Source organism: Bos mutus, chromosome 14 (genome assembly GCF_027580195.1).
Source record: "Bos mutus isolate GX-2022 chromosome 14, NWIPB_WYAK_1.1, whole genome shotgun sequence".
NCBI classification, from domain to species: domain Eukaryota; kingdom Metazoa; phylum Chordata; class Mammalia; order Artiodactyla; family Bovidae; genus Bos; species Bos mutus.
The window spans coordinates 20,300,437-20,588,794 of record NC_091630.1 but is presented as its reverse complement, the minus strand read 5'-3'; the positions used below and the strand labels follow the sequence as shown (position 1 = coordinate 20,588,794).

General features: G+C 45.8%; 1 protein-coding gene, 1 long non-coding RNA gene, 1 other non-coding gene and 1 pseudogene across 7 annotated transcripts; 2 read left to right on the top strand and 2 right to left on the bottom strand.

Moving 5' to 3' along the window:
• Window positions 1–62,127: 62,127 nt before the first annotated feature.
• LOC102268894 (large ribosomal subunit protein eL8 pseudogene) lies at window positions 62,128–110,221 on the bottom strand (annotated as a pseudogene).
• A 14,801-nt stretch (window positions 110,222–125,022) lies between these two features.
• AZIN1 (antizyme inhibitor 1) lies at window positions 125,023–155,977 on the top strand. 4 transcript variants are annotated; one of them, XM_070382165.1, is made up of 13 exons: window positions 125,024–125,406; window positions 130,459–130,596; window positions 138,305–138,450; window positions 143,757–143,954; window positions 145,258–145,431; window positions 146,588–146,760; window positions 148,338–148,472; window positions 150,063–150,144; window positions 150,510–150,584; window positions 151,174–151,336; window positions 152,548–152,663; window positions 153,239–153,453; window positions 153,660–155,977. In XM_070382165.1, the coding sequence occupies exons 4-13, from the start codon at window positions 143,853–143,855 to the stop codon at window positions 153,769–153,771; spliced, it is 1,347 nt and encodes a 448-aa protein (XP_070238266.1). In that variant the 5' UTR covers window positions 125,024–125,406; window positions 130,459–130,596; window positions 138,305–138,450; window positions 143,757–143,852; the 3' UTR covers window positions 153,772–155,977. The 4 variants fall into 4 exon arrangements, with proteins under 4 accessions (XP_070238267.1, XP_070238266.1, XP_070238265.1 ...); XM_070382166.1 differs by lacking the exon at window positions 138,305–138,450 and having other exon boundaries at window positions 125,023–125,406; window positions 152,551–152,663; XM_070382164.1 differs by lacking the exon at window positions 138,305–138,450.
• A 17,126-nt stretch (window positions 155,978–173,103) lies between these two features.
• On the top strand, window positions 173,104–193,378 carry LOC138990800 (uncharacterized). Of its 2 annotated transcripts, none has more exons than XR_011466916.1 (4): window positions 173,104–173,191; window positions 174,458–174,778; window positions 183,632–183,845; window positions 187,154–193,378. It is a non-coding gene; the product is annotated as an uncharacterized lncRNA (long non-coding RNA). The 2 variants fall into 2 exon arrangements; XR_011466915.1 differs by lacking the exon at window positions 173,104–173,191 and adding an exon at window positions 173,200–173,815.
• Window positions 193,379–230,821: 37,443 nt separating this feature from the next.
• TRNAE-UUC (transfer RNA glutamic acid (anticodon UUC)) lies at window positions 230,822–230,893 on the bottom strand. The gene has a single exon. It is a non-coding gene; the product is annotated as a tRNA-Glu (tRNA).
• Between the last annotated feature and the right edge of the window lie 57,465 nt (window positions 230,894–288,358).

Sequence of the window (288,358 nt, the reverse complement as noted above, 5' to 3'; positions counted from 1 at the left end):
GCCCTCCACCAACTCAACTCCTCAAATATGTGGAACAGCTTCCTGTTTGATAAATATATGTTGAGCTGAACTAAGATGGGCTAACGATTTATTCGAACAATTGTGTGAGATACATATGCGGTCAGAGGTCAGGCTGGTATCTGCAGAGAACGTGGTCAGATCAGTCAGTCTTTGTCTATTAATTGAAGGAAAATGGAAGATACTCTACAGGCCCAGAGAAGTAAATCAATTCTAAGGGTAAACGGGAGAGAAAACAGACTGCTGGGAGAATTGAACGGGTAGGAGCTGAGGTGCGAGGAGAGGGTAGGCCAATTGATAGAACCTGGTGTCCGGAGGAGGCAGGGAGAGCCCACAGGTAGTGCTGCCCTGTGGTCAGGAGGGCACATCAGGGGGGCTTAATGCACAGCAAGCCGTCTCAGCAGAGCACAGAGACAGGCAATCCAGGAGCCACCCAGTGGGGCCCGTGAGTCCAAAAGCACCCTGGCTTTTTTTTTTTTTTTGTAATTTTTAGTGTTCATTTTTACTGAAATAGAGTTGATTTACAGCGTTGTGTTAGTTTCAGGTGTATGGCAAAGTGATTCAGTTATACATATGTATATATTTTTTCAGATTCTTTTCCGTTATACATTATTACAAAATTTGAGGATTGTCCCCTTCCTAAATAGTAGGTCCTTGTCAGTTATTTATTTTATGTATGCTGCTGCTGCTGCTAAGTCGCTTCAGTCGTGTCCGACTCTGTGTGACCCCATAGACGGCAGCCCACCAGGCTCCGCCGTCCCTGGGATTCTCCAGGCAAGAGCACTGGAGCGGGTTGCCATTTCCTTCTCCAATGCATAAAAGTGAAAAGTGAAAATGAATTCGCTCAGTCGTGTCCGACTCCTAGCGACCCCATGGACTGCAGCCCACCAGGCTCCTCTGTCCATGGGATTTTCCAGGCAAGAGTACTGGAGTGGGGTGCCATTGCCATTTTATGTATAGTAGTGTGTATATGTTAATCCCATAATTCTAATTTATCTCCCCTCTCCCTTTTCTGTTTGGTGACCATAAGCTTTTTTCCTGTGTATGTGGGTCTATTGATGCATTGTATGTAAGTTCATTTGTGTCTTTTTTTTTTTTTTTGGATTCCACATATAAGTGAGGTCATATGATATTTGTCATTCTCTGTCTGGCTTACTTCACACTTCACTTAGTATGATAATCTCTAGGTCCATCCATGTTACTCCAAGTGGCATGATTTCATTCTTTTTTATGGCTGAGTAATATTCCATTGTATAAATAGAATCACGTCTTCTTTATACATTCCTCTGTCAATGGATATTTAGACTGCTTAGATATCTTGGCTCTTGGTCTTAAGTTCAGCAGTAGGTTTTCAGTTTCTGAGCTGTACAGCTCCCAAAGGCGTGTGTGATATAAGGCCTGAATCCCAAAGTAGAAAACCTCAAGCAGGCTGGGGATGGCTTTGAAAAGTACAATTAATATCATATTATCACTTTGTTGGGGTGGGGAGGCACAATGCTTTTAATATGAATTAACATCTGACAAAACATTCTTGGTGTAACTGCTCCTCTTGGGGACCTTGAAAGCTTTGTGACTGTGAGGGGTAAGCATGAGTTGGACAAAGAGAAGGATTGTGAAGTACAGTCTTAGAGGGACTGGATATCAGGCAGGGACTCCATGTAACGAGTACGTTGGACCTGGGTCTACCACTCACTATTGTGTATGATTCTGGGTGTTCTCATCTATATACCCCTCAATGGGCTTATTAAGAGAATTAAATGAGATAATGCATTTAAGCAAGTCCCTGGCATCCAGTGACTTTCCACAAACTGCTAGCTATAATGATCATTATTATTTATGAATAGAATTGGATCATAAACAAGGGGACTGAATCTCAAAAAGGTTGCAGCCAAGTTACTGGAACAGTTACCAGTCAGGCACAGGGTGGCGGTCATGAATCTCAGCATGGGGAGCTGGAGGGCCTCCCATCTGCCCCCTGCTTGTTGGTCTCATAGATGAGAACAGAGCCCTGAAACTCCAGAAAACACCTGCCTCAGAAGCTGCACATGTGACTTCACTGATGGTCCAGTGGTTAAGATTCCCCCTTCCACTTCAGGGGTTGAGAGTTCAAATCCCTGGTCAGGGATCTAAGAGCTAAGATCCCATAAGCGGCAGTAGCCAAAAAACCAGAACATAAACAACAGAAGCAATATTGTAACAAATTCAATAAAGACTTTTAAAATGGTCCACATTAAAAACCCTCTTTAAGAAGAAGCTGAACACAAGCTGGGTCTTAAGAAACAAGTGAATGATCATAACCTATTTTCTACCCACACAAACACTTAAAACTTGTAAAACTTTTCACCTTCAAAAGTTAAAGTATCAAAAGAAAAAAAAGTTAAAATATCACTAAATACCAGATTGCATCAAAACAATCCCTGACATTAGTAATACACCCAATGCATCGATTTATTTACAGAGCACATAGATATAGCTAATACTGTATGAAGGGATGTGAGGTGATCTTACCGGTTAAAAAAAAATACTAAAAAAAATCAAATCCCGTTTATATGATACCACCAAATCCACCATGGCATATCAAATCTTTGTTTTTCTTTCCTGATTCCACTACCTTCATGATCCCGGAAAAAAAAAAATCAAGTTCCTAACCTGATTTTGAAATTAGACTTGCTACATATAAATTTTGTAATGATTATGATCATTATATACATTTTCCAACTAGCTTTACAAATATCCAATCCAAAATGGTGTGTCAATTCCAGTGCATTCTTTAAGAAAAAAAATATGTAACATGTACACCCCAAGCAAAGGGAGTGACTACACCTCAGAAGTAAGAGGGTGAATTAAAAGAGAGGGATAAATATTAATGGGATATAAATGAAAATGGCATTGACAACATGCAAGCAAGCATGAATGAAGCTGTTGGTTGAAATTTAGACTCCATTTCTTCACTTTAGACAGTTAAATAAGAGCCGTAGCAAACGAATATTTTATTTCCATAAACATAAATTTTTCAATCAAGGAGGAAAGAATAGTCTCTCCCAGGACCTATAAGTTTGCTGGATATGATAAATTATAAAGAAATTTAGGGTGGAAAAATTGGGATTGGGGAGGGATAAACATGACCCAATGTTTTCCATTCATTATTAATATGCACCCTGATAATTCTTTGTGATTATACTCTAAAGTAAACAGGTATCTTCAAACTTGGAAACACTGTTTAATTGCTAAGACATAATTCACCTTTTCCTCATCAGTCAATTTTAGGCCCAGAAGGGAAATGTTGCATAAGTTCCCTTTGTACATATGACTCTTTGATAAGAACTGTGGATCCTAGCAACCACCTTACAATATCAGAAAATAAACTGCTAGTTTAATTTGATGATTCATTAATTTTTTTTTTTTAACTTTACCTACCTACCTCAACCACACCCTTAGAGCTACTCTGCCTAACACAAATAGAGCTTGTCCTGGAAATTCCTAAGATTCTTGTGGAAAATTCAAATAACTGAGACCCATGAAAAACATTGAATATGAATTCTGGGTGCTGTGGCCTGAGTATCTGCATTTTAATAGAACCTCTAGCTCAATTGGTAAGGAATCTGCCTGCAATCCAGGAGACCCCAGTTTGATCCCTGGGTCGGGAAGATCCCCTGAAGAAGGAAATGGCAAGCCACTCCAATATCCTTAACTGGAAAATCCTGGCAGGCTACAATGTGGTGGCAAAGAGTCAGGCAGACTGAGCAACTAACACTTTCAATACTGTATTTACTAAATCATTGAACTAGAACCCATTAGCAGTCCTTCTGAACCTCTATGGCCTGGCTCTATTACTCATTTAAGACTTAAGGTGTACTACTATATAATTTTTATGTAACCAATATGCTTAGGTTCCTACTATGAGTCCAACACTGTACTATGTACTCCTAGAGGCTGATAACGTAACCCCCATTCAACTCCTTTTGCTTTTCTAACAGAATCCAGTTTTGTTTGGAGAAGGCAGTGGCACCCCACTCCAGTACTCTTGCCTGGAAAATCCCATGGACGGAGGAGCCTGGTAGGCTGCAATCCATGGAGTCGCTAAGAGTCGGACACGACTGAGCGACTTCACTTTCACTTTTCACTTTCATGCATTGGAGAAGGAAATGGCAACCCGCTCCAGTGTTCTTGCCTGGAGAATCCCAGGGACAGGGAAGCCTGGTGGGCTGCCATCTATGGGGTCCCATAGAATCAGACACAACTGAAGCAACTTAGCAGCAGCAGCAGCAGTTTTGTTTAGGGACCCAACCATATAGCCAACGGTTTCAGTGGAAATGGTGAGAAATGGGTCTCCTGCCTCTGAAGGCAATGCCATTTCCCTCACCAATGACCGTGTTGTGAATTTGTATGTGATCTAAGTCTGGCCAGTGAGGCATGAGAGGAAGTTGGCTGGAAGCTTCTGTGAGGTTTCCTCACTGTTAGAAGAAAGCAACAAGAAAAGGGGGGGTCTCTCTTTTCCTCCAAATAGTTACATGGACTTCTGCTGTGATAGCTGGAACTGCTACAGTTATCTTGTTACTTCCCTGAGGGAAAAGCTTCCACTGAGTATAGCAGGGAAAAGAAATGGAAAAAACTTGGGTCCTTGCTTTGTTGAGCCACCGATCAACCATGCATTTGTTGTTGGTTGTCTACCTCAGTGTTCCAATTTATTGTTAACACTGGTTTGAGTATGTGTTTCTGAACTTGCAGCCAAAGCATCCTCACTGATGCTCAGAAAATGTCAGTTCACGATGATATTGACAATGATGTGAAAAATCAAAATGGTGGACTTTGCTATATTCCAGGATGGTGCCACTGGCCGTGATTAGATTTATGAATAAAAATACAGGTGTAAGACCTACAGTCTTCGCTCCACAGAGCTACCCTCTTTCTCCTAAGCCCCCATGACCTCCTTATGAGCCATTGAGAAGCAGGAAGGTAAGGAGAATGAGAGTGGACCCCACAGATATCTGGTGGCCAACACTGTCCTCTTCTTTTTTTTTCTCCTGCCGCACCCTGCCGCATGTGGGCTCTTCCCTGACCAGGGATTGAACCTGCACCTCTTGCAGTGGAAGTGCAGAGGAACCACTGGACCGCCAGAGAAGTCCTGTCCTTTCCCTTTTTGACCATCCCTCATTCCTTGGCTTCAGTCTGTCTCCTCTTTCGGCTTACCTGACACTTGCTTATTACATCACTTTTCTTCTCTCTCATACAACTTGTCCTCCCTCTCCTTCAATGGCTCCTTCCCTCCTCTACCCACAAAAGACAGGTCTTTCCAAAGAATGAACACTCCATTCTCCATTTCTTCCATTCAGCTGAGTTTAAGCCATTTACTCCTCCCATGTTGCAACTGCAACTGACACTTTCACCTAGATATTTCACTCTAATCAAAAGCAATATGTTCCAAGTCAGAACCACCAGTTCACATCTGTAAACCATCTTCTTTTTCTGGAAATGATACCATAATTTTATCAAGATGAAGACCTTGAGATCCTCTTTATTTTCTTTATGATTTTCACCTTGCTCCAAGTCCTAACAAGTCTTCTTGCATAATTTCTCTCACACATGCCCCTTTCTTCTGTTCTTATAGCCACTATCCTGGTTCAGGCTCTGACTTTATCACTCACCGAGCCACCAGGGAAGCCCGCTTGTTCTTTATGTATCTATTATGTGTGTGTCTTATATATCCCACACTTCCTTGTTCTGGGCACCAAAATGCAGAACTCAGACAGCATTAGGAAAAAAAAGAACTTTCCGATGTGACCAGAGGTACAAAATCATGTGGGAGACTAAAGAGAGAAAGCTCTTAGAAGCTCTTCATTCATTTTCATCCCCTTTAAAATAAACAACAAAATTCCCCCTTCATGCTGTATTTGTTTTTGCTGCTTCTTAAACCAAAATGCAATTTAAGAGACAGTTACTCCAGAGGAATGTTAAATACATGGCTTTCAAGCTGAATCCATTGCAGTCCTTACATTCCAACTCTGGGAAATCAGCAATAGAAATCTCTCTTTGAAACCTGCTGTGGATTTATTTCTCAGCACTTCCCTCAAAATCTCCAAACTGCATTCAGTTACACTAAGGTTAGGACATAAGTATGATTTACATAAGTATCTGTTACAATTTACGTAAGTATCTGTTAATAAGTAAATATTTCACTGAGATGAGAAGAGTAGTTAGAACTCAGACCTACTTAAAACAGCTCATTTCATCCAAGTAAAGTGTGACCTGGTGCTTTGAAAAATATGGCATCACACATTTATGAATGACACAGGATTTAAAATTCCTAGAGATGGAGCTCTGGTCCCCAGTCACTGCCTGCCCCAGCAAGGGGCTGGATTATAAGCCACAGGGATTGCAATCTCCATTTCTCAAGGAATTCAGTATAAGTTAGTATGACAAGGACAGATGAGCTACTCTTGGAAAGTCACAGCATTTTCTTCTGTCCCAACATTTTTATGTAGGCAAGACCCCCAACTTACGTTTTATCCCCAGATCACCTGGGATGATTATTAAATAGTACAGATCTGGGCTTCCTTGCTGGTTCAGTGGTAAAGAATCCACCTGCTAACGCAGGAGACATGGGTTCGATCCCCAGTCCAGGAAGACCCCACATGCTACAGGGCAACTAAGCCTGTGCACCGCAGCTACTGAAGCCCGAACGCTCTGGAGCCTGTGCTCTGCAACAAGAGGAGCCACCACAATGAGAAGCCCGTGCACTGCAGTTAGAGTGTAGCCCCTGCTCTCTGCAACTAGGGAAAAGTCCACACAGCAACAAACACCCAGCAGAGTCAAATAAATAAAGAAAACTTTTTTTTTTAAAGAAAAGTACAGATCCCCATGCTCAATTCAAGGTTTGAGAATCTGTATTTTGAATGAACACCCACATTTTGACTGACCCATCCCTCAATTCAAAGTGACTTGGCAGCAAGAAAGCTGGTTGTCATTTGTCTGTTTGTTGTGGTAACAGATCCTCTGGCTTTCTCTTAAAACTTCCTTCCAGGGTGCTGAAGACAGCCGGATGTGGGGCCAACACCCAGCTCCGTCCTCTGCTGCATCTCTGCCTCATCTCTTTTGCTCATCAGTATTCACTTTTTCTCTTGTACCATTTCTTTACTGGGGAATGAAGCTCATCTGATGAATGTTGAAATGATAACCATCACTCATGAGAGCTTTTATCTGTGACTTGCAGTACCTTAATTTTTTTTTTCCTTCCATGGACCCCTCTTCAGAAGAGTGTGGTAAGTCACTTTAGTCATGTCTGACTCTTTGCAACCCCATGGACTGTATGTAACCCGCCAGGCTTCTCTACCCATGGGATTTTCAAGGCAAGAATGCTGGAATGGGTTGCCATTTCCTCTTCCAGGGGATCCTCCCCACCCAGGGTTTGAACCGGCATCTCTTAGTTCTCCTGCATTGGCAGGCAGGTTCTTTACCACTAGCGCCACCTGGGAAGCCCCTTTCAGAACAGAGTAATGGTTTCAAGAACATAAAATAAAAAGGAAACCAATTGAAATACTGTTCTCAAACTGTGCTTTAAAATGTGAAATATAAAACATACATGTTCTTCTTTATTAATACATTAGAAAAAAAGATCTAGAGGCAGGTTTAGCCGTGTTCTTTTTTATTTATTTTTTCCTTTAATTTTTGGCTGTCCTGGGTTGTGGTTGCTTTGCGCGGGCTTTCTCTGGTTGTGGCGAGTGGAGGTTACACTTCCTTTGTTGCCTGGGTTTCTCGTTGCAGTGGCTTCTCTTACTGTGGAGCACAGGCTCTGGCGAGTGGGCCTCAGTAGCCCAGCTCACGGGGTCTCCAGCACAGGCTCAATAGTTTGGTGCACGGGCTCAGTTGCTCCACAGCATGTGGAATCTTCTCAGACCAGAGATTGAACTCTGTTCCCTTCATTGGCAGGCGAATGCTTATCCACTGTGCCATCAAGGAAGTCCTAATAGTATTCTTAATTTCAAAGTAGGTTGAGTATACACAGTGTTTTGAAATAGTCACAGCAACTGTAATATTATATGAAAATATCTATGATTTTTATCAGTGACCAAGTCTTAGGTAGTGCTAAGTTTTGTTCTCTATATTCAAAATTAAAATTTCAGTTAGACGAGAGTGAAAATAAAAATTCAATTTTCCCCTCCTCCAAGTTCTTGCACTCCCTGAATTCAAGGTCCTTGGAATGTGGGTTCAGGTTAAGAAATCTTGCCTTAATCAAATGACTTGGTTAATCATAGCAATTCTAGTCATTGCAGCTGGCCAGGGAAGGCTCTTCCTACACAGACAGGCTGTGTTGTGAATTTTTTAGCCATAAGTCTCTGACCATATTGCCTGGCAGTTAGGAAGCGATTGGAAATTCGGAGGAAGCTTCTCTACCTTGGGTGTGTTTCTGTGTTGCGTCCCCATCCAGCTCCATCTATTTCAATTATGCCCCAGGCCTTCCGGCTCCCATCCCATCCTCCTCTGGCATCTTCAGCCACGGGTCCAGGCTGCCTTTCCTCCTCGCTGTCAGGCTTCATTTTGTGCCTGTTCCACTCCCTTCCCTTCGCCTTCTTCTCCTCTTCATTCATTGTGTCCTTTACAAAACCCGCACCCCGTCTGGGAGCTGACCTAGCTGTGTTCTCCAAGGTGTTAACGGGTGCTTACAAAACTCTCAAGGCCCTAGTTCCATGAGAGATACCAAAAAAATGCCATTTCTCTGGTCCCACCGATCAGCCAGGTTTGGGAATAATTTTTTTCACTCTGTGGTTTCCGGCATCAGTGATAAGCACGTGGGCAGGTCGTTTGACTGCAGCCTCACTAGACACCAAAGCACTGACCTGCCCCGCTTCTCTGAGTATCAGGCCCCCAACCCACACCCATATAAAAAGAGGCACTTCATATCCTGGAGAGAGAGAGAGAGGTTATTTTGCATGTTTTACAAAGGAGGAAATTTAAATAAGAGAGGCTCAATAAACATGTCTGAAATCAAACGAGTCGGTAGTGCATCCGAGATTTTAACTGTGGTTTCCCTGATGCCCATCAGAAGGTGGTCAAAAACGTGTGATTATAATAGCAATAATAAATAATGATAATCATTCTTATTATTACAGAATTGGTGGTTTTCCATTTTTGCTTTCCCTGGAAGCAGATTCTGAGACAAGGAATATCCATTGGAAAATGACGCATTAGGGAGTGTTCTCAGGAAAAATCACTAGGAGAGTTAGGAAGTGGGGCAGGAAAGAAAAGAGGACCAGGTAAGGAAGTGACACAAAGCAGAGGTGATTTGAAGAGGGGCTGGGTCACAGCTCAGCGTTGTTCCATCAGAGGAAAAAGGTGGGAACATTTGTATCCCCATGTCTGTCAGTCATTGATTAAGGGCTGCTCTTGGCGGTTGCGCAGGGGGTGGGGAATCACCAGGGAAAGTTGGTTCTCTTAAGAGCTACAGGTAAAGCAATGGCAGAGAAGGTCTGGCTGCTGGGGGGAAGCACCCCCAGAACCACACTGACAGCATCTGCCAGGGTGATCTTGAAAATGAAGAAGCCTTTTAAAGCAAACAGGGTAGAGTTCGGATGTTCCTATGTCTTGTTTCCATATGGATACCTCAGCTTCCCCTCGGAACCGTGTGCAACCTTAGAGACAACACTGAAGATGCTAAGTAAACATTTGTGGGCTGACTGAAATCATTTTATTATTTCAGCGCCTTAGGAATCTAGGTCGTGGCTAGCCTCCAAGCTCCCTTCCTGCTGGGTCTCTAGCAGCAAGACTTCCTCTCCTTCTCCATGTTTCTGTTATTCTTCTGGGCGGGGGGAGGTAGATTGCTCTTGTATATATGATTCAGCTTTTCAGAGGAACTCCTGACAGTCATGTGGGATGTGTTTAATTTTGTACAGTTTAACTATATATTAGTAACAGGGCTTACTGGATGATTCTGCTTTTCCAACAACACTGGAAAGGAAAAAATCATTCAAGATTTTTTTTTTAACTAGGAGACTGCAAAAGAAGGAAACATAAACGTCTATTCTCTTTGTAAGTATTCATCTTAAGTAATAGAGAAGAATGGCTTTTTTCCAAAAATGTATGAATAAATGACTTTTTTCAGTCTTAGATGAAATGGATGCTGTTAGGCCTATTCTCTAGCTTTTTGGGGTTCTTCAATTAGTTTGCAGATGGAATATTAAAACAGATTTACTATAGGGAAATGAAGAACAACGGGGCAACTAATATTTGCTTCGTACACTACAATTTAAAATATTAGAAACACTGAAAATTCTTGTTAACTAAACTTAACAAAAAATAGTTTGGACAGTTCTCGTGTTCTTGGTATGTTATTTTTCATATGGAGAGAGTGTCTTGTCTATGCCTCTATGGAGAATTGCGTATCTTACTAAGTCTGGATCAGTTTCCAATATATGATCCTTTATGCTTTCGATACTGTGAAAATTTTCCAAGAGTTGCTTCAACATGAGATTTTTGGAGGTCCACCTCCTCTGTGACATCTTCGTCTTTATCTACAACCACTTTCTCAGTTACGTCACTAGCTCTGTCCTCACTGAGTTCCTCTGCTGCCCATCTAAGGTCTTCCAAATGGCAGTGTGTCCAAGTTCCCACAGTCAACTGCTTTCTCTACACCTTCATTCCATTCAAATTTCACTTGCAGTTTGTTACCCCTTTTTGGATTTTTTGGCTGCAATTTCATCTTTGTTGCCCAATTCCTCTTTCTAGTGTTCATTCTTATAAACTGTCACATGGATTTATTCACAAAGAAACAGGAAACACAACTAGATGCTTGGCTATGTTGTGTGAGCTGAACAAAGATATGCTGTGACCAGTCACCGACCAACTTTGAAAGAAGTGATGTGATTGATTACCGATCATGACTCACATCATCAATTTACATAGTGACTCGTAAACCAAAGAGCTAACAGGGAGCTTTGTACCCTATGCAGTTATGTGCAATTAATACACTGTTATGGGTTCCCCTGGTGGCTCAGACAGAAAAGAATCTGCCTGCAATGCAAGAGACCTGGGTTCGATCCCTAAGTCAGGAAGATCCCCTGGAGGAGGGAACGGCAATCCACTTGAGTATTCTGGCCTGGAGAATCTCATGGACAGAGGAGCCTGGCATGCTACAGTCCATGAGGCCACAAAGAGTCGGACACGTCTGAATTGACTTAGCACCACACACATAATACATTGTAATAAGAAATTTGAACCACGTTGTTAGGGGACTGACATGATATAACCAAGTCATGATAAGGAAGTTTGTGTATATTGGAACTGTGCAAAGCCAGAACTAACTGTTCTTCCAACTCTTACCATGACTGACCTAGCTGCTACTATCCAATGTCCAATTTGCCTGCAACAGAGACTGACACCAGCCCCTGATGTGACATTGTTCCTCATGGAGACCAACTGGCCCTGAACGGCAAGTTTGCCACATTAGGCCCCTTCCATTTTGGAAAGGTGGGCAGTTTGCTCCCATATGTTTGGGTACAAGCTCTCCTTTCCTTCCTGCAGAGTCTCACCCAGCACCACTGTCTGAGGACTTACAGTGTATGACTCACCAGCACCAGATCCCATATAGTATGGGGTCAGACCAGGAGATTGACTCAACAGGAAAGCAGGTGTGGAAAGGGGCCATGACTGGATTCCATGGATCATACTACCCAGAAACTGCCAGGCTGATGGTCCTGGAACAGCCTGCTGAAGACAGGGCTTAAGGGTCAACTCTGAGAGTTTTCTCTGTGAGGATGTGGCATCCAGAGAAAAATATGTGTACCTTGAACCGAAGTCTTCAGATGGCTATGTGACCCCAATAGGAAAAATAAATAAGTCCAGATGACCTCACTTACTATCATTCTCAATGACTGCTTCTGGGGGACTTTGTGTTTCCCGTCCCCACAGCCCTAAACTTTGCAGGGTTAGAAGCCCTTGGCCCCAAAGACCACTTGCTTGTTCTAGGGGACCCAGCAGGAGTGCACTGAATCATAAGCTTCAGATGCTGCCCAGGCAATTTGGGTTTCTTGTGTCCAGGTACTATCAGGCAAGAAGACACCATTTTGGAAGAGATAATTGACCCTGGTCATCAGGAGCGGGTAAGGCTATTATTAGGCTTCCCTCATAGCTCAATCGGTAAAGAATCTGCCTGCAATGCAGGAGACCCAGGTTGGATTCCTGGGTCGGGAAGATCCCCTGGAGAAGGAAACGGTAACCCACTCCAGTATTCTTGCCTGGAGAATCCCATGGACAAAGGAGCATAGCAGGCTACTATTACACAATGGACAGGAGAAATAGATGTAGAACTCAGATGACCTCCTTGAATATATCTTAGCATTCCGTTGCCTAATCACGACTGTAAATGGACAGGTACAAGAGCCTGGCCTGAGAAGGGATTGGTGAGCAGGGCTCAGGCCCCTCAATGACGAGAGTTTGGGTCAAGCTACTGGGTAAGACTCCAAGGCCAGAAGAGGTGGTGACCAAGGGAAAGGAAGATCGAGAATAGATAGTGAAGGAAGGAAGGTATGTGAGTCAGTTGTAGCTGGAGACCCACACCAGAGATGGGGGGCAGAATTTATCCCTCAAAAATACGCCTTAACAAGAGAGGCCAATATTGAGAAAATACCCTTGAAGAATGAATCCCATAGCACAAGGAGTGGACTACAGTAGACACGACGATGCATAACCCAGGACCTCCCTTCGAGAAAGGCTGGACACGTTACCTTACTGCAGGGAGAGGTGTCAGAGAACAGCTTCTAGTTGTCAGGGTTGCCACAGCTGCAGAGAGACACCTTGCCTGAGTTCACACGTTTCTCTAGTGACCTAGTAAGGCAGGCAAATAAAAACCCAGCCCTGACACTCTGTCGCAGGTCACTAATGAGCCATATGCACGTCCAGGCTCTTGATGTAGTTGAAGGCTTTGTGGCGCTACATCACAATTCAACTCCTTCTGCCCAGTCCTGCTTCTCTGCTTATATTTCAAACCCTGGTAAACATCTTATACCCCATATTCCATCTCACTGTCAATTTCCGGAGAACTTGACCTCCAACAATATGTGTTCATATCTGGAGACCTTGTTGACTTAAAAGTATTGTGTGATCTTCATGTTTCAATTTTGTTTTCTTTATTTTTGGCCACACATTAAGGTTGGAAGGATTTTAGTTCCCCAGCAAGGAATCGAACCCGGCCTCCAGCAATGAGAGCACAGAGTTGTAACCACCAGGGAATTTCCTCAATTTTATTTTAGAAGTAATTTAACATTTTTCATTCTCTGATGGTAAAGATATTATCATTGGAAAAAAGCTGATAGTCCTCTAAATATAAGATCTCCAGTAACCCACATTGCAAAGACCAGTGTATTAAGTTGTGAAAGATAATGCTGTATATTTGTGCAATGTGAGCAATTTACACAACACTTTTATCTTTATGAGGTTGCGTGCATGCATTGCAATGAGTGCATGCAGTCCCTTAGTCACTCAGTGTGTCCTACTCTCTGTGACGCCATGGGCTGCAGCCTGCCAGGCCCCTCTCTCCATGAAAATTTTCAGGCAACAATACTGGAGTGGGTTCACATGCCCTTCTGCATGCGATCTTCCCAATCCAGGAATCAAACCCATGTCTCCTGCATCTCCTGCATTGGCAGGCAGATCTTTACCACGTGCCACCTGGGAAATGCCATTCATGAAGTTACCTGTTCCAAACAGCTGTTCCATGCACTAGGCAGATATTTGAATTCCCTCTTTAGGGAAAAAAAAGTTAAGATGTACTGCAAAATGTCTAGGCATAAATCTCAGAGGAAATTTCCCACTTGTGCTCAAGAAGAAAACACAAAGATGTAAATAAAAGAATTTTAATAGTGAAAAATTGAAATAGCAAAAGTTGGAACTAAATGTCCCTCAGAAGAGGATAAATAAACTGTGGTATAATAATAGTTACAATACCGTACAGTTAATTAAAACAGATGAAATATATAATTTATAAAATATACCAGATCTCAATACAAATCTTCAACCATAATATCAAATCATTGAATAGAAAGTTTCAGAATATATATACTATGATATCACTTAGGTAAATTTTAAAATATTGAAATATAATTGATATACAATATTGTGTTAATTTCAGGTATATAACATAATGATCTGATATTTGCATATATTATGAACTGATCACCATAAGTCTAGTAATTATCTGTTCCCATGCAAAGTTATTACAAGATTATTGACCATATTCCTTATGCTGTATATTACATCCCTGTGACTTAACTTATTACATAGCTGAAGGTGTTCTTTTTTAGCTGAAGGTTTATACTTTAATCTCTTTCACCAATTTCACTCACCCTCTGAACCCCTTCCTTTCTAGCAATCACTCTTTTGTCCTCTGTATCTGTGAGTCTATTTTAGCTTTGGGGTTTTTTTGTTTGTTTTGCTTTTTTAGATTCCACATATAAGTGAGCTCATGCAGTATTTGTCTTTCTCTGTCTGATTTATTTCACTAAGTATAATATTCTCTAGATCCATCCATTTTGTTGCAAATGGCAAGACTAATTTCTTATGACTAATATTCCATATATGTATGATGTGGTGGTTTAGTTGCTAAGTTCTGTCCAACTCTTGCGACCCCATGGACTGTAGCCCGCAAGGCTCCTCTGCCCCTAGAATTTTCCAGGCAAGAATACTGGAGTGGGTTGCCATTTTCTTCTCCAGGGGATTTTCCCGACCCAGGGATTGAATCCAGGACTCCTGCCGTGCAGGCAGATTCTTTACCGACTGAGCTGCCAGGGAAGCCACCATGTATGAGATATACATACATATATATATCTCACATCTTATTTATTCATTCATATATCATGTATCTATAGACTCTTAGGTTGCTTCTGTATCTTGGCTATAGTAAATAATGCTGTGACAAAAATTGGAGTGCATATAACTTTTTGATATTAGTGTTTGTGTTTTCTTCAAGTAAGTACCCAGAAGTGAAATGGCTGGATTGAATGGTAATTCTGCCATACAATTAATACATAAATTAATACAAATTATGTTTTTGAGGGACTGCCATCCTGTTTTCCATAGTAACTGCACCAATTTACCTTCCCTCCAACAGTGCACAAGAACTCCCTTTTCTCTATGTCCTCGACAGTGTTTGTTATTTGTTGTCTTTTTTTTGTTCTCTTGGCTGCCCTGGGTCTTCCTTGCTGCACATGGGCTTTCTCCAGTGGCGGCGAGTGGGGGCTACTCTTCCTTGTGGGGCTGGGGCTTCTCATCGTGGCGGCTTCTCTTGTTGTGGAGCGTGGGCTCTAGGTGCATAGGCTTCCGTCGTTGGGGCACATAGGCTCAGTAGTTGTGGCTCACGGACTCTAGAGCGCAGGCTCAGTAGTTGTGGTACGTGGGCTTAGTTGCAAGGCATGTGGGATCTTCCCAGGCCAGGGATAGAAACCATGTCTCCTGCATTGGCAGGTGGATTTTGATCCACTGCACCACCAGGGAAATCTTTATATGTTCTCTTTGTGATGATAGCCATTCAGACAGGTGTAAGGTGATACCTCTTCATGATTCTGATTTGCGTTTCCCCAGTGATTAGTGACGCTGAACATCCTTTCGTGTGTCTGTGGCTGTCTACATGTCTTCATGGGGAAAATATCTATTCAGGCCCTCTGCTCATTTTTTAAACTGTTTTTGTTTTGTTGATGTTGACTTTTATGAGACTTTTGTAAATTTTGGATATTAGTATCTTATCAGATCTATCATTTGCAAATATCTTCTTCCATTCAGTAGGCTGCCTTTTCATTTTTTTGATAGTTTCCTCCACCATGCAAAAGCTTTTTAGTTTGATGTAGTCCCATTTGTTTAGTTTTGCTTTTGTTTCCTTTGCCTGAGGAAACAGATCCAAATACATATACATAGTGCCAAGATAAATGTCAAGGACTATACCACCTATGTTTACTTTTAGGAATGTTATTGTTTCAAGTGTTCCATTTAAAGTTTTAATTCATCCTGAGCTTATTTTTGTATGTGGTGTGAGAAAGTAGTCCAGTTTGACTCTTTTGCATGTAGCCATCCAGTTTTCCAACACCGTTTATTGAAAAGACTATCTTTTCCCCATTGTTTATTCTTGTCTCCTTTGTCATAGATTAATTGACCATACAAGTGTGGCTCTGTTTCTGGGCTTTCTGTGCTGTTCATTGATCTGTGCCTCTTTTGTGGCAATATCATATTGTTTTGATTACTGTAGCTTTGTAATATAACTTTATCAGGGAGTATTATGCCTTCAGCTTTATTCCTTCTCAAGCTTGTTTTTGACTATTTGGGGTGCTTTGTGTTCCCATAAAAATGTTAGACCTATTTGTTCTAGTTCTATAAAAATTGCCATTGGTATTTTGATAGGAATTGCATTGAATCTATAGATTGCCTTGGATAGTATAGTCATCATAACAATATTAATTCTCTCAGTCCATAAGCGTGTATATATTTCTATCCGTTTGTGTCATCTTCAATTTCTTTCATCAGTGTCTTGTAGTTTTCCTAGTATAGGTCATTTACCTCATTGATGAAATTTATTCCTAGGTATTTCATTCTTCTTGATGCAGCCATAAATAGAATTATTTTCTTAATATCTCTTTCTGATAGTTTGCTTTTAGTGAATAGAAGTGCAACCGATTTCTGTACATTAATTTTATGTCTCATAAATTTTTAAATAATATAAAAACAATACTATATATTAATCCTTATATAGAACTTTCAAAGTATTTTTAAATAGGGTGATTAGATACACACTATATTCCCTGAAGGGATTCAGGTGATAGTGAGTAAAGGCAGGGAAGATCCCCTGCTTTGTAGGAAATTTTCTTGGATTTAAGACATTTTCAGCCTTTATTGGTAGCTGGCAAAGAAAGATCCCATTGACTCATGGTCAGTAAATATGTGCAGCCTGATTTTTCTTAGCTTCCAGCTCTTTGCAGAGACATAGGATCCTCATTTCCCTTTCTCCAAGGCTTACCCACTTCTTCCATGCTCAGATTTCTGATTTTGGAATACAACAGGCACACTGAGAAAGTCTGCGGGAATGGACTGCCCCTCACAGCCCGCCCTCCTGGCCCCACTGCGCCTCCCCAGCCTCATCACAGTGAGGTTAGCCCTGGGGTTAAGCCCAGTGGCAGTGAGCCTTGGGACTCAGCCTGCTTCTTGGTACCTGGGGCGGGTTTAGGGATGCTCTGTCTGCCACCCCTGGATTGTAGGAAGAGAACAGCTTGGTGGAGACCCACTGAATCTTTTCTTATGGAACGGAGTTTAATCAGAAAGGGACGTCCACTGGACACCAACCCAATGAGCGAAGCTCGCACATGTCTGTGGCTCTCCAGGGCATCTAACGCCTGGGTTACTGCTGATATTCCCTCTACCCTGTTCAGTGTGGGCAGGGCATCGACCTCAGGGAGGAGCAAGAAGGTGCAAGAACCTCATCTTTTCCAGTCTGGGAAGGAAAGGAAAGACGGTCTCAGTGCTTCCTTGGGCATAAACTGCTGAGGGATGCAGCATTGTGGGGGTAGCCGGAATCCACCCCCAACTCCCCAAGATTTGTCTCGATCTGATTTATCATTCCCAAATTTCACTTAACTATATATTTCTTGTAATTTTATTTATTTTTTCACCTCTATTTTAACTAGAGTCATTTTGAGTTGCTTCTCTTTTCTCACTTGGTTGAAATTATCAAGGCGTCTGAGATTATCCCAGTTTGTTAGAGTTTGCAGCCCAGGGAATAAAGAGAACAAAGAAATATTATGTCAAAATATTTTACACATTGAATTCTTTAAGTAATAATTTGAAGATTTTGAGACACATGTATTCTTTACACCAACTGCAACTGGAGGGATCACAGAGAGCAGAGAAGATTGTTCCATTATGAGAATAAAGGTCAACTCTAGAAGACTGGGACATTTGAGAATTAAGTGAGATAGGGCTTGCAAAGCCCTTGGTACATGACCTTGCTCACGGCAGGTGCTTAATAAACTCAGTTGCCATTCTTTTTTGTGTGGCCCATATTTACTCTTCAGTGCAGTTTAGAAAGATTCCTGCTCTCTTTAAAATAGTCCTTCTCACAGGTTGCTGTTATTCAGTTGCTAAGTTGTGCCCCACTTTTTGCAGCCCCATGGACTGCAGCATGCCAGGCTTCTCTTCCTTCACTCTCTCCCTGAGTTTACTCAAACTCATGTCCCTTGAGTTGGTGATGCCATCTAACCATCTCATCCTCTGTCACTCTCTTTTCCTCCTGCCCTCAGTCTTTCTCAGCATCAGTGTCTTTTCCAGTGAGTCAGCTTTTTGCATCAGGTGGCCAAAGTATTAGAGCTTGTGCAAATAAATTACCTGGGGATTTTGTTAAATTGAAAATTCAGACCCAGTGGATCTGGGGACAGGCCTGAGAGTCCAAGCTTCCAACCAGCTCCCAGGTGTTACTGACACCACTGGAATGAGATCCAGGCTCAGGGTAACAAGATCCTATTTCATGGCTTGAAATGACCATTCCTACTCATTTCTACCCCTGCAGTTGTATGTTGCTTTATCCCATGAGCCTTCACCTGTTCATCCCCAATCACCTATCCAAATCCTGTATAAATTTCAAAGTGTTAAGTCCCATTTTTAAATTAAAACTTCTTCCCAAATCTTTGCAGCTCTAAATGATTAATGTCATCTCTAATACTCTGAATCACATTTAGTCAAATTCTTTTTATTAACACTGGTGAGAGATTAGTTAGATAACCTAAAAAGTTGGTTAAAGTGGGGATATCATAATTTAAATATACCTACTTTAAATGTTTAATAAAAACCTTCAAAGACACATTTGTTGACTAATTTTTTGATGTGAACCCTAGTCCTTTTGTTCAAGTAGGTCTCCTTTGAGACATGTTCTGCTTCTTTCTTACATAAACCATCCCTTTTCATGTTGCTTAATATATTTTTTCTCACTTTCACAGATTTCCTGGCCGCACCTAATTTGACCACATTTTTCAAATGACTCACTTTAATGTGTCTTCCACAGACACTATAACTGTTTTTTTCATGCTCAGATTTCATTGGCTTCATAATTTTTTCACTGAATTAGGCAGTTAGAAGAACAAGCACAAAAACTGGTCTGGAAACAAACACAATCAACTGTTGCTAAGTGTACAGTTCACCTGTGGGGACTGCCCTGGTAGCCCCGGGGATACAAATCCACCTGCAGATGCAGGGAACATGGGTTTGATTCCTGATCCGGCAAGATCCCACATGCTGCAGAGCAACTAAGCCTGAGGGCGCCGCAACTACTGAGCCCGAGCTCTAGAGCCCACGCTCTGCAACAAGAGAAGCCACCAACATGAGAAACCCGAGCACTGAAACAAAGAGTAGCCCTGGTTTGCTACAACTAGAGAAAGCAACAAAGCAACACAGACCCAGCGCAGCCAAAAAATCTTCAAAAAAAAAAAAGAAAAATCACTTGTGGGAGAAGTTGGGGGATGGAGCCTGTGGGGCAGAATAATGGCTCCCCCAAAATGTTTATGTCCTAGTCCAGGAACTTGTGAGTGTCCATGTATATGGCTAAAGGGATTTTGCAGGTGTGATTAAGTTAAGGATTTTTAGATGAGGGATTATCCTGGATTATCTGGATGGGCTCAACATAATCACAAAGGTCCTTACAAGAGAGTCAGAGTCAGTAGTACATGTGACTACAGAAGAGTTCAGAGTGACATGTGGAAGAGGCCATGAACTAAGGAATACAGACAGTTTCTAGAAGCTGAAAAAGGCAGAGGACTGATGCTCCCTCCAGAACCTCCAGAAGCAACCAGCCTGGCCAATACCTTTACCTTATCCCGGTGAGACTGATTTTGGATTTCTGACATCCAGAGCTATAAGGTAATAAACATGTGTTGTTTTAACCCATTATGTTTGAGGTAATTTATGGCATGGGCTTCCCTGGTGGCTCAGTGGTAAAGAATCTGCCTACCAATGCAAGAGATGCAGATTCAATCCCTGGGTGGAGAAGATCCCTAGAGAAGGAAATGGCAATCCATTACAGTATTCTTGCCTGGGAAATCCCATGGACAGAGGAGCCTGGCAGGCTACAGTCCATGGGGTTGCAAAGAGTCGGACACAACTTAGCGACTAAAAAACAACAGTTTATTGCATAGGCTGTAGGGGACTAATGCAGGACTCCAGTGTACTGCTCTGGAGAGGCACTCAGGGTGCTATGGGCAGAGCAGTACTGGTTTGTGTTGGTCTGTCTGGCAAGTGCAATAAGTAAAGAGTAATCAAAAGCACTTCTACTGATATGAAAAGATACTCAATAACAATAATTATTAGAAAAATGCAAATCAAAGCTGCAGTGAGACATCACCTTACACTGGCCAGAATGGAATCATTGAAAAGTCTACAAATAACAAATGCTAGAGATACGTGGAGAAAAGGGAACCCTTCCATACTGTTGGTGGGAATGGATGTTGGTGCAGCCACTGTGGAAAACAGCCAGTATGGAAGTTCCTCAAGAAAACTAAAAATAGAGTTGTCATATGGTCTAGCAATCCCACTTCTGGACAAAACTATAATTAAAAAAGAAACATGCACTTTATGTTCATAGCAGCACTATTTACAATATCAAAGACATGGAAACAACCTAAATGTCCATCAACAAATGAGCAGATAAAGATGTTGGTGCCCACAATGGAATAGTACTCAGTCACAAAAAAGAATAAAATGATGCCATTTGCAGGAACCTGGATGAACCTAGGGATTATCATACTAAGAGAAGTAAGTCAGAAAGAGAAAGATAAATACCATATGATGTCACTTATGTGTGGAGTCTAAAATATGACAGAAATGAACTTCTCTGTGAAAGAGAAACAGACTCACAGACGTGTGCCACAGACTCGTGGTTGCCAAGGGGGGGGGTTGGGGAGGGATGGACTGGGAATTTGGAGTTAGCAGATGCAAACTAGTATATATAGAATGGATAAATAGCAAGGTCCTGGCACAGGGAACTAGATTCAATATTCTGAACTCAATAATGGAAAAGAATATTTAAAAGAATGTATATATATATATATGTATGTGTGTGTGTGTGTATATATAACTGAATCACTTATATATATGTGTGTGTGTGTGTGTGTATATATAACTGAATCACTTATATATATGTGTGTGTGTGTGTGTGTATATATAACTGAATCACTTATATATATGTGTGTGTGTGTGTGTATATATAACTGAATCACTTTGCTGTACCATAGAAATTAACACAGCTTTTTAAATCAACTAAAATTTTTTGGAAGAGTACTTCTACTGTAATTAATTTAGAATTGTATTTGCTCACTAAATCTTTCATATGCCTTACCAGATGGACGGTGAGTTTTTTGAGGGCATCAACATGTTGTCTTGCTAGCTTTGCATCTTGAGAGATAGCATTTTAAATCTGCAAATAATGATTTTAGTTATTTATAATTTCAAAATTGTCAGGGTGGAGTTTCTGTGGCTTAATCTTTAGACTAGTGTAATTAAGTTGGTTTTTTTTTCTATCAAAAAAGATGTATTCTCTCCCCCTACCATGCAGGAGATACAAGCTCGATCCCTGATGCTGGAAGATCCCCATGCAGCAGAGCAACTAAGCCCAGGCACCACAGCTATTGAGCCTGTGCTCTAGAGTCCTCGAGCTGCAACTACTGAAGCCTGCATGCCTAGAGCCTGTGCTCCAAAACAAGAGAAGCCACTGCCATGAGAAGCCTTCCCACCACAACTAGAGAGTGGCCCCCACTCGACCATGGCTAGAGAAAAACCCTTGTAACAACAAAAACCCAGCACAACCAGAAATAAATAAATTTTTTTTTTTAAAGAAAGTTATAATCTCTACTGTACTAAAAACCTGTAATCAAGGAGACAGGAGATGAATGAAATAGCAAAGGCTTTAGAGTCTTAGACTGTTTCCTTCTACAGCCAACACTGTGGCCTTGGACCTGTTGCGAAACCTCCCTTACCTTCAGTTCAGTTCAGTTGCTCAGTAGTGTCGACTCTTTGTGACCCCATGAATCGCAGCACGCCAGGCCTCCCTGTCCATCACCAACTCCCGGAGTTTACTCAAACTCATGTCCATCGAGTCGGTGATACCATCCAGCCATCTCATCTTCTGTCGTCCCCTTCTCCTCCTGCCCCCAATCCCTCCCAGCATCAGGGTCTTTTCCAATGAGTCAACTCTTCACATGAGGTGGTCAAAGTATTGGAGTTTCAGCTTTAGCATCAGTCCTTCCAATGAACACCCAGGACCAATCTCCTTTAGAATGGACTGGTTGGATCTCCTTGCAGTCCAAGGGACTCTCAAGAGTTTTCTCCAATACCACAGTTCAAAAGCATCAATTCTTTGGCACTCAGCTTTCTTCACAGTCCAACTCTCACATACATACATGACTACTGGAAAAACCATAGCCTTGACTAGATGGACCTTTGCTGGCAAAGTAATGTCTCTGCTTTTGAATATGCTATCTAGGTTGGTCATAACTTTCCTTCCAAGGAGTAAGCATCTTTTAATTTCACGGCTGCAGTCACCATCTGCAGTCATTTTGGAGCCCCCAAAAATAAAGTCTGACACTGTTTCCACTGTTTCCCCTTCTATTTCCCATGAAGTGATGGGACTGGATGCCATGATCTTCGTTTTCTGAATGTTGAGCTTTAAGCCAACTTTTTCACTCTCCTCTTTCAATTTCATCAAGAGGATTTTTAGTTCCTCCTCACTTTCTGCCATAAGGGTGGTGTCATCTGCATATCTGAGGTTATTGATATTTCTCCCAGCAATCTTGATTCCAGCTTGTGCTTCTTCCAACCCAGCGTTTCTCATGATGTACTCTGCATAGAAGTTAAATAAGCAGGGTGACAATATACAGCCTTGACGTACTCCTTTTCCTATTTGGAACCAGTCTATTCTTTCATGTCCAGTTTTAACTGTTGCTTCCTGACCTGCATACAGGTTTCTCAAGAGGCAGGTCAGGTGGTCTGGTAGTCCCATCTCTTGAAGAATTTTCCACAGTTTATTGTGATCCACACAGTCAAAGGCTTTGGCAGAGTCAATAAAGCAGAAATAGATGTTTTTCTGGAACTCTCTTGCTTTTTCTTGCTGATCCAGCAAATTTGATCTCTGGTTCCTCTGCCTTTTCTAAAACCAGCTTGAACATCTGGAAGTTCACGGTTCACATATTGCTGAAGCCTGGCTTGGAGAATTTTGAGCATTACTTTACTAGCATGTGAGATGAGTGCAATTGTGCGGTAGTTTGAGCATTCTTTGGCATTGCCTTTCTTTGGAATTGGAATGAAAACTGACCTTTTCTAGTCCTGTGGCCACTGCTGAGTTTTCCAAGTTTGCTGGCATATTGAGTGCAGCATTTTCACAGCATCATCTTTCAGGATTTGAAATAGCTCCCCTGGAATTGCATCACCTCCACTAGCTTTGTTCGTAGTGATGCCTTCTAAGGCCCACTTGACTTCACATTCCAGGATGTCTGGCTCTAGGTGAGTGATCACACCATCATGATTATCTGGGTCATGAAGATATTTTTTGTACAGTTCTTCTGTGTGTTCTTGCCACCTCTTCTTAATATCTTCTGCTTCTATTAGGTCCATACCATTTCTGTCCTTTATCGAGCCCATCTTTGCATGAAATGTTCCCTTGGTATCTCTAATTTTCTTGAAGAGATCTCTAGTCTTTCCCATTTTGTTGTGTTCCTCTATTTCTTTGCATTGATCGCTGAGGAAGGCTTTCTTATCTCTCCTTGCTATTCTTTGGAACTCTGCATTCAGATGCTTATTTCTTTTCTTTTTTCTTTTGCTTTTCGCTTCTCTTCTTTTTACAGCTATTTGTAAAGGCTCCTCAGACAGCCATTTTGCTTTTTTTGCATTTCTTTTCCATTTCTTTTCTTGATCCCTGTCTCCTGTACAATGTCATGAACCTCCATCCATAGTTCATCAGGCACTCTATCTATCAGATCTAGGCCCTTAAATCTATTTCTCACTTCCACTGTATAATCATAAGGGATTTGATTTAGATCATACCTGAATGGTCTAGCGGTTTTCCCTACTTTCTTCAATTTAAGTCTGAATTTGGCAATAAGGAGTTCATGATCTGAGCCACAGTCAGCTCCTGGTCTTGTTTTTGCTGACTGTATAGAGCTTCTCCATCTTTGGCTGCAAAGAATACAATCAATCTGATTTTGGTGTTGACCATCTGGTGATGTCCATGTATAGACTTATCTTCAGTTCAGTTCAGTTCAGTTCAGTCGCTCAGTCGTGTCCGACTCTTTTCGACCCCATGAATTGCAGCATGCCAGGCCTCTCTGTCCATCACCAACTCCTGGAGTTCACTCAGACTCATGTCCATCGAGTCAGTGATGCCATTCAGCCATTTCATCGTCTGTCATCCCCTTCTCCTCCTGCCCTCATTCCCTCCCAGCATCAGAGTCTTTTCCAATGAGTCAAGTCTTCGCATGAGATGGCCAAAGTATTGGAGTTTCTTTATCATCATTCCTTCCAAAGAAATCCCAGGGCTGATCTCCTTCAGAATGGACTGGTTGGATCTCCTTGCAGTCCAAGGGACTCTCAAGAGTCTTCTCCAACACCACAGTTCAAAAGCATCAATTCTTCGGCGCTCAGCCTTCGTCACAGTCAAACTCTCACATCCATACATGACTACTGGAAAAACCATAGCCTTGACTAGATGGACCTTTGTTGGCAAAGTAATGTCTCTGCTCTTCAATACAATATCTAGGTTGGACATAACTTTCCTTCCAAGGAGTAAGCGTCTTTTAATTTCATGGCTGCAGTCACCATCTGCAGTGATTTTGGAGCCCAAAAAAATAAAGTCTGACACTGTTTCCACTGTTTCCCCTTCTATTTCCCATGAAGTGATGGGACTGAATGCCATGATCTTCGTTTTCTGAATGTTGAGCTTTAAGCTAACCTTTTCACTCTCCACTTTCACTTTCATCAAGAGGATTTTTAGTTCCTCTTCACTTTCTGCCATAAGGGTGGTGTCATCTGCGTATCTGAGGTGATTGATATTTCTCCCGGCAATCTTGATTCCAGCTTGTGTTTCTTCCAGCCCAGCATTTCTCATGATGTACTCTGCATAGAAGTTAAATAAGCAGGGTGATAGTATACAGCCTTGATGTACTCCTTTTCCTATTTGGAACCAGTCTGTTGTTCCATGTCCAGTTCTAACTGTTGCTTCCTGACCTGCAGTTTCTTCTTATCTAAAATACTGATTATAATACTTCCCACCTAACAGTCTTGTTGGAAGGAATGAATACCAAAAAATGCTTGGTCCATAGATACACAATGGTGGTAGTGAGTCTTATCACTGTACCGTTGGTACAGATAGTACTCTAAGAACGTGGGAAGGAGTGAAAGGGCATTGAAAACAGCAGTGCAGATCATCAGAACTTTTATATTTTAAAGCCAGAAGGACTCTCCAAGACCATCTATTGATAGAATAGTGTTGACAAACTACCAGGACAAAGGTCAAAATAGCCTACTTCCCGTTTTCATAAAAAGAGTTTTATTGGAATACAACCACATCCATTCATTTATCTATCATCCATGGCTGCTTTTGCACTACAATGTCAGAGTTGAATCATTATGACAGAGACTTTATGACCTGCAGAGTTTAAAATACTTACTTTTGGGGGACTTCCCTGGTGGTCCAGTGGCTAAGACTCCACACTCCCAATGCAGGGGGTCTGGAGTTCGATCCCTGGTTCAGGGAACTAGATCCCACGTGCTACAACAAAAGACCCTCATGCCTCAATGAAGATTGAAGATCTGGCATGCTGCAACTAAGACCCAACGCAGACAAATAAATAAATAAAAATAAATATTTAAAACACTTACTTTCTGGCCTTTAACAGAAAAAGTTTAACAACCTTGATCTAGAACACCTCTCTTACAGATAAGGGAAAAGGGCCAAATAAGGTGACTTTGTCCACAGTCACATGTCTGGTCAGGGACAGAAACAGGACTCAAATGTAGAGGCCTTGGCCCCTAGTTCAAAGGGGCCTGAATGAGGGAAAGAAAAATGACAGTTCTCTGAATCCAGCCCAAATGTGGTCCTGTGGTGGACTTTGACTGTGATCTTGGCTTCTAGGGCAAAGACTGCCAAGTGCCTCCCCAGACATTCCCAGGCTGGTTCACACCTCCAAGTCCTGACGTGTGCAACTTGTAGACCTGGCCTGTGAGAAACGCCAACTGGAGTCCTTCAAATAGAAAGGAAAGGATGCTGGACAGTAACCTGAAGTCATATTAAGAAATAAAGAGCACCAATAAATATAACTACATAAGTAGATAAGAGCCAGTATTATTACACTTTTTGTTCATAAGTCATTTTCCCCTTATGTGATTTAAGATACAAAAACAATAAGCATAGATCTCAGTTCAGTTCAGTCGCTCAGTCGTGTCCAACTCTTTGCAACCCCATGAACCACAGCACGCCAGGCCTCCCTGTCCATTACCAATTCCTAGAGTCCACCCAAACCCATGTCCATTGAGTTGGTGATGCCATCCAACCATCTCATCCTCTGTCGTCCCCGTCTCCTCCTGCCCTCAATCTTTCCCAGCATCAGGGTCTTTTCAAATGAGTCAGCTCTTTGCAACAGGTAGCAAAAGTATTGGAGTTTCAGCTTCAGCATCAGTCCTTCCAAAGAACACCCAGAACTGATCTCCTTCAGAATGGACTGGTTGGATCTCCTTGCAGTCCAAGGGACTCTCAAGAGTATTCTCCAACACCACAGTTCGCAAGCATCAATTCTTCGGCGCTAATATGTTAATAGGCACATAATGTATAAAGCTAATTTGTGATAAAGCTAAAACATCAAAAGGAGTTGGAATTGTATAGAAGTATAGTTTTTGTATAACATTGATGCCAAAGTGGAATTCATTCAAAACAGTTTGTTATATATACACACTACTATATATAAAATAACCAGGAAGGACCTGCTATATAGTATAAGAAACTGTATTCAGTATTTTATAATAATTTATAATGGAAAAGAATCTGAAAAAGAAACATAAAGCTCCTCCTGAGAAAGAAGAACTCCTGGGATTCATTCCGATTAGCCTGATAATGAGTCCTGGGGGATCTGGGGCCCTGATGCCCAGTTCTGTCCTAGAGTCCTGGTCAGAGCCCCACTCAGAACACACAGACAGAGAGTGGGGGCAGAAGTGCCCATCCTAAAGGAAGGAGAGTGCTAATACCAGATGCCAGAGGCCAAGAACACCACCAAGGTCCACACGTCTTCACTCAGATACTCCTTGTGGGGAGACTGGTGGAGAGTCCTAGTCCATGTCTTAGATGGAGCTGCATCTTCAAGGTCTCTAGTCCAAGCCCTTCGTTGTGCAACGAAAGAAACAGAATCCTCAGGACTTCCCTAGTGGTCCAGGGGTTAAGAATCCACCTGGTAATGCAGGGGACGTGGGTCCAATCCCCGGCTGGGGAACTAAAATCCCACAAGCCTCCAAGCAACTAAGCTCTGAGCCACAGCTACCGAGCCTGTGCGCCACAACTGGAGAGTCTACGCGCTGCAGTGAGAGATCCCATGCACCGCCGCCAAATAAATAGAGAGAAACTGAGTCCACGGAAATGGATGGCTCCCACAGGGTTACAACTTCTTTGTTGCACTGTGCCAAAGCAAGTCCACGTGTTCTGATTCCCTACGCAGACTGCTCCCCTAAGTAGCCTAGCAGAAAGTGTTTATTAGTGGAACTTTCTGAGTGCCTCAGGGCAAAATCTTTCTCAGAAATGGTCAAAGATCATAACTTACATTTTCTCTACCTCCCTATATACCCAATAAGACATTGAAATAGATGTATGTACATACATATATATAGATTATATGTATAATACATGTATTCATATATATATAGTTGTATGTGTAATAGTATGTGTGTGTGTGTATGTATATATATATATGGTAAGAGAAAGATTGATCACATTTTAGACTCATGCCTGAGTGGAAACACTTTTAAAAAGCTGGTTTTTTTTTCCCCTTTAAAATGGGTAGCTTTATGGGATAATTATTGTTCCATACCAAGAGAAGGACTTGATTAATCTCAACCTTCTCTCACAGTTTATATTATTTTTATTAATTTTTCTAAAGCTGATTTCCAAACATCTGAGTAAATATATAAGATAAATATTCCTCATCAGTCATTACCGTTGTTGCTGGGGCTGGAAGCCAGGCCCTTGCGTCTGCCCCTCTTCCCACATGCATCAGCGATGCGTCAAAGGAGCAGGAGGCTGCTGCGTTGTTCTGCTGGAACCTCTGGCAAGCCTGGCCGTTTGGCTGCACATGTGGCGAAGGGCGGTGCTACCCTGGAGGCTAGTCTCAGAGCAGCCCGTTTGACTGCAGACTGGGACAGAACAAAAGGCCCTGTACCGAGGACATGAACTTGGAAATCTCACTCTTGAGACAGAGGAGTGTTTGTTCCTATGATTTAAGAGACACCATATGAATCTAATCCTATAATCAAACATTGGTACTAGGCCCAATGTATGGCTTTTCCCCCCATCCAACATGCAAAGGAGCTCACCAAAAATAAGTCTAGTTAAGACTCCTTCCTGTAAGCTAGCTACTCACTGTGGTCACTAGTCTTGACTACACGTGTTTTTTTATATATATTTTGTTATGGTTTTTGGAGGGGGCTGCACTGCACAGCATGTGGGATCTTAATTCCCCGACCAGGGATGGAACAGGCATCTCCTGCATTGGAAACGCAAAGTCTTAACCACAGGACCACCAGGGAAGTCCCTCGACTACAGTTGTTAGGTGTGGTTCACATGATCAGTATCTAAAGGGGTTCTTTGCATTACAGCTTTATGAATGTATAAAATAAAATGAACTTGGTACAGCCACTTTGGAAGATGGTTTGGCAGTTTCTAACATACTCTTACCACACAACCCAGCAATTGCACTGTTTGGTATTTACCAGAGAGTTGAAAATTTATGTCCACACAAAAACCTGCACACGGATGTTTATAGCTCTATTCATAACTGCCAAAACTTGGAAGCAATCAAGATGTCGTTCAGTAGTTAACTGGATAATCAACTGTGGTACATCCAGACTACAGAATATTATTCAGCACTAAAGAAATGAGCTATCAAGCCATGAAAAGATATGGAGGAATCTTTAATACATACTACCAAGTGGAAGAAACCAATCTGAAAAGGCTATATATTGCATGATTCCAACTATATGACATTATGAAAAAGGCAAAATTATGGAAACAAGAAAAAGATCAGTTGTTGTCCGGGGTTTGGGAGGGAGCTGGGTGGGTAGGAAGGAACAGAAGGGAAGGGTGAAGCACAGAGGCTTTTTAGAGTGGAAAAAATATTCTATATGATACTAAAATGATGGATACTTACCATTATACGTTTGTACCACACCAAGAATGAACCCTAAGATAAACTATGGACTTTGGGTGATGTCCATAAGGGCTGATCAGTTGCAAGAGATGTGCCACTCTGGTAGGGGATGTTGGAAATGGAGAAGGTTTTGTATGTGTGGGGTAGGTAGTAGTAAATGGGAAATCTCTGCACCTTCTTCTCAACTTCCCTGATAACCTACATCTGCGGAAAAAAAAAAAAAGTCTTAGTAATGCCACCAGGAAAGCCCAATGTACACAAACAAACAAATACATAAATAACATTAATTCTATCCAACAGCCACTAGTTAATTTAAGTTACTTAAATTTATTCATTCTAAAAATGTTTGCTGAGTGTTTCCTGTATTTTAGGCACTGAACGACTGAGTTAAGGACAGAAAGCAACTCTACAAATAATATCAACATTTTTTGATATCAACTCCCCCTTCTTTGTAGTGAATCGGTAAAAAACCCCCAGCCATGCTCATCCAGAAGTCTCTCTGTGTGATTCATCTCAGTGTCTTTTCTCCTGTTGTTCAGTAAACATTTTCTGACTCATTCCCTTCAAGAGTTTGCACTGTTGGCGGTTGTTAATTCCAGTTAAAATGCCTCTCCATTTTTACACACACAAAACTCATTCTCTAAGTTCAACTGTCTCTTTATCAATAATATTCGTGAATCTTGGCTATGGTAGGAATCATAAGAATGCTGAAATTTAAGAAATTCCTACATTTTCATTATATATGTTTTTTACAGCAGCAGTTCCCAACCTTTTTGGCACCAGGGACTGGTTTCATGGGAGACAACGTTTCCAAGGACGGGGGAGGGGGAGATGGTTTCAAGATGTTTCAAGCACACTACATTGATGGTGCATTTTGCTTCTATTATTATTACATCAGCTCCGCTTTAGATCACCAGGCGTTAGACCCTGGAGGCTGGGGACTCCTGTGTTACAGTTTAGGCTGAAACCGTGTGTCCTGTCATCCCTTTGCCTGGACGTGCAGCTCTCATCGATCTTCAGAACTTTGGGAGAGTATTGAGAGGGGTTTCACAATCACTCTGTGAAGAAAGTGAACCTTGAGATTGAGAACAAATTCCAGGTACTTTAGTTAGCTGGAAGAGTTGTCACTATTGCTCAGAAGGTCTTGAACTATAATACTTCCTGTTCAACAGTAGCTTCCTGTGAAGTTGGCATTCCTCTCGACTCAGCCAGTTGCCGTGATCTTTTTCCACAGTAACCACCTGAAGTTGTGGCTTATACTAAATACTTTGTTTAGTGCCCTAAACAGGAATCAGGTAATCCCAGGAGTGGGTAATCACCAGAAAGTCAGTGTGTCTCATTGTGAGCTTTCCATGAGGCTCTTCGAGACTTTGTTCTGACCCCCCTCTACCCCTGACCTGCTCATCTGGGCAGACTGCTCACACTCAGCCTAGCCCACTTGCCATAGATCTATAAAGGACCTTTTCTTTTCCTTTCTACATCTTAAAGAGGACGTTCTATTTTCAGAAGTCACATTAAGGTCAAAGGCATTTTCTTGAAAATTGCATGAAGTTGACAGTGTTGGATGACAGAATTGGGCAGTCAGACCTAGATGATTTTCAGTCCCTGCTCTAGTAAATTATCTGAAGGCTGCTCCTTCTGAGATTCACCCTTCATCACTACTAGGACTTGGTCAGGTCACCTTGCCAAAACTGCCAGGTTTTTTATTTAAAGAAGAAAACCCTTCAAATGATTTATCCAACAGAGATCTCTCTTCTCTGTTCTGGGGCCCCAATATCAAGGTCACTTAGTTCAGTTCAGTTCAGTCACTTAGTCGTGTCCGACTCTTTGCGACCCCATGAATCGCAGCACACCAGGCCTCCGTGTCCATCACCAACTCCTGGAGTTCACTCAGGCTCACGTCCATCGAGTCAGTGATGCCATCCAGCCATCTCATCCTCTGTCGTCCCCTTCTCCTCCTGCCCCCAATCCCTCCCAGCATCAGAGTCTTTTCCAATGAGTCAACTCTTCGCATGAGGTGGCCAAAGTACTGGAGTTTCAGCTTTAGCATCATTCCTTCCAAAGAAATCCCAGGGCTGGTCTCCTTCAGAATGGACTGGTTGGATCTCCTTGCAGTCCAAGGGACTCTCAAGAGTCTTTTCCAACACCACAGTTCAAAAGCATCAATTCTTCGGCACTCAGCCTTCTTCACAGTCCAACTCTCACATCCATACACGCGGACCTTTGTTGGCAAAGTGATGTCTCTGCTTTTGAATATGCTATGTAGGTTGGTCATAACTTTTCTTCCAATGAGTAAGCATCTTTTAATTTCATGGCTGCAGTCACCATCTGCAGTGATTTTGGAGCCCCCAAAAATAAAGTCTGACACTGTTTCCACTGTTTCCCCATCTATTTCCCATGAAGGGATGGGACCGGATGCCATGATCTTCATTTTCTGAATGTTGAGCTTTAAGCCAACTTTTTCACTCTCCTCTTTCAATTTCATCAAGAGGCTTTTTCGTTCCTCTTCACTTTTTGCCATAAGGGTGGTGTCATCTGCATATCTGAGGCTATTGATATTTCTCCTGGCCATCTTGATTCCAGCTTGTGTTTCTTCCAGTCCAGCGTTTCTCATGATGTACTCTGCATAGAAGTTAAATAAGCAGGGTGACAATATACAGCCTTGATGTACTCCTTTTCCTATTTGGAACCAGTCTGTTGTTCCATGTCCAGTTCTGTTACTTCCTGACCTGCAAACAGATTTCTCAAGAGGCAGGTCAGCTGGCCTGGTATTCCCATCTCTCTCAGAATTTTCCACAGTTTACTGTGATCCACACAGTCAAAGGCTTTGGCATAGTCAATAAAGCAGAAATAGATGTTTTTCTGGAACTTGCTTGCTTTTTTGATGACCCAGTGGATGTTGGCAATTTGATCTCTGGTTCCTCTGCCTTTTCTAAAACCAGCTTGAACATCAGGAAGTTCACGGTTCACATATTGCTGAAGCCTGGCTTGGAGAATTTTGAGCATTACTTTACTAGCATTTGAGATGATGCCACCAAACTTGGGTCCATGAGTGGAGTAAAATGGGTGGACTGTGTACTTTGGAATCTCATCCAGTAGATAAAAACAACAAATGTGATGAATGGACAACAACAAGCTTAGCTCTTTAACACATAACACTGTATTAGAAAAACAAGTTAGCAAGAAAAAATAAAATGTATGCACATACACACAAAACAGTATATTTTATAAGATAAGGGAAGGCATATTTAAGGAAATACATGAAACATGAAAGTGGGTACTTAGGGTGGAAAGTGGGAGTTGAAAATGAAGGGGAAAAATAAAACAAGAGAAGCTTTGCTGAAAATGTGATCATGAGGTAGCATGAACTGAGAAGTAAGATGATTCTTTTGAGGCCACAAAAGAGGCATAAATACTAGTTTCAGGAACATAATTCTGTAAATTAACGCTTCCCAATAAGCTTCTGTGGGACTTGTCTATTCTGAAAGATGCTCATGGTTATTTTCCCAAAGCAGATTCTACAATCAAGCACTTTTGAGAAAGTTAGGTTAAATGAAGCTAATCAGATCTCTTCACTTCAGATGCTCTCAGAGCATAAAATAGTCACATGCAAGACGGTATATGCAGCATTTCCCAAACCTCTGTGGTCTTGGAATGCTTTTTGCCAAATGCCATTTTGCAAAACATATAGCAGGAGATGCTGCTTCAAACACTGACACCAGTTCCTTTCTTCCTTCAGGGCCTCCTTCATAACCCATCCCCACCTGGACTCCAGGCCTCATGTCTTCTCTGGAGCCCCCTCTGAATGTGACAGTGTTAGTCGTTCAGTTATATCCGACTGTTTTCGATCCCATGGACTATAGCCCGCCAGGTTCCACCTGTCCATGGTATTTTCCAGACAAAAATACTGGAATGGGTTGCCATGCAACCCACTCAAACCCAGGAACTGAACCCAGGTTTCCTGCATTGTAGGCGGATTCTTGACCGTGTGAGCTACCAGGGAAACCCCTCTAAGGCCCACAGTAACCTTTGTTCTGATCTTTACTGCTGCAACTGTCTGACCTTCAGACAAAAGCCAAAGAATACTTTACTATTGCTGCAAATACTTATTACTGCAGCAGTAAGATCAGAATACAGCAGGCAAACTACTGCAGCTTCTGCTTTCTTAAGGATGGGTGTGACATAATTTACCTACATCCTCGCTTTCAGTTAAGTTGATTTGAATAAATTACATGAAAGTGACTTTCAGCCAATCATCTCACAGCATCTATTCAAACCAGGTTAATCTTTACTGTCTGCTCACTTACTGGGAGGTGAGGGTAGATGAGTCATATTTACAAAGCATCCCAATAGTCATAGAAAAAAAGAAAAAAGCTTTCTTCATAATGTTTTGATGCTTTAATAAATTTAAAGAAAAGTAAGAGGGGAAAGCGCTGTGGTCTAGTCATGGGTTGAAAAAGAATTCCCAAACATGAGGCAGAGCAAGAGGAGAATAAAGTTAGAACAGTGGGCCAGCTCAAGGGAGAGCTGAAAAGGTTCATAGGATTGCAGCCAAATTCCTACTGGAATGGTGGCGTTAGATGACTGGTTAGGATGCTACCCTAGGGTGGGCGTTTTACCTCATATGGGGTCAGGGAACTGGTTGGTTTAGATCCAGAGGCTCATGGTGACAGTTGCTATGAGGCTTGGTCAGTTCCAGAGATTTTTATCCTGTGACCTTGATATAGGGGTCCACATCTGTGACCTTGGTATAGGGCTCCACAGAAACAAAGAGAATTACAAGCTTCTAAATACAGCTTCACGTCAGTTGAATTTTTTTTTTTAGCTTAGTTTAGCCCTGTTAATCACTGCTGAATTCTATGATGATGAGGCTAATGATGATGGAGGAGGAAAAGAGGATGAGGATGGAGGATGTGGTGGTAGCTACCATTTAAGTCCATATTTCAGGCCAGGCATTGTTACCAAAAGAGTGGGGCGGAGGGGGGCGGCTGATTGCCACTCAAAAGCCAATAATAAAGCCAGGTTGGTGGAAAGGAAAGTTTGCTTTATCTCAGATGCCAGCAACTGTGGGTCAGGGGTAGGGGGTGGGGAGGGGAGCATCCAAAGGCCTACTCCCCCACCCCCCTGCCAACAAGCAAGGGGGTGAGAGCTTTTATAGAAGAGTTGGGAGGACAGTGTTACTTGCAGAAACAGCACAATCATCTCTAACAGTCATCTTCAAACTGGTCATCAGTGGTCTGACCAGGATCATCTTGGCTGTTTTCCATTTGTTCCCATTGATTTGCAGCCAGTTCTCCACACTGTGGCAGGTCATGTCCAGGGTGCAGTCTGGTGGTCAAGTAGTTAACTTCTCCACTTGGTGTTTTCGTATCTGTAAGACAGCTCACAGGATATGGCTCAGAATATTATCTATAGCTCTTGAGAAAGAGCTAAGAGTCCTTGACTATGCTTAATGACTGCTGCTGCTACTGACTACATTATTATTATTTAGTCTCCTCTGACTGTTTTCCTTTGTTTCAGCATTTCGCAGTTCTCTGATTAAATTTATTCTTTGACTAAAGCTTTCTACAGACAAAAGGCAGGCAGAGGACATGGGAGGTGAGGGTGGGCAAGAGCCATAGGACCCCGCTCTGTTTCAGTATTAAGCTAAGCACCTCCACTGCCCTCTCAGGGTTAACAAGACTGGTTTATCCAAAAATGCCTTCCCCACCTGCCTCCCATAGACCTAAAACTTCCACCTTTATATATCAATTCCTGGGCTTCTCAGGTGGCTCAGAGGTAAAGAATCTACCTGCCAATGCAGGAGATGAGGGTTTGATCTCTGGGTCAGGAAGATCCCCTGGAGAAGGAAACGGCTACCCACGCCAGTATTATTACCTGGGAAATCCCACAGACAGAGGAGCCTAGTGGGCTACAGTCCATGGGGTGGCAAAGAGTCAGACCATGACTGAGTGACTGATATCATTTCCTACAGCACCACCTACATCAGCAAATAGGCCACAAGTATTACACTGATGATAGGTTTGCATAAATTGGTTTTTTGCAGATTTTTTAAAAATCACTCAACAGGAGATTTTGGTAAAATACTTAGTTTTGCTTGCAGTGTAAGCGGATCCTCTCTAGGAGAACAGAGATGGATAAAGCAAAGCTATGCAGTTCCTCCTAGTTCTTACTTAATTAAATACTTGACATTCACTAAGAATCCATCACTTATAAAAGATACTTTTAAAGTCCCCAGGTTTGAAACATCAATATAGACTGCAATCTTTGCCCTCAGCACTTATCAGAGAGGCAATCACAAACAAATAATTATAATGGGACACAATTGTTTTAATAGAGGCATGAGAATTATGTATGTAAAGCACTCAGCCCAGATGCTTGGCACAGAGGAGTTGCTTTCTTCTCCCCATTCCTCTGTGGGAGGCAAAGAAAGCTTCACAAAGAAACACACTGTCTTGAAGGATAAATGGGAATTTTCCAGGGAAAAAGTAGGAGACAACAATGACATGGTGGTTAATGTGTAAGAGTCGGCCCTCCAGGAAGGGGGAGAAAGCCCTGATGTGCAGCATTTGCTGATCTCCATGGTGTAAATCCTCCTGCTACAGCAGACTTCAAGGTACCAACATGATGTCACTAAACAGAGTTGAGACTAGGTTGCGTGAGCTAGTGAGAGCCAGCTCCAGCCTGAACATCACTGAAGGGGCCAGAAAAAAAGGAACAGCGTTTGTAAAGGCCTGGAGGGCTAGTGATTAGCTGGCTATTGTCGTGCAGAGGGTGAGATAGTGAAACACAGCAGGATCCTTTGGGGTCTTCCTGGGGACACAGCGCCCCACACCGCCACCCCACTCCTCCCCAATCTCCTTCACTCCCCACCATCTCCTCCACTGCCCCGCATCTCCTCCACTCCCCCTCCCCAACCACTTGCTTGTAGAAAAGCTTTAGACTCCCAGGCCTTCCCTGAATTCCAAAAAGAAAAATTTAATCAGAGAAGTAAAAAAAATAATAATACAGAAACAAAACAGTCAAGCAAGACAAAATAATAACGATTTAGCCATAAAATAGTCAAGGACCTTTAGCTCCTCTTCAAGGGCTATAGATAATACCCTGAGCCATATCCTTGAGTTGTACTGCAAAGTCTAAAACCCCCACCAGGTGGAAGAAGTTAACTGCATGCTGACCAAGAGTTCAAGACCCCAGACTAGTTGGAACCAGAAGACTGATGCCTGAGATTCCTGAAACATCACCCTGTTACTTCACTGTCAACCAGTCGCAGAACTGTGCTCCTGAGCTGATCATACATCCTGCGACTCCGTCCGTCACACTGTCTTTAAAAATCCTCCCAAAAGAGTTCAGGTCTTTGAGCATGAGCTGCCAGTTTTCCTTACTTGGGCCTGCAGTAAACCCCATACTTTCCTTCTCCACGACCCTGGTGTCAGTAGATTGGTTCTGCTGGGTATCAGTGAGAGGACCAAGTTTGGTTCAATGAAAATAAGGGCCAGACCTAAAGAAACAGTGGATATATGTATACATATAACTGACTCATTTTGCTGTACACCCGAAACTAACACAATATCAATAACACAATATCACAAACAAGTATCAAATAAATGTTTTTTAAATATTAGAGATTAAAAAAAAAATAAGGACTCGAATATTGATGGAAATGGAGACACTTGCAAAGTTTAAACAGGTAATTCACAAAAAGAAAATGGATTTAGCCTGTGATGGGAAAGACAGATCATGAAAGAAGAATTTGGAACATAGTTTGAGAAGAGATTGCAATAGCATTGAAACCTTTTGCAATTTTCTCTTTTATATAATTGATCGTGATCTAAATCATCCAGACTTCAGAAGAATGACTCCAGTGCCGTCAGTAAGGAGAAATTACTGGAGGATGGGGAGACTGGGAGTAAGGCAACTGGTTAACAAATTTTCAAAATCCTCTTGAAACGAGATCTAAACTGCCAGTGCTCGGCGTCTTTGGGCCACAGTGCAGCCATTTCAGTACTGCTCAGGTACATTCTAACTTGAAGGGGCTCTTTAACTCAGATCTCTGGAAAACAACAAAAGGAAATAAAATAATTTAAAAGCACTACTAAATGTAAACTGTACAGTATAGTGCCTAGCATTATGAAACACAACTGTGTGCAGAGGTTTCTATGTACGACGAATTCTTTTATGAATCCCTGTTCCCCCACAGTAGGGAATAGTTGCTCTGCCTCTGCTTTATCTTCTTATGGCGAATTCTTATTGCCTCTTCCTGAGTATCACACTGGCCCCATTAAGCTCTCAGATTTGTTCTATATGTCCTTGATGTTCAATTAGACAAGCGCTCACCGCCTTGAACCACAGCAAAGTTTGTTTTCTGCAGCTGCAGCACCCTGGTTGCTTATTACGCTGAGCCAGGTTTCCTTGGCACTAAATGCTGGGGCTGAACTCAATACTTACCCGGGAGATGTCACACGTCCTCAGGCCTCCTGGCCCAAGCAACACTCCTGGCCACGTGGCCAGGGAGCTGACTGCTTGGAAGGCTCCCTGGTGAGTTCTGTTCCCTGGTCAACCGTGGTCCACGAGACAGTCATGTAACTGCAGCCTCTGTGCTTTTGCCACCAGTTATTATGATTGTTTTGGGGCTACAAGTATTTACTCCATGGGCGGCCCCATGATATATAGAGAGGTGTGGGAGCTTCCAGGTGGTCTGTGCTCCCAGTTCAGGGAACCCAGTTTCGATCCTCAGTTGGAGGACTAGATCCCACATGCCACAACACGGATGGAAGATCCCAAGAGCTGCAACTGAGACCCAGCGCAGCCACATAAATAAGAATTATTTTAAGAAGGAAGGTGTGGGTGTGACAGTGTCTGCAGAATCTCATACCAACTCTGTCTCTTATTTTTCACAAGCTCTTATTTTTTCCTGTTCCTTCTGTATTTGGCGTCAGAACCAAGCATCTGTTACTAGGGCAGGGATGGCATCACCCAGCTCCTTTCAGTCTTGTGCCACCAGCAGGTGGGGACAGTAGCAGCGGCAGGATGCGAGGGTGGATGGAAAAGTCCACTGCTGCTTCCCACTCCTGCTCGACCGAATCCTCACAGCCAAGAAGGCAACCTGCTCACTTCCTCCCAAACACACTGGTATTCATGGAGACCCACGGCTCTGGCCACACTAGTTACGTGTGTGGGCCCTAGAGTCATGCCACCTGATTCAAACTTTGCTCTATCACATGCCAGCAGGGTGACCTCAGTAGGATTGCCAGATTTAGCACAGACAAACAAATGTGAACTTTCCTGGTAGTCCAGTGGTTAGGAATCCCACCTGCCAATGCAGAGGGCACAGGTTTGATCCCTGGTCTGGGAAGCTTCCACGTGCCACGGAGCAGCTAAGCCTCTGTGCCCACATGCTGCAACTACTGAAGCCCAGGCTCCCTAAAGCCTGTGCTCCACAGCCAGAGAAGCCACCGCAATGAGAAACCCAAGCACCCCAACTAGGGAGAGCCCATGTGTGGCAAAAAGACCCGACACAGCCAAAAACAAATGAGTAAGGAAATAAAATTAAAAAAAAGAACAAATGCAAATGGTACACTTATTTCAATTGGTCCGATAAACAATGAGTAACTTTCAGCATGAGTGCATGCGTGTGTGTGCTCAGTCGCGTCCGACTCTTTGCGACCCCAAGGATCGTAGCCTACCAGGCTCCTCAATTTTCCAGGCAAGAATACTGGAGTGGGTTGCCATTTCCTACTCCATTCAGTATGAGTAAGTCCCATTCAGTATATATGCTAGCCTATTATTTATTATTTATCAAATTTAACTGTATTTTAGCTGGCAACTCTAGACCTCAGGCAAGTAACTTAACTCCTCTGTGCTCAAATTCTCTTACTCAGAGCTTGAGAATAATGGAATTGTCCACCAGAAAACATTATCTTGAGAATTAAATGAGATAATGTATGTAAAATGTTAGGAACCTGCTTGTTGGCACATACTAATAAATGCTATGTGGCTATCGTTCAGTATATTATGATAGAGTACATGGACTTGGGAGCCGTATATACCAAGTTCAAGGTAATCTTGGGCATGTTAGTTAACTTTTCTGTGTCTCGGTCTCATCCTCTATACAGTGTAGATTGTTATGATTTTTACCTTATGCTGTTGAGTAAATAAGACAATACATAGCAATCATTTAGCACAATACCTGGCTCATAGCAAATGTAAACAATAGTATTCTCTGTAATAAGTAGTCATAAGAACACGCTGTCCCCACCAACCCACGAGCCCTCTCTGCTGAGCACTGTCTCCACGCTATTCCACTGGGCACAGATTTCTCTTCCTCTGAATTTCTGCAGTCCTTGCTGGTTTTACCAACAGAACCCTCAACAATATCCTGCCTTGCACTGTTTGTGAACTATTCCATTGTGGATGCCTTATTTCATCAGTCCTGGAGACCTCTTCCGTCAGCCCCTCTTTGGTTGTGGTTCAGTCTCTCAGTTGTGTCCAACTCTTTTCAACCCCATGGACTGCAGGACATCAGGCTCCTCTGTCCTCCACTACCTCCTGGAGTTTGCTCAAATGCATGTCCATTGAGTCGGTGATGCTAACATCTCATCCTCTGCTGACCCCTTCTCCTTTTGTCTTAAGTCTTTTCCAGTATCAAGGTATTTTCCAATGAGTCAGCTGTTCGAGTCAGGTGGCCAAAGTATTGGAACTTCTCAGTACATATTTGTTTTGGGGTTTTGTTTTGTTTTTGGCTGCACCATGCAGCATGTGGGATCTTAGTTCACCAACCAGGGATGGAACTTGTGCTTCCTGCAGTGGAAGCTTGGAGTCTTAACCACTGAAGTGAAGGCCAGGGACATCCTCAGGACATATCTGTTGGCTGGTTAAATTCTTAGTGCCATCGTCATGGACATGAGGACCAAGAGGAAGAGTCAGATCTGCATAACCAATGACCTACCTCCTTAAATCAACAGGCAGAGACGGGAGTCCTGTTTAAAATGTCAGTGCACTTTCCCCTGCCTGTGGAACCCTGGAGAAGGATGCAGGGTGGAGGGCTGCCATTGTCCTGAGCACGCTCAAGCAAGGGACTGAGGTGCTTGCCTTCTCTGAGTGTCTGTCTAGGTGCCTGGCTCCATCTCTCAAGTCCTGCAGGTGGGGCTTGAGACATGAAGAGGTTCAGGACGTGCTTACTGAATAGATCACCACTAGGCTTTGGAAACACAGCCCTAGACCTTAGCGAAGTACAAAACCAGGAGTGTTTTGTATATCCCAAGCAGCCATGAAATTAAAAGACGCTTACTCCTTGGAAGGAAAGTTATGACCAACCTAGACAGCATATTCAAAAGCAGAGACGTTACTTTGCCAACAAAGATTCGTCTAGTCAAGGCTATGGTTCTTCCTATGGTCATGTATGGATATGAGAGTTGGACTGTGAAGAAAGCTGAGCGCCAAAGAATTGATGCTTTTGAACTGTGGTGTTGGAGAAGACTCTTGAGAGTCCCTTGGACTGCAAGGAGATCCAACCGGTCCATTCTGAAGGAGATCAGCCCTGGGATTTCTTTGGAAGGAATGATGCTAAAGCTCAAACTCCAGTACTTTGGCCACCTCATGCAAAGAGTTGACTCATTGGAAAAGACTCTGATGCTGGGAGGGATTGGGGGCAGGAGGAGAAGGGGACGACAGAGGATGAGATGGCTGGATGGCATCACTGACTCGATGGATGTGAGTCTGAGTGAACTCCAGGAGTTGGTGATGGACAGGGAGGCCTGGCGTGCTGCGATTCATGGGGTCGCAAAGAATCAGATACGACTAAGCGACTGAACTGAACTGAACTGAGGTGGAGAAGGCAATGGCAACCCACTCCAGTACTCTTGCCTGGAAAATCCCATGGACGGAGGAGCCTGGTAGGCTACAGTCCATGGGGTCGCTAGGAGTTGGACATGACTGAGTGACTTCATTTTCACTTTCATGCATTGGAGAAGGAAATGGCAACCCACTCCAGTGTTCTTGCCTGGAGAATCCCAAGGATGGGGGAGCCTGGTGGGCTGCCATCTATGGGGTCACACAGAGTCACTGAATTGACTTAGCAGCAGCAGCAGGCATTGGAAACACAGCCCTAGATCTTAGCAAAGTACAAAACCAGGAGTGTTTGGTACATCCCAAACAACATAACAACTTCTATACCAGTGATTCTCAACTTTGAATATTGTTATCACCTTGGGGAACTTTAAAAACTACCAAGGTTCTGACTTAGCTGGTCTGGATGGGGCAGGACTGGATGTCTGTAGTTTTAAAAGCTCCCCAAGTGATTCTAACGTGCAGCTGTGGCCAAGAAACTCTGCTTACACTGCTTTACATGGAAACTAATGACCTGACCTGCCTGATAACGTGATCTTTGCAAAGTACAGAGTACTTCTAAATTGCCTAGAGGTTGACACCTAAACACATACTTTTTTTTTCCTTTCTGGACAGCAGATAAAACAACTCTAAAATGACTTGATGTTCTTCCAAATTACTGTGTAATTAGTTATCACTGAGCAAACTTCTTGTAAAACCTTGCCAGTATCCTATTCCTATATCCCGTTCAGTGAGCAAACTGGGAGCCAGTTTTTTCAGTGTGGAGTAAACTCTGGTTTGTGATTACTGATTACTAAAATCACCTGGTGGCCCATGAAGGCAGGAACAGGGATCACAGAACTACAAGCTGTTAGAGCTGGAAGGAGGACGAGAGATCAGAGCTTCCCAAACTTCAATGTGCACACAACCCCCCTAGGGTCTTATTAAAGCCCAGATGCTGATTCAGTGGGTCTGGGAGGGACCTTGGGGTCTGCACTGCTAACAAGCCACCAGCTGGTCCCAGGACCACATTGATAACAAGCCCTTGTAGTAAATCTCCCTTACAGGGCATTAAAAAATCTCCAGTGCCTAAGCCCCACCCCAGAGCTAGTGACTTAAGAGTCCTAGGGTTGGGGGTGAGGCTGAACGTCAGCACTTAAGCCCCACCCCAGAGCTAGTGACTTAGAGTCCTAGGGCTGGGGGCATGAGGCTGAACGTCAGCACTTTTTCAAAGTTCCCCAACTGATTTTTTTTATTTCCCTGAATTTTTTTTATTTCTTTAAAAAAATTAATTTATTTATTATAATTGGAGGCTAATTACTTTACAATATTGTGGTGGTTTTTGCCATACATTGACATGGGTGTACATGTGCCCCCCCATCCCGAACCCCTCTCCTACCTCCCTTATTTCTCTGAATTTTTTAAAGTATTTTTAAAAATTGAAATATAGTTGATTTATAGTCTTGTGTTAGTTTCAGGTGTACAGCAAAGTGATGCATTTGTATATAAATATAGGTATATATTTATACACACATATATATTTTTCCAGATTCTTTTACCTTATAGATTATTACAAAATAATGAGTATTGTTCCCTCCCCAACTGATCCTGCAGTTAAGGGGAGCAGAATGACAGACTCCAAAATGTGCCACTTTGGCATGTGGGTTATTTTGAGCTGACAGCATTCAAGACTCTGCTGACTCAGGAAAATCTTTTATCTCTCCATTAACTACCTGAAAGATTCAGACCAGGGTACTGACTCAGAGAGAGCTATTCCCAGAGATAACTATCTGGAATGACTGACCTTGCTGCATGGCAGGCAAACATCTGATTACCAAATATCTGCTCTTATCATTCTGTGAATCTATCCTCCTCCCCTGGAAGTCACAGGCCCCTTTTCCACTCCTTAGCTCAGGATGGCATATAAGACTCAACTGTCCAGCATGTCTTTGGCTGTCATACTGGTGGTTTTATTGGCTGTCTGGTCTTAGTTGAGGCTCGCAGGATCTTTCATTGTAGCACTGAAGGTTTCTCAACAATTGTGGTGCTTGGGCTCAGTAGTTACACTGGGCAGGCTTAATTGCCCTTCGGCTTGTGGGATCTTAGTTCTCTAACCAGGAATCAAACTGGTTCCCCTGCACTGGAAGGTGGTTTCTTAACCACTAGACCACCAGGGAAGTCCCTAGATCTCATATACTTACAAGGGCTCCCCTACATATGCAGTTAAATCTGTTTTTCTCCTATTAATCAATTGTATGTCAATTTAATTAATAGACCAGCGAAGAGAACCTAGAGGGGTAGAGGAAAACTTTCCTCCTGTAAAGCAGCCAAGACTGAGAGCCACCCATCTGGCAGCTGAGGAAACTGAGGCCCAGAGAGATGGAGTGAAAGAGGCAGCTGAGGGTCCCACCTTTTAAAATCAGCACCCAGGATTCTGGCTACAAAAGCCTTCTTCCTCAATTCTGTAGAGACAGGAAGGAGATTAGTGGTTTCTAGGGAGCAGAGAGAGGAGAGAAATGAGGGGTAGCTGCTAAGAGAGTTTCTTTTCAGAGTGACGAAAGTGTTCTAAAGTTGTCTAAGTCTATGAGTCTTTTTCTGTTTTGTAAGTTCATTTGTATCATTTCTTTTTAGATTCCACATATAAGGGATGCCATTCAATGTTTCTCCTTCTCTGACTTACTTCACTCAGTATGGCACTCTAGGCCCATCCATGTTGCCCACAAACGGCACTGTTTCATTCTTTTTAATGGCTGAGTAATGTTCCATTGTACACATGTACCACGTGTTCTTTATCCAGTAGTAGTGATGGGTGCACAACTCGGTAAATATACTAAATTCCACAGGGTGGTACACTCTAAACAGGTGAGTTTTATGGTATGTGAATTATATCTCAATAAAACGATATGAATTTCTTTAACTTCTGCTTCTCAACACTCTATCATTTTCCTTCATCTGATTAAAGAGATTCCAAGAAGAGCAGTAGTTGGGGGTGGAGAAGGGGAGGGTGCACGGGTGTGTATAAACTTGAATCAGCTCCTGATTGGATGCTGGCTAATGCGCGGATGTTTCCAGATGAGCTTCCTAGTTCCTTATAAGCCACCTTTCTTCCCGCATTCCATTACCCGCCATAGTCTCACGGCTTCCTGGGGTCTCCTTTCTGTATGGACTTTAGCAGTTGCAGGGTGAAATTTAGGGCTGCTTCTTCTAAGTCACTTAAGTCGTGTCCGACTCTGTAACCCCAGAGACGGCAGCCTACCAGGCTCCCCCGTCCCTGGGATTCTCCAGGCAAGAACCCTGGAGTGGGTTGCCATTTCCTTCTCCAATGCATGAAAGTGAAAAGGGAAAGTGAAGTCACTCAGTCGTGTCCGACCCTCAGCGACCCCACGGACTGCAGCCCACCAGGCTCCTCCTTCCATGAGTCATTGTTTAATCACTGCTGCCTGTGTGTGCTTAAGTCGCTCAGTCGTGTCCAACCTTCGCGACACTACAGACTGTAACCTGCCTGTAATCCTGGGTGCTTCTCTGTCTATAGCATTTTCCAGGCAAGAATACTGGAGCGGTTTGCCATTTCCTACTCCAGGGAATCTTTCTGACGCAGGAACTGAACCCATGTCTCCTGCATCGGCAGGCAGGTTCTTTACCACTGAGCCACCAGGAGCCCTTTCAATCACTGTTAGGTCACCTGCATCTCAAAGGCAGATCTCCTACACTTAGAAAAGATTTTTCTCCTATGCATATTGGAGCTGTAACAAAATAATTTCCTTGAAATGGCTTTTCATTTCAAAGACAAGGAAAGAGGAATTGACACTTTTTTTCTGTAGAGAACATCATTATCGTTTTAATACATTTAAGGTTTGTGCATACTTGTATTTCAGAAGATTAAGTAGATCTCAATATTAAATAGATTTAAAGTGATAAACGTGCAGTAATCCTTAGGTAATTAGGCAGGCAAAAGTATTTAAAAAGGTAAATCCACCAATTTAACAATAAAATAAGGGAAAGAAATTCAGAAATTCAGCATTCCTAATCCGCTTCATAGCAAAGGGTGGAGAAGTTAGAAAAGTCTTCATGGAATCTGATAGTGTCTTCTTTCTTAGCATTACCCCCCTCAAGGGCTTTCAAATGACTCAGGCTAACTGAGATTCCAGAGCATTTCATGCCCTAAAGGACATTCTACTCCTCCTAGTTAATTTCTAATGTTTCACCCTAGCCAATCAGGGAAGCCCTTTTCCCAGCCACAGACTTGGTTCCATTGTTAATCCACAATTTCAAAGCCATTAAGCAACAGAGGACTTCTTTATACATATTCCTCAAAAACTTTCTCCAAGGAGAGGGAGGGTGAAAGAGGAAAGCTGTAATTATTCTTTCATTGCTTCAGTGAAAATGAGAAGTCTAATGGATTGATGTGAAGGCAGGTATTCAAAACCATTTGTTTCCTGGGAAAGGGTCAAAATTCCTTTCTGTGTTCGGGGTGGATTTCTAGTCTGCGGAGGTTGCTGAAATCTGTGATATAAGCCACATTTGTTCTGTGGCATCTTTTTGACCTACCTATAAGAGAAAGTAGGTTAGGGGCTTCCCTGTCCATTGGTTAGGGCTCTGCACTTCAAATGGAAGGCGTGTGGTTTCAATCCCTGGTCGGAGAACTAAGACCCACATGTTGTGTGGTGCAGCCAGGAAAGAATTTTTATGGTTGCTGGGGGGAAGGGACAGTTAGGGAGTTTGGAATGGTCATATATACACTGCTAATTTAAAATGGATAACCAACAAGAACCTATTGTGTAGCACATAAGCTCTGTTCAATGTTATGCAGCATCCTGAATGGGTGCAGGGTTTGGGGGAGAATGGATACATGTATATGTATGGCTGAGTCCCTTCACTGTTCACTTGAAACTCACAACATTGTTAATTGGCTATACTCCAATACAAAATAAAAAGTTAAAAAAAAAAAAAAAAAGGTAGATTAAAAGATACCTAAAAGACACATTGGGCTTCCCAGGTGGCCCAGTGGTAAAGAATCCACTTGCCTATGCAAGAGATGAGGGTTGGATTCCTGGGTCAGGAAGATCCCCTGGAGAAGGAAATGGCAATCCACTCCAGTATTATTTTTGCCTGGGAAATTCCATGGACAGAGGAGCCTTGTGGGCTTCAGTCATATGGGGTCACAGAGAGTCGGGCATGACTTAGCAACTAAACAACAAAAAGACATACAAAAAAGGGTCCCCCCCCCAACCGTTTTAAATTTTTTTATTTTATATGGGAGTGTAACCAATGAGGGGCTTCCCAGGTGGTGCTACTTGTAAAGAGCATGCTTGCCAATTCAGCTTTAGAGACTCAGGTTCGATCCCTGGGTTGGAAAAATCCCTTGGAGGAGGGCACAGCAACCCACTCCAGTATTCTGGCCAGGAGAATGCCATGGACAGAGGAGTCTGGTGGGCTACGGTCCATAGGATCACAAAGAGACATGACTGAAGCGACCTAGCACAGCACATCACAGCATGGCTGATTAACATACAATATTGTGATAGTTTTAGGTGAACAGTGAAGAGACAAGGCCATACATAACGTATCCATTCTCCCAAAAACTCCCCTCCCATCCAGGCTGCCGCATAGCACTGAGCAGAGTTCCACGTGCTATACGTTAGTCCTCACTGGTTATCCATTTTAAACATAGAAGTGTGTGCATAGGGAGTTTGGGGTTTTTTCCCCTTTCTTCCTGAGAGTTTATCAAACACGCAAAATCTCAGGCCAGTCCATAGAACTACTAAGTCAGAATTTGCATTTTAACAAGCTCTCAAGGAAATTTATGTCACATCACAGTTTGACAAGCACCAGTTTTAGTCTACTGTTGTTGAATTTGGCTGCACATTTTAAGCACATAGAAAGTTTTTAAAAGTCCCAGTCTTTAGAATATTTAATCAGAATCTATCAGACAAGGCATTCATAATTTCAGTAATTTTTGTCTCCCAAATGATTCCAATGTGCAGCCGAAGTAGAAACTAATGATCTAGATAAGGTGTCAGCAAACTTTTTCTGTGAAGAACCAGATAAGCAAATACTTAGGCTCCATGAGCCATACCATCTCAATCACACCTACTCAGCTCTGCCACTGTGACAGGAGAGCATCCTGTCAATAGAGGAATGAATGAGTGTGCTGTATGCCAGTAAAACTGACCTTGGATGCTGAAATCTGAATTTCACCTAATTTCATGTGTCATGAAAAAAATCTTTTAAAATTATGTCAGCACAGAAAAACCATCCTGAGCTTGAAGGCCCTCCCAAACATAGTGACCAGGTGGGCTTTGATCCTCCTGCCTTGGCTTACCTGTCCCTTAACTAGGTCACTTTCTTACCAAAGAAAGTGGGAAAAGCCCTGAAGAGTTCCACTTTAAGCTGATGCATATGATTTACTCAAGTGCCAGCCACCAAATATCAATTAGTTTTTCTAATGCAGGATCTTGATTAGAGTGCTCCCAAGATGACTCTGGGCAAATAAAGAGAAGCTAAAGATGGAGAAGGAAATGGCAACCCACTCCAGTATTCTTGCCTGGAAATCCCTTGGACAGAGGAACCTGGTGGGCTACAGTCCATGGGGTCACAAAGAGTCAGACACGACTGAGCGACTTCACTTTCACTTTCAAGAAATAAATAAATGTATTTATATTGCCAAAAAAAAAAAAAAAGAGAGAGAGAGAAGCTAAAGAGAGTCCTCCCGTTCAACCCCTCCCGCTCCCACTCAAACACCACTTCCCATGTAGCTTTGAAGATTCTGGTCAACACATCTCTATCAATCTAGACTCCTTGCCTGCAGGACACGTCATTGGTTGCTTCAAGGAGTTTCAAAGGAGATAGAGAAAGTGAAACTCCTGCCCTGGAAGATTTCGAAAGGTAATAGGTAACAAGATGAAGGAAACTGTAGGGAGCTGGACATATAATCACTTACGCCTGCTAACTTTTTCTTGGTGGTATTTTCATTCCGAATAGGGAACTGGTTATGTGAGAACCTGGTTCTTGATGCTCCACCAGATTAGCAATGCACTTTAATTGGATATTTTCATGCCTGTTTTCTAAAGAAGTGACTCAGAGTTGCATGGCAGTCAAGGGGGGAAAGGGTCATTTAATTTTTCTCCTTTCCTCCAGCCTTGGTGCTGTATGTGTGTGTGTGGCACTATATGAATGATTTAAAGCCGATGTCTATGGATTCCCTTTCCTTTAAGATTCAGGTGTGTGAGTCCCCGTTTCTAGTCCCAGCAAAGGCCATCCATCTGCTGCGCCTACCACTGAGGGGCGCTGCAATCACTTGGCTCCATTCTGTGGGCTGTCTTAGCAGTCTCTCTTAAAATTTCCTTTTAACTCTTTTCTGACGACTTTAAGAAGAAAGTCTCACTTAGGTCCTAGTTGCCTTTAAGACTTTTCTAATGCTTATTACTCTTCTTTTTAACATAAAACAGCCTTGGGGCTCAGGGTCTCCGCAGGTATCTAGCTGAAATTTAATGACATTACTTTGTGTTTATTGTACTAATCTTTACAGTTAACTGTAACTCTATTCTCCATTTAGAGCAGTGACATATAGTTTTCAAAGTAAATGTGTTTTATATGCATAAAATACAGGCAAAGTGGATTAATGGCACCCACTCCATTATGCTTGCCTGGAGAATCCCGTGGACAGAGAAACCTGGTGGGCTGCAGTCCATGGGTTCATAAGGAGTCAGACATGACAAAAGTGACTTACCACACAAAGTGGATTAATGGCACAGACATATTTAAGTTTATAAAATAAGCTAAATTAACTGTTTGCAATAGCCGAGACATGGAAGCAATCTAAATGTCCATCAACAGAGGAATGGATAAAGAAGATGTGGTATATATGATGGAATATTACTCAGCCATTAAAAAGAACGAAATAATGCAGCAACATGGATGGATCTAGAGAGTGCTATACTGAGTGCAGTCAGTCAGACAGAGGAGAAATACTGTATGACATCCCTTTTAAGTGGAATCTATAAAGAAATGATACAAATGCACTTACAAAATAGAAACAGACTCAAGACTTCTAGAACCAGCTTATGGTTGCCAGGGGGAAGGATGGTGGGGGAGGGACAGTTAGAGAGTTTGTGATGAACATGTACACACTGCTATATTTAACATGGATAACCAACAAGGACCTACTGTATAGCACATAGAACTCTCCTCAATGTTTCATGGCAGCCTGGATGGCAGGGGAGTTTGGGGGAAAATGGATACGTGTATATGTATGGCTGAGTCCCTTCCCTGTTCACCTGAAACTATCACAACATTGTTAATCGGTTATACCCCAATACAAAATTAATATTTAAAAAAATGGAATTAAATAAAAACAGTAAGCTCCACTTAGGAAAGAAATGATAATTATATGATGAGATAGAGGGGTGTTGTGTGTGTGTGAGCTAACTCAAAAGTGGTAATCATATTGCAATATGTAAATGTACCAAATTACCATGTACACCCTAAACTTACAAAATGGAAGTCTATATCTCAGTTATATCTCAATTAAAAAATTAAAATGTTATGTAAATCTCCTATAGTCATGCACAGAAGGCACATATCGCAAATTGTGACCTGGTATGAGAATAACTGAAATATGGGGGAATGATCTTTGGGAGGAAGGAGCAGGCAGCTACTACAGCCCAAGGTCAAATAGCTGAATGAACCTGGGGGCACAGATAGCCTTTCTAGGGAGGTAATGGGAAGATGGGGCTCCCCAGGTGGCCCCAGTGGTAAAGAACCCACCAGAGGAAGACAGAAGAGATTCAAGTTCAGTCCCTAGGTCAGGGAGATCCCCTGGAGGAGGGCATGGCAATCCACTCCAATATTCTTGCCTGGAGAACCCCCCTGGACAGAGGAGCCTGGCAGGCTACAATCCATAGGGTCACAAAGAGGTGGACGCGACTGAATCGACTTAGCATGCATGCACATGATGGGAAGAAGACGCAGAAGGCAGATGTGAGGGGTGACTGGGCAGGCATAAGAGGTCAGCCCTCAGAAGGTCAGATCCAATCAGAAGGCCACTGAAATTTAACTCTTTGATAATCCACAAAAAGTGTTAAACTTTGGAAAATTCCTGGCAGTCCAGTTGTTAGGACTCCGAGCTCTCACTGCTGAGGGCCTGGGTTTGATCCCTGGTTGGGGAACTAAGATCCCACAAGCCACGGTGGTGTGGCTAAAAAAACTATTAAACTTTTAGGAGCCTCTTCTGGTAATTGCTATTTTTAAAGTGAGAAAAAAATAAAATAGCAAAGAAAACTATTTTTCAGTTTCTTTTCTAATCAACAAGAGGAAGGCAATATATGTTCAAGGAATACAGTATTTGTTTGAATGTGGAATTAGAAACAAAACGTGTGAAGTACTTTAATAATGAATAGTTATGTGCATATTAAGGGCTTCCCAGGGGGCACTAGTTGTAAAGAGACTAAGCTTCTGCACCACAACTACCGAGTCCACACTTCATAGAACCCGTGCTCCACACGAGAAGCCGCCACAATAAGAAGCCCACACACTGCAGCTAGAGATAGCCTTCCAGTAACCACAAAGCCCCAGCGCAGGGAAAAAACCCACACACATAAAAGGACTTCCCTGGGGATCCAATGGCTAAGACTCTGAGTTCCCAGTGCAGGAGGCCAGAGTCTGATCCCTGGTCCAGGAACTAGAACCCCACGTGCAGCAGCTATAAATCCCCAATCCCACACTTGGCAACAAGTCTTCCACGTGCCACAACTCAGACCTGCATAGCCAAAATAAATAAGTAAAAATAAATATATAAATTTTAAAAAGTGAACATTTGCCAGTACAAATATATAACTACGTATTTTATATATATATCATATTTTATGAGCACCAAGAAAAAAGTGATAACACAAAGAAGTTAACATTGATTTGTGGGGAAAGAGGAAGGGGATAAACTTGTTTCTTATGTCCAAAATGAAGCAAGAAAATAATTTTTTTAAAAAAGGAATCAAGAGTCATAATGGAATTTTTTTGAAAATAAATGTTATTTTTTAATGGTTTTAGATTACAGAAGATTTTCCATATATCTCAGTTCTATTAGTAACATGTTGTACTAATATGCTACACGTGTTACAACTAATCAATCAATATTAAAATATTATTAACTCAAGTCTTTAGCTTACTTAGATTTTCTTAGATTTTACTCAATGTCCTGTTTCCTGCTCCAGGTTCCCAATCAGGATAACTGCCAAGTCTCCTTAGGCTCCTCTGTGACAGTTTCTTATATTAGATGCTCAATAAACTTTTGTTGAATGAATGTTGGATGGATGCATGGATGATGGAGGGATGACTGGATGAATGGATGAAGACAGACAAAAATAGCTCCAGAATTGGCAGAACTGACTTGTAAAGCCCAGTAACCCTAACAAGTCACATCTACTCATTAAGATCTGTCCTGAAAAAGCTCCTACACACCTTTGCTATGGTGCACTTCCAAACTCAGTTATTTGTAAAATGTCCCTTATATTAAAAACTTATATTCCTTGTTTCTCCACTGGAAAGTCACATTTGTGTTTGGGTAAAGTATTTACATAATTAGATTCATTGCTGCTTCTGGAGGTTTTAGAGTTACCCCCCTGCTATTTGCATTTATATTTGAGAAAACTGGGCTTTCCTGGTGGTTCAGACAGTAAAGAATCTGCCTGCAATTCGGAAGAACCAGGTTTAATCCTTGGATCGAGAAGACCGCCCCTCTTGGAGAAGGGAATAGCTACCCACTCCAGTATTCTTGTCTAGAGAATTTCATGGACAGAGGAGCCTGGCGGGCTATAGCCCACATGGTTGTAAAGAATCGGAGATGACTGAACAACTAACATTTACTTGAAAAAACTTACTTGAAAAAAACATGGTTTTCTCCATGTCTTGTGATCACATTCCTTGGGGCCAATGGAAGAGGATTAATCCAAACCAAGAGACACTCTTAGAGACATTGCCATCTTCTAATGTTGTCCCAAGCACCAGGCCCTGATATACTCTTAATTTTTTTTTAGGAGAATCCTCATTTGTGAAATACTGGATGGGAAGTAGGACACTTCCTGCCCCTACAGAAGCTGGAAGGTGGACCATGTGACTCAAATCAGATCTGCATAGCAGGACTTGTCATCTCAAAGGACTGATATTATTCAAAATGGCAGCAGCAGGGTCCAGGGTCCATTGAATGGTGAAAATAGGTTTTTTGTTTTTTTTTAATAAATTTATTTATTTTAATTGGAGGCTAATTACTTTACAATATTGTAGTGGTTTTGACATACATTGACATGAATCCACCACGGGTGTACATGTGTTCCCCATCCTGGACCCCCCTCCCACCTCCCTTCCCATCCCATCCCTCTGGGTCATCCCAGTGCACCAGCCCCGAGCACCCTGTATCATGCATCGAATGCAAATAGGTTTTGCAGCAGCAACCGAGTATCTCAGATTGTTCCTGTGGTGTGTCCTTGACATGTTTTACCTGCTGCTCAGCTCTCACGGCTGTTTCCTGAAACTGATTCTCTAGCCCTCTGGTTGATTTTGTGAACACAATATTCTTCCAGTAAATAAGTGATCAAGAGACTGTTTCTGTAGTCAATACTGTGACAGTCTCTCCAAATTTCCTTTCAAGTCTGAAGGATTTCTATTCTCAGCTGTTGAGCGGGCTACAGGCAGGCAGCGCTCGGCTATCAGCCCACCTCAAAATTGCCGCAGCTGAAGAGCCTCATTACTCAAGGTCATACCCTTTTCACTGGGGCATCTGAATCCAGAGATGAGTCAACACAGGGTGGAAAGACCTGGTCCCTCACCCCAACTCAAGTGGGATTGCCAGATAAAATAGACAAAGCTCAGATAATTTCAGATAAACAATGAACAATTTTTTTTCAGTATAAGTATGTTGCAAGTATTGTATAAGCCACACTTACATTAAAACGTATTCATTATTTATCTGAAATTCAAGTTTAACCAGCCATCCTCTATTAGTTTTTTAAAGTTTTCATTTATTTATTTGACTGGTCTCAGTGGCTGCACACAGGATCTTCTTTGCATCATGAGGGATCTTTTGTTGTGGTCCACGGACTCTCTAGTTGTGGCTCCCAGCTCCCAATGCACAGGGTTAGCTGCTCCATGACATGTGGGATCTGGTTCTGGGACCAGGGATTGAACCCATAACCCCTGCATAGCAAGGTGGATTTTTTGTTGTTGTTGTTGCAAGGTGGATTCTTAACCACTGGGCCACCAGGGAAGTTCCCATCCTCTATTATTATTATGCACTAACCGCTGGGGATTCCCAGGTAACTCAGTGGTAAAGAATCCTTCTACCAATGCAGGAGTTGCAGAAGATGTGGGTTCCATCCCTGGGTTGGGAAGATCCCTGTAGGAAGAAATTCTCCAGTATTCTTGCCTGGAGAATCCCATGCACAGAGGAGCCTGCTGGGTTACAGTCCATGGGGTACTAAGAAGTTGGACACGACTAAGCACACACACATGGCAACACTAAACTCAGGGCAAATCTGAAGGACCATTCCAGTCTCAGAGCACTCTGTGGGGTTGGCTGAGGATGACACTGAGTCTGCATTCCAGGCCATCTCCTTCCTCTGCCCCCTCCTGTTTCCATCTCTTCTCTTCCTCAGGTGGGGATCCCAACACAACTCCCCAGTATAGCCGCTGCAAGCTGATCTCTGTCTCAGAGTCTGCTCCCCAGACAATCCAAGCTGTCAGGGTTTCTCTTCCTTGCAACAGGGTGACCAGCTGTCCTGGTCTGCTCAGGACTGGGAAAGGACCTGAGATGTAATGATCACCCAACCTGTGGAATTCTAGCAGATAGAACCCTCAATAGCTCGAGTAACCAGAAAGTGTCACTGGTCCTTCCCTTTTGAGATGCCTGATAGTCTGTGGGCCTATGCTTTTACTTATTGCCTTTGCAAGTGCTCCCATGCCCTGCCAGGACCAAACCTTTGTTCTGAATCCAAGCCTTTCCATCAGGGCCCTGAGGTCCTGACTTCTCCCAAGTGAGAGCAGATCCTGTGCTGTTAAAGCCCTGAAGCTGTTACTTCCTGACTTGGGCAATTGTCTGGAAGCCAGACTTGCCTTGTTCTAACTGTAAGGTTGTTCTATCCATCTCCCTGTGCTGTGCTTAGTCACTCAGTTGTGTCTGACTCTTTGGGACCCCATGTACTGCAGTCTGCCAGGCTCCTCTGTCCGTGGGGATTCTCCATGCAAGAATACTGGATTGGGTTGCCATCCTCTACTCCAGGGGATCTTCCCGACCCAAGGATCAAGCCCAGGTCTCCCACATTGCAGGCAGATTCTTTATCAACTGAGCCACCAGGGAAGCCCAACCATCCCCCATCCCACCACTATTACTGGCCTCCAACTACACTTGAGGTTCTATTTATTAATAGCTCAGATGTTTTCTCCAGGGCCAGTCTCTTTCTTCCCAGAGCTGATTTTTTCCTCTTTTGATAACCCATGTTTCTGAAGCCATATGCCTAAACATGCCTCTCTATTGATTGGAAACCTAGACGCAAGCTGAAAAAGCATACAGACTCATGCTGTTTCCCAATAATATTAATTGAACATTCTCTATATGCCACATTCACTCATTCAAAAAATGCAACGATTACCAGCTATGTGGCAGGTACTATGCAAATGGCATTGGAGATATAACAGTAAACAGGAAGACCGGGTTTCCTTTCTAGCATGGGCTGCAGTCAATTAGTGAGTGTAGCCAGTGTACCCCAGTCTTGCTCCTTGGGATCCCTTAACACTATTTCTGAGTGCCTCTGCCCTGGTTCCTGTGTGAATTTGCTGTGATGGTCACGCCTGCAATTCTCCAGCAGCCTTCTCTTGGGCATCTGGAAGGAGTTAAAAGTGGTTGGGAGTTGACCCCACCCCCAGTTGCCCTTAGCCAATGACTGATTGGAGTGGGAATATGAACATACTGCTCATTTGCTTCAAGTTGGGGTAACCTTAGAGGCAAGACCTGCACTGGAGGGCTCTCCTATGGGACCAGGTTGAGGCTGGGATTTTCCTTACTTAAAATTTTTGGGACTTTACCTTATGGAAATCCCATCTTTATTTCCCTTCTTCCTCATCCTTGTTCTGCTTCCCCCACACCCTTACTTGTTTCCCTGGGAACATTTCTTTAATAAATCATGGCACTTGAACCCTATTCTCAGGAGATCTATTCCAAGGGAGCCTAATCTGAGACAGCAAGTAAGTAAATCAGTAATGATAAGCTGTGATTAACCTATGAGGAAAGGAGTCCCATGATGGAGAAAGATGCAGGGACCTGTTCTAGACAAGAGGACAAGATAGACCACCCAAAGAAGGGACATTTCAACCAGAAGGAACCGGATACATGAAAACCCAGGGGAAATGTATTTCAGGTGGAGGGAATGGGAAGAATAAAGTTCTCAAGGCTTGAAAAACATTGGCACTGGGCATGTTCTAGGAATGATTCAAAGACTAGTAGGGGTGGATAGTAAGTCATGCTGAGAATGGGGCACAGGAAGGCAAAGGCCAACTCACACAGGGCCTTGAGGCCGAGATAAGGACTTTAGAGTTTACTAAAAATGAGATGGAGACTGCTGGAGAGCCTTCAGCTGCAGTGTGATACATCTGCTTAACTTCTTTTTCTGCAACTTATGGGATCTTAGTTCCCCAACCAGGAATCAAACCTGTGCTCCCTGTAGTGGAAGGACAGAGTCCTACCCACTGGACTGCCGGGGAACTCCCCAGATAGACATTTTTAAACAATTGCCCTAGCTATCTGGTATAGGTTATAAATGGAAGGATGAGGCAGGAGGTAGATGCCCCCACCCACCCCAGGGTAAAGCAATTAGAGATTCATTCTTTATTGACTGAAATTCCAAGACAAGAATAGCAGGGCAATTAATGCAAGGAGGCTGGCCCCTGCCCAGACCATATATTTCTTGTTCTTGAAGTTGAGAGACCTCCCCAGCCACACATGTGCAGAAAGGCTCCTTGGAGGCCAAAGAGGAGTTATGGCAAGTGATGTTCTACCCAGAGGCCTTTTCAGTAAAACCCATCCTGGCTAAGAGATGCCTGCACACACATGGGAGGATCCTGAGATAGACCAAATAGGGACTGTGAACCAGGCAAACCAAAATGTTTGGCCAAAGGAAATCTGGAGAAAACAACCCATAAAAGTAATTCAAACTGCCACGAGGGCGTGACTCAGAGACCCTCCTTCTGAGTCTGCCTGTGTGTCTATTCCCAAGCACTGTACTCTCTTCCTCCTAATAAATGCATTACTCACTTCACTACTTTCCGTCTTTGTGGGAACTCTTTCCTGTAAAGCTGAAGGGCCAGGGCCCTTGTCACTGACTACTGGTCTAGGGGCTAGAATCTGGTGGTTTCACCACCTTGATCCACCCTCAGTTTCTGGCTGGGAACTCAAACCCTGCTCCAAGCTGTTGCAAGCCCAGGCCACCCAAGATCAAGAAAAGCAGTTGGGAGACTACAGCAAAAGTCTAATAGTCAAATGAGGAGTGGTATCTACAGGAACTAAGGAGGTAGAATTGGAGGCAGAACTGACAGGGCCTGTTGGTGGGTATTAGCAAGAAGGAAGAAGGAAGAACCACCCTGGTTTCTGGTCTTAGTCATTGAGTGAATAGTGATGTCTTTCATTAAGATAAGATCACTGAGAAAGACAGAGAAGTTCACACATAATCTGTTTCTCACAAAAGCCCTTTAAGCAATGTGAAAACTGAGGCAGGGAGAAATAGCTGGCTCCTTTCCAGCCAGTACATAGTAGTAGAGGACCAAATCCCTGATCTGAATACTGACCTTGGCAACTTGGGCTGTCACAGCAAGCCACCAGAGTCTCATCTGCACAAGAGGATCTCTGTCCCCAGAGAGGTAGACTACAGGAGGGCTCATGCTAGATGCTGAGGTTAAAAGAGATGGAGGAGATGAAGCTACTATAATGCTTCAAAAGACTGATCAGGAAACTCACCTCAAAAGGTGTTTTTTAACTCCTATCAAAGGTTGTCTGAAAGAGCTTAAGACAAAATCAGCTATTCTTTGGGACGGAAGAGTGATGCCTCTTCCCAGCTTCAGGGGCTGGAGGGGTTGCAGGTGGGCCCGGCTGGGATTCCAGTGGACCATTCCTCGGCCATCAGCTTACCACTGCCAGGCTGCTCCTTGCCCGCCCAAGCAGCCCTTACTCCGGCCATGATCAGCTACCCGCTGCTTTCTGAAGGGAGCAAGCTCCTTCATGCCCTTGTCAAAGGCACTGCTGTTCCCTCTATGTGGGGCCTGGAAACAGGGTTCCTTCCCAATCTTATACCTGGGGGCCACACCTCCTTTGCCTCTAGGATTTAGCTCTAAAATTAGCTCCCTTGTGAAGTTGTCTCCACTTCTCCAGGCAGTGTGAGTCAGCTCTCTGTGTTCCCACAGTGTCCTGTCAAGGCCTGTGCTATGGATTTAACTATCCCCACCTTGCAAGAGGGGAAAATCTGAGCCTATACAGCAACTGAACAGAAGGGAAAGCTGTGGGGCTGGAGACGAACACTAGAAAATTCTGTCTCACTTGAGCCACATGGGGAATGAGAGTTTCCAGATGACCCCACCAGGCCTGGCTGGGAGAGGACGGGAGTCCAGGAATGACGACATTGAAGGTGGGATCAAGGAAGGCCCACTGAAGAGGGTATAACCTGGGTTATTCTGCTGCTGCTGCTGCCAAGTCACGTCAGTTGTGTCCAACTCTGTGCAACCCCATAGATGGCAGCCCACCAGGCTCCCCCATCCCTGGGATTCTCCAGGCAAGAACACTGGTGTGGGTTGCCATTTCCTTCTCCAATGCATGAAAGTGAAAAGTCAAAGTGAATCACTCAGTTGTGTCCGACTCTTCTCGACCCCATGGACTGCAGCCTACCAGGCTCCTCCGTCCATGGGATTTTCCAGATAAGAGTACTGGAGTGGGTTGCCATTGCCTGCTCCGTGGGTTATTCTACGCTCCTTCTAAACCCTCTTTTACAACTGTTCACAAGCTGAGATGATTCCTCGATGTGTCTTTCCTCCAGAACTTCTAAGAGGACTGGGGATGCGGGCACCTGACTTTGTCTGTCTTCCTCAGGAAGACCCTCAGTGTGGCTCTTCACCACAGCACTGTGCAAAGTAAATGAAAGAGAACCAACCCGTGCTTTATATCTGAGATGGATTCCTACCAACATTTGCATTAATAGAATCTCCTATTTATACAGCACCTTACAATTCACAAGCTGCCAAACTCTCAATTGTCACACAAAGTCAAGATAATTCTGCTGTAAACTCATGTTATACATGAGGAAGTTGAGGCTCCTAGAGGTTGGCTACCCTGATAGGAGGTCACAGAGCCAGGACTGAGACCCCAGGTGCCACCAACTCTAAGTCCAGGACTGAGCTAAAGAATGACTGACAGATGCTCTCAGAGGAAAAGGCTTGCTTCTACTCTTCTAAAAGCCTGAGAAAATCCTAATTGCTTGACCTTCAGAACTCAGGAAGACCATTTTGACTGTGGTTTGTGTCTTGGCCAAAAAAAGCATTTATTACAGGGCCTTGTGATGACAGCAGCAGTTTGCAGCATGCCCTAACCAAACCAGGAAGAGCTCCATCATAGGTCAATAAGTAATCCTGCTTCTATAAAAGAGAGGTGATTCCAAGGAAAATAAACATACAGCAAATTGCTCCTTGTAGTAGGAATGTTCCAGTGTGTGAGTATAATAAGAAGCATTTTATATGTACAGAGCAGAATGCTGTTGGGGGATAGGAATAAGAGATAATGTTAAAAACAACAACAACAACAACAACAACAAAAGACTGAGAAAAAAATATCAAAGAACAAAAATCAGCATTGAATCATTGGCAAAAAGAAAAAGATGTAGCATGTGGTCCAACGGAAAGGCTTTGAAATCTCAACGATAAACTTTTTTTTAACAATCTGGAAGTAAAAATGAAAGAAATATGAAGTTATGAATTGAATCAGTATGTACTGAATCCCACAGGGTGATTGTGCTGTGGGAGACATTAATGACAAGAGAGAGAAAAAAGGCCATGATAGCTATATTTATTCAGTTTTTGTTATTAATATACTCCAGGCTGTCCTAGGGCTTTCAAGATATAATCCTATTTTAAAAGATGTAATCCCATTTAAGGTGGACAATGACCCTTTAATTGTTTTGTTGATCGTACAGATGAGAAGCTAAGGCACAGACAATTTAGATGCCTTACCCAAAGTCACTTAGCTGGTTGATGATGAAGGTAGGCTACGAACCTGAGGCTCTTGAGTTGATGCTCTTATCTCTACCACCTATCATATGGTATAGGTGACCTTCCTTGACAACTCAAGGTTTCAGATCAGATCAGATCAGTCCCTCAGTCGTGTCCAACTCTTTGCGACCCCATGAATCGCAGCACGCCGGGCCTCCCTGTCCATCACCAACTCCCAGAGTTCACTGAGACTCACGTCCCATTGAGTCAGCGATGCCATCCAGCCATCTCATCCTCTGTCGTCCCCTTCTCCTCCTGCCCCCAATCCCTCCCAGCATCAGGGTCTTTTCCAATGAGTCAACTCTTCGCATGAGGTGGCCAAAGTATTGGAGTTTCAGCTTTAGCATCATTCCTACCAAAGAAATCCGAGGGCTGATCTCCTTCAGAATGGACTGGTTGGATCTCCTTGTAGTCCAAGGGACTCTCAAGAGTCTTCTCCAACACCACAGTTCAAAAGCATCAATTCTTTGGTGCTCAGCTTTCTTCACAGTCCAACTCTCACATCCATACATGACCACAGGAAAAACCATAGCCTTGACTAGATGAACCTTTGTTGGCAAAGTAATGTCTCTGCTTTTGAATATGCTGTCTAGGTTGGTCATAACTTTCCTTCCAAGGAGTAAGCATCTTTTAATTTCATGGCTGCAGTCACCATCTGCAGTGATTTGGGAGCCCAGAAAAATAAAGTCTGACACTGTTTCTACTGTTTCCCCATCTGTTTCCCATGAAGTGGTGGGACCGGATGCCATGGTCTTCATTTTCTGAATGTTGAGCTTTAAGCCAACTTTTTCACTCTTCTCTTTCACTTTCATCAAGAGGCTTTTGAGTTCCTCTTCACTTTCTGCCATAAGGGTGGTGTCATCTGCATATCTGAGGTGATTGATATCTCTCCCGGCAATCTTGATTCCAGCTTGTGTTTCTTCCAGTCCAGCGTTTCTCATGATGTACTCTGCATAGAAGTTAAATAAGCAGGGTGACAATATACAGCCTTGATGAGCTCCTTTTCCTATTTGGAAGCAGTCTGTTGTTCCATGTCCAGTTCTAACTGTGTCTTCCTGACCTGCATACAAATTTCTCAAGGGGCAGATCAGGTGGTCTGGTATTCCCATCTCTTTCAGAATTTTCCACAGTTTATTGTGATCCACACAGTCAAACTTCCATAAGAAATGTCAAAAAGCTAACTATTTTAAAAAAGCATTCATGTAGTCCTGTTTGCCATTGCTTCCATCACAAAACTGTTTAGCTTTCAAAAAAAATCAAATTGTTGAATGGATGGATCCATTCATCCATCCATTCAACATTCAAGCGCCTGCTCTGAGCCAGCCACTCTCCCAGGTGCTGGGACATTGCAGAACTGACCGCAAGGAGAGGGGAGGCAGATAAACCCACAAGAGAATACCAGGTACAAACAGGCGCTGCAAAGGAAAGAAGTGTGCGGGAGAGGAAGGTTTCATTGAGGAAGAGATACCTGAGCTGAGACTTGAAAGTGAGAAGGAAGTTCCTTGAGAGGAGCAGGAAAGGGTCTGAGGGAACAGCAATTCATTGGGGGTTGGAACGAATGTGGCCTGTGGAAGGGAGAGACAGAAACTCCTTGGGACTGGGACATGAAGCTAGGGAGAGAGGCCATGAGGTGAGGTCAGAAAGTCTGATGGGCCAGGTCATGCCAGGCAGGAAAGCCAGGTTTGGGGATTTTATTCTAAGTGATGGAGGAATTTAGGATTCCTAAATTCCAGCCAGGAAAGAGGGCTTTAGGCAGTATGGCAGACATTTGTCACTGGCTAGTCAGCATTCAAAAGCCCTTCTCATTTTGGGGAATCACGAAACTAATGTGAGGCAGAATCCTAGCTCCAAGGCTTATAGAAGCCAAAGATAAGAGAATGTATTTTCTCTGCTCTCCTGTGGCACAGCAGAGCAAGGCCAAACCATGCTCCTCCTTGGGGCTCTGCATCATGAGGTCATGTCTCAAAGGTGCAAGGTCAGTTAGAAATTATTTGGGTGACAGTGCTCAGTCAGGAGTGCATGGGGATAAGTGTGTAGGGGCAGCAGAGACCAGCATATGGTGACCCATGTCCACTGGCACCTGGATGCCCGTAAGTGTCCTGTGAAAAGGAATCAGGGGCCACATCCTCAACAAACCATTCCAGGAACTTCCTCCATACATTGCTTTTCAGTCTTCCTCCTGATGCTCTGAGTTCCACAGTCACTCTCAGTAAATCCTTCTGTTAAAAGTCAGCCAGTGCTGGTTTCTGTGGTTTGAAAGTGAGCATCTTAGCTAGTACAGCACGGGTGTGATGCAATCTGAAGCCCATTTTCAAAAGATAACTAACCGCTAAGTGGCAAATGGATTAGAAGGGGTGTCAGTCAGGGACAAATCAGAAACAGAAATCACACTTGATATTTCAGATAGAGGGGCTTTAATATAAAGAATTGCTTTCACAGGCATTAGAAGGTTGAAAGAGGAAAAGGAAAAGAAAAAAAAAAAAAAGACTGTAGCAATCCAAGGATTAATAATTGCAAGAAGCAGCTCCGACCTCCTAAGCCTGGAGAACAGGTGTGTCACCGTACAGAGTTGCTTGGCAGAAGGGCTCTAGGGGCCTGGTACTTGCATCTCTGAAGGAAACACTGTCTTGCTCAGATCTCTGAGGGGGTGCTGACTGGGGGCTTCCACAAAAGAGACCTCCACCAGGGACACAGCTCTGCAGGTGAGGGAGTGTGGCATGACTACTACTGGCAGCTGCAGGTGCTGGGCCCAGTGGGGGTCCTGGGTGCAGTTGGAGTGCTGGGCGTAGTTGAAGTCTCTAGAAGCAGAAACCAATTATATGCTGCTGTGGAGCAACCTTGAAAAGCAGGAAGTGAAAAACAAGAAAAGAGTCTCTTCTCTTTACCCTCCACTTTTCTTTCTCTATTTAATGCCTCACACTGAACCTAAGGGAGAAGGAAATGGCAACCCACTCCAGTATTCTTGCCTAGAGAATCCTGTGGACAGAGGAGCCTGGTGGGCTGCTGACCATAGGGTCACATAGAGTTGCACATGACTGAAGCGGCTTAGCATGCATGCATGCTATTGGAGAAGGCAATGGTAATGCACTCCAGTATCCTTGCCTGGAGAATCCCAGGAACGGAAGAGCCTGGTGGACTGCAGTCTATGGGGTCCCACAGAGTTGGACACGACTGAAGCGACTTAGCAGCAGAAGCAGCAGAACCTAACAGTAAGCCAGTTTAGCTGGAGATTTCCTTAGCATCATTCCAAACCCATATTACAGAGAAGAGCTTATCCTGGAAAACCTGAAAGAAGTGTTAGTCGTCCAGTCCCAACTCTTTGTGACCCCATGGACTGCAGCCCACCAGGCTCCTCTTTCCATAGGATTCTCCAGGCAAGAATGCTGGAGTGGGTTGCCATTTTCTTCTCCAGAGGAATCTTCCCAACCCAGGGACTGAACCCTGGTCTCTTGCATTGCAAGCAGATTTTTTACTGTATGAGCCACCAGGGTATCCTGGAAACCAGGAGAAATATCCAGCACAGGAGCATCAAGTCCAGTTAAAAGGTCACTGCAGTCACCCAGGAGAGAGAAGCGGCATGGACTAGCGCACCGGCGGTGAAGATGGAAGAAAACAGGGCAAAAAGACAGAACCCGCTGGAGCAGAGCTGCAGCTCCCGGTGTGATACTTGGTGTCACAAATGGATCTATCGATCTATCGCAGGCTCAGTTCCCCTAGCCAGTGGACGCCTTGGCAGCTCGGGCGTGTAACACCTCGCGCTGCTGTCGGCACGCAGCTCCCACTCCGGCGTGCAGGAGCGCATGAGCAAGGTTGTCTTCACTGCCCCAGAGGAGACCGCCCTAAAGAAGCCGGCAGGGACCCTGACGGCATGCCCTGGCTGGAGCAGCCCAAGAATATGACCATCTGCACTGTACTCAGGCCCTCACCCTAACCCCAAGGAAGAAGTGACCCAGTATTTGAGGAAGTTCAGTTTGGTTCCAAATAGGAAAAGGAGTACGCTTTTGAAATGTGGTGTTGGAGAAGACTCTTGAGAGTCCCTTGGACTGCAAGGAGATCCAACCAGTCCATTCTGAAGGAGATCAGCCCTGGGATTCCTTTGGAAGGAATGATGTTAAAGCTGAAACCCCAATACTTTGGCCACCTCATGCGAAGAGTTGACTCATTGGAAAAGATTCTGATGCTGGGAGGGATTGGGGGCAGGAGGAGAAGGGGACGACAGAGGATGAGATGGCTGGATGGCATCACCGACTCGATGGACATGAGTTTGAGTGAACTCCAGGAGTTGGTGATGGACAGGGAGGCCTGGTGTGCTGCAATTCATGGGGTTGCAAAGAGTCGGACATGACTGAGCGACTGAACTGAACTGAACTGAAGGCTGTATATTGTCACCCTGCTTATTTAACTTATATGCAGAATACATCATGAGAAACGCTGGGCTGGAGGAAGCGGAAGCTGGAATCAAGATTGCCAGGAGGAATATCAATAACCTAAGATATGCAGATGACACCACCCTTATGGCAGAAAGTGAAGAAGAACTAAAGAGCCTCTTGATGAAAGTGAAAGAGGAGAGTGAAAAGTTGGCTTAACGCTCAACATTCAGAAAACTAAGATCATGGATCTGGTCCTATCACTTCATGGCAAATAGATGTGGAAACAGTGGAAACAGTGGAAACAGTGGCTGACTTTATTTTTGGGGGCTCCCAAATCACTGCAGATGGTGATTGCAGCCATGAAATTAAAAGATGCTTGCTCCTTGGAAGGAAACTTATGACCAACCTAGACAGCATATTCAAAAGCAGAGACATTACTTTGCCAACAAAGGTCCGTCTAGTGAAGGCTATGGTTTTTCCAGTAGTCATGTATGGATGTGAGAGTTGGGCTATACAGAAAGCTGAGCGCCGAAGAATTGATGCTTTTGAACTGTGGTGCTGGAGAAGACTCTTGAGAGTTCTTTGGACTGCAAGGAGATCCAGCCAGTCCATCTTAGGGAGATCAGTCCTGGGTGTTCATTGGAGGGACTGATGTTGAAGCTGAAACTCCAATACTTTGGCCACTTGATGCAAAGAGGTGACTCATGTGAAAAGATCCTGATGCTGGGAAAGATTGAGGGCAGGAGGAGAAGAGGATGACAGAGGATGAGATGGTTGGATGGCATCACTGACACAATGGACATGGGTTTGGGTGGACTCTGGGAGTTGGTGATGGACAGGGAGGCCTGGCCTGCTGCGGTTCATGGGGTCTCAAAGAGTCAGACACAACTGAGTGACTGAACTGAACTCAACTGAATTACTCAAATGAGTACTGTTCTCAGTTGCTTTGATATATGTGAATACCAGCCAGATCCAGAAACAGCACGCCCTCCGTCTCTAAGCAGCATACCCTCCTTTCAGTGGGGAGTTCAGTCTTCTCTCTGTGTGTGTTCATCACTCAGTCGTGTCCGACTCTATGCGACCTCATGGACTGCAGCCCTCCAGGCTCCCCTGTCCAGGGAATTCTCCAGGCAAGGATACCAGAGTGGGTTGCCATTTTGTTCTACAGGTCTTCTCTCTATATTAGGACAGTTTCTGGAGCAACAAACACGTGTTCATATTAAAGTAGTCATTATGATGTTAAATGAGAAAACAGATGACGAGAAGTTGATTTGAGATTAGGATGAAAATGGACAAGAATTTCCTCTGAGAGCTTAGATGTGAATTTAATATTTACAGTATCTGTACAGCTCCTAGATGTCTGATCTTTGGCAGCAGTAAGAGTTCAATAAGGGATGGAGAAGCACCCAGAGGTTCAAGCCCAGAGAGGCTGTTAGAATGCCTAGATCTGACAGGGTAGGGAGAGAGCTGCAGTCAAGGATGAGGGGATGCAAGCAGGAGCTAAGCCACAAGGAAGAAACAGGTAGAGGGGGGATAAACTGCCCAGTCTTTCCACTTACTCACAATCTCCTGCCGGACCTCCCAACCAGAAACCAGAGTGTCAAGGAGTCCAGATACTGCAGCAGATGGAGATCAGCCTGCCAGGCACAGGGCAAGAGGGGCAAACAGAGAATATGCAACACGTACATTAGAGACAATGAATTTTTTCCTACTTACTACATTATATTTATATAGCCTTGAACTATCTAAGGTAGTTTCATATCAATTATTTCTTTTTATACTCAAAAATGCTGTGATGATTACTTTTAAGTGTCAATTTGACTACCTCACAGGGTGCCCAGATTTTTGGTCAAACTTTGGGTGCTGCTGTGAGGGTGTTTCTGAATGAAATCAACATTTGAATCCATAAAGTGAGTAAAGCAGACTGCCCTCCCTAATGTGGGTGGGCCTCATTTAATCTGAGAAAGGCCTGAACAGAACAAAAATGACTGACTCTCCCTCGAATAAGAGGGAACCTGACTGCCTTGGACATGAACATGAGTTTTTCCCCTGCATTTGGACTTGAATTGAGATATTAGCTCTTCTTGAGCCTTGAACCTGCTGGCTTTTGGACTAGAAATACACCATCAGCTGTTTCTGGGTCCTCAGCTTGCTGACTATAGACCTGGACACTGATCAGCCTCCATGATTGTATGAGCCAATTCTTGGTAATAACTAAATCTCTCTCTCTTTATACTCTTACTGGCTTTGTTTCTCTGGAGAATCCTGGCTAATTCAAGTGCCTTTTGATGTAAACATGGCAAGTATTATCTTCAGAAAAAAGCAAATACAACATTTTGGAAGCCTCAGGACACAAATTAAAATACATTCAGGTCAGTTCAGTCACTCAGTCATGTCTAACTCTTTGCAACCCCATGAATCATAGCACGCCAGGCCTCCCTGTCCATCACCAACTCCCGGAGTTCACTCAAACTCACGTCCATTGAGTCGGTGATGCCATCCAGCCATCTCATCCTCTGTCATCCCCTTCTCCTCCTGCCCCCAATCCCTCCCAGCATCAGGGTCTTTTCCAATGAGTCAACTCTTCGCATGAGGTGGCCAAAGTATTGGAGTTTCAGCTTTAGCATCATTCCTTCCAAAGAACACCCAGGGCTGATCTCCTTCAGAATGGACTGGTTGGATCTCCTTGCAGTCCAAGGGACTCTCAAGAGTCTTCTCCAACACCACAGTTCAAAAGCATCAATTCTTTGGTGCTCAGCTTTCTTCACAGTCCAACTCTCACATCCATACATGACCACAGGAAAAACCATAGCCTTGACTAGACGAACCTTTGTTGGCAAAGTAATGTCTCTGCTTTTGAATATGCTATCTAGGTTGGTCATAACTTTCCTTCCAAGGAGTAAGCATCTTTTAATTTCATGGCTGCAGTCACCATCTGCAGTGATTTGGGAGCCCCCAGAAATAAAATCTGACACTGTTTCCACTGTTTCCCCATCTATTTCCCGTGAAGTGATGGGACCGGATGCCATGATCTTTGTTTTCTGAATGTTGAGCTTTAAGCCAACTTTTTCACTCTCCTCTTTCACTTTCATCAAGAGGTGTCATCTGCATATCTGAGGTGATTGATATTTCTCCCAGCAATCTTGATTCCAGCTTGTGTTTCTTCCAGTCCAGCGTTTCTTATGATGTACTCTGCATAGAAGTTAAATAAGCAGGGTGACAATATACAGCCTTGACATTCTCCTTTTACTATTTGGAACCAGGCTGTTGTTCTATGTCCAGTTCAAATTTGCTTCCTGACCTGCATGCAGGTTTCTCACTCCCTGTACATGGGGGCAAGTGTCTCAGTCTTAGAAGGGGAACTGCCCGTGCACTAGTGTCCTCTCTACACCCGTTTGGGCACAATCAACGTATCGCTCTGTCTCCTCCCCTGTACTCTAAGCACCTTGGGAGCAGAAAGCAGACATGCCCAAGAGTCTGTTAAATAACGAATCCACTCCATTGGTAACCATCAAATAAATCAATAAATGCATACATGAAAGAGTAAATATAAGCCCAATGACTCTTTAATAAATTATTGGTTGCATTTATGTATAACTTTGCATATGCAAATTATTCTGCTAAAAATATATGTTATAAGTATGTAAGTGCTGCAAGCAATAATTTTTAATAAAATCTGTCATCAAAGTGAATTAATAATTTAGTGGGCACAAACTAGGAGCACGACCCTGCATTAGTCAACCTTCCTAGACTGCATCTGCCTTAATAATAGAACTACTTAAAGGTTTCAGAGCTGGCATCTTAATTCATTTCTTAAATTACTTTTTAAACCTTCTATTTTGTTAGATAAATATCCACTCATCATGACTAAAACCAGTTTTCATGATATAGAGTTTCCAAAGTTTATTGAGTATTTTATCCTTGCTATCAAATTTTTTGATCTTGGCTTTTTTGCATCTCTTCTAATGTTTGTAATTTTCTTGCCAGTAGTCCAGTTTCTCGTGGACATTTGTTGTTTTAACTCTCCAGAATAGCAGCTCCTTGCTTCTGGGATAAGCTCCACCAAATACCCATCTGACCCTAGTGAGTGGGAGCTGACAATCATAGAACCCTGCCCCTAGGCCACAGTAATTGGCTCAGGGTTGAGCACACAACTCAAGCTGAACCAATCATAGTTCTTCCCTGGGAATATTTCTTACTGTGGGGGTGGGGAAAGGGAAAGAATCTGGGAAAGAAGAGTTTTTCCCTCTTTGCTTGCAAAGTTGGTTGAGAAACTGGGATCACAGAGCTACCAGAGGATTCCTTCAATAGGAGAAATGACATCAACCCAAGGAAATAAACAGGGTCAAATGTGGAGAGTCCTGAGACCTTTCAAATCCTTGGTTCCAGGAACTGAAATTTCAGAGACTCTCAGTTTCCTAAGCTCCACAGCTTAGCTCATCCTTCATTCTGAGAGACATCTCAGCCAGCTGCCAAAAATCCCTCTTTTAGCTTAAGCTAGTTTAAGTTGTTTTTTATCATTTCCAACTCCAGAGAGTTCTCTCCACCCTCTACACCTCCTCTTCCCACACACATTTGCTAGGATCACTTTGTACAATTCATTGTTTTTATGTGCTGTGCTTAGTCACTCAGTCATGTCCAACTCTTTGTGACCCCATGGACTGTAGCCTGCCAGGCTCCTCTGTTCATGAGGGTTCTCCAGGCAAGAATACTGGAGTGGGTTTCCATGTCCTCCTCCAGGGGATCTTCCCGGCCCAGGGATCGAATCCAGGTCTCCCACATTGCAGACAGAGTCATTATTTTATAGATTAATCTGAATACTAACCTTGTATGCAGGTCAGGAAGCAACAGTTAGAACTGGACATGGAACAACAGACTGGTTCCAAATAGGAAAAGGAGTTCGTCAAGGCTATATATTGTCACCCTGTTTATTTAACTTCTATGCAGAGTACATCATGAGAAACACTGGACTGGAAGAAACACAAGCTGGAATCAAGACTGCCGGGAGAAATATCAATCACCTCAGATATGCAGATGACACCACCCTTATGGCAGAAAGTGAAGAGGAACGAAAAAGCCTCTTGATGAAAGTGAAAGTGGAGAGTGAAAAAGTTGGCTTAAAGCTCAACATTCAGAAAACAAAGATCATGGCATCTGGTCCCATCACTTCATGGGAAATAGATGGGGAAACAGTGGAAACAGTGTCAGACTTTATTTTTCTGGGCTCCCAAATCACTGCAGATGGTGACTGCAGCCATGAAATTAAAAGATGCTTACTCCTTGGAAGGAAAGTTATGACCAACCTAGATAGCATATTCAAAAGCAGAGACATTACTTTGCCAACAAAGGTTCATCTAGTCAAGGCTATGGTTTTTCCTGTGGTCATGTATGGATGTGAGAGTTGGATTGTGAAGAAGGCTGAGTGCCGAAGAATTGATGCTTTTGAACTGTGGTGTTGGAGAACTCTTGAGAGTCCCTTGGACTACAAAGAGATCCAACCAGTCCATTCTAAAGGAGATCAGCCCTGGGTGTTCTTTGGAAGGAATGATGCTAAAGCTGAAACTCCAGTACTTTGGCTACCTCATGGAAAGAGTTGACTCATTGGAAAAGACCCTGATGCTGGGAGGGATTGGGGGCAGGAGGAGAAGGGGATGACAGAGGATGAGATGGCTAGATGGCATCACTGACTCGATGGATGTGAGTCTGAGTGAACTCTGGGAGTTGGTGATGGACAGGGAGGCCTGGCGTGCTGCGATTCATGAGGTCGCAAAGAGTCGGACATCAATGAGCGACTGATCTGATCTGATGGAACTTTTGGAGGAGGCAATGGCACCCCACTCCAGTACTCTTGCCTGGAAAATCCCATGGACGGAGGAGCCTGGTAGGCTGCAGTCCATGGGGTCGCTAAGAGTCAGACACAACTGAGTGACTTCACTTTCACTTTTCACTTTCATGCATTGGAGAAGGAAATGGCAACCCACTCCAGTGTTCTTGCTTGGAGAATCCCAGGGATGGCGGAGCCTGGTGGGCTGCCATCTATGGGGTCTCACAGAGTCGGACACAACTAAGGTGACTTAGCAGCAGCAGCAGCATGGAAGTTTTACTCAGGATTTACAGCTCTGAAGTGGGTCCTAAGGGGGTTGTTTTGATCATCTGGAGAAACTGTAGGCCTCCTTTTAATGGCTGTCTGCTAGGAGTCCTCTATTTTGTGAATAATAGTGGAAGGTAAAATTTAGGTCAGGAAAACCACAAAGAGCATGAAAGAAGCCAAATAGTATAATTGTTATACTCTTGGGTGTTAGATAGACCTGAGTTTTACTCCCACGTCTGATTCCTATTAGCTGTGTGTTTGCTGGCTCTTTTTCAGCTGTGTGACCTTGGGCAAGTCCCTGACCTTCTCTTTGTTTCAGCCCTACATCAGAAGGTTGTTGTGAGGATTGAAATGAGTCAATATGTACAAACCACTTAGAAAAGTGTCTGGCATTTAGTTAGCTTTAATAAGGCACAGTATAAGCACAGACTATTAATTATTGTTAGCATCATGTTGTCTGTTAAGAGGGACTTGAACAAGACAGGAGTTTATTTATCTTTTATACAAGTCAAAGACAGGCAGCCCAGGATGGGCACAGCGGTTCTGCAGTCATCAGAGACCAAAATCCCTTCTTTTTCCATCACCACCTAATACATGCTTTATATCTTCAAACTGCAAAGTAGCTACTGAAGCTCCTGTCACCACATCTGCATTTCAGGCTTCAGGAAGAAGGAATAGAGAAGGATCTTATGGCAGAGTCAATACTCTTTACAGACTCTTCCCAGAAGGGCCACATAGTATTTCCCTTTGCATCTCATTGGCTAGAATGCAGGCACTTGATCATCTAGCTACAAGGAACACTGGAAATGTCGTTTTTTCGCCACCCCAAATAAAATTCGTACTGTCTTATCAAAGAAAGGGGAAATGGATATTGCACCATGTGCAAATTATTTAACTTCTCCAAATTTTAGTTTTGTCATTTGTGAGATGGGAACAATACTTCATACAACTTCCTGGCCTGGAAGTCTACATGAAATAAAGCATAAAAACTACACATAAAAACTGCACAGTGCCCAACACATGCTGAATAAACAAAAATGTATCTCTGAATACAAACAAGATGGCACAAAAAGAAGAAAAAAATATCCCTACCCAAAAAAGTACCGATTAACTTCAGAAAGAAGCCTATTCTGCTTGCAGGCTTCTTCCACCTTTTCATGGCTTTGGCCATTTGTGTCTCAACTGATTCTCAGCTGACAAAGTTCCAGTTTTAAATATCATATCACCCTGCATTACTACAGATAAAGGACTACTGTGTCTGGGCGGTGGGGGGCGGTATCTCAAACTCTTCTAAATCTAACCTCACCCACCATCCAACTTCGTTCATCTGTGTCCAGTGTTCTAGGTCAGGGGGTTATGAACCCAGCTGATCCTAAAACTCACTCACTTGTAAAGTTCTTTAAAAATACAGACTCTCATTTCCCACCTCTGGCATCAACCTGAAACACTTCTATATCTTCCTCACCTGTGTCAAACTGACTCTGGGTATTTTGGACGAAATGACTCAGCCACTTGAATATTTACATAATACAAGCAAATGTATTTTGAAATGCAAACACGGATTGAATGTCACTAGGAGGCAGGCACTGTTCCAAGCACTTTGAATGAACTAACTCATTTAGGTTCTATCATTCTCCTACATACAGATCAGGAAACAGGCACAGAGAGAATAAGCAACTTGCTTAAGGTCACATGACTAATAAATGGGGAACTGGGGGCTGGGATTCAAGCCCAGGCAGTCTGGCTTCTGAGAGCCTGTGCACTTAACCACTTCTCCTCTACCACCCTCCATCTCCCATCATCAGCCAGGTTCACATTAAACGGTCATGGCACCCCAATACAAGTTATTTAAAAATCTGAACAAATTTCCTCCCAGCATCTATTAAGAAAATTGCAAGATATTCTTATTCATGATCATTTATCTCCCCAAGCACATTGTGGCACAGATAGGCCTTTATAAAGTATTTCAAGGCAGCCATCAAAAATGATGTTGAAACTATATTTCTCTGTGTTTATATGTTCACTATGATGGATACTCTTTATATGAAGAAATATATCCACACACACATATATACACATACACACTGCGTATGTCTATAGAAAGTCTGGGAGAAAACAGAGTCAGGGTGTGACGGTTAATTCTGTGTGGTAAAATCACCCTTTCAAAAATTATATGCATATATATTTGGCTATCTGGGTCTTAGTTGCAACGTGCCAGATCTAGTTGCCTGACCAGGGATTGAATCCAGGCCCCTTGCATTGGGAGTGTGGAGTTTTAGCTACGAACCACCAGGGAAGTCCCAACATCACCCTTTTTAAATTTATCTGAAATAATCATTTGAATTTTATTTAGTATAAAAAGTCTTAAAATTTAAAAATAAGGTATTTTATGTATTTTGAAGAAAAACCAATGAAGACATCAACTATATCCCTTCTGTTTTCTAAGCATCTTACAAGCTCTTCATCTTATTGTTCCTGTAAGACCCTTTAGAACGAAATCTGATGGAAGGATGGGGGTATAAGTGTGTTTGCACGGTGGCTAAGCTCTTGATTTCATGTCTAGCAGATATGGATTTAAATCCCAGCTGTGAAGCTTCCTGGCTGAGACACAGATGTTAAGACAGGTCACCCATGGGCCCAGCCTTACTCGGGCATCTGTGTGAAGGTCCAGGGGCCGAAGCATTTCAGCGAACTGAGCACATGTATACAGTAGGTGATACAAGGTGGCGAATGCAGCCAGCAAGCAGCTGTCCACATCAGAACATAACTCAGAATTGTTAAATGCCAATCGCAAACCCAGCATCTTTTCGGCTGGTAATAAAGATTGTAAATAAGTTACTAATTTGAGGCTAAGCACTCACTCCTGTGAAGATGCGAGGAAAGGAAAAGGTCAGGCTGCTCTCGGGAATTCAGCTGAAGTTGGTGTAAGGTATTGTTTCTAGTTCAGTGCATGCATGTTATGTGGGACAGGCAGTCCTCTAAGCCTTTGGTCTACCAGCTTCTGAACTTTGTTTTCCAAAACACAGATTTGCAGCCGGTCCTACCCTATATCCCTTTCTGACGTCTCTGCAGTCAGCTGGTTCCATCTACCCCTGGCTGTGCCCACCTCTCGTGCATCGCTCGCTGGAGGCTCTTAAGCCCTTGCCTCTTCTACTTCCATCTGGCTGCCTTCCCCCGCCCTGAGCACCGCTGACATACTGCCAAATCCAGGGTTCGGCCTTATCTTCCTGGACCTTGCTCCATTAATCATCACTCTCACCACGTCTCCAGGCACTTTCCTTTCAGTCTATAAACATGCCTCAATCTCCGGTAGCCTTAAAAAATAATTTAAAAATGAATAACCGTGGCTTCACGTCACGTCTCTATAGCAACTGCCCCATTTCTGGAATCCCAATGTCTGAGTGGCCAGGAGTTTGGATTCTCGAGACTTCAGCTCCCAGTTCTGCCACTTCTAACTGTACGACCTTTTGCTTAAACTTTCTGTGCCTCAGTTTCCTCCTCTGTAAAGTAAGGCTCTGGATATTATCTCCCTCCAGGTCATTGTGAGAATTAAATGCATTAACACAGAAACTTGTCCTACAGAAGGTGGCCAGTAAACGTTAAGGATGATCTGAGTCCTACCTTCTCACCTCCCTTTTGTCCTTCAAAGTACCAGAACCTGGCTCAGGCCCAACCACCCCTGAGATCCTGCTTCGTAAAGGTCACCTATGACCTACTACCTGTCAGTGTGTGGCCTCTGTTGCACGTGATGTTGTTGGTTACTTCCTCCTTTCTGCAACTCTCCAAACGTCATCTGCTGCCACTTCCTGCTGCAGACGTTGTGGTGCCCTGGTTACAGTGAATGAATAAACACACACAGAGCTAGGGTTTGTTTCTTACCTTCAAGTCTTTGCTCTTGCTGAAACTGGATCACCGCCACAACCATAGAAGTTACCCCCTACACCTTTAGTGCCCAACTCTGACTTGTCCCCTTCACCCTCCAGATGCCCCTGTCCTTGCTGCCTTCCCCTGGTTAACTGCTACTTATCCTTTAAGACTCTGCTAGGACCTCACTTCCCCAGGAATCTCTCCTGAACGCCCTTCTCCCATAAAGCTGAGTTAGGTAACCCTTCCTGGTGCTTACATGACCCTCATGTAGTCCTTACACTGCATTACAATTCTGTCTTCTGTCCACCCCTAAAATGACTATGAGCAATCTGGTACAACTTTCAGAATCATTTCTTATTCTCTGAGTTTCTAACACTTGACATGTTGCCAGACACATATTAGGAAGTCAATAAGTGTATATATGGAATGAAATAATCAATTGATCAATATCAATACTCATCTATATCCTTGAGTTTTAGGTAGTAGGATACAGAACAGCTAGACTGACAGGGGGTTAGCATGGAATGCAGAAGGTTTGACAAGGTGTGGTAAGGAAGTTGGGGGAAGCAGGCAGAGTTTGGCAGGAGTAACATGGGCTGTCTTGTAAAGAAACATTCAAAATGAAGAGGCCATGCCCTTGGGAAGGCTGACTTCACTAAGCTCTTAAGTACTCTCACAAAATCGCTAGCAATTTTGTGAATGAATGAATGAATGGAAAGCAAAAGAAATTTGAAAACAAAACCAAAGTATATACACTTTCCTTCTTGCTTTTTTCCAAAAGAGCACAATTAAAACCCTATTATTAAAAAAAAAAAAACAAACTTCCAGATGCATGCTATTTGTTTTTATGCTAGAAAAACGAGAAAGAAAAATTTTGTTTCCGAAACCTCAGAAGAAATTCAGACCGTTCTCCACAGGCTGATATATTCCCACAGGCACTGTTTATTATCCACTTGCAGTTTAATCTTTCACCTTCAAGCACTGAACCCAAAGAATATCTGCACTCTTGTATCTTTGTTATCATTGCTTTTGCCTCTGACATGAGCAATTATAGAGATTCACCATTCCTGGAACCAGTTATCGCCTCTGAAGTAAGAGGCACTGAGCAGTAGTACCAATAACTAAGTTTTAAAGAATCAGAATCTTCATCTTTCTTTTTAAACAGATAATGCATTCGTGCCATTCAAAAGATTGAAGAGTGTACAATAAAAATTTTTTGCTTCTGCTTTGTCCTTTAAGACATACTCTGGTTATACCAAAGAACATATACACATATACACTTTTCTTCCTACTGCCTGCTTTTTGCTCGATGTTACTATATATCCTATCTTGCACCTTGCTTTTTTCACCTAAGAGTCAGTACATAAGGAAAATTTCTCACTTTATTTGTACATTATATAGATATTGGAGGAGGGAATGGCAACCCACTCCAGTATTCTTGCCTGGGAAATTCCATGCACAGAGGAGCCTGGCAGGCTAGAGTCTATGAGGTCACAAAGAGTCAGAAGAGACTGAGCGACTAAGCATCTATATAGATATAGAACAAAATTTATATAACCACTCCCCTACTCATGGATATACAGGCTGCTTCTGATATTTTGAACCTCAAGCAGCACTATAAGGAATAACCTTTACAGGTATCACTTTGCACATGTGACAAAGTATCTGTAGTGGAAGTTCCTACAAGTAGTTTAGCTCAGCCAAAGGGTACATTCATTGGTGGTTCTGTTAGCTCTTGCCAGTGTTCTTTCCAGGGAGGTGGTTGTACCAGTTCACCCTCCCACCAGCTTCCTTCCATCTCCACCAGTGGCCTCAGCTGACTTTCGAGGCTTTGCCAGTTTGGAAGGTGATGAATAGCATCTCAGTGTATTCAAGCTTGCAATTTTCTTATCATGAGTATTGCTGCACTTTTTTTTCCCCAAGTCCTCAGTGCTATTTATAATTTCTTCTCTATATATAAAATTATGATAACCACAACAATAATGGTGAACATTGATGGGGGCACTTATACCTCCCAGGGATGTTACAAACATCTCATTTATGCCTTTCAACAGTGTTGCATTGTAGGGACTGTTATGATCCCAGTTTACAAATGGAGAAACTGAGGCTTAGAGAATGGAAGGGATTTGCCCAGGGTCTCACAGCAGCAAGCGGCAAGGCCAGCTTGAATCCAGGCTTCTCTGACCACAAAGCCCACGTTCTTAAACACAAGGCACCTTCACCTGCGACTCAACAAACACAACAGAAGTAGAGACCCTGGGGCTCTGACTCTTGGATTATCTCCCAGAGATTCTAAGGGCATCACCTGCTGAGGCTCTCTCACTCTCTTGCCTCTTTTTGAGGTTAACGTCTCCTTGGGTTCTTGCTTCCTTTTGAGATGCGCTCGCAGGGGCCCACAGAGATGAGACCCTGATTGGAGCCTCCCGGAAGTGCATCCCTGTGAGAGGAGCGAGTGGGCGACTGCAGGGGACACTAGCTCACAAATAGCAACCTCAGGCCTACGAGTGAGGAGGAAGTATAAAGTTCATTCATTCAGCAAATATTTATTGAACATCTACTATGTACCCGGAAGTGTTCCACAAACTCAGACACATGGCAGTGAACAAGACAAACTAGGCCTCTGTTCTCATGAAACTTACGTCAGACAAAAAATAAACAAGAAACAAAATGATAGTGTTAGGTAGTTAGAATAGGGAAAAGGAGTCCAGAATGGTGGTGGCTAAAAGACAAAGAAGGGGAAAGCCCGCAAAAAATAGAACAAAGGAAGGTCCGAGGGTCTGAGGACCAGAGTGAGGACCTCAGATAAAATAAACAGCACTCCTGGCTAGCCCAATTTACACAGGGCAGGCACAGGAGGAGGAGGAAAAAAAAAAAAAAAAAATAAAAAAAGAGGAGCCAAAATTGGGCTGGGGACCTCTCTTCTCTTCGCATCTTTTGGGTTAGCCATGCCCTCACACCTCCAGGATGTATTTTCCTTTACTTTCTAAATAAAACTGAGCTGTAACATGGAGCTGTAACACTGGTCCCACTGAAGGCTGTAACGCTGGTCCGTCCGTCACGTCAAATTTTTGTTGTGATGAGACAGAACCGAGAAAATTACATACTCCCCCGATAATAGTAATAAGAAGTATTCTATTAGAGGGTTAAAACCGCGTGATTTGGTAAAGAGAGGTGGCTTTGGATTGGTGAGTAGGTGAAGGCTTCTCCAAAGGAAGTTACACTGAGAAAATAAATAATCTGAGGTCCCGGGGAGAGCATCACAGACAGAGGAACAGCCAGTGCAAAGGTCCCATGATGGGAACAAGCTGGTGCATCTGCAGATGGGAGAGCCTGGAGGCAGTGGGGAGAGCCTGGAGGCAGGGGGAGGTGGGGCTCAGGCAGAGAGGCCAGACTGGCAGGTGTGATCAGATCTCACCTCGGGGCTCTCTGGATCTGGAAAGAAACCTGCCTTACTGTGTCCAGTGGGAAACTAAGCTGAGAGGTTTAAACTGGTGTGGGGATGGGGGTGGGGTATGTGTATGTGTATGACATAATATGATTTAATTGTTTTTAAAACAATCACTCTGGCTGCTAGGAGGAGAGCAGATTATAGTAAGGTGAGAGAGTAAGTATGGAGACCAGTATGGGAGACCAGTAAGTATGGGAGGCTATGGAGGTGGCTTGGACCAGAGATCACAAAGGCTTAGACCAGAGTAGTACTACTCAAACTTTATTTTTTTAAAAAATGGTTAAGATGGTACATTTATTTTTATTCAGTTATTTATTTATTTGGCTGCATTGAGCATCTTGTAGGATCTTAGTTTCCAGACCAAGGATTCAACCACCTGCATTGGAAGGCAAATTCTTAACCACTAGACCACCTGAGAAGTCCCTACTCAAACTTTAGAGGGCATCAGGAATCCTCTGGAGGGCCCAATCCTCAGAGTTTCTGATTCTGGAGAAGACTCCAAGATTTTTGCATTTCTTGCAAGCTCCTTGTTGACGCTGCTGCTGCTGGTCTGCCAATCACACTTTCAGTAGCAAGAGACTAGACAGGAGATGGAAGAAGTGGACAGATTTCAATATATTTTGGAAACCCAAGTCAACAGGATTTACTGATGGACTGCATCTAGGGAACAAGCAAAAGAGAAGAATCAAGGATGACTTAGGGGTTTTGGTTTAGTGACCGAGGAAATAATTGCAGGCACATACTGAGTAGAAAGTGGAAGAAGGGGCAGATGAAGAGGGAGAAACTGAGAGTTCTGTTTTGGGTGTGTAAAGCATGAGAGGTATCCAAGTGGAAATGCCAGTTGCTGGGTGGTGAGTTCTGGTGTTGGGGCAAGAGGTCAGGACTGCGGAGACCTCAGCATAAAGATGGAATTTAAAGTGTTGGGACTGGAAGGGGTGGCCCAGGGAGAGATCAGACTTGGGGAGGAGAAGGAGCATGGGACTTATCCCTGGGTATCCAGCACCTAGCAGTCAGGCAAAGCAGAGGCACCAGTGGGTAAGAAGACAACCCAGACTTAATGTCATTCATGCCATGGGCAGAAAGCCTTTTAGGAAAGATAGAATGGCCAATAATGTGGCTGGGAGCAATGTGTGATATGAGAGATCCCAAATCCCAAAGTCGTCCTTGATTCTTCTCTTTTACTTGTTCCCCAGATGCAATCCATCAGTAAGTCCTGTTGACTCTGCTTCCACAATATATTGAAATCTGTCCACTTCTTCCCTCTCCAGTCTAGTCCAACGCTACTTCAAATGTGACTGGCATACCAGCAGAGGAGAGCACCCTCCAGGGGAAGAAGAGAAGAACCTGCCAAAGTGACTAAGGAACTTGATGGACCTCCCTGGTGGTCTAGTGGCTAAGACTCCACACTCCCAATGCAGGGGGCATGGGTTCGATCCCCAGCCAGTGAACTAGATGCTGCAACTAAGAGTTTGCATGCTGCCCCAAAGATTGAGGGTCCCATGGGTTGTAACCAAAATCCAGTGCAACCGAATAAATGAATAAACATTTGGGGGGGAAAGAAGGAACCTGGGAATCTGTAGCTCCTTGTAACCTCAGATGGCCCCATGTAGACAAGTGAAGAAACCTCAGATCTATTACAGCTAACTCTGCAGCCAGCCTCTTGTCCTGAAGGGCTAGCAGCGTTTGAAGAGGGAGAGAAGAGACAGATCAAGTCTCAGGTATTGGGCCTGGAAAGGAGAAGACAGGTAGCAGAGGTCTTAGGATTCAGGTATGATAATAGACGGCATCTCAGACAGAAAGGCTGCGCCATTCTGGAAACGTTCTTCCCTTTCACCTCCCAGAAACGAGCATCCCTTCTCCCAACCAAGAGCAATTCTTCACCCAGTGTTTTTGAGCCCCGCGCTGCCTGCCGAAGCTGAGCCCTGGCTCCACTGGCGGTCTCCTCCCTCGTCTGTATTTTGATGGCTTCCTCTAGCCTGGCTCCTTCCCCTCAGACTACAATAATGCTATTCCAGCCTAAAAGAAAGCTCTGTTCCTCCACCCTTCCTCCCCTGCAGCTACTGCTTTCATTGCTTTTACCCCAAACTTCCTACACCAAGGCTCATGCTTCCTCACTTTCTTTTGCAATGGAATTTGGCTTGGGTCCTTCCCACTGTCTCCAAAGCCATGGCCACCTCGTAGTCATCCAACCCAAGGTCTGCTCCTCCAGGTTCTGACCTCAGGCCATCTTCCTGCTGTGTTCACACAATGGCCACACAGTCCTTCTGGAAACTCCGGCCTCCTCCTCTCAAAGTCCTCACCATCCCTACCCCGTGCCCCTCCCCATGCCCAGTGTGGCCTGGTTGGGGGTGAGGGGACAGGACTCTCTGGGTTCTATAACTGGTGGTCCTGTCTCCTTCTCTGCCTGCTCCCAGGTGATCACATCCAGACCCTTCCATGATCGTCTGTGAGCTGATGACTGGTGACAACTTACACTGCTATTTCCAGCTGCCCACATGAGATTTCCATGTCCTGCAGGCATGTCAAAGATGTCTAAAACAAAGCCTCACCCACAGTGTGCACTTAATAGATGGACATTAAGTACATGTTTATTGAATGAACTGCTTTCTCCTTGCCCACTCCTGCCTCCTACATGTTAAAGAAAAAGCAATAGGGCTTCCCTCATGGCTCAGTGGTAAAGGATCCACCTGTCAATGCAGGATTCGATCCTTAATCCGGGAAGATTCCACATACTGCAGAGCAGCCAGGCCTGTGCACTACAGCTACTGAACCCCTGTTCTAGAGCCTGAGACCCACAGCTACTGAGCCCACGTGATGTAGCTACTGAAGCCTGAGGGCCCTAGAGCCCGTGCTCCACCAGAAGAGAAGCCACCACAAGGAGAGGCACGTGCACCACAACAGAGACTGGCCCCACTCGCTGCAACTAGAGAAAAGCCCTTGCCGCAACAAAGACCCAACGTCGCCAAAATTAAAACAAATACAGTTATTTTAAAAAGTCTCACACATCTTTTAAAAATAAAGAAAAAGCAACAAGCGATAAACAAAGCATAAACATGTCTTCCCCTTCTGTCTGGACTAGTGGGATCAGCTCACACCCTCCTCTCTCGTACATCTAATTGCTCACACAATGTTGTTGATTCTGTCTCCCAAATGTTTCTGGAAATGTTCCTCTTTTCTCCTTTCCATTTCTGTGTGTGTGCTTAGTTTCTCAGTCATGTCTAACTCTTTGCCATCCCACTGACTGTAGCCCACCAGGCTCTGCTGTCCATGGGGATTCTCTAGGCAAGAATACTGGAGTGGGTTGCATGCCCTCCTCCAGGGGATCTGCCCAACCCAGGGACCGAACCCAGGTCTCTCCCATTGCAGGTGGATTCTTTACTGTCTGAGCCACCAAAGAAACCCTCAGTTCAGTTCAGTTGGTCGCTCAGTCGTGTCCAACTCTTTGTGACCCCATGAATCGTAGCATGCCAGGCCTCCCTGTCCATCACCAACTCCCAGAGTTCACTGAGACTCACGTCCATCGAGTCAGTGATGCCATCCAGCCATCTCATCCTCTGTCATCCCCTTCTCCTCCTGCCCCCAATCCCTCCCAGCATCAGAGTCTTTTCCAATGAGTCAACTCTTTCCATGAGGTGGCCAAAATACTGGAGTTTCAGCTTTAGCATCATTCCTTCCAAAGAAATCCGAGGGCTGATCTCCTTCACAATGGACTGGTTGGATCTCCTTGCAGTCCAAGAGATCTCAAGAGTCTTCTCCAACACCACAGTTCAAAAGCATCAACTCTTCAGCACTCAGCCTTCTTCACAGTCCAACTCTCACATCCATACATGACCACTGGAAAAACCATAGCCTTGACTAGACAAACCTTTGTTGGCAAAGTAATGTCTCTGCTTTTGAATATGCTATCTAGGTTGGTCATAACTTTCCTTCCAAGGAGTAAGCGTCTTTTAATTTCATGGCTGCAGTCACCATTTGCAGTGATTTTGGAGTCCAAAAAAAGAAAGTCTGACACTGTTTCCACTGTTTCCCCATCTATTTGCCATGAAGTGATGGGACCAGGTGCCATGATCTTCGTTTTCTGAATGTTGAGCTTTAAGCCAACTTTTTCACTCTCCTCTTTCACCTTCATCAAGAGGCTCTTTAGTTCCTCTTCACTTTCTGCCATAAGGGTGGTGTACTCTGGTGCTATTATCCTTGTCCTAGCTGACTAACAGTAGCCTTACTCACTGGTTCTCAAAGCTGGTTACACATTAGAATCACTGGGGAGATTTTTAAAATTCTGACACTCAGCCCCACTCCAGATTAATTCCATCAAAATATATAGTGGTGAAGCTGGAGCACTGGTATTCCTAAAAAACTCTACAGATGAGGGACTTCCTGGTGGTCCAGTGGCTAAGACTCCGAACTCCCATTGCAGGGGCCAGGTGGGGGAACTAGGTCATAGCAAAGATTGATGATCCCGAGTGTCACAACTAAGACCCAGTGCAGCCAAATAAATAAAATAAATAAATATTAAGCAAAAAACAACTCTGCGGATGACTGTAACATGCAGTCAGATTTGAGAACCACAGATCATTTCCTTCTCCAGTATCCAGTATTTCCCTCATGAGCCCCCCAGCAAGTCTGATCTTAACATCCTTCTGCTTTAAAACTTCAGATGACTTCCTATATCCTACAGCATGATTCTTAAGTTGGAATCCAGTTTCAAATAATCTGTGAACCCCATTAAATTATACACCAAATATTGTGCCCATGGAGAAGATTGCTTCTGTTCTCAAAGGAGTCTGATTCAAAAAAGGTGAAGGATAATTAGCCAGGTAGGAGTCAATAGTTCAGCATTTACTGTGTGCCAGACAGTGTGCTCATCACTTCACATACACTAGCTCATTAACAGTCAAAACTAACCCATAAGTATGAGTATTACCCCCACTTTACAGATGATGGTTAAGTAATGTCTCCAAGTCAACAAACCCTTGGAGTCTAGACTTAGATGCAACCAGAGCTACTCTTTACCACCTCCCTGGTTTGCAGGACTAAACCACACCCTTCACTGAAGCAAACGAAGCTTTCTCCACCTGGCTAATTGGAGGCAACCCTCCCTCCCCATCCAGGCTCCAGCCACACACTTTGATCCACACTCTGGCCCGTGCCTCTGTCCCCCTTCCAGGCTGTGACCACTCCCTGGAATGTCCTCCCTGCACTCCTATTCCAGGCAGAATCCTAGTTACACTTCAGGACTCAGCACAAATGTCCCCTGTGACTCTCTGAAACCATCTCTCTCTGACACTTTCCCAAAGACACTCATTATGGCCTTTCAGCATCTGATGATAGATAGGGGTGTTCACCTCTCTCCCCTGCCAAGCAGAGCTCCTTGAGGGAAAGGACTATGTCTTGTTGACCTGCGGCTCCCCAGCATCTCACAGTACCCTGGCCCACGGAAGGGGCTTAATGAACATTTGTTGAAAATAACATAATTTAAGTGTGCTTTCTACTTACTAGGGAGTACCCAGGTTCTAAATACAGAGAGTAGGCCTTTGTCTTGAGAGAATGACGTTTGACAGGTTCTTAACATTACCAGGATGTCCCCACCGATCTCATTGGGTTATTGTTAAGATTAGATGAAATAATTCTTTAAAAGCACTTGCATTGTTAAACAATGCAAAAAGAAGGCCTAATTATTAACTAACTCTCTGCTCACGTCCAGTGGCTAATGGACCATTATGAATGTCAGGAAATGCAGATTTAACAGCCACCAGTTACATGCCTTAAAAAAAATGTCTGTCATCGCATTGGCATCTCCTGCTCCGAAACAAACAATGTCCTCATTGCTGTGGCATTCTGCACAGCTGAAGTAGCCACACCAGGAATGCTCAATTGAATTTATACTTACTATAAATTAGTTTTATAAAACATGTCCCAAGTGTCTTAAGAGGTTCAAGCAAAATTGCTTTTTACAGAGGTGAGAGAAAAGAGGCGTTAGAAATGCAGTTGTACATACATGGGCTACTGTGAAGCTTCCTGCTTCTGGCGGTATCCTACTGAGCCAACCCTAAAATAGAGCACTTGGGAATGAATGATATAAAAATTAATCTTAATGAAAATTATCAAATTGTGGCAAATTCCTGAAGGTTCAAAACTGAACCTAATTTTGAAGGTTCTCATACTTTCTAAGCACTCTAAAAGGTTACCCTAGCTTTCCCCACTTGCTAATGTAAAGACTGGGATATTTCATATGTGGGAAGTGATTTCCAAGCCCAATCTGACTGGTGGCAGAGAAAATTGTTAAACCGATAACCGAATAATATACCAAGCATCACAAACATGTTAGTCATTTGGCAACTCATCAAAGAAAGAAAGACAGAAAGGAGAGAGAAAGAAAACAAGAAAATTTAAAAATTGAAAGTCTACGAGGAAAGGATGAGAGGAAACCTTACCCGAGTCTGAGAGCCGTAACTACTGAGCTCACACACTGCAACTACTGAAGCCCACGTGCCCAAACCGTGTGCTTTGAGCAAGAGAAGCCACCCTAATGAGACCCGAGCACTGCAGCAAAGAGTAGCCCCTCCCTGTTCACCGCAACCAGAGAAAGCCCATGCGTAGCAACCAAGACCCAGTGCAGCCCAAAATAAATTTTTTTTAAGGTGGAAATTACAATGACAACAATAGTAATAAAAAAACCTTCCTCATAGGGATATAGCAAGTCAATGGATTAGATGCGTTTTCTGGCCCGTGATGTGTACTCAGGCTATGCTGTGTTTAGTCGCTGTCGTGTCTGACTATTTGCAACCCCGTGGACTGTAGCCCATCAGGCTCCTCTGTCCATGGGGATTCTCCAGGCAGGATACTGAAGAGGGTTGCCATGCCCTCCTCCAGGGGATCTTCCCAACCCAGGGATCGAACCCAGGTCTCCTGCATTGCAGGCAGATTCTTTACCAGCTGAGCTACCATGGAAGCCTGATGAGTACTCATACATGTTAGCTATTACAACTAAAGTAAACTTACTGAATGCCGATTATATAAACAGCTTAATAGTACCCTCTGGTAGTTTTAAATTCATTCTCTATATAGGCTTCCTCTTCTCATTGGCATTTGAATATCTTTGTTCAGCCACTAAACACTATTACAATTATATTTGGTGTGTATCAGTTGTATCCCTTGAGTTTTGCACAGTGCATTGTTTTAAACAGCTATCCTGTGTAGATTTCAGAATATAACTTTCATTAGTTAAGATCCAGAAGAAGCTTAAAGTTAATCATGAAGGGTGGTGTGTATAGACTCTAGGGAGGGAATTCAGTGATGGGCAGCTTTGAGATTCCATTAAAATCAGGATTTACATTTATAATAGGAAGCCGAGAGGTCACATGGCTAAGCTCTATATATTCCGAACTGATTTCATCTCCCAGGCCCTCCCCAAACTCAATCTTCCTCCTTTATTATTACAATCCACTTTACCCACCAAAAAGAATTCAGCCCCAAGCACTAAAATCAAAACCCTGTGTGTGTCACCAAGCCCTTGGCGCTGAGCTGCTTCTGTATGTGGAGTGAAGAGGTGCTCTTCCCAAAGGCTCTTGTGTTTGCAACCTGCAAAGGGCCTTCTGGAAGGAAACAGTGAGACCTAGGGCCTCTCTTCACAAAATAAAAGTTAATGTACTACCCCTGCTGGACTTGGGCTGAGGCTAGCTGGCAGGAAAGAGCAGCAGTGCCTCCTGAGGGGCTCAGGGTCAGAGGGAGTTTGGTTCTGGAGAGCTGACTCTGGGAGCTGTCCCAGAGCTGGAGCCCTGTGGTCCAGCCACTCGACCCCACAGGTGGGCCCCAGGGAAGATGGCTAAGTGTGAACGGAAGAGTTAGTCGCTGAGAGGGTGGGTTCTCTTGGCTGTGGTCACAGGATAGCATCACACAGGGGCTCTCCCTCCTGAGCCTGAGGCTGGGCCCCTCCGTGGTGCCTCGTTTGCTATTGTGTTCAGGGTCTGGCCTCGACTGTTGTGTTGGCTGCCATTCATGCCTCAGTTTCTGCAGCAGGTCCAGGGATGGATGGAGCGTCCAGAGGAGATGAGGCCTCCCCTGATGGAACCTTCTGCTTGGGGTCCTTATACCTTTAGTAACTGCAGAGGAGAAGGGCTTATCAGTAGACATAATGATAACAGGACTGATTCCCTAAGACTCAGTGAGCTCCTCTGGGGTTTGGTAAGCATATTCTAAGAAGGACACCCAAGAAGGAAAGGAAAGGAGGAAGGCAAGGATGTATCATCATATTTGCTTGAATACATAATTTTAAATATCTCTGGAAGGATACATAAGAAACCAGAAAGAGTGATTGCTGGGACTTCCCTGGCAGTCCAGTGGTTAAGACTCTGGGTTTCCACTGCAGGGGACTCAGGTTCCATCCCTGGTTGGGGAACTAAGATCCTGTATATTGAGGGGTGTGGCCAAAAAATTTAAAAAAAGAAAAAGAAACAGTAGTTACCCTTTGCAGGTGGGGATGGAAAATGAGGGTTTCCCAGGTGGCAGCAATGGTAAAGAACCTGCCTGCCAGTGCAGGAGATGTTAAGAGACACAGGTTTGATCCCTGGGTCAAGAAGATCCCCTGAAGAAGGAAGTGGCTACCCACTCCAGTATTCATGCCTGGAGAATCCCCATGGACAGAGGAGTTTGGCCGGCCACAGTCCATGGGGTTTCCTGATGTGAAGAGCCAACTCGTGGAAAAGACCCTGATGCTGGGAAAGATTGAAGGTGGGAGGAGAAAGGGACAACAGAGGATGAGATGGTTGGATGGCTTCACCGACCCAATGGACATGAGTTTGAGTAAACTCCGGGAGTTGGTGATGGACAGGGAGGCCTGGCGTGCTGCAGTCCATGGGGTCACAAAGAGTCGGACATGACTGAGTGACTGAACTGAACTGAACACGGGAGGCTGATCAAGGATGCCTAGAGAAGAGGAAGGAGTTGGCAAGAAGACACAGACCCCATTCCCGGTGCGAGTCTGGGGTTCCCACAGCATAGTCACTGGAAGGGAGTATGGGAGGACCAGCTGCCTGCTGGCTCTGCAGAACTGAAAAGAAATCTGATCTCATTTTGGACCTCAAGCTTCTAAGAGAGTTGCAATTGTTATCTTGTGCCTGCTGCCTCTGAAATGGCCCTTGGATCTGGGCTTTCTTCATCTCTCACCTTGCATACTCTAACCACCTTTCAGTTGGCTTCCTTGTGCCAAGGTTCTAATCCCTCCAGTCCGTCCACCAGTCTTTAAATTTCTTTGTGGAAGTGAAAACCTGATTGTGCCCATCCAGGAGGGTCCCCAAGGATAGTGTCCTTCCTCGATTTCCCCTGGAGCATGTGATAACACCCCAATTCCTTCTAAGTCCTTGGGGGACCCTGTCACTCTGCCACTCACCCTGCTCCACCCACACCTGGCTGCTTGTGGGTTTCTGGGTGGCCCATTCTGTCATGTTCTGTGGCTTTCCATACGCTGCCCCTTCCTTCCCACTTCTGTTTAGTCACCCTGGAAAACTGCATTCTGTCATCAGGATTTGATGGAAATGTCATCTTGTCTCTGTGACCCATGATCGCTCCTCTTTTGGGCCCTAATCCTGACCTCAATCACTCCACAACACTTTGAACACATTCCTATTTGTATTTCCTTTTGTAAACTTATTGTTTTTACATTTTTATCAGATTCTTAGCCTCAGGAGAGCAGGAGTTATGCCTTATTCATTTTTGTATTTTCAGTGTACAGAAGATACTTGAGTTATACATGGATGAGGGCCTTGTTCCGAATCAAATCCTCAGGATTGGCCACAGAGAAGAACTGCTAAGGTACCCTGAGGTTAAGCTTGTCTTCCAGAATTCTGTAAACTTGGCTCTGTCCCTGTCTAAATAATGATGAAGTTTAAACACTGCAGTTGGCTCTGTCCCTGACTAAACAATGATTGGAGTTTAAACTCTAGCCAAATAAATCCGTAGCTCACTGTTTTTTTCAAATGCTTAAGTACTGGAAGGAGATGTGGCCTTATACCAAGCAGCAAAGGAACAGAGTGGTTTTGTGTGCTGTGTGAATGCACTGGAAGTCAGGGCACGTCTCATTCCCTAGTAACAGCGCAGTGATACCGTAGCAACAGGTAAGGCCCAGTGGCAACCGTGTGTGGATAGATTCACTCTGGGGGAACTCCAAGGAGTAACTAGTAGTGTTTTCATTTCCAGCTTGGAAAGCCAAGTGCAGTTTTCACATGGTACTCCTCTCTGTAGGGTAGTTATGGCGACTGTCAATGGAATTATAAACTGCTGAGATGAAACCCCACAGAGCTCTTTATAGCATAGTTTTTGTGATTTTTTAAAATAGCAATAAAATACACATAATGAAATTGATCATTTTAACCATTTAAAAGGTATAGTTCAATGGTATTAAGTACATTTACAATGTTGTTTAACTACTATTTCCAGAACTTGTTCATCATCCCAAACAGAAACTTTGTCTTCATTAAACTTTTCATTCACCTCCCCCTCCAGCTTCTGATAACCTCCTTTCTAACTCTATGAACTGGCCAGTGCTATGTGTCTCACGGCTTTCCCAGATGGCTCAGTGGTAAAGAATCTGCCTGCCAGTTCAGGAGATGTGGGTTCAATCCCTGGGCTGGAAAGATCCCCTGGAGAAGGAAAAGGCAAAGTGCTCCAGCATTCTTGCCTGGGAAATCCCAAGGACAGAGGGACATGGCAGGCTACAGTCCATGTGGTTGCAGAGAGGCAGATATGACTTAGCAACTAAACAACAACATACATAATACTCATATGGGTAGAATCATATAATATTTGTTCTTTTGTGTTTGGCTTATTTCGCTTAACATAATGTTTTCAATGTTCGCCCATTTTGCAGCATGCGTCAGAACTTGGTTCCTTTTTATGAATACTACTCCACTGTATGGATATACCACAATTTGTTCAACTGCTCATGCATTGATAGACATTTGGGTTGTTTCTCCCTTTTAGCTGTTGTGAAGAATGCTGCTATAAACAATGGCAAACAAATACTTTGAGCCTTTGTGGTTAATTCTTTAGGGTATATACCTAGAAGTGCAATTGATGCACCGTATGATAATTCTAGTTTACCTTTTGAGGATCTGCCAAACTATTTTAAAAGCAGCTACACCAGTTTACATTCCCAGAAACAACACTCATGGTTTCTTTATATCCTTGCCAACGTCTGCTGTTTTCCCATTTTTTTTTGGTAATAGCCATCCTAATGAGTTTGGTAGTTTTGATTTGCATTTCCTTCCTGATTAATGATGTTGGGCATCTTTTCATGGGTTCATTGGCCCTTTGCTTATCTTCTCTAGAGAAATACCTACTTAAATCCTTTGCTCATTTTTTAAATGGGTGTTTATTTTTCTCTTGTTGAGTTATAGGAGTTCTTATACATTCTGGATATTAATCCATTTCCGATATGTGATTTGCAAATACCTCTGGAAAATGTTAAGATTTTATCTAAAAGAAAGTAGTAATGTTATATTTACAAGCCAAAGTGGTGATGCCCAGGCTTTCCAATGCTAAAATGAAAGCTATGTCACCAGCCGGGAGAGGAACTTCCCTCCTGTCAGCACCTCGGAAGTGGGGGCAAGCGACCAATAGCAGCAGGTGGCAAGAACAGGAGCCCAGTAAGGTCAGGCTGGGAGGGTAAGGATGACCAGAGTGGGAGTCTTGTTTCAGAAACTTGGAGGGTCAAAGGAAAGACCTGGGTTCCCCCTTCCTGTGCCCCCTGCCACCACGGATGTTGACTAGAAAATTTCTTCTGAACCCTCCTCCCAGAGCCTACTCAGAAACATCACTTACAGAATTTGCCACCTGGAGAGAGAACTCCCCCACCCCAACCTCTCACCTCCTAATTCTGTTCCCCAGTCAGGAGTCATGCAGTTATTTTAGGCCAAGCTTTCTTTTCACTTTGTTTTTGGGGCCTCATGCATCCGAGGCTGACAATGGAGCCGGGGATAAGATAGCTGAAAGACCCCATCTCCCCTAAAAGAGAGCTGCAGTTAAGAACAAGGGCTCAGGTGTTCATTGTAGCGCCATGATTGAGCTCAGTTTTTGAAGACAATGATGACATTTGAATCCCGAATCCCCTGTTTATCGGGCCTGTGATCTTAGGGAGTCACATCTCTGTGCCTCTGTTTTTTGGTATACCAAAGCGGGATAATAATAGGATCGACATCAGAAGGCCAAGGTGAGGATTAAATGACAAAGTTCCTGGAATGTGCTTAGACCAGGGATGGCACGTTGTGAGGGCTTAATAAGCATTAGCTATTATTATCCTCATTCCCTCCAAGGTTCCTGTTTAGCTCTGGAATTGGCATGTTCCTGGGAGTGACCCTAGATGTTGTTCCACCTGTGAATTTCTTCTCTGCACTTTTCCCAGATGACTGACTGCATTTCCTGCGAATAGGAGGCGATGCTCCCGAGGGTGTCCAGCACTGGATGACATCAGAAACTGAGTCAATGTGCCTAGGCACAAACCTAAAGAAGAGGGTGTCCGAGGGAAGGTGAATCACTCAGCCCCACCCTCTCAGAGCACCGACAGTGCTATGTGGAATTTTCCTTGGCCATCTACGATAGCATCATGTTCACCTGGGAACTTGATATCATTTCGGTGTTCTAGCCCAAAGTCAGTTATGGCAGCAGCAACCCAGCCACAGATAGGTCTGGCACACCCAGGAAGAGACGCTTGAATGCATACCCTGACTCAGTCCAGAATCACCATGGCAGCACAACTGAGAGTGTGGGTATGAAGCTTAGGCAGCCTAGATTTCTATTCAGGCTCTGCTATTCATCAGTTGTGTAACATGGGCAAGGAGCTTCACCTCTTTGGACCCCAGATGTTATCATCTATAAAATGGAGATCAGGGTATTACCCAACTCACATTCTTTTATGAGGATAAAGAGAGTCAATAGGTATATAGGACCTAGAACTGGTGTATAGTAAGTGATCTCTTAAAAACATATGAAACAGGCTTCCCTAGTGGTCCAGTGGTTAAGAATCTGCCTGCTAATGCAAGGGACACAGGTTCGATCCCTACTCTGGGAAGATTCCACATGCCACGGAGTAACTAAGCCTGTGTACCACAAGTACTGAAGCCCAAACACTCTAGAGCCCATGCTCTGCAGCAAGAGAAGACACCGCACTAAGACCATGAGAAGACCATGCACTGCATCGAAAGAAAGCCCACACACAGTGACAAAGACCCAGCTCAGCCAAAAATAAATAAAATTCTAAAAAGTACATGTAATGCTCTGAATTCATCAACCACTAACCACACAGTAATGGGAAAGAAATGAAACTATCAAAGAGAGACAGATGGAGAGGGTGACCCCCTATCCACCAGGCAGCACGTCTGGCTGTGTGGCGAAAGAGAAGATAGCGAGGTACCACGCCTCAGGGCAGGCACTCAGCAGAGTGGTTACCGACACTATTGTGGGGAGACACCTGCACAGTGGGGTGCGGGGAGCTAGCTGAGGTTCGGAAGGAAATAGAAGCCCCACTGGGGCTTTACAGAGGCTAGGTATTGGAAGGTGTCCAGGACAGGGGCATTCATTCCATTCAAAACATCTTGGAAGAAGACCAGCTTATATTCACACATGACTTCACACATGAAGCAACATCAACTTCATTGTTTGTTTCCACCAGCCCTTAGCTGGGAGATTGTTGTTGTTTAGTTGCTAAGTTGGAGTGTGTTGCCATTTCCTTCTCCAGGGGATCTTCCCCACCCAGGGATCAAACCCGTATCTCCTGCATTGACAGGTGGATTCTCTATCGCTGGGCCACCAGGCAAGCCCAGAGGCAGGAGATTCAGTTCAGTTCAGTCGCTCAGTCGTGTCTGACTCTTTGCAACCCCATGAATCGTAGCACGCCAGGCCTACCTGTCCATCACCAACTCCTGGAGTTTACTCAGACTCACGTCCATTGAATCAGTGATGCCATCCAGCCATCTCATCCTCTGTCGTCCCCTTCTCCTCCTGCCCCCAATCCCTCCCACCATCAGAGTCTTTTCCAATGAGTCAACTCTTTCCATGAGGTGGCCAAAGTACCGGAGTTTCAGCTTTAGCATCATTCCTTCCAAAGAAATCCCAGGGCTGATCTCCTTCAGAATGGACAGAATGTGGTCCACTGGAGAACGGAATGGCAAACCACTTCAGTATTCTTGTCTTGAGAACCCCATGAACAGTATGAAAAGGCAAAATGATAGGATACTGAAAGAGGAACTCCCTAGGTCAGTAGGTGCCCAATATGCTACTGGAGATCAGTGGAGAAATAACTCCAGAAATAATGAAGGGATGGAGCCAAAGCAAAAACAATACTCAGTTGTGGATGTGACTGGTGATAGAAGCAAGGTCCTATGCTGTAAAGAGCAATATTGCATAGGAACCTGGAATGTCAGGTCCATGAATCAAGGCAAATTGGAAGTGGTCAAACAGTAGATGGCAAGAGTGAACGTCGACATTCTAGGAATCAGCGAACTAAAATGGACTAGAATGTGTGAATTTAACTCCGATGACCATTATGTCTACTACTGCAGGCAGGAATCCCTCAGAAGAAATGGAATTGCCATCATGGTCAACAAGAGTCGAAATGCAGTACTTGGATGCAGTCTCAAAAAGGGCAGAATGATCTCTGTTCGTTTCCAAGGCAAACCATTCAATATCACAGTAATCCAAGTCTATGCCCCAACCAGTAACGCTGAAGAAGCTGAAATTGAATGGTTCTATGAAGACCTACAAGACCTTTTAGAACTAACACCCAAAAAAGATGTCCTTTTCATTATAGGGGACTGGAATGCAAAAGTAGGAAGTCAAGAAACACCTGGAGTAATAGGCAAATTTGGCCTTGGAATACGGAATGAAGCAGGGCAAAGACTAATAGAGTTTTGCCAAGAAAATGCACTGGTCATAACAAACACCCTCTTCCAACAACACAAGAGAAGACTCTACACATGGACATCACCAGATGGTCAACACCGAAATCAGATTGATTGTATTCTTTGCAGCCAAAGATGGAGAAGCTCTATACAGTCAACAAAAACAAGACCAGGAGCTGACTGTGGCTCAGATCATGAACTTCTTATTGCCAAATTCAGACTGAAATTGAAGAAAGTAAGGAAAACCACTAGACCATTCAGGTATGACCTAAATCAGATCCCTTATGATTATACAGTGGAAGTGAGAAATAGATTTAAGGGACTAGATCTGATAGATAGAGTGCCTGATGAACTATGGAATGAGGTTCGTGACATTGTACAGGAGACAGGGATCAAGACCATCCCCATGGAAAAGAAATGCAAAAAAGCAAAATGGCTGTCTGGGGAGGCCTTACAAATAGCTGTGAAAAGAAGAGAAGCGAAAAGCAAAGGAGAAAAGGCGGGAGATCGCATTAACACAAATTCAAAAGCCCTTCCCTGGCTCTCTACACCTCGGCAGCTTCCTCACTGGGTTAGCAGAAGGCAGTGGCCGAGGGTGCTGCCTCCTACCCTCCTCATCAGGCACATGTGGTCTTCTCACCTCTGCTCAGTGTTCCAGCAGCACTTATACTTGGCCCTGTGGTTTCAGGTGCCACTTCTCAGGTCTCAGACCCCTTCTGGTTTTGGCGCGTTGGCAATGATTGCCTTCCCAGAACAGCTGGCATATCCCAGAATCCACTCTCGTTAAATTTATCAGCCTGCAGCAGCAGTGCAACTTAATGCTGAAAAGCGCGGGGCTTGCAAATCAGATGAGAGTTCAAATTTGCTTTCAGTTCCTAGTGGCTGTGTGAGTTTAGGCAAATGACTCCATCTCTCAGAGCCTTGTTGTTGTGCAGTCACTTAGTCGTGTTCAACTGTTTGCAACCCCATGGACTGCAGCACGTCAAGCTTCCTTGTCCTTCACCATTTCCCTGAGCTCGCTCAAACTCATGTCCATTGAGTCAGTGATGCCATCCAACCATCTCATCCTCTATCATCCCCTTCTCCTCCTGCCTTCAATCTTTCCCAGCATCAGGATCTTTTCTAATGAGTTGGCTCTTTGCATCAGGTGGCCAAAGTATTGGAGCTTCAGCTTCTGCATCAGTCCTTCCAATGACTATTCAGCAATGATTTCCCTCAGGATTGACTGGTTTGATCTCCTTGCAGTCCAAGGGATTCTCAAGAGTCCTCCAACACCACTGTTCAAAAGCATGGGTTCTTCGGCGTTCAGCCTTCTTTATGGTCCAACTCTCACATCCATACAGGACTACCGAAAAACCATAGCTTTGACAAGACGGACTTCAGAGCCTGTAACAAAAGGCTGTTTCCCTGTCAACAAAATGGGAATCGCCTGCATCTTCCAGCATTGAGGTGAGGATTGCGGGAAATGAAGGAGAAGTGTTTAGTGCATACTTGGCAGAGTGAGGGCTAGATAAAATGCAAGCTATTATTAGCTGGCCCTGCCCAGCACATCTAGGCCCTGCAGCTGCTCTTTTGAATCCCCACCCCTGTTCCTTCATTTCTCCCAGGCACCAGGTTTCAGGATTAGCGTTAATTACTAATGTGTTGACATCTGGGTGGGGCACAGGTATGTTTAAAATTGCAGACCAGTTTATGACAAGCTATTTCAGCAGTGCAGATTGTGGGGCGCCACTGCCCCAGGCAACCAGTTGCTGCTGTTTGGGGAGGTAATTTGAGTTGAGGCCAGTGTGGGGACACGGTGGCAGGGTCCCAAATGCTGGGCTCTGTGGTTGGCATGGGGGAGTACGCTGACCTGGGCAAGAACTCTAAGGGAACCCACCCACAGGAAGGGGGGATCTGCCCCCTCTCTGTTCTTCATGTTCCAGTTGGGTAACTTTCGAGGGTTGGGGACAGCTGAGCCAGAAGCAGGAGGTACTAGGATTTGGGTTTTTGTAGTGTTTTTCTTTTTTTTTTGGCACCAGGGAAACCAGACTTTAAACAACTGTTGTGCCCACTCTTGCAAAACAAAAACCACCACCACCATGACCGCAACAAACCCAGGTGTCTTTGCCCACCCTGAGCACAGTGTCAACCTCTGAAGGCGTCACAGACACGGCCACTCTGACGAGGGGTGCTGATGTTGGGTGACCTCTGACAGGACTGGAATGAGCTCCACTTGTCTTCCAGGCAGAAACAAAAGAAAAGAGAGTTTGAGTCCTCTAGCTCCAAGGAAAACAGTCTTTTATCTCGTTGAGGTCAGTCCTCCCTTCTTGCCTAGCACAAAAGGGTCAAAGGTGCCCAGGCTTATCTCTCAGCCAAAGCCAGCTTTTCTTTGCCGAAAGCGAGCTTTCAGAACTGGGCACTCTTGGCTAGTTACAAGTGAACCAGATCATTCTTCCTGGAATCCCCTGGGGGCCAGTACCCTTGGGGCCTAAAAGCCCCCAAAACTCCTTCCCAGCAGGAAGCATGGAGCTCCAGCCCCTAGTTTCATGAAAGTTGGTGTAACGTGGCTGCCGTGTGCACTATATCACACTTCCTGTATGGAATCCAAACTGGAGCCTTCTGTTGAAAGGGGGCAGAGGAAAAGGAAAGTGGGAAACTAGGAAAAGCAAAATTCCCTGTGGCATTTCTAAGTGGGGCTGTAATTACACACACAGATGTATTATCTCCTCTAAAAATGAAGTCTGTAACTTCGTTTTTTATTTTTTGGCTTGAGATTGACCTTCCCCCAAAAATCTCCTAAGAGAATCCCTAGTTTTGGTTTCCTCTCTTTCTTTCCCTTTCCCTCATCTGTCCTTAGAGTCTTCTGTTTTGCTCCCCTCCACGGACATTTTTGGAGGCCAGCAAATCAGCCCTACTAGGAAATAGCAGAGCTCAGATGGGGAAGTGAAGATGGCTGGACAGACAAACCCTGCCTCAGCTTCAAATCTCACACAGTACTCCCTGGGGGCTCAGTGGTAAAGAATCGATCCTTGGGTCGGGAAGATCCCCTGGAGAAGGAAATGGCAACCCACTCCAGTGTTCTTACCTGGAGAATTTCTTGCACAGAGAAACCCGTGACAGCCCATGGGGTCACAGAGTCGGACACGACTGAGCAACTAAACAATAATTCTAACAGTTGATGCCTCTCTCTGGGAACAGCAAGAGAAGTAGTGAGCCACTGGCTTGTGAGTCTTTTCATGGCTTTAGTGCTCAAGCCTGCCAGCTGTCTGCAGGTCTCTTGGGGTGGTCTCAGAAGCAGCCCACTTGACCCAGGCCTCTGCTGTGTCCCTTCTACAGAGGTCTGCAGTGACTAGAGTGCTGACATCAGGACACAAGCAGTTACAACACTATGGGGAAGCCTGAGTACAGTGTACAAGGGCCCTGGGCTGGCAGCTCCCTAATGATCAGGCAACACGCAGCTGAGCCCAGGAGACCTGGAAAAGGGACAATAAAAAGAATCCAGAGTCTCCCCATCCACAAGTCCTTAGGCGTGTGAAATGAAATTCATATTTCGTGGCAAGACAAGAAAAATCTAAACCTACAAATTCTCTGGGGGAATTCCTTAGCAGTCCAGTGGTGAGGACTCCATGCCTCCACTGCAGGGAACACAGGTTCAGTCTCTGGTTGGGGAATTAAGGTCCTACAAGCCGTGTGGCATGGCAAAAAAAAAAAAAAAAAACACCTCTACATATTGTGTATCTGCATTAGGCATCAACCAGACACCCTTCCACCCCACTCCCAACCCTCACCAATTAGCAGCAATACCTGCTTAGCCATAAAGAGCAACATTCTCTGAGCATCAACAACTCCTTAGAGATAACATTCTTTCTTGATCTTATAAGGGGTAGTAAACCGTCAATAATAAAACATTTGATGTATCATCATTCCTCTGTCTCAGAAAACTTATGTGTCTTGGCTTTCAACTAGTGCAACGGTTCTTGGAGCTTTCTGAGATACTCTTCTCAACTTGTAATCCTCAAATTTGGCTCAAATAGAATTTTCCATTCCTTTCTTAGATTGATTAATTTTTCATCAACATGTACCTTCTTTAAGAGATGGTCTACAAAGTAGAAACTTCTCCTCATAGAGGGGCTGGGCTGCATCTGAGGGCTCCCTACCCTGAGGGGAGACTCCAGAATCCCCTTGGCCTGCAGGGAAGCAAGGTCTAGAATTTCCCTGGGACTTCCGTGGGGGCTCAGACGGTAAGGTGTCTGCCTACAATGCAGGAGACTCGGGTTCAATCCCTGGGTCGGGAAGATCTCCTGGAGAAGGAAACAACCCACTCCAGTATTCTTGCCTGGAAAATCCCTTGGACAGAGGAACCTGGTAGGCTACAGTCCATGGGGTCGCAGAGTCGGACACGACTGAACAACTTCACTTTCTCCCGGGTCATTCAGTGCATCTCAACTTCAGCTTTGGAGAAGAGGCACCAGAATGGTGTGAAACTCCTCCCCTGCCTCCGTGTATCTGCTCCCACACAAGAAGAAGAAAGCTTTCCTTCTCTTACCTATGGGACCCCTGGACACAGGTGGCTTTAATTTATTTCTTCTTTTTCTGTGAGTATTAGGAGCCAGAACATAACCAAACCAGGAAGTTTGTTGTTATTGCTATGAAACCTTTTTTTTTTTTTTACATTTAAACAAAGGCAAACAAAGGTGACTCATTGGAAAAGACCCTGATGCTGGGAAAGATTGAGGGCAGGAGAAGGGGGTGACAGACGATGAGGTGACTGGATGGCATCACCAACTCAATGGACAGGAGCTTGAGCAAACTCAGGGAGATAGTGAAGGGCAGGGAAGCCTGGCATGCCTCAGCCCGTGGGGTCGCAAAGAGTCAGACATGACTTAGCGACTGAACAACCACAAGGGCATAGAAGAACTTCTCCAAAACTTTTGCTCAGAGGACCAAACTTCAACTTCAATCCTTGAAGGATTCTTGGAATACTGTTCAGGTGGGGACAGAATCCCCACTTATCCCACAGGGTTTTTGAACTGCCTGGCCCCTCCACACATGCCAAATAGACAACGTGTCCCAACCCAAGAAACTGAAAGGCTCGTGAAGCTCAATCAAAAAATGATTCGAAAAAAAAAATCTGAGAGGCTTCCCTGGTGGTCCAGTGCTTAAGAATCCACCTTGCAATGCAGGAGACCCCAGTCCGATCCCTGGCTTGGGAGGACCGCATGTGCTGAGGAGCAATTCGGCTTGTGGGCCACAACCACTGAAGCCCGCTAACTCTAGAGACCCTGCTCCACAAGAGAAGCCACCATGATAAGAAGCCTGCGCGCTGCAACTAGAGAATAGCCCCCTCTCGCCACAGTTAGAGAGAGCTGGTGCACAGCGATGAAGACCCAGCACAGCCATAAGTAAATAACCATTATCTGAGAAGAAACAGAAAGAGTAACAAGACTGCAGAGGGCCATGATGAATCACACCAACAGCAGCTCACATTGTTTCCCCTGCAGGCACTGTGCCCACGCTGCTAACAGATTATCCCAAATTGACTATCACCACACCCTGTTTAGCCCATTTTACAATTCATGAATCAGAGACAGGGTAAGATAATGGCCCAAGGTGAAGTTCTGCAGTCACTTAGCCAGGTTCCAATCCTGACTCCATCAGTACTTGTCAGTGTGGACCTTAGGCAAACTACCTAACTATCCCCTGCTTCAGGCTCATCTGTTGTTCAGTTGCTCAGTCGTGTCCAGCTCTTTGTGACCCCATGGACTGCAGCACGCCAGGCTTTCCTGTCTTTCACTCTCTCTTGGAGCTTGCTCAAACTCATGTCCATCGAGTCGGTGATGCCATCCAACCCTCTCGTCCTCTGTCAACCCCTTCTCCTCCTGCCTTCAATCTTTCCCAGCATCAGGGTCTTTTCCAATGAGTCCATTCTTCACATCAGGTGGCCAAAGAATTGGACCTTCAGCTTCAGCGTCAGTCCTTCCAGTGAATATTCAGGATTGATTTCCTTTAGGATTGACTGGTTTGATCTCCTCATGTAGATGGGGGGTTAATAATATTAGCACCTGGAGTTGCTTCAAAGAGGGAGATAGACACAAAATGTTTTAGGGCAGTGTTTGCACACAGTTTTTATCATTGCCACCTTGTTGGCCTAGCTGGCAAGCCAGAATTAGGCCCAAGTTATCCAGCCACCAAGGACTCTGGCTCCGGACTGTGCAGGTAGATTTGAGGAAGCAAGGAGCCAGGGCCTGCTGACAAAGCCCTAACATAGCCTGACTCCTCCAGCTCCAGGCAGCTCAAGCTGGTCCAGGTCTCCCCTCTCACACGGAGGTGGAGCCGAAGTTCAGACACCCTCTGACTTGTCCAGCAGCACTGAACTTCAAATTCGCAGACAAAACCTGCAAGTGTACATCTTTCCCTGGAGCCACCAGCCAGCTCGTGACGCAAAACCCTGCTCCGAGAACCGATTCTGAGAGGCCATTGCTGTACCTTTCAGCCTGGTGTCCTGCCAAGCCCTGTGCTTGAGGCGGCCTCATTCTCCGGCTCTGGCCTCTCAGGCACCACTCTTTTCCATGAACAATTCAATGAGTTCTTTCTTCAGCCCAGCCATGCATCAGTGAGGCCCGACACGGGCTTGGCTCACCACCTCCAGTCAGTGGGATTGCTGGACTCCAGACACCAGTAGGGGTGGCCCCCTGCCTTCTGGGGGCTGGTCTTTCCTGGGTATTCCTTGGGCTGGTACCCTCACCCTGGTAACTACTCCCAGGGACTTCTGTGATGGTTGTTAAAGCAACCGCTCCTCCCCCTCCGCCATCCCCACACCTCACTGTCAGGCTGGGTTTTCCTTGATCTCAGGGGAAATAGACCTAGAATCCAAGCTCATGTTGCTGCTTCATGGAGAGGCTCAAAGGATATCAAGGAAAACCCAGCCTTTCAAGGTGGTTGTGAGGTTTGGCGATATTTATGTAGACTGGTTAGCACATGGCCTACAAATTATAGACATGTGTTAAATAACCTAGATCGGGGTCCCCAACCCAGGGCCATGGACAAGTCTGGTCCGGGGCCTGTTAGGAGTCAGGCTGCATAGCAGGAGGTGCGTGGTAGACAAGCTTCTTACATATCATAATGTATAATAAAATTAAAGTGCACGATAAGTGTAATGTGCTTGAATCATCTCAAAACCACCCCCCACTCCATCCGTGAAAATACTGCCTTCCACCAAACTGATCCCTGATGCCAAAAAGGCTGGGGACCACTGAACTAGGATGCTATATTTGCCATGCAATCAAGCTAAAAGCTGAAAGAGTGATTGGATAACTTCCCTAAGGTTCAAGAGCTCTCAAGAAGCACTGAGCACTGAGATTCACTCCAGGTCAGCCTGAGCCAGAGCTTTCATGCATTTCCCCCAGATTGCTGCCTTTGCCATAGGGGTTCTGGGGTAGGGAAAGCAAGAAAGATCTGGAAATGAGGTAGCCTGATTTCCATTTTGACTTCCCTAGTGGCTCGGATGGTAAAGCGTTTGCCTACAATGAGGGAGACCTGGGTTCAATCCCTGGGTGGAGAAGATCTCCTGGAGAAGGAAATGGCAACCCACTCTAGTATTCTTGCCTGGAAAATCCCATGGACGGAGGAGCCTGGTAGGCTACAGTCCATGGGGTTGCAAACAGTCGGATTTCCATTTCCTGACCCAAGCTACAAGAGGTGGGAAAGCACTTTCCTCACCCCAGCACAGGGCCTGGCATCATCAGCTCCCAGCAAACACTGAATGGGGCCAATGAGAGCTGTGATCAGGTAAGCTGCAGCCAGGCCTTGGCAGTACAGCAGAACACCCACACCACAAGTACTATTTTATCTTTTCTAAATGCTCATCATTTGCTTCTTCCATAAGGATCTTGAATCAGGAGCCTAGAGGAAACTGTAATTACATAGTTTGTTTGGGAACCATTACTTTTAATTTAGTTATTTAAAGAGACAAAATAAGAGTCCCCATGAGATGCCTATAAAAATAAGATGGGCATAAATAATGTACAGTCGCTAAGTCATACATAATTTACAATTCATGCTTAATGATTTTTTTTTTCATTCTAAGATTCTTAGACTTTAGACTTACATTTGGAGGCTAGAAAGGATCTTGACATTTTTATGATCAAGACCCCCATTTTTCAGATGGGTAAGTTAAGACACAATATCATGTGTCTTGTCTAAGGCCGGGATCCATGGTGCAACAGAGCTGGTTAGAAGGCCAGGGTACTTCCTATAGGTCACAATTTTTCAAATTGTGGAGAATAAGCCACTAACAGGTAGTAAAATTAATTTTATGTTACAACTAACTTTTTTTTAAAGATATTTTTAATAGAAATTAAAAATTTCATCTTTTAGAGCAGTTTTAGGTTAACAAAAATTTCACAGAAGTGACATTGGTTAATTGACGAACAGTTACTGATACACGATTATTAACTAAAGTCCACTGCTTAGGTTAGGGTTCACTGTGGTATCCTATGGGTTTGGACAAGTACACAAGCGTCATGTGTCCATCATTCCCATATCATACAGCATAGCCTCACCGCCCTAAAACTGTCCTGTGCGCCATCTAGTCATCCCTTCCCCATTCCTCCTGGACCTCTAATTCAATTTTTTACACACAAGATAGAAGAGAATAAAAAAAAATCATAGTGCATGCCTCATAGCATGGATATTAGTTCATGAAACTTTTAGCTATTTGTAAATACATATGTATTTGGGTTAAAATATAAAATATATTTCTTATTATGGATTGAATAGGAAAAAAAAAAAAAGCTTGACAAACGTGGCTCTAAAGTATCTTTTACTTAAAATTCTAGGGAATAAATCCAGAAAATGAATACACAGATGGGACATTTCATATATGAAACCAAAACAAGAAAAACATATAACCAAGAGACATTAAGAAAATAAACAAGCATACACAAATGCTCTGAAGGATGAGTACCAAGAGGTCAGCAAGTTGCTGTTTTTCCCCAAATCAGTTTTGATTTTAGTTTTTCCACTGGGACTGCAAATCATTCATATTTGAAGACTTTAATGATCTCAGACTTTAAGGCTCCCCTGGTGGCTCAGACCATTAAGAATCTGCCTGCAGTGCAGGAGACCTGAGTTCAATCCCTGGGTCAGGAAGATCCCCTGGAGAAGGGAATGGCTACCCACTCCAGTATTCTTGTCTGGAGAATCCATGGATGGAGGAGCCTGGCAGGCTACAGTCCATGAGGTCCCAAAGAGTGACTATCACTATCACTTTTTAAGGACCTCAGAGGATAAGATACGGTTAAGTGTGGAGGGGTGGGGGAGGGGGTAGGAGCAAGGGCTACACTCTTGCACATTGATTCTGTTCAAAGTTTCTAAAAATGTTAGCTCTGGATGGTGATCAACAGGGAAACATTTCTTTTCTGGAGGGTTTTTGAGGTTTGTTTGGCTCTGCAGCTTCACAGTTCCTACGTTTTCATTAGGAACATCACGGAACAGGGACTCTGCTGTATTTAACTTCATGTCACGCCAGGTGTCTGAAGAGTTCTAAAAATTTGAACTTACGTGTGAATTAAGAGTCCTCTATTTTTAAAAATCTCCTTTCCATGTATATCAGTGCTTCATCTGTCCAGGAGACGTGTGGAATCTAGAGACACCAGGGTATCTCAGAGAAAATCCTGATTTCAAACTCGGAATCGCATGGGCCTGTTAGTGGCCTGCAGGTTTGAATCCCAGGTCCTACTACTGATCTCTGTGTGAGCCTGAAGAGGAATTCTCTCCTAGTATGCTTAAGAGTGATATATAAAAATTCCATATTAAGTGATGCTAAGATTATATTAAGAGCTGCTCTTTCTATGAGTAATATGCTGAGCTAAGCCTTTTGCATGTGCCTCTAATCCCATCAAGAATCCTATGACACGGAAATTATTGTACTCATTTAACAGTTGAATAAACCTAATCTCAGAAAGCTTAAGGAGCATGCCTAACATCACCCAGAGAGATAACACTTAAGGAAGATTGGAACCCATGCCAGAAAGAGACTGGGCCTATTCTCCTGGGTGTACTCAGGGCCTAACACATGGCTTGGTAAGCAGTACGTGCTCAGTAGATGTTCCTGAAGGAATGACTGATGAATGTGCAGGCACAGCAAAGATTTGGGGATGGGTAAGACACTACAATGGAGAAGGCAATGGCAACCCACTCCAGTACTCTTGCCTGGAAAATCCCATGTATGGAGGAGCCTGGTAGGCTGCAGTCCATGGGGTCGCTAAGAGTCAGACACGACTGAACGACTTCACTTTGACTTTTCACTTTCATGCATTGGAGGAGGAAATGGCAACCCACTCCAGTATTCTTGCCTGGAGAATCCCAGGGATGGCGGGGCCTGGTGGGCTGCCGTCTATGGGGTCGCACAGAGTCGGACACGACTAAGGTGACTTAGCAGCAGCAGCAGCAGCAGCAAGACACTACAATGCCAAAGAATGCTCAAACTACCGCACAATTGCACTCATCTCACATGCTAGTAAAGTAATGCTCAAAATTCTCCAAGCCAGGCTTCAGCAATACGTGAAACATGAACTTCCAGATGTTCAAGCTGGTTTTAGAAAAGGCAGAGGAACCAGAGATCAAATTGCCAACATCTGCTGGATCATCGAAAAAGCAAGAGAGTTCCAGAAAACCATCTATTTCTGCTTTATTGACTATGCCAAAGCCTTTGACTGTGTGGATCACAATATACTGTGGAAAATTCTGAAAGAGATGGCAATACGGACCACCTGACCTGCCTCTTGAGAAACCTGTGTGCAGGTCAGGAAACAACAGTTAGAACTGGACATGGAACAACAGACTGGTTCCAAATAGGAAAAGGAATACATCAAGGCTGTATATTGTCACCCTGCTTATTTAACTTATATGCAGAGTACATAATGAGAAATGCTGGGCTGGAAGAAGCACAAGCTGGAATCAAGATTGCTGGGAGAAATCTCAATCACCTCAGATATGCAGATGACACCACCCTTACAGCAGAAAGTGAAGAGGAACTCAAAAGCCTCTTGATGAAAGTGAAAATGGAGAGTGAAAAAGTTGTCTTAAAGCTCAACATTCAGAAAACAAAGATCATGCATCTGGTCCCATCACTTCATGGCAAGTAGATGGGGAAACAGTGGAAACAGTGTCAGACTTTATTTTTGGGGGCTCCAAAATCACTACAGATGGTGACTGCAGCCATGAAATTAAAAGACGCTCACTCCTTGGAAGAAAAGTTATGACCAACCTAGATAGCATATTCAAAAGCAGAGACATTACTTTGCCAACAAAGGTTCATCTAGTCAAGGCTATGGTTTTTCCAGTGGTCATGTGTGGATGTGAGAGTTGGACTTTGAAGAAGGCTGAGCACCAAAGAATTGATGCTTTTGAACTGTGGTGTTGGAGAAGACTCTTGAGAGTCCCTTGGACTGCAAGGAGATCCAACCAGTCCATTCTGAAGGAGACGAGCCTTGGGATTTCTTTGGAAGGAATGATGTTAAAGCTGAAACTCCAGTACTTTGGCCACCTCATGCGAAGAGTTGACTCATTGGAAAAGACTCTGATGCTGGGAGGGGTTGGGGGCAGGAGGAGAAGGGGACGACAGAGGATGAGATGGCTGGATGGCATCACCAACTCCATGGACGTGAGTTTGAGTGAACTCCAGGAGTTGGTGAAGGACAGGGAGGCCTGGCGTGCTGCGATTCATGGGGTCACAAAGAGTCGGACATGACTGAGTGATTGAACTGAACTGAAGACACTACTACGGGTACTGCAATAATAATATATATACAATATAATAACATAATATACTACTACTACTTCTATAGCTGTCATTCATTGAACACATTTGTGACAGACACTATGTTAAAGGCTAATATATGAAGAATGTTCATAAAGGAATTAACATGGTATATGTCAGTGTTACTAACATTGTTACACATCACAGCAAAAGAGCAGAAAGTTAGGCTCTCTTCCAATCCACATACTTGGTGTTTCTTTGGAACCATATTGAACAGGTGCCACCGAGGGTCAGCCCTTTCAGCTGTGAACCAACTCCAAACTGGTTTCTCCTTCCCTCTCTTTTTCAGATCAGATCCTCGCTCAGTCGTGTCCGACTCTTTGCGACCCCATGAATCGCAGCACACCAGGCCTCCCTGTCCATCACCAACTCCCAGAGTTCACTCAGACTCACGTCCATCGAGTCAGTGACGCCATCCAGCCATCTCATCCTCTGTCATCCCCTTCTCCTCCTGCCCCCAATCCCTCCCAGCATCAGAGTCTTTTCCAATGAGTCAACTCTTCGCATGAGGTGGCCAAAGTATTGGAGTTTCAGCTTCAGCATCAGTCCTTCCAATGAACACCCAGGACCAATCTCCTTTAGAATGGACTGGTTGGATCTCCTTGCAGTCCAAGGGACTCTCAAGAGTCTTCTCCAACACCACAGTTCAAAAGCATCAATTCTTCGGCACTCAGCCTTCTTCACAGTCCAACTCTGACATCCATACATGACCACAGGAAAAACCATAGCCTTGACTAGATGAACCTTTGTTGGCAAAGTAATGTCTTTTTCAGGTGGGTGCAATTACAACACGCTGTGTTGGTTAATCCCTGTATTACATAAGAAGCCCTCCGTGTGCTTTTTGGTGTGAGGGAGGAAGGGGGTTGGGTTTTCTGTGCTCGCACCTAGTTTGCATAACGTTCTCTTCTCTTTGGGGCTGAATTGAGAAAGAAGCCATGTGGTCTGGTGGCCACAGCTGGAAGGAGAGGGTGGTGACTTAGCAGGGCTCTGAGTGGAACAGCGCAGGCAGCTCTGAGGAGCATCATAGTCGGCTTCCCCTAAGCCACATGGGGGCTGAGAGAGGTCTGAGCAGAACCAGCCTGACAGGCAGCCTTGGCGGGGAGTACGGAGAGCAAGAAGCTTGTCTGTGGTGGGACCTGGTCAGGCTGTATCTGTGGCCTCGGGGATCCCGTGAGGAAGTTCTGGGGAACAGGACCATGTGGCATCATCCTAGTACTGAAAGTTCTTTGTGACCCGTAATAGCATATTTTTAAAGTGGGAAAGTACCAGGTATTGTTCATGGGTCCAGGTAAGGTCTGAAGCCTATAGCCTCGAAATTAAATTTCCAGATGGTAACGAATCCTTCATGAAGCACGTGCCACAGGTAGGAATATTACACATATTTTTAGAAATAGAGCACTTCATCACAACCATAAGCTTTCAATCTGGCAGTCCAAATACTGAACTCAGTATCAGTATACTTTGAAACGGGACTCATAAAAGTAGAATACGAAGTCACTATTGCCTCTAATGACTTGGGAGGTTTTTTTCATCAAGTATTCTTACAGAAGAGATCTAGAATGTATTCATTCACTCAATCTTCAATTTATTATCCTTTTTAAAAATACCTGTATTATCTGAGGTAAAGTTGACAGTGACCTGAGTAGATAGAGATCTTGGGAAAGTCTGTAAAACATAAAGAAAAATGCCTTGTCTGTATTCTAAGAACTTTAAAAAAATTCACATGAGAGAATGTATAGAAAGTTTTTGTTAAGTGGTAAAACACGATATGAAGTTATTACATTTTACCTGTTAAAGAAATGGAGACACAGAGTGAGCATAAAATTTCCCCGAAGTCATAATGAGCTAAAAGAGAGGGTCAAAGATAGATATAAATTCAGGTGACTGGACACATTACAGGGTGGAGTTAGTTCAGCAAAACAACTTCCTTTTTGTAGCCAGGATGTGGGTGACTGTAAGAAGCATCTATCTAACTGAGGTAAAAAGGGGTACTTACTAAAAGTATACAGGCTTTCCAGGTGGCTCAGATGGTAAGGAATCGCCTAGAGACCAGGCGACCTGGGTTCAATCCCTGGGTCAGGAAGATCTCCTGAAGAAGGGAATGGCTACCCACTCCAGTATTCTTGCCTGGAGAATTCCATGGACAGAGGACCCTGGTGGGCTACGGTCCACAGGGTCACAAAGAGTCGGACACGACTGAATGACTAACACCTTCACTTCACCACTTCACTAAGAGTACACAGAGATCTCACAGGCCCCAAGGACAGAAAGCAAACTGTTGCTCGGCTTCATTCACATTGGCCAGAGAACTGAGGAGCCCTGAGAAGCAGGGTAGCTCTTCCCTATGTCTCTTTGTCCCTGCTTCTGCACCAGCTTTCACCTTCCTCCATTTTCCCTTCACCATTTTGCTGTTCACCCTGAACCTCCCCCATGGCCACTAAGCTCCAGGATCCAGATTCAACTAAAAACACCCACTGAAGTTCCTCAGGGAGAAAGGGACTAGCCTGGCTCTTCTGAGAGAGAACCTGGCCACACAAGTCATTTCTGAGCAAATGACTGGGTTTGTTCCTGCTGGTTCCGGTGTGTGCCATCCCAGGTCCAATCAGCTGTGCGTTTCCCCACCTCCACCTCCCTAGCAGTCCCATGATCTTACGTTATCTCATGCAGCTCTATCATCCGGAGAGCTGTGGGTGGCAAGGGTGCTAAATTGCCTGGCTGGATGTTATCACATAAAGAAAGGAACTATTTATAGGGAGACTTGTACTTGGGGTGATATTATGATGTATTTCGGTTATGAAATAGAAGACCCAAATTTCCTGGTCCAAAAAAAAAAATCGTTTCAAGGGAATTCCCTGGCAGTCCAGTGGTTAGGAACCCACACATTCACTGCCGAGAGCCTGGGTTCAATCCCTGGGCAGAGAACTAACATTCCACAAGCCACATGGCGCAGTCAAAAAAACAACCAAACAATTCATCTTAATATCATTTTGGGCTCCGAAGATAGATGTATATGTCCATAAGATATGGCCACAAATAACTGTAACACAAGACAGTCTATGAAAGCCTCTTTAAAAACTTTTAAGAAACTTACAAAAGTACATGGAAGCATAAAAAAGGATTGTAGGGGTTAATGACAGCCTTTCTTTAAGGTGTGCTACTTTGGCATGTGGATTATTTTGCACCAAAGGCAATAGAGACCTTGCAGGCTCAAGAGAAACTACTGCCCCTCCCTTAACTACCTGCTGCTGCTGCTGTAGCTGCTAAGTCGCTTCAGTTTGTCCGACTCTGCGAGACCCCATGGACTGCAGCCTACCAGGCTTCTCCATCCATGGGATTCTCCAGGCAAGAACACTGGAGTGGGTTGCCATTTCCTTCTCCACTTAACTACCTAGAATTAAAATCGGGGATTTTTTCCCAGAAAAACAGTTATTACCAAGATAAATTTTATCTAAGTGGCCCTATCTATATGGCAGAGTAGACAACTAATTCCCAGCCATGTACTCTTCTTATCATCCTGGAAACTCCCTCCTCTCCTTGGAAGTTCCTATTCCATTGCTCAGCTCCTTTATGCCTCATTCTGTGTTTCTGTCTCAACCTTTCCTGGATGTGGGGTTTCCATATGTACAAGTTAAGATATTATTTTATCTTGTTCTCCTGTTTTACGTCAATCTCATTGTTAGACCAGGGTAGAGTTAAGCTTTTCCTCCTCTCTGGCAGTTTTATAACTCCTGGGGGAGCCAGGGGCTTCCCAGGCAAGGAATCTTCCCAGTGGTAAGGAATCTACCTGCCAATGCAGGAGATGCAAGAGATATGGATTCGATCCTGGGCCTGGGAAGATCCCCCAGAAGAGGAAATGGCAACCCACTGCGGTATTCTTGCCTGGGAAATCCCATGGACAGAGGAGCCTGGTGAGCTTCACTCCATGGGGTCACAAAGAGTCAGACACGATTGAGCAGGAACACGCACAGGGGAGGCAGCAAACTTTCCCTGAGTAAGTGCTGTTTAAAATATGTCTTGAAGTGCTCATTACATTTTTACAGAGTGAGGTGGCAGAGGTCAGGAGGACACACGTGAAGCAGTGGGAAAGGATAATTGGAGGAGTGAAACTACGTGTGTTCTGAGAGGGCAAAAGCTTTCATGTGGCTGAAGAGCAGGGTGCAGGAGGGAGAAAAAGAAGCCAGCATGAGCTGACTGTTCTCAAGCGTATGCCAGACATTTTCAGATGTTGCCTCACTTAGTCCTTTCAGCAGTCCTTGAGGTGGCGCCTATTGCCACTATCTTATCAAGGGTTCTGAGGCCAAAGACCTTCTCTCCATCTTCATACAGTGCTGAGGGCGAGGGGGAGAGGATGGCCGAGAGTAGATGAGGGGAAGTTGTCCACCAGGTAACCAGTCCACACTCAACTCTGGAGGCACTGGGACGGAAGTCATGCAAGAATTCTGAGCAAGGAATGGCATGATTGCCTCTGACTTTTAGAAAAACATACTACTGGTAATGGAAGAATTAAATACAGTACTTTTTCTCTCCTTCATTCAATTAAAAATAATTAATATATCGAAAATTTCCTGTGGGACAAGACTATACACCAAACCCATGGGGAAAATGTTTAGGATTAACCAAATCTCATGAAATTTACAATCTCTCTCTGTGTGTATATAATATAGCTTATATATGCCTTTCTCTACATACATATTTAATTAATTTAATTAACTGGTTGATTTTTGGTTGTGCCATGATGCTTGCTGGATCTTACTTCTCCAACCAGGGATTGAACCAGGGACTTGGCACTTGTGCCAAGTTCCAACCACTGGACCCCCAGGGAATTCCCTCTATATATTTTATAACATACACACACACACATACAGAAAAGTATATAACAGGAGAGTTAAACATTTATATTTTAATCATCTTTTAGCTCACAAAAACAGTATGACAAGATTTTTCTTTTAAAATATTATCTGTAAATTCTGGATATGAATCCTTTATTAGATATATAATCTGCAAACATTTCCTACCATTTTGTGAGTTAATTTTTATTCTGTTGATAGTGTCTTTTGATGCACAAAAGTTTTTAATTTTCAAATTTGTCTGTGTGTTTTTATTTTTTTTTCCTGTTTTTTTGTTGTCATATGCAAGAAACCACTGCTAAATCCATTGCCATGAAGATTTTTCCTAATTTTTCTTTAAGTTTTTCTTTTTTTAGTTTTAAATTTTACATTCAGGTCTTTGATCCATTTGACTAATTTGTGTTTGTTTGTTTTGACTGAATGAGAATTTTTATTACTTCTATGTAGCCTTTTCCAGCTTGGCAATGGGCTTTCCTGGTGGCTCAGCGGTAAAGAATCCTCCTGCAATACAGGAGAGGCGGGTTCAATCCCTGGGATGGGAAGATCCCCTGGAGAAAGAAATGGCAACACACTCTAGTATCTTTGCCTGGAGAATCCCATGGATAGAGAAGCCTGGTGGGCTACAGTCCCTGGGGTTGCAAAAGAGTTGGATATGACACAAAATAACACAATGTCCACTGACTTTGGACCAAGGAAGTTGCCTCCCAGTGATGGCAGATCTCATCATTTCTGTCATTATAACTGGTCCTGATGGCTTCCACCAGCTTAGCCAGAGTGCCCTTGTCTTGCGAGTTGACTTGTGTGAAGGCAACTGTGCAGGTCTTCCTGTGGACCACACACCCTACCCAACCTGTCCTTCTCCTTGATGATACAGGAGGGAACCCCCATCTTACAACACAGGGCAGGCAGGAAACCCACCAGTTCAATGGGATGCATGTCATGGGCAACCACCACCAGCTGAGCCTTCTTGCTCTCCTCCAAGGCGGGGACAGTATCAAAGTCTGCTCAAAAGATAGGTGGCTCTTAGTGGGGACGTCCCCTTGGCCTGCAGTTTTTGTCTCGGCTGAGGCCAGCAACTTATGCTTCCTCTCTTACTTCATCTCTGGTCTGCACTTGTGGGCTAGCTTAAGTAGCTGTCTGGCAGTCCAAGACCTGGCTGAATTGAATTAATCACAGGAGGCACTCTCAGCCGCTTATATAAGGTACTACATGTCACTGCAGCAGAATGCAGCAGGGTCACTTTATGAAGCGGGTGAGGTCCCTTTGGGGCTGGATGTCCAGTTCACTTTCTCAGCCTCCTGATTCTTCACGACAGCAGGGGCCTGGTCTATCTTTTGCCCCTCAGCCTTCTTTCCCCCCGGCATCCTAGTGGAGAGCCCTTGAGCTAATTTTGTCTATGGGATAAAGTAAGGTCCAACTGCATTCTTTTGCGTATAGATGTACAGTTTTCTTAGCACCATTTGTTAAAGAGACTGTCCTTTTCTCATTGAATGATCTTGGCACCTTTGTTAAAAATCATTCTTTCTGGGCTCTCTATTCTCTTCCACTGGTCTGTATGTCTGTCCTACGCCAGTACCATATTGTTTTGATTATTGCAACTTTGTAGTTAAGTTTTGAAATCCAGAGGTGTGAGTCCTTCAATTTTGTTATTTTTCAAGGTTTTTTTTTTTTTTTGCTATTCTCTTGAGATTCCATACGAATTTTAGGATGGATTTTTCTATTTCTGTCAAAAAAAAGTCATTGAGACTGATAGCAATTACATTTGAATCTGCAGATTGCTTTGGGTAGTATTTACACAGCATTTTTGTATTTACACAGTATTTACACAGCATTACACACGAAATTTATACTTTTAAATGGTTAATTATATCCTATGTGAATTTGAGCTCAATTTAAAAAAAAAAAGATTGGGCAATTATATCTGAAGAGCAGGTATGTATGTGGCATGAGGCAGCTGGAAGGTAAAGGAGGTTGTGATCAGAGGGAGGAATGTTGGGATTAAAGGCCCCAGTACTGTATAGTTTAGAGCTGGTGAGGGCCCCTGGAGTTAGGCAGTAAAAATGGATAAGGTGATCCAAAGCTTATCTACAAAGACCCTGACTTCACAAGGTAATTCAAGACGGCAACTTCAGGAGCTTTCCTGGTGGCTCAGTGGTAAAGAACCCAGCTGCCAACGAAAGAGACATGGGTTCCATCCCTGATCTGGAAAGATTCCACACGCTGCAGAGAAACTTAAGCCCGTGTGCCACAACAATCGAGCCTGTGCTCTAGAGCCCGCAACTACTGAACCTGTGTGCCACAACTGCTAAGGCCCTCGCTCCCTGGAGCCTGTGCCCCACAACAAGAGACGCCATCGCAACAAGGAGCTAAAGAGTAGCCCCCGTTCACCACAACGAGAGGAAGCCCACGCAGCAACAAAGACCCAGCACAGCCAAAAGACTGCAACTTCAGAAGGATACACGCCCAGCTAGGGATGGTGGTCATCCCCGGAGTCGGGTGGGGACAGCTGGGATTATAGGGGAATTTTATTATTATGTCAATGGTATCTTTTTAAAGAGAATACTGAAAGCTTTTTGAAAAGCTATGATACAGGAACTATAACTGAGGAAAAGAGGACAATGACCTAAGTCCCTTAAAAAAAAAAAAATCATCGTGGGAGTGGCAGGAAGGTGTTATGTGACACATGGGTAGGGGTATGTGTGGGCCAGCTGGCTTCATCTCTTCTTTAGTCTGGCAGTAATACTGGTGAGCCGGGAAATCCCACCTCCCAACCCAGAAGTATGTGAGGCTTGGTAAACACCTCTCCATTCAAGACTGAGGCAAGGGAGGCTATGTTCTTATAAGTTCTTATAAGGGTTCAGTCAAGGCAGGAATGGGAGGCAGACTGGGGATGTGGAAGGATTTGTTCATCATGAAGTGGGGGTTCCAGAGAAAACAGAAAAATGTGAGAAGGAAAGGAGCAGCTGGGGAATGAGTGTGGGAAGGCACCAGGCAGCCTGGGGACCAGTGCACAGGATAAGATGGGTGACAGGAGGCATTAACATTTTGGCATTTATGTGGTATGGGAATAGCATAGTTCAATGAGGAATAGGCCTTTAAGGCCCAGCAAGACCTGTGATGTCAAGTTCAGTAACAGTGAAACAGGTCTCCTGGGATCCAAACAGGATATTGGACTTCAGCTGGGACAGTACAATTTGGGTAGACAATAAAACAACAGTACAAAGTCCCAGAGGCAGACATGAGCAAACCAGACAGACTGAAGTTGCAGGTTTGTGTGGGGGATTAGACACTGGCTCTCAAGGGTGGGGCTAGATTCTGAAGAGCTTTATAAGCCAGCAGAGGAGTCAAGACAGGATTGGTAAGAAAGTTTCATTTTGAGTTTTTTACCACGAAAACAGCATCTAAGGAAGATTAGTACATCAAATGGACTTCCCAGAGGGCACAGTGGTAAAGAATCCACCTGCCAATGCAGGGGGTGCAAGAGGAGTGGGTTCGATCCTTGGGTCGGAAAGATCCCCTGGCGTAAGAAATGGCAACCCACTCTAGTATTCTTGCCTGGAAAATCCCATGAACAGAGGATCCTGGTGGGCTACAGTCCATGGGGTCACAAAGAGTCAGACACGACTGAGCACTCACTCACTCAGTATAAGAAATAGCTACACTAAGTGGATTGGGACAGGAAAAATTAGATTTGCCACAGATTTTGCAGTTATCTAATATGAAGAGATAATAATAATTTCAAAATAAAGATGAACAGAACTTGTTTTATATATGGGAGAAATAAAGAAAAGAAGGAACTGAAAGTTTTCAAGCCTGGGCAGGGGAGACATGAAAGAGGAGGATCCGTTTAGTGGGATGGAATGGATGGTGATTAATTTAGTTTGGGACCTAGATTCATTTGAATTTTACAGCTAAGTGAGACTTTGCAGTTAACCACATGGAACAACTAAGTTTCATGTTTTACAGATAAGGAAATCTTGAGTTTGAGATAACAGAGGATATCCTAGAAAAGGTGTCCTAGAGGCAGTTGACCATTCATAGATGCATTTTTAATGACAGATCAAAACTAGTCACAACAATGTTGGAGCCATAGGCATATACCTGTCAAATAATTCTGTAGGAATGAATAAATTATCCAAGGCAGAGGACAGAAAGTGGGAAGAGAAGAGGAGACTAAAGACACAGGGAAGACAGCAGAGAATTGAATCAAGAGGTAGATGAGAGACAGGAATTTTGGCTTTGCTATTTGTTAGCTATAGGAACTTGACAATTTATTGACCTCTGGGTCTCAGACTGCAGTCATATCAAGGCTTAATAGAAGGGGGTTGGGAGAGCTGGGGAATCTTCTTCCAAGATCACTCACATGGCCTCTGGTCCCTAGCTGTTAGCTGGGACAATGTTATCTTACTATGTAGGCTTCTCTATAAGGTCACTTACAACATGGCAACTAACTTGTCTCTGAAAGTAAGTGAATGAGAGATGGTCCCAGTCTCTTACAACCGAATCTCAGAGCTAACATCTCATCACTTCTGCCAAATTCTATTCATAGAAACAAGTTAAGGGGGAAGGGTAATATAAGGGTGTGAATACTAGGAGGCAGGATTATTGGAGGCTGTTTTAGTGACTGCCTGCCATAATATCTAACAGTTATATTCTTAGACTGTTTTCTACTATTGTAGCTGGTTCACCCAAGTTGGCGACTCAATAAATATTGAATCCACTGAGGTAGGCACAGGCACAGGTGGTGCACAAAGAAGGCAATTTTGCCTAAAAGGAAAAGCCACAGAAATTTCCACAGGAAAAATTATGCTTGCATTATTCTTAAAGGATAAGCAGGAGTTCATCTGGTGATAGCTGGACTAAAAAGGAAGGCTGAACGCCAAAGAATTGATGGTTTCGAAGTATGATCCTAGAGAAGACTCTTGAGAGTTCCTTGGACAGCAAGGAGATCAAACCAGCCAATCCTAAAGGAAATCAACCCTCAATATTCATTGGAAGGATTGTTGCTGAAGCAACACTGTGCAACTGAAAAACTTGCCTGCAATAGTTCAGAAATTTTCTTAAGGTTACAATTAATATGCTCTTGGGAAAAATACAAAGGCTATCCTCCCATTTTCAATGCTATTACTCTCTTACAATAAAACTGAAATTCTAGTTTTGTTTTTCATTGTTGACTTTACTAATTCTGTGAACTTTGGAGGCCCTCAAGGTTGACACATTCTAGTGCCTTCTTGCTTTCTTCACCTACACATTCTCTATGTGTGACTGAATGTCAAGTAAGCTGGTTTGGCAGTTTCCCAAAGTGGCAAAAATGACAGAAGCCAAGGAGCTTTTCCAAGGACTTCTCTCCTCATGACTAGAGCTGTCACTGTAGAATACGTAGTCCTGGTTCTTCCCTGCAAGTCTGGAGTACTTTTCGGGGCTCTCTGATCACCCAAGCTTTGGTCCAATCCAATCTGACTCCCCAGACCAAAGCAACCAGAGGGCAGAACAAGCAGTGATCAGAGGCCCTAAGTAATGCCAGCTCTTCATATTTGAAGAATATTGATTTTACTTTTTATGACCATTGTTCTCTAACAACTAAAAGGCTTGGATCATCATTTTACTGTGGTATTAGCCACCAAATGTTGGATCCCAGTGTTTGATAGTCATATAACTCTGCTGCCAGTGGGTACAGTGCCTGGGAAGTAAGAGGCATGCCACAACACAGACCCTCTGTGTTAAGCAATCTTCCACTCAAGGGTTGGCAGCTGGAAATTTGATTTAGGAATCAATGGTGCTGTTAAGCACCATTGTTTCTGTGCACAAAGAACAATGACTGACTTTTTTTTTAAGCATTCTTGATGTTATACTATTATAGTAAACCCACATTTTCCATTCTTTCACTTTCTTTGAAAAGCAAACACTCTTTTTTTGGTAATTAGGCACACAAGTAAAAAAACACACCCCAGTTTTTCTTGGACAGCTTATCTCTACTTTATGACTACCATTTAAAATTAAACAAAATAAAACAAACAAACAAAAAACCCCTACTATTCAGTTCTCTCAAATTAGACAGGCATTTTCTTTTCTTCCTCCTCTATTGCAGACTACTGATTTTCTTGGAAAAGAGAAGGAATCAGTAATGGCTAATCACAGATAAAACACATCCTAATTTTAGTACGAGTAAATAAAGCATTATAAAGAAATAGAACTTCTTTATATGTTAATATGTAACCATCATATTTAAAGTTAAAGTAATGCTAAATTTTGCTGGTTTTTAAAAAATAATATTTAATGAGTAGTAATGAATATGTTCACTTTTACTTTGTCATTAAAGGAAGTGTCTAAGAGGTCCCTTTTCTCCAATATCCTCCCAGGGCAGAATCCCATCTGTATCTCCGAGCTAGTCCAGTCACAAGACAGCCTTTTGCGCCATGAGACAACCCAGGGCACTGCCAGTTAGTATGTTGTTAGGAAGTAATCAGAGGTCTACGTTCAAGGCACTGTGCTGAGTGTTCCATCAGATTAAAGAAAAAAGAATAAAATGCTTGCCATAAAGAAACTTAATACCCTGTTGGCAAAGTTCAGAAAATAATTACAATAACATAAGACAAGAATCTAAAGGGGCCATAGAAAGGCACAAACCAAACCTCTTAGAAACTCAAGGCTAGGAATGAGGTAGAACATAGCCAAGGGAACCCACTGGACCTAGCTCTGCTGTCTGGACTGACACTGTGGTTTCTCTTGTCCATGTGTAGAGGTGACATATTTACAGATGAGTCAAAGAGGCAATGTAATTAAGCAGCCTGAAGATGGGTCTAGGGCATTAGACATCTTTGGATATGAAGCTGGACATTTTCTTTTTTAGCTGCGTCACCTTGAGCAAGTTACATAATCTCACTATACTTCCAGTGTTTGTTATTTTTTTTAATATTTAGTTATTTATTTAGTCTGTGTCGGGTCTCAGTTGCAGCACATGGGACTTTTGTTTCGGCCCGTTGTTCCCTCTAGTTGCAGCCTGGGGGCTTGGTTGCCCCTTGGAATGTGGGATCTTAGTTCCCTGACCAGGGATGGAACCTGCATTCCCTTCATCGCAAGGTGTACTCTTAACCACTGGACCACCAGGGAAGTCCCTGTACTTCTGTTTTTTAATTTGTAAAATGGGCATAGTAAGACCTACCTGAGAAACTTATTGAAGAATTAAATGATAATATAAGGGACTTTAGAGTAGTGCCTGGCACCCGGTATATAAAAAAATCATAGCTGTTTGCTTTTCTGTTTTTCCAACCTCCCTCTGATTTTCCCATTTTTTAAACTATATTTGACTATTAAATTTAATGCCTATACAATGCCTGGCTCAGAACAGATCTATAGAAAATGTTAGGTTAATTCCATGGGGACTGTTAATAACAGAATATCATAAAATGGACAAGCAACAAAACTTTATTTTTCACAGTGCTGAAGGTTGGAAGTCTCAGATCAGGGTGCCAACATGGTTGGCTGATGGCTCCGTTTCAGGGGGCAGACTTCTTGTATCCTCACTTGGCACAAGAGACTTGGGGTCTCTCTGGAGTCTAACATTTTTATCACTCCTATTAGTATGCTGTTGTCTAGACCTCCTCATCTTTTTGGCTGTGCTGTGCTGTGCTGTGTTGCTTCAGTCGTGTCCGACTCTTTGCAACCCTAGGGACTGCAGCCCGCCAGGCTCCTCTGTCCATGGGGTTCTCCAGGCAAGAATACTGGAGTGGGTTGCCATGCCCTCCTCCAGGGGATCTTCCCGACGCAGGGATTGAACCGGCATCCCTGATGTCTCCTGCATTGGCAGGTGGGTTTTTTACCAGTAGCGACATCTGGGAAGCCTCCATTTTTATGGTTATCCTCCAAACTATCCAGTTTTCATTCTCCTGTATATTATGCTAGCTAGAACTTTATAACAGTAAAACCTTCCCTTCCCAAATTTACTATTTTCTGACCAAAACAGTAAACCAAACTGTTACCTTCCTTCTGACCTGTAATTTGTCAATGCATTAACTTATTCAATGTCCCAAATTATTGTATTCAGGTGTTTTTAGTTTTGGGTTTGTTTTTAGCAATTCAACCCATGCCTTATTGGTTCATGGCCAGTTGTGGTCAACTATCTTTTAGCATTTCTTTTTATTTTTTTAGGTAGTATTTAGATAATCAACAATCAGGTCTCTCCTGTCTTGTACTTATGCAATTGATTCTTGGACTCTAAATGAAGATCTTTTCTTTTCATTCTTTTGTGTAAGCCAGGATTCTTGGTTGCAACTAAGAGAAAACTAGTTGGAACTTAGGCAAGAAAAAACAAATTTTTCTGTTGGTATAGCTGAAGAACAAGAAAAATGGGACAACTGGATTGTTGACTATTCCTTTTTCAAGATGAGCGGTGGCTTCATTTTCTCACATTGCTTTCTCCTAGGACTTTTGTGCCAGCAGCTCCTGGTTCATACTGTCATGAGATCACAACAGAAGAAATGATTCCCTCATCCACTCCTCCTTCTTCCAACCAAGGTCTGAATCAAATATGTACCAATCGTTATTGAGCTGCCTCTACAATCAAGATAGGGTGAGAATCTATCAACCTGTAAACCAGTTACTGCGTCCCAGGAAGTCAGAGGGTTGAAAAGATAGTAGTGCCCAGCAGAGCTCAGGGTATGGCAGGGAAGATGTTCTCCCAAAGGAATGAGGAATACATTTTCTGTAAGCAATGGAGGTGGTGTAACAGGAGGGAAGAGGGCAGAGCACAACTTTCAAAAGAATGACACAGCCCAAGGACACAATATAAACTGATTAGAATCTAATGGGACAAAGACAGCAGACAAGACTCAATCTTGATCCTCAATCAGCAAGTGAAATGACACACCCAGAGGTGCCAAGACCAAGGAGTGGGTGGTGACCAAAATCCTGGAAATCTCCATCCGTTCCCAAAAATAGTTAAAATAATCCTCCCAGTTATTAGCGTATGAAATTACCCAGCCTATAAAAATTAACCATGCCACATTTCGCGGCCACACTTGCCCTCTGCGATGGCCCACACTGTCTGGAGTGTGCTTCTCTCTGAATCTAAATAAATCCACTTCTTACCTATCACTTTGTCTCTCACTAAATTCCTTCTGTGATGAGACATCAAGAACCTGAGCTTCCTGAAACCAGGTACTGTGGTTTTAGTACCTGTGGTTTCAGTACCTACTGTGGTTTCAGGTACTGTGCTTTCAGTGCCTTCTGTGATGAGACATCAAGAACCTGAGGACCTGAAACTAGGTGCTGTGGATTTTGGCTGGGTTTGAGTGCCAGCCACGTGGGTTCAAGTCCCAAGCAGGGTTTTGGCTTGGGTTCAAGTCCCAGCCATGTGGGTTCAAGTCCCAGCACAGGGGTTCAAGTCCCAGTCTGTGGTAAATGGTTTCAGCAGGGCTTCCCTGGTGGCCCAGTGGTTAGGACCCTGTGAGCACAAGAGCATGGCTTCTAACCCTGGTCAGGGAACTAAGATTCTGCAAGCCATTCACTGCAGCCAAAAGATTAAAAAAAATAAAAGCAGTGGCTTAAAATTAAATGACTTAGCTAAGAAGGACCAAGATGAAAGAAGGTTTTCAAATTACTACTAGCAACAATGAAGGTTGTTACAGATGGTTGAATGACACAAAAATATTAGTTATTTTTGTGAAATCAAACCATTTATGTTTCTTCTCCCTATTTTAGTAAAGAAGCAACTAATCTTTTTTTGTTTTTATGGCATGAGTTTTTCTCCTTTTCATTAGTATTAGGTAGAGCGAATTTAAATAGCCATAGATGTTTATCACAGAACTTGCAAAAGTTCAAATTTTAAATGACAAAGGAACAAAATGTAGCCTGCAGTTACCACTATTAACAATCATTTAGGTGCTTATGTGGCAGCACCTAGGCTATTTATTTTAAAAAATAGAGCATATCATAATTAAATTGGACAAAAATACATTTCAGAGCTCCTATTTTCTATGACCTGTACCAAAAAGTTTAGGGTATCTGCCAGGCAGTTGTTTGGAGACAAGCCTATCTTGCTATGTATTACCCAACAAACAAAACACTTATCAGATAACACCTGACAGTAAAGTGAAAATGAGATTAATTTTCCAAGGATTTCCTAACTCCCAAAGATTAGAGGAAGATATGAGGGAGCAAACTCATGTGTCAGCCCATTGATTATTCTAGTCATGTGTGTTTCATTTAATTTGTAAAACTGGATTACTGCTTTGCCCTTTATTATGGGTTTCAAAACAGTCCTCTTAAATTAACGGTGAATAGTTTGTTATTTCTCAAAGTAATAAAAGATGTTAGTGTACAGCTTATGACTTGCTTATCTTAGAAACCACCCAGAATCACTTGGGAGATACACTGACCTGTGTCTAATGACATACATAGCCACTGACATGAAAATAGAAATTCTTTCCCTTAAACTGGGTTTGTGTCTGGACTCTATGATCCTTTGCTTGCCATGCTTACCACTGTATAGTTCAAATTATCCTGTGGACAACGATATGCATGTGTGTGCTAAGTCGCTTCAGTCTTGTCCAACTCTTTGCAACTCTCTGAACTGTAGCCGCCAGGCTCCTGTGTCCACGGGATTCTCCAAGCAAGAATATTGGGGTGGGTTGCCATGCCCTCCTCCAGGGGATCCTCCCAACCCAGGGATAGAAGCTGTGGCTTCTGCACTGCAGGCGAATTCTTTATTTCTGAGCCACTGGAGAAACTCAAAGGACAAAGACTTGGGTGATATCAAAGATACCAGTGCTGGAATGCAGGATGCCTGTTTTGGGATGCCACAAAACCCTACTGACCTGATCCCTAAATTTTGTGAGAAAACAAAAACATGACAATAAAGTCTCCTTCCAAATTAAGTGAGTCCTCATTGGAGGTGAAAATCAACCTAGGTAAAGGAATTACAACTCTTAAGAGATTATAACAACAGATGCTTAGCAAACAAAGGATAGCATATATCAATTCTATTTGAAGAGAGAATGGTACATAATCTGAACTCTGTCTTCCCAAAGAAATTTACAAAGCAAGTAAATGATTAATTACTCATTTTTCAGTTCAGTTCAGTCAGTTCAGTCGCTCAGTCGTGTCCAACTCTTTGAGACCCCATGGACTGCAGCTCACCAGGCTTCCCTGTCCATCACCAACTCCCAGAGCTTGCTTAAACTCATGTCCATCGAGTCGGTGATGCCATCCAACCATCTCATCCTCTGTTGTCCTCTTCTCCTCCACCTTCAATCCTTCCCAGCATCAGGATCTTTTCCAATGAGTCAGTTCTTTGCATCAGGTGGCCAAAGTATTGGAGTTTCAGCTTCAGCATCAGTCCTTCCAATGAACACTCAGGACTGATCTCCTTAAAGATGGACTGGTTGGATCTCCTTGCAGTCCAAGGGACTCTTAAAGAGTCGTCTCCAATACCACAGTTCAAAAGCATCAGTTCTTGAGCGCTCAGCTTTCTTTATAGCCCAACTCTCACATCTAACTGTGACTACTGGAAAAACCATACCTTTGAGTATTGGACCTTTGTTGGCAAAGTAATGTCTCTGCTTTTTAATATGCTGTCTAGGTTGGTCATAGCTTTTCTTCCCAGGAGCAAGTGTCTTTTAATTTCACGGCTGCAGCCACCATCTGCAGTGATTTTGGATTTTTACTAGTCTATAAAAGACACAGTGCCAGATTCCTGATAAGCAAGTTGCTTTCATGGAAGATTATCAGTGTACAAAAAGATGTGGTGGACAACTGAAAAAGTGTGAATGTGTCAACTATTCAAAACCTATATATTTTGGTTTTCTATAAAATAAAGTGTACTCTAAGAATGTATCTTAGCAGTTGGTGACAAAAGCTCAGCTTCTCTGTACACTGGTGCTGAATCAAACCTCAGAGACAGAGTTTTGGGTGAAGCAGAAAAGTTAGGCTAATTGCTTTGCCAGGCAAAGAGGGACACAGCGGGCTCATGCCCTCCAAACTAGGTGTCCCAACTTGGGGAAAATAGTGACAACTTTTATAGTAATTATTCAAAGAGAGCATGATCAGCTTGTGGACATTCTTCTGATGGGCTGGCAGTGAGCTAACTAGGAGTCGGCACGATCCACCTTCAAGTCCAACAGGTCTGGGGTTTACATATCGGTAACTTCTCCCTCCCGGAAGGGATTTCAGTTTCTACAAAATAGCTTGAAGATATTGCTGTGTATATCCATTGATGGGTTTCTCTTGTGGCTCAGCTGGTAAAGAATCCAACTGCAATGTGAGAGACCTGGGTTGATCCCTGGGAGATCCCCTGGAGGCTACCCACTCCAGTATTTTGGCCTGGAGAATTCCATGGACTCTATAGTCCATGAGGTTTCGAAGAGTCGGACAGGACAGCGACTTTCACTCACTCACTCATATCCATTGATGGGAAAATAAGACCTTGCCCCAAGGCTACTCTTGACTATTTCTCCCTGGTCTTGCATTCCCCTCCCTTCCTTAATTAACAACAGCTTGAATCTGCCTCCTGCACACTAAGGCAAGGTTATGGAGGCTAAATGAAGGCTGTTTTCCATAATCAAAGAAATGAGGGACACAGAAAGGCTCAGGGCCCTGCATGGTATCACAATAAAAATTCTTATTAAGCTCTTTTCAAACATTCCAATTAAATTATGATTTTCATGCTCAATTACCATTGGACTGTTTGTCACATTTACATATGTGACTACAAGATGTCTCTATTATAGGCTGATAATTTTAGGGTTACCCATTGTTTTTTGAGTGACTTGTCTTTATCAACGATCTAATTCATTCAGTCTTTTACATCTATTGGCACAAAAGCAAACAAGTTTGAATCAATAAACTAGGATGATCTAAGTGTGAATGGTATTATTTTATCTTAAGGCTCTCTATTTAATAATAATACTTTCTCTGGCACTACCTGTGATTTGTGTATGAGTAACCTGACTTGGCAAAAAACCCCAAACCTCAAACCCGAAACACAATTAAACACGCTGTTCTCATTAGGCAGCTATCATTCTGTTAAAGTTACTATGCTGTCTAGTTCATTGCAGTAGTTTTTAAGGCTCTGTTGTATGCAATCAAAGCTAGTATGATTTAGATTTGAATACACAAATACTAATTGTGAGAGTACATAGTTTGAATAATAAATTGTTGAGTTGCTTCACTGTATAAACAATGATGGAGTAGGGTTTAGTCCAGTTGAAAGAGTGGACATTCGCTGACTTCATCTCAGTTTCTCTTGACTCGAAACTCTGCCATGCGTCTGTACCTCTCACTGCACTGAAATTATTCAGTTAAAGGTCATGCATAACTTCTTTTCAGGCCCTTATCATTCTCCTACTGGATCCTTATAATAGCTTTCCAAGTTTTCTCCCTGCCACAAATATATAGTCCCTTTTCTTCTCACCCTTACACTCTCCCCTTTTCTAAAATTCAATTCACTCTTATGACAAACATTTTTGGCTAAGAATCCAAACTTCTTAACATGAGTTTGGAGTTTACCGATGACATGCCATTTTCCCAAATCAGAAGAATCCCTTTCAGGAATATGACATTCCGATCATTCATTCCATCTTGGAACACCCTCCATGAATGGCTTGACCTCACACTACTGTGATTCTTCTCCTACTCTTGGGCTGGTCCTCTTTCTCTCCTCTCTGTCATTTCTCTAAGTCCAGTGCTTAGATCCCTGTTCCTTTAGACCTTAACATTTCCTTAATTACCATGTCTAAAGGAGAGGGTCCCAAATTTACAGCCAAAAGGGCTCCAGATCTCTGTGTTTTCAGGGGCCTTTGGACCATTTTTACATGAATATCCTATCGACAGCTTGGACTACGCTCAAAGAAGGCTCATAGTCTTCCCCCCAAAACTGGGACATTCTATTTCTCTCTCCATTTGTGACTCCAGAATTCTCCCTGTTGATTAGTTTCATATCCCCAAATCATGTGATAACTTCTCCTCTCACTTCGATTTCCTTATAGCTCAGATGGTAAAGAGTCTGCCTGCAGTACTGGAGACCCAGGTTCGATCCCTGGGTCGGGAAGATCCCCTGGAGAAGGAAATGGCAACCCACTCCAATATTCTTGCCTGGGAAATCCCATGGATGGAGAAATCTGACAGGCTACAGTTGGTGGGGTTGCAAAGAGTCAGACACGACGGAGCGGCTTCACTTCACTTCCTCTCCCTTAACATTCAAAATTATCCCTTCTCTCTCTATGCCTTCATCTATGCCTTCCTCTCTTCTATTCCACATTTCCTGCTTCTCTTAACTATATAACAGTCGCCTTCATGGTTTCCTCTCTTCCAAACTTTCTATTTTCAATCCCATTGATGCTAGAGAAATCTTAAAAAAAATCTTTGAGTATATCATGTCCCCAATTAAACGGTACCGAAATGAAATCCAAGCTATGATCCCTACATTTCACCTCACCCTCCTTTTCAATCTCATTTGCAATCGTACCTATGTTGGAGCCAGAAAGCTAGTTCACAGTTCTTTGAACTGGCCCATTTCTGTGCCTTTTCTTAAAGTAGTTCCCTTGCCTGGAATATCTGCTCTCAAAGTCACTTATTTCCCATGTCTGGAGTGTCTGCTCTCAAAATCTCTACCTTTCTCCAGTAGCCTTTCTCTCACTGAGCTGCGGTTATTTCCCCCTTTCACTGGATTCCACACAGCATTTTATCTGTTTACAACAATTACCTAGTTATTTGATGTAGTCTTAGTTCCCCTGCTAGACTGTTATCAAGATTCCAAGTGTATTCATTTCTGGCCTTCTTCCCTCCAGCAGGGGGTCCAGTAAAGTGCAGTGCTTGTAAATGTTCTGAAACGAAAAGAATTTTTAAGGAATGAAAGAGAAAACCAAGAGACAGCACAGTGAAATATGGAAATATGAAATCAGGAACAGAGTCCACAGCCTCTAGTTTTTACCTAGTACTTTCACCTCAGAACCTATATTCAGCATTGCTACCTTCTTACCCAGGGAAGCTCTCTCTTTCATATCTGATTTGTAGCAACCACAGTGCTACAAAGTAAACAGATGGTCGGGAAATGCCAGTGGAAAAAAGTCTCAGTCTTTATCGCAAAGATTTTGGAGTGTGTGTCAATATATATTTCATTTGTGCCGTTGCGTCTGAGTTGCAAGACATTAGCACGGGAGGACTCAGGGTTTCTGATGGGGAGCGCGAAGACATTTTAAAAACATGAGAATAAACTAAAAGCCATGTAGGTCGTCCTAGGTTCCCCAGTAAAAAAAAGTTTGCTCTGGAGTTGTAAAATTAAAATGACCGCGCAATGAGACGCAGGGAATTGAAGTACTGTGCCCTTGTAACGTCGGTAATGCCCTCTCCAATACAGGTCCTTCATGAATAAGGACCGGGTCGGCCGGCCTCAACCCTTCTAAAAAGAAAGACATAAAAGCCACACGCCTTAAAAAAAAAAAAAATCCCTACTGCACCACACTGCAACGTGCGAACACTGGGGACATACCCACGCGGTCACGAGCCCCTGCAACCACCCGAACACTGGGCCGAGCCGTTTTGGCCCTTAGGAACTCGCTTCCAAAAAAAGGAGCGCCGCATCCCGCGGGGGCTGAAGCTTCACCCCGGGAGGGCAGTCCCCAGGCGTAGCCTACAGAGGCCGCACAAAGCGGAGAGCTCTCGAGAAGGTAGGGGGGCGGGAAGCTCCGGGGGTGGCCCCTCTCTTTCACCCTCTTCCAGGCAGAGCAGGTTCCAGGCAGTGCAGGCGTCGCGCCAGCTTCGGGCCCGGACCGCGCTTGGCGCCGCGGCCGCCGGGCCCAGCTCCCAAAGCGCCCCGGCCCGCCTCGGGCGTGAGCGCAGGCGCCCGGGCGTCGGGGGCGCGGGCGACGCCGAGCTCTGTCCAGGTCACCTCCCTTCTCCCCCGCCCGCCCACGTCCGCGCAGCGGGCCCTCCACCGGCCGGGGAAGCGGCGGAGGGCGGGAAGTGGCCTAGGGCTGGGGGCGGGGGAGACAGGCACCTGCACCGCGGGGTCGCCCCGCCCCGCCCCCTTCGGCTCGCCCTGAGCCGGCCCCCTCTCTCTTCCGCCCGCTTCCCTCCTCTCCGCGCCGCGGCCCCGCGCCGTCCGGCTCGCGCGGCTGGCTGTGACGTCACCAAGCCCCGCCCCTCGATATAAAGCCTGGCGTTGCCGGCGCCGCCTTCCCACACTCGCTGGCTCTTTGCTGGGTTGCTGTGTGTTTCCTTTTTTCTTTTTTTTTTCCCCTCCGCCTTCTCCGCCTCTTCTCATCCTTTCTCGCTCTCCGGCTCTGCGGTGTGACGAGGCCGAATCCTCTCCGCACCCAGCCCTCTCGCCTTTCTTCTTCCTCTGCCCGTGCCGTTGTTCCATTTCTCTCCCTCGGCCGCCGCCGCCGCTGCTGCACAGCTGGTGTCGGTGCCGCGCTTTCCCCCCCACGTCGTCCCCGCAGCCTATGGCCCAGGCCGCCTTGGGTATTTCTGCTCAAGGTAACCACATCCCTCTTTAAAAATTCCGCCGAAAAAGAGAAGACGCTTTACCCGACTCTTTGGGCCGTTATCTCACGTGAGTAGTGACCCTAGGGGCGCGGGCTGGGCCGGGGCCGGGGCGCGGGGCGCCGGGGGGTGGGTCGGCCTCGGGGAGCTGTCGGCCGCCTCAGGCTGGGCCCCGCCGACCGGCCGGCATTCCCCTGCAGCGTCCCCGCGGCCGGCCACCTCGAACATGGCGGCTGGCGGCGTGTGTGGCGGCGGCGGCCGGTGGCTCGGCGGCGGCGCGGCGGGCTGGGGCGGCTGGCGCGCCTCGGGTGGCCGCCGAGCCGAGCCCGGAGCGGCCGCGGTTGGGGCGAGGGGGCGTGTGCGTGTGTGTGTGTGTGGACTTGGGGGCGCGCTCGGGGGTCTCGCCGCCGCGGGGCTCGGCGTCGCCTCCCGGCGGCAGGCGGCCCCCACCCCGCTCCCGTGGTGCATTGCTGTTTCCGGGGAGGGGGCCGGGCTGCAGCCCCGAGGGGCCCTGGTGCCGCCGCCCGGCCCTGAGCGGCGCCGCGCCGCGCCTTCGTCTCGGGATCCTGGGCTGGCGGCGCGGCTGGCTGCAACCGCCGCGGCCTTAGGTTATGAATGGAGCGGGGCGGGCCCGGCGCCGGCCTCCTGTGACAGCTGCCGGGGGAGGACGGGTGCCTGAGGGTGCGGACAGCGCGGCCCTCCCCTCTCTGCCGGAGGAAAGTTGACGCCGCTAAGGGGCCTGGCGGCGGGGAAACCCGGTGTCAGGTAGCGAGCAAGAGGCCTTTGGCCCCTTCTGGAAGCCTCGGGGCTGCCGCCCCGCCCCCTGCGGCGCTGGCGATTGGGCCGAGTCGCCTTCACTCACCCCGGGCCGCCTCCTGGAGCCCAAGAATTAGTCACGATGGCTTCGTTTTCCCGTCCGCGCCACGATTCCTGGGCCGAGAGAGGGAGAGCAGTAGGCTTGGATGGCTTATCAAGTACTATTTTGGCAGTTAACGGTGGTGTTTCAGTACTTCCCTGGTTGCTCAGACGGGTCAAGAATTTGCCTTGCAATGCAGGCAACCCAGGTTCGATCCCTGGGTCGGGAAGATCCCCTGGAGAAGGAAATGGCAACCTACTCCAGTATTCTTGCCTGGAGAATCCCTATGGACAGAGGAGCCTGGCGGGCTACAGTCCTTGGGGTCGCTAAGAGTCGGACGCGACTGAGCGGCTAACAGTTTCCACCAACGGTGGTGTTTTAACAGCCTTACCCAGAGTATATCTGAAACGTGTGTTTCTTAGGCTAAGCTACTGGTTCGGCAGCCTGAAAAGGTCGGGCGCACTGTTAACGGCCCCATGATATTTTAGCAGGTTTAACGGGATTTTGTGGTTGCATCGTGGACACAGTAAGATATTTTGTGTCCAGTCGTGTTTCCACCCTTCAGCCTCCAGCTTGGATGGGAACCTGAAGGCTCAAGGGAGAGAGTCGATATGTGATGAGGAAAGGTTGTTACAGATGAGCCTGGCAGAAATACGGCGAATGACTATAGGGCAGAGCCCTGCCAACCCGTTGATTTCTTTTACAAATATAGGAGAGTGCAGATACTGGTTATGAAGGCAAATAAGCCCTGAAGAGTTTAGTGGGAAAGATATAGGCTCCTGATGGTCATAGGTGGTAGTGAAAGGTACCGTAATCAAGTAATCAGTGCCGTCCCTCTTGCCACTCAGGTTTGACTTAAACATTTTCAAACATATAGAAGGAGTGAAAGAATTGTACCCTCACCTGGATTCAGTAAACGATTAACATTTTGCTTTGCTTGTAATTGCTCTATTCATTTATCAATCTTTATTCTGTGTATTTCAAAGTAAGTTGGAGACACCAGAACACTTTACCCCTCCAACTTCAGTATGCACATATCATTAGTCTAACACTGTTTAAGTATTTCTTAAAAATCGGGTAAATTTTACATAACAGCAAAATGCACATGTCTTGAATATACCCTTTGACGAGTTTTGACAAAAATACAGCTGTGTAATACAAACCTTTATCAAAGATGAGAAAAGTGCCATCAAACCCAGAAACTTCTCTTTTGCCCCTTTAAGCTCCATCCCTTACTACCCACAAAGGCGTTCACTGTTCTTTTTATTAACCATAGATTAGTTATTATGGAAGTTTATTCTAGAACTTCCATATAAATGAAACTATATATTGTGTGAAAGGTTTCTTTAACTCAGAGTGTTTTTGATATTCATCCATAGTGCACTCACCAGTAAATTGTTCCTTTTAACTGCCGAATAGTAGTCCATTATATGAATACCTTGCCTTTTTTTTTTCTTTAAACAACTTTATTTTGGAATAATTACAGATTTGTGGAAAAGTTACAAAGATAATACAGTTATTACTTCATACTTCTCACCTAGTTTACCTTATAAGAGGTGGTACCTTTGTCAAAATTAAGAAACTGACTTTGATACATTCAGTTCAGTTCAGTCGGCCAGTCCTGTCCGACACTTTGCGACCTCATGGACTGCAGCGTGCCAGGCCTCCCTGTCCATCACCAACTCCAGGAGTTTACCCAAACTCATGTCCATTGAGTCGGTAATGCCATCCAACCATTTCATCCTCTGTCGTCCCCTTCTCCTGCCCTCAATCTTTGCCAGCATCAGGGTCTTTTCAAATGAGTCAGCTCTTCACATCATGTGGCCAAAGTATTGGAGTTTCAGTATCAGTCCTTCCAGTGAACACTCAGAACTGATCTCCTTTAGGATGGACTGGTTGGATCTCCTTGCAGTCCAAGGGACTCCCAAGAGTCTTCTCCAACACCACAGTTCAAAAGCATCAATTCTTTGGTGCTCAGCTTTATTTATAGTCCAACTCTCACGTCCATACAATAAGACCACTGGAAAAACCATAGCCTTGATTAGACGGACCTTTGTTGGCAAAGTAATGTCTCTGCTTTTTAATATGCTGTCTAGGTTGGTCATAACTTTCCTTCCAAGGAGTAAGCGTCTTTTGATTTCATGGCTGCAGTCACCATCTGCAGTGATTTTGGAGCCCCCCAAAATAAAGTCTGACGCTGTTTCCACTGTTTCCCCATCTATTTGCCATGAAGTGACGGGACCAGATGCCTACCACCTAAACTCGAGATTTTCTTAGGATTTCACCAGTTTTTAGTGTCCTTTCTGTGTAGAGGCCAATCTCAGGTGCCACATTGCATTTAGTTGTCATGTCTTTGACAGTCTAGAGAAGTACCAGCCAAATATCCAATAAAATGTCCCCCATTTGAATTTGTTTGATAATTTTTCTCATGATTAGTCTGGGGTTTTGGAGTTTTGGAAAGAATACCAAAGTCATTGATAAAGGCAGTGTAAGGTGAGACATACTGATAACTGGGGATACTAAGTTTCTGGGTAGTTACTGTCAAAGTGATGGGAGGTTTTTAGTGCTTTTTATTGGTCACCTGCTGACTCAGTTAACTCTGGTTCTTTCTGTGCTATTTGCCAAGATAGTGTAGCAAGGGACATTCTCTTCAATCAGCTAAGAGATTTGATTGCAGTGTTGTACATGATCCAACTGATATAAACACCACTCTAAATGAGAAAAATTTAGCGTTCCCTGTGTCTTCTCCACGCCCCCGCTCATATTTTTATTTAACCTCCTCTTATGGTTGGTTAATCTTGACTGTACAAATGAGCATTCTGTTTATCCTGTAAATAAATGACCCTGTGCCCCCTTTATTTATATTAAAATGTGCCTTTGGAAATTCAGAGCCTTCATTTCCTACTAGTGTCTTTTCTGTTAGATGGAAATGTTTTAGAGATACTACTGAAGAACATTCATGAATTTCTGAAGTTTAATGTCATTAACATTTCACAGCACTGCTCTTCAGTTGTGCTGAGCAACAGAATAGCTACTGATATATAGGGGGAGGGAATATCTCACCTAGGATAATGATCCTGTTCCAAAGAATAGTTGAGAATAAACTCTGTCTCCAGTGGCTATGGCTTTTAATTTACTTAAATTACGTTGGTTTGGGGAGAATTGGAACCTTTGTTTTGGAGTATTTAGTTGGAATCTAATGTGATGTTAATAATCACTGTCACATGTTGATAGGATTCTTTTCTAATTATCCGTAAGTGTCATTGAGTATGTGATCAGGATACCCCTAGTAGATTGGAAGAACATTTTACTTCCCCTAAGGGTGCCTCTATCCTGGTTGAGATATGAGATATGCTGAAGATGTGTCTAGAGTACTTCTGGAATCTTGGATTCTTATGATTCCTACGTTTCATCATTTTTCTGGTTTCATCCTTACTCCCTATCTTCTAGAAATACTGTCAGGTTATATTACTTTAAAATAGCAATGACTGAAGTACAAGTAGAAGTGTAGGTTTAGTTGTTTAGGTTAGAAGTGATAAGTCTGTTCAGTCAACTCTTAATAGGTAAAAACCATTTCTAAAACTTAATTATCATTTTGTAGAGGGCCAAGCATGTTTACATTCATATGTTGTTCCTAGTGATAGTAGAGTGACTTAGATGTAGAAGGTTAGGAATGAGAAGGAGGTAAACATCTGTTACTTGTCAGATGTGTAAGGCAGGTCTCAAAAGTTATTTCACAGGTACACATAGTATATTAGCTAAGTCACAAAAAATGTTTTTCTTTTTAATATGTAGTAGGATTTTATACTTAAGCAAAGAAAAACTTGGAATTTGTAAAGGAAAGGTTCTGGTTAGTTTCAGATTATTAGATACACATAAAATCTTGCATACATGTTAGGTTAGTGAGAGCACTTGTACATTTAAAAATTTTAGGCCACTTACAAATATGGGTTTTGGAGTAAGTAAAAGCAAAACTGAAATTGGGTGAAGCCTGGAAACTGAGTGAGGTAGATAGAGCAACTTGTAAGGTGACCATGGTCTCAAATTCAGTTTTGTATTCCTGCAGCTTGGAAATGCTTACTGTATAAAAACAGCATTTGATACTATGATAAACCCTTTGAAAAACCTCATTTTGTGTAATGTGCTTTAATGAAACACTTCAAACTGAAACTTCTTCCTGAACTTAATCTTTACATCAACTTAACCTTCTTGAAGCACAACCTAGCATTTTTTAACATATGACTTATATATTTTTATTTTCTTTAGGGCGAACTTTCTGACCAAGTATACAACTACCCAGAGGGCCTAGGAGAAGTGCTGTATAGAGAACAGTTCGACTTCAACGCTGAGCCACCTTGGGAACCTAGCTGATGATAGGGGGGTTCCATCTCCTAACTTGTCCATGTAAGTATTTTCACATCTGTGCAGTGGGTGAGGGAGGGTCTTATAGAAGTAAAGGAGAGTTGTTGTTCAGTCTTTTCAGAACTCTAAATTGTGTTTACCACTTACTCCCTCCCCAACTATTTTTGGGCCATACATTGCAGCTTGCGCCATATCAGTTCCCCTGACAAGGGGTTGAACCCAGGCCACGCCAGTGAGAAAGCCTGGAATCATAACCACTAGGCTACCAAGGAACTTCCCTACTTACCCATATAGTTGATTCAGTTGTGCACATTATTACTATATTTAAGTATATACTGCAGGCTAAATTTCAATTAAATCTTATTAGTCCAGATTTTAATATAAGTTGGAGATGGTTTTTTATTTTTTTAATTAAATGTGGGTGGTAACTTATCACACCATTCAACCATTTAATTTGGTAGATTCAAGTATTTGGGCTTAAGTCAGAAAAGAAAGTTTATTTTTAAATATAGTAAAAGATTCTACTCTCCATTCTACTCACCAGAGCACTGGCCTAAAGCATTGCATTTAAGAGATGAATCTTAATGCTTGTTTTCTGGTTATGAGCTTCTTGCCAGATACAATGTGATTTCTAGAGTTGATATTCTTTTTCACAAAATGACTGTATGCTACTCATCTGGTGGAAAAACTGGTTGTTTTCAAAGGTCTTACTGAGAGGTGATGATGCATGCTTAGCTCCCAGCATATTGCCTTACCAAGAGATTTTTAAGAATAGTTTTTGACTTTGCTTACTTGATTTTCTGTGTGTGGATTTAACTTTGAATTAAACCTCGGTGCAGAATGCAGTTTCATAGTAAAGTGTTTGAATGTGTGCTGCTAAATTTGTGTGGGTCATTAATTAAAATTGTTTTATTATTTGTAGATTTTTTTAGCTGTTGAAATTTGGGTTTAGGTGTTGAGATTTGGGTGTTTTTAAATGGTCTAGAGAACCTGGAGGGAGTAACACAAGAAAATTTCAAGAAAGAGATCTAATTGGATAGAGTATGTTAAAGGAAACCTTTTCAACACATTTACTGTTAACCTCAAATTACAATTTTAGATTTTTTTTTTAAGTCTTATACAGAGAGAAAAATGATTTCTGAAAAGTTCTACTGATTTAAAATCCAGATTGGGGGGTTTCCCGTACTGGTCTTCTAGCTGTGTGAATTTGAGCAAATTGCTTATTTTTTAAATCACAGCTGAGAAAATCAAACTAGAACAGTTCCTTTAACCCTAAATAGGTTGATTTCTCTTTCTTTGAGTATTTTAATCATGCTTTGTTAATGCAGTCTCGTCTTTGGAACATTAGCATAACCTAGAATAGAACTGCAGACACTGGATTCCACCCAGACCTGAATCAGAAATATGCATTTTAACCAGGTGGCTTGTATGCATATTAAAAAGTATAGTTGTCACCAATTCAGTGCCAAGCCAGTTAGTTTTATTAGTCATCTATTCCACTTCCAGCATATCTGATATTTTCTCCTAAGTTGGCTTGAAGATTTAAAACTTTTTTGGGTGGGATATACTTGATTCCATAGTCAGAAGTAGATTCTAAAGTGGAAATTTCATAGCAAATTTCTTGTTTTAAGCAAGACCGTATTAAAGGATGACTTCTTTTATTTCAAGTCTCTCTTAATGAAAACTTAACTTTGCATTATATGTCATATTTCTAGTGGTATTTCCTCTTAGACTTGAAAAACCAATATCATTGAGCTCATACATTGATAAATGATTCAGCTTAAGGAAAAGTCTGTAGGGTAATTAATACTGTAGAATTCAGAAAGTTATAATTTCCTGCTTTTTTATATGTGGAGGTGTTGTGGTTATAGGCACAGATAGAAAATGCTAACAGTATTCATTCTGCAGGTTCTGGCAGCCAGAGTGACTGGCTTATTCATTCTGCCCAGGTACAGTATATATTAAGTGAAACTTTTAACTCATAGTACTTTGCTACAGCCACAATCTCTTAATCATACAATTCTAAAATCAAAAGGTTAAAAAAAAAAATTTATAGCTTCCTTGATATGACCTAACCTAATTTGGGAACAAAAAGTTGACCTGAATCTGAGCTGAATTTGAAGCTATTTTTATTTTGACTTATCCCATTTAGTGCTAATATTCCTGAATTTTGCTGCAGAAGTATTCTGATAAGCATGTTGACTCGTAGCCTCATGGAGACTGTTAAATAATATATTAAAAGTATATAGATTAAATTGCTATTCTAAAATCTGAGAAGTTTTGAAGTCAGAAAGCTGTCTATCCCCAAAGGTTTCTTGACTAGAATTAGTAAAGATGGCAAGAGAAATTTTACATTCCAGAAATGTCCTTAGATATCAATAGCAGTTTTGAGGTGCTAGACATTGAAATCCTGAGATGTCTCCTGTGGAGCAACAATATTATTTGAAAATTTTTAAGTCATTCAAAAGACTTAACACACTGGCCTTTGTGGAAAACAGTTGGCACATAGCACTGCAAAGTGTATAGTTAAATAAGCTCTATTTGAACTGCATTTTACTCCCAATCGGAGAAGGAAATGGCACCCCACTCCAGTACTCTTGCCTGGAAAATCCCATGGACGGAGGAGCCTGGTAGGCTACAGTCCATGGGGTCTCGAAGAGTTGGACACGACTGAGCAACTTCACTTTCACTTCACTTTCATCCATTGGAGAAGGAAATGGCAACCCACTCCAGTGTTCTTGCCTGGAGAATCCCAGGGACAGAGGAGCCTGGTGGGCTGCCGTATATGGGGTCGCAGAGTCGGACACGACTGAAGCAACTTAGCAGCAGCAGCACATACTCCCAATATTCCAATAGGATTTCTTTGCAGGTGGTCTAAGCTCTAGGATTGACTTTTAGAGTTAGGTTTTCAAATCAGGTAGTCATCTGAATTTTTAGATAGTAATTAAGTATCTAGAAACTTTATAAATTGCTTACATAGTAAAGTGTTTTTTTGAATAGTGTGTGGTGGTATGTGTGAGCACTGTAAAGATATCTTAATGCTTAACTAATATCTCTGATTAATGAAGGGCTCAAATTGTAGAAAAACTTTGTGGGGTGCCTTTTAAATTTCTTAGACTCTATGCTGCAGTAGTTTTTCAGTGGGCTAGATTTTTCAAGTTATTCTAACTAGAGCTCTGATTATGATTAATAGATTAGCCCAGTGCAAAAATTCTAAAGACTATTTCAGAAAACCAAATTCTCCTAACCAGCAGCTTCTATTAGCAGATCTAATGACGAAGTCAGATAAATTATTAGTATATTCCTTTTAATGTTTTGTTCCTGTTGATAAGAATGGAAAAGGGATTTGATTAATTGACTTATCTAGATGGAGCTTTCTGTTTGTTAATATCTGCATGCTTTAAAAGGGGCTGCCTTACCTAAATTGAAGTTATTTTAAGTAGGAACATAAAATGCTCTTTATGAATTTACTGTGTAGAGCTGTTCCTTTGTGTTTTACTGTTGTCAGTAGGAAGGGCAGGTTTTTGGCTCTTTATGGAGAATAGATAGGGTAATTTAAAGATTCTGTGATGCAAGTCAATTCAGAATCTTTATTAATGATTGTTGATAGTCATCAACAATCACAGTGATGAATAAAGCTATCATTGAAACACACTAGTTTAGGGACTAGTTTTTAAAGTAAGTGTATCCCCTTGGCATGCAAACAGCAGTATTCAGTGGTATCTTATTGCCTGTGTAAAGTAGTGCCCCCAAAAAAGCATTCTGTATAAGCCCAGTGGGAATAATGGCCTGTTACTGGATAAAACAGGGTTTGGGGGACATGGTACTCTTTCTTTAGGCAAATTTAGACTTTCCTGGGAGGGCCAAATAGAGCAGCAGGCAGTGTAGACCATTCTTAAAAGGGAATAAAAGGTTCTTGAATTTATTACAGAAGATAGTTGAGCTGAGAAAATTAAAGTCACTACCAATCTGTGTATTCCATTACATTCTCTTTAGTCTTAATTTCAGAGTTTTTGAGTTCAGGGTTCTTTGCCCTGAAAAAAAGCATTTTGAGATACTTAATTCTTCTGATTAGGAGTAAATAAGATATTGTTACTGTAAACTGTGTCTTATAAACTATAAAATCTAGGTAAATTGTAGGCTGCTTTTAGGCTGGCCAATTGTTCAGACCAGCATAAGGAGCTGTTGCAAGTGAAATGCTCTCACCTACTAGAAAACACAGATCCTTTTGTCCTTCACCTCCATTCCAGGGTCATCTGTGCACACTTAATTAAGCAATTTGTCACAAGCTAACTGAAACAGCGATTTGGCCATCCTTTTTTTCTAATCCAGTGAATAATGTGAAGAACATTGTGGCATGAATAGAAAATACTTGTACAGCATGCTGAGTTGCGAAGGATTAGGCCGATGATGTTCAGTCTGCCCAAACCATACCCAGCCACCACAAGGTCTTCAATGCCTGTATCTGAGTGACTTGTAGCAGGACCCAAGATGATAAACTCTTCCGGAATGCTCTGCTCTAAACTTTTCCCACCTTTATTATCTTATGTAAGCATGCATTTCATTTCTCTAGGATTTACTTGGTGTGAAGTTTTGACTTTTTTTCCTTTATTGTCTAGTTTTGTAAACTTGTGAATTGAAATCAGTTGTTCAGATGCTCGATGCATTTGAGTGCTTGGGAACTATATATGACTAATGGCTATTGTTTTGGATGGTGACAGATCATCACAGAAAATTCTATTGGACAGCATCATTGAGTAGTATTAGTTGTATTAATCTTAAAATATCTATTAGTAAGAATCATAGGAATTACACACTCTCATCTTTCTCCTTAGATTTGTCTAGTAAAAAGCTATTCCTCAACTGTAGAGGCTTTTCAGTCTCATATTCTTGTTGAAGAATTCTTGCATTGCCTAGCATGTTCTTAAAATCAAGCTCACTGCTGCCTTCATGTGCTCATCAGACTGAAATTAATATTAGGCTTACATTAAATATATGACTATGGGTTATTGTTTGGCTACACTTTTCTTGCGAGACCTTTGTTCCCTAACCAAGGATCGAACCCATGGCCTCTGCAGTAGAAACAGTCTTAAACACTGCACTGCCAGGAAATTCCCTATCTCTTGTTTTTTATTACAAAGATCCTTCAGTGCCCAGTTTGTAAAGAGCTGCTAAATTAGTATATCTTAGCAAATCATCTGGGTTCAGTATGATTGCCATGTGATATTTGACATGACCAAAAGCAGGATGGGATGTCCTAGTATGTTCAACATGGCTACTGATAGCAAACTAAAACTCAAAGTGAGATTTGCTATCCTAAGTTCTGGAAGAGCTCCTATAGGTCAGTAAGAAAAAGTGAAGAAAAGAAAAAGACATCCCCCCACCCCCACCCCACACACAAATAGGAAAATGAACAAAAGGCTTAAAAACAGTTTTTCTGTAACAGACTAGCAGTTTCACTCCCAGGTACGTGGCCCTAGACTGCAGCACCTAGACTGATGCTCCCTAAACTCCCAGTCGGTAACATAGACTCTTGTTGCAGAATGTCAGGTGGCACACTACTTGGCTGTTAATTTGTGGACCAGCTAGTTTGCAGGTAACATTTTTTTTTTTTTTAAATATTTATTTTGTTGTGCCGAGTCTTAGTTGTGCCAGTTGCAGCATGTGTCTAGTTCCCTGACCGTGGATTGAACTTGGATGCTCTGCATTGGGAGCACAGACTCTTAACCACTGGATCACCAGAGAAGTCCTATGGACTGTAATTTGAGTAATGCTCCTCTTGGGTACATAAATAATAGCAAGAGATTATATGGTGTTTAGGGCTTCCCTGGTAAAGCGTCTGCCTACAATGCGGGACACCCGGCTTTAATCCCTGGGACGGGAAGATCTCCTGGAGAAGGAAATGGCAACCCACTCCAGTATTCTTGCCTGGAAAATCCTGTGGACGGAGGGGCCTGGTAGGCTACAGTCCGTGGAGTCGCAGAGAGTCAGACCCAACTGAGCTACTTTACGTATGGTGTTTATAAACAATATAGCCCATAGGTCCTGTTGTACATCTATAAAGAATAGTGCACAGCAGTGAAAATTAACAGACTCCAGTCCTGTCTGTCTGTGTGAAGGAATTGAAACTTCAAGTTGAGCAAAAGAAGTTATAGTAGGAAAACAGTGATTCCATTCATGGTTCAAAACCAATAAAGCCAATGTTTTATGGGCATATAGGGGAATAAAAAGATTAAATAACAGGGGAATGATGATTAGAAAAGTCTGAACATGTTTATTCTATAGGAGATGAGGGGATACAACCACAACTACCCAGTAATGATGTACAGGGGCTTCTAAGGTATTCAGTCCTCTGCCTGGTGTGTAGTGCAGTAATTGTAATGTACATGTGCTTTGTATAATAAAAATAAGTTTTCCTCTGGGTGAGGTGGCAGTGAGATCTGCCCTTGGGTATTCAAAACAGTAGTTCAGTGCATTTGTTTAAAGGGAATTTCCCCGTGCTGCAGCAGGAAAACTAGAAAGCTCGGAATTAAAATGGTTATGTATTTGGTGCTGTTCATGTTGCATTACAATAGTTATTTGCAGTGTTACTACATTTTAATTACCGTAAGGATTTACATAGTTTACTTCCATGCAGGTACACACTTGCTCTAGAAAAAAATTTAGTCTTCACATCAAATAGTGAAGACACTTTTTTTTATTAAGGGAGCCTAATCTTGTCAATCACTTGCAATAGTATATTGCTGTGAAATTCTTTTCTCATTAAGATGTATTATAGAATTTAATGGGAAGCATTTTGCATTGAGCAGCCTTTACCTGAGCATTTCAAACTTAGCCTGTTGGGCTAATTTCCTTTAGGATTTGTGTGTCACCTCCCCCTTTATCTACCTCCTGTTCATTCTTGTTCTTGTCTTCTGGGTTTTGTTTTTTTTTTTTTTTAAGTAATTCTTCAGCAGTCACCTTAGTGTTCTTACTCTAAAGTTTTTTTCATCCTTATCACCTGAAAAACTGAAGGGTATTTATTGTCATTATTGGCTTTCCTCTTTAACTGTCAGTGAAAGCAACCCCTGTCTTGATATCCTAAGTACTCAAAATAGGCTGTTACTATCCATCACTTTTTTTTTAAATCCATCACTTATTTTTGATCCAGCATGGAAAATTTTTATATGGGCTTATGATCACACAGATTTATTGGCACTTCTCACCTACCAGTTCTGGTGTGTGGCTTCCTGGAGCTCCTTCCTGGAGGCCTGCTCCAGATCTCATGTTTTTAGTGCCAATGTCATCCTTCTGCTCTTGTGACCAGTTATTTCTAAAGGTATGCTGTGTGATAAGTAACATTTTTTTGTGGGATGTAGAAGGCAAAGGTGATTTTTGACAGCTTTTTTTTTTTTTTGCAAGAGAGATCTTAGTTTCCTGACTAGGGTTGGAACCTACACTCCCTGCAGTGAAAGTGTGGAGTCTCAACCAGTGGACCACCAGGGAAGTCCTGCGTTGTGTCTACTTTAAAGCTGTGAGCTGAGTTCTAAGTCATCAAATGCCTATGCAAAAAATAATTAAAAAGGTAGAAATAGCCTTAGGCTTCTCCAGGGTAATAGTAGTAGTGTAAATTTCAAAATATCTTACATTCTCATTTTTAATGAGTAAAACTCCTTTTAGAAAACTGGTGATGTGTTAAGGTTGGGTTTCCTGCTTAGATGTCTCTGAAACAGTACTCTCAACTTTTCAGCTCTCCCTGTTCTACTTCCAGGGAGGTCTTCACTTCAGAAATCCGAGACTCATATTCATCCAGCTTGGTGTCAAGTGGGCTGTTGCTGCCAGAATTATCTTGTGATTATTTGAGAGATGTATCAGTTTCTTCTGAAGTACAATCAACTGTAGAAGCCTTTGTAGCAGGTGTGTAACAAAGCAGGTGCCCAGCTGCTGCAGCCACTCCTGTTGGAGTTTCCCTCTCCATGACATGAGGAGTCATGAAGGCTCTAGGGAGCAGTGTGGTTCTTGGGAGCCTTTTCTTTCCTTGGCAGCTCTTCCTAAAAAATGTATTATCAAAAAACACCAATATAAAGGTGTAAATAAGGACTGTTAAACACTTTTTTCTTCCCAGCTATGATGTCCAAGAGGAAATTACTTATTATAAATGTAGTATTGTGATTGCAGCAGTTGTATTGGTGTAAAATAAGCTGAGCTTTCTTTCACCATATATTAAGATGTTTGTTTGTCAAAATAGCCTAAAGGCTGTTGTGAGTAGAGAGCACGTTCTAGAGTCTGTTGATAATAATAAATTTGGGAGCGTCTATTAAAAATGGATTTGCTATTAAGTTACAAAGCATTTTAAGGAGAACCTAAGATTTAAATGGAGTAGATTTCCTAAAGTTTAATGTGAAAATAAATCAATGTCCAGCAACACTAGGCTGTAGTATATAGTGGTCTATAACATGCTAAAACGAGTAAATCAGTTCTATTTCTGATTTATACAGCATTTTAAAAAATGGCACAGTAAGTTGTGTTGGATCAAGGTGAAGGAGTTTGGTATCACTTGGGTTTGAGTCTGCTGCTTTTTTTTTTTTTTTTTTTTGACCTTGCACCTGGCTTGCAGGATCAAACCGAGGCCCCCTGCAGTGGAAACACAGAGTCCTAACCACTGGGTCCTCAGGAAAGTCCTTAAGTCTGCACTCTTAACAGAGAGATTCCTATAAATTCCCTGTTTTGTAGATTAACTTGGCCGATCTGGCATAGAGTAAACTCTGCTCACCCCCAGCACATACACACTTATTTTCATTCTAACTCCCTAGAACATGCTGTGTCAGATTTTTGGTTTAATGTTATCACCAAGTAACTATATGCCTCTTGAAAATATTTCAGTCAAATATTTCTTTACTTCAGTGTCTTGTAAAGCAGAAATGTAGCACATAAGCCTTTTTGCAGCAGTGAACTTTAAACTATTTTTGCTTACATGTGAAGAAAATTGCAAGCGTAGACTTCTGAGGGTATGATTATGAACTGCTTTTTAGGACTGCTTCAGTGAGATTGGGCGTAGGAAAGACTCAAGCAAGATCAGCCTACGCTTATCCACCTACTTAAGCCTTTTCAGTTGTTGGAAATACTGGGCTTCCAAGTGAATGTTTCTTTTGAGCACAGGGTTTGTTGGCTTAAAATTTGTTAGAAACTAGCTTTCCTGAAGGTTTTTGTGTTTGGTGGATTCTTTTGAGGAAACAGTTTTTTCCGGACATAGCTTTTAGTTTTTAACTGACTTTTGCTTTTACATGTGGGTCACTTGTGTATATCAAGGTTTTGGCTCCTTTTAAGATGTGAAAGATGGACCTTTTTTTCCAACACACTATAGGGCATTCCTTGCTGTTGCCACCACAAACTTTAAGTTTCAAAACTCCCATTCTTAGAATCAGTTGTCCTTGGTCCGTCTGTTTGTCAGCACCTACCATGCGCCAGGAATCTCAAGACCTTCCTAGGGAGCATCTGAGAAGATAAACCAAGATGGAGCTCCACATGTACCCTCTTTTAAGGATAGATGTTATTAGATTGGTTTTAATCAACTGTTACTGCAGCGCTCAGTATAATTAAGGAAGTAAAAAATACTATGTTAACACCTGTTTTAGTGGTCTCAAGTGTGTTAGTCCCCAAATCCTTTTTGTCAGTCCTGCCAATGTGGCAAATTGTATTTTTTTGTCACAGTCCTTTTGTGAGTCAGATTGGGATTGGTAAACTAACCCTATGGTTACTTCAGAAGTGAGAGTTCTATTTCAGTGATGGGAATACAGCCACTCTACATGCACTCTTAAGTCTTTCCTTTAGAGCAAGAAGTACTTTAACATATTTTTATTTGTATTAATAGTACATTTATTTGTCAGCTGTTTTAGTTTGACCTTTACTATTTATATTTGAAATTCTTGCACTTCTACAAGAGTCTGTAATGATAGCAGATGTTTGCCTGAGGTGGACAAAAGGACATGAAGAAATTTATCTTTATGATAGTGGTGATTATACTGGTATATACATTCGTCAGAATGAGGTTGTACATTATTGCATGTAAACTCTTGATAAGATTAAAAAAAGGAAAAAGTTTAGGGTTTACCTGAATTTAGGCAAGTGATATAGAAGGAACAAGGTTGTTATGTAGGAACTAGTCTTAAGAAAGGTGTGAAGACTGTAAGAAGGCATGATAGGCTGTTTTGGTACCATATATGAATATAGTGTAGAGTTTATTAACAACTGTGGGAGTTCATATGTCTGAGAAATGGTTAATTGATTTGGGGATGTCATTGTCTCTATCAAAGAGCCTGAGAGTTGTGTTGGATTTATTACACTTGGCAAAGGTTGCATTTTTTATACATTAAAGGTTTGTGGCAACCTTGTTTTTGGCAATCTGTTGGTGCCATTTTTCCAAGAGCATTATTTTTTAGTTAAGGTATGTACATTGGGGTTTTGGTGGGGTTTGTTGTTGGTTTTTTTTTTTTTTGCACACTTGATAGACTATAGAATAGTATAAACGGAACTTCTATATGAATGGGGAAACCAAAACATTTATGTGACTTGCTTTAATGATATACTCACTTTATTATAATGGTCTGGAACCAAACCTGCAGTTTCTCCAAGATATGCCTGTAATTTTGTCATCAGCATCTCCCAAGCTAGCCTGATTTTTCTGTGCCTCAATAAAATGGAATAATACTGTCATAGTGGCTTTTGAGGGTTAAGAGAATATTGTACAAAGTTTTTGGCACACTGCTATAAAAAATGTTTGCTTTTAGATTAAGCTAGTTTAGCAGGCAGTGAGATTTGACTGAATCTGTAGATTATATAATTTGAAAATAGTTTGAAAAAGTCCTTAGGAGAACCCTGGTTCGATCCCTGGGTTGGGAAGATCCCCTGGAGAAGGGAATGGCTACCCATTCCAGTATTCTGGCCTGAAAATCCCATGGACTGTATAGATGGTCACAAAGAGTTGGACACTACTAAGCAACTTTCACTCACATAACCATAACCTTACTTAATCTACAAAAATTTGTGAAGAATGTGGGCATTCAGCAGATAAGACTGGGATGAATGGACCTGATGTTTTTGTGACTATTTAGGATCATAATGTCGGAGGAAAATTAGCCTGTTCAGTCATTCAGTTGTGTCCAACTCTTTGCGACCCCATGGACTGCAGCATACCAGGCCTCCCTGTCCATCACCAACTCCCTGAGTTTACTCAAACTTATGTCCATTGAGTCGGTGATGCCATCCAACCATCTCTAGCTGAAGGAAATTGAGGTTCTTCTTGTCCTGACTTTAAAAACTAGAACTTTACTTGGTAGCAGTTGCCTGTGATGGTCCATAGTTGATAAGGTTCCCAGGTAAATACTGCGTAGAGAGTAGAAACTCCTTAGGAATCTGATGAGCTGAAACACTAGGCTAAAGATCTTGATTAAGTATTTTTCATTATTAATAGGATAAGTGATCTTTTTTAATGTGTAACCTTTATCGTTCTGTTTGCATTAGTGCAGTTGAATATCCCCCTAAAATTGATGTTCTGATTGGTCTTACATTGCTTAAAATAAACATGTATCCTCAAGCCTAAATGTCTACTTTATGGGCACAGATTTAAATCATTTCTGGTATAACAATTTTAAGATTTTCTCAGTAAACTGAATATAGTTGACTCCTTGGAAATACAGCTGTTGCTGTTTTTAAAATATTGTGTGTATTTCATGAAAATGACTAATGCTGTGGCTTATTGACGAATTGTTTTGGTGCAACCAAAAAGCTGATACTTTTGAGAACCATTGAAATGAAGTATATTTTTAGGACAAGGGCCTCCACTTGAGGTGAACTCTGGCATAGAGCATGGGGAGGGGAAGAGAAAGGGGGTAATCAAAGAGGCAGGAAAAGCTGTGTATGTTGCCAGGATCTGGTCTAAGTCCATTAAAATTAATGTGGCACCCAGAAATCAGTCCCAGACAAGGAGCAACGACAGCATCTGTCTCGAGAACTTGTTAGGTTTATAGACTTTATGTTAAAAGAAATCTTTGCCTAAAGTAACCTTGTATGTGTGTGTGTGTGTCAGTCACTCAGTCGTGTCTGACTCTCTGCGACCCCATGAACTGCAGCCTGCCAGGCTCCTCTATCCATGGAATTCTCCATGCAAGAGTTATGGAGTGGATGCCATTTCCTTCTCCGGGGGATAAGGACCAGTAAGTTCAGCAAAGAAGATAGACTTAGGTATGGGCTGCTCCAGAGGTGATGTGGAGAAAGAGGGAAACTTTATTTGTTTGGGGAAGAGTTGGATTCAGTATGATGCCTTTTTAAAAATCAGAGTTCTTAGTAAATAAATGTTCATGATGTGTATATAGGTCCCTAACTTATACCTGGTTTCAAATTGCCGTGACATTCTTGGATTTCTGGCAGTTAGCTCTTTCAAGTCAGTACTTAAACAAGTGATTGTAATTTTTTTTTTTAACAACAGTTTTTTGAAGTAGTTGACCTTGGATTGCACAGCTATTAAATGACAAAGCCAGGACTAGGTTTTCTGACTTATGTTCCAGAAACATTTTCACCAAATAAGCTTACCTCAAAGAGACTTAATTGTTAACTTGATTGAACTAGTTCTGTTGTAGCTTGTGGTGTGGGATCCAGATCAGAGCTACAGATGTCCTCCTGAAGTCAGCCTCCACTTTTACCCATTCCTGTTGCTTACACATCACCTACTCTAGAATTTTACTTAGAAGACGTTTATCTGCAGTTACCTGGTATCACACTGGTTACGTGACTGGCAGTGTATTGAAGTTCAGACTATTTTGATTGCTTGGCTGCAGATATTTATTTCGCTAGCTTTCTTTACTTAAAATGAGTAAAGTTGTTTGTGTTATATGGGAGAACCACAAACAAGATGAATAAAAAGACTGGCTCTGCAACTCTATGTAAATAAGGTGATGGTGTTGATTTGTAACATTCCGCATGTTTCAGCTACCTTCCCAAGAAACTGTCATGTTAAGCTTGTCTTTTTATGTATAAATTCACATTTGCTTTAAAATGGGCACTAAGGAAAGGATTTTGGTGATCTAGGGTTTCTGAAAATGGTAAGTGATTACGCAGATTCTTCACTAAATTAGGTTCCTCTTATTAGCACACTCCAACTGACAGCTCATATATTAGGTTTAACTAATGAAATAATACAGACTTTGAAATAACTTCTATTTTGACAGTTTGTTGCATATTCTAAGGACCCAGACGTAAGGCTTGGTGGCCCGTCTCTTGTTTTTCCTGGTTTATGACTTTCGGCTTTGTGGAATACGGCTGAGATGAAAGGATTTATTGACGATGCAAACTACTCCGTTGGCCTGTTGGATGAAGGAACAAACCTTGGAAATGTTATTGATAACTATGTTTATGAACATACCCTGGTAAGTGTGTCATATTTGATTTCTTAAAATACAGTGTTTATAGTAATTTCTGAAATATGAAGCATCATTACTGCTACTTAAGATCATTTTTGTTTTGTACTTACTGATACAGTAATTTTTGTTTATTGCTTTACGGAAAGAATTTGTTTTTGTTGGAGCTAATTTCCTATATTCCCCAAATTTGAAGAAGTTTCCAGGTTAGTGATGTTCAGTAGCAGGATACCCAAAAAGCTTTCTCTTGACCTCTACAGGTATGTTTAAGTCTTCTCTCACACCAGCAAAATCCTGCTGCTCTCTTCTGTCATCGGAATTCTTTTTTGGGGGGTGAGGAAGAATGACACTTGTCCTACCATTCAGTCTATTCTGTAGCCTCTCATGTCACTAGTCTTAGTCAATTGTACATTTCCTGGGTCAGAACATTAGGGTGGCAGCCTGTCTTTGGTCAGTATATTCTAATAATGTGGATTATAGAAAACAGTAATATTTTCATGACATTTCAAATAATATCTGAATGTTGTATGTTTTAAATAAAGATGATTTTGTCTGCCATCTAACATTGGGTAATTTATTCTCTGGATGGTATGTGTAGTCATCTCTCTACCTCCAGGGTAGCTCCAGCTTCAGAATCAATCATGATCTTTTCCCAGATCGTAATTAAAATCAGTTTACTTTTTCTTTCTTTCTTTCTACGGCTTGTGGGATCTGAGTTCCCTGACCCAGGGATTGGACCCCAGGCCATGGCAGTGAAAACTGAGTCCTAAACACTGGACTTGGATTTATCTGGCATTTAGTGTACTTCCGTATTTTTAAATTTAGTTTTGTCACCTCTACAAATACTACCAACTTACCTCCTTAAAAATTGATTTCTTTTGTTCCCTTTTACTGTCTTTAACTGCAGTTCATGTTGGGGATACAGCTTTTTGTTTAGCATTCCTCATTCTACTCACCTTTTTAGGGAATTAGATCCTGTACTGTTAAAGTAGGTTTAAACAATTAAGGAATGCATGGAACGATATAAGTAATCTCCTTCCCTTCCACTCACCAGAAGTAAAATTGGAACAGTTCGGAAGTAGAAAGTCACTCTAATTGACACTGTTTTTTTTTATTTTTTTAATCTAAAAGAATATTTTCTATGTCAGCATAGCACAGCAAACAGTCAAGTTTAAAAAGAAACAAGCCTTAAATGTGATGGTATGTTAGTATTTATCTTGGCTCATTTGTGGAGGAAAAGGGGAGTTCTTTCCTACTTAACAATACTCTGTTTTCAGTGGTTCTTATGTTTCTTTTTTCATAACTATAATAGACAGGGAAAAATGCATTTTTTGTGGGAGATCTTGGAAAGATTGTGAAGAAGCACAGCCAATGGCAGAACATAGTGGCTCAGATAAAGCCGTTCTATACGGTGAAGTGCAACTCCACTCCAGCTGTGCTTGAGATTTTGGCAGCTCTTGGAACTGGATTTGCTTGTTCTAGTAAAGTAAGTCATTTTCATTACTTTGTTATTGAACTGCAGCATTTTAAAATTGACCGTGTTTGGTGGGGCTTCCCTATTGGCTCAGTGGCAGAGAAATCCACCTGCCAATGCTGGAGACTTGGGGTCAATCCCTAGGTTGGAAAGATACCCTGGAGAAGGAAATGGCAACCTGTTCCGGTATTCTTGTCTGGGAAGTTCCGTGGACAGAGGAGCCTGTTGCAGAGTCAGACATGACTTAGCAACTAAAAACAACATTTGGTCACCAGTAGCAGTAGGAGAATTGGAGGAGGAAATGGCAGCCCATTCCAGTGTTCTTGCCTGGAGAATCCCAGGGACAGGGGAGCCTGGTGGGCTGCTGTCTATGGGGTTGCACAGAATCGGACACAACTGAAGCAACTTAGCAGTAGCAGCAGCAGCAGCAGTAGGAGAACAATTGCAAGGAAGTTTGACTTGTGGATGCATTTTTTAACTTGTTTAAATTTGCCATTTAATACTGGAAATTTACAAAGTTTCAAGTATACCAATGAAAGGAACATTACGATGAGATGAGACTTTATAAGCTTTATCTTTAATCAGAAACTTTTATTCGTTCCTCATTCTTAGCCTAGAGCTAGTTTGATCAAGTTACTTCTGATGACAGCAAGATAATATCCTAAACTGGGAGATTTCTCTGATGGTAGTGACAGGCATACCTCAGAGATGCTGTGGATTGAGTTCCAGACAACTGCAGTAGAGCGAGTCCCGTGAATTTTTTTTATTTCCCAGTTCGTATAAAAGTTATGTTTGTACTATGTTGTGGCCTATTAAGTATACAGTAGCATTATGTCTAAAATATAATGTACATACCTCAAAAAAGAATGCTGTTGAGAAAAATGGGTGCCTGCAGACTTACTCAACACAGGGTTGCCACAAATCTTCAATTTTAAAAATGGAATTCTCTGCAGAGCACAATAAAATGAGATATGCCTGTATACCTTTTAAAAGGTTTTTAACAGAGTATAATATAGCAAGCATTACCAGAATATGAACTGTGATATACGTAATCCTAATTTAATCTTACATAATTTGAATTTAATCAGAAAATAAAGGTATATGGCAGTGATTGAAAAGTAATAGAAAGCTTACCTTTTAGATGACACTGTTTAAAATCTGTTTTTAGACTGAAATGGCTTTAGTGCAAGAATTGGGTGTATCTCCAGAAAACATCATTTACATAAGTCCTTGCAAGCAAGTGTCTCAGATAAAGTATGCAGCAAAAGTTGGAGTTAATATCATGACATGTGACAATGAAGTTGAATTGAAGAAAATTGCACGTAACCACCCAAATGCCAAGTAAGTGTAAAAATTAGGTACAAAGGCATATTTTTTTACCTAGGATTTGGGGTTGTCTTTAGTCTGGGAAAGGGAGGGGGCATTTATATAGAGCAGTGGTTATATGTTGTAATTATTGCAACTTACTACATGGAAAATACTACTAGCATTTTTATTGGCTACTTCTGATCCTTCATGGGCAACTAGGATGAGATAAGGATATGTTGGGATATTGTATATAATCTTTAATTCAAGGAGGAAAATCTGGTTGGTAGAATGATCAAATTAAAGCTATGGCTATATTTTCACAATTATATGAACCATTCTAGTTATTTGTCATATTAGGAACAGAATATGTTCTTCTCAGCCTTTTTCCTTTTAACTGAGGGTTTAATCTGCCCTTAGCCTCGGTTTCTTAGATGGTTGTCCTTTGTGTCAGTGTCTTAGGAAACTAGTCCTTAAGTCCCTTCTCCTCAAACAGGAAGTTTAACGTTTTTACTTGTATCCTACATGGGTCCCAAGATTATTTTGCAACTAAAAACTCTACTGTTTAAAAACAAAACTTTGGGATTTCCCTCGTGGTCCAGTGGTTAAGACTGAGCTCCCAAGGCAGGGGGCATGGGTTTAATCCCTGGTTGGGGAATATCCCACGTACCACACAGTGCAGCCAAAAAATACATAAATAAAATGTAAGTTCACCATGCTTTAAACGAAAAACAAATTTTAAGGCAAAATAAATATTACCATGAACTGGTATATCAAGAGGATTTTATATAGCCTATGCTAAAAGTATACTAGTACACAGTTTGCTTTTTAATAAGTTACTGTGTGTTATATGTTACCAAAAATGTGTATCATGTCCATATTTTCCTTATATTGATAATTTTCTTACTGACTTTAATGGTATTCTTTGAAAGGTATTCTATAGGTAGAATAATTTTGCTTTTACAAATAACAGTTTTGTATAATTGTTTTTTTAAGTGATTTGTGGTTACTCAGAGATTGCCTGACAGTCTTGATCACTTTGTCATGGTTGTCATGGTTTGGAAGGAAATACCAAATATATTTGAATCAGTAGTCTAAAAGGCTGCTGTTAAGATACGTTAAAAAAATTTTTTTTCTTGTTAGATCTATGTGATTAATTGGAGGAATGGTTCCGAATAAGTGGTAGAAAGTTAGCTAGCTAGAACTTTTTTAGGAAGTTTGAAGTGTTTAAAGCCCTGATCGTTTTTACTGAAAGACAGTAATGGCATTGCTATTCAATTTAGTCTTTCTAGGTGGATTTATGGACTGATGGACTTCATTTGAAAGTAATGTCGTCTTTCATTACAGAGCCCAACCAACTCTTGCTGCTACAACAGAGTCTTAACTTCCTGCATTTTCCAAATTCCCATCCTTGTAAGCGTCATGCTTTAGTCCCTAATTGCTAGTTTTTTCTCTATACAGGATTGTTTCTCATTAGGTTCACTTGATTCATCCGACGCTGGATTATGGAGCACTGACAACATTATCAACACACTTCCTACAATCTTCAGGCTTCACATGTGCTGATGATGATGTAAACCAACTCTGCCCCAATCATCTTCCCCTTCTCTTAGGGTCTTACTACATATTGCAACAGAAGATAGTATTGGAGGTGGAGAGGGTAACATGAAGTTTGGCACTACCCTGAAGAACTGTAGGCATCTTTTGGAATGTGCTAAGGAACTTGATGTCCAAATTATTGGAGTTAAGTGAGTAGTTGTTTTAAACTTCATTTTGTTGTGATAATCTTAGTCTTTCTGTTTACCAGTTTAAGTTTTCTTTTGTATAAACGTTAATAGATTAAATTTCTGATTTATGATACATAGTTTTCTTAGTTTAGGAAAATAAATGTTTATCTTTATACTATTTTGTACTTGTATGTACCTCTCCTTCACCTAGTTAAGAGAGGAAATAGTAAATAACAGTTCAGTTAGTAATTTAAATCACTTCTTTTTAAGTTGAATGGAAGAATTTACTAGAATTCTGATGAATACCAAAATGGTTGTTGGACATGTCATTTCAGTTTTTCTTTTTCCCATCCCAAGACTTTTTATTTTCCCCTGTTTAATCCCTCAGAGGCACTTCAAAAAATCAGTAGACTATTTTATCCTCTCAGTTTTTATGTATGAGGAAACTAAGACCCAGAGAGTTAATGATTTGATAATAGTTTCTGAACCATGATCTGAATCAGATTTGGAGCAGTGACTGCCAGATTTTAAAATTGTTCATAAAGATGGATAAAGAATCACCACTGTTAAACTTAATTCTACCTTAGCTGACAATATTGATAGTATTTGAGAGTTTTCATATTTCAGTTAATTTTATTGTTAACACACAGGACAATTGATTTGAGGTGTATTCTGTGAATTTTAACGTTTTTGTAACCACTGCCACAATTGATACGGAAAGGACCATGTTTTAATTAAACTTTTAAATTTAATTTTATTTAATTTTTGGTCTTGCAGCATGGCTTGTCAAAGTTTAGTTTCCCGACAGGGTTCAAACACAGGGTTCCACTGCAGGGTCTGCAGTGGAAGGGCAGAGTCCTAACCACTGGACCACCAGGGAATTCCCTCAAATTTAAATAGTCCGAATCTTTGATAAATACCACTATTAATGAGCAGTACTAACAATTATCAGTATTGCTCAACTGAATTAATGTTCACTTGTATTTATTTCTCAATAGATACTTTTTTTAAAAAAAGATTTGTTTGGCTACACTGGGTCTTTTGCTGCAAGCTGGCTTCCTCTAATTCTGGAGAGTGGAGGTTACTCTGGCTTCTCTTGAGGAGCACAGGAGACGCGTGAGCTTTAGTAGTTGCAGCTCAAGGGCTTGGTTGCTCTGTGGCATGTGGGATCTTCCCGGACCAGGGATCAAACCTGTGTTGGCAAGTGGGTTCTTAACCACTGGACCACCAGGGAAGTCCCACAATAGATTTGTATATTTTCAGGTAATATTGTGCATTCAAAATTGAAGATTTTGTCACCCAGTTTTATTGGGTGATTGTTACTTTTAGTAAAGTAACAATTTATTGTTACTTTACCATATGAAAAGCGTGTCCCTGTCTGATAGCTGTGAAATATAACTGATAACTTATTATTAAAAAAATTATTACCCAAACACTACCTTTTCTAAAAGGCTGGTATTGTAACTTGGGTAATTAGAGGTTCATGTTTCTAAAGCTTTAAATATTGAGTAAAGTTAATGTGAATACTTTTTTGTGTGAATATGGTGAGTTAGAAAGGAACGGCCTCTAAAATTTGCTGCAGCTTCAAATTTATTACTCTATGTCTTTCAGATTTCATGTTTCAAGTGCTTGCAAAGAATCTCAAGTATATGTACATGCTCTATCTGATGCGCGATGTGTGTTTGACATGGCTGTAAGTTTTTCGCTTAAATTATTTTGATATTTAAGCCAAGATGTTATTTAAGACAAATATTCAGCTTCTTTTCTACTTCTAAAGTATTCTGATCGTACTTATTTAAGACATGCACATTTTAAAACCTGGGTGTAGAGAGAGGCAATAGTTAACTTACTTGTATGTGTCTAAAGACAGTACAGAGAATAGCAGGAAAATACAATGAAATAATCCGCCTCTGTTAGTAGAAAGCAATAAATTTACTAAAGGTCAGAACAGAGATTATTTACCTCCCTTAGAGGATTTTTGTGTGTGTGTGATGTCCCTATATGCATTACAATTTGGAAAAGCGTTTAAAGATTTTTTTTCCCCTCCTGCATCTCTAGGGAGAATTTGGCTTCACAATGAACATGTTAGACATTGGTGGGGGCTTCACAGGAACTGAGTTTCAACTGGAAGAGGTAAACGTTGTTCAGTGGGTCGACATCCTGGACTGATCTCTCTTTCCTTTCTACTTACATGGTGGATATGTAGACTAGAGTTTGTAGAGCAGAACTAAAGCTGTAACATTGTGTAAAATTTGTAAGAAAATGAATAGCTAATGGAAGACCTTGGAAAAGTTTAAACTCTGTAGCATAATTTTATCATGGAAAGTGTGTTTTCAGTGCTTGATGACAATGATTCATTCATTCATCACTTACAGAGCTTGAATTGTTTTATCCATGTACATATCAGTTCTCACCTTCCTCTGGTATAGAAATTGATTGGAAATTTGCTCCTTCATCACTAGTTATTGAATATAGCTATAAACAATGACTTTTCAATCACCAGGAGCCATTTGCCACTGGAATTATAACTTTTTAAATTAATGCCATTCTGATAGTTAGAAAATCAACTTGGATGACTTGAAAGCCTGCTTTATTTCTAAGCGTCATAGTCTATAATTCAGCTACTTAATTTTCCTAAAAAATTTAATTGCTGTTAATCTCTTAATGTTGTGAATTAACCAATCCAATATTAAAACCATAATATGGGTTTTAAAATCCATAGGTTAATCATGTTATCAGCCCTTTGTTGGATGTCTACTTTCCTGAAGGATCTGGCATCAAGATAATTTCTGAACCTGGAAGCTACTTTGTGTCTTCTGCATTTACACTTGCAGTTAATATCGTTGCAAAGAAAGTTGTTGAAAATGATAAGTTTTCCTCTGGAGGTAAGTTACAAAGTTTATAGTTTTCTGTTAGTAAATAATTCCAATTAGTTTGAAGATGAGTTCATTAGATACTATCACATGTAAATATAATTTTGGACATTTGATGGGTTTTGATGTTATGGGTGTTCTTCATCCATCTGTAGGGAGGAGCTAGGGAGCTTTTCAAAAAGCTATAGCTTTTGAATGCCATAGCTAACATTCCACTCCATCAGACTCTTCTCGAAGCTGATGTTTAGATAGGCTTATGTTAGATAAACTTCCCCAGGTGATTGATTCCTTTTAAGAACCAGTACAATCTTATCCCTATCAAAATAAAATAATTTTCCTCAAAGCTGATGTTTAGATAGGCTTATGTTAGATAAACTTCCCCAGGTGATTGATTCCCTTTAAGAACCAGTACAATCTTATCCCTATCAAAATAAAATAATTTTCATATCTTAAAATTTATTTCAGTTTTGTTCAATTTTTATTATTTTTCCAGCATAGATTAGTTTGGACTGCCTTTGAACTTCTTGTAAGTGGGATCATGTATATTCTTCTGTTTAAGACAGCTCAGTATAATATTTGGTAGAGCATTTCATTTTACATTTATTGCCAATTAATATTCCACTGTTTGAATGCATATACTTTGTCTCCAGTCTCCTGCCATGAATATTTGATTGTTTCCAGTTTTTGGCTATTAAGGGCAGAACTACTGTTACTACATTATTATACAGTACTACAAGTATTGTGGACATTTTTCTTAGGTGAATGATGTAAGAATAGAATTGCTGGGTCAGAGGGTAGGTGCTCACAAAGATTTCAAAATGGTGTTGCTATTTTACTCCTCTGCTGGCAATGTATATATGCAAGTTCTGATTGCTCCCACCTTTGCTAATTTCTTTTTTTGGTCATTGTTAAATTTTATCCACTCAGTAGGTGTGTATTATGGTGTATCAGTGTAGTTTTAATTTGCATTTACCTGGTGAGTAATGATGTAGAGCCGTTTTTTTTTTTAATGTGTTCATTGGTTATCCTTGGTGAAGTGTGTTCAATATTTTAAGTTAACAGTTTTAAGTTATGTCAGTATATATCAGTATATTTTGAAGAATGTGAAACCTATGAGTCAATTCTATAAATACTAATTCAGACTTTGATGTGCCTTTTAGCTGTTTTACTGTAAGTTCATCTTTGCTTTTCCTGTTTTTGTGTTTTGTTTTTTTTTTAAACAGTAGGAAAGACCGGAAGTGATGAACCAGCCTTCATGTATTATATGAATGATGGTGTTTATGGTTCTTTTGCAAGTAAACTGTCTGAGGACTTAAATACCATTCCAGAGGTTCATAAGGCAAGTTTTATTACAAATATTATAAAACCTGCTTATTTGGCAGTTTCTGAATGGAGCTGTTATTTTTAGGATGCATCCCAGTTTAAAAATTGTATTTATTTTTGGATATGCTGGGTCTTCGTTACTGCACAGGCTTTTCTCTAGCTGTGGCAACCAGGAGCTCCCAGGCTCTAGAGCACAGGCTCAATAGTTGTGATGCACGGACTTAGTTGCTCTGTGGCACATGGGGTCTTCCCAGATCAGGGATCAAACCCGTGTCTCCTGCATTAGTAGGCGGTATTCTTTACCACTGAGTCACCAGGAAGCCCTCATCCCAATTTCAAAGAAATATTTTAGAATGGGGGAAGGTTGCCCCTTTTTTGAGGGTTTGTATTTTTCTGAGTCCTATTAAGTCCTTTGTTCTCTAAATTGCTGCCTTACATGGAGTTAAGGAGGAGTATCACTGCCCTTGGCTCTAGGCCTTTCTTCAGGGCCACATTTGATTTGAAATGGTGAAAAAACGCTCTTATCCACCTTCAAGTTCATTGCCTGCTTGAGTTAAAAGCTTAACAAAAAAATACTTTTTTGTCCTACAGAAATACAAGGCAGATGAGCCTCTGTTTACAAGCAGCCTTTGGGGTCCATCCTGTGATGAGCTTGATCAAATTGTGGAAAACTGTCTTCTTCCTGAGCTGAATGTGGGAGATTGGCTTATCTTTGATAACATGGGAGCAGATTCTGTCCATGAACCATCTGCTTTCAATGATTTTCAGAGGCCAGCTATTTATTACATGATGTCCTACAGTGATTGGTAAGACGGATTATTTTTTTAAAGCAGATTGGATATTTGAAGTGACAGGGTTTGCTGGTTTTAATTCTATAATGAATGCACAACTTAAAAGTAATAACAGAATGACCTTTTAAGCGTAATTGGAAGACTAGTTATTTTATAGTTCTTTTCATTGTCTGTTGTGTGGTCTTTGTGATTAAACTCAGATGTCTTGATTTTTCCCTTAGGTATGAGATGCAGGACGCTGGGGCAACTTCAGACACAACAATGAAGAGCTTTTTCTTTGTGCCTTCTTGCATTCAGCTGAGCCAAGAAGACAACTTTCCCACTGAAGCTTAAGCAGGTGTTAACGCTTCTGTAGATCTGAAGTTGCAGGTTAATAAGCTTGTCTGGTCTACATTCCAGTGTGGAAAAAATTTGAACAATCTTATTCTGTTAATTCTCTTGGAAACAAAAACTACTAGTAATAGCTATTTGGGACCAGACAAAATCAGCTCTATAATTCACTGGGGGTAATTGGGAGATTAAGATAATGTATCCAGATTTAAACCTACCAGTTTGCCCTACCCCTTAAGCGTTTAAAATAAAATATGCAACAAAATGGATGACTTAGTGGAGATGGAAGCCCATTAATTGGGTTCCCCATTAAACCGTTTACATACAAGTACACAGTTTTTATACTAAGGATTCGTGTTAAAAAGTCTTGTAAAGTTAATGTCTTTCACCCAGATATATCAAATGTCAGTGGAAGACCAGTGTAACTTCATTAGATACGTTTAGTGTATTTAGAATGTGTAAATTTGTGCTTTGAACTGTAGTTTAATAAATGTAAAATTGCATCATAGTATTTGTTGTATTTGACCTAATGTAACCCTTGTATGATTGCAATAAAATTTTGTGTAGATTTTACTGTTTTTTCAGGCTAAAATTTTGGGAAAGGGGCTAGCTAGCAAAGGTAGTTTTGAAATAGATATGTATCTGGGCTGTTTCGAAGGTTATTTTCCTTTATAGCCCATTTAAGTTTAGTTTGGCTTAGTACATTTTTCAGTTATTTAATTAGTAATTTAAGTAAAATGTTTGGTAAATCATTGTGATGTTCAGATTCATTATGGAGAGTTGATGTGCAGTAAGCATGATGTTTAACAATTTTAACACCAAAAATGTTAATCCTGCATAAACCAATTGTAATAATTAATAGGTGTTTCTGTATAGATAGAATGCATAGAGTACCTTAGTAAATCTTTGAGTCGCAAATCTTTTGGCTGAAATGGAAGATTCTATTAAATACTTGGAATAAACTTTGGGGAGGGAAATGCAGAAAACTCTGCTGCGCACTAAATCTTAAAGAAGGGCTACATCTATATCCAGAAACCTGATGCTCCTTTGCACGGAATATTATTTAAATTCAGAGTTGTGAGGGGGATGGGGTGAAGCACACCTATTTTCAATTTCTCGATTGCAGTGATTTCAAACTTAGGATTTGTTTTGTTGTTCACTTAGTTTCCTGTTATTTCCCATTTGTTCAGCAGCTTAGTGTAATTAGTTTTCATTCTTTGCATACTAAAATTTTATGGTGATTGGGGAAGTGAGTTAAGAGTCACTAACCTGACAGTTGTTGCCAGGCGTTGTTCATGGCTAGTATATTAGTAATCCTAGATCTCAGAATCACAATAGTAATAAAGTAAACAACAGGGGTCATTTTTTCCTAACTTGTTCTATGTTCAGATGCGGAATTTCTGTCTTCCAAGAGGAAATGTGACTTCACTTTGGTGCCAATGGACAGAAAATTCTGCATGTGTTACATAGGAGAAGTTTGGAATGCACTTAATAGCTGGTTTTTACACCTTGATTTCAAGGTGAAAAGAAATTGATCATGAATCTAATAAATTTCAATCTCTTAAACCAGTAGGTGCTTAATATTTTTGATTTGATTAATTCCCATTTGAATTTTATGGGTTCTATTAATTGAAAAAGGACTCCAGTCCATTGTCATCTAATTACCCTTGGAATTTTCCAAGGTATAATGTGGGGTTTTATGCAAAATTCCAAGCTACCATGCAACTTTTTTTAACTGTAATGAGGAGGAGGAATTGCTCCTAACCTTCTTTACATGTTGTGCTTTTTGGTTCAGAAATGCCAAATCTTTTAAGAGATGGTACAACTTTGAGTCCTTGGCTTGACTATACAACTTTGAGCTTCATGGCATGTCAGTTTTGCCGTATTTAAAGGAGAGCTATTCTGTGTATAACAGCTCAGAGTTGCAGGTACCACATGTGAACGATACGGTAACTTTAAAAAATGTTTGTGTTGTATTTGAAGACTGTTTGCCATAAATCTAAAGTTTGATCTTAATGTATTTCAATTTGATATGCTAAAAAAAAGTACTGAATTAATGTAACAATCTTTTTTTTTTAATCAATATTGTAAGTTCAGAATTTAACTGAAAATATAAAACCCAAATGATTTCTATATAGTAAATTGAACTGTAAAGGTAACTTGTGTGTGATTCTGAATACACAGATAAAATGTTTTTAATTCCTCCTTATGTTTTAGTTCTGCTTTGGCTTCTGTTGCGAAAGAGTTGAAATTTTACTTACCAGCTTTGTGTACATTGACTTGCAAGCATTCTTTCAGAATCTTACTTACTTTATTACATAGTAACAAATTGAATCTGATAAAATGATTCTGGGTATTACATATGGAATACTGAAGTCTTTGATAAAATCAATATATATATGTGGTCACAAAGATTTTTCTAGGGTTGCATTTTTTTAGACACATTAATTCACCAGCTTCTGAACAGTGTTTAGACTTAAATAGTTCTGTATAAATTAAGCTAGGTATTCCTTCTAAATAAGATGGGCACTGATATCATTGAATGCAAATTTAGATTTAAAAAGTCACACCAGTTGTCTTTTTGTCCCTTTCTGGGGAGTTACTCTCAATTTCCTCACAGTAGTTAACAGGTAGGTAACTTGACCAATAATATAGTGAAGAATGCTTGCTTAATTGGCTTGGAAGAGTGAAAGAAAAAATTTCTTAGTAGTTTTCCATATTCAGGTTGTGAATAAATCCTGCAAATACTTTAATCCCTGCCTCATCCATCCTGAAGTAGGAATAGAAGTATGGTGTACAGTGCTTGCACTTGCAGGCTTTTGTGGGAACAAACCTGGTTTACGATTAACAAACCACGACTAGTTGTAGTCTAGCTTTTGCTGGAGGCTGATCTCTTCCTACTTAAAGGAATAAGCTCCCAGCTTTTGTATGATGCTTGGAGCAGGTAAGCACCATCTGACTGCTTAATTCCTTGAGCTGTATGGCTTCAGTTTCAAAGCAGTTACATTTTAACGATCTTTCAAATCCCAGTTCTGCCATACTACTGCTCATGCCTGTCAAAACCCTTTGCAGTTGATGGCTTAGTGAGAAATTTAGCACTGGGTCAATTATGGGAAATTGGAAAGTTAATCCACAGTTGACTAACAAATGAAGGGATAATGCATTGGCAATAGAAAAGGAGTTGCATAAGAGTGCAAGAGAAGATCCTCTGGTGAACTAGCAGGCTTTGATTTTGATTAAATTTAGTCCCAGATTCTAGTTAAAGCTTTTCCTAAGTGACGGTGCCAGACTCCATCCTGTGTGCCTGTGCCCACAGCTCTCACCACTCACTTTTTAGCAACAGTATGCAGAGGAAGGGGGGACACAAAACTGAGCTAAAGTTCAGAAAATTTTTAATTCTCTGGATTTCACTGATTTCCTCTCATCTATTTTCTGTTTCTTAAATTACTTTCTGTGAGATTTTCTCAGCTCCATATTCCAAGTCTTATTTTTTAACCTCTGAAATTTTTACAAGCTAATGGCCTCCAAGAATTTCATAAGTTCCCCTCTAACCCAGTCCTACATAGTCTTTTTGTCTCTGTTTTTGGATTGGACTGTTATGTTTTCATCATTAGAGGCATTCTTCAGATGTGTAGTAACCCTTCTGAGTGGGGACTACAAAGCTAATAGGAAGCTCTGAGCACATGAGTGTGGCTTGTCAGCTCAATGTGCTGTGTCCTAGTGGAGCTGCGGGGAAACCTCTTACGTCACCCTGAAGTCTTTGCCCATTCTCAGTGAATACTTTGCATATCCCCTGCTGGAGGAGTAATGGGCCATCTGCCAGCATTCTAGAAGACAAGTGGGATTGAAGGTATTGGGCTTCTGTGTTTAGTGTGCAGTAGGGGACTACCCCTGCCCCCAGCAGTGCTCCGTGTCCATTATTCCAGAGGCCTATTTGCCCTCTTGAGACAAGGACTCTCCAGTCTTGATGAATGAGTGGGCTCTTGCCCAGCTGTGCAGTGTAGGAAAAGGGATCCGGGAACTGAATGCTTAGACTTGCAGACCATCATTTTGCTCCTACCTCCAGATGGATCTGCTGTCATTTTCTCTGCAGTGTTTTGGAATTTGAGGAGGTTTTTTTTTTTTGGTCTCTCAACTCCCTGCCACCTCCCACCCTGTCCCTGGTTTGGGATTCTGGTTCCTGCAGCTGCTAAATTATTAATCTGTGCACTTTCCAACTTCATCTTCTCATGTCTCCATCCTTGTTTTTGCCTTAGTTAGGAAGAAACATGTTTGACATCACCATTGTAAACATGTCTCAATATATTCTACATGCATAGACATAGTCAAATTAGGAGACCTTTTAAATTTGGGGGAGATTAAACTATCCATCTGCTCATGGAGCTAAATTTTGGGGGTGGCTTAAAGTTTCATACTTATTTCTGCATTTATCTAAAATTCTTTTAAGCTTACAGGGGTGCTCTTAACTTAACAATTTGTGCAACATATAGTCACACACTCAGCTTTTATTGCCCAACCAGTCTTAATGCACTTAGGCAATTACCTTGTATGACTGCTCAGCAGTGCCCCTCAGCTTTAGTTACTTCTGTGACTTAAATTTACTCTCTTAATAGTCTTACTGTTCTCAACAGGAATAAAGAAAGCAAGGGCGTTTTTGAAGTTTGGCTTCCTCCTCTGATTCTACAAGAATACAAGTAAAGAGCTTGCTGGGAGAGGGAGGAGAACTTTAGTGTTGTCCAAAAGAAAAGCATCATATTGAAATGTTTCTTAAAAATTGGTTTAGCTAACGCTACCTTCATGTTCTCCCAGTTGGAACTGGGTTTAGAGTATTTTAGATTGGTGTCTGGGAGGGGGTGTAAAACTTCATTTGAGAACATATGAAAAGTTCACATTGTGGAAAATACTGCCCAAGTGGCACAATGCTACCGCACCCCCCCCCCCGCACCCCTCCCCTGCTTTATGTACAGTCAGTTTTGCTAGAACTTGGCACACGCTTGCCTAAAAATCTTTACACTGTGAAATCAGTGTAAAGTAATAGGTTGGGAGTGCTCACGCTGTCAGTGAACCAGTACAGTATTGATGGTAACCACTTTTAAATGGGTGTTCAGTTGTACACATGTTAAATACACAGATAGTACAACCACTGTATCACTACCTTGAAAAACACACATGTTTTGTGGACATGGAAGGGTTGCAGCTTGTGGATTGTGAAGGGGTGGGAATGTGTTAGTCGCTCGGTCATGTCCAACTCCTTGCAATCCCATGGACTGTAGCCTGTGTCCATGGAATTCTCCAGGCAAGAATACCGGAGTGGGTTGCCATTCCCTTCAGGGGGTGTTCCCGACCCAGGGATTGAACCAGTGGCTCTTATGTCTCCCGCATTGGCAGGAGGGTTCTTTACCACTAGCGCTACTGGGAAGTGGTGGGAGGGGTTATCTGAAATTGGAAGGTTGCACCACCAGAAGCAAAGAGAAACTAAAGAGCCTCTTGATGAAAGTGAAAGAGGAAAGTGAAAAAGTTAGCTTAAAACTCAACATTCAAAAAACTAAGATCATGGCATCCAGTCCCATCACTTCATGGCAAATAGATGGGGAAACGATGGAAACCGTGACAGACTTTATTTTCTTGGGCTCCAAAATTACTGCAGATGGTGACTGCAGTCATGAAATTAAAACATGCTTGGTTCTTGAAAGAAAAGCTATGACCAACCTAGACAGCATATTAAAAAGCAGAGACATTACTTTGTCAACAAAGGTCCATAGCAGTCAAAGCTATGGTTTTTCCAGTAGTCATGTATGGATGGGAGAGTTGGACCATAAAGAAAGCTGAGCACCGAAGAATTGATGGCTTTTAAACTGTGGTGTTGGAGAAGACTCTTGAGAGTCTCTTGGACTACAAGGAGATCAAACCAGTCAGTCCTAAAGGAAACCAGTCCTGAATGTTCATTGGAAGGACTGATGCTAAAGCTGATCAGCTCCAACACTTTGGCCACTTGATGAGAAGAACTGACTCATTGGAAAAGACCCTGATGCTGGGAAAGATTGAAGGCAGGAGGAGAGGATGAGACAGAGGATGAGATGGTTGGATGGCATCACTGACTTGATGACATGAGTTTGAGCAGGCTCTGGAGTTGGTGATGGACATGGAAGCCTGGCGTGCTGCAGTCCATGGGGTCACAAAGAGTTGGGCACGACTGAGCAACTACATTGAACTGAAATGAACCACCAGTTGATGGGTGGGTGCAGCTTGTTGCACCCTTGGTGAACCGAGGTAGCTGGTCCATATGTGAGGAGTGTGTATTTTGCATATTTGTATATTAAGAACCACGAAATTCATGTTACCTTAACGTTGATCCCCAGTGAGCCAGTCACCCTGGAACAAGCAGTTTCAAAACTGACTTCCTGTGTTCTGTTGAATAGGTTTGAAGAGTGTATCAATAAAGGATTACACTAGAGTCTTCACTATTGCAAGCCCACTCATATGACAGCAGTTTGATGGCAATTAAGCAAAAACACAGGACACGGTGGAATTAAAAGCCTACCTAAGCCATTTATTTGAGGGCCAGCATCTCCGCAGCCTCATGATACTTATGTGTGACACACACATAAGCGGTTCAAAGGGTCCTAGAAATAATTTCCTCTGATTTCTTCATTCCACATTTGCAGAAATGGAGACCCAGATAGGTTAAGGAATTTGCCCCCCAATTTTACAGCGAGGATGTATCAGAGCATGGATTTGAACCTAAGACTGGACAAACCTGTGTCATTGTCTTAGGTTGGGTTCCCTGGACACAGATGGAGACAGAGCTGCCTGCAGGTTGATTGGAAGTGCTCCTAGGAGATGACAAGCAGGAGTGGGCAGAGAGGGCAAGCCGTCCTGTAGTTCCAGTGGAGGCCTTAGCTGATCTTACGTAGGGCTCTGGAGCTGGGATGGCCCTTCAGAACTGGACCAAATGGAGAACTGGAGGCTGCGACCTGGTATCCCAGTATTAGCCAGTCATTGGCTACAAGCTGCACCTTGGGAAGAGACAGAACCTTGGGCAAGCAGCTCCCCTCAGAGGTGAACAAAGTCATGAGCCAGTTCCCAGTGAGGAATGCAGCCCTGAGCCTTCAGCAGGCTGGTAGCTGGGGTGGGTCCACCAGTCCTCAGAGCTTCTTGGCAGAGTTTCTACTGTACTCAGTGATTAGAATAAAACAGCTGTATCATGTTCAGTGTTTAAGAAGGTCAGAACTACAAATTCTGCTAAGTTGTGTATCAGGGTCTTCCCTGGTGGGCCTGTGGTTAAGACTCCAGGCTTCCATTGCAGGGGGCTGGGTTCAATCCCTGGTCAGGGAACTAAGATCCCACATTGCTGTGTGGTGCAGCCAAAAAAAAGTGTATCCATTTACCAGGGCTGCTGTAACAAAGTACCACAAACTAGCGGGGCTTAACCAACAGAAATTTGCTGTCTCACAGTTCTGGAAGTCCCAGATCAAGGTATTTCCTTCTGAAGGCTGTGAGGAAAGAAAGGGTCTCTTCTAAGCCTCTCTCCTTGGCGTGTAGACCGCTGTCTTCATGTGGGCATGGCCTTCTCCCTGTAGGTATAAGTCTGTCTCCACACTTCCCTTTTTTATAGGGACACAAGGCATACTGGATTAGGGTACTCCCTAATGACTTCAGATGAAATTTCATCATGTCTGTAATGATCCTATTTCCAAAGAAGTTCACATCCCTTGGTCCTGGGGATTAGGCCTTCAACATGTGAATTTAAGGGAACACAACCTATAACAAATATGTATTGTAGCTATTTGGAACCAGGCACTAGCTTGACCCTTGACCCCTGGCTTGATTGCCCCGTAGGTACCTCCCTGCCCACCCCATCCCCCTACAGTAGCCCCTACTTCCTTCTGCCCTCTCCCTTTCCTTACTTAGCACATTTTCAAACTTTCCCGCTTTCTTTATCTTCCCTTTTCCCTACAAGGTTAAGGGATTTTTTTCCCCTATTATTATAAAATTCTTATAAACTAAAAAAAACAAAATTCTGACCAAAAAACCACCTGAAAACTCTCCAGCAGAAAGCACTGCTTTTACTTTTCTGCAGCACTGCCTTCTAGATACCTGTGTTCATTTCATATTTCCACCCCTCTTCTCCTTGTGGGAAAAGTTTGACCATCTTGGACACTGTCCAGCATTTTACTTCTGCCACTTCCAATCATCTTGAACTTTTAATCTCAAACAGTACAGAGAACAGGCCTCAGGTCCTGCAGGGGCACCATGACTCTTGAGGGGAACATCCGGGGAGACTGTCTTGAGGTCAGTTCACCCCTCCGGTGAGACTTCAGGGGCATCTGCAATGCCTAGAAAGGGTAGATTCAAAGGGATGTGGAGACTTTGCCACCCTCCAGATAGTTCTCTCGGGGACATGAGTCTGAGGTCAGGCCTGGCTCAGAGGACACCTGGAGGTGTGAGCATGTCCAAGAAGTAGCTTCTTCAACCCGAATGAGCCTCCTCCCCCTCCTTTTTTAAATGGCCCCATCAGGTGGCATGTGGGATCTTAGTTCCCTGACCAGGGATCAAACCCATGCCCCACACAGCATGACCCAGAAAATCCGCAGCGCCAAACTGCCTCAAGGTTGCGGCAGGGCCCAGAGGCAGCCTGAGACCGAGATCTGGGGCCTTGCCACCTCTCTTTGACCTGGACTATTATATGGTTCCTACTAGTTGATCTGCTACCAGTGTCTCCCCTTTGAGCCACCATCCTTATGGCTGCAGGGTGAGCTTCTGAAACTGGTCTGATTAAATCACACATCTGCTTTACAGTCACCTCCGCAGTCCCGTCTGGGACCTGTGCTTTCTAAGCCCTGGTCAGCCTTGAAACAGACAGTGCTATCTTGCTACACATCGCATGAGATCCCACAGCGCTTGCTTCTCAGTGTGGCTCCTTCACACCGTGCCCGGGGGTGAGTATAACTTTATCATTCATTCTTTCATTTGCTTGTTCATTCTCCAACAAATATCTTTTGACATTTCGAGGCCAGGAACTATTCCAGCATCGGGGTGGCAATAAACAAAATACGCCCAAGCCCTAGCCCAGATTGAAAGTGTCTTTCAATGGGCACTTTCAATCCAGGAGGTGTCCTAGAGCCTTTCAACTCCCGTCTGAATTCTGAGATCGAGGCCAGCCCCAGCGTCATCTTCAGGCCTGCTACAGTAAGTGGTCTGACCCTCCAGGGCACCCCATATCCCTCATCCAGCACGCTGGGCTGGGCAGGAGTCCACAACTGTGAGTCACAGACCCCAACTACACACCAAGCAACCGCAGATGGCTCAGTGCTGCACAGCTCCCCAACTCTCTGCTGCTTCCTCCTCCAGCCTGTGACATTGAAACAGAGCTTTGTTTCTGCTTGCTGGCCTTGCCTACTGCCTGACTCAGAGTTCATGAAGCTGCAGTCAAGCCTAGTGGTTAAGAACATGGACTTGTGGCGTCCTAACTCCATTTCTACCACTTAGTAGCTGTGTGACCCTGGACAAGTTATTTAACCTCTCTGATCCTCAGTTACCTCTTCCATATATTGATGTAAAACAAATTGCACTCAAACTCTGAGCTTCATGTCTTCACCTATAAAAAACAGGTTATAAGATTCAGTGAGCTTTTACCTTTAAAGTAAAAGACACTTGCTTCTTTGGAAGGAAAGTTATGACCAACCTAGACAGCATATTAAAAAGCAGAGACATTACTTTGCCAACAAAGGTCTGTCTAGTCAAGGCTACGGTTTTTCCAGTAGTCATGTATGGATGTGAGAGTTGGACTATAAAGAAAGCTGAGCGTGGAAGAATTGATGCTTTTGAACTGTGGTGCTGGAGAAGACTCTTGAGAGTCCCTTGGACTGCAGGGAGATCCAACCAGTCCTTCCTAAAGGAAATAAGTCTTGAATATTCATTGGAAGGACTGATGCTGAAGCTGAAACTCCAATAGTTTGGCCACCTGATGTGAAGAGCTGACTCATTTGAAAAGACCCTGATGCTGGGAAGATTGAGGGCAGGAGAAGGAGATGACAGAGGATGAGATGGTTGAATGGCATCACCGACTCAATGGACATGAGTTTGAGTAAACTCTGGAAGTTGATGATGGACAGGGAGGCCTGGCGTGCTGCTGTCCATGGAGTCACAAAGAGTCGGACATGACTGAGCGACTGAACTGAACTGAACTTTTACCTTTAAAGTACTTAGGAGAGTGCTCAGCATGTGGTAAAGTTTAAGCATGTGTTTGCCATTGTCCCTCCTGGGTTCCTGCTTGTTGAATCTCCCTGGGGCTCAGAATCCTCTCACTCCTGATGACTCCTGGATAAGATGTTTTGGTCATGGAGACTGCATGGAATTACTGATGACTCCACTTTCTTCCAAAAATTCTTTGAAATATCCTTCATATAAAATAGAAACTAGAGGGACTTCCCTGGCAGTCCAGTGGTTAAGAATCCACCTGTTAATGCAGGGGACACGTGTTCGATCCCTGATCAGGGAAGATTCCACAGGCCACAGGGCAACTGAGTCTATGTGCCACAATTACTGAGCCCACGCTCTAGAGCCCAACTCCACAACGAGAAGCCTGTGCACTAGAACTAGAGAGTAGCCCCTGCTTGCTGCAACTAGATAAAGCCCATGCACAGCAATGAAGACCCTGCGCAGCCAAAAAAATAAGCGATAATATGGCACAAAAACTGTGAAACAACTTTAAATAAATAAACAACTTAAAGCAGAGGTAAGGTTAATCCAAACGTAATCACCACTTTTGGTTCTGCTAAGGTTTCACCCCACTTTGTCTCTTAGGTTCCTAGCTGCTGCTGCTAAGTCGCTTCAGTCGTGTCCGACTCTGTGCAACCCCATAGACAGCAGCCCACCAGGCTCCTCTGTCCATGGGATTTTCCAGGCAAGAGTACTGGAGTGGGGTGCCATTGCCTTCTCTTAGGTTCCTAGCAGCCAGTGTTAAAAGGGAAACACTTTAAATTCAAATTTTAGAACTGTTTAACAAAATTCAAAGCATCCATAGGATATGAGTGAGGCTTTCTTTCCACAGTGTAGAGCACAACGCCAGGGGCCATTAAGCCCAAAATGTTTTTTTTCTAGCAAGTGCCCAGATGCAGGTGGCTGGCTTTCCCTGTTGGTGGGAACCCAGCAGGCTTCTCACGCAGCTGCCGCTCAAGGAGGGCTCAGGGGTTGGGCGGCAATGGCTGCTCTTCCCACTAGATGGCGCTCGTGGACCATCATTACTCGCAGCGCCTCGAGGTTGTAGCAAGCAGTTTTTCCGTTTTCTTAGCCGATTTCACGTGGTTATTAAAATCGTCTGTTCTATCATGTTTCTAATCACACAGACCTCCACCTCTCTGTCCTTTGCACTGTCACAGTGGGTTTTGAGGTTGGGGGGCGGGTGGGAGCTAGGAGGAAGAGAGGATTCTTCCTCACTTTCCCTCCTCTCCTCCATCCACCCACCCTCATTAGCATGAGCTTTTGCCACCACAAATCCCAAACAAAGTACAGGTTTGCAATTACCATGACAACTGCTGGAGCTGCGCCCACTAACAAGTTACCATGACAACTCTTAGACCAAGGGGGAACCCTTGTTCGTGGGCTGAGACAATACAACCAAAGGCTAGAACATCTGGACGCTCAAGAAATGTGGTTAACATTTAGCATTCGGCTTTTTCCTTCAAGTTGGGGTGTCAGGCCCACCAATGACATGCCTATGTGACACAAAGCCAAGTTTACTTACTCTAATGCATACAAGAAACCCACACACCAGGCAAGCCATTGGAGCCTCTCGGTCTTTGAGGTCAGGGTGGGTTTTTGTAGGACCAAGTGGTTGAGGTCAGCTGGAAAAACAGGGAATGATTAGGGCTGGCTGGTGGGTTAGGAGATAAGGGACCGTTGATTGGTTCAGGTTCAAAGAAGGAATCTATTTTTCTTTGGTGAACATTCCCTGTGTGGCTACGGCTTTGCTAGATCCATGGGTCAGTTGTTAGAACTTTAAGATCAAGGCAGTTGGTTAGCTGGTTTCTCAGTCTGCCATCTTCCAGTAGCGCTTGAAGACACGGGTGTATCATATTCATATTCCCAGAGTGTGGCACATACCAGAACCTCTTTGAAGGGTAGGTGAAGGAACTCAAAAACACCCCGCTCCTTTTTGTGCTTCCAATTCTTCCTCCTGGGCTTGTCCCATGATAGGTGAGCAGACAGGGAAGTGGATTCATGGAACACACAAATTCACTGAGGCACTTACTTTATGCCAGGCACTGGGCGAGGTCCTGGGAACACCGTGATGGGCAAGCCAAACAGGACTGTGTCCTGACGGAATCAACATAAGACAACACAAAAGAGCCTCAGCTTTAGGGAGCAGCACTGATGCTAAAGAGCATATGATGGGGAACATGGCTTGGACAGATTTCCTGGGGAAATGATAGTTGCAGTGAGATGTGAACGAAGAGTGAACCTACCTCTTTACGTAGGTAAAGAGATGGAGGGAGAATGTTCCAGACAAGGGGAACGGCAAGTACAAAAGTTCAGGAGATGGAAATTCACGGGCTAAATTTCCCTGGAGGGCAGAGCCTCAGAGCACAAGCATGGTGCAGGACAGGGCCAGCCCAAGCAGGGCTCTGCCGGCCTTTTTATGGATTTCTATTTTTATCCTAAGAAATAGGGAGGTGGCATTACTGTTTTTATAGCTAGGGGTGGGGTGTGTTTTAGAGACATCAAATGATTTGGCAGAAATCCTAAGTGAAGCCATGAATCTTGGAGCTGCTCCTGGGAGTGTGCATAAAGTAACTGATTTTGTGTTTCAAAGGGATTTGTCTGGCTTCATTCTGGAGAAAGGACCTGAGGGAGGGCAAGAATTGACAGTGGCAGCTTGATGAGGCTCTGGCATTGGGACCAGATGGTGCTGGCACAGTGGAGGGTTGTTGCATAGGTAGATGGGCAAAGAGCCGGATAAGGACAGGGGGATGGAAGAGGCACTACGTCTCCAGCTTCTGTGACTGGATGATGCGCTTGGTCACTGACACGTGGGGCCCCAGAGAAGAGGACCAGGTTTTGAGGGGAGGTTTGTGAGTGTGGTCTTGGACAGGTGGCATTTGAGGCGACTCTGGGGCGGGGATAACAGTAGGAGGCTGGGTCTCCAGTCTGGAGCTCAGAGAGAGGCCCAGCCTGGAGGCCACATACAGTCTGCGTACGTGATAACAGCACAACTGGCGACTGTTAATTGATGAGTATCTCGGTTCCCATGCCCTTCTGGGGACATTACTGTTGTCACCTTCTGGTCATAGTAGTGCTTTAGGTGGGTGGGGGAGTTTGGGGGGAATTTAGCTCTCTTCCAGAATCCCCAGGCAGGCTCCACTGGGACGAGTATGGCCCTGAAAGTGAATCCAGGAAGAAACAAAGGCACCCACACAAGTGGTGACAACTGTTGGTTTGAAGGTGGCAGCCTGGAGAAGCAGGTGTGACCACACCCAAAAGTCTAACCCAACCATATCTTACCCTTTCACATAGCACCCCATGTTCACTCACATCGCATCAGCTGGCCCCTCAGTTACCTGAGGTTACTGAGGTAACTACCTGGTAAAGAACCTGCCTGCCAATGCAGGAGTCATAAGAGACATGGGTTCGATCCCTAGGTTGGGAAGATCCCCTGGAGGAGGGCATGGCAACCTACTCCAGTATTCTTGCCTGGAGAATCCCATGGACAGAGGTGCTGGTTGGCCTACAGTCCATGGTGTGACAAAGAGTCGGATATGACTGAAGTGACTGAGTGTGCGCGCATGCACACACACACACACACACTGAGCATGCAGTGTGTAAGAGACTGAGACAAATGAGAAAACACAAGCTCACAGCAGAGACTCACATCTCCAAACGCTTGTGTCCAAGATTTCAGTGCAGTCTCTTCAAAATGTTCTGGAAACTCGAGTTTTTTGTTTAGTTTGGTGTGAACTCATTTGGCCTCATAACCTGACAGAAGGGACGTGAAGATGTTTATAGTCTTTATTTACCCTTTTTGCTGTAGGAATGTGGTGTGTTTGATTACAGGGTGTTGTTCCAGAGCCCACAGCTAGTGGTGGAGGTGGTGGGGTTACCTTATACCTATTCCGTGAAAAATCTAAATTCCAAACACATTCCTTCAGATTCTAGAAGGGGGCTAGTGGACTATTTTATCATCAATCTTTTACTACTCAGGGGAGCATACAAGAAAACGTAAGCATGCTAAAAATGAAGATCCTGAAAGTGTGAAAAACATAATCTCATGTTGGTAGAAACAACAACTGGTTTTTGAGCACCCAGAACACTGCTAAACAATTTCCTAGACACTGAGGAGGGTAAAGTGAACAACATAACCTTTATACGTTCACAAAACTGACAAAACTGTATTTTTAAAATTCTATAAAGGATGTGCACACAGATTAGCAGATAGGAAGCTCTGAAAGAGCAGACAGTACAATTGTAAGAGCGTTTCTTGATCCAGGCAATATGAGTAATTTTTTATTCTTCTCCACGTTTCCAAATTTTCCTCCAGTGCTCAGGACTTTTTTTTTTTTTTTTAAAGAGAATCAGTTCAGTTCAGTCTCTCAGTCGTGTTCGACTCTTTGCGACCCCATGGACTGCAACACGCCAGGCCTCCCTGTCCATCACCAACTCCCGGAGTTTACCCAAACTCATGTCCATCGAATCGGTGATGCCATCCAACAATCTCATCCTCTGTCGTCCCCTTCTCCTCCTGCCCTCAATCTTTCCCAGCATCAGGGTCTTTTCAAATTAGTCAGTTCTTCGCATCAGGTGGCCAAAGTATTGGAGTTTCGGCTTCAACATTAGTCCTTCCAATGAATATTCAAGACTGATTTCCTTTAGGATGGACTGGTTGGATCTCCTTGCAGTTCAAGAGTCTTCTCCAACACCACAGTTCAAAAGCATCAAGCCTTCGGCGCTCAGCTTAAGTCCATTCTCTTTAAGAGAATGGTGGTCTTTAATTAACCAGCAATAGCAATGAACTAGACCAGATCCGTCTTGCCCCTCCGCCGTAGCTGTAGATTCGGGTACGAGGCTCGGTGCAGTTCTACAGCGCAGCAGCAGAGGGCGCCGCGCCCGCGGAGCTCCGAGCGGGGCCGCGGCCGCGCTTTCCTCCCCAGCAACACCGGCCCGCGCGCCGCTCCGGAGGCGCGGCCTCCCGGCTTCCCCCGCCGGGCCTCTCCCTCGCCCCGCCTCCCGCCCTCCTCCAGCCCCAGCCGGGCGGCGGCCTCGCCGCGGCGACCTCGCCTGCGCCTCGCCCCCAGGGCCGGGCCGACCCGGGCGCGGGTTCCTGGCCAGGCTCCTGGCAAGACCCGCCCGCGTCGCGCGGGAGGGCGGAGAAGGCCCCGCGCACCCCGGCCGTCGGCCCCCCTCCGCCCCCGGCACCGCCCTTCCCCTGCCCCCGCCCCTCCGCGGGGTCGGCCGGGCCGCAGGCTGACTCGTACTTTGGAGCCGGATGGGGAGACGTGACCGCCGGGACCAGAGCTGCGCCGGGAACAGGCGCGGGGGCGGGAGGAGGAGGCCGGGTTTCTGGGCACCTGGCGGCCGGGGCGGGGAGCGGCCAAGCCCTCCCCGCGCGCCGGGTTCCCAGGGGAGGGGGAAGGGACGCGCGCTCCTCCCGGCGCCCGCGGCCCCCGCGGCCCCCGCCCTGCGCCTCGGCGCGTGTGTGCGCGCGTGCGCGCCGCCTTCGTCCCCGCGGCTCGTCTGCCCCCCGGCGCCCCGGGCCGCCCCGCCGCGGGGAGTCTGGCCTGGGAGGGCGGCCAGGTCACCAGTCGGGTCCGCCGTAGGTGGTCAGGTAACCCTCAGGGACCGGGGAAGGAATTTATGCCGTCAGAACACAGCCAGCATCGAATCCCAACCTCGGCCCTGCTCGGTTTCCTCGTCTGTAAAATGGGAAAAGTCGGTATCCATCTTCCATTAGGATCGCATCGGGACCAATCAACACTGGTTACCCTTCATAGTTTTCTTCTCAGTGGTGAGGATTGAAAGGGCGACGAGTGCACAAACATTTCAATGACCCACCTTCTCCTTGGGTTAAATGCCTCAGCTCTAGGTTTTTAAGTGTGGCCTTTCTAGGACTCTGATTGCGAACAAGGCTTGATATGAAAATCCCAGGATCTTAGAATCAAAAAGCGGGGAGGGCTTGCCCCACTACATTTAACTGCTGGTCTTTCAGATTCCAGCCCCAGCTCTCTGCCACTTGCTGTCTGTGGCTACTTCACCAAGTTCTTGAGTGTCACTCGGCCTCGGGTTTCTCAGCTGTCAAATGGGAACACTGCTTGGTGGTGACGGGGTCGGGTACTCAGGACTCATCTCCTACTTTCACAGACTCTCATGCGTCCTTTTGGCAAAGTTGCCCTTTGTCAGGAAATTCTGGAGCTGTAGATCCTCCCCAGGCTCAAGGCTACATATCTGCTTCTCTGTCCCGGCAGAGGACCGTTGGTCACCCCCTTGTTAATCGATGTCATTTCCCTTGTAGGAGATGGGCCACTGCCAAGCTCCTCAACCTGACCTTCCTTTATCCCTGACCTTAGCTACGGTTTCAGGGTCCTCCTCCAATCCTGGGGAGGTGGGGGTGACAGATGCTGAGAAAGCTGAGAGGCCCAGATAGGAAAATTGTCCCTCAATGTGTGAGTTCCTAGCAAAACAGGAAGAAAAGAATGCTTACTGAAAACTAGCCCCATGCTGGGGTGATTTATTTGAAGGCTCTGAAGAACCTTGGGGGCGGGAATCATCACCTCCTTTTTGCCCATAAGAAAGCAGAGGACCTGTTGCCTGGCACTCCCAGTCTGTCCTTAGCTGGATCCTCCTCCACCTCTGAGGACCAGTGAGTGTTACAGGAGGTGGTGCCACCTCCACCTAGGGCCCCTTCCAGCTGCTGTGTGGCATTGTCGACGGGAAATGGCTACAGTTCCTATCACTGCCTGGTCCTCCCACCAGTGAGGTTCCCCGGTGGGTGGTTATCACTGGTTTGAAAGGCCAGTTGGCTCTTGGGAAACAAACAGAAGCCTCACCCTCCCTTCCTGTTGGAAACTTTGGCCTCAGCTGCAGAGTGGATGCTTGGGAAACACATTTCAACTCCAGCCTTGGGGGATCCAACTGCTCCTGGAGATCTTTGTCAGTGCGGCTCTCAGGGCTTGTTGGACTTGGGAAGTCTACAGGCCTGGGGGCCCCTGCTCTGAGTCTGAACCCTCTCGATGGTGAGCATCTGCATCAGCGGTTCTCACCCCTGGCTCCCCAGGAAAAGAATGCTGATGCCTGGGATACCCCAGACCAGTGAAATCACCTGGCGGGAAGGGGGCCCGTGCTGCAACATTTGTGTGTTCTAAAGCACCCCCAGGTAATTTCAGTGTGCTGTCGGGGTTGAGAAATCCTGAGGGAAATCAATACAGCGTGTGGTCAAAGAACAGAATAGGAAAGTATTTGAAATCTGAACAAAGGAGGATTTGCATCAGAGACCAGCTAATAAAAGCCGTCCAAGGCAGGATGGCCCCTGCAGCTGTGGCTGACAAATTCTTGGAAAGAATCCATCCGTCTGGGAACTGGCATGACTCGGTGCCCCGGGGGGCAGAGGATGGGACCCCGCGGCTCCAGGTCCCCTCTGGGCCACGGGGCTTGCTTCTCAGATCCACCTCTGTGCTGCCAGGCCCTGATGCTCTGTGAGCCTCTGTTCTTCCAGTCCAACTGGATTGCTTGCTGTTCCCAGAACTCGCCCGCTGTCTCCCCCTCCAGGTTTTGGTTCCAGGCATTTGTTTCCATCTGGAATGTCCTTTCGCCCATCTGTTCAAATCATTCCTGACTTCAAGGTCCCTGCCCTCATGCCAGCTCCACCAGGAAGCCTCCCCCTGGGGGCTTCTGTAAGCGCCTGTCCCTGCCACCACCCCACCCCCCAGCCCCACTTCCTGGTCTGTCACTGCCAGGGTGTGCCCAGGGTCGTCTCCCGGCCAGGCTGTGGATGCAGGAAGGGCGGGGGCTGTCGGCACAGGGACCCTCTGTGGCTTCTTCCTGCCCCGCCTGTCCCTGGGGGTGGGGGCGCCTTGCGTGGAGGGGCTGCACGCGTTTCCTGAATGCGACAGAAGTTGGCCCTGTTCCCAGGCAGGGTGGACAGTGACACAGATCAACCCTCTCCGCTCAGGCCCCTTGCTGCTAGTTCCGTGGTCCGGCCGCTCTATTTCCTGAGTGCCAGGGGGGGGGCTTGTGGTTAGCCGGCAGCGACAGGAATGAGCCGAGGCCAGGCCTTGACCCAGCACGTGGTGTCCCCAGCACCGGAGCAGCTCCCTCGGGGGAGGGGCGGGGGACGAGGGCGTGGAGGCCTGCATGCTGGTGCGGTCTCTTCCCACAGACACCCCTGCCCCCCACGAAGTCTTAAAGAGGGTGGGGGGGGTGGAACCCCGCCACTTCGGAGGGCCGTCGGGGGTCAGCGCTGGTGCCGCGGGGCCGCCTGCTCCTGGAGCCCACCCCCCCCCCGGGTCCCGCGCCGCGGGATGTCCACGCCGCGATCGCGGAAGGGGAGGGGGTCCCGGAGGCGGCCCGTCCAGTGCCGGCGGTTGGGGGGCCTTGTTCCTTCCTGCGGTCGCCCATCGCCGGCTCACGCCGCAGGTGACCCCGGCAGCTTGACAGTGGTCCCCGCTCCCCTCGGCCGCGCCCAGCCCAGCGCTCCCCCTGCCGCAGACGCCTCCTTGGGGTTTTCCGGCTCTGAGCGCCTCAGATGACCTCGCCGGCCGCCGGCCCGAGCCGCTCCCTCCTCCCGCCCTCCACCCCCCCGGCTTCCCGCCTCCCGGGCCGCGCGGCAGGGCTTTCTGATGAGTCAGCGGGAGCTCGGGAGCCTCCAGCCGCGCCGAGGCATCTGCTCCGGTGACGCACCGTGACTCACGGGCGCCCGGGCAGCCGCAGTCCCCGAGCGCGCAGCGCCGAGTCGGGACGCCGAGCGCAGGCCCCCCACCCCCACCGGCCCCGGGCGGACCCCTCTCCGCGCCCCGCGCGGGGCAACGGGCTCCTCCCGCCTCCAGCTCCCTCCCCACCCCACCCCCGGTTCCCGCCCGCCTGCGGCGCTCTCCTCCCCGTGCCCCTCCGATCCTGGCCCCAGTCCAAGCTGACATCAGACGCTGGCCGCCCGGCCACCCTCTGAGTCAACAGTTTCCGAAGCCGAGCCCGCTGCCAGGGGCGGGGAGAAAGCGCTGCCTCCGGGGGAGGCGGAGGGGGCGGGGCGGCCGGGTCCGGCAGCCGCGGGAGGGTGGAGGTGGGTGGGGACCAGCGAAGCTTTTTTTTACAAGAAGTCACGGGGGTTGGGGGTGCGGGGGGCGGTTAGGGGGAACCGAGAGGGTGAAAACCACCCTGCAGAGCGGCCGGGGCGGAGAGGAAACCTGCGCCCAGAGCCACGTGCTGGAGCCGGCGCGGGGTGGGTGGCTCGCGGAGGCGTGGGGGAGGGAGAGGCCGCTGCTGGGAAAGGCCCCAGGCCACGTTTCTGGGGGAGGAGATGCGCCGCGAGTGGACACGCTCGGCCCAAGGCCAGCCGGGGACCTTCGTGTCTGGAGAGGGCGGCCCAAGATCCCTCTGATGGGAGCAGCTCTGGCCTAGCCTCGGACGGACGGCCCTGCCTGCTCAGGGATGGCCTTGCATAAATGCCCTGGCCTAAAGGAAAGGGCAACCCACTCCAGTGTTCTTGCCTGGAGAATCCCAGGGACGGGGGAGCCTGGTGGGCTGCCGTCTCTGGGGTCGCACAGAGTCGGACAAGACTGAAGCGACTTAGCAGCAGCAGCAGCAGCAACCTGGTTGCCTCCTCTGACCGCGGTGGGATGGGGTTTAGGTTGAAGGGTCTTCTATCTCACCTCGCCCCTGCCCACCACCACCTCAAAGAGGATATCTGTCCAGGGGTCGAAGAATTTGAGAGACTGAGTAAACTGGGGGTGGGTGGCCATCCAGTGAAGGTGAGGAGAGTGGTAGGAAGAAAAAAAGGAAGCACAAAAAGAAGGAAGGAGAATCTTAAGAACCTGCCAAGGACATAACTGCAATCCTTGGAAAGGTGAGTTTCCTGTTACCTGAGGTACTAGGCCAAAATCCTGAGGAGAGAAAATGGATTAGCTGCAGAAAGGAAGGTGGAGTCTGGGCTTTTTTTTGCTCTGGGTAAGAGGCTGGGCGATGGTCTGCCACTGTCTGGGTTCAGCAACCGCTTCGAGAGGCTGCCTCCTGTGGTTCTAGGATGTGAAAGTGAAAGTCGCTCAGTTGTGTCCCACTCTTTTCGACCCCATGGACTATGCAGTCCGTGGAATTCTCCAGGCCAGAGTCCTGGAGTAGGTAGCCTTTCCATTCTCCAGGGGATCTTCCCAACCCAGGGATCGAACCCAAGTCTCCTTCATGGCGGGTGGATTCTTTACCAGCTGAGCCACAAGGTTTTTAGGTTGCTCAAGGACAAAAGATCTTTTAAAGAGCACCCACTTGCACCTAGAAGTTCCCTGACCCTTTGCCCCGCCCTTGTCAGACAGGAAGGAATGGAGAGGAGCCAGGAAGACAGAAAGCCAGCAGACCTCCACAGGCGCCTGGGTTTCCTCCCCTCCGAGTCCACCTCATCTCACCCCACCCTATACAGCTGCCATGGGTGGGGGGCTTCCAGCTGGAATTCATTCTCAATCTCTTTTTGGGATTTGACTTGCCCTTCTTTCCAAAGCCACGGCTCAGCAAGTGATGCCAGCCCCAGGAGGGGATGTCCGGGTCTCATCTTGCAGCCAGAAGGAGCACAACAACTGGGTGCCCAGAACCCATCCGGGTCTGTGCAGAGCTGTTTGTCAGTGCGGCCTCCCAGGACCACGTGAGCTGCCTCTCACCCTGTATGACCCTCTTTCAGACCCAGGCAGAGCAGAGCTCCCGGCCCCCTTCCCCTCGTGCCCAGCCTTCTCCCAAGTGTGCAGGCGGGTGGCTCATTCCTGCCGGGTCAAAACCACATTGAGCTGGACTCCTGGGAAGTTCTCTCTGGACCTCTGTAGAAGAGGTAAAAATGACAGCTTTTGGGAAACCAGGGGTCTCATTTGCTGAGGTGGGTCAAGATGCAGAGCCCTGTGGCATCCAAGAGCAGAAGGACTGGCTGGGGATCCTCATGGGCGCTGTTAGTTAGGAGCAGAAGGTCCTGGGCCCTGGGTGTTTGCACTTCGGGGGAAGTTGGTGGGCTGGACCAACGGGGGTTTATCCTGGGAGCTGAGGCCAGGTGCAGCAGGGTGCTCTGGTCGGATACTGAAGTCAGAAACACTGCAACCCCCAACTTCCACTTTTTTTTTTTTTTCCTTCATGCTGAGAATGCCCTTGGTAGGGGCTGCCTCCTCCACTGTTTCAGATTCTGCTTTCTCACGTGTGTGTCAGAGAGGCAGTTATCACCTCTGTCAATCTCTTTTCTCCCACTCCCTGATCTGTGTGCCTATGGCCCTTGGCAGCTGCACTGTCACCCTTCCCATGCTCTGCTTGGCCTGAGAGAGAGAGGTTTTGCTGTCTTCAGCTTCCCTCTCTACCCAGAGGCCTGCTGAAAAGGCCCAGAGTTTCATCTTTGCAACTCCTTCCTGGTGGAACGCGTGAGGAAGTGAATTAGCTGTCAGCTCCGTCCTCTTCTGCCCCACGCTTGGCCTGGCAGCCTCTTTCGTGTCTGAGGTCGCTTCCTGTTTGCTGTGTCTGCTGCCTCCATGAGATCCTCATCCTGAGTTTTGACCCACCCTGCCCTTTGCCTCACGACTCAGCTCAGCCTTTGTGACCCTGGCTTGTTCACCTGATGGACCCCTGGAAGCTGCTCCGCAGGAAGAGCCTATGTGCCTCTCCTTAGAACCTTCCCTATGGGCTTCTCTGGTGGTTCAGGCGGTAAAGGAGTGTGCCTGCAATGCAGGAGACCCGAGTTCAATCCCTGGATCGGGGACCCTGGAGGAGGGAATGGCAACCCACTCCAGTATTCTTGCCTGGAGAATCCCAGGGACAGAGGAGCCTGGCAGGCTAAAGTCCATGGGGTCACAAAGAGTCGGACACGACCGAGTGGCTAACACTGTCACCAGGCAGAGGGTCAATGGGGCCTAAGTGTACCTCACTAAAGGCAACCCGCCCACTGACTGTACCTGCGCACCCAGGAACACGGGTGGCCCTAACTGAAGCTAACATGTCATGTGTAAATTCCGCAGTGCTACAACGGATAAAGTAGGGGCTGCCTTCCTTCACAAAACGTTTTCCAAGCGTGTTGTTGAATATGAGATTCCTCGTATGCATTTGGAGGACTCATTTTCCTCGCAACTTGTGGGGAATGGATATATTGAAAGTGAGATACGAAATTAGGAGACGAATTGGCAGAGATCAGTCTGTTTTCAGGGAGTCATGTAACCAAGTTCTGTATCACTGCACATGCCAGAAAAGTTGGAGAGGAAACCGAGCCAAACTAGGAACGTCTGCCTCAAAGGATTTGGCATAACTCCTCAAAACATCTGGCACCGCATGGTAGCATTTGTCATGCCACTGAAAAGCTAACCTCCAGTTGTCCTTGACCAGTGGAGCAGAGGGCCAGGAACCCTCTGTGTGAGAAAATGTGGTTCTAGCTTTGGTTTTTCTGTGTCTGAGCTCTACTACCTTGTGCCACCTGCTGATCTGTCTGTGCCTAGGTTTCTTCTGTAAAATAGAGATCCTTATACCTACTTCTTAGGGCTCTGTGGAGGACCAGAGGAAGTAGTTGACAGCTGGTGGGTGCCCAGTGTACACCTGAAACTATCACCACGTTGTAAACCAACTATACTCCAATAAAAATTAAGTGGTTTCTAGCTGTTGGGGGTAACAACTTCCTGAAGTGTATAATCTTCTCCTTTGGGATCCTTTAGGTCTAGGTTCTGTCCAGGGTCAAGAAAGTCAAATTGAGAGAATGTTGAGCTATTTTTCAGAAGCCACTGGCGCAAAAAGACCAACATCTCTAGGAGAGATAAGGAATTTAAGAGCAGCACAATCTGCCAGCCAATGGTGGATTTCAGGCCTGAGAGAACCTGATAATGAATCATTCTGAGGCCCAATCAGTGACAAAGATGACCTTTGCCCAGACATTGGCATGTTTGAGCCTTTAATGCAGGAGGTGTTGAAAGAACCTAATAAATGCTTATTCACTGAGTAAAATCCAAGTTGAAGGAAAAGTGAAAAATATATATTCTGGGTATCCCTGTGCCAGGTGAGATGTGACCCTGAGGGAAAACACTAAATCAGACCCTGCTCCCGTGGGTCCCAGAGCCTTACACCGGGCCCTGGAGTCTTGCTTCTGAGAATGGGAGCAGATCACATTCCCAAGAAGGACAGATTGACGGGCTGCATTGAGCACCATTGGTAGAGGGAGTAAGAACTGCCCTTTGCACCTCACCTCAGCTCTTTCTGGGCTTCCCTGGTGGCTCAGACAGTAAAGAATCTGCCTGCAATGCAGATAGACCCAGTTTTGATCCCTGGGTCAGGAAGATCCCCTGGAGGAGGGCATGGCAACCCACCCCAGTATTCTTGTCTGGAGAATCCCAAGGACAGAGGAGCCTGGCTGGCTACAGTCCATGGGGTGGCAAAGAGTTGGACATGACTGAGTGACTAACACTTTCCCTTTCAGCTCTTTCTAGCCCATCTGACACCAGTCCAGAGAATGTATAGTATATTCTCCTAGGACTCCATAACCAAGGAACCACAAACTGGGTGTCTTAAAACAACAGAAATGTATTTGCTCAGAATTCTAGAGGCTGGAGTTATCTGCAGGGCCCTGCTCCCTCTGAGACTCTGGGTAGAATCCCTCCTTGTCTCTTGCAAGGAAGGTCCCTCAGGCGAGTTCAGGGCCCGGCATGAGGCTCTGGAACCCATCACCCACTGGAGCAGGGTCTGACTTAGTGTTTTCCCTCAGGGTCACATCTCACCTGGCACAGGGGTACCCAGAATATAAACTCTGCACTTTTCCTTCAAATTCTTGGATTTGACTCAATGAATAAGCATTTATTAGGCTCTTTCAACACATCCTGCAATCCTTGGCATTCCTTGGCCTGCAGCTACTTCACCCCATTCTCTGCCTCTGTTAGCACATGGCGTTCTGTGCGCATCTTCACGTGGCGGTCTTTTTATTAGAACCCCAGTCACACTGAATAAGGGCCCACCCTAATAGCCTCTTCTTTGTTTTTTTTTAAATATTTATTTCTGTTTATTTGTGCATGCTAAGTCGCTTCAGTTGTGTCCAACTCTGTGCGACCCTATGGACTGTAGCCCGCCAGGCTCCTCTGTCCGTGGGATTCTTCAGGCAAGAATACTGGAGTGGGTTGCCATGTCCTCCTCCAGGGGATCTTCCTGATCCAGGGATCGAACCCACGTCTCTTATGTCTCCTGCATTGGCAGGCGGGTTCTTTATCTCTGGCGCCACCCTATTTGGCTCCACCGGGTCTTAGTTGTGGCACACAGGGCCTTTAGTTGCAGCATGTGGGATCTAGTTCCCTGACCAGAGATCAAACCAGGCCCCCTGCATTGGCATCACGGAGTCTCAGCCACTGGACCATCAGAAAAGTCCTCCAATCGCCTCTTCTTAATTTAATTACACCAGCAAAGACCCTGTTTCCAAATAAGGTCACATCCACAGGTACTGGCCGGGGGGAGGGTGTTTAGGATTTCACAGTATCATTCTAAGGGAAAACAGTTCAGCCTGTAACATGTGGTAAGAGTGATGCCTTTGATAAACGGGCTGCTGCACAGGCCAAGAGGGTAGTCAACATGGGTGTCTTGCCCTGTGCCAGCAAGGGGGCAGATAGAAACAGCAAGTTAGCATCCACCTGTCAGGAATCTCAGGAACACTTATATCCTTTAATCCAGCGATGCACCACTAGGAATCCAGCTGGAGAAAAGCATCAAAAATGTTGTAAAACTTAATGCACAGAGGTCTTCTCAGTGTTGTTTACTAGAAACAACTTCAACGTCCAACAGTTAAGGATGGTTATTAAAATAAGCCGCATCCCACGTGAGGGGGTGCTAATAGCTTTTAGAAATGATATTTCCAGGAAAAAAATTTTGAAACATGGAAAAAATGAAATGGTATATTCCGTATGTTGTCAAATTTATTTAAAAAATGGACACGGAAGAAAAGAATCAATATAATGTTAACAGTCTCCCCCCTTCTTAGGAGAGATAATGAGTGATTTTTTAAAAATTATTATTATGGAGCTATATATGTTCTCTGCATTAGCTTGATAACCAAGGAGAAAAAAGCCCTAATGTTATTTTAAAAATAGATATATAAATAGTTTCCTGGAATATACATTCCAGGAAAGTTCTAGCTGGGAGGAGAGTAGCAGCTGCTGGGTGTCCTGCTGATTTCTGTGTTTATAAGCCACAGCCGTAACCTCTCTAGAATTTCTCAACATGTAGCTGGATGGCTCCTTGCCTCAGAATTACCCATGATGCTTATTTAAAAATGCAGAATTCTAGGCCCCACCCCAGGCCTACTAAACTGGGCCCAGGAATTTGCATTCTTACAGGCTCTGCGCACTTGAGTTTGAATTCCCTTTATCTTAGAGGCTAGGGATACCCACTCATCAGTAATCCAGCATGGATCCAGCATGGTTTCTCACATCAGTCGTTTTGAGGAATAAAACCAAATAAACAGGGAAGTTATTCTTTTTATAAAGTTCACTCTTGGTTCTCCCTAGAACAGGAAGCTGCACACCAAATATTCAAAACAATAGAAAATTCATAATTATATTTTATTTTGGAATTAAGCAACAGCAGGTGGTGTGTCTTAATTTATGTTAGGCAAATAATGAAAACGAGTTAACATTCCAGACTCTAGCCTGGTAAGTGATTAAGTGTTAGTCCCTCAGTCGTGTCCAACTCTGCAGCTCTGTGGATTGTAGTCCGCCAGGCTCCTCTGTCCATGGGATTTCCCAGGCAAGAATACTGGAGTGGGTTGCCATTCACTTTTTCAGGGGATCTTCCTGACCCAGAGATTGAACCCAGGTCTAACCGGCATTGCAGGCAGATTCTTTACTGTCTGAGCCACCAGGGAAGCCCCTGACCTAGGATGGAATTAAGAAAAGCAGTTGCAGGAGAATGCCGGCCCACAGGAAAAGCTTTGCCCTATTACCAAGCATGTATTCCACATGCCGTTAGTTCAGCATCGTAATTATAGATGTGATCACTTTTAACTCACAACCTGAAGCTGAAGCTCTAATACTTTGGTCACCTGATGGGAAGAACTGACTCATTGGAAAAGACCCTGATGCTGGGAAAGATTGAAGGCAGGAGGAGAAGGGGACGACAGAGGATGAGATGGTTGGATGGCTTCACCGACTCGATGAACATGAGTTTGAGTAAGCTCCGTGAGTTGGTGATGGACAGGGAAGCCTGGTGCGCTGCAGTTCATGGGGTCGCAAAGAGTCGGACGCGACTGAGCGACTGAACTGAATGGTTTAGGGGAACGATATTAGAAGACGGAAGGTTCTCCACTTTGAGGTGTGTGCCAGCTTAGGGCAGGGGCTGGCTGAGAACACCCTCCGGGTCCTGTAGGCTGTGACTTGTCCAGACCCAGAGGAGCTGTAGCTTCGGGTGGGGGGAGAGAAAGGAGGCAGCTGTGCAATTAGCCATCTTGTCAGTAGGTGAAACTCAACACCACAGGAGGCAAGCATTCAGGGTATTAGTCCACACTGTTGCTTCAGGGAGAAAAGATGAGCCACCGGGAGAACGAAATATCCCGAGAATGAAGACAGCCATGATTTAAAAAAAAAAAGGAACTGAGAGCTCCAGCAGCTGTGGAACTCTGCCTCAGCCTGGAAGGGGCGTGGCCCCTCCCAGGGCCCTCTCTAAAATGATGGCTTCAGGAAGCAGGTCGCCCTGTGCCTGACCCGACCTGTTTGGGTGGGAGGAGGGCAGAGGTTGCGGGGGGGGGCGCAAAAAAATCGGCAAAGCGCGTGGCCATCTTTCAATAACACCTTCCGATTGTGCTGTGTCGTAATCCCCAGCGCTCTGGCCTGAGTGGATGGGAAATGAGAGCTGGGTGGGCAGGACCCTCGTCCACTCACCAACTCTGGTAGGCCCCCAGCCTTCGGGCTGAGAGTAGGGCGCTGGGGAGGCCGGGCCAGACAGGCCTTCTTCCCTGCGGCAATGGGAGGGAGCGCAGGAAGTCCTCCGAAAGGGTTAGGGCCCATCGAGGGAAAGAAATGTCAAAGGAAGCCCTGTATCTTTCATACAACGTGTAATTAACTCTCAACAGAAAGTGCCACGAATTCATAATGGGATCTGACAGCGAAGGAGGAAGACTCCGACAAGCATGAGATTTGTCGTGGGTTTTTTTTTCTTTTTTTTTAATTTTTTAAAGGAACACAAACGGTTGCAGCTATAATCGTGGACCTCCTCCGGTGATAGTGTCTCCCCAGCAACGAGCCGGATGGTGCTGTGTCCTGCCTGACCCGGGCAGAGTGAACAGGAAGCGACGGTGCTCAGGGGGTGGGGGCCGTCCGCAGCCACCTCGCTGTCTGCCTGGGGAGCCAGCCCCAGAGCCCTCTCCTGGCCAGGAGCCGTCCTCGGAGTCATCCCGGGTCTCCAGCCAGCAGCTCCCGAGGTTGCCCTTCCGGCGGAGCCCAGGCCTCCTCCCTAGTGCCCTGCCCTCCGCTGGGCGGCTGCAGGCTGTGAGGAAGGGTGGGGCAGCTAGAGAAGAAAGGCAGGGAGCCCCTGGGTGGGGTGGCTGCAGGTGGGCAGGGCCTGGGCAACCTCCAGAACAAACCAGGGCCAGCGCTCTCCCCCCTGGGCACAAAGGGCTCAGTGTGAGGGACACACCCGTCCCGTGTGCAAGCGGGAGGCTCACGTTTCCTGACAGAGGAGGAGGCCCGTTCCCAGATCGTCCTGGGTGTGGCCTGGAGGCTGAAGCCTGCTGGGCAGGCGCCACCCCCCAACCACCGCCCCACCGTGGACTCCTGGTGACCCGTCTGGGTGGCTTCAGCCCTCCTTATCCTCTGGTCTGCACATGAGGATGGAGAAAGGCCTGGACAGGCCGCTTAACTCCACAGGACATGGGCATCTGCCTTTTCTTCCTCTGAGAAAGAGCCTTCTTAGGTCCACTCCCCTCCCCCACCACAGACACACTAATGTGTGCGCTCACACACACACACACACATTCATTAGCTCCCAGTTTAAATGAGAGAAGGTCCTGCCCAACCATACTCGACTAGTCAACTCTATTGTGCAGACCCTTCCACTTCCCCCAAGCCGTTGCCTCAAGAAGTTAAGACTAGGCCCCAAAGAAGTCAGGCCTAGCCACATGTAACAAGAACCGTTGTACTGACCACAGTACATCTTTGCTGATGCTCACAGATCCCCTGGGGTGGCTATGCCTTGCCATTGAAAAGGATGGGTCACTAAGTTACTGAAATCTTCCCTGGGCCTGGTGGGCTTTGGGTTTTACAATGAAAGAGTTGGTAAATCAACTCTACTCCAATAAAAAAGGTAAAAAATCAAATGAAAAAAAGTTAAGAGAATACTTTTTCTACGCTCTCTCATCAGTCAGTCAGGCCAAGAGCCACAGGGTCGCAGGGCGGTCCGCACAGCTCCTGCAACCCTACTGCATCGGGTGGGCCCTGCGGCCTCTGCAAGCAGGAGGGGCGGGCGTGGTCCTCTGACCACCACTGAAGCCAGTAGTAGTGGATGAGAAGCGGGCAGTCTTGGAACGCAGGGCTTTTCTCTGTCCTGTGTTGTGAACTATGAAGAGGACATTCATGTATTGAACATATATTTCTTGGGCGCCCATCTAGGTGCCAGAAAAGAAACAACAGTTCCTGCTCTCAGGAGCTTACATTTGACACAAAAGCCTGGGAGCTTCTCTGCACTCATTTCCTATAGCTGCTCTAACAAAGCACCACAGATTGGGTGGCTTAAGCAACAGAAATGTTATTTTCTCACAGTTCTAGACATTAGCTATCTGAGATCAAGGTCTTGGCAGGGTTGGCTCCCTCTGAGTCACCCCGATTTCTTTCTGCGTCTTCACACGGCGTTCTCCCCGTGTGTCTGTGTGTCCAAATTTCCCCTTTTTATAAAGATACCACTCATATAAAATTAGAGCCCACCCTAATGGCCTTCAGAAAAGGCAATGGCACCCCACTCCAGTACTCTTGTCTGGAAAATCCCATGGATGGAGGAGCCTGGTAGGCTGCAGTCCATGAGGTCGCTCAGAGTCGGACACGACTGAGCGACTTCCCTTTCACTTTTCACTTTCATGCATTGGAGAAGGAAATGGCAATCCACTCTAGTGTTCTTGCTTGGAGAATCCCAGAGACGGGGGAGCCTGGTAGGCTGCTGTCTATGGGGTCATACAGAGTTGGACACGACTGAAGCGACTTAGCAGCAGCAGCTGCAGCAGCTAATGGTCTTATTGATTATCTCTGGAAAGACTTTATCCTCAACCAAGGTCATGTTCTGAAGTACAAAGGGTTAGGACTCCAGTGTGCTTTCTTCTCTGGGAGGTGGACACAATTCAATTCATAACAACCTCTACAGAGACGTATAGGAAAGTATGAAGGCGAGTCAGTTGCCTTTGAGGTGCCTGCAGTCTCCTACTTCTTCAAGGTCTCTGGTGAATGTATCTGATTGGTGGAACCTGGGTCATGAACCTGTTCCGTGCTGCAGGGCAGGCTGGGAAATTCAGTTTCTGGCTTCTCATCTTGGGGAGGATGGGCATCTAATGTGGGATTTTACCCAAATACAGGAAGAGCATTCAAAGGATTCATGGAAAAGTGTCCACAAAGCACAAGAGGAATCTACTATGTAGGTGCTTTCAGATTTCCTCCAAGGGGACCCGAACGCAGAGGATGAGAACAACCATGTTGCTGTTTTGTCTCCCCTTTAGTGCCTGGTGTTGTGTGCTGCCCACTGCAGAGACCAAACACTGGTGACCACAGAAGACATCTGGCAAGTCTAGAAAATGGTGAACAGCTAACGTTTAGTAAGCATTTACTATGTGCCAGGAATTTTTCTGAGCTCCTTACATGCTCCTTACTTGCCTCATTTCATCCTTGAAGCAGCCTTAGGAAGCAGAGCTGATGATTACCTCCCTTTCACAGGTAAGAAAATGGAGATACTGAGAGGTCAAGCAAGCACTTGGTGAGAGAGTCAGGGTTAGAACCCAGCTATTTCAATCTCAGACTAGGAGCTTAGCCACTTTGCTCCCTAAGAGATGGAAGAAGATGATGCAAGATGGGGGAAAACCTCCCGGCTAGGCTGTGGGGCAGGTGGGTGAGTGCTATTAAGTCATTTGCCCAGGTGGCAACCTGGAGGCTCACCAGAGCCACCCCTGGGTGGCAGATACATTGTCTCACGCTCTCTGTGAGCCAAGGTGGGTGTGATGTCGGTGTGAGACACTCCTGACAAAGTCCTCGGGAATCCTGGGAGGGAGGCGTGGGAGGAGGCAGTGGGGAGGAGGGAGGGAGTGGTGCAGGCTGGCCCAGGAGGCCCTGCCTGGCGTGGCTGAGGACAGCTTGCGTCAGAGGATGCTGGGCAGGGCAGGCACTGGCTCCCCTGTGAGGCAAAGAGGCCCCAGGCTGGGCCCTTGCCAGGGTGCTGCCTGGAGAGGACTGGATGTTCCCAAAGGTTCTTCCCCAGGGACCCAGAGGAACAGATGGGTCTTGGAGGGGCCAGGGCAGACCCTCAGTGTTAAGAGCCTCTGTATTGCATTAGGGGCTTCCCTGGTGGCTCAGACAGTAAAAAAATCTGCCTGCAGTGCAGGAGACCTAGGTTCAATCCCTGGGTCAGAAAGAGCCCCTGGAGAAGGGAATGGCAACCCCCTCCAGTATTCTTGCCTGGAAAATCCCATGGACAGAGGAGCCTGGCAGGCTACAATCCATTGTGTTACAAAGAGTCGGACACGACTGAGTGGCTAATACTTTATCAGGTCCCTGCCGGGCTTCTCTGGTGGCTCAGATGGTAAAGAATCTGCCTGCAGTGTGGGAGACCCTGGTTTGATCCTTGGATCAGGAAGATCCTCTGGAAAAGGGAATGGCAACCCACTCCAGTATTCCTGCTTAGAGAATCCCAGGGACAGAGGAGCCTGGCAGGATACAGTCCGTGGGGTTGCAAAGAGTTGGACACGACTGAGCGACTAACACACACTCAGGTCCCTGCTGTGATGCCCAGAGGCAGAGACCTGGAACCTCTGTGCCTGTGTCTACCCCTGTGCCATTGGATGTTGCAGTGTTGCTACTTGGAGTACTGTGGGTAGGGGCGGGGTTGTGGGTTGTGGGGAAAGGAACAGGAGACAAAAGTGAATGAGACACATTTGCAAAGCCCCAAGCATGCCTCACTGGAGATCTTCTCTGACCCTGGCCCTTAGGACATTCCAAGTCCAGAGAGTAATTTCAACAGTGTCCACACACAAGGGGTGTCTGTCATTCACCTGTGAGCTCCCCTTTTGAGAGAGATGGGACCAACCTAGCAGCCTCCCTTTTCAAAGGGAAACAGGGTACATGGTGGAAGGTGGGCTTTTCTTAAAAGCAACAGAAGAGAAAGGTAAAGAGTATTTTCCTTTAGCACTGATAATAAGGTAAGAATAGGATGCTTTCCTATATACTAGCAGGGCATTTCCAAAACATACCACAGTAACACAAGTAAGAAAGAAATGTGCAGGTAAAGAAATTATCCATTGGAAGTTTTTGATTTTTAAAAATTTTTGGAGGTTTTTATTACAGTAGGTGACTGTGAGATGAAATCATTTAGTCATGTCCAGCTCTTTGTAACCCCCTGGACTGTACCTCTATTCATGGAATTCTCCAGGCAAGAATACTGGAGTGGGTTGCCATTCCCTTCTCCCAGGGATCTGGGTCTCCTGCATTGCAGGCAGACTCTCTACTGTCTGAGCCAGTTAATAAAATAGATCAGCTTCAAAAATGTTTACAAACATCAGTGATATTCCAGAGTTTTAAGACCAGGTTAAATCCACAATAACATGAAAAATAACCAGGGTGCCCTAAGGTTCAAATATCTCCTCCCAGATAAGAAGCAGAGAAGGGGGATATTCATAGAATTTGAAGAATGAGGTGGGGCCGGGTTGCCAGATGAAACACAAGGAGGCCTGTTGCATGTAAATTCTAGATAATACAACGAGCATTTTGTTAGTATGAGAGCATGGTCCAAATATTGCATGGGACAGACCTATATGAAAAAAAAATATTCATTGATGAACTGAGATTTAAATTGAGCTGGCCATCATGTATTTTCAGTTGCTCAATCTGGCCACCTTGGATGGGCCTCCCATCCACTCCAGTAGGCGAAGGCGGAGAAGTGACTTCTGGAAAAGAGCCTGGCTTGTTTGCTTGGTGCCTGGTGTCGGGGACTCCAGGGAGACCAGGCCTCTGGCTCCAGGCCTGCCTCCCAGGGCCCTGGGAAAAGGCCCTGGGCCTCTTCTCGGAGCTCTGGCTCCCTGGAGGGAATAGGCAGGGCCCAGCAGCTGCAGAAGGAAGCCTGGAAAACAACCTGGAAACAGTTCAGGCTTCTCTGGGCAGCTGCCAACACATCTCCAAGTGCGCCAGGGCCCCCGACCACACCGCAGGCCACCTCCCGTGGGCCTGAGAGGTCGCCCTGACCCCCTGGAGTAGAGTAACACTGAGCCACACCGCAGCTGACCCGGCAGACGGGCCAGCCTGCACTGACCTCTCCTTCAGGCCCGACGCTGACTTGCCCCCACGTTCTCTGGGGCTGAGGTCATCGAATGCCCGTAGGCCTTTCCTGCAAGGCTGCCATGCCAATCTGTAGGCATTCACTGGGCGACTAGTTGTGTGTGCTGCCCACAGGTACCCTGGGGAGGGGTCTGCTCCCCAGGATTCTGGGAAACCCCTGAGTGAGGGTCCTGCGATCTCTCCTCTGAAGGTGAATGGAGCCTGCCTGCCTGAGGCCTCTGGGCCAGCCAAAGACCCTCCAGCCCCTCAGGCCCCCTGCTCTGCTAGCCCTGCTCAGGGGCCTTCCTCCCAGAGCTGTGTGGGAGCGGTGTTTGTGTCCTTTCCCAGCGAGCAAGGAGGGGAGAGGGTGGGAGGAAGAGGGGCAGGCCTGCCTTGGGAAGTTTAAGCTTGAAATGTTGGATGGGAGCACTCCCTGGGGTGCTGAGAAAGGAAGGAATGGACAGCTTATGAGAGAGCCTGGCTTTGCTAAGTATCTCCTGTGAGGTGCTTTTAGTCCCATTTTTACAGAAGATGAAACTGAGGCCCAGAGAGGTCATGGAATCTCTCTCAGGTCACACAGAAATGCCAGCCTCAGGATTCCCAGCCAGACCTCTCTGAGTGTTAAACCTGGGTCCATTCTGTGCCTCTTTGCGGCCCGGGAGAGTTCCGATCTAGTTCAGGAGGAAATATCTACTGTCAACTCTGTTTTTCTACTGTGTTAGGTTCCTGCCTCCTCTGCTACCCCCAAGACTTGGCTCATGACTGAAATTTCGACAAGAAAATCATGCTGAAAGGAAACAGCTGAACTTCTCTGTGTCCACACCAGGAACCCCATCTCCTGGGCTCTCAACCCTCCTCTCACAGAGCCAAGTGACCTCTTGGGCAAGACTGTGGTGGTCTCGGCAGTACTTTGGGGATTGTCCCTGGTCCCTGCTCTCGGATGGCTCACTTGGTAATTCCTGACAGACTGCAAACCAGCCTCTCAAACTCAGCCTGTGTGGTTGGTTGAGTTTGGTTAAACTGGAGGATATAGGCCGCCATGATGCCCCACGCCTACCCCCCCAGGTGACACTGTGACTTGTCCCTGCCCCCTTAGCCTTTCTTAGATGTCTCCCATAGAGGGCTCAAGCCTTCATTATCTTGGGCATTTCTCAGAGTGTCTCTAGCACTCCAGCCCCCTTGGGCCACCATTCCACCCCCTCAGCACCTCACAGCAGTAGGATGACAAGAAACGTCTGAGTATGGTGGGGAGAGCGTGGGGGCTGGGAGGTGAGAGGGAAGGCTCTGTTTCTTCCAGTCATGAGCTTCCTCTATTGACTCACGCATATGTGTTGGCTGGATGGGGAAACATGGGAGGAGATGGAGGCTGGACGTGGTAATACCAGCCCAGTGGCTCTTGGCTCCAAGTCTGCTCACAGATGTTTGTTAACCAGACGTCGTTAGAAAGGACTTCCAAGCTCTACTTGCACCTCCTCTGCTGAGGGTTGACTCAGTAGCATTTCTCAGAAGCCCCTTTCTTCTGTCACAGCTTGCAACTCCTCTGAGACTCCAGAAACATCCAGCCTACGCAATGTCTTTTCTTGACTGAAGTGTGGCTGTTGGAACCATACTGCCTGGGTTCCCATCCTGGCTCTGAACCCTCTCAGACTTGGGGGTGATCCTCAATCCCTCTCTGCCTCTGATCCCTTGCCTCTAACGTGGGGATGAGAGCAACTATAGCCTGGAGTTGTTGAGATTGCAATGTTGGCAGCTGTAAAAGACTTAAAATAGTACCTGGTATGTGGTAGGTGCTATGGAAGTATTAGCAGCTGTCTTATTATTCCTATTATGATTATTTTTCTGTCTCCTCTGCCCTTTCCTTCCACGTCTCCAGTCCAGTCTTTATCGATGCACTGTCCTCCAAAGCCTTGGCGGGCTGGCTGGGCAAAGCTGTCCTTACGGGTGGTGTAAGGGCCTTGGAAGGCTGGAGACTCTCCCATGGAGATGAACATGTGCCTCTGAGAAGGTGTGGGGACCCCTGCAGATGGTTCTGAGGTGGGAAGGAGCAAGTCACCCTCTGCTGTACTGAAAGGAGTACAGCTGCCTAGAGCAAGGGGCGTGTCTCCTGGTGGTGAGGGAACTTTGGTTTGGGTCCAAATAGTTCAGAGAAAAACGCATCAGTCAGAGGACTTCTGAGTGTATCCAGATGGAGGTGAAGCCACACACCTGGTCTCACCTGCGATGAAACTGTGGAACTCCGATGGAATTCCAACCCAGCCCAAACTCTGATTGAGATTTGAACCCATGAGCTGGGACTTGAACCCACTGTCTTTTCATTGAAATCACACACCTGGTCTCAGGACTTAATGAAGATCAGGTTCTTTGTGTCTCGGTGTAGAAAGAATTCATTGAGAGGCAAAGTGATAAGTAAGAAGTGTCAATAGATTTATTGAGAGAGGTACACACTCCACAGACAGAGTGTGGGCTATCTCAGGTGGCAAGAGGCCCCAAAACAAGTGGTTAGTTTTTATGGGCTGGGTAAATTCTTAGGCTAATGAGTGAGAGGATTGTCCAACCGTTTTGGAGAAGGGGTGGGGATTTCTAGGAACTGGGCCACGGCCCACTTTTTGGTCTTCTGTGGTCGGTCTAACAGTCACAGCAGCAGTGGGTGTATTGTTCAGCATATGGATATATTACAGTAAGTGTATAATGAGGCTCAAGGTCTACTGGAAGTCAAACCTTCCACCATTCTGGGTCTAGTAGATTCTAATCAGTTTATGTTGTATCCACAATGACTATGTCATTCTCTTAAAGGTTATATCCTGCCCCCTTCCCTCCTGTTTCAGAGGTTACAATTAAGACACTCATACAGTAGGACTCTAGTGGGTTGGTGGGTGGCTCCCCAAGAAATATGTCCATGTTCTAGCCCCCAAAACCTGTGAATGTGACCTTGTTTTTAAAGAGTCTTTGCAGATATCATTAAGAATCCTGAGATGAGGTCATCCTGGATTATTTGTCTGTGTCCTAAACCCAAGGACAAATGTCCTTGTAAAAAGTAGAAGAGGCAAATTCGCAAACACAGAGGAGAAGGCCAAGTGAAGACAGAGGCAGAGTCTGAAGTTCTGCAGCCAAAGCAAGCTTGGAGCCACCAGAGGCTGGAAGGGAAGCTTTGGAGAAAATGCAGCCCTGAGGACAACTTGACCTTGGATTGTTTTTTGCTCCCAGAACTGTGAGAAAAATTCATTTCTGTTGTTTAAAGCCACCCAGTTTGTGGTAATTTGTTTCAACAGTTACAGGAAATTAATAACAAGGACCAACTGCAAACCACAGCCTATCTGTACCCCAAAGGGAAAGGAAAAGATAAGGGGCCATGGTTTGAAGTGGTGAAGGCAGAGAGAAATGAAACTCAAAGGGTCGATGAAGGACTTTCGTCGACTGCCGCATGTGCTGGAGCAAGTTGTGCACCGCACAACCATGGATGTTATATACCACATGCTTGTAGATCTGAGTATCTGCTTGGTTTTTCCCTGCAGTGGTCAGTCAGGTGTCTTAAGGAAGGGGTGCCTCTTACTAAAACATACAAAATTACCCTATGGCCTTGTTGGTGTTAGTGAGAAACATCTAGATAGCCCTGTCCAGTGGAACTTTCTGCAAAGATGGAAATGTTATGCTGTAATTATTGTTGTTCAGTCACTTGGTCAAGTCCAACTCTTTGTAACCTCATGGACTGTAGTACACCAGGCTCCTCTGTCCTCCACTGTCTCCCAGGGTTTGCTCAAATTCATGTCCATTGAGTCAGTGATGCTATCTAATCATCTCATCCTCTGCTTCCTCCTTCTCCTTTTGCTCTTGATCTTTCCCAGCATCAGGGGCTTTTCCAATGACTCAGCTCTTCGCCTCAGGTGGTCAAAGTATTGGAGCTTCTGCCTCAGCAACAGTCCTTCCAGTGAGTATTCAGGGTTGGCTTCCTTTAAGATGGACTGGTTTGATCTCCTTTCAGTCCAAGGGACTCTCAAGAGTCTTCTCCAGCACCAAAGTTCAAAAGCATTAATTCTTTGGCACTTATGGGACCATCCAATAGCATAGCCATGAGTCACATGTGACCCTTGAGTACTTTGAATGTGGCTTGTGCAACCGAGGAGCTGAGTTTTATTTTAGTTAATGTAAACTGTAAACGCCACATGTGGCTGGGGGCTACCATATTGGACACGCAGCCCCAGGTCAAGAAAATGGAAGCTCCCTACTGCTCAGTGCAGAATTTAATCACCAAAAGCATGGCCACTATTCACTTAATACTATCCATGGGTCCCTCTGCAACTTAGTCCCTGTTGAGTGGAGGCAAGGGAGTCAGTCAGGGACCAAGGTGGTGGGAGAGGTGGTGACAGACAGTGAGGAGTGCCTGGGAGTATGACAAATACCTAACCAGACTGAAGCAAGGGTCCAAAAGCAGAAGGGGGTCTAGAGAAACGCCTGCCCAAGGAGGTTAAGAGATTTCTCTCTAAATTGCTGTCTTTCCCTACCCTTAGTCACCCTTCATGAACTTGTCAGTCCTGAAGTTAGCAGAACTCTTTAGAACCTTTTTTTTTTTGGTTGCACCAGACAACTTGGGAACCCCCTGTAGCTCAGATGATAAAGAATCTGCCTGCAATGCAGGAGACCTGGGTTCAATCCCTGGGTTCAATGTCTGGGTCAGGAAGATCCCCTGGAGAAGAGAATGGCAACCCATTCCAGTATTCTTGCCTGGAAAATGCCATGGACAGATGAGCCTGGCGGGCTACAGTCCATGGGGTCGCAAAGAGTTGGACGTGACTGAGAATGTACAAACGCACACTGTGAAGGAAGAAAACAAATCTCAAATTCCGTTTTTTAGGTAAATGTGATACAAATCGATAGAGATGATAAAGACTGTGCAAAGAAGAAAACCAAAGACCAATATCGCTAATGGATGGGTGCAAATATACCTAAAAAAGAAAAAAAGCACATGAGCCTACTCTCACAGGGCTTAGTTCAGTTCAGTTGCTCAGTTGTGTCCGACTCTGTGACCCCATGAACCGCAGCACACTAGGCCTCCCTGTCCATCACCAACTCCCGGAGTCCACCCAAACCCATTTCCATTGAGTCAGTGATGCCATCCAACCGTCTCATCCTCTGTCATCCCGTTCTCCTCCTGCCCCCAGTCTTTCCCAGCATCAGGGTCTTTTCTAATGAGTCAGCTCGTCACATCAGGTGGCCAGAGAGATACAGAATCACACAGGAAATGGTGTTAGCATGTCTGTAGCATCCATACGGCAGGAGATGCAGCTGTTGAAAATAATTTTCTTAAGAGGTTGTTAATTTGACAAAAAGCAGATCATAAAATAGAATTATAGTCTTTCATTTTTTAAATAAAAATATATCTATAGTCAAAGAAAAAAATGTCTGGAGGGATATATCCCAACGTCTATGATGTCAGGGCTCATCAGCCAAAGGACGCCAGGAACACATGTGTAATGGGGTTTATGGGCAGTGAGGGGCATCTCAAGAAGAAGCTGCTAGAAAGGAATTAGTATCAGGTTTCAGCTTGTGGTCATTGCCTTGGGGGATGGTTCAGGTAAGCGGGGCTTTGCTCTGGACTGGATGCTGCTGGGAAGTGGGGGTAATTTTATGACTCGATGTCTTAATAATTCGCATCAAGATGAATGGAATGAGGTTATAATTGGTAATAACAAAACAAAAACAGCAGGGACTTCCGCAGTGCTCCAGTGGCTGACTACACACTCCCAATGCAAGAATCATGATCCCTGGTCAGGGAGCTAGATCCCACATGCCACAACCAAGGAGCCCACAAGCCGCAATGAAGACCGAAGATCCTGAGTGCCGCGACTGAGACCCGGCGCAGCTAAATAAATGAATATTACAGAAACAAAAACAACAGAACCTATAAGCCAGAATAGGGGGGTGTTTGGTTATTTTTGTGGTTTGGATGACGCTTTTGTTTCTGTCTCGTGCAGACACGAGTACAGAGTGGTTTTTTTCTTGATCTTCACAGTGGCAGTGGCCTGGGCTACTGTGGGTGTTCTGTGGAGCTGGACATGCTCAAGAAGAGAATGGTAGGTGACATTCTTTGTCCCCAAGACCAAGGCCCGGTTGTGAGAGTGTTGCCAGCTTTGGCCAGCAGGGGCTGGTTTGCCAGTTTGCTCTTTCTTAACGGTGTATCTTAATGCTCTGTGTGTTGGGGTTAAGAGTGATTTTCATTTTCTACTTCATATTCTGGAAAATGTTTTTGTTTTTTTAAATCATGTATTACATTTATCTCGATAAAAATAGCTCTTTTCTTTCTGAGCAAAACCAAACCAAAACAAAACAAAAAACCCAGCTGCATAAGAAAACGCTAAACTGGGTAAACCCAACATTTGGTGAGACAGGTAGACAGCCCCGCTGGATGCCCAGAACAAGAGCCACACAGCTGTTCACGCCACATCCTGCCGAGAAGCTCCACTCAGACGTGTCCCCAGGAGGCAGGCGGGGCGTGCCAGGGTTAGAGTTTAGATTAGAGGGAAATTGAGGTTGCTCAAGACCTCACTCCAGGGGCCAGGTGGTGAGAAACACGGCTGGCTTCACCACTGGGTGGAGGTCACCTGGATACCTTGGACACCTGCTCCGAGGCGCTGCCAGGCCAAAGGCGGTCACATGGCCTAGAGCTCTGGCTCTCAGCTTCGCCTGTGCTTCGGAATCACTTGGGTCAGTTGATACCCTCCCACACCTCCAGGGCTCAGCCACCCTGACCAGTTAAATCAGGATCCCTGGGGAGCAGGGCCCAAGTGTGAGCATTTCTTGGCTCTGCAGGAGGTTCCTCCAACTAAACCCTGCTCCTCCAACCCTGGTTTCATTCTCCTTTTTTAGTTTCTACCCTCATCTTTTCCACTCCTTTCACCTCTACTGAAGCTCAAATCTTCACTTCTCTCCCCTAAATCATCCCTGTCCTCCACTCTCCCTGACTGATCTTTGTAAAAAAAATAAATAAATAAAAATTAAAAAATAATAGAAGTCACTGGTTCTTATCTCTGGCAGGGTATTTGAATCGCCAGGGGAGGCTGAAAAAGCATTCCTAGTGCCTGGCCCCTCCTTTAAGAGTTTCTGATTCCATCGGTCTGGGGTGGAGCCCAGGCACTGGTATTTTTCTTAAGTTTCCCAGGGGATTCTGTTGGGGAGTCAGGGCTGAGAACCACTGCTGTAGGTACTTTTACTCCCCAGCCCAGCAGGCGTCAAGTGAAGGAGCTAACCCTGGAAATGGAGGCATAAGAGTTCTTTAGGGTCCCTCTAGGGGAGTCTGTCACAAAGGAGAGGAGCCCTTGTCCACAACTTTGCTGGAGAAGATCACCACGTAGCTCTGTTTGCATCTGGGCAACCACATGGGGTGTTGGGGGAGGAATTCAGCAGCTACGGTGATAGCACCTAGTGATGAGGTGGTCCCTGGCAGAGGAGGACTGGAGAAAGAGAAGGGAGAAAAAGACAGGAATTTTGTCCTAGCTGATGTCCTGAATGCCTTGAGGGGAACTTTGCAGAGGGCTGGCTCCCCCTGGAGTAAAGGGTGGGGAGGGGGGCAGAAACTGGGGGAACAGGGTGGATCTCAATGAACACTTGATTGTTAAGAGCTCTGAGCCTGGGAGGCCTATGATGGATGCTGTGGGTCCCACTCAGACCCCCTTGCGGGGCCCAGGCACTTCACCCCCAGCTGCAGGAAGCTTGTCTGCTGACTGCTCACAGTTGAGTCCTTCCCCAGGAATTGCCCTCTGATGAAGGGAGCTGCCAGGTGCAAGGCTGTGTCCTCTCCGAAGGGCAGTCTGCATACAATGACTAGTCAACAAGGAGGGGCACAAAGACCCGGGCGCCTTGCCTCCTTTGACGACACCCCAGCTGCAGAGCTCCCCACGGGATCAGCTGACGTGTCTGATGTGAGCACATCCCAGTGCAGCCTTGTCTCTGCCTAATCCTGCTTCCCTCATCCCCCTTGCAGTGCTGCTCTGACTTTCTCCCCATAGGCCTCCCCACATGCAAATTCCCAAGTCTGTTTCCAGGGTGCCTGACCTTAATTTATGTGTGTGGGTCCAGAGAGGAATGAAGTTGTGTTGCGTTACAGCTGTTTTGGGGGCCTCATGGAACATTTGTAGGTTCAAAGAACATAAAAATTGCAACTCTGATCAGATATGGGCTCTGCTTACAATTCCTCGGTGACTCCCTACCATCTCTGTGATAATTTGAGAGCTCTTTCGCAATCCAGCCTGACCACCACCGTGGGCACCTCCTCCTCTCCCTGGCTCTCCAGGCAAGGAAGACTGTGATAAAATACATGTAAGATAACATTTATCATCTGAACCATTTGAAAGTGTACAGTCAGTGGCATCTAGTATATGCACAGTGCTGTGTAACTCACCCTATCTAGCTCTGGAAGATTTTCACCACTCCCAAAAGAACCCCCTATTAAGCAGTCACTCTTCATTATCTTCTCCTCCCAGCCCCTGTGTGCATGTGTGTGTGTGCTAAGTCACTTCTGTTGTGTCTGACCCCTTGTGACCCTATGGAATGTAGCCACCAGACTCCTCTGTCCATGGGATTCTCCAGGCAAGAATACTGGAGTGGGTTGCCATGCCCTCCTCCAGGGGATCTTCCTGGACCAGGGAAGGGAAGCCCCCTAGCCCCTGGCAGCCATCAATTTATTTTCTGCCTCCAATAATTTGCCTACTGTGGATATTTTATGTAAATAGAACCATACAATGCGTGGCCTTCTATTGTCTGGCTTCTTTCATGTATAGTGTTCATCCATGTCATAGCATGCATCAGAATGCCATCCTTTTTATGATTGAATAATGTTCCATTTGGAATAACATTCCAAATATATCACATTTTGTTTACCCATTCATCAGTCAATGGACATGTGGGTTGTTTCCAGCTTTTTGGCTTTAGTGCTGCTATGAACATTTGTGTACAAGTTTTTGCTTGAACATCTGTACTTAATTCTTTTGAATATCTATCTATATACATATATTAGAATTGCTAGGTTATATGGTAACTCTCTGTTTAACTTTTTGAGGAACTGCTAGACTGTTTTCCATAGTGGCTGCCCCATTTTACATTCCCATGAGTAACGTATGAGAGTTCCAATTTCTCCATATCCTTGCCAACCCTTGTTGCTTTCTGGTTTTGGGATTGTAGCCATCTTTGTGGGTGGTGGCTTTGACTCGCTCAGTGCATGGTTTTTACCCCCTACCGTGTGGCAGGCACTGGACTAGGCACTGGGGATCCTACGGAGAACACTAAGGCTCTGCTTTGATGGCAGTTCCATCCTGGTGGGGATGACACAGGAGAATGCAGTTAGGAGACTGAACCGTGTTCGTTAGCAGGGACAGTAGAACCACTGGGCTGCAGCTGGGAGAGCAGGGAAGCGAGCTCTTTGCGCTTCTTGTGCCTCTCCTTGCCCTGGTGGGTGGAGCAGAGGTTGCAAACTCAAAGGCTTCGGGGGCACTGGACATGGCCAGAGGAGGGAACCACAGGGGCAAGCGCACGTGCATTTGTGTGTGTATTTTGGGGGGTTGGTGCTATGACAAACTAGAGGGTACCAGTCCTGCCTCTAGGGGCAGATGCTGCTTTAGCACTGGTTTCTTACTGGTGAATAGAACTGGGCCTGGCCACACTGGATCAAAATAAGATTTTAACATGAAATCTATACTTTTTTACATGATGGCACTTTAAAAACATTGTCTGGGGCCCATTTTGATGAACTGCCCACCATCTGATTCTGACAGGGATGTGTTTCTCAGAGGCAGAGCCTCATTCATAGAGGCAGCATCTCTGGGCCACACACCGCCCCCCCCCCCGCCCCCCGCCCGACCCCCACCACCCCCACCCGCACCCCCCGACCTGGGAATCTGCCTTTTAACCTAGCCTCCTCTCTGCCCCACCCACTCCCAGCCACCCCCCAACCCCCCACCCCCCAGGCGGCCTGAGGCAGCTGGAGTTTGAGAACCACCAGGGGATGTTGTAAGGAAGGCCGTGGAGGGCTGGGCAGGCAGGATCACGTTTCCTGTTTGCACAGGCACTGGAACGCCCGTGGCCTGGGCCCAGTTTCTCAGGGCAAACAGCCGTCCAGAGTACATACTTCCGTGTGCCAGGAACAGGGGCGTGGCGGAGAGGGCCCTGCAGGGGGAGAACGCTCCCTCCAGCCTGCCTCTGGCTGTCCACAGCCCCACGTGGTTGGATGCCCAGGCCGGTGGCTTTTACCTCAGTGGGCAGTAGCCCCTGCCCAATGCCTGTGGCTTCCCGGTGAACTCTCTCTGTATGGACGCCATTGCGGAGGCGGTGCCAATAGAGATGTCAAGTTCGAGAAGAAGGCAGCTGCAGTTCTCTGGTAGGGGTGTTGGTTTCACAAAACCGCAGGCTCCTCTTCAACAGCTGTGAACCGCCTGGCCGCTGTGCGGTGTCTATTCCGAAGCCGCCATGACACCGCAGGGTTTGCCTGGTGACCCGGGCGCTCAGTGGGATTGGCGTTCTAGTCCAGTATTTATAGGTTCCAGAATTATAAACGCCTTCCTCCCCTCACCATGTCCCTGTCAGCTCACTAGTGACCAGACATATGGAACCAGCAGATACGGAAGAAGAAATAAATCTGGGGTTCGTCTTTATGGGGATAATCATCAAAGGAACCCATTCCGCTCACCCCACCAACCCCCAAAATGCTCGTTTACATATTGTAGCTAAAGAAGGAACTTTGGTTGATTTCCCCAACAGGAAATAACAGAGAACAAATTAATAAGCTATGTTTCTATGTACATTTCTATCCCTAAAGGGTCCATTTAAACAGCATCTTCTGCCTAGATTACTCTCACCAAATAATTTTAGTTGTTAAGAACTATAATCAACATAAAATATAACTGCTGTAAAACTATATAGTAGTCTTAATACCTATAATAAAATATCACACTTAGTAGAGATTATGGGTGCTAAGAGCAAGAGCCAGCGTTTACCGAGCTCTTACCACAGGCTGGGTTCAGTCCAAAGTGCTTTACTTGGATTATCTCAATCTTTACAACCTTGTGAGATTTAATCCTCAAAACCACTCCACCAGGGAAGTAATATCACCATTTTACAGATGGGGAACCTGGAGTCTTGGAGCTTGTATGTGCTAGGTGTTTTCCAGGGTTCCTATCATATCATCCCTAGGCTGATCCTGCGAGATTCCCCTCCCAACAGGGAAAGTATCATTTTCTTTTTAATGGATGAGGGAAGAGTCAAGGGCAGGTTAAATATACCCATGGTCGCACAGCAGATGTATTAGGTAGAGGAGACGGGGTTTGAACCCAGGGATGTAGCTCCAGAACCCGCCCTTTAACCTCTAAGTTACCTCAGGCTGTGAAACAGTTTTGAGGCCCAGAATACACCCTATGTCCACTGTGTCAGTGTTCATAGAGGGGAAAAAGCTGGAAACCACCCAAATGTCCCTCAGTGGGGGAAGGTCACCCCAGTTAGGTTGCAAACATTCTAGATGGTACAGGTAGATATTAAAAGGACTGCTCCTTTTAATAACCACACGTAAAGTGGATCTTATATGCGCTGATGTGGAACAGCATACATGATATATAAAGTGGAAAAGACTAGTTGCTAAATAATATGCATAGCATAATGGCACTTAAAAATATGGGGCTACGCTACATTGTATCAATCAGGGCCACACTCTTACTGGATAATTCGAGGAGAGTTTAATAAAAGGAATACTTATAGAGCTGTGGGCAGCATACAGTGAGACCAACAGGCATGGCGCTGCAGTACCCTAGGCAATATAACACTGGGGGTTCTATCACTGTGTGCTGGAAGCCAGAGACAGAACTGTGTGGAGGGGTAACCCCCCAGGAACTGAGAGTCACCCACTCTGATAGCCAGGGAGGGAGAAGGCAAATCAATTCCCTGACCTCACTCTCTTCCCGCCAGTCTCCACCTGCTATTCCGCATTTGCCAAAGCCACCTGGAAGCCAGAAGGTCATCACTGGGGGGGTCAGCCTACTGGGGCAGGTGGAAAGCAGGTGCAGAAGTGTGGACAGGGGACCTCAGGGGCCGGTGAAAAGTTGCCAGCATGTTAAGGCTTCTGTGCATATTTGTAAATGCTTCAGAAAAGGATCTGAGAGGACGCAGATCAAATTGTTCAGGGAGGTTTCCTCTGGGTGGCAGGATACAGGAGGATTTCCACCTTTTGCTTTAAGGTCTGTATTGTTTGAGTTACCACAAAAAAGAGGCACGGTGGGGGTGAGACAGCAGCGGCAGCCCTGGCTCCTTTCCTGTTTCTAGATCACGCAGCTGCTGAGCAATGCTGGGAGAAGTGCAGTTTCCAGAGGCCGCGCCTTTCTGCGTCCCGTCCCATGTGCTCGTCTGACAGTGTGACCCCGGCCCTCCTCCATAGGGGGGGAGTATGTTTCATCCCTCGCACCTGGGCGGACCTTTGAGATTCTCTTCATCAATCGAGTGCTGAGGAGGTGGTGTATGACTTTCAAGATAAGATCGTAGAAGGCGATGCGACTTCCGTTTGTCTCTCAGGTGGTGTCCCCTAGAGCTGTGAGCCAACGTGGAAGAAGTCCGGTGCCTGAAGCTGCCAGGCTGGGGAGGCCACATGGAGAGGCCTCAGAGCAGTGCCGAGGAGAGCTGGCTGTGACCCACCCCCAGCCCAGGCAGACTGTGAGCACAGGGGTCTTAGAGGTGACCCAGCCCCGGCCGTGGTGGGACCACGAGCCCGTGAGAGAACCCCTGCCAGAGTCACCGGGTCCAGCAGCCCCCAGATTCTTGAGTCTCAGAAACTGAGAGAATAAACAAACACCATTGTCAATCTAAGTTTGGGGGTCATTTGTTATCCAGGAATAGTCCCATTCAAGCTGGGAGGAAGGGTGAGGACTAATTGCCAGCAGGCCTGCTGATGGACTGTGGAGCCTGTTGGAGTAGAATAAAGAGTGGCTCGAGGACTGCCACTGGCTCCTCCCCTTGACCCGGGAATCCAGGCATTTTGTCCTTTATATTCACGCGTCCTCTCCCAGCCCGTCTCTGGGCCCTTATTTTAACCAGTGTCCATGCTTGACCTCCCCTTCCCTCCTCTGCCCCCACCCCACTGCCTTCCAGAGCAAGCTGTCTGCTCTTTGTAGTTTCTCTCTGCCCCACCCGGCTGCCCCAGGAGCACCCAGAGGATTCTGACCACTATGTTTTGGGGGCTGGATTTGGAGGCTTTTCTCACTCCCATCGGTTGGGCTGTGGACGTTGGGCACTCGGGTCCGGAAAAAGACTCTACCCGCTTCTTCTTAGAACTGGCACCTCCCACGGCTCTGAGCAAGAATTGGAATAGTAGAGACCACTCTGTGATAGATCCCCACCCCTTGCCTGGCGCAAGCACTGAGTCAGCAGGCTAACTGGCCATTTCTGGAGGCTTCCAGCTTCAGAGCACAGAGAGAGGGCACTGAGGGTAGCTCCCCTCTGTGTGTGGAGGAAATCAGGCTGAAATCAGGCTGCAGTAGATGAGAGTTAGTCCAGCTTCCAGGAAAAGAGGGACTAAAGACCAAGAAGGGGAGTCCTGTCATCGGTCTTCTGAGCCTCACCTGCACCCCGCCTCTGTATGACTGGGATATGGGGGCACAAGCTGGCACAGACCTCTTTTTGCTTGTTTGATCTGAAGAGGCAGGAAAAGTATAGGAGGAACCACATTACCGAGGTTTTTTTTTTTTTTTTAATGAATGGAAATTTCTTTTTTTTTTTTTAATTTTATTTTATTTTTAAACTTTACATAATTGTATTAGTTTTGACAAATATCAAAATGAATCCGCCACAGGTATACATGTGTTCCCCATCCTGAACCCTCCTCCCTCCTCCCTCCCCATACCATCCCTCTGGGTCATCCCAGTGCACTAGCCCCAAGCATCCAGTATTGTGCATCGAACCTGGGGAAATTTCTTTTTTTAATTGATTTTTAATTGGAGGATAATTGCTTTACAATGTTGTGTTGGTTTCTGCCATACAACATGAATCAGCCATTAGTATACATACATCCCCCCTCTTGAACCTCCCTTCCTCTGCATCACTGAGTTTTAATCCTGGCTTGCCAAGCTCTGTGACTCTGGGAAGGTTCCTCAGTGACTCTGTGTGTAAGATGGGGACAGTAATAATTCCTTCCTCATGGAGCTGTTGGGAGGAATAGCAGTTAAGGTATAGCAGGCTTAGACATGGCCTGATGACAGTGAACACTGTACAAAATTACCTTTTATTACTTTTACTGGAGGTGGGTTTTCTGTCACTTAGCCAGTAGAGTCTTGATCAAGATAAAAACCTTTTCTAGTTGCCTCTGGGTTAAAATGTTCCCAAGCACCCATATGTCCCAGGAGCAGGAAATTACCAAGCCAGATAGGTGTACCAGGAAATGCCAGTCAAGCATTTGCCCTCTGCCTTGCTGTGCTGCCTGCCGTCCATAACTGATCTGTCCTGTTCCCACATCTGGAGAGGGTGAAGTCGCATAGCTCTTCTTCTTGCCCTATGGCCTACTCAGGCTATTTACAGACTTCTTCCCTCTGATTTGGAAACCAGCCGCCTTCCTTCCTGGGTGTTTGCCTGGGCTGCAGTCTGGCCCTGCCTGAGTGTCTGTACCCACAAGAAACCAGATGTGTAGCTGGCATACGGAGGAGTGAGCAGAAAATGCAATCTCTCAGAATATCTGTTCCAGTTTCTAACTCTATCAGCTTATCCAGTTACTCACTTCTATTAAATACTTGTGCCCATCACCACCCAGGTAACTAGATTACAGGCAGAAGGGGACTTTTGGAAAGAGAGAATAATGAAAGGAAATTCAATTCAGTGGGGATTTGCTGGCCACCTAGTGTGTGCACATCCTTGTAGGGAGGTGTTGGAAACCATGGATGCAGTGACTGATCAACTGTCCATAGGATAACCTTCCTCTACTCCTAGCTCACCTCTGACTTCCAGGAGGGGCTCAGGGTTTTCTTCTGGGCCTGGGGCACGCTGAGAGCAAGGTTGGGGAGCAAGCAAAAATGACGGGCAAATGCCAAGGCTGAAGTGGCGAACTCAGGAGAAGTCTGGACAATTGTGCTCAGATCTGAATTATGGCCTGGGAGCTCCAGCCCAGCTCAAATAGGTCAGATTGAAAGAGCAGAACAAGGGCTAAGCTTTCAGTGTGTGATATAGAGATGCTGCAAGGGCCAATAGGCTAAAGTAGGAGCCGAGCCCAAGGGACCCTAGCAGAAGACACTGTCTGGCCAGACTCAGTTCAGTTCAATTCAGTTCAGTCGCTCAGTCGTGTCTGACTCTTTGTGACCGTGAATCGCAGCACGCCAGGCCTCCTTGTCCATCACCAACTCCCGGAGTTCACTCAGACTCACGTCCATCGAGTCAGTGATGCCATCCAGCCATCTCATCCTCTGTCGTCCCCTTCTCCTCCTGCCCCCAATCCCTCCCAGCATCAGAGTCTTTTCCAGTGAGTCAACTCTTCGCATGAGGTGGCCAATGTACTGGAGTTTCAGCTTTAGCATCATTCCTTCCAAAGAAATCCCAGGGCTGATCTCCTTCAGAATGGACTGATTGGATCTCCTTGCAGTCCAAGGGACTCTCAAGAGTCTTCTCCAGCACCACAGTTCAAGAGCATCAATTCTTCAGCGCTCAGCCTTCCTCACAGTCCAACTCTCACATCCATACATGACCACTGGAATAAATCATAGCCTTGACTAGACGGACCTTAGTTGGCAAAGTAGTGTCTCTGCTTTTGAATATGCTATCTAGGTTGGTCATAACTTCTTCCAAGGAGTAAGCGTCTTTTAATTTCATGGCTGCAGTCACCATCTGCAGTGATTTTGGAGCCCCCTTAAAATATTCTGAAATGCCTAGAATACAGAGAGATTCTTGACCCTTGAGAATCAATAGCTCCTGGGACTACAATGTCAAAAGTTGATCTTTCCAAACCCCATTAGACAGTGGAAAGAGGAAGACTGATGCTCTTCTTTGCTGTTTCAGGGATGCTGGAGGTGGGTAGGGCTGTCTATAGGGATTTGAATGCTCTTGTGGGCTACAGGGCTGGGTGGGGGCTGGGACAGGGATTGATACCTGCTTAGCAGTTTCCAAAACCTGGTTCATAACCAAAAGGGGGGTGAAATGAGTAAAGGCCACTTTACTTTGCTTGCTATCTTCCGTTAAATACCTGGTTTGGGCTAGTTTATTTATTTTTGGCTATGCTGGATCTTTGTTGCTGCGTGTGGTTTTCTCTAATTGCAGGGAGTTGGGGCTACTGTCTACTTCTGGTGCACGGGCTTCTCATTGCGGTGGCTTCTCTCGTTGTGGAGCACAGGCTCCAGGGCGCTTGGGCTTCAGTAGCTGTGGTGCATGGGCCTAACTGCTTCAGGGCATGTGGGATCTTCCAGGTCCAGGGATTGAACCTCTGCATTGATAGGTAGACTGCTAACCACTGAACCACCAGCAAAGTCCTGGGTTAATTTATCTTGAAGGTCCCTTTCACCATTCATTTATTCATCATGCATCATGATAATTCAATCATTATTCATTCACCTGTCAGGTCTTTCTATAACGTAGGGATGCAATTTTGCTCTGACAATCTATGGATCTGTGTGTGGTCATTTATTTATTAAAATAAATGTGTGCCCACTTGTGTGCCCACTGTGTGCCAGGCCCTGTCTTAGGTGCTGAGAAGAGGCCCAAGTCCCTGCCCTCCTGGGGCTTGCTCTCTGGGGAGAGATGGATTAGCAGGAATCCAATACACAAGTGAGATCATTTCAAGTAGCGTTACAAGTGCTCTGAAGAAAGTCTCAGGGGATGTGCCGGAGGGGGTGGGTGGGTAGTGGCTGATGACAACCGTATCTTCTATAGCTCTACCTGTCTTCATGGATGAGTAAGAAGGAGGCTAGAACACCCAGACCTCTGCTAAGTGGAACTTTCAGGCTAGTCAAAGTGTGAACTGGGCCAGGAGATGTGAGAACCCATTTGTGCTGCTCCACCAAGGTGGTGACAGGTTATTTATCACAATAAATCCCCAAAGCATGAAGTGCTTGGCTGGTTCTGGAGGCTGGCAGCTGTCACAAGGGTTGTGCTACAGAAAACGTGTATTGCGAGTCAGTACAGGTTTATAAGCCCTTCTGAAAACATTTGGGTAACTTTTAAAAGAACATCTATTTTATTTTTAAAAAGGCAAAATATATATACAGTACTAGATTTGAAAGATAAAACAGTAGACATTGCAAAGTCAGTCACCCTCTGGTCTCTGGCCCACCCCTCTCAGTCCACCGCCCAGTCTAGGTTCCGGTAACCTCGAGGGGTCTGTGTGGCTCCCGTGCTGGTCCATGAGCTTCTTATGCACTTATTTGTGGATGGATGCTCCTGAAAATTTGCAGTCCTCGGCCTTCCCTTCTGCCAAAATATATGCCTGCATCTGGAGAAAAGGCCCAGAATACAACTCCAGAGAACCCCTTTGGGAGGCTCTTGGAGGGAGGGGAATAGAAGCAGGTCCTGTCTGAGGCAGGTGGATCCCGGAGTGGCTGAGAGCATGGGTCTGGAGCCAGCAGACCCAGGCACACATCCTGACTCTGCCTCCTTCTCGCTGAATGACTTGCGCAAGCGAAGGAATCTTCCCGAGCCCAGGCTCCTCCTTCATAAACGGGGGATAATCCTTACTCCACTGAGATGTGAGGATTGCATGAGCTAAGGCAGGTAGGCATTTGGCCCCATACTTGGCACAGAGCTGAGTGATAAAAAGCAGCTGCTGTAATTATCATGGAGTGGGTTCCAGGTATCCCTAGAGCCCATATTTGTATGCAGACAAACTCAGGTCATGGGAAGTCTTGTCAGGGCATGGAGGTCACAGAGGATCACCTGCAATATATGTGCATGCATATGCTTGTGTGTTGGGGCTGGAAGTTGAAGTTCAGTTCTGCTGGCTTTGCTTTGGTGGGTCCCAGGTTCTAACCCTAGTCGAGCCACCCACCCACTGTCTGGTTTCGTGCATCTCACCTGGCATCTCTGGGCCTGTCTGTTAGATGACAGGACCGGTTTGGGGCATCCTTAGGCAGATCCGTGTCAGGACTCTTTGCTCAGGATAGTAAGCTGGGTAAGAGCCCTCATGGCTGTGGCCTTCAGGGACATAACCCACACTGGATACAGCCTGGCCCACTGGTGTGAGGAACATGGGCTCTGACTGCCTTCTCAACACTCTCTCTTCTCCAGTGTTTTCTGTAACGTTTTCTCTTCCCGACTCAGTTCCTGGGAATGCATCTACATTTCCCTAGGCCCTGGCTTAGTGAGGGGAAGTTTCCGAGAGCTCAGGCCAGGCTGGGCTCCGAAGGAAGTGGAGTCAGCGGGGTGTGGGGATCAATCGGACTCAGACTCACTAGGGACAGGAACAAACACGCCTCGCTGGCACTCGTGGTCGGGCAAGACAAAAACCACTGTGGCAATTCATTGACCATACCTGTCATCCTGCAGCTGGGCCCCAGGCCGCTGTTGTCAAGAACAGGGAGGGTTGCTATGAAAATAAACCCTCTGCAGCTGGCAGCTGTGTGCTCCGGCCCAGCTGTGCTCGCAGGCAGGCAGCACGCAGACCTGCACTCTTGTTTGACAGAGCCTGCGCTCCCGTCAGGCAGTGAAGAGGAAACATCCTGGCAGGCACGGAAAACTCCACAGAGCCTCCAGGAGAAGGAGCACCACAGGGAGCCACCTATTTCAGCTGACGTGACAGGAAGCTGCTGGAAGGAGCTTTATTGTGACTGCTCCGGCAGGGTGAGACTCACTGGGGGATCTGGGGACACAGAGTGACGAACTTGCTCATTCTCCTGTGATTTCCACGTCCAAGTGAGAGTTCCGAAGCCAAGGAAGCGCCCCAGTGGCCCATCCCTCATGCTGCGGCCACTCTGCGTTCATGCCTGTGTCTTCACACAGACGGGAAGCCATAGAAGGCAGGAAGCAAAGCAATACGATAATACCTCTTGGTAGCAAACTTCACCCTCCTCCCCAGCCCAGCCTACTTGCCTCACAGTCTTCAGGCCTCATGAAAAAAGACTGTGGATAGATGTCTGTTCTCAGGGACGATGGAGAAGCTGGAGCAAGACCCATGGCCATGCCAAGGCCACACTTCTCCAGCAGATGAGGAGCAGAAGCCTCCTGTCTGCCCCTCTGCACCACCTCTCTCTACCTCCCAGTGACCAGACAATGCTGACCAAGACCCCCTCAGCCCAGTCCCCAAACCCCCAGGGAAGACACAGTGAGTCTGTGCCCACCCAGGCCCTCACTGCCGCCTGTGGAGGCTGAAATCTGAGGGAGCCCTGTGAGAGATGCAAAGCCCTTCTGGATGTCTCTGAGCTTCCACGTAGTTCTTGTTCCAGGGCTGCTGTTTCTCCCTAAATTTTCCTTCTGGGAAGAAGGGCCTCCTGGAAAGGTCCCTCAGAGCCCCAGAGGAGGTAGTGAATTCTTTCAGCTCTTGTATATCTGAAAAAGTCTATTTCATCTTTGTGTTTGAAATATATTTTATCTGACTATAGGCTGACAGTTTTTTTTCCCCCCTTTCACCATCTTCTGACTTGTGCTTCCAATAAGAAATCTACTGATATTACTATCTTTGTTTCTCTGTGAGAAATGACTGTTTGGAAATGGCTGGCGAGTGGTAACATGAACCATTTCTGATCCTGTGTGAGCTCTGCAATTGCTCTGACTGATCCATTTGGGTTTTTTTTTTCCCCAGACGTTAGATGGTTTTCCTACCTTCCTCCACGGATCAGTACTCAGCTAAAGACTTGAGGGAGACCTTCCTCAGGGCTCCAGAGTGTTCTTTCTGTGTAACTCTCCCTTTTCCAGTATTCTGCCCCACAGTTCCAGTCACACGGGCCTCCCCAAGCCTGAACGCTGTTTTCTTAGCTCAGGAAAAATCCCAGGCTCTGTTTGGGTACCCATTCTGTGTTTTGTAGACAGAAAAGTCTCTTTAAGCAGTAAGCTAAGAAAGTTGCAGGGCTCACCTTGTTTGTTTCCTGTCTCTATGCTAGCTGTTTTCCAGGACTTAATGCCATTGTCCCACATGTTTTGTTCAGGTTCTTAGTTGTTTAAGACAGGAGGATAAATGCACCACTCCTGGAAGTAGAAGCCCTTGATCTGTTTCTTTGGAGTGTGCTAAGAGGTGTCGATTTATTCTGTGAGAATAAGAGATGCAAATAATCTGTGGCAGTGCATCAGAAAGACATGTGCCTCTGTGGAATTGATAGAGATGTGACATTTATGTACCACAGCCATTGCCATTTTGCATAGCAGTTGCTAATAAGGGATAACACATGGAACATATCATGAAATGTCACTGAATATAACATGCATTGAAATATATTAATAAACCACTTATTATGTATATTCACTTCTGTTTCCACATCTTATGGCCGCTCTGGTTCGAAAAATCCGAGAAATTGACTTTAAAAGAAACAAGTCACGACCTAAGTGAAAACTAGGTGAGGTATATGAACAAACAGTTGACAGAAAGGAAATACAAATGGCTCATAATTACATGAAAATATCTCTCAACTACATTCATAATTAGAGAATGCAATTGAAAACTATGAAATACCATTTTCACCCATTGCTGCCGCTGCCGCTAAGTCGCTTCAGTCGTGTCCAACTCTTAGCAACCCCATGGACTGCAGACCACCAGGCTCCTCCGTCCATGGGAACTAGACTGGCAAAAATCCAAAAGTTTGGTCGTATACTCTACTGGCAATTCTGGGGAAACAGGCACTCTCACACACTGCCGTGGTTGTATAAATTGGTACAACTCTTATAGACGGCATAGGTCCTCTGCGGCAGCCATCCCTCCTTCAGAGTCTATCCTACAGAAATCTCTGCACAGATGGGAATAACAAATGCTATTCTCTGGGGTGGTGTCTCAAATAAAAAGAGATTGGGAAAAACTCAAGTGTCCATCAGCAGGGGATTAAATAAATTCTGGTATATTCACAAAAGCAAATATTATGCAAATATCAAAAAAGACAATGCTGTTTTCTGTGTATTATAAAGATCTCAAATATATTAAGTGGGGAAAATAAAATAACAAGGTGTAAAACAGTATCTATAGAACTGAGTAAAAAAGAACAGAAATAATAATATTTATTTTGTTTATGTTGTAAAAAAAAAAAACTGGGAAAATACACCAAATCTAATAATAAAGGTTAGCTGTCAGCAGTGGGAACAAGGCTTTCCTCTGAATACTTTCTAATACTTTTTATTGTTAACCATGAGAATGCATTTTCTATTAAAATTTAAATTAAAACCTGCTTCTGGGCTATCTCCTCCCCCCTTTACCCCTACCACCACTGCCAGAGGTCCTTATTAAATCTTGCTTAAAGTAGGAAAAGAGCCTCCTGGCTGTTTGCTCTGCTCCTGTCCAGTTCTGGCCCCTTTAAGTGGACCTGGGGCTCCTGCAGTTCCCTCTAAGAGTGCATGAAGAGCTGCTGGGAGCCCACCTAGCTCCAAAATTGGTTCCGCTCACTTCCTCTTTGCAGCCCTGCCACTCCTAGCTTTTAGCTTTTCCTTCTTTCCAGTCTGTACTCCCCTCCCAACTTCCCCTTTGGGCCTCCATCCTTGACAACCAGCCCTCTGGACGGATGACTCAGTTTGGGAGCTGCTGGCCTGACCCTCAGCACATCTCTAGATACTGGTCCTGGCATCTGCTGTCTGACTGTTGAGACCCCTTGGCCCCCAAGCTCACTTTAGCTCTGGGCTTCTCTGCCTGCCCAACTGACAGGGGAGGGTCTTGATGATCAGAGCACAGTTGCTCCCCAACGCTGTACCTATCTCCACATCACTGCTGCATGCCAGTCACAGGCACAGCTCCCTACCTGGCTCTCCATTTCCCACTGTGTCTAAGAATGAAGTCTACACCTGAACCACAGGTGTAGACTCACCTCCTCTCCAGCCACTGCCTGACACACTATCCCCCAGTCATGCTGGACTAAATTCTTCAAAACTGGCAAGTGCTTTCCTACCTCCACCCTTTGCTCTTCTTGCTCCTGGAATGCCCTTTCTTTGGCTAGGAAGTTTCATCTGTTTCCAGTACCTCTGTACATGAGTGCACATATATGACTTGCATTTCCCTGTGTGCTCAACGTGCAAGTCAATACAGGAGTATACTCAAACTGTTTTCTAGCAGCGTTTCTAATTACTGCTCTCTTGCTTTGTTTTGAGCTCCCTGAGTGCAGGAACTGTGCATTGATAAGACCCTAAATCTAGACAACCACGAGGTGCAGAAATGTAATTCAAACTCCTGGAGAGACCTACTAGGAAGGAAGGATTTGGGGTAAAGAGCCGAAGACCATGGTTGGCTCAGGCTGGGTCTGGTGGAAGCCCTGGATTGATGCACTAGGCTGGGATGTCAGAGAGGCTACCACGGGAACCAAAACGATGCAGGTGGGGGCCGAGAAGGGGAGAGAAAGTTCTCAGAAGGAGGGAAGAGGTGTAGGGTGTGGCTTCCGGGCAGAGGAAAGGGCAGGTGTCCATTACTCCTATTCTGGCACTGGGAGACCAGGTGTGTCTCCTCCCTGTCTGAGTCTCATCCGTGACTCATTCCAACTCTTGCCTTGTCATTCAGCTTCCCGAATTTCAAGCCCTCTCCTCACCTGCACGGGGTGTTGGCTAATTTGCCTGTCTAGAATCCCTTGCAGCTCCACCTGGTTTTAATGAATGGTCTTCTTTTCCTTTCGGGAACTAGGCCCTTTGACCTGAGCTGCCAATCACAGGCCCCGCCCCCCCAGGGATGACATCGTGGCCCAAGCTAAGCCAATCAGTTCCTTCCTAAGAATTAGCATCCTGGGGGAGGCACTCAGAGCTGCCGCATTGACGGCCCCTATCTAGAGACCTCTAGAGTTCCCAATGGGCTCCCCAGAGCTGCCCGGTTCTTATCCTTCCTGTGGGCAGCCGTTCCTTTCATTTGGGAGCCCACTTCAGGAGATGGTTCTGGATTTCTCCAGCACATGTGGTCACATCCTGTCTCCTAGCATTTTGTTCAGATCTGCCTTTTAGTATTTGTCACTGACTTGCATATAATTATGTGCCAACTCAGCTCCATTCATTCAACCTGTATTCACCATTATTCACACACTGATTATGTATGCCCGATAAATTCCTCTGTTTGTTCAAGTTAGAATTGTATTTTGTAGCTTGGAATCCCCCAAAACCTGAACGAATATACTACCCGAGGCCCCGCAGAGCCAGGAGGAGGGCTGCTGCTGCCATGCGCCCACCCTCCTCTCTAGCCGTCGTCCATGCATGACTCCGTCCCAGTGCTGGACCACCAGGAGGCCATCCTTGAGCTGTGTTGCTCACCACCATCCCTGCGTGTTTCTCCTGCCTCTCAGCTCCACTGTGAGCAGTGGAGTACAAGCACGGGAACTTTTACTCTCAGCCTCTAGGGGAGAGCTGAGCTCAGGCTGTGCAATCCATCCATAGCTTCCTTCAGCTTATTTCCATGCTGGCCACCACGGACCCTTCCACCCAGAGAATCCCCTACTGCCATCAAGGCAGAACAGACGGACAAATACCAGACTGGGACCACTCCTTCCTAGAAGCCTTCACGACTTTCCCATGGCTACCAAGGTCCAACCCCCCACAGGGGGCCAGTGGGGCCCCTCTGCAGCTGTACTAGCCCCTGGGTAGAATAGTTCCTTCTATGGGTTGAGAGAATCTGTTCCAGGCCTCTCTCCTTGCTTCTGATGGTTTGCAGGCAATCTTTGGTATTCCTTGGCTTGTGGACACATCATCCCAATCTCTACCTTCATCCTTTTTTTTGGCCATACTATGAAGCATGTGGGATCTTAGTTCCCTGACCAGGAATCAAACCCATGCCTCCTGCAATGGAAGTGTGGAGTCCTCACCACTGGACAAATAGGGAAGTCCCTCTGTCTTCATCTTCAGGTGGTGTTCTTCCTGTGTGCTGATCTGTCTCTGTCCAAATCTCCCTTTTTTGGAAGGACACCAGTCATATTGGAATGACCTCATCTTAACTTGATCATCTGCAAAGACCCTATTCCCCAAAGAGGTCACATTCACAGGTACTAGGGGTTAGGACCTCATATCTTTTGAGGACACAATTCAACCCATAACACCAGCATATTCCATGCCTGCCCTTCTCCCACCATTCCCCAGCATGCTGCTGTGTTCCCCCTGACTCCCCAGCTGTGAGCACACTCTGCACTTGGGTCTTGACTTGCCTGTTCCCTCAGCTGACTCCCTCCCTCCCTTCTCACTATACTGAGACCCAGCCAGGCCTGAGGTTTAGACCAAACCCCACCTTCGCATCCCTCAGAAAAGCTTTCCTGATTTCCACCCATATGTGACCACTTCCTGCTCCAAACTCCTCGTGTTTTTGTTCAGATCCCTCTTTTAGTATTTGTCATAATCTGTCTCCTGCATTATTTGCCTATTTATTCATTCACTCTACGTTTGTTCAATATTAGTCAACATTTTTTGAGCATGTTATACATACCAGGCACTCTGCTAGGCTCTGGAAACTCAAAGGTCAAACAGAAAACTTACTCTTTAGGAGTTCCTACATGGGGCAATTAGCATGAACAGCAGTCACACCAGAACGAGGTATAGACTGCCAGGTGTGCAAAGAGCAGAGGGAACTCTGAGTTACAAGGCCACTAATTAATTGCATCTTAAGGTACAGTGAGCCTGTCACTTCCTAGGTGATCTTAGAGGCTGTTTGGCAAGACCATAGGTATGGAATCAGGCAGCACAGGTTTTAAATCCAGCCCTGTCACTTAGAGTTACCTGTAACTAGCCATGCCAACTTCAATAATATCATCTGTAAAATGGGGTGCTAACAGTACACACCACACGAGGCTGCTCTGAGCACTTAGGAGTGATGAATATAAAATGCTTAGCATAGTGCCCGATACTTTGTAGGTCCTCAGTAAATATCAGTTGGGCTTCCTGGTGGCTCACATGGCAAAGAATCTGCCTGCACTGCAGGAGACCTAGGTTCAATCCCTGGGTTGGGAAGATCCCCTGGAGAAGGGGAGGGCTACCCACTCCAGTATTCTTGCCTGGAGAATTCCATGGACAGAGGAGCCTGGTGGGCTACAGTCCACAGGGTCACAAAGAGTCGAACACAACTGAGCAGCTAACACACACAAACATCATTTATTCATGACGCTCCATCTCGAAGACTTGGTGCCTTTGGAGGTAGGGGTGGGAAGGGAGGAAGAACATCAAACGTCATGTGCAAAGGCATCAGGGCAGGCATCAGTGGGATTCTCAGTGAGGGTGAAGGGTGGTGTAGGGAGCACAGGGAGAAGAAGATGGAAAGAGGGCAGGGCAAGGCGGAGAACCCAGTCTCCCTCGGGGCAAAGATGGAGTCTTTCTCACTCTGTACCTTGTACCTTGGGCAAGCTCATAATCCCTCATTTCAATGTTTATTAAAATGAATTCAGTGGTTGGATCCAATCCTTTCCAGGGATATACTCACTTTTCAACTGAGAAACTGTGAGCCAGCAAAAAGAAGGAAAAATAAAAAGAACTTCCACAAGTTTAGCCCAGAGAGATGCGTTTAGAACAGAGAGCTGCATATGGAGGCCGCCTCCTAGGGCTGCTCTCCAGCAGTGGGCGAGGCTGGGCACCGGGGGTCCCCCGGCGGCCTAGACCCTCCACCTGCCCTCATGTTCCCGTCTGTGCCCTCGTGGGATCCGAGCAGCCTGGACGAGGGATGGGACGTTGTATGAGAAACCAACTGTGCCACTGGATCCTCTTCTGGAGTTCAGGCTCCTGCTCTGGCGGGGTCAGCTGAGGACACGTGGGAATGTCTCCTGGTTTTCCAGCTCTTTACTTATCCTCCTTCTCAGGCCTCTTAACAATGCCATATAGCCAAGACAGGTGAGTCAAAAGTCCCCGGGGCCTATGGCAAGCAGCAATTATCCTCCCAGTCATGTTTTGTTGACACCTGCATACCCAGAAGTCTCATCCTGCAACACTCAAGCTGGTTTCTAACCACACCCCTTCCAACAGGATGGACTCACCTCTGCCAAGGTTATAGGATTTGCCAGAGGTCAGAGAGCGGGTTCTCCAGCAGGCAGGAAGGCTCTGAGACCAAGCCACTCACACCCTGCCCTGGGTGATGCGGTGACCTTTCAGGAGTTTGCTTCAAAACAAAGATACATACGAACAGGTCTTCAATCCTGATTTTAAAAGAAAGAAAGAAATCCCACTAAAACTTGAACTTGCCATGCAGTGTTTCCTGGTTTTTGATTCAGCAGGGCCCAGAACACTTAAGTGCGCCGTAATAACAATCCGAGTAACCAACACTTCCATAAGCACAGAGGTGCAGCACTTTCCCAAGTGCTGTTCTCTAGTGAGGAGAAGGGGATGACAGAGGATGAGATGGTTGGATGGCACCACTGACTAAGTGGACATTAGTGTGAGCCAACGCTGGGAGATAGTGAAGGGCAGGGAAGCCTGGCGTGCTGAGGTCCATGGGGTCACAAAGAGTCGGATGCAATTGAACGACTGAACAACAACTCTCTAGGCTGCTCAAGGGCAGCCCTGCCCTCGACCATGCTGAGCTGGGCTGCCTGCTCTGTCACCAACTGTGCCTTCTTCTACGGAAAGTGAAAGTGACTCAGTCGTGTCCAACTCTTTGCGACCCCAAGGACTATACAGTCCATGGAATTCTCCAGGCAAGAATACTGGAGTGGGTAGCTGTTCCCGTCTCTAGGGAATCTTCCTAACCCAGGAATCGAACCCAGGTCTCCCGCATTGCAGGTGGATTCTTTACCATCTGAGCCGCCAAATGTCAAAACCTCAGCTCAGGAACAAGCTAGGAAAATAAGTTTTGCTGTTAGAGACTGAGGACCTGGATTCTAGTCTCCCCTGGGCCAAGTAATTAGCTCTGTGACCTTGGCCAAATTATTTAGCTGCTCAGAACTTTAGTTCCTTTCACTGTCGAGTGGACTTAATCATTCCTGCTGGGTTCAGCTCGTGGTGCAAGTGTGAGGCCCAAACAGGAATAATATGTGGGAGAAGCTCTGTGAATGGGAAGAGCTTACACATGGCAGCTTTGTCATGAACTCCTGCTGGTCTCCCTGGCTAAGGAATGGGGTGCCCCTGAGATGTGAGAGTGAGCTGGGGGACTCTAGCCTTCTGAAACAGAACCCCCGGCGATCCCAGTCAGGGTGTCCCAGTGGATGGGCTTTTGTGTGCTGGATGGGGAAGCTGGAGTTCTGAGGTCAGATCTGAGTTCCCGTCACACCTCTGCCCCTTAGCAGTGACAACTCCGAAGCCCTTACTCTCGTATAAACTCTGCTTGTCACCTGTAGTAGGGGCAGGTGTATATGGTAGGTTGGGCTTGTAGAGGTTCTCAATGCAGGCTACACACTGGAGCCACCTGTGGGACTCGTAATAAATTCTGCTGCCTGGGACCCAACCCAGGCCAGTGAATGCAGACCTTGGGGCGGGGGCCCAGCTGCTGTTGTTTTTGCAGCTCCCCAGGTGATTCCTGAGGGCAATCAGTACGGAGGGTCTGTGGGCTGCACGGTGGAATGTATCCACTGCCAGTGCTAGGTCTGACGCCAGCTGGCCCCTACTCAGCCGTGCCTCCCTCCCTTCCACCCAGTCCCTCCGAAGCTCAGCTCTGCCGGATAGTTGAGCAGGGCAAGAGGAAACCTGCAGCGGAGGCCGCAGTTTTGCACCACCCCTGCCCCCGGCCCAGCCAGCTGATGGCGGATGCACAGATCCTGTAGAAATAGGCTCCTGACCCGGGCTGCTCTGCTGTTCTTTCTTCCCTCCCAATCTCAGCAACAGTGCAATCACTCTCTCCTCTCCACCTGCCCCCACATCCTCTCTTCTCTCATTCATTGCACATTTCTTGAGGACTTGCTGCATGTCAGACACTGTGGGAAGCGTTAAGAGTTTCAGACCCAGATAAGGTACTGGGATACCGGCCATGAGACGGAGCCAGTGAGGGAGATGGGTGGAGACTGGGGGAGCGCAGGGATCCAGGAGTCAAGCAGAGCTGGCTCCAGTCTGGATCCACAGAATGGCCCTGTTCACATCACTTAGCCTCTCCGTGAGCCTTTAATCTACAAAATGGGGCTACTCTTCCCCTCCTTCCCAGGTTTGTTGTGAAAATCAAAATAAATGAGGGATGTAGAGAGCCTGCGCACAGTAGGTGCCCAGTTATGACAAGAAGAGAGGCTGGTGTGGGGTGCCCCAGATGCCCGCAAAGCCCAGTGGGCTTCCTCCGTGTCCTCATTTCATCTCATCTCACTGCCACTCCCTCTCCTTTGCCTTTTCTCTCCTTGAATCCTCTCTTCCCTTTCCTTGAACAACATAGGGCATGACCACCGCCTCTCTTCTGTGAACACTTGCATAGTGCAGTTGGCAAACCTTCATTGACTAGCTATTATATCTCTGCTTTCTATTTTTAAAGCACACGGCTAGAATTTAGTACCCTGAACTGCTTTGTGAGTGTGCATGCCTGCTTGTGCGTGTGCATCCTTGCCCAATGTGGCTGCCTGATCAGAGAGACAGGGTGGTTTTCTTTCCTGGGGCCAGAGCAGCTGCTGGGCAGCCTGAATTGGAGCCGCTGAGCCTCTTGGCTGCTGGGGGGGTGGGGGTGGTGGTGTCAGCCTGAGAAGGGAGGACGGAGGGGCTGGTCAGGGTGAAGGCCAGAGGCGTGGGGATTTGGAGCTCTGACTCAGCTCCCCTCGAGGCCTCTGCCTCTGTTCCTGGAGTGAGGCCATCACACAGGCCTGGCGCTGGCTCCCATCCGAGGCCCCACCAGCCCATTTTCCCTGATCACAAGGGAGCTCGCCCTTGGGGCTGAAGGCTGGGGCCTGCTTCCCAGTGACTGTCTGGATTATAGACTGTTGCTTGGGGTGCTCCCAAGTGGGCCTCACTGTACATCACCCCCACAGCCACTGTCCCCTCCCAGCTGCCTGACTTTGCTCCCTCCCGGCCGCACTGATATCACCCACACGGGCCGGCAAAGGCTTGCTTGCTCAGCACACACCCTGCCCCCTGCTCCTGCCCCCCGCCAGAGGCCCAGATTCCTGTGGAGGAGAAAACGTAGCAGCACTCACTCACCAGGAAGCCATACAGGGAGCCTCACCTGCAGACTCCCAGGCCCTGGGATAAGTCTGCTGTGGGAGGAAGCTGATGCTTATATAGAGGTTCAAACCCAAGGGCTGGGCTGAGAATCATTACACGTAAAAAGTCCCCCACAGCCTGCAGCTCACTTCTGAACTGCTGACTGGACACACAGATCTTTGCTCCTTTACTCATTAAACTGCTTGTTGTTGTCTAGTCACTAAGTTGTGTCCAACTCTTTTTCGACCCCATGGACTGTAGCCCACCAGGCTCCTCTGTCCATGGGATTCTCCAGGCAAGAATACTGGAGTGGGTTGCCATTTCCTTCTCCAGGGAGTCTTCCAACCCAAGGTTGGAAACCACGTCTTCTGCTTGGCAGGTGGATTCTTTACCACTGAGCCACCAGGGAAGCTGCTTTAAACTGCTAATCCTTCCATAAAATATAACTCCACCTTGTCGACTCCCTTGTTCAAGCTGGAGGACTGCAAAAACAAATATAGTAATCTCGGGAAATGACAACGTGTCAGGCCTTGGGACTTAGGTTTATCTTAGGAGACTCCCAGGCAAATCTATCCCTAAATGATAAACTAGACATGCTTCCAGAAACTTCTCAGCCTCAGACAGGCACAAAGAGATAGGGGTCCAGTTCACAGTCTGTCTCTTTTAAGAGTCATCAAGTGGGCTCTGAGCTCTTCAACCACAGAAAGCTACCTTTCTAGTAAGAAGATGGTGGAATTTTTTTTTTTATCGCTGTTAGTAGTTGAAATAGGAGTGCTTTCTTTTTAAGACACATTTGGAAAATAATCATCTCGAGTAAAACCAAGGAGGTAAGAAGGAGTCTATCTCAGATTTTCAGGAGACAGAATTTTTAGGACTATTCTTCACTGAGATGTCACACTCATAGGATGGCATAATAAATACGCGGATGGCCTTCTTGTGTCAGTGGGCCACCTAAGTGCCCATGTGGAGGAGGTCAGTACTTGGCCATCTCTCCAAGCTCCCAGAAGTCCCGCCCCTATCCTAGTTACTGTGTCTTCCATACCTGGCTCCTTGTGCCCTGCCTGAAGCTTCTTGGCAACCTTGGTCCTGTAATCTTTTCCTTCCTCACCTCATGCCCACTGTGATTACCTATCTCCCAAATGCTTTTCTGATTAGCCTGGATGTCCCCCATGGAGGCAGCAAGCTTCACGAGGTCTGGAGCTAGTCGTCTGGCTCACTGCTGTGCCTCCAGTGCCGAGCTCAGAGCCTGGTAAACATCTAGCTGCTGAATGAGTGAGTTGAATGGCCTTAGCTCTGCATCCCAGTTCTGGTTTTCTGTGGATGTTCTGCTTCCACAGCCACCTTGATTTCAGGCACTTTGATTTATTTCCTGATCAGAGAAAGGGTAGAACTTGGGAGAAGCCCATCTCAAAGGGCTAGTGTGAGGATTACAGGTGACCGTTTCTGGTGTATTAGTACTTAAAGGATGTTAGAAAATCATATATACTTACTGTATTTAGAAGTCAACCCACTGGAGCTGTTGCCACTGCTCATTTCAATGGTAGGATCCAGGCTGGGCTGCTGTGATAAAACAACCTCCAGACACAATGGCTTAGACAAAATAGAAATGTATTTGCCTGCAGGTCAGCAATCCAGAACTCTTAGGGAGACTCTACCATTTTTCTTGCACAGATTCCACCTCTGGCTCCAAAGCTGCTGTAGTTCTTTTGATCTCCCAGGTGATGGTAAGAAGGAAAGGGAGACAAGGAAATGCTCACCCAATCAAGAGGACAGAAATCATTTTTGCTTATATCCCATTGGCCAAAACTCAGTCACATGACTATACCTAGCTGCAAGGGAAGCTGGGAAATGTAGTCTTTAGCTGAACATTCATGTTCCCACCTAAAACTATTATTTTAAAAGAAGGGAAGAATAGATATCAGTGACTATCTAGGAGACTCTACCATAGCAAGGTTATAAACCTGGTGAGGTCAGAAATTCCGTGTGTTTTTTGCAGCTGCTCATGATATCCTGGGAAGTGTGATGCTGAACCCCGCCTGGCCTCACACACACTTGTTTCCACCATTCGATCAATAAGCCTAATTTATGCTCCAGTGAAACCTGAAATTGCAAGAAGGGGAAAGAGACAAGTCAGTTTTCAAATAATAATTGCATGAACAGCAGTGGACTGTGGAAAAGAAGACAACCATTATTGGGAAGCCCAGGGCTTCTCAAAGTGTGGTCCATGGAAGCATGCTATTCTGGGACATGTTTGTCACCAGTCTGCATATGAGAGAAGTACAGAGATTGAGACTTTGGAAACTTTTGTAGCTATTTGACAGAACAACTTCATATTGGTTGATATAATATTTAAAAAGTGGAGCTTGTATATCTTTCAAAATTTAACTTTCCTATTAATTTATTTTTATTGTATTTTATACAAATACTGCAGGTCCACTGCAGATGGTTTGACAGGCACTGGTTTAAGCCCCAGGAACTCTGTTAAACTTTCACACGTTACTTCATGTAGCTCTAAGGGAGGTGTTGCTAACTCCATTTTGCAGATGAGAAAATGGAGGCCTAGAGATGGCTAGAGATGGCTAGAGATGGCAGAACTGGTCTGTGCAGTCCTGTTGGCTGAAGACCAGGAGCCCCCTCAGAGCTCTTGAGGACTCAAGGACTGGCTTTCAGGCCCCTTGGAACCCAGGCTGTCCAGGCAGTGACAGCCAGACCCAGCACTCTCTGGAGCACACCCTGGGAACACAGAGGCAGTGCTAGGCATGAAAACAGGCTCACATGTGACATTATCCTAAAGGGCTGCCCATCTGCACATACAGGGCCGCTCGGAGAACAGACTGTGGCTGAGGGCACTGCCAGCAGGAGCTGGCATGAGGGAAGGGAAGGGGACAATGAACTATAGTCCCCACCTTGCCTCTGGCCTTGGATTCCCAAACAGCAAGCACAGTTCAAGACCACCGAAGGGGCTAATGAGAAACAGGTGCTTCAACGAGAAGCAGTGGCCTCGTGGCTCTCTTTCTGGCACATGCAGTGATTTTCCTTTGGGGGATCTCACCCTGCCTCCTCCCTCCCTGGGTTTGGTTTCCCAGCTGCAGGACTTGTTCAGGAAGGAGCAGACGACCCAGTTCAAGCCAGGGAGACACAGGGAGGGTAGAGCTGAGGCTTTCCTTCTATGTTTCACCCTGAGAGGGTGTCAGGCTGGAGCCCTCGTGGCCAGCTTGCCAACCCAAGAGAGGAGTTGTTTGAAAATGTGAGGAACCTCAAGGAAGGCAGCTAAGAGCTGGAAAAGGGGACAGGCCTTGCCAATATTATTTGAGACCCTAGATCCAGGGCGAGAAGTGAGTGGAAGAGTGAAATGAGAAGGCCAATTGTTTTCTTTGTGCTTTGATGGAGTTGGGTTTTCTGTAATTTATAACCTTCCTGTCATTCCTGGCCTCACCAAGGCTATACATCAGGCCTTGATAAGAAAAGGGACGTGTGGGAGTCGATAGGCTGGTGGGATTTGGGGATCTGAGTTCTCTCCCCATCCTCACTCCCAGGATCCCTCCAAATGCATTCCAGAAAGCTTTCGTGCTGGAGGCCTGCAGCCCAGCTATTCATCCACGGAAGGATACCAATCAGACTTATGCAGAGCCCCTTTCAAACCCACCCCACCTAATCTTCACAATGTGCCCAAGAAGACAGGTATTATAATCCCTGTACTACGGATGAGAAGACTGAGGCCAAGGAAATCCAAGACTGTGTCCCAGACTCACAGAGCAGGACTCCTCATGTTTCTCCTCCCTGCAGTCTCTGGGACTTCCTGATGTTCCAGCAGCTCATGCTAAGCGTGGGTCCCCCCTCCCTCCTCTGTCAATTCGTTCCTCATAGAAGCTAACCTCAGCAAGGCAGTGCCCTGCTGAAATGCACTGCCCTCAAGCTGGAGCCCAGCCTCTCCATCCCAGCCGCACAGAGCCACTCTTAGTCTCCCAGGTGTGGAGTGAACACGCAGTCTCTTCCATCTGCTCTGCTTCCCTTTCTCTGGAGCCCCCCAGCCTGGATGCTCAAGCCCACCTGTAAGCTCCCTTCCCCAGGTGAGGCCCCTTCCACAGCTGGGCTCTTGAACTCCAGGTTCTTGTGTATACCTGCCCCCAGGTCATCTCCATTTGGAGGCCCTATGGTGAAGGTTATGGTGAAGACACCTTAACCCCAAGTCCCAAATGGGTTCATGGCTTCCCTCCTGCTCAAACCAGCTTGCCTCCTGAATCCCTGACACTGACCCCACCTCTCTGCATCCATCCACCCAGCAGCCCCAGGCAAAAACCTGGGGGTCACTTTCTCTCCTCCTTTTCTTTTAATCTTGTACCTTCTCAACTACCTGGTCCCACCCACAATTCCTAGTCTGTACGTATTGCCATCCCCTTGGCTCCAATCATCAGCAGCACCTGAATTCCTGCAACAGCCCCTCACCCTAGCTGGGTCCCAGTCTTGTCCTTCCTGTCCATTCTACAGACGTCTGTTGGTTCTGAAAGATGGCTTCAATAAGTTTCTTCCTTTGTATTATAAAACCCTTCAGTGGTTCCTCACTGTCCTGGCTCCTACTTACCTGCCCACCTTCATTTCTCCTTGCTGGTTTATTAAGTGCTGCTGCTGCCGCTAAGTCGTGTCCCACTCTGTGCGACCCCGTAGACGGCAGCCTACCAGGCTCCTCTGTCCTTGGGATTCTCCAGGCAAGAACGCTGGAGTGGGTTGCCATTTCCTTTTCCAATGCATGAAAGTGAAAAGTGAAAGTGAAGTTGCTCAGTTGTGTCTGACTCTTCTCGACCTCATGGACTGCAGCCTACCAGGATCCTCCGTCCATGGGAGTTTCCAAGCAAGAGTACTGGAGTGGGGTGCCATTGCCTTCTCCACAAAGTGTTGCTAGGCTCCCTCTAACATAATCTGTGCTTCACCCCAAGGTACTTCCCATGTTTGCCTGGCCAAGCTCTAGGGCTTGGCTCGCTTGCTGCCTCCTTCAGGAAGACTTCCCTGAGCACGTGGAGGTGGGCAGGTCCCCTCACGCACACCCCACTGTGTTCCCTGCCCTGCAACTGTGGGGAGTGGATCACTGTGTGTTTCCTTGTCCACCTCTTCTTAGTTTAAAATAGGGAGCTCCTTAAAGGCTGGATTATTCACTGGTGGTGTGTTCAGCTTCTAGCTCAAAGTCCAGTTCAGAGAAGATGCTCCCCGCATGTGCTTTATTGAATGAATGAATGATCCTGATGCTGGGGTTCCCAAACTGCAGGGCCACCTGAGGGTGCTGTGGGTGGGGGGAGGTTTGGGGGTCTCCTCCACCTGGGGGACCAGGTAGTTGAGAAGATACACGATTCCTTCATTTCTCTTATTTGTGGCTCTGGGCTGACTCACCTTAGGACGAATTGTTCTATGGGACACCAGGGCCCCACTTAGGGAGAGTCCTTGGCCGGGAGGGCTGGGGGCAGACCCAGGCAGTGGTGGGGGAGAGCGGTTGGAGGGGTCAGCAGGTTCAGAGCAGGCTTGGGTGGACCGGGTAGAGGGAAACTAGAGATAAAGGGAAGCCCAGCTCAGACACCCCCAGAGACTTCACTGCTCGAACATAAGTGCAAGGCAGAGCCTCGGGTGCTGAGAAGTCCTGGGGAGTGGGCACCAGGCTGGAGCAGGCCCATCTGTGCTCCTCGACCGGGTCCGCAGGCTGGCTGGAGCAGGCCCTGCCCTGGAGGTAAGAGCTCAGTGTCAGGAATGGGGGTTGCACACCTGGGAGCCAGGCTGCCTGATCCTGTGGGTCAGCTTCCTCCCTGCCCCCCAGCCTTTGCCTGCTTCTCAGGACCATTGCTGCCACACCATGACCTGGTCAGCTTTGCTCAGAGGTCTGAGACAGAAATTAGGGTGACCGCTTAGTGGACGCTGTGTGCCAAGCACTCTCCTTGGCGTCTGAGTGTTTGTAACAGAGTCCATGTGATCTCAGTCATCGAGCCAACACAGATGCTGCCAGGATTGTGACTGTCCTTTGTAGGTGCTCGTCCAAGGCCACCTGTCTGGGGCAGGCTGGGTCTGTCTGACCCCACAAGGCATGCTCGTCTTCCAGCCCAGGGTTGCTCCTCTAGCTCCGCCCTTCCCCAGAGACCAGGGCCTCTACAAAATCTGGAGCCAGCCTGTTTCCTCCTCAGGGAATTCCACAGCCCACCCTCCCGCCTCCCCGCCTTGCCCCACACTATGGCTCTTTGCCAAGACAGAGCTTCAGTCCAGCCTATCCTGTGCAGGGCAAGGATGGATAGATGCGCCATCCTATAGCTTGACGTGGCTACCATGTGCCGTCGCTACCATCCTAGGACACAGAGCAGTCTCCCCAGAGATTCCAGCTTTGCCTTTTTTGTGAAGGCCACACATGCTCCCAGAACGGCAGGAATTTCTGAACTGAGGCCTGCACCTCCTTTTTTTTCCTATGAAAGACAGACCCCGTATGTACGCTTAGTTCCAGACCTTGTTATTAAGAAGAGGTTTGAATCCTTATGAGTTTGAGGGCTGTGCGACCCCAGGCAGGTGACTTGACCTCTCTGATCCTGTTTGCAGAGTTTTTAAAAATGGTAACACAGCTCAAGGCGCCCGTTATGAGGATTAAAAGCGGCTGTGCATGGAAAGCCCCGAACAGTCCTGGCAGTCAGTAGGTGCTTCATCCGTGGTGGCCCTCACAGTTCTGACTGTTGGCTACAGTGCCTCTGCCTACCTCTTGAGAGTTGCATGCTCCTGGCACGGGCACTACTTTCTCTTCTTGGCTTGCCTCTCCTTTCTCTTTTTAAGGGCATTTGTGCAGCAGCCGGCTACAGCTCCCGCTCAGCTCAGACCCTCTCGGAGTCCTGAGATCCTGCCAGCAATCATGGCCCCAACCAACCTGGCTTCTCTGCTGACATTCCTGTGAACCGTAGTCAGGATCTGCCCCAAGGTCCGCTGGGGTGTGTCTGCGCCGGGAGGGAGGAGGGGGAGGGGAGCAGCAGCTGCTCCTTTGTTCGCCAGCCACCCGGGCGGGTGAGCCAGGGCACAGCCTGTCCAGGCCAAGAGCAGGAAACAGGTGGACTCTGCGGAGGCCCAGACAGGGCAGTGGGACGTGAGGAGGCCCACGTCTGGGCCACGGGGAGGTGTGCGGCGAAATGGAAAGGGCTCCCTTCTGAGTTTCCAGGCTGTGGCGTCTCAGGCCCTCAGCTGGGTTTCAGGTTGCTGTGGGGCAAGGCAATGAGCTGACTCATGTAAGTGCGTATTAAAAACTGTTTAGTCACTGCCTCTCTGTTAGGGTACAGGATAAGTTGCTGTAACAAAAGGACATCCCCCCACCCCAAAGACAACAGAATACAGGAGGCAGGATTGTAATACTTCCTCCTGGGACAGTCTGGGGGCTCCCCGCCGACAGGCTGGCTTTGCCGCAGGTGGTTTATTTGGGAATGCAGTTTTCTTCCATCTTGTGGTTCCACCACCTCCAAAGACAGATGTTCTAAACCTGGGATCTGCAAACGGCTGGTCAGAACTCAGGGGCTCTCTGAGCTTGCGTGGGCAAAATTTATACCAAGATCCATTGAATACTTGAAAGGTAGCACTTCTTCCCATTCTGACAAGAAGCCTAACAGGAGTATTGGCAGGTATAGTATCTGCAACAAGTAAATGTGACGGGAAAATATCTGTGATTTCTGTTGTGAATCAGTGTTTATGCTTATGAGTATTACTTTGAAAACTCAGTAGCTATCAGACCCATTGTTAGATTATTCTTTAATGTGTTAATAAGAAGTATGTACCTACTCTTAGAGTGTAACTTTTTACTATTTTTGTGATATTTCATTGCAGTTGTTTTTCTTGGCAATCTTCTGATTTTATGGCATGAAGAACACTATTCAGCGAAGGGTCCGCAGGCTTCACTAGACGGCCAGAGGGGGCCCAAGACAGGCCGAGCCAAGAAGCCGCGGCTCACGTGTTGCTCCCTGTGCTGGTTGAAGCTGAATCGACATTCTGGCAGGGGAAAGGGTACAGGTGCAGGCAAACAAATTCCTTCCGGGTCAGTGGTGTGGAACTTGCACACTTCACTTCTGTCACCTGCCGCTGGCAGAACTCAGTCACGTAGCTGCCCCTGGCTGCCAGGGCAGCTGAGACACAGGGTGTTCCCCGGGCAAGGACGGACCCAGCCAGACTCTATAGTTATGGAAGGAAAGGATCAGTTTGGGGGCCAAATAGTGATCTGTCACCATCTCCAACAACTCTTCTTCCCTCCTGGAAGAACCCAGCACCTTTCCACTGTCCCTCTTTCTTGCTTCACAGCGCCACCTCTTACCAGCCCTCATCTGCTTCTTCCTGCATCCTCGACTCCCCTATCTTCTTTCATTTCGTATAAGGGTCTAGGACCTCATCCTTCTTTCCTAACATTATGGGTGCTCCTATCTGAGGCTGACACTCCCGTGTGCCCCAGATCCCAACCCCTCTCATGGACCCAAGCCCACCCCTCCCCCGATTCTATTGTTTGTCTCCTGTACCATTGATTCCCCCACCTCTATTGAATCATCCCCACCAACAAGGAACCACTTTCCCATCATCAGAACCCTTGTCTTGACCCCAATTCCCTCACCAGCCTTTGTCTCTTTCTTGTCCCCACCCCTCACCCCCAAACTCCTCAGGATGGTGGTCCGTGCTTGCTGTCCACAGTTCCTCTCCTCTCTTCTGCTGCCCTCTTAGATCAGCCCATCAGTTTCCCAACCCCATCACTCCATGGAAGCTTCTATTGGCAAAGATCTTCACGTCAGTAACCCAGTCATCACTGCTTCCATCTACCTAACCCACCGGCAGCTTCAGACCCAAGGATCACTCCCTCCACCTGGAGACACCACATTGTCCTGGGTCCTGTTACCCTCCCTAGTTGTTCCTACTCAGCTCTATCCCCCCACCCCCGCCCCCACCAAACACAGGCAAGCCCCCTGAGGTCGGATCTTGGCCATCCTCTCCGTCTGCAGTCCCTTAGTGGGCCCATTTAACCTTACAACCTTGACACCCAACCACTGTGAACGACTCTCTATTTCTCATCTTCAGCCTAGACCTCTCCCCTGACTCTCCCCTGACTCGACTTCAAGAAACATCTCAAGCTTAACATGCCCAACCCCCCAATCCTAACTCAGCCCCCAAAGCTTCTCCTCCCCTTGGCTTTCCCATCTTGCTAGGTAGCTAGACCAGAGACCTTGGAGTGATTTCTACTCTAGTCTTTCCCTTACATCGTCCTTCTCATTGTCTTTGTCTTCAAACTCAGAAGGCCATTTTTGTTTTATAAATATTACAAAATCAAATAGTCATATATATGTATATGAGGACCTTCTAAATTGTATAAGTGTGAGACCCCACAAAAGCTGAATCTGCCCCTGCATGAGATAAAATGTGGAGTGCTCCACAAAGATTCTGCCATCAGTTAATAATGAGCAACGTGAAAAAAGCCTCATGGGGGAGGCGTCCTTGGACCTGGGTCTTTATGGAGAGGTAGAGGTTCACTAGGTTCCAAACAGGATACTAAGAACATAAGCATCTCCAAGATTTTGCAGGTCTGTCTCCAAGGGCCTCATTAGAGACTTCAGGGAGTGCTCCTGTTGGAATAATAAGAGCAGCCATTTTGCATGCACCCTTGATGTCCTGCTGTGGTATGACAGATCTATTTGGTCTTCGTCCCTGGTTCCCGGCACAGAATTCCTAAAACCCTCGTGGTTTCCCAAGTGAGAGGGATGATAGGAGTCTCTCACACAGAGCTCCTAAATCCTCTGGAGTTGCCAGGGTGATGAGAGTTTTGGGGAATCCCCTGGAGGTCCAGCGGCTAGGACGCCACACTTTCACTGCTGAGAGCACTACTTTAGCCCCCCATGGTGGGCTCCTGGATGCGGGCTGGTTACCAGAGAGATCAACCATGAGTAAAAGCTTGGCACTTCCAGTCCACTGCCCATCCTCTGGGTATAGGGCAGAGGCCAGAGATCAATCGATCCTGTCTATGTAACGAAGGAGCTGGAGATTAATCGAGCCTGTCTAGCTTCCCAGGTGGTGCTAGTGGTAAAAGAACCTGCCTGCCCATGCAGGAGACATAAAAGATTCGGATTCAGTTCCTGGGTGGGGAAGATTCTCTAGAGGAGGGCATGGTAACCCACCCCAGTATTCTTGCCTGGAGACTCCTACGGACAGAGGAGTCTGGAGGGCTATAGTCCATGGGGTTGCAAAGAGTCGGACATGACTGAAGTGACTTAGCACAGCACCCAGCACACGATGAAGGCTCCATAAAACTCCCTGACCGTGGAGAGCTTCCGGGTTGGTGAACACACCCTTTCCCCCTTCCCTTGCCCTGTGCTATCCTCGAAACTCTTCATCTGACTGTTATCTGTATCCCTTGTCACATTAAAAAAAAAACCCAGGAAATGTCAATAAGAGTTTCCCTGAGTTCTGTGAGCCAGGATAGCAAATTATCGAACCTGAGGAGGGGTTGGAGGAATGCCCACTTTATAGGCAGCTGGTCAGAAGTACAGGCGACAGCTTGGGACTTGGGACTGGCATCTCAAGTGGGGGCGGTCTTGCAGGACTGAGGCCACAACCTGTGGGGTCTGTGCCGGGCAGTTAGTGTCAGAACAGAACTGTAGGACACCTGGTCATGTCCGGATGTTAGAGAACTGCCAGACAGTTGGAAAATGCCCACATGTTTGGTGTCAGAAGTATTCTGTGACAGAAGAAACAGATTCTGTGCAGAAGAAACATTTTTCCCTTTAAGATGTTCTAAAAGCTTTCCCTGTATTAATTTATTAATCTTCACCATAAAACACGTGGCACATCCTCAGAGGTACAGAGAGATTGGAGTATCTGCTCAGGTTCTCACAGCTGTAAGTGCACGGCTAAGACTCCAGCTCCCCTTCCAAATACAGCCCCCAGCCCTGGATTTGCCTGTGTATGCGGCTCCTGGAAGTTTCGTTTGCCCACACGGACCCCGGTTTTCCTCTGGGCACCCAGCATGAACTGTTCCCCGGGGTCTCCCACTTCCCCAGGGCCCTAATTCATTCTCATCCCGCCTGAGGAGGGAGGTTGGGGCTCCCCCACCCGCGTCCCCAGCAGCCCGCCCTCCTGGCTGCTGGCAGACGTTGGTCACCGCCCCCAGTCACAGCGCAGCGCCTGCCACAGCCCGCTTGCAGAGGGCGGGGGCGAGGCAATTACTCGGAAAACCGCAGGCAAAACTCCCACGGAGCCACAGGGAAGTTTTTATTTTTTTTTTTAAAGAGAAAGCTCTGATGTGACAGTGTGGTGGCAGGAATCTTATCCAGTCTCATCTTCCAACTCCCATCACAACCCACCCCTGAGAACCTGCTGCCCGGCAGCTGAGAGCACGGTTTGCACCATGTGAAAATGAGAGTGAAACCCCCGAGGGCGGCTCGCTGAAATATGTGCAAAATGAAAGAAGCCCTCCCCAAGGCCTGCAGCGTTTCTCCCTTCTCCTCTTCGATCTGCAAAACACCGGATTTCACTGCTGCCAGAGAAAATACCGGGGTCAGCGTCCCGGGCCCTGGGCCCTTCCAAATGGATCATCCTTCGAGTTAGTCACAGTTGCCTTGCACACACTCCTGTGTTTCACAGGTACTGTCTAGAGGGTAGCATTTGGAGACACACATGGTTTCCTTTGTGTCTTAAACCCTCACCCCACAGGGACTCAGCTGATCAGAGTAGAAGACAATAAGAAACCAGGTGGGGAGAATCAGAACTCCCTTGCGTGTAGATGCATCCTGCAACTTACAAGTGCCATTGTCCCATTTGTGTAGACACGGCCCTGTAGTGGGTGAGAAAGAGGCATGACTTCTCAAGGTCACCGGGCTGATACGTGGCGGAGCTAAGGCTGAAACTTAGGGAGTCTGGCTCTAGATCCAGCTCCCTTCATGGAATAAGGCATGGCAGGGGTGTGTGTGGGGGGTGGGGTGTGTGTGGGGGGGGTGGGGTGGGGTGGGGTGGAGGGGGTGTGCAGAGAGGGACAGAGCCCTGATCCCATCAGCCCCCAGGGCAGGCCCAAAGGAAGGAAGCAGAGCCTGTGAGGTGGCATACTTGACAATTAGTAGGTTTGACGTGGTAATTTACTGTGGATTGGGGTTATTGCCTAGTACATTTTTAGCCTGGAGCTATGAGTTACGTGTGCTCCAACAGGTCTCTCATGGGAAGACAGGAGACCTAGAGGGTGACGTCCACATTCCACCAAGAACCCCATTCAGCAGGGAGCCCAAATCCAGGGTTTCCAGGCTGCATCAGGCCAGCACTCATGTTATGTTTGGCCCCAGAGTATCCTTTAAAATGTCAATTTGGGGCTAACATTTAAAATGAGAAGCGTTCACAAAATAATTAGTGTTTCTGGCATCTCTTTAAAAGGTGAAGATTAGGTGATATTAACCTTACTGTTCCAGGATCCCAGCAGGGCTGCTGCCCCTAAAGAGGTGTGTGGTCTCCAGGGCACCAGGTCTACAGCCATGCACAGCAGCCGCCTGTCTGCACCCTGTAGGCACTGGGGATTCTGACTCTTGCCACAGAACTGAGGCTCTTAACTTTTTGAAGGTCATGGATATAATTCAGGGGATCCAGGGACTTGGATGGGTAAAAATGACACCTTGATTTTCACTAACCCCTACCAAATGCTGAGCATTTCCTTCCACTAGGACCATAGGCAGAGACCACGGTAGCAATGGGATCTGTGACTTTGTCACTAGAAGAAATCACAGACAATTTCATATCACATTAGACTTTCATAGATAGCTCCGAATGTCATTTATGCTCATCACGACTCTAAAATCAGAGGGTGGCAGAGGATGAGGTGGTTAGATAGCATCACCAACTCAATGGACATGAGTTTGAGCAAACTCCAGGAGACAGAGAAGGGCGGGGACGCCTAGCATGCTGCATTCCATGGCGTCACAAAGAGTCAGACACGACTTAGCAACTGAACAACAGCTCTAAAATCATGACCGATTGCCAGATGTTGTTCTTTAGTGCATTTGATAAAGAAGCATGTATGGTATGATATTAAAGGTTCGGTTTTAAATATATATATATAATTTTCAATATAATTGGTTTCATTGGTATTTTACACACTTACTCTGAGAAAAGATCCACAGGCTTCATCAGCTTGCCCAAAGGGTCCAAAGCACAAACTTGGACTCACATCTTTAAAAGATGGTTGTCAGGTCCCTTCGGGTTGGGAAGGCAGTTTTCTAGACTTTTGGAGAAGTGAGGTGGGGGGGGACTAAGTGCCTCCATTCAGTCCCTCTCTGGTGGTTTCACACTGGACTCCCCACTCAGGGCAAGAGGCCCTCTGAGGTCCTCCCAGAGCCCAGGAAGGGAGCCAGTGGCCTGCAAGTAGGAGGCTGTGCAGAGGTCCTGCACTCAGTGGCACCAGCCCTGGGTCTCCAGGGTCCCAAAGCAATCCCAGGGTGACCTTGGTGGGAGAAAACTTAGCTCCCAGGCCCTAGCGGAGACGCCAGGGCGAGGCCGGCCGGGAGCCACAAGCCACGTGGGCGCTGACTCATCCCCGACGGTCCCAGCCCAGCGGTGCGCACCCCCAGTCCCGCCCCCAGCATGCCCTTCCCCCGGCTTCCCCACGCTTCCTCCCAGGCTCTGCCCAGGTGCCTGCAAACCCACGTGCGGGCTCCCCTGGTCCACAGCGCCGCTCCTAGCAACCGCCCCACTCTCTCCCTGCCAGATCCGGAAATGTGTGGTCTCGGCTGGTTTCCTCCTGAATCCTTGAAGCGCCCACTCAGCCTCTGCCTGATGCTTCGGCTCCCATGCAGTTTGCTGAAGTCACCCTGCTGAAGGGCGTCAGAGCTGGAGGACAGGTGGCCCCGGACCTCCCACTCCCGCCCTGCAGAGCCGCCTGATGCTTCGACAGCCGCCTCTTCCAGAACCAGTGGACACGCTCGCTCCGTGGTTTCCATGACACTGCACTTTCCCACGTCTCCTCCGGATTTCTGACAGCTTGTTTCCTTGCTGGCCTGCGTGGTCTCCTCCCGGCTTCTCGTTGTGGGCGTGTCCAGGGGGCTGCCCTCGGCTCTTACCCCAACCGGTGCCCACCGCCCCCTCTAGAGGGCTCTCCTCCCGGTAGCCTGATGCCACCTCCCACCACTGTGGCCCCTGGGGCCTTGGCTACCCACGGTCCCCAATCCCACACGGCCAGCATTCACAGAACTTCTTGTCCTACCTCCTATGAATCAAGTCCTAAATCACAGAAGGTCAGACTGGAGGGGCGTGGGGGCCGCGGGAGGGCGGAGGGGTTTGAGTTTGGGTTGGCCAAGCAACCAGTACCTGGGGGATGTTGCTGAGAAGACTTAACCACACCCCTGAGCCTGGGCTACTGTAGGTCTGGAGAGGCAAGCTTGTGCAAGGCTAAGGATATAGGACTCTGGGAACCCACTGCCCAAGTTCAGATCCTGCCTCTGCTACTTGCTGCTGTGACCTCAGGCAAGTTCATCTATTTGTTCATTAATTTATTTAACAAATGTTAATTGAGCCCCTACTGTGTGCCAAATTCTGTTTAAAACACAAACAGAAACACAAAAGGACTCCCCACACTCTTGATGTTTGGGCTTCCCTGGTAGCTCAGCTGGTAAAGAATCCACCTGCAATGCAGGAGACCCCAGTTCAATTCCAGGGTCGGGAAGAGCCCCTGGAGAAGGAGTAGGCTACCCTCTCCAGTATTCTTGGGCTTCCCTGGTGGCTCAGATGGTAAAGAATCCGTCTGCTATGCTGGAGACCTGGATTCTGTCTCTGGGTTGGGAAGATCCCCTGGAGGAGGGCATGGTAACCCCCTCCAGTATCTTGCCTGGAGAATCCTCATGGACAGAGGAGCCTGGCAGGCTGCAGCCCATGGGGTCACAAAGAGTTGGACACGACTGAGTGACTAAGCACAATACAGCACTCTTAATGTTTAGTTAGACTCAAATACTATCCAAACAAATGCTAAATTATGACTGTGACAAGCAAAGTGAGGGAGAGATCCAGCCTGCTCTGAGAACTCAACTGAGGATGGTCTTATCAGAAGGGTCAGGGGCGGCTTTCTTGAGGACATGACCTAAAGCTCAGATCTGGACCTTAAAGCTCAGATCTGAGGGATGAGTGGAGTTACAAGATGTGGCTGGCTGAATAATGGCCCCCAAAGATGTTCATGTTCTAATCCCTAGAATCTGTGAATATGTTCCTTTACATGGCAAGAGAGATGTGATTCATTTAAAGGCTTTTTTTTTTTTTTTTTTTTTTGCCACACTGTGCAGCTTGCAAGATCTTAGTTCCCTGACCAGGGATTGAACCTGGGCCATGGCAGTGAAAGCCCCAAGTCCTAACCACTGGACCACCAGGGAATTCCCTCCAGTTAAGGATCTTAAGATGGGAGATTCCCCTGGATTATCGGTGTGGACCCAATGTAATCACAAGTGTCCTTATAAGGAGGAGGCAGAGGGTCAGAGAAGATACGACAGTAAAAGCAGAGGTCAGAGTAATGGCGTTGATGGAAGGGGGCCTCTGGAAACTGGAAAAGGAAAGGAAATGAATTCTACTCTAGAGCCTCTAGAAGGAAGGAAGCTTTGCCTACCCATCTTGGACTTCTGACTCCAGACCTGTAAGCTGATAAATCTGTGTTACTTTAACCCACTAGTGTATGAAAGTCTGTTACAGCAGCAAGAGGGAACTAACACCATAGGAGAAGAATAGAAAAGTGTGTGCCAAGGCTGGGGATGAGAAATGGGTTCCTGTGATCTAAAGAGAGAAGATATGTATGTGTGGGTGTGAATGGGGATGGGTGGTCAGGGGTGGGAGCCAGGAGGCTGGACAGCTAGGCAGGGGCCAGACCATGATCAACAAGCAGCTCCTGTTTGGCTAATGTTATTAACCCCTCTAAGCCTCAGATTCCTCACTGAGTAAAATGATGACTTTGTAGGCTTGTTGCAAGAATGAGAACTGAATGAGGCCGTGTACATGTAGCTCTTACTTAGTAAGTGCCCGTTTTGATCTCACGGTTTCTCGAGTGGGCTCCTGGAGCCCTGGGAAATCTGTGAGATTCCTTTGGGGCTGCTGAGGATCCGGAGGGAAAGAGGGGGCAGTTCTGCCCTCAAGCTGAACTTACATCTTTTGCCCATTGGACTTGGCTTCTGGTTAAGATCGTGTTTGAATAACAGTTTCCTCAGCTAAGACGCAATTTGAGAGCTGCTACTCTAACCTGCGGAGAAGGCAATGGCAACCCACTCCAGTACTCTTGCCTGGAAAATCCCATGGATGGAGGGCCCTGGTGGGCTGAAGTCCATCGGGTCGCTAGGAGTCGGACACGACTGAGCGACTTCACTTTCACTTTTCACTTTCATGCATTGGAGAAGGAAATGGCAACCCACTCCAGTGTTCTTGCCTGGAGAATCCCAGGGACGGGGGAGCCTGGTGGGCTGCAGTCCATGGGGTCACACAGAGTTGGACACGACTGAAGCGACTTAGCAGCAGCAGCAGCACTCTAACCTGACTCTGCTTCTTCTGGGTGAGGAAACCATGGCCTGGGGTTGCCCATGGCTAGGACTGCCTCCGAGCCAGCCAGAGAACCTAGCCCCCAACCACTGATGCCTTGATTCTCTGTGGTCCAGGATTCTGGGCCTTAGGGTCAGACTGGCAGCTTTGTAATTTGGAGTCCACTTCCCTCCCCAGCCCTGCTTCCTGCGAGCTGTGTTCTAGGTTCACTCGCATCTTCTTTGTTTCTTGTCACTCTCCCTCCCAGGACGCTAAGGTCCATGGGGGCAGGAACCTCATGTTTTGTTAAACACAGGATCTCCAGGGCCTGACACTGTGTCTGGCATGTGATAGTCACAGGAGACACTTGGAAAATGCTCACTCTCAGGCACTGTCCAGTGTTGTCTGCACACATTCCTGGTTCATGCATGCAGGTGTGCTAAGTCACTTCAGTCGTGTTTGACTCTTTGCGACCCTATGGACTGCAGCCCGCCAGGCTCCTCTGTCCATGGGATTCTCCAGGCAAGAACACTATAGAGGGTGGCCATGCTCTCCTCCAGAGGGTCTTCCTGACGCAGGAATCACACCTTGGTCTCATGTCTCCTGCATTGGCATGTGCGTTCTTTACCGCCAGTGCCACCTGGGAAGGCACTTCCTGGTTCACTGGTTGTTGTTGCTGTTGTTCAGTTGTGTTTGACTCTTTGCAACCCCATGGACTGCAGCACGCCAGGCTTCCCTGTCCTTCACTATTTCCCAGAGTCTGATCAAACTCATGCCCATAGAGTCAATGATGCCATCCAACCATCTCATCCTCTGTCGTCCCCTTCTCCTCCTGCCCTCAATCTTTCCCAGCATCAGGGTCTTTTCAAATGAGTCAGCTCTTCGCATCAGGTGGCCAAAGTATTGGAGTTTCAGCTTCAACATCAGTCCTTCCAATGAACATTCAGGACTGATTGCCTTTAGGATGGACTGGTTGGATCTCCTTGCAGTCCAAGGGACTCTCAAGAGTCTTCTCCAACACCACAGTTCAAAAGCATCAATTCTTCAGCGCTCAGCCTTCTTTATGGTCCAACTCTTACATCCATACGTGACTACTGGAAAAACCATAGCTTTGACTAGATGGACCTTTGTTGGCAAAGTGAGGTCTCTGCTTTTTAATACACTGTCTGGATTTGTCATAGCTTTTCTTCCAAGGAGCAAGTGTCTTTTAATTTCATGGCTGCTGTCACTGTCCACAGTGATTTTGGAGCCCAAGAAAATAAAATGTCACTGTTTTCATTGTTTCCCCATCTATTTCCCATGAAGTGATGGGACCAGATGCCATGATCTTAGTTTTTGGAATGCTGAGTTTTAAGACAGCTTTTTCACTCTCCTCTTTCACTTTCATCAAGAGGCTCTTTAGTTCCTCTTGACTTTCTGTCATTCCTGGTTCATAATTACCTCTAACTCATAGCGTCCGCTCTCAAGGCATTGACAAAGCTTCTTATCACTTGTGCGCCTGAGTGAATTTCTTTGCCTCTTCTGTAAAATGGGGGTCTACAACATGAACGGTGGTGACAGTGGGGGTGAAGTGGCATCGTGACATCTGCCTGTCGCCTGGCTTTGGGTCTGGCTGCAGCAGCCACTCAGGAAAGGTTGGCTGTTGAAATGACCTCATTGCACAGGGTGCCAAATTGCTCTGGTTCCAGCCACCCTGTTTTGATAGGGCCACTGCTGCAGCCTGGTCCCCTGAGCTGCGAAGGATTGCTTCCCTCCATCGGCCAAGTCGCTTCCTGCCAAGTTTCTCCTGCCCACTCCTCCTCCTCTTCCTCCCCTGGGCCCAGACCAGCACATCTGCCCTTCTGGGCTCCAGCACCTTCCCACTGCAGTCACCTCTGCAGGACTGCTTCCTCCTCCACGTCATTCCACTGCTTCCTTTCCTGAAGATCTCTGCAACCTGTGTCATCAAATGGGACCCTGCTGGGATCCTGAGGACAGCGTAAGGATCCCTGCTAAGGGAAACACACTGACTGAAACCGCCCACCCTGGCCAGGTACCATAGTAAGCATACCTGTAAGTGATTTTACAACAGGAAGTCTCGGTGAGGAATACGGAACTAACAAGCCACCAGCAACCGGAGCAGTTTAAGAAAGGTCACGTGTCCTGCCACCTCCCAGAATCCTTCTCGCTGGCATTCATCTCAGTTGAGCAATGCGTGCACCACCAGGAAGGGCCCTGAGTCAAAGTGATTGGCCGAAGAAAACCCAGAAACTAATCCCATCACCATAAAACCCGAGACTGTGAGCCACATTGCAGAGTAGTTCTCCTGGGTTCTCTTATCCTCCTGCTCTCCCCCAGGCGCCCCTTCCCAGTAAAATCTCTTGCTTTGTCAGTGTGTCTCCTCGGACAATTCATTTCCGAGTGTTAGACAGGAGCACCCTTTCGGGCCCTGGCAGGGGCTCCCCCTTCCTGCAACATGCCCATGCCCTGCCCCATGGCTCCCAGACCTCCACTAATACCCCCGGCAGCAGCCACTACCTGTGGACCCCCAGCCTTTGCTGAACCTCTTCCTCTGTACCCCTCCAGCACCCCTTGCTCCATTGTTGCCCGTCTTGCTGGGTCTGCAAGTATCTTTCTTGCATCTAATGTAAGATCCCTGAGGACAAGGACCAACTCCTGTCCCTTTGATACCATTCCCTCTACCCTAGTTGAGGCCGCCTTGGCCCCACACCTGAATGATCACAAAATGTCATAGTCTGTCTGCTCTGGCCTTGCCCACTCCCATCAGGCATTGAGGTGACCTTCGAAAGCACAGATGAGTTCACGGCACACTCTTTTGGGGCACCTGTGGCCCTCAGGGGAGCTCTTACCACCAGTTAACCACTCCCGGCCCCATCTCACTGGATCTAGACAGGAGAGCTGATTTGCACTGGCTTGAATGGAGTAGGCTCTCCGGGAGGTGAAAGGTTCTTCCTTCTGGCTGGGACACTCTCTGCGCTCTCTGCTCCTCCCCTTCTACCCATTGGGCTAATTCCTGTCCTTACCCAGATCTCAGCTGAGATGTATCTCCCAGGAAAGGGCTCTCCAGCTACCTGAAGCCTTGGCCCCGTGCCTCTTCAGTGAGCCTAGGGCACCGTGTACATTCCCTGCTTTGTTGGAATTATATCTGTCTGTTGCTCATAGCCCCATTTGCCTGTTGGCCCTTTTGAGAGAAGTGCCCTTGTGCCCACTGCCTGGGGCCTAGCACAGCGGCTGACACGTTGTTGTTTAGTGTCTCAGTCGTGTCTGACTCTTTTGCGATCCCGTGGACTGTATCTACCTGGCTCCTCCGTCCGTGGAATTTCCCAGGCAAGAATACTGGAGTGGGCTGCCATTTCCCGACTCAGGGATCAAACCCGCAGCTCCTGCTTTGCAGATGGATTCTTTACCTGGGAGGCCCACCTGGCACATAGTAGGTACTTAACAAACACTCGTTCCGTTGAACTGAAGTGCTCCAGAAGCTCAACCAGGTTCCCCATCTTTCCAGATCCTACCGGCCGCTCCTGATAACAAGAACAATGCTGACGCTTGTTAAGTGCTTGTTATGCTCCTGGCACTGGGTTAAGTGCCTCACTCATATTGCCTTTGCTTATTCCTCAACAGCCTTGTGAGGTCAGAACTACTTTACAGACACGAAGGCTTAGATAGGCAAATGAACCACCCTAAGGTCACACAGCTAGAAAGGGGTAGGGCTGGACTGGTATCCACTTGCTGACTTGGAGTCTTTCTTCTCGACCCCAAGATGACACTGTCCTCCATGCCTGCTTGTTCCCCACCCTCTCCACGATCCCTCTCCTTCCTCTGATCCCCTCAGGGTCTCTGCCTTCCCAGATCCTCCTACCACATCATCTATGCGTGCAGTTTCCTGATTCCACACTGCCCTGAAAGATTCTTTAGCACAGAGGTACTTAACCAGTTAATCTCTCTGACTAATGATAAACTCCCCGAGGTCGAGGATTATGCTGTTTCTTTAGGAGCCCCCAGGATAGCCAGCACAGTGGTTTGTTCTTGTTGTTCAGTCACTCAGTCGTGTCCGATTCTTTGTGACCCCATGGACTGCAGCCAGGCTTCCCTGTCCTTCCCTATTTCCCAGAGCTTGCTCAAACTCATGACCATTGAGTCAGTAATGCCATCCAACCATCTTGTCCTTGTCATCCCCTTCTCCTCCTGCCTTCAATCTTTCCCAGCATTAGGGTCTTTTCTAATGAGTAGGCTAGCCAAAGCGTTGGAGCTTCAGCTTCAGCATCAGTCTTTCCAATGGATATTTAGGACTGATTTCCTTAGGAAGGACTGGTTGGATCTCCTTGCAGTCCAAGGGACTCTCAAGAGTCTTCTCCAACACCACAGTTCAAAAGCATCAATTCTTCTGCATTTAGCCTTCTTTATGGTCCAACTCTCACATCCATACATGTCTACTGGAAAAACCATAGCTTTGATATAGCACAGTGCTTGACACCCAGTTGATATCCTCCAGTTCACCAGTAAAGCAAAGGCCAGGTCCCCAGGTTCTCGTCCATCTGAGGAGGTGGCTCAGGAGGTTCTGAGCTCTCCTCTTCTCTCCATGATTCCGCTCTGGCTTCTGTCTAATCCTTGGTGTTTTGGGATATTATGAATCACAGAGACCCACAGAACTCAGGGGAAGAGAATGCCAAGATTTCTTAAGGCCAAATGTGTGATCAGCATATCCAACTTCATTTTCCTGTCTAGGGAGTCCCATTTTTTTTTTTTTAATCATAATATGTCTCAGGAAACCATGTCATAAATCAGATTATAAAAAAAAAGATTGTATTTAGTCAGCAAAAAATGTAGTGTACTGAGCACTTTTGAATACACCAAAGTCTAGGTGATGGAAGCTAATGTGACAGGGCTGTGCTTTGAGGGGTCTCATTGTCTTACTGGAGTCACGAACCAACTCATCATAGTGAAAGACCCCTGAGCGTCACACTCTGGCTCCTGTCTGCTCTGCAAAGTCTCCCCAAGTGTTTCTAGAAGTTTCCTGCAGTGTCTCACGTGGGCTCAGGGCTAAGTTCAGGCATGGCCCCCGAACACGTGATTCCAGCGGTTGTTTTCCTCCTCTTCCCTGCTCTGGTCTGTGCCCTATGGACTGCACCCCTTCGGGGCACCCGTGGCAGATAGAGAAGCAGGTTGTGGACCTGGGGTGATGTCCCAGGGCACTCCCCTCCCCGCCAGCGTCACACCCCATCAGGGATCATAAACCACGGCTGGCGGAGCCCCTGTCTTACAGTCTTGTAGTGAAACGGCTCTGCAGTGGCTGATGTGGCTGTCTAGGACCACCTTCACACACACACACAGCTCAGACTCGATTCCACAGGTTCTGAGGAATCACAGAGGCTTTCCCCCTTTCCAGTCACCAAAGGCTCTCTCACTGCCTGAGGGTCTCCACCCTGGGATCTGTCTCCCCCAGAAGGCTCCCTCTTCCCCTCTCTGCACTTCTCAGCAGCATCAGCTTCTGGCAGCTGCCTCACCGTTTCCCCTACACAAGCCTAGGCATGTCCCAGTTTTGCCTCAAGAACAGCACTCTAGTCCCACCTGTTTTTCTTACACACGTGCTTCTTATTCATGCTCAGATATAGAAAAAAGACAAGAAAAATACTCCAAGATGTTTTGACTCTGGGAGGTTTTATTTTCTTTTTCATATTCTGCTATGTTTTCCAAGATTTAAAAAATAAGCCTGCATCCCTCGTGCAATACCCCCACCCCCACCACAGTAAAACCTTTTATTGTGGTGGATGTTTTTGTTCAAATAGAAAATTAACAACACAAGCTGTAGAAGCAAAGTGGAAAAAGAAAGATGAACTCCAGAGTGTTAAGGGGAAGTAGAAAAGCTTTCAAAAGGAATAATGTTACAATTGGAGGTTCCTGAACAAATGAATCATAGATACAGCCAAGCATATACCATAAGTCAATACCATAGTAACTGTAAATCTCCACAGTTACTCAAAGGAGTAGAATTATTTTCCAAGCCCTACAAAAATATATGTATCACTTTTATTATATAAGGGGTTGCAACAAACTTTCAAGTGTATCTATCACATATTAAAATGCACACACAACTCTTACAACATGTCAAGGCATAGAAGGTTGGCTACAGAAAAAGTACACATCTAATTGACAGTCATTTTGTTCACCTTTGACTTCAGAAGTACACAATGCTTGATCTCACGCCTTCCTTTTCTCTGAACCAAACCAGAATATTCAAAATCACTCCTTGGAGCTCTGCGCTAGGCTGCTTGAGGATGAGGGATAGCGTTAGGTATCTGTTACCGATGATAACGATGCTGTCTCTTTGACTGAAAATCGTTTTAAATATCCAGAAGGGCTGACGCAGCATCCTCTTCTTCCTCCCCGTCCGTGTATTAAAAGCCACCAGGCAGGGTTTCAGGGTCAGGGTTAACATGGTCTCCAGGAAGGCTGCTGCAGCCTCTGAAGACAGTCCTCCCCATCTTTCCCTCCACACGGACCACTGAGCAGCTGTGATTTTAACTGGCAGCCTTCAGAATACAGAACTGGGGTTGGTTTTCCTCATCTGGGACAGTGGTAAGAAACAGATGGGGGTTGGGTACTGAGGTGTGGGAACTCATCAAACCCCCAGTGTGGATCACAGAATTAAAGTACACCCAGGATGGAAAAGACCTCTGCTGTGAACTGCTCCAACTTCTAAGCCGCCACCACTGACCTGAGAAAGCACCTACTCTGTGCCTGAAATTACTACAGAGATGGTTTTATTTCATGTAATCCATACAACCCTGTGGAGTAAATAATAGCAACCCCATTTTATAGACGAGAAAACAGAGTCTCTATGAGCTTAAGAAACTTACCAGTGTATTAGTTTGCTGGGGCTGCCATACAAAGTGCCACAAACTGGGTGCCTAAAACAACAGGAAGTGTACTGCCTCACCGTTCTGGAGGCTAGAAGTCCATAATCAAAGTGTCAGAAAGGTTTCTGGGGGCTGGGAGAAAGAATCTATTCCATGCATGCCTTTCTCCTCACTTCTGATGGTTACCAGCAACCCTTGGCATTCTTCAGCTTGTAGATGCCTCACCCCAGTCTCACCCTTCACCCTTTACGTGCTATTCTCCATGTGTGTGTCTGTGTCTCCAAATTTTCTCTTAAAAGAAAAAAAAAAGCCAGCCTTTATTGAATGTGTAACAGTGTTGCTTCTACTCTTTTTTGTGTGTGTGTGGACATGAAATCTTGTTACCATTTATTTGAGGTGGTTTAGTTCCTGACTCTTTGGGACCCCATGGATTGTAGCCTGCCAGGCTCCTCTGTCCATGGGACTTCTCAGACAAGAATACTAGAGTGGGTTGCCATTTCCTTCTCCAGGGTGTTTCTATTTTATGTTTTTGGCCCCAAGGCATGTGGGATCTTAGCTCCTCAACCGGGGATCGAACTCACACCCCCTGCATTGGAAGGCGAGGTTCTAACCACTGGACTGCCAGGGAAGTCCCAGATTTTCCCCTTTTCAGGGACAGCAGTCATATTATAGTAGGGTCCACTCTAATGACTTCATGTTAACTTGATTATCTCTACGAAGACTCTATTTACAAATAAGGCCACATTCTGAGGTCCTGGGGGGTCAGGACTTCAAAATATTTTGGGGGGAACTTTGGGGTCACAAAGAGTCAGACACAACTAACACTCTGGGGACTTCAACAATTCAGTCTGCAACATAAAGACATCACTTCTGATAAATGATGGAGACAATATTAAAAACCTAGACTATCTGACAGCAGCTCTTAACCAGACCCCATCCTGCCTCCTATCTGGCTCTTCCTGGCTGTCTGGCTCCCTTCTGTAGAACATATCTAGGAATAGAGATTGGCAACCACACAGGATGAGCCCACCTACCACGTCTGAAGATTTCCTAAGTATAATCTCTTATTTTCTATGCTCACCTCTGAGAGATATATAAATACCACAAGGATTTTCTCCATGCAGATGTTGACAGACGTTGGCTTTGATAGAGAAACGTTCCCATCTTCATCGACCACTTTTGCAGGAACCACAAGCTCCTGGCCAGTGCACTGCTGACCCCTATGGCCCTTCCTCTAGAGAAGGGAAAGGGCGCCTCTGTTTTCATGCTAATGGGTGTGCGACCCCTCACTTTCTGGTTCTCACAGTGACATCTGACACGGGTCATTCCATGTGCCACAGAGACACAGGAGGAGGTGCTGGAGGAGGGAAAGTGGGTGAAATGCTCAATGCTTCATCGTGATTCAAGTACCTGCGCCTTCACGCCCCCACCCCTGTTTTTTAATTTAAAGAGCACCATGCGTACGACTCAAGTTTAGTCAGGCTTTGTCTTGGTTCTTTCACTGGGAGCTGGTCATCTCTGAACGAGTGTGTTAAACCTGGCCTGAGTAACCCCAGGACTCAGGTCATCCTGGATCTTGGTGACCCCACAGGTGGATGAGGTGGTCACTGGACAAGGCAGACCCCCTAGGGGTCCTGTGATAGAATGGCTGAGAACCTCCAAGAAAGGACTTGCTACCCTAGCTGAGAGGGGTACCTCACTGCATCCCACCCAAGGGCTGGCCCCCAGCCAGTAAGGCCTAGGTTGGGATACTGAAGGCCTGCAACTTGGCCTCACGTAGGCAATTCTGAGGGGCCACCTCAGCTCCAAAGCTCTCTGTGGGGTCGGCTGGGATTGTCCTTGGGCCTAAACCACAGCTTGATGTCCGCCCCTGCCCCCACCCTCCCTTCCTCAGTGTTGCTCCTTAGAGTCCTCTTCAACCCTCCTCCACTCTAACTCATCTCAGAATCTGCCTCCCAGGAACCTTCCTGGACCGGCTTCTCCAGAGACTCAAGTCAACACTTGGTCGTGGGACTTGCCTGGTGTTCCAATGGTTAAGAATCTGCCTTCTTATGCAGGGGACACAAGTTTGATCCCTGGTTGGGGAACTAAGATCCCACATGCCACAGGGCAACTAAGCTGATGCATCGAAAAAAAGACCTAGCACTGCCCAAAACAAACAACACACGGTCCTGAAACCACAGAGGAGGCATGAGAGATCAAAGGCCTCTTCTTTCTGAGCCCCAAACTTCAGTTTTCACAAGGCACGACCAGGAGACTCATAAGCCTGCCCACATACTTAGGCCCTTCTGTTTGGCACCATCTGAAATTAGCTGGCCAACATCTCCCGCCTACAAAGATTTATTGAGCATCTACTATGTGCAAAGTACTATTCCAGACTCTGGAAATATAGCAGTGAAAAAAGAAACAGAAAAATCTTTATCTGCATGAATCTTGCATTCCAGTAGGGGAAGCAGACAATCACCTAATAAATCAGTAAAATACTATCACTTGGTGATAGTACTATGGGGAGGAAAAAGCAGGGCCAGATGGAGGAAATAGAGTGAACAGGGCAAGACTCCCCGAAAAGGTGAGATATGAGCAAAACCTGAAGGAGATAAGGGACTGAGTCATGACGTTACTGGGGGAGGAGACTTTCAGATGGTAGAAACAGCAAGTGCAAAGGCCCTGAGGCAGGAACTTGCTGTGCGTTTGCAAGGACTAGCAAGGAGGCCAGTGTAAGTGGGTCAGAGCGCAAGAACAGTAAGAAGTGAAATCAGAGTCCACAGTGGGAGAAGGGAGAGAGGTTTGTGGGATTGTGGGTGTGGAGGGTCTCTTGGGCCAATGTAGGGACTCTGGCTTTGACTATGAGTGAGATCAGAGAAGGCGATGGCACCCCACTCCAGCCAGTACTCTTGCCTGGAAAATCCCATGGATGGAGGAGCCTGGTAGGCTGCAGTCCATGGGGTCGAGAAGAGTCGGACATGACTGAGCGACTTCACTTTCACATTTCACTTTCATGCATTGGAGAAGGAAATGGCAACCCACTGCAGTGCTCTTGCATGGAGAATCCCAGGGACAGGGGAGCCTGGTCGGCTTCCGTCTATGGGGTCGCACAGAGTCGGACACGACTGAAGCAACTTAGCAGCAGCAGCAGCAGCATGAGTGAGATGGGACCCACCTGAGGGCTCTGAGCACAGAAGAGACAGGATCAAAGGGACTGTTTTAAAGGGCCACCCTAGCTGCTATGTGGAGAGAAGGCAGAAGCAGGAGACCTCCTAGACCGGTTCAGTAAATTCAGGTAGAAGGCGGTGCTGTCTCAGCAAAGGGGCTGTGGTAGAAGTGGTCGGATTCTGGAGATTTTTGGAAGGTTAGAGCCAATGGGATTTGTTGATGATCCTTCCAGGAGAGCCAGCACTGTGCCTGGCAGGATCACACATGTGGGTGCAGCCAGCAGTATTTCTCAAGGCGATAAGCACCATGCGGTGGCTTTGGAGCCAGACACGCCTGGGTCTGGATCCAGACTCCATCCCTACTAGCTGTTCATCTTGAGCAGTTTACATCAACTCTCTAATACTTTGTGTCTTCATCTGTCAACTGGGGATGACAATCTTTGTATCATAGGATTATTATGAAGATCAAGTGAGATGATCTTAAAGAAGAGCTGACAGGAGAATGATTGTGATCGTTTTAAATAATGCAGTCTCCTATGAATTTTGGAGCGGAGGCCTGAGGAGGGGAGGGGCGGGCTCTGAGGGTGGAGGGAACATGCGGGAGGGGTTGGACAAAGCTGGGAGCATCCAAGGCCACCCAGGAATGCTGGTGTGGAAAGAGAACAGGAATCTTGGGCACACACTGGCCTGCCCAAGTGAGTCTGGGGGATTCCAACACTCGGGCAGGTTGGGGTAGGGTGGCCTTCAGAGAAAAGATGGCCAGAGGGGAACTCCTTGGCTGAAGGTGGAGCAGTGGAAAATGGGAACATCCCCAAATTCTAGAGGATGAGGTCATCCCAGCTGAAGCCAATCAAAACTCTCCCTTGGGGAGGCAAGAAAGGGTTTGCTAGGCCAAAAACTGCAGCGGGCTCTAGCGGCTGCCAAGAAAGGAGGCGAGGCAAGGCGAGCCCTGGGCCCGAAGCCATGAGCTCTGGAGGCCCCACCTTGGCTAGAAAAAGAGACTAGGGAGAGCTGGGGGGCGGGGGTGGGGCAACCCAGAAGCGGGGGGAGGGCGGGGGCTGTCTGAATTGTCTGGTGGTAATGGGGCACGCTCCTGGAAAAACTGTTAAGTCCTCAGAGGCAGCCAACAAAGCTTCGCACACCAGGGCTCTACAATGTTTTTCCCTTAACAAGGACAGAAAGCATTCCTTCCATCAGAGATGTTCTGTTGATTTATATGCACGTTTCGGGATTCTGAACTTTTCCTCCTACCTAGAGAGAACATTGACAATGAATGACGTGGGTTCAAATTCCAGGGCAGCGGTCGACCTTGGGCAGGATGCTTGACCTCTGGGTCTTGTAAAATGGGGATCACTGTACTTCACAGGTGTCACTGGGACCATCATCTCCATTCGCCGCCACTCTCCCCATCCCTGGGTTCAGAGAATAAAAGAAAGCCTACTAAATGAATGTGAAGGCAGACAGTCAAGTGTACAGAAGGGTCTCTCCTGCGTGGGCAACACCAGGGGGCTGGTTTCTAGGGGCCAGAGGGGACAGGTGGGGTCTGGAACTTGGGGAGCAGCGCCCCCAGTCCCAAGGTGGAGACCTGATCCTTACCCGATGCCTCCCAGTTCAAACTCCCTCTCTCCTAAGGCACCACCATCTGTTCCCATTTCTCTCAGACCCTGAAGAAGTGGTACGCTGCACTTGGAAGAGGAGGCATCCTTTCCCCAGACACCCCAGGGGCTAGAAATCCCCCAGGCCCGACGCCCTCCGGAGGCGCTGACGTCAGCCCGAGCGGCGGCCGCGGAGCGTTTCTGGTAAGTCTCCCGCCAGCGGCCACCTCCAGGAAGGACAGGGCTGGGCCCAGGCCAAGTCCCGCAGCTGCTCAGCGCCTGCCCGGCCTGGGGAGGTTTCCGGTGTGCCCACTTGGGCCGCAGCAATCCTGGGGCCCTAAGGGCGTGGGTGGCTGGCCGGCCGTTCCCGGCCTGTCGCCACCCTGTCCAAGAAGTCAATCCAGCCCACCGACCGCAGATTCCTAGAGCCTGCGCTCGCTGATGGGAATGGAAACGGAAGTACCTCCTTCCCCCTCCCCTCCCCTCCCCTCCCCCATTCCTGCTCTCCCCCCCCTTCCCCCATTCCTGCTCTCCCCTCCCTTCCCCCATTCCTGCTCTCCCCTCCCCCATTCCCCCCCCCCTCCTCCCCATTCCCCCTCCTCCTCCCCTCGCCCCTCCCCTATTCCCACCCTTCTCCCCTATTCCCACCCTTCTCCCCTCCCCTCCCTCCTCCCCACCCTCATCCCTCAAGACTGCTCTTTCCCTGTTCTTGTCACAGGCTTTGACAGCCATTTGAGACTGCTCAGGGAGAAGACAGGAACTCTGACCCTGGCCCCCAAATCAGAGGTTTTTAGGCCAGCAAGTCATAGCGTTTTAGAGCAGACAGAAGGGTCTCTCAAGCCAGGCCAGTGTCCTTTGAGTCAGTGGTTTCTGGATGCCAGGCACAGCACTCCCAGCTTCACAGGCATTAAAACCCTGATGCCTGCACTAGGGAGACACTGCTTGAGCTGCAGTTGACAGGTGGGAACATGGACACAGTGCACAGGACTGAAGCAGCCTGCCTGAGGCCCCACCTCGGAGCCTGTGTTGGGAGCCAGGTCTTGTGACTGACTTCACAGCTGAATTCTGCCACCGTGTTACGCTTCTCCACGCGTGTTGGTGGATCACGTGTTCCTGTCCTAGGTCTGCCAGGAATGAGAGAAACCTGTGGTTAAGCAGGCCTGGGGTGGGGGTGGGGGCAGGGAAGTACCCTAAATTCAGTTCCACTTCATGGAATGTCTTGGAGCATAGTGACAGATTAAAGGCTCTGACAAGTCCTGCAGGGAGTAAATCTGTTTAACTCTCTTTAACCTAGTGTTTCCCAAACTTATATGCATCTGGGAACCCCACCCCCTTTTTAAAAAATGGGAGATGGTTACCATCCTGGAGAAGGTGCTCTGGGAGCTGCTACATGAGATCACACCACCTGTCTTGTTCAGATAGTGCCTGGTATATATTAGGAGCTCTGTAAATGTGGGTTGGGTAAAATTAACATTTCCCCCATTGCTGGTCGTCCCAGCCCATTCCCCAGGATTTCTCTCCCTGAAGAGTCCTTCAGCCATGGAAGATAAACCCACTCCTGCTGGTGCCCCTGTGTGGGTTTTCTGGGCTGTGCTGGGGTTACGTGAAAAGAAAAGTTTATTCAGGCAACTCCTGTGGCCTCCTCTGTTTTAGCCTCCCCTCAGAGGTCCCTACTCTTAAGGACAAAGGGAAAGTTCTGAGACACTTCCATTCAGTTTTGGCATAGGAATATGGGTGTGGATGAGGGTGTAAAATGTGCTGTGCTGTGCTCAGTCGTGTCCAACTCTTTGCGACTCCATGGACTGTAGCCCACCAGGCTCCTCTGTCCATGGGGATTCTCCAGGCAAGAATCCTGGAGTGGGTTGCCATGCCCTCCTGCAGGGCATCTTCCCAACCCAGGAATCAAACTGGGGTCTCAAATCTCTCGCCTGCATTGCAGGCGGATTCTTTACCAGCTGAGCTACCAGGGAAGCCCAAGTCCTTTCAAGCCCCCAAGCCTGCCCAGGCAGGACTGCACAGGCCCTGAGGGGTCCTTCTACCCCGTGCTCACATCTCCGTTTTCACCTTTCTTGGCACCCTGCCCGGTCACCCCTCACCCCCTCCCTCTACTTTTTGCACCCTGTCTCTCAGCCCCTCTTACTTCCTACCCTCCTGGACTCGGCTTGAACTCCAGGCTCTATTGGAATCAGATCCTCTCTGGGGACCCTGAGCACACAGCAGGCCAAGCCCCGGCTCTGAGATTCAGGGGTGACCGCCGTGGGATGGGTGCAGGCCTCCCTTTAGACACAGCCAAGTCAGGAATGACAGATGCTCGCCACGACCCAGCGCCCTTCTCCCCACCCTTTGGTGGCACCCCCTTGGCAAGCCTCCCAGCCTGGAGCCGGTGCCAGGCCTCCTCCCTCTCTTGGATCCTGAGCACTGCTGGGAAGGGCACCACCACAGTGCTGGCATCGCTACAGGCTCAGACTCCCAACTGGGTACCACCTGCCAGCACATGTAGCAGCCTTGGGTCTAAACCACTTACTATTCTGAGCCTCCATCACTCTCTCCACATGCTCCCTTCCGACCCCGGGCCTAATGCTTAGCTTCTTGTCTCCTACCACTGGAAAAACAAATTGAGGCCACTGGGATCACATGATCTCCATCAAATCCTTCCTCCCTACCGAGTCTGCTTCCACGCACCCCCCTCCCACCCCCGCACCCCACTGCTTTCCTGTTAATTTTAGAAGCAGGCCAAAATCCAGGTCAGATCCCCCAGCCGGTGGAGTCGGGCTGCTGGGGTTCCAATCCCATTTATATCCCTTCCTGGCTGTGTGATCTTGGGCAGATTTCTTAAGCTCCTCAGTGCCTCGGTTTCCTCATCAGTGAAATGGGATGGTACTTGCCTTTACCTCACAGAGTTGATGGAAGGATTATATGAGAGAGGCTGCACAGAGAACTTGGCACAGGCAAATGCTAAGAAAGGCTAGCTATTGCCGCCTGCCTCTCTGCCTCCTCTAAACCGTGTTCCCTCATTATGAACATCTCCTGGTTTCTAGCTCATTCCTCTCAGCCTATACAGACACATCAGTCTCTCCTGTCATAAAAAAATCTCTTCTTGATTCTGCATTCTTGATTTCTCTTGTGCCTTCTCGTCCAGACTTCTCAGCAGCATCCTGAGAAGCAATCTGCCTGTTGCTTTCCTTATCTCCTTTCTGTTCCTCAGTCCACTGGAGACATGGCTTCTGGCTCTACCATACTTCTGACGTTTGTCGGGGGTCACCAAGGACCAGGCCAAGACCAGTGGGCACATCTCAGCCCCTGACCTCTGCCCCTGACCTCTGCCGGCTGCACTGACTGTATTAGTCATTTCCTCCTCTGTGAAATGATGGATGGCTTGGCATCCGTGCCTCCTTATCAACCCCTTGGTCCTCCTTGTACTTCTTTGACCTTTCCCTCTCTGTTCTCACAGGACTCCTTATCCACTGTGGGCCCCAGGGGACTGGTCTGCTGGTCCCCAGACTGGGGACCCTGAATCTGTCCTTGGTCAGTGGGTCTCCTCTGTCTTCACACTCCTTTCAGGTGATCTTAGCAGCTCTTAGCTTCCCAGATAGCTCAAATGCTAGAGAATCTTCCTGCAATGCGGTTCGATCCCTGGATTGGGAAGATCCCCTGGAGAAGGGCATGGCAACCCATTCCAATGTTCTTGCCTGGAGAATTTCATGGACAGAGGAGACTGGCGGGCTACAGTCCACAGGGTCACAAAGTCGGACATGACTGAGTGACTGACACTTTCACTTTCACTTAGCAGCTCTTATGGCCTCTACTTCCACTTGATGGTTGCTACCTGCTATGGACTGAATTGTGTGTGCCACCCCCTCCCCAAATTCATACATTGAAGCCCTAATCCCCAGTGCTAGTGTATATGGAGACAGAGACTGTAAGGAAGTAATTAAGATTAAATCAGGCTATAAATTCGGGCCCCTAATCTGATAGGTTAGATAGCATCACTGACGTAATGGACATGAACTTGAGCAAACTACAGGAGATAACGGAGGACAGGGAAGTCTGGCGTGCTGCAGTCTGTGGGGTTACGAAGAGTCAGACACTACTTAGTGACTGAATAATGACAACAATCTGATAGGATCAATGTCCTTATACAAAGAGGAAGAGACACCAGAGATCTCTCTTTCTGGGCTCACACGAGGACACAGCAAGAAGGCCATCTGTAAGCCAGGAAGAGAGTTCTCACCAGAAGTTAACTCTGCTGGTACCTTGGTCCTGGACCTCTAGCCTCTAGAAGTATGAGAAAATAATTTCTGTTATTCAAGCTACCCTGTCTGTGGCAAATTCCTAAGCATGTAGGCATCCTAAGGCACCTCATCTGACTCTCTGTGACCCCATGGACTGTAACCCACAAGGCTCCTCTGTCCATGGGATTCTCCAGGCAAGAATACTGGAGTGGGTTGCTGTGCCCTCCTCCAGGGGATCTTCCTGACCCAGGGATCGAACCCAAGTCTCTTATGTCTCCTGCACTGGCAGGTGGGTTCTTAACCATCTGGGAATACCCGTTTCTAAGTGTACCAGTAAGTTTTTCCTGCAAAACAGACTATTCCAAAATTTGGTGGTTGAAAACAACCACTCATTTAGCTTATCTTTCTGCAGGTCAGCAGTTTGCTCTGGGCTCAGGTAGCAGTTCCTCTGATCTTGGATCTGTGGTCAGCTGCAGGTTTGGCTGGGCACTGGTTGTAGCCTGGCTTTAGCAGGATGGCTCATCTCTGCTCCACAGAGTCCCTCATCTTCCAGGAGGCAGGCCTGGACTTGTTTCCATGGTGATGCAGCAAGGTTCTAAGAAAGCAAGCAGAGTGGAGGTTTGGAAGGAAAAGCCTCAGACTCTGCAGACATCCAGGTCTGTGTACTCTGCATTCTTACCTGGCACTCTGGGAGTTGACTTCTCAATATCAAGACATCTTGGACAATGAACTAGGAATATAGAAAAGTAATTACACAAGAAAAAGAATGTATGTGTATAACTGCATCACTTTGCTGTGTAGCAGATAACACAGTATTGTAAATCAATTCTACTTCAATTTTAAAAGTACTTTGAAAACAGAATAATAATTAAGTAAACTCTGGAAAGGCACTTAACATTTTAAGGTATAATTGACAGGAGTTGCCAGATGTAGAGTAAGGAAAGACGAGGAAAATAGGCCTACACCTGGGTAGACAATCTTTGTGCTTCCCTGGTGTTTCAGGCAGTAAAGAGTCCACCTGCAATGCAGGAGACTGGGGTTTGATCCCTGGGCTGGGAAGATCCCCTGGAGAAGGGAATGGCAACCCCCTCCAGTATTCTCGCCTGGAAAATCCAATGGACAGAGAAGCCTGGTGGGCTACAGTCCATGGGATCGCAAAGAGTTGGACACAACTGAGCGATTAACACTTTCACTTTGGGTAGACAAATTGCTGGGCTAGATGGAGGGTGAAAAAAATTTGTTGAGCACTTATTATTTGCTGGACACTTTTCTAGCCCATTGGCACACAGAAAATACTAAGGTGCTTGAGAAAATGTTTCTGGAGCCAGACTTGGCTCTAGAGACTATATGCATTCTTTTTCAGATTCTTTTTCATGATAGCTTGTTTTAAGTTATTGAATATAGTTCTCTATGCTATACAGAAGTCAAGTGGGCCTTAGAAAGCATCACTACGAACAAAGCTAGTGGAGGTGATAGAATTCCAATTGAGTTATTCCAAATCCTGAAAGATGATGCTGTGAAAGTGCTGCACTCAATATGCCAGCAAATTTGGGAAACTCAGCAGTGGCCACAGGACTGGAAAAGGTCAGTTTTCACTCCAGTCCCAAAGAAAGGCAATGCCAAAGAATGCTCAAACTACTGCACAATTGCACCCATCTCACACGCTAGTAAAGTAATGCTCAAAATTCTCCAAGCCAGGCTTCAGCAATATGTGAACCGTGAACTTCCTGATATTCAAGCTGGTTTTAGAAAAGGCAGAGGAACCAGAGATCAAATTGCCAACATCCGCTAGATCATAGAAAAAGCAAGAGAGTTACAGAAAAACATCTATTTCTGCTTTATTGACTATGCCAAAGCCTTTGATTGTGTGGATCACAATAAACTGTGGAAAATTCTTCAAGAGATGGGAATACCAGACCACCTGATCTGCCTCTTGAGAAATTTGTATGCAGGTCAGGAAGCAACAGTTAGAACTGGACATGAAACAACAGACTGGTTCCAAATAGGAAAAGGAGTCCGTCAAGGCTGTATATTGTCACCCTGCTTACTTAACTTATATGCAGAGTGCATCATGAGAAACGCTGGACTAGAAGAAACACAAGCTGGAATCAAGATTGCTGGGAGAACTATCAATAACCTCAGATATGCAGATGACACCACCCTTATGGCAGAAAGTGAAGAGGAACTAAAAAGCCTCTTGATGAAAGTGAAAGAGGAGAGTGAAAAAGTTGGCTTATAGCTCAACATTCAGAAAACAAAGATCATGGCATCTGGTCCCATCACTTCATGGGAAATAGATGGGGAAACAGTGGAAACAGTGTCAGACTTTATTTTTCTGGGCTCCAAAATCACTGCAGATGGTGACTGCAGCCATGAAATTAAAAGACACTTACTCCTTGGAAGGAAAGTTATGACCAACCTAGATAGCATATTCAAAAGCAGAGACATTATTTTGCCAACAAAGGTTCGTCTAGTCAAGGCTATGGTTTTTCCTGTGGTCATGTATGGATGTGAGAGTTGGACTGTGAAGAAGGCTGAGCGCTGAAGAATGGATGCTTTTGAACTGTGGTGTTGGAGAAGACTCTTGAGAGTCCCTTGGACTGCAAGGAGATCCAACCAGTCCATTGTGAAGGAGATCAGCCCTGGGATTTCTTTGGAAGGAATGATGCTAAAGCTGAAACTCCAGTACTTTGGCCACCTCATGTGAAGAGTTGCCTCATTGGAAAAGACTCTGATGCTGGGAGGGATTGGGGGCAAGAGGAAAAGGGGACGACAGAGGATGAGATGGCTGGATGGCATCACTGACTCGATGGACGTGAGTCTGGGTGAACTCCGGGAGTTGGTGATGGACAGGGAGGCCTGGCGTGCTGTGATTCATGGGGTCGCAAAGAGTCGGACACGACTGAGCGACTGATCTGATCTGATACTATACAGAAGGTCCTTGTCATTTGTATCTAGTTTATATATAATAGTGTGTATCTGCTAATCCCAAACTAATTTGTCCCTCTCTCCCCTTCCCCTTTGATAACCATAGGGTTACTTTCTATGTCTGTGAGTCTTTTCTGTTTTATAAATTTCGTATCCTTTTTAGATTCCACAAATAAGTTATCGCATATGGTATTTGTCTTTCTTTGACTTACTTCACTTAGTGTGATACTCTCTAGGTCCATCTGTGTTACTGCAAATGACTGTGTTTCATTCTTCATTATGGCTGAATAATATTCCATTCTGCATCTATGCTGATCTTCTTTATCCATTTATCTGTCAGTGGACACTTAGGTTGCAGAAGCTATGTTCTTAATCACCACTTCCTTCATGTTCCTCCACCTACCATTCACCCACAGGAAGATAACCTGTTTGGAGTTAAAGATAATGAATTTGGTTTTAAATATAGATGTGGAGCTGCCTCTAGGACAACCGGGTAGAGACTTCTATTCAGCAGTTGGGTTTGTATGTGGAGTATAGGAATCAAAACACTGTAGACAGACAAGGATTGAGCCACGAGTGGATAACATCATACAGGGAGATGGTGCGGAGGGAGAGCAGGGGAATGCTGGGGGCACGCTTAAGGAGAGGATGGAGAAGAAGGACCCCACAAAGGAGCCTGAGGATGAGCAGCCAGAGATGGGAGAGGGAGGTTTTGGAGGCAGGGAGGACTGTAAGTCTGAGCTTGCCTGAGGGAGTCTTGGTTTAGGACAACCTGGCATGATAATTAATGCGTGCCCCCTTTCACTTTAAACAGTGGCCCAGTTTGGAAGATGGATTATATATATTCACCCTCCTTAGAAGGCCAAGGAGGAGAAAACATTAAGGAGAAGGAGACGTAGATGTGAAATGCTGCCAAGAGGACAAAGAAGGTTAAGTTTAGAAAGTGGGTTCCATTGGGATTGGATTTGGCAAACTGATGACCTTGGTTGGAGAAAGGCTTCTGAGAAAAAAGGTGTAAAATGGACTGGATCACGCTGAATCTAGATAAGAAACAAGTAAAGATAACAAATTGCACAAGTCTTTCCAGAAGCTTGGCTGGGAAGGAAAGAAAGAGACAGAGGGACAGCTACACGGAACAGAAGGGGACACACCCTCCCCACCGTTCTCTGCAGGGGCGGGTTGGAGCATGGCAGACCCAATAGGGACGACTCCAATAGAGACTGCCAGGGAGCCAAGGAGACTGCTTATGGGTCGAGGTTTCTGGGGAGCCAGAAAGTACGAGGGTCCACATAAAAGGGAAAGAGCCTTGAAGAAATAAAGGGGGAGATTTAAGAAATAGTGGGCAAAGTCCCAAGGAGGTGGGTTTCTGGGCACGGAACTGATGAAGGGGCTGGCATCACCTTGCAGACTTGTTTGACCACAGCAGACCATGGTCAGTGATGCCTGGGTCTTCCCTTGGCTGTAGACTCTTTACCCACCCCACCCCCCGAATGCACATACCTGCACATGCGTGATTTCTTCACACAGGTCAGGAGGCTCACAGCAAGCTGATACCCACAGAGGAGTCCAGACCACAGTGAGGAAGTTCTGCTCCCTGGAGTACTTTCCCATTGCTTGGGGGTCCTCACACCAAAGTCTGTTCTTTCCATCTCCTCCAACTGACCCATAAATGCCCTAACATCCATGAAGGCAGGCCCTTCTTCATTTTAAAAGGTTTTCATAACATGCTACGACTCCCAGATTTGCAGGTTACTTTTCACCAGTTAATTCACACCCAGCTGCATCCAGATACCTCAAGGGGAGAGGTTCCTTAATCCCATCACTGTGGTTACTAGAAGTCTCCTCCTAGAGAGGGTCCTCCTGAGGGTCCTTCCAGGAAACCTACAGGCTGGTTCTAGGAGTCTGGACTCCCCTCCCAGCTCTGGACCTCAGGTCACATGACCCTCTGGGCACTGAGCCTCCTATCAAGGATGCTCCCATCACTCCCAACCCATGGAAAGACTGTCTGGGTAAGAACTCTCTTCACCTCTTAAAACACTTTATAATTTAAGGAATATTAATGAGATATAGAATGATCACTTTTCATTTATTTAGCAAACGTTTGGCAAGCTCTTCACATTCCAGGTGGAGCCCTCGGAACACAGAGTCGGTTCGAGCCTGCTCCCCATGCTAGAGGCGGCTTCTGAGACCACGTCCACTCTGTCCTGTAACAGCCCACCCAAATAATTCTGAGTTGACAGCATTTAGAAGCAGTGTCATGTGAATCGCCACAGAATTGTGGATTAAGGTGGTGAAAGTCTTCACTGCTATTAAATAATAGTTTATTTTAGAAACAGAGGCCTGTGTAAAGACGGCATAACAGGGGAAGGTAGGTCTTCTTATACCATGCAAATGATGGATCAGACACACAGAGGGGTGAGGGCTGCCTCTAAACCCTACCAGTGATCGGTGAGGGAGCAGGGGACAGCCCAGACCCTCTGTTTTATGAACTGGAGGGAAAATCCAAGAGGAGACAGGAGAATATAGGGAGAGAGAGAGAAAAAAAAAATAACCTGGAGGAGAATTGGTGGAGAAGAGGGGAAATAGTCAATGAAGTGATATGGATGGAATAGACACTGGATAGAGGTGGGGTCGAATCTTTGAATGGACAGACAAAATCCTCTGACAAAATGAGAGATTCCCAGGACTCCTGATTCCCAGTGCATGGGCACCATGACTGAAGGCAGACTCGAGTCCCTTGCAGAAAGGGCAGCCCCTTGGGACCCCACCAAATTCTGCCCTGACCCCTTTTGCTTGTCCCTGCCCCCCTCCCCCCACCCCCATTTCAGCAAGCATGCTTTCTCATCAGGGACTCACTGCCCTGACTCCTCTCCAACCTGCATTCCCAACCACCCACTGGACACCTCCCCTGGCGGTCCCACAGCCATCTCAGAGACAGGGTTTCATTCACTTATTAAATTCTGTCTTGCAACCTGTACTGTGTGCCAGGAACTACTTGTGCTGGGCTCAGAGGAGACAACAGACAGCAAGCAGACATGGTCCCGCCCTTACTGGGGAGATAGAGATAAGTCAAATAAACAACAAGTTGGGACGTCCCTGGTGATCCAAAGGTTAGGACTCAGTGCTTCCCCTGCAGGGGACACAAGTTCAATCCCTGGTCAGGAAACTAAGGTCCTGCAAGCCATGTGAGTGCAGCCAAAAGCAAAACAAAACAAAATCCATAAATAATCAACAGCTTGTTACAATACAGTGTGAGGACACCCTACTCACTGTATCCCATCTCCAAACCTGAATTCTAGCAGCAGCATCGTGGGTCCTCCCAGCTCCTCTGCCTCCTGTATGCCCACACATCCATGTGATTCTCCGGGCGTGTGTCGCCTCCTTTTCTTTCTCCATGACCTCTGCCTGGACTCCTAGCCTGCCACCTCCAATCTCCACCCAAAACCCTCCTCCGCGTGGCTGCCCAAGTTTTCTCTTCTAAATTACAAGTGTGATCACAATATTCTCAAGATTAAGACCTTCTTTACAGGAACCTCAAAGAGAAATAGTAGAAAGTCATTGGAGGGACTTTTCTGGTGGCCCAATGGTGAAGACTTCACCTTTCGGTGCTGGGGTGCAGGTTCGATCCCTGGTCGGGGAGCTAAAATCTCACATGCCTCCTGGCCAAAAAACCAAAATACAAAACAGAATCAATATTGTAGCAAATTTAATAAAGACTTTAAAAATGGTCCACATTAAAAAAAAACAACTTTAAAAAGATACATAAAAAAGAAAGTCATTGGAGATAGAATAATTCAATTTAAGACTCTTAGTCCATAAGAGAATAAGATTTGGATACAGACACATAAACACACACACACAGCATGTAAAAGAACTAAATAACATAAATAATAAGGTACAACTAATGTACATGCAGTTTTTTCCCCTCTAAAGATAGATAATACAAGAGCCAAAAATTAACCAAATTTTAGGAAATAATGAAAACCTTAATGGATTTCAAAAAGCTGAGTACAAACAATCTTCTGATTATTATATTACAATAAAATGAGAATTTAATAACCACCAGAAGATAAAAAGTTACAACCACCTAGAAATATACTTCTAAAATTTATCTTAAGCAATTTGAGTTAAAGAGGAAATACAAACTGAGAAGGAAGATTATCTAGAAAATAACAATAAACTCTTCGGAAACATCAAAAACGAAGGTACAAGACCTTCATCCATGCTCTCTTTCCCACCCTCTGTAACGCCCTCTGTAGTTTGCACCCATGACCCCGCTCCCGCTTTCTCTGTTCTCTCCTTTTCCTTGGCTCCTGCACTGAATTTCTCAACAGCTCTGGAAGCTGTCACCTTCTGTCACCCTTCCACACCTTTGCACCTTTATGCCATTGGCCTGGGATGTCCTTTCCCTTCTTATCCACCTAGCAAACTCCTGTTTACTCATGAAGACTCAGAGTTGTGGTCCCTTCCTTTGTGACGCCTCACACAGAATCGTCCACCCCTTCCCCATGTCCCCAGAGGTCTTGGCACTGTCCTCTGGAGAAGATGTGAGTGAAAAGAGAGCCTGGGTCAGGTCTCAGCCACTCCCCAGGCCAACAGTTTCAACACTGTGTCACTAACACCCAACTCCCTTGTCCCTGTCACCTTCCACCCTCTTGGCAGCTGGCTGCATTTCTAGGGGCTCTTTGCTGTAGGTCAGTTAATGTTGCTGGATAAGACAAAACAAAAACAGGAAATTGTGTTAATTCTGCACACTAACAAACTCATCAGTCCTTAGGTGACACCCTCCCCTTTAGTCTGGCTCACACATAGTCTCCTCTTGGGTCCTTCACACAGTGCTTCCTGGAATCTGTCCCAAAGATTACACATGTCCTTTGAGATATGAATGGGGGTTTTGTGGGGATTTTGGGGTTTTGTTTTGAAGGAAGTTAAGAAAGGAAAGGGTTCCCCAATACATTTGGGAAATGCCAGAAGTAAACAAAAAGTTATATCAATCGCCATGATGTACACTTCAAATATCTTATAATTTTGTACCTTTATTAATGCCTCAATAAAGCTGAGATTTCCAAAAAGAGTTAACTGGTCTCATGTTTATTAAAAAAAAAACAAAAAACAGTTTATCAGAACTTTTAATTCACTGATAAACATTTATGAAGAACTAAACAGTATGCGAATTTCCTCAAAGGACTTGCACTTGGAACCCTTTAGTTAACCGTGCCTAACTACGTCTCGTCTTGTGAAAAACAGTAGCTTATCTGGAAGCAGTGGAAACTGCGACACTCCTTTTCCTCCCCATTAGTGGCTGATCTGGCCTTTTGTTTTACTGGAGAATTTGAAGCTGTGTCTGCCCCCTGACCCAGCTTCCTCCCTGACACAAACTTCCCCTCCTTCACATTTTCTCTTCCTTCCTGTACAACTCAGAGCCTCACTTTCCTATGTTTTCCATGCAGTGCATTCCGTTGCTCCACTCAAGGGTTGTGGGGTGCTAACCGCATCCAGTGGGCGGAAGCCAGGGATACTGCTACACATCTCAATACCCAGGACAGAGACCCTCCTCTCCAGCCCTCCACCCCAAGCCTAGCAAGGACTTTCTGGCCCAAAGTGTTAATAGAGTTGAGGTTGAGAAACTCTCACCTTTCTTTTTCCCTTTCCAAATTTTAAACTTTTTATTTTTTGTTTATAGCTGATTAACAATGTTGTGGCAATTTCAGGTATACAGTGAAGGGACTAAGACATACATATACATATATCCATTCTCCCTTAAACCCAGGAGAAAAACCTCACCTTTAACAGGATTCTTTAAGAGAATCTCTGAGAATATGAGCGGTGTCTGCTAAGGTGCTCAAGTCACTCTAGTCTAACATCACCCACAAAATATCTCAACCTTGCAGCCCCTTGACCTGGCATTCCATCTGTTGTGGACTGAATGTTGTCCCTGCCAGGATCACTGCCCCCAGATGTGATGGTATTAGGAAGGGTGTCTTTGAGAGGTAATTAGAATTAGATGAGGTCGTAGTCTAGTCAAGGCTATGGTTTTTCCTGTGGTCATGTATGGATGCAAGAGTTGGACTGTGAAGGAAGCTGAGTGCCGAAGAATTGATGCTTTTGAACTGTGGCGTTGGAGAAGATTCCTGAGAGTCCCTTGGACTGCAAGGAGATCCAACCAGTCCATTCTGAAGGAGATCAGCCCTGGGTGTTCTTTGGAGGGAATGATGTTAAAGCTGAAGCTCCAGTACTTTGGCCACCTCATGTGAAGAGTTGACTCACTGGAAAAGACTCAATGGGAGGGATTTGGGGCAGGAGGAGAAGGGGACGACAGAGGATGAGATGGCTGGATGGCATCACTGACTCGATGGACGTGAGTCTGAGTGAACTCCGGGAGTTGGTGATGGACAGGGAGGCCTGGCGTGCTGCGACTCATGGGGTCACAAAAAGTCGGACATGACTGAGCGACTGAACTGAACTGAGGTCATTGAGGGTGGAGCCCTCCTAAATGCGATTAGTACCCTTGTAAGAGCTATAGCACTTGCTTCCTCTTTCTGCTTCTCTTTCACGTGAGGACACAATGAGAAGTCAGCAGTCTACAATGCAGAAGAGGACTCTCATCAGAACCGGGGCATGCTGGCACCCTGATCTTGGACTTTCAACTTCTAGAACACTGAGAAATAAATTTCTGTTGTCTCTAAGGCACCCATGGGCTTCCCTGGTAGCTCAGCTAGTAAAGAATCCATCTGTAGTGTGGGAGATCCTGGTTCGATTCCTGGGTTGGGAAGTCCCCCTGGAGAAGGTATAGGCTACCCACTCCAGTCTTCTCAGGCTTCCCTGGTAGCTCAGATGGTAAAGAATCCGCCTGCAATGTGGGAGACCTATGTTCAATCCCTGAGTTGGCAAGATTCTCTGGAGGAGGGCATGGCAACCCACTAGAGTATGATGCCTGGAGAATGCCCCATGAACAGAGGAACTTGGCAAACTACAGTCTAGGGATCGAAAAAAGTTGGACGTGACTGAGCGACTAAACAGCACAGCACGTAAGTCACCCATAAGTCTGTGGGGCTTTATCATAACAGCCTGGATAGATTAAGACAGCACCCTCACACAGCTGAAGAGTACCCACTGCCTTCGCCCCCACGTCTCCACATCCAGTCTCCCGCTGGCCACCTGTGACCTGGCCTCTCTCATCATGACTCTGAATATCTTCCCTCCAGAGTGAAGTCTTGATTGTTAAATTGACACTTTTTGGAACTTTTCTTGCTTCACTTCTCTGCAGTCTTTGAAACTCACCTTCCTGGCTTTGAGACGCCCCATGGCCCTGGTTCAGCATCAGTTGCCCCAGCTAAGGGAAGACTAGTAACTGGCAGCATGTCAAGGGGAGCTGGCAAAGACCTGGAAACCATGGAACCTGAGCCCACATAAATGCAGGGGATTAAGGCTGTCTCAGTGAGTCCAGAAGCCAGACAAGCAATTCTAGAAAACAAGATACCCCAAGGGCAATGCTAGGAGGCACTCCAAAGGCAAACAGCAGCTTGATGAAGTTCCCAGGAGCATGCAGCCTGAGGACCCAGAGTGAAACGGCCAAGTGGAAGGGCTGCAGGTTCAGAAGAAGTCGAAGAGATGCTCGTCCAGAGTGATCATGGCGTTTGTGCTGAACACGAGCATGCAGGGGTTAGCTTCAGGAAGTCAGACAGAACAGAGAAGCAGGGAAGAATGCACGTGATGCAATCGTGTGGAAATGCAACAGTAGAAACCTGGAACCAGCATGGCAGAGGAGAGAAGTCAAAGATGGCTTCCTGGAGTCGGTAACGTGGGACCTGGTTTTTGAGTAAAGAATCAGAGTCAGATTCTGAGCTTAAAGAAGAGGAAGACACCAGAGAGGGGACATCAGGTGCAAAGGCACAGAGTCAGAGCCATGGAACGGTCCTTAGGTGTGACTGGAGGGAAGTTTGAGGAAGGGTTTGGAGTACACTGGCGGCCTTGGGTGTCAACCTAAGGGCCCAGAACAACCTGTGGGAAATGGTGAATGATGTTTAAGCCTTAGAGAAGTGTGGTCAGATTTGACCTGAGACAGTTAAAAGGTCATGCAGTTGTCTGAACAGACAAAGGAGGTAAAGGCCAGCACTGAAGCACCAATCGTTCATTCAGTAGACTTGCTTTAAATAGTCCATGTTAGTCACTAATCTCAAGACAGGGGATACAGACCTGAACAAAGAGACAAGGCTCTCTAGCCTCATGTAGTTTAGTGTGTGTGTGTGTGTGTTTTGAGGCAGACAGAAAGTAAAAAAACATCGACAAGTAAACAATGTGGTTCAAAGGAGTTTGGGAAGAATAAAGCTGTGTGACGTGATGGAGTCACTGGGAAGCTATTTGAGGCAGATCAGGAAGGGAAGTCCTCTCAAAAGTGGTGATGTTAATGCCTGAGCTCAGAGCTCTCTGAAAAGAGCCAACCTGCCTGTGAAGCCTGAGGGACATAGCCTTCCAGAGAAGCATGGGTTCAAGCACAGTCCCTGAGGTGAGAGTTTGAAAAACAGAAAGAAGGCCAGTGAGGGTGGCAGTGGGACCCAAAGGGGAGAGGACAGATTGCAGAGCTATGAGGGGTTGGTTGACAGCCCTTGGTGACTGTCTGGATGTGGGGGGAAGAGGAGGGGCTGCGGCTGGGATGACTTCCCACATCCACTTGGGGAATGTGGGTACCACTCCTCCCCCAGACAGAGACAGCAGAAGGCACTGGTTTTGATGAAATTCAGCAGATCACATAGTGAGATGAATGGCAGTTTGTCCACTTGGATGAATGGTATGTCCATGTTCTAATCCCTGGAACCGTGAAGGTGACCTTATTTGAAAGAAAGGCCTTTGCAGATGTGAGTAAATCAAGGCTCTTGAGATGAGACCATCCTGGATTTAGGTGATCCCCAATTCCAGTGACAGGGGTTCTAGGAGAAAGGCAGAAAGATTTGAAACACAGAGGGAGGGGAGAAGGCCTTGTGAAGATGGAGGCTGAGATTGGATTCATTGTAGCCACAAGCCAAAGAACACTTAAGGACCTAGAACCTAGCTTCCACCAGAAGCTAGAAGAGGTGAGGACGGACTCTCTCCCAGAGCCGTCAGAGGGAGCGTGGCCCTGCGGACACCTCGACTTCAGATTTCTGGCCCCCACAGCTGGGAGAGACAAAATCTCTGTTTTTCCCCTGGAGAGGTCTTAGCAACACACTCCAGTGTTCTTGCCTGGAGAATCCCATGGACAGAGGAGCCTTACAATCCATAGGGTAGCAAAGAGTCTGACATGACTGAAGCAACTTAGCACAAAGCATGCATCCACAATATATAAAGGATTTACACAACTCAACAACAAGGAAAAAAAGCAAGATTAAAAAAAATTCTGTTGTTTTAAGCCACAAAGTGTGTGGTGGTTTTTTACATCAGCCACAGGAAGTGAACACAGGACACTCCATGTTAAGTGTGGGGAGTGAGATGGAGGAGTTGGCTGGCCAGATGGATACATGAGTTCCCCTGAGGAGAGAGGCCAGGGCTGGAGATAAAGCTCTGAAAGGCGGTTGAGTGTACAGATGGCAATTTAAACCCCTGTCAGCACAGAACCTGAAACACAGCCCCAGAAGCTCTTTCTCAGAAGCACAAAACCAAAAGCTTTTCAGATTTTTGGAAACAGATTTCACTCACTGTTATAACCAAACACCCACACTATATATCAATGACATACAGTGTTCGTATCAAAGAATATGTTTATAAGCATTTTAATATCTTCTAATTAATTAAACAAGAGTTCTGTCAAATTATTTTCTTGAGTCAGGAAATCTTGTACTTCCTTGAACTTCTCAGAATCTGATGTGAGAACCGCCGATTTTACATCTGGCACCTCTGAGAACAGAGAGAGCCTGCAGTGGAGAAAGTGCCAGAAATAGTATTTATCAGTTTATCATTGAAAGATGAAAAGTTGAAAGTGTTAGTCACTCAGTCGTGTCCGACTCTTTGCAACCTCATGGACTGTAGCCAGTCAGGCTCCTCCGTCCATGGACTTCTCCAGACAAGAATACTGGAGTGGGTTGCCATTCCCTTCTCCAGGGAATCTTTCCGACTCAGGGATCCAACCCAGGTCTTCTGCCTTGCAGGCAGATTCTCAGATGGTAATCTGAGTCACCAAGGAAGCCCCTAGTTTATGGTATCGCCTAGCAAAAATTCCTCCAATGCCTCTGATGGGCTGCAGAAGCACTTCCGTTACACAAACTGTGTGTGTACCACCTCCTTTTTATCACTTCTCTCAAAAGTGTCTACTCATTGGTATCATAAAAGTGACTTCCTCTCATAGCATCGGGTGGGCCTCGAACATTTGTAGGATCTGGGACAAGAGTACAAGTTGAGACCCTAATTTCGCACATCAAGGATTTACAAATGATGAAACCCACAAAATGTTAAATAGAATAGAGTTTGTCTGCATACCTTGATGAATAGCTGCATCATGCCCTAGAAAGTCAGGATCAAATTCGGAACTCTCTGACTCCTTGGAGTTCTGCCCTGGAATGTGGAGTGTGCGTAGGGCTCCCTCTTAAGCCTTGGCTCCCACCGCCTGCTCCACAGCACAGTCAGAGGGGCTCATAGGATGCAGACAGACACCCGGGGCCTGAGGCCCAGCTCAACCACCCTATGGCCCAAGAACTTCCACAGGACCAGCCCATAGAGGCCCCGCACAGGCCCTGGAATTGGTTTGAGGCCATTTGGGCAGGGGATTCTGGGATCTGGGGGATGGCATGAACCCTGCATAGGTTTGACCCGTTTGCCCCGCAGACTCCTTGAGCAGTGAGAGGCGAAGCAGAGCACAGGACACAGACCAGGGGCTCCTCTTTCCTGTATAGACGAGGAGTGGTTTGCGAGAGTCAGAGAAGTAGACCAAGAGATGGCTTTGCTCAATGGGTGCATTCTCTCGTACACATTTTAGTTAAGAAATTCAATGCTGGACTTTGCTGGTGGTACGGTGGATAAGAATCCATCTCCCAATGCAGGGGCCATGGCTTCAGTCCCTGGTCCAGGAAGATCCCACATACCGCGGAACAACTAAGTCCATGCCCAGCTACTGAGCCCGAGGTCTAGAGCTTGTGAACCACAACTGCTGAAGCCTGTGTGCCTGGAGCCTGTACTCTGCAGCAAGAGAAGCTTCTTTCCTCCTTTATGATGAGTGATACTTGCTTCTATAAAGTACTATGAACTTCCATTTAAACACATTTCTTTCGTCTTTTTTTTTTGGCCACACCAGGCCTTAGTTGCGGCACAAGGGAGCCTCAGACTTTGTTGAAATATACAAAAGCTTTAGTTGCAGTGTGAGAACTCTTTGTTGGGGCATGTGGGATCTAGTTCCCTGACCAGGGATCAAACCTGGGCCCCCAACACTGGGAGCTCAGAGTCTTAGCCACTGGACCACCAGGGAAGTTCCTAAATATATTTCTTTATGTTAAAAAGTGAGATGATTTACAGAAAAATGGTATGTAAATAGTAATATAAATGATACCCTGATATAGCAAAAAATAATTTTTTATGATTAATGGCTGCTCCCTCATATCAAGTAATTATTACTTGTCTAATTTTTGTTGATTTTTTCCACATAATGAAGACTCACGTCAACAACAAGATCCTTAAGGGGGTGGGGAAAAGTGGAAAATAGCAACTCTAGGGAAGCAGTCTTCTTCAGGAGCAAATCATTGTTTGCCTTTGTGATATTCTCAAATGTTTGTAGCTCATATCTCATGGATAGAAGCCAGAAACTCAGGCACCCCACAGAGAGAAAGTCAATTCCAAACAGATACATTGAAATAATTAAAACCAGACAGCCCTAGAACATTAGGCTCCTGGCTACCAGGAAGTGACAGCTTTTAGGGAGGTCTAGCCTTGATCCATGTGCTGCAAACACACTCATCTTTTTTCATCCTTTGCTATAAACACTCAGCCTGTCTCTCTTACCTGCTTTATAGATTGCAGATGGCAGACTTTAATCAGGACTATCTCTTAGGGCCTCCCCCGCTTGTGACTGAGCGTTTCATGTTTGTTAGCTAAGAAAAGAGATAATGCAAACGATCTTTAATCCTTGTCTATGCTAGCATTCCCCAAAGGTGGTCTCCAGAAAATAATTTTGTTGGACTTCAATGAATATTACTTGGAAAGGGGGCTCCAAGATTTAACAGTGATGCTCTTTGGCCAGAACTGTGATTAATTATCTCAAGGGACTAGTGTTCCATGGACTGACTGGCCTTTCAGTTCAGTTCAGTCGATCAGTCATGTCTGACTTTTTGCGACCCCATAGACTGCGGCACGCCTGTCTTCCCTGTCCATCACCAACTCCCAGAGCTTGCTCAAACTCATGTCCATTGAGTCAGTGATGCCATCCAACCATCTCATCCTCTGTTGGCCCCTTCTCCTCCCGCCTTCAATCTTTCCCAGCATCGGAGTCTTTTCTAATGAGTCAGTGCTTCACATCAGGTGGCCAAAGTATTGGAGCTTCAGCTTCAGCATCAGTCCTTCCAATGAATATTCAGGACTGATTTCCTTTAGGATTGACTGGTTCGATCTCCTTACAATCCAAGGGACTCTGGCACTAGGCTAGACAAAATATAATTAGGAAAGTAAAACTTTGCCTAAGTCAGTAAGGTGCTCCCAAATCTAAATATAAGGATATTTGGGGTTCTCTGGGTTTTTTTTTTATTATTCATATGATATTAATAACAATTTTCAGTAACCAAGCATGTACTTTGCACCAATTACTTACTGTACTATCACCTTATTCAAATTTATAATGACTCTGCAAAGGTCTTTTTTAATCTTCATTTTATAAAAATTTATTTTATTTATTTACTAATTTTGGTTGCACTGGGTCTTCATTGCTGTGCTCGGACTTTCTCTTGTTGTGTCAAGCGGGGTCTGCTCTTTGTTGAGGGCTTCTCATTGCGGTGGCTTCTCTTGTTATGGAGCACAGGCTCTAAGCACACAAGCTTCAGGTGTCGTACACGGGCTTAGTTGCCCCATGACATGTGGCATCTTCCCAGACCAGAGATCAAATCCGTGTTCCCGCATTGGCAGGCAGATTCTTTTCCACTGAAGTCCTTAATCTCCATTTTTAAAAGCAAACCGATTAAGAATCAGACCTACTAATAACTTGGTTCATTCATTCAACACATTTTTATTATTAAGTGCCTACTCAGTCCTGGGCTCTCTGCCAGACTCACTGGCTCCATGGCCCTGCTGACCTCCAGATTGGGCCCTATGACCAAGAGTGGATATTCTTGGAAAACAAGCAAACAAAACCTGAGAGAGATCCCAGTGTATCTTTAGGAGACACTATGGCATGGGGGTTAGGAGCAGAGGTTGTTAGTCTGAGTCTCTCAGAATCTCAGCCTTCCACTTGAAAAGTGAGGCTAGAGAGAATACCCAATGTCACTAGGATGTCGGGGAGATTGAGAATTGGTGTCAAGACATGAGAAACTCAGGTGTTCAGACTCTGTGAGAATACTTTGCTTCATCTATCAAAAATCACCAAGTAGGGGAAGAAGGAAATGGAAATCAACCAACCAAAAATGTTGATTTTCTAGTTGAATTAATTGGGGATTGGTGGGGAGGCCCTAGAGTTTGTTTCGCTGTAAAGTGAAAGTGTTAGTCACTGAGTCATGTCCAACTCTTTGCAACCCCTTGGACTGTAGCCCGCCAAGCTCCTCTGTCCATGGGATTCTCCAGGCAAGAATACCGGGGTGGGTTGTCATGCTCTCTTCCAGATCTTCCCAACCCAGGGATCAAACTCAGGTCTCCTGCATTGCAGGCAGATTCTTCACCATCCGAGCCACCAGGGATGTAAAGTGAGACTCCTCAAATGGTGATCCCAGCTCACCAGAACCAGAGAGCTCAGGAGGTCAGAGTTGCTCTCCTAAGGGAAACCTGTCCCGGACAGGAGCACAGAACATTGAGAACGACACACAGGATTACAAAGGAAAGAAATCTTGTGCGGCAGTCAGAAATGAATGGAACAGAAACTGAGTTTATTCCTTGAAAGTTGATTAAGTCTGGTTGACTGAGTCACATCTAATAAAAGAACAGACTCAGGCATTGATTGGAGAAGGAAATGGCAACCCACTCCAGTATTCTTGCCTGGAAAATCCCTTGAACAGAGGAGCCTGGCGGCCTGTAGTCCATGGGGTTGCAAAGAGTCAGACAACTGAACGACTTCTCTTCAGGTATTGATGGAAGCTCTATAATGGATGGATCAGGCCAATATCTCCTGAAGCCCCTGATCAATCTGGGTTTCACTAAGGTCGAGTCTTTCCGTCCCTAAATGCCTCCAGAGATGACACAATAGAGGGAGCCCAGAACTGCCCAGGAAATAAATAAACAATTGAACCTGACTGCAATCACGTCTCTAGATTGACTTTACAAGAAAACTCAGGGGAAACAGAAAATGTTCAATGACACCACAAAGACGCTGCCAAACCCAGAGGACGGGACTCTGTACAGGACAGTGGCTTGGGTTTTGAACAACTAAATGGCATGAAAAAGAGAGTGGGTTGGGGAGGGGAATTGTTAGAGATTTATCCTGGTTTAAGAAATGCAAAATGGGGAGCTTGTTTGGATTCTCTTCAAATAAACCAACTGTAAAAAGGCATCTTTAAAGACAGTTGGGGAAAACTGAACCAATTGGGCAAAAACTGAATCCAGATATATTGTTATTATATCTTACCAGCAGGATATTAGATGATATTAAGTAATTCTTGGTTATGTTAGGTGTGGTTACAGTATCAGGTAATGTTTTTACGAAAGTACTTATTGCTAAGAGATACATCCTGAAGTATTTACAAGTAAAATAATATGTCGCCTAGAATTCGCTTTAAAATACTCCAGCAAAATGAACAAACGAATATAAAATTGTTTAGTCGAGGAAGGCTCAGTGAAACAAGCATGAGACAGTTGTTCAAGCTGAGTGTTGAGTCTATGGGGCTTCATTACCCTTCTTTCTACATTTGTGTGTGTTTTTAAAATTCTGGAAAAAGTATCAAATGAATAAAATTTTAATTTTTAAAATCTTGAGAGCTTAACAAAGAGGTTTCCAAGTTCCAATCAAAGGGAAAAGCAGGTACCCAGTGAGATTCTAAGAGGATACTCTGGCAGCAGCCCTGGGGGGCCCAGACTCTCAATAGCACAAGACGTCAGCTACTCACGAACCCAGATCCTGAAGGCTCCCCACACGGCCATTGTAAAGCTGTCTACTTGACATGCTGCACTGGCTTCCATAACGTCTAACTATCTATGGAGCTAATTAAACGACTAGACTCAGAGCTGTGAGATGGCCCAGTTTACATGGGAAGGGCCCTTCTTCCCTTGCTACAGCCACTCAGCGAATTCCCCTTGAAGCCATAATTAGTCATCCGGAGTTGTTCCCAATCAAGTCCTGTCTCTGATAAAGAATTCCCAGTTGGCTCCTAACACCTCCCTGGTGGTGAAGCTGTTTATTTGATCTCTGCACAAACAGATGGAGGTGGGGCAGATCAGGAAAAAGGCCCCTCGGTCTGGCCTGGAAAGGCCTTGTTTTTGAGATAAGGTGTCCAGTTTGTGGGGCTCCTCTAGGACTAACAGGGACTGGGCTGATTCCTCTTCAAAGATTCAGACAAGGCCTGTTGACTGTGGCCTGGAAATGCCAGTCTCTGTGCCCCTGATCTCTACCAGCATCCCTCAAGGCCAGAGAAGGGACCTTAGTACCACTCAGGTTCCCGACCTCACCCGCTTGAAGAGAAATGATGGGGACAAAAAACTTTTTGGGCAGCAAAACTCCTGTGCTGGGAATAAAAGACCTCAGGTGAAGTTCCCAAACTCACTTGGATTTCAGGGTCCTGATCTGTAAGATGGGGGCTGGACAAAGGGATTTCAAAGACTCCTTTCCAATTAAGAAATGAGTTTGTGTGGCTGGAGTTCTTCTGGGAAACGATGCAAAAATTCAAGGTGATATGTTTGCGGTTTCCATCCTCAGCAGACAGGCTGTTGGCTTAGACGTCAAGAAAGGACTCTGAAAGCAGGTCACTCTGGCTCAAGTGTGGCTCCCACATCACCAGCCATGTGGCCTTGGGCATGTCACTCAACCTCTTGAGCCTCAGTTTCTCCTCTGTCAAAGGAGGGTCACAGCAATAGCTTTCACATGTTTTATGAGGACAAAGGAAATAAAAACATGTGAAGCAGGCAGAACTTGAAGAACAAGCACCATATAAGTGTTGCTATTATTTTTATCAAGAAAAGTAATGCTTTACACACCATCACAGCCTTAGGAATCTAACATGATACTGTTGATGTTTTCTAAATTAATCAGACCCTCTCTAAGAATTTGAGTTTAGAAGTCAGGTATTTCTATTACAAACCCTGGCCTTGACAATGATGACAATGACAACCGTTAACAGTGATAAATTTTAAAATATGATAACAATGACAAATATAATGTGACAATGATTATGACACAGAATAGCATTCACTGTACACTTTATTTTCTGACCTTGTTTTTTAAGTCAGAATGTAGGAAGGACATAGGATTGGCATGGACCCCTACGGTTTTTCAGTTTAAACCTCAATCAGAAGTTCAAGGCCCTTGACAATGTCATCACAGAGTGACCCTTCATGTTCTGCTTGAATTCCTCCAGGGACAAGGGACTCACTACCACCAGACAGAGATGCTGTTTGAACCTTGCCCTGGAAGGAAATGTTAAAAGAGATCTGAGGATCTTTAAGCTAGAAGGAAAGAGTTTAGTGGAAACACAGCTGACTTTAGATGTCTGAAGAACTGTGGTTGTAATTATTATTAACATTGATAAGATTAACATTAAGCACTGTCACCAATATTTTGTTATTGTGGCAATCGTTTATTCATCTCATATCATATGCCAGACACTGTGCCAAATGCTTTACAGGCCTTCTCATTCAATCCTTTAACAACCCACTCAGGCAGTATTATTATTCTGATTATACAGTTGAAAAAAATTGAGGTAGAAAACAGGTAAAACTCTGCTCAAGGATATACAGTTAGTGAGGACAGAAACAGGATTCAAACCTAGATGGGTCTGACTTTGGAAGGTAGACTAAGAACAGTTTTGTGGAAGTTATTGGGACCCCAAAACACAGACTATCTGAAAAGCAGGGTTTCAATCAAAATAAAGAGAACTTTCATGTGAGACAACTCATTTCAGACCATGCACTATTGACAGGGCTTTGTAAAATGAACACAAACCCACACATACACACAGACACACACACACACACACACACATACCCCTTGGTCAGCCTGGTGCCAGTTCCTAAAGGGCAATGGATAGGAAAGGCCAGGACCTGGCAACACTGGGTAGGAGGAACCTGGCTGGATGAGTCTCCTGGCGTGTCCATGGCAGTCTCACTGCTGAGGAGAACCCCCAAGTGGGGTGCCTGGTGCTGCTACACATGTGTGGGCCTCCCCACTGCCCCTTTCCCCTCCACAACCCAGCCTAAGCCTGGTCCCCCTTCCCTTGGCAGGTGACCACTCTTGCTACTTCCTGGGGGAAGCAGAGGTCACAGGGCGTGACCTCGGCCATCAGCTTCTGTGTGATGAACAGGCTGCACCATCTTTGCTCCCTATCTCGCCGTCTAAAGAACCGGCACCTAGATCTGGCCCCATCTCACTCTACTCTCTCTCCCCAACCTTTATCCCAGGTCTTGTCTTGGCTTCTTTCCCCACCAGCCCATCACCACACTCAACAGCATAGGAGACACAGCTCTATGGAGTCCGCATCCAACTCCCTGCAAGTGGCTTGGCCCCACACTCAGAACTGAATCAATCTCTGAAAGAGCAGTCAGCATTTGCCTCTCGACGCCTCCCTGCATTTGGCCTCAGCCCGCTCCACCTGGCTTCCAACCACGCCAGTGCGGACACCACCACCTCATGTCTTCCAACACCCCAAGGACACGGGTAGGCTCTGGCTTATGTGACCGAATCTGTTCTCTTCCTCTTCGTGAGACTCCCATTTCCCTTGGTGGCAACCAAACACCCAGTTTTATCCCCCACCTTTCCAGCTCTTTCTCTCAGCCTTCTTATTTGTTTATCTGAGACCATCTTAGTCCAGACCCACCTGCCCACACTTGGCTTCCCCACAACTTCCCAGCTGACCAGAACCAAGGCTTGTCCTTGTCTCAAGCATTTCTCACACTGTGGATCCCTTCTCCTTTTTCTTCTCCTGAGGCTCCGCCTCTGCCTGTTTACTGGGCCCATTTCAGTCTCCAGCACGGCCCCTGCCCTGGCCAGTCCCTCCATCCCCTCCCTCTTCTCCCCTTCCTCCCCCTTCCTCCTCTTCCCTGCACTGGGACTCACTCTGTGCCCATCCCAGGAAGCCCAGGATGCCTTTCATGAGGGATGTTCAATGCTTCTCAGATGTCCTCAGACACACAAAAACAAGCTGTAGATATAATGGAGTGGTTGCAGACCCTCCCAATGCACGCTGGGTTCTCCTATGGCTGCTTTCTGATAACCAGGCACTTAGCTCAGAATGGAGACAAGAGAGATTCTTACACTGCACAGGGGATTTCAGTTGCCTCTGTGGACAGTAGTTTTGTTTAGACAACCTTTAACTGTATCTCAGCACGACCCACTCTTGAATTTTCAGTAGATTAAAAGAGCTTAAAGAATGTCAAAAAACAATATTTTCCAAGTTAACAAGAAAATGAATAAACTCTCCAAAAGAAAAGACTGCCGAGGGAAATATGTTAAGAGATTTCAATTAGACAACTGAGAAGTTCTTCCTGAAAAAAATGCACGTAGATCACGTGTCTTGTATACGTTGCCTGGGTCTTCACAGCCGAGATCATAAAAGTAAGTTTGAAATCTCTTTCTCCTAAAGTAAGAGTGTACAAAATGCAGCTGCAATGTCGAGGCTGGCTTACTGTGAGCTTGGGCGCAGTGATCACTACCACCGCCCCACCCCTGTTTCTTGGGTACCCACTGCATGGGAGGCCCTGTGCTAAGCACTTTAAAGTGAAAGTGAAGTTGCTCAGTCGTGTCCAACTCTTTGGGACCCCATGGACTGTAGGCTACCAGACTTACCAGACTTCTCCGTCCATGGGATTCTCCAGGCAAGAATACTGGAGTGGGTTACCATTTCCTTCTCCAGGGGCTCTTCCCAACCCAGGGATCGAACCCGGGTCTCCCGCATAGGGGGCAGATGCTTTAACCTCTGAGCCACCAGAGGACCCATTAATTTCATCCCCATTTCAGCACCAGGGGGCAAGAATTGTCATCCCATTTGCAGGCCCTTGGGGGTTTACTTGGTGAGCCAAGATTTCAACTTGGTTTGTTCAGAGTCTTTACGCTTGACCCCGAAATCTCCTGCCCCATGCTATATTTCAAGTATCTTGCACACCCATTGTCATTCATTCCCATCACCCTTAGTAAAATCCCCAAATCCCTCCTAAATCCAACAAGGGCAGAAAGCATAAAACTTACAGAGTCCATTAACATTTTAAAAGAAATTCCAGAGCAGTCTACATCAGAGTTTCTCAGCATTGGCATACTGATATTTTGGCTGGGATAATTCTTGTGAGGACTGTTCTATGCAACATAGGAAGTTTAGCAGCATCTCCAACCACTAAATGCTAACAACTTCCCTCCCCCAGCCCCAGTCGTGGCAACAAAAGGTCTCCAGATGTTGGCAAATGTCCGCAGGGTGAGTAGGTGGGTGGAGGGAACTGCCTTATTTGAGAACCACCCCTCTAAATGTCCAGATATCAGCATGGACTAAACATCTCAGACCTGCTCACCAACTTTGCATTCTTTGCCTTGCAAACTCCTTCCTGGGAGCAACAGATCTGAAATCCCACAGTAGGACAGACAGGAAGATCTTGCACATAAAGAATTCAAGAAAAGGTGATCCTTAGAAAGTAGGTTGGTTGGCTGCTGGCATCAGATTTAGGAATTTTTTCATACAGATCAGTATTTTCTTAACAAAAATGTCTGCTTCCCTTCAGGCCAAGTCTGTTTATTTTATACAAAGTACATACTTGTTACGTTGCTATTAAAGATCATGGTTGTGAAGACTATGCATTCATAAAAATGCTCATGACAATGAAAAAAGATTAAAAAGTTGTATAAACATTCTGATGGCAATTTAAGTGACAAGAGAATGCTGGAATTAAGGTAGTAGGATTATGGGTTATATTTTCCTTCTAAGTTTCCTTTAACTTCCATAATACCTTTATAATTTAGAAAGTAATATTTCAGGTGGTATCCCCAGACATGGGTTCCCCTACTCCATCATCCCCACCACAGGTAGGATCACCAGAGTAGTGAACCCCACGCCGTACAGCTACTACCTGGACTCTCTAAATTACCACCTAGATCCACAACTTGACTTTAGATGATGCCACCTGAATGACCTGTGCTACATCTGAATTGCATTTACTAAGTCCATATAATACAATTTATTAAAACTCAAAAATAGCTAAATTATTTTTGATAAAAACATTTTAAGATCTATTTTTCCATTGCCTGATCCTATTTGTCAATCTTGCTGGACCCCTCTGGGTAAGGGGGTGCCCGCTCAACTCCTCACCTCCCCCCCCTTCGCTGATTCCCTTTCTTTTGAGGCAGTCCTGATGCATGAGGTGGGCACTCAGTAGCCATGTTCATATTGTAGATCCTGCCTCTCAATCCAGTAGAGCAGGGTGGGGGTAGGCACAGGAACCTGGCCTGAACTGAGCAAGTCAAATTCTCTTTCTTAGAAATTCAGAAGTTTGAACCAAGAGATCCAGGCTCTTGGATTCCTAATTTCTGCTCCTTCTGAAATTTCACTGGTCAACTTTTCCTGGGATCCTCCCCCACCAAAAACAATATTATTTATTTATTTACCTAAGCTGGCTCTAAATGATTTTTCAGTTCAGTTCAGTCACTCAGTCGTGTCCAGCTCTTTTCGACCCCATGGATTGCAGCACGCCAGGCCTCCCTGTCCATCACCAATTCCCGGAGTTTACTCAAACTCATGTCCATTGAGTCGGTGATGCCATCCAACCATTTCATCTTGTAAATAAAAGAATCTTAACTCCTAGAGATCACATTTGAGATCTCTTTGTTATTCACATAAATATTAGGTCATAAGTATTATTCGGATTCTCTTCCCAGTGAGGAGGTCCTGAAGACACATACCGTCTTCCATGGTTGCATCTTAAAAGCGGAAATGTCAGCTTCGCTTCGGTCAGACTGATTTCAAGTCTCAGCTCTGCCTCTTTAAGCCTGAGTTTCCTGAGAGGATAGGTAGATACTTAACACCCAGCTGCAGATCTGCCTTGGGGTTTGGATGAGTGCACGCACAGGACATGGCACACAGGATGTTTCCATATACACGCACCCCCACCCCTTATGTTCTGTCTCAAGCCAGGAGATACCAGTGCTTCATTAACTCAGAGTCCAAAAAAATGAATGCTGTTTTGCAAAACAGTCTGTATCTCTATACACATCTCACATCTCTTTTCTCTCCCCACATCCCCAAACCTGATTTGACACATGTCCTCAAGGCTTTCCATTTCCTATCTGGGATTTCCTGAGCCTTAGATGTGCTTCTGACACAGAATTAATGTCCTCACACAGGTCCCTGACAATATGCAGTGGCTACTGAGCTTGAAACATCTTTGGAAATGCTTTACCAGTATCCCATTCAGTTGGCCTGGAAATAACAATAATTAACTGAGGGCTTACTCTGTGCTTTGCTTGGATTATTTCACTTAATCTTCATGCAACTCTGTGAGGTGGGTAATATCATTACTCCCATTTTATAGAAGAGGAAACTAAGGCTCAGAGTGGTTATTTAACCTGCCAGTGTCACAAAACTAGGAACTGGTAGAGCTGAATCCAGAGACCTGCTTAATTGCTAACTATGGTGGCAGAGTGGTAAAGAATCTGCCTGCCAATGCAGGAGACTTGGGTTTGATCCCTGGGTTAGGATGGTCCCCTGGAGGAGGAAATGGCAACCCACTCCACTGTTCTTGCCTGGAGAATCCCATGGACAGAGGAGTCTGCTAAGCTATAGTCCATAGGGTTGCAAATACTCGGACACGACTGAGCATGCACGCATGCATCTCTGCAATGCTGAATTACTCTCCTGACTTACTGCCTTTATGTCATCTAGGGTCAGCTTCCTGGCCTGTCTTCAGTGCATGATGAGCCGGGCACCAGGATGCACCTCTTCATCCTGGATACAGAGCAAAGATCTCTGTATCCATGGGCCAGAGGGCCCTCGCTTAGTGCCTGGGAGCAAATATGCTGCTCTTTCATCCAGAAAACCCGCATTTGTGCTGCCAGCCTAGAATTTACTGCTCCGTTTCCTTGTCTCATTCACCTACATGCCATCTACACCTTCAGCTTCTTTGACTTCTGTTTACTGAGCACTGAATTTGTACCATATAAATGTCCAGAACCTAATTCACAATAAATATTAGCTCTCGATTCCATCATTAAGATTCACACATGCAAACACATACACTCACACACACACACACACACACCCCTCCTGACGGCTCTCAGGGCCCTGTGTGAGCCAACCCGGGGCCATCTCCCTGGACCACCCCTGAGCCCTTCCCTGTCCCTCACGGCTCTAGCCCTACTGGTTGCTCTGTTCTTCCAAGAATACTCCCAAACATGCTCCTCCTTCAGAGACTTTCCACTTATCATTCTTAGCTTGCTTACCCACTTCCTTTGCTCCTTTACTCAAATATTCCTTAAAAATTATGCTCTGCCCTTTTCACAAACGATCTCCTTTCATCCCTGGCAACTCTATGAGGTAGGTACCATATTAGGTTGAAACTAAATAATATCTGATCACCTGACTCACACAAAAGCAATTTCATGTTATTTAACCTGGTATTATCCTGATTTTACAGATGTAGGAGTTGAAGCTTAAATAACTTGGTGAAGGTCACACAGTTATAACGGGCTTCCCTAGTGCCTCAGATGGTTAAGAATCTGCCTGTAATGTGAGAGACCCAGGCTCGATCCCTGGGTCAGGAAGACCCCTGGAGAAAGGAATGGCTACCCACCCCGGTATTCTTGCCTGGAGAATGGGCTGGTGGGCTACAGTCCATGGGGTCACAAAGAGTTGGTCATGACCAAGTGACTACCTCCTTTCACGTTCACTTTCACACAGTTATAGAGTGACAGAGCCAGGATTCCATCTCAGACCTTTCTTATCCTGAAGCCCACGCTCTTAATGTCTAAAATGTACCACATGCCTCCAAGAACTTCCGTGTTTCCTTCTTGGATCTTTGTCCCTCCGTTTTGTCCAGGAACATGTCACACCTCTACGAAGCTGAGATACAGAGACTGGGACACTGATACTTCCACTATAAGAGTCCAGAGTCTTTCAGGCCACACACGTGCCTACTGGATGTCCTGCATCTCCCTAGCATCCAGCCCTTGATAAGTGAGCCCAGGCTGCCAAAGGATGTGCTCTACCTGGTTTGTTGCACTTTCTGAAAAGGGAAGAGGAATTACAGGCTGTTAGATGTTGGACACCTGACCTAAACACAGTGAAGTGACTCAGACACCATGGTAGGGAAAAGAAAACCTGAAAGTCCAAAAACACTTAGAAGGCAAGTAACCCTGCAACTCACTTACTTGCTGAGTAGAAGCCTCCTGAAGAAGTAAACATTGGCATCCTGCTTCCTTGGTGCCTCTGGAGGCTCCTGTGGCTCTACTAAGGGAGGTCAGTGGGCACCAAGAGCCAACTGAGTGGTCCCCAATTGTGGGTCAAGCCCCACCTGGTGCCTCTGGGAAGGGGTGTTTCACATTGCTGCAGAGGCTGTGGTTCCTGGGGTGGGGGCCCTCCACTGCCCTCCGCTCAGTAACAGGCCCTTGCTAATCAGATTGTCACTCAACAAAAGTGCCTGGGATTGAAGTTATTATCCTGGCTTTGTGCAACCTCAGCAACTTGTAAGACTGATAATGAAATAAATCATGTTAGTCCTAAAAAAAGTGGGGGTGGGAGAAGAAGAAGAAGAAGTAGGCAGAAGGCCAGGGGTTTGGGTAAAGTGACTAAGAGTCACAGCCAAAACACAAATTTAGGGCCTTTAGGGAACACCAACCATACCGCATCTTCCCCCGACCTCCCTGTAGTCTGCAGGCCAAATCTGGCCTAGGCTTGATTTTATTGATATTATTTTGAGTATCATTTCTAGATACTAATGTGTGTTATAGAGTTTACCAGTTATGAAACATCTCCTCCAAAAAAAAGTGACTCCCATCCTCATTTATCTCCCTGGATTTCCAGTTTTACTTGAATTTGGGCCTTTCTGACAGTTTAGTACCCTGCCAGGTCTTTAAGATCTTTAGAGTATGTGTTGTACATGAAGGGTCATTCCAGAGCCTCTCGCAGCATATTTTGAAAATGGAAGTCCATTCAATGTTCTCAAGCAGGGGAGTCACATCAGGCCTTTTGATTTGGTTTTTAAAGGATGACTCTGACAGTTGTCTGCAGATTGGACTAATTGTGTGTGAGGGTGTGGGGCAGAATCTGGAGAAGGGAGGCCATTTGAGAGACCATTGAGGAGGTCTCAGTGAGCAGTGGTGACCCCTTGGTCTGACCTGGGGAGATGGTCATGGATGGACGCAGAAAAGAACCAGTTCAATTGGTGTTGTTGAGGCATCTGTGCAAATGATGCTGGCAGCTGGCCTCTGCAGGTGAACTGAGAAGATGCTCCAAGAGGACCACCTACTGTCTTGACCATACAGCTAATGGACCAAATGACCTCTGAACCCTTCCCAACTGGATGGTTGTCAAATCTGATATGGAAGGGCAGTGACACCTATGCAATATTTCATATAATAGTTATGACCTGGGGCTTCCCTGGATGTCCAGTGGTTAAGAATCTGTCTTGCAAGGCAGGGATGTAGATTCTATCCCTGGTCCAGAAACTAGGATCCCACAAGCCTCGGAGCAACTAAGCCTGAGCACTGCAACCTATATGTGTGTCTATGTGTGTGTGTGTAGTTATGACCCACTTCCACATACATAGTCTTATTTGATCCTCACAGCAACCCCAGGAGGTACATACTATTTCATACTATTTCTCCTATTTTAAAAACTAGAAAACTCAGGCTTGGAGAGTTTAAATGATTCCTTCAAATACTAATCAAACCAAATAGATTTGGGGTTCAAATGCAGGTGTTCTAATTCCAGAACTCTTACAATCTTCTCTATCATGAGCAAAAGGGTCAAGGAGACCACAAAGTTGAGACGAATAAAATCAATGCTGTTATTTTAAAATAAATACACATTCCATGTTATTAAATGGAGTGAGTAGAGTCATAGCAAGGCAATGGCACCCCACTCCAGTACTCTTGCCTGGAGAATCCCATGGATGGAGGAGCCTGGTGTGCTGCAGTCCATGGGGTTGCTAAGAGTCGGACACGACTGAGCGACTTCACTTTCACTTCTCACTTTCATGCATTGGAGAAGAAAATGGCACCCCACTCCAGTGTTCTTGCCTGGAGAATCCCAGGGATGGGGGAGCCTGGTGGGCTACCGTCTATGGGGTCGCACAAAGTCAGACACGACTGAAGCGACTTAGCAGCAGCAGCAGCAACAGTCATATGTGAGTGCTTACTATGTGCCAGGAACTGATCAAAGTACCGACTATATGATCATGTTTGATTCTCACAAGAACCCAGAGATATAGATACTATTAGTATCTCCATGTTATACCTGGAGAAACTGTAGGACAGAGGTGAAGTCTATTGCCCAAGTTCACACAGCTAGTTAGCTGTGGAATTGGGATTAAATCCCAGCCCATCTCATCCTCTGTCGTCCCCTTCTCCTCCTGCCTTCAATCTTTCCCAGCATCAGTGTCTTTTCCAACGAGTTAGTTCTTCACATCAGGTAGCCAAAGTATTCAAGCTTGAGCTTCAGCATCAGTCCTTCCAATGAATATTCAGGGCTGATTTCTTTTCGGATGGACTGGTTTGATCTCCTCGCAGTCTAAGTTATCAAAGTTGGACTCCATATATTTTATCCATATTATTATAACAGTATAATATATAATCCATATTATATTTTAAAAAGATGAAAGGTAGAAGTGATGTGAGGAACACCTAGTCATTCAACAGACATTTATCTGACTGTCTAGAAGGGCAGGGAAAGAGAATTCAAATATAGCCTCTGTTCTTGAAATGTCAGTGGCTTTTAAATACATGCAACGTCTGGAATGAAGCCCCATTTTGGTGACATTAAGATTTATGACGTTATACCAAAGAAGAATATTTCTCTCCCAGCCAAAACAGAAAGTCAATTGAAGTCTTTCTTATTAGTAGTTTAATTCAATCTTAAGTGAATTGAATCTCATCACAAGCAAACGCTGTCAGGTTCTACCAAGAGCAGAATCCACCGGAGGAGTTAGAGAGCGGGTACCTTTGGGAAGGGCTGACCACACAGAGCATTTGCCACAATGATGGCATTTTAAATCTAAGGACAGTGCAATTTCAATAACAAATGCTCAAATTATGTGGGGCTTCAAAAGTTGAGTAACCTTTTCCCTGAGGGAAAACGGTAGAAGTCCCAATTGCCTCCCTAAGTCTCATAGATGAGCCCCAAAGAATCCGTGTCCGTCAACATCAGCTTGTCAGACTTTCACAAATCTTTTCCCTATGGACCAATGTTAAAACAAAAAATACACTTATGTGAAACCACCTAAAGAAATGCTATATCCATGGTCTGAATTCTTCTGTTTTTTTAAATTAATTTTTTATTGAAGTATAGATGATGTACAATGCTGTGTGATTTCTACTGTACAGCAAAGTGAATCAGTTCTACATATACATACATCCTCTTTTTCAGATTCTTTTCCCATATAGATCATTACAGAGTACTAAGTAGAGTTCCCTGTGCTATATGGTAGGTTCTTACTAGTTATCTAATTCCAATCTCTCAGTTTATCCCTGCCCCCACCAAAATCCTTCTTTTACTTAAAACAATCCTCTACACCCAGAGCTTGCTTTATTTAGGCCAGAATCAGTATTTAGCAGTGGCTCTGACAACAAGGTCTGGTTAGGACAAGAATTCAAGCATCGGCTGAGATCCATGCTGACAGATGAGCTCCGGGTCACTGTTGCATCTGGAAGGGGAGGGGCCGCTTCTCTCTCCAGGAGCCCCATGGAAAGGGAAGGAGAAGCATAGGATCCCAGGCTGTCTTACTACCGGTGTCTGGTATCATGCAGGGGTCACCAGTGGCCCTGAGTAAGTCCACCTGCCAGATGGTTGGATAGCCTCCGGGGTTGTCCTGGGTTTAACTTTTCGGCTGCAAGCCTCCTAGCTCCGGCCCAGACTTGCAGCAGGAGCTGTGGGGTGTGATCTGAGCCGCCCAGTTCCATCCACAAGCAGAGCCTGTTCACCGCTGGTAACATCCAACCATTCAGTACTAATCTTCTGGGCAAGTCTTTCAAGAGACTAGATGAATACCTGGAGCCAGACTTTATCAGACTCACCCAAGTTTGACCCTTATAAACAGTTCAGTTTTCCAGAGTTCTCTGGCGTGCACGTGGTTGAAAGCGGAGCTCTGCCAAGTTCTGAATCCAGCTTTGAAATGTTTATCGTCCACCACCTGCTCCAGGGCACGAGGTGAGTAAGTGGCCAAGGCTTGGGGCCGGCTGTGTGGGGGTCACATGATGGCCCAGATGGCCACCAGCCGTGCCTCTGGGCTTTCAGCTCCTGACGGTTTCCATCATGACTCCTCTGACAGCCCACGGCTCAGATGGTGTAGGGGGCTGTCTTTTCTTGTACCTGTTGCCACCAGGGGGGCACTACATAGTTATCTATAACACTGTTCTTCAGAGTTCCCTGGGACTAAAGTGCAAGGCTAAGGATAAAGCAAACTTAAGTACAAACAGTTTACCTGAACTCTAGTCAACAAAAAAATTACTGAGGCCTTCTAAATGCAAGATGTTTTTCCAGGAAGTGTGATGTAGGGGCCTGGGGGAGGGGGAATACAAAGAAGTAAAAGTGCATACAAATAGGAAGTAAAAAAAAAAAAATAGGGTCCTGGGACTTCCCTGGCGTCCAGCAGCTAAGGCTCCTAGCTCCCAGTGCAGGGGACTCAGGTTCAATTCCTGGCCAGGAAACTAGAGCCCATATGCTGCAACTAAGAGTTCACAACGAAGATCCAGCACAGCCAAATAAATAAATACATAAATATATTTTAAATGGGTCCTGCTTCCACGCAGTGGAGGGGGCAAGCTCTGAAATTCGTGCTTCCTTTGTCTCTCCTTCCTGTGAAGTCTGCGCATGGCTCCCAACTCTGTCCAAAGTATTTAGGGTCAACCACACTTGTCAGTGAATCGTATAAAACTGCTGCTTTTCCCATCAAAAAAGTAGAATGTCAGCAACTTCATTTGGTCCAACCTAATAATCAGTTCTCCCCAAGCACTTTACCTGTTCCTCTCTTATGACCCTCTTTGTGATCTGTCTTGCAAATGGTTAGGTATTTATGTGACCTTGCCCTCCACTTGCGGAGAAGGCAATGGCACCCCACTCCAGTACTCTTGCCTGGAAAATCCCGTGGATGGAGGAGCCTGGTGGGCTGCAGTCCATGGGGTCGCTAAGAGTCGGATATGACTGAGCAACTTCACTTACACTTTTCACTTTCATGCATTGGAGAAGGAAATGGCAACCCACTCCAGTGTTCTTGCCTGGAGAATCCCAGGGACAGGGGAGCCTGTTGGGCTGCCATCCATTGTGTCGCACAGAGTCGGACACGACTGAAGTGACTTAGCAGCAGCAGCAGCAGCCCTCCACTTGATTACAAAGCTCCTTGAGAGCATCTCCAGCTAGTATGGCACCTTACACAGGGCAGGGGAACCAGTGAATAGGACAGTAAATGAGTGTGTGTGCTGGTGCTGGGGACGAAAGGCTGAATCAACAAGGGCCCTGTCTAGGATGAGCTTGGTTCTTAGTGAGACAGAAGGAAAATGTCACTCCATCAAACAGCGTTCCTCAACAGCGGTGCCATGGACACTTTGGATCAGGGAACTCTGTCCTGAGGGTGGCTGTGCTGTGTGTTGGAGGATGCATGTCAGCATCCCTGGCCTCTATCCATGAGATGCCAGTGATATCCTCTCCCCACCACCCCTACCCAGCCATGACAATCAGTTCAGTTCAGTTGGTCAGTCGTGTCCGACTCTGTGACCCCATGGACTGCAGCACACCAGGCTTCCCTGTCCATCACCAACCCCCAGAGCTTGCTCAAACTCATGTCCATTGAGTCAGTGATGCTATCCAACCATCTCATCCTCTGTTGTCCACTTCTCCTCCCGCCTTCAATCTTTGCCAGGATCAGGCTGTTTTCCAATGAGTCAGTTCTTCGCATCAGGCGGCCAGATTATTGGAGTTTCAGCTTCAGCATCAGTCCTTCATTGAATATTCATTGGAATATTCATGACAATAAAATATCTTTAAACATGGCCACATGTTCCCGGAGGAGTAAAATCAGCCCTTTTAAGAACCACGGCCACAGATGAGCTAAGAGGGGCGGGATGCAGTACAGCAGTTCGGAGAAACTTCCCAGAAAAGATGACACCCAGGGGAGGTCTTGAAGGACAAGTAGGAACTCGTAAGGTGAAGCAAGGCAGGGGTCACAGTACAAGCCACGACACCGATGACTTACCTGTGCTTTCCCTCGACTGAGCTCAGGTATGACGCAAGCCAAAGTGAGAGGTGGGGACTTCAAACACAAAAATCAGCCTACACATAGTCTCTTCAAAAAGTAGATCCCGTCAAGTCTTGGTTTCTGATATAACGTCCTTTCTATGAATTCCTCTACTTTCACCAATGCTTGGCGCAAACGTAAGGTCTCGATGAATGAAGTGAGATCACTCAGGACAGTTTCACTGCTTGTATGGAAGCAAAATCAAGAATGACAATACTACTACTTTCTTTTGGCAAGGTACTCTACACATGTTTTCCTCTCTACTTTGTTCTTTCTGCATTAACTTTTAAGTGCTTTAATGGGATGTTAAATGCGTACAAAAGAATATTTAACACACAAGTACACAGAGCTGCAGTGAAGCACGAAACCTCCACGCTGAAGGAACTCAAGAGAAAGCTTTTGGTGTTCGCATTTATTCCTTCAACAAACATTTTACTGAACACCCCACTGTGCTGTGGGCCAGGATCTATGCAACAAAGGAGTGAACAGAAGAAAATCTTCTCCCTTACTTGAAGCATTTCATATCAGCCATTCAATGTAATCTGTCGTTCTCAATATCCCAACGAGATACCTATAGTTCAGTTCAGTCGCTCAGTCGTGTCCGACTCTGTGACCCCATGGACTGCAGCACGCCAGGCTTCCATCACCAACCCTGGAGCTTGCTCAAACTCATGTCCATCGAATCAGCGATGCCATCAAATATAAGCAACGCATAATTACTCTTTCCCCTACCCCATTCACAGATGAGGAAACAGAGGCTCAGACCATTGCGTTGATTTGTCTCAGGTCCCTTGGTTACTAAGTGGCGGGACTGGAGGAAGAAGCCAAGTGGTTGCCTGGCTCCCATCCTCCTTCCATTGCTCCCCCTCTCCCCTCCTGCCCCTCCCCTCCCCTCCTTCAACCGTCTTCCCCTCCCTCCTCCTCCAGCCTGACAGCAGATTCACTCCCACCAAACACCTAGCTCTGCAACTAAAGTGAGGCAACTGCAGAGCTGGGAGATGGGCAGGAGTCAAAGACCCCACTGGCCCTGCTGGATTCAAAAAGAACCAGACTGCGTGTCAGGGGACAGGGAGAAGTCTTTGCAGTGAAACAGACTCCAGTGGGGACAGACTTATCCGCAGGCATTTGTGTCCATAGCAAACCCCCATCTTAATTTTTTAAAATGTTAACTGAAATATAGCTGATTTACAATGTTGTGTTAATTTCAGGTATATGGCACTTTTAGATTCAGTACATTTTTAGATTCTTTTCCATAATAGGTTATTACAAGATATTGAGCTCCCTGTGCTATACAGTAGGTCCTTACTGTTAATTTTATATATAGTAGTGTGAATATTTTAATCCCCAACTCCTAATTTATCCTTCCCCCTCTTTCCTCTTTAATAATCAAAAGTTTGTTTTCTGTATCTGTGAATCTATTCCTGTTTTGTAAATAAGTCCATCTGTATCTTTTTTTTTAGATTCCATATATAAGGGATATCATATGATACTTTTCTTCCTCTGTCTGAATTACTTTGCTTAGTATGATAATCTCTAGGTCCATCCATGTCCCTGCAAATGGCATTATTTCATTCTTTTTTTATGGCTAACATTCCGTCGTGTATACATACCACATCTTTTTATCCATTCCCCTGTCGATGGACATTTAGGTTGCTTCCGTGTCTTGTCTATTGTAAATAGTGCTGCTATGAAGATTGGATGACGTATCTTTTTCAATTAGAGTTTTCTCCGGATATATGCCCAGGCATGGGGTCACTGGATCATATATATGGTAGCTTTGTCTTTAGTTTCAAACCCCCACTTTAAAGTTGCACCATACCATACAAAGCCATCCTTTTGCCTTTTTCATTTGATTGAAAAGAAAATGGCTATTTGTAGTTGGTTTATTGATGACTTATATTGAATAAACTTGGGGCCATTTAATTATGGGGTTTCCCAGGTGGCTCAGGGGTAAAGAATCCGCCTGCCAATGCAGGAGACTTGGGTTTGATCCCTGGGTCAGGAAGATCCCCTGGAAAAGTAAATAGCAACTCACTCCAGTATCCTTGCCTGGAAAATCCCATGGACAGAGAATCCTGGCAGGCCCCAGTGCAGAGTTGCAAAGAGTCAGACACGACTTAGTGACTGAACACGCATTTATTTACAACTCAGTTTGTACTTGTTGGGATTCTTTGGCAAATGCCTTCCTGCAAACAAAAGTACGGATGTCTCTGATGACCCAGATGGCAGTAAGACACCTCTCAGAGGCTGCCCAAGGCGAGACATGGCCTTCATTTAGTATGGCAACTCTGATCAGTTGGTAGAAACTCTTCAGGGTGCTGTCTTGAGAAGACTTGAGGGCCATAATAGATTAGTGACTGTGGGCACTGGAGAATGGATTGTGGCTCCTTATGTCACATATTTATTAACCTGGATGTGGCCTGTGATCAGCCAAGATTGACCAGTCACCACTGAAGTCCTCAGACCAGAAAGGTCATGGTGCCCCGGAATCTGGCACGTCTCTCAGTGTGTGAATTACGTCCCTAAGGGAGGCAAAGATCTGGGCCCTGGTTCCTGACTGTTTCGAAAGAGGATCGAGCCTGAGAGGAAAGTCCCAGCTCCAGAACCAGATGTGACCTCTGACATAACAAGAAATATGTAATTGATCTCTGCCCCCAGTTCCTGACACAGATCTTCTAGGAATTCCATGGGTGTCAGGAGCATTGTTTGTTCTAACGAGGTGGCTCTTGGTGGGCTCCTAGATGGCTCAGGATGGGGGCTGGTCACCAGAGTGATCAAGCCAAGATCAGAAGCTTGGAGCTTTCGGTACCAGCACCCTCTCCCCCACATTCCTTTGGGGAGGGGAGAGGAACAGGAGGTGAGTTAATAATAGATCATGCCCACATGACGCAGTCTTCATGGGTGCGTGCGTGCTCAGTCGCTCAGTCGTGTCTGACTCTGCGACCCCATGGACTGTAGCCCGCCAGGCTCCTCTGTCTATGGGATTCTCCAGGCAAGAATACTGGAGTGGGTTGCCATTTCCTACTCCAGGGTTTCTTCCTGACCCAGGGAACAAACCAGTGTCTTCTGCATTGGCAGGCAGACTCTTTACCACCGTGCTACCCTGGAAGCCCTCAAGTTTCCATAAAAATCTCAAACTATGGGGTTTGGAGAGCTTCCAGGTTGGTGAATACATCCACAGGCCTGCAGGGTAATCACTCCAACTCCATGGGGCCCAAAGCTCCTGAACTGGGGACTTTCCAGACCTCAACCATGCACCTCTTCATCTATCTGTTCACCTGCATCTTTCATTATATCCTTTATGGTAAATCAGTAAATATGAGTAAGTTCTGTGAGCAGTTCTAACACATTTTCAAAGCTGAGGAAAGGGTTATGGGAACCCCTGATTCACAGCTGGTTGGTCAGAAGTACAGGTGCCAACTTGAGGCCGGCATCTGAGTGGGGCCAGTCTTCTGGGACTGAGCCAGTAACCTGTGACCCCTGCATTGAAGGCGGATTCTTTACCAACTGAGCTGTCAGGGAAGCCTATTTATTTTTATTTATTTATTTGACTGTGCCAGGTCTTAGTTGCAGCATGTGGGGTCTAGTTCCCTGACCAGAGATCGAACCCAGGCCCCCTGCATTGGGAGCATATGGAGTCTTAGCCACTGGAGCGCCGGGGAAGTCCTGTAACCTGTGAGGTCTGTGTTAACTCCAGGCCGTTAGCGTCAGAATTGAGTTAAATTATAAGGAACCCAGTTGGTGTACACTGATAATTGGAAAAATGCTGGATATGGAAAAAAACCTACCCATTGGATATCATTAGTCTGAGGCGTTGAGGAAAACAGGAGTTTTTCCTTTAGCTCTGCTTGATCGATCAACTCATTCCACAAACATTTATTGCATGCTTTTCTGTGCCAGTCACTGGTCACTGGGAATCGAAAGGTGATCTAATTCGAGCCCTTGTCGTCAGGGAGCTCACTGTCTGGTGGGTGGGACAGATGTCAAACACAGAATAACACTACAGTATGGTGAGGGCTGTAGAGACATGCAGGATCCTACCACAGCCGGCTGACACGAATGATCGGGAGAGGGCGGCTGCCCGTGGCACTGGGGAAGGAAAATCTACTTTAATACAAGGAGCCGAGGAAGTGCTATCCTTGCCTTTGGTGGGACTGTTCTGTGACCTGTCTATGCTTGATGATACTAGGAAAGCAGTTAGGGACTCAGGGCCCCTAAGCATAAATGGACAGAACAGAGACTGAGGGTGGCTACATATATTCAGTTATGCCGGCTGTGGTCTACACAAGGGCACCCAGATTAAAGCGGAGACCAGGAGGAAGGAAAGGGTGACTTTTACTAATGCTTCCCAAAGGGGGCACCTCTTTCTAATGTACCCAGTTCAGTTCAGTCGCTCAGTCATATCTGATTCTTTGCAACCCCATGAACCGCAGCACACCAGGCCTTCCTGTCCATCACCAACTCCTGGAGTTCACCCAAACCCATGTCCATTGAGTCAGTGATGCCATCCAACTATCTCATCCTCTGTCGTCCCCTTCTCCTCCTGCCCTCAATCTTTCCCAGCTTCAGGGTCTTTTCAAATGAGTCAGTTCTTCGCATCAGGTGGCCAAAGTATTGGAGTTTCAGCTTCAACATCAGTTCCTCCAATGAACACCCAGGACTGATCTCCTTTAGGATGGACTGGTTGGAGTTCCTTGCAGTCCAAAGGACTCTCAAGAGTCTTCTCCAACACCACAGTTCAAAAGCATCAATTCTTTGGGGCTCAGCTTTCTTTATAGTCCAACTCTCACATCCATACATGACCACTGGAAAAACCATAGCCCTGACTAGACGGACCTTTGTTGGCAAAGTAAAGTCTCTGTTTTTTCATGTGCTGTCTAGGTTGGTCATAACTTTCCTTCCAAGGAGTAAGCGTCCTTTAATTTCATGGCTGCAAGCAGCATCCGCAGTGATCTTGGAGCCCAGAGTAATAAAGTCGGCCACTGTTTCCCCATCTATTTGCCATGAAGTGATGGGACCGGATGCCATGATCTTCGTTTTGTGCCCGAGGTGCAGTTATTTGCCAGCAGAGAATCCCGGGATGGGATCATATTTTTCAATGACCCTGTGATCATGGGTGGTCAGGCTTACTGGGTTACTTTGTAACTGCTCTCATGATGTTGGCACATCTTAATAGCCCAGGGACATTTCTTTGGATCTGGATGAAATTTCCCACGTCTTGCTTTATTTTGGATGGGAAGTAGTTTCTTGACCGCTCTGTCAGGGTTCACCTGGGGGGAAGAGAAGCCCCTGTGAGTTCTGGGGTAAGGGATTTGTTAGAGGGGTGAGACCTCACCCCCTGCAGGAGGAGTCGGGGAGGTGAAGGCCTGGGAAGGGAGAGTTGGGGAGGGTCAGAGAGGGAGCCACCACAGAGCCAGACCGGAGTGGGGAGAATGTCTTTGCGGAGGGGCTGTGCCCCATGTGGGTCTCTCCTCCAGGGGTCAAGCTGTTGAGGGAGACTCTGGGGCTGCTGTTGGGAGAAGCTGGACATGGAGGGAGTGGAGGAGAGCGAGGACAAGTGGTCCTGGCACCTCTGTGTCTGCCTGTCATGGTGCTTCATCCTGACTGCCTTCTGAGAGTACTGGCCACCACCTCACAAGATCTTCCCAAGCGCTAACAAGCTCCTCCCTTGGCCAGCTGTACCTCAGGGTTACTGGGGAGGGAGCTAGGAGAGGGAGTTCGGCTTTAGCCAAGTTTGCCAAGGAACAAACTACCACACTTGAAGGAAAGGGCTGGGGGAGGTGTGCAGAATGAAGACACAAACACTGCAGGTCCTCAGTTCAAAGCCCTGGGGTTCTGAGGTGTGTGTGAAGCAAACTTGCTTGGGAAGCTGTCGAGAGAGAAATTTCCAAGCCTCAGCTCTCAGGATCATGAGGTGGGGTCTGCACGCCTGTTTTAACAAGCTCTATAGGGGCTTCCCTGGTGGCTCAAATGGTAAAGAATCTACCTGTGATGCAGGAGACCCAGGTTTGATCCCTGGGTGGGGAAGATCCCCTGGGGAAGGGAATGGCTACCCACTCTAGTATTCTTGCCTGGAGAATCCCCATGGACAGGGGAGCCTGGTAGGCTGCAGTCATGAGGTCACAAAGAGTTGAACGTGACTGAGTGACTAACACACACACATAGGTGGTACTGATGCACAAAAAGCTTGAAAACCACTGTCACCAACCTTACAAGCCAGTAAATAGGTTATGAATCAATTCAACTCCAGTGGCCTGCTTGTGGAAGCCTTCGATCATAACCTGCCATTTAGGGACCCTGGGATTGTGACCCAGATTTCAACACTACTGCAATTCCCTCCTGAGGGGGCCTTTGATGGGTTCTTCATCTCCCTGCCTGACCTTTTCAAAAGCAGATGAGATCCTGAACTCTTCTCCGAGGGAGCTGGGTGTGGTGGATCGGCAGAGGAATCTCGTTCAGATACTCCCAAGGAGTTGATGGATCAGGAAAGCCAAAGTGTGCTCCACCCTGCAAACTGGGTTTACTGGTAACACACAATTGATTGATCTCATTCAGATGATCACCATTGAACAACATGCATCTGACAGCCCTAAGTGCGTGAGCGTCTGTGCAGGGCACCATGTGAAGAAGTGGAAATGCTGGGTGTCTGCCTTAGAGGTCAGGGAGGACCAGATTTACAGACCCTCCAATGGTCCTCATTTGCCCTGGGGCTCTCAAGACCCTCCCCTGGCCACTTAGCTACAATCACTTCCAACTCAGCTCAGTGGAAATTTTTGACCCAACCAAAGCTATGGGAAATGCCAGCCTCTATTTCCTTGGGAAGTAAGGCAGGCAACCCAATAAATCTCAAGGGAGGGCCTTGAGTGGCCCAGCCAAGGTACAAGACTGAGCTGAAGAGCTCCCTCCACAAGGTCAGAGTCAAGGCCAGCATGGACCAGCCCTTCCCATTTCTGTGTCTTCCAACTTTGTGAACAGAATCAGAAAGAAACTGAATCACATTCAAAATGTCCTTCTCTCCCGTCTTCTCCTCCTTCTAGTATCAGTCAACTTTAGCAGTACTGACCGAACATATTGGTAGGCCGAGGATCCACGGATGGGAAGCCTGCTCAACTGCCCTGGGACCTTGATGCAGATTCCTGAGTTCTACCCTCAAAGAACCTGACTCAGTAAGTGAGCCTGGGCAGCTGCATTTTAAATGGTGCCACGATCGAGTCCCATGCAGCTGGTCAAGGACGAGATTCTGGAAAACATTGTCCTAGGCAGAATGCTTGTGGAGGTGGGGTGGGAAGAGGAAGGGGCGGACCAGAAAAAGATTTCACAGCCTCCTTGGGAAGGCAGATGGCACACAAGTGAAGAAGATGTAAGGCTAGGCGACAAGCAGAGCCCCACAGAGACCCTGGGAAAAGGGAGAATTTACGTAAGTCCATTTAATCTTTGTCTGTTTTGTTCATGGTGGTATCCCCAGCACCTAGCTGGGACTGTGATGAGACAAGCCAGGCATCTGGGGCACAAAATGTAAGAAGGTGTTCACTCTCTGGTGACGGCCCTGCTCTCGCTGCTCCTACGAGATGTACCTGCTGAAAGTCTGCACCCTAGATGCCTCACCACCTCACCCGCCTCATAGCCCTGGAACTGACAACCAAGCTGCTGCATGGCAGGCACCCTGTAAATATCTGCTGGGTGAATGGACAACTCTCTTTCACAGACATTTACCAAGTGGAAACCGTGACACTCGGTGTGGGCAGTGGCGGTGGGGGTGGGCCCAGGACAAAGTGACAGTCTAGGAATGAATTTGGAGAAGGAAATGGCAACCCACTCCAGTGTTCTTGCCTGGAGAATCCCAGGGACGGCGGAGCC

Coding starts and splice junctions, on each gene's coding strand:
- AZIN1 (XM_070382164.1), top strand. CDS start 143,853: ATGAAAGGATTTATTGACGATGCAAACTACTCCGTTGGCCTGTTGGAT. Junction 148,473..150,062: donor GTCCAAATTATTGGAGTTAA/GTGAGTAGTTGT, acceptor TATGTCTTTCAG/ATTTCATGTTTCAAGTGCTT. Junction 152,664..153,238: donor CCATTCCAGAGGTTCATAAG/GCAAGTTTTATT, acceptor TTTGTCCTACAG/AAATACAAGGCAGATGAGCC.